This window comes from Mytilus edulis, chromosome 5 (assembly GCF_963676685.1).
Source record: "Mytilus edulis chromosome 5, xbMytEdul2.2, whole genome shotgun sequence".
NCBI lineage: Eukaryota > Metazoa > Mollusca > Bivalvia > Mytilida > Mytilidae > Mytilus > Mytilus edulis.
Genome location: NC_092348.1, coordinates 54,043,718 through 54,281,387, shown reverse-complemented (window position 1 = coordinate 54,281,387; position 237,670 = coordinate 54,043,718). Strand labels below are relative to the sequence as shown.

Sequence of the window (237,670 nt, the reverse complement as noted above, 5' to 3'; positions counted from 1 at the left end):
ACAATGAAACATACCGTAAGTCTTTTGTCTGATTATAGGTGCTAAAAGTTTATTTGTTCTCTTATGTAATATATGTAAGATCATAAAATATTCAATAGTCCACAAAAACAAAAACAGTCCAACACATACTTAGACTGGTTACTATTTTGAACTTTTAATCATAGAAACCAGTAAAAAAAACAGACAAAGCCTAAACTTTTCTGCATGAAGTGTAATAAAAAAAGAATAAATTAGATCACATTGATATATGAATTTATATTTATTTTTGATCTAAAAACAACTACTGCACTATATATAAAACAGAATGGCCAAATCTTGCTTATTTTTTCAGGGACTGTACTTACAACCCAGTATTTCTAGGGATTCTCAAGTATTTAACCTATTAATTTTCAATTACTTAATGTGACAGGTGAATTTAACATCTTACATCTCCTAAGAGATTTCCATCCTTGCTGCCAACCTCTCACCAAATCAATCTGACCTTTGTTTCTATATATATGATATATATAAAGATATGAAGGCTTTGAAAAATATTCAAAAAGGTGTTAATAAGGCTTTATTAAGAAAATTGATCTCACCTACATGTGTATCTGATCTGGTTTTGGCTGTTACATTTCTTAAAAACTAAAATTATATAATTTACGATGAATAACTCAGTTTGCATCTGATAATGCTATCACTTTGAATTTCTGTTACATATATGATATAAAAGGCCACTCTAGATTAAAAACAAAAAAATAATTTCCTGCAAAACAATTTGGTTTATTTAAACCATACCAGACCTGATTTATTCTAAATGTTATCTACTTTAAAAGTTGCATCTATTGCTACTGCCTTCAACAGATTGGCCTTGCATAATGCCATGATGCTAATTTGTTTATAATGGCTCCTGAAACCCTCAACACTTGTCAAAATATAGATGGTTATGAATCTTTCAATTATCACCCTTCACAAAGCATCTGTTTGATCTACAAAATGACAGAAATTTTCTAATTTCTTCAAACATATAGATTTTCATTGTACTTAAACTACAGAATAAATACATTCTATTATTTTCTCATTTTCACTTTAATAAATCAGAAATGAGGACTAATAAACAACTGAAGAAGGCCAATGGCCGAAACGTCTTGAACAATTGGTTTATTTATACAATTATAAGTCAGAAATGAGCAACAGTCGTATCTAACAAAATATCTGATGTAAGATATATTTTCTAAATATGAATAGTATTTTTTAGTATTTATTTTACTCAAATACCTGTTGGGGTCAAACTGTAGCTCATACTTGAAGTATTTGTGAGTATTTGTCAAGTTATAGTTTGTCTGTATATTGGTAGTTATTTTTATTACAAGTCTAAATTGTTAAACTTTTTCTATAATTATTGTAATGCTAGGAAGAATTACTTTTTCCATACATAAATGTAATCGGACAAATACCTAATGACTTTTGACCTTTGCCCTGTAGCAAAATTGGCAGACATAACTTACTGAGTCGTTTACGGTATTATTAAAAGTATTAGTACCTGGTCATTCATGGTCAGTGACATGTTTGAAGGTAATATTACAACACTATTACATGTACATGTAGTAGATTACCTGATAAACCACTCTTTTTTTTCATTCATAAATGGTCATTTTTACATTTTATGTAATTCTTACATTTTCTAATTTCTCATCGAAATCCATTTTTTTTCCCCACTTTTATGAAAAAAAGTAAAATTATCTGTAATAGACCACACTTTTAAGCTTGCTCATCTTGAAATTTTTTTTTATTTAAAATAAAGGAAATGTCAAAACTACAATTGTTTTGAGGGAGGTGTTACTGTCTATCAGTGATTTTTCATTTGAAAAAATTCATAAGCTGTATTCTTATTGAATTTTAAATGCTTTTCTTGAATTTAATAAAGATAATGCTGAATTGTTTGCTAAGGATAACACTTCTTAGAACATTTCTTTTTCTTTTTATTGAAAAATGACAATGTGTTTTTTTTTTAACTGTATGTCCATACTTCAATACTGAGTTATGGGGCTTAAAAAAATGGCACTGCATTGCTTATTTCTTTGCATGAGAATTTATTTATCTGCGTAAATATTTTGTCATGTGTTCTTATTTTTATACAAACATATGCGACTCATATGCTAGTAACTTAAAAGTAAAATTAATAAATAAATGTGCTTCTATTATTTTATTAAAACAAAATTTATTACAGCTATTAACCAATATTCAATTAAGATAGAAATAAAAACGATATCACAATTCCCTCTAATTTTCAATTCTTCTTATTTGAAACTGTATTACATATGATCTCATGATAAATAGGGGGTGGGGATCCCAAGTAAAAAAATGCCAAAACCTGAATTCCAGTGGATATGATATGTCTATTTCTGCATCATGATATAACTAGATCCCAAATTCCTGAATTTCTGACGATTAACAGACTTTTCATGAATCCCTAAATATTGTCCTTTCGCTCCTTATAAATGTCATTAATAAATTTTATAATTTTATTTTCCAAATCCTAATTTATTACTTTTATTTTTTTTTGAAAACCGCAATACATATATTCAACTATTTCTAGGATAAAAGTATATTTTGAGAGCTGTTTTTGTAACCTTTAAACGTAAGTTGCTATCAGTGAATTGATTATTAAATTATGTATGTAAATGTAATATTATTGATTTTTTACTTATAATTTATACATGTATTGTCAAATGTCATTGTATGTAAATTTGACAGTTTGTTTTGAAGTTGTTATCTGATATTAACAGATAATGTCAGTTTGTTGGGTTGTTTTTATTTTTAGTTTGTTATTATCTGTAATTAAATTGAATAATCAGAATTAATTGTGTTAAATTTTATTACATTAATCATGAAATTAACATATTGTGTATACCACCATTGAAAATTACATAAATTTTCTCAGTATAATGAGAATTATCTTTGACAGACAAGAAAGGTAATTGAAGCTATTGTTAAAAGTGAGAGGTGTCAAAAGTTTGTAGGGGAAAACTGGTTTAGAAAACATTATTTTGGTGAAATGGGATAATTTAATTAAATCACTTCCTTTCAATAGTTCAGATTCTTATGTTTGGTATCAAGCCATTTTTGGGTCACAGTTGTTCAGATTATTTCATATAGATATGTATATTTGTTGTAGTGTAATAGTATTTTTCTCAAATATTGCAGCCACACCTTCCCTTTTAGCAGTTGGATAGAACTGAGTATTTCAGAATCTCCAATCTCTGCATTGCATATGCCATATTCTCTATAATTTCATCAGGTTGAGTTTGTAGGTTTACAGTAATTAAACACAATTTTTTTTAGAAAGGAATCAAATAGACTGTATTCAAGTATTCTTGGCTGGATTTGGCAAAACTTTTAGGAAATTTGGATCTCAATGCTCTTCAACTTCGTACTTTATTTGGTCTTTTTAACTTTTTTGGATTCGAGCGTCACTGATGAGTCTTTTGAAGACGAAATGCGCGTCTGGCATATAAATAAAATTTAGTCCTGGTATCTATGATGAGTTTATTTCCCACCAACAAACAAAAATGGATATTAATGAAATTTTAACAAAATTATCTTTATACCAATGAAACTCAAGTCCTCCCTTTGCAGTGCACAAAATATTTCTGTTGGTTCATAATTTACGTTGTATGAAAGTACTGTTGCATGTAAGGTGGTAGCAGCTTCAATTTACTCCACATCTCGATGCAACATCTGATTGAGAATATGGTTAGATTTAGAAGAACTAATTTTCATAACAACCATAAAAAAATATTTGAGAATGAATGAGACAGACAAAATCAACCGGAACTAGTGCAATCCTACCTTTCAAAAGATTTGATCAAGTGGTACTTTAATTATCCATAAATTTGAAAAATTTAACTTAACGGTTACTAAACTGAATATTAATAAACAGTAAATGACAAAACCACCAAAATTGAACTTGAACCAAGGTTTATAGACCAAGAATTTGTGTGTTGCTTTTTCATGATTTGGTCAATTAGAATTTCAATTTTCATCTGATAAATAAACTTCTGATTGACAAAAAACATACATGTGCATCACAATATGTAATCTCCATCCCCCTTCATGGAGTGTGTCTTATTCTTAGTAAGTTTACATATTAAGAATTATATTATGATTGATCAAACACATGGTCATCATGACTAATATAAAAAAAAACAAAGTGTTAAAATGGAAATAGTTTTCTAACATTTAGATAAAGGTCATTAACCAGTTAGCATCTTTGTGAATTCATCAAAAAGTCTGACAAATCCAGAATTTCCCACTAGTATGTCACCACTTTTCCTCTAAGAAAATACAACACAATTCAAGCATCTGGCCTTTTGGTCATTGTTAATATCTATGACATTTGACAATGACTTATGCTATGTTTTGCATTTATCAATGTATTCAACTGACAAAATGGAGCATTTCAGAAAAATGTAAATTACATTGCACTGTTTCAGTAGTCATTATGATTGATATGTATTTAAAAATCAATCATAAACAAAAAATGATTTCCGGATTCGTGTTGATGGAGATTCACTTTTATAACAGTATTCTCATTGTCAGCTGTCCTTGCATGGTTGATCCATGGTATATAAATATGATTATACATTGAATAGTTTGAAAACAAAACTGTTAGCTAGTTGATATGCTTTTGAACCAGCTACTGTATTCAATAACTGGGATGCCATTTCATTGCCCTGAATGCATAAAATATTTGCGACTGGACATTTAACAATCTTCAACCATTGACCTAAACTCAACATGTATTTTTATTCACATAGTACCAAAGATTTAAATATGTACAGCAACATGTAGTTGTCCTTTGGTCTTTGATTTTTTTTTCTCATAAGCCATAAGTTTTTTGCATATTTGGTATATAATTCTAAGAGTTGTTTTTGGTGTTGTTAGTTCTTGATCTTGTTGACCAAATTTTGACCTATTTATTTTAACTGTAGTTTGTGTTTCATGAAAAGGGAACCAGTAGTATAATGAGATATACTATATATTTATTGGGTACAACTACAAAATATTCTTAGGGGCTTCCAGTACGTTTTTTCTTCATGTTCAAGGTTTAAATGATTAGGAAGCTAATACATGTATTATATGACTGATATTTGTTTGTTCCTCCTGTCCTCCTTCCTGTATTACTGGAAGAATAGCATTGTCCATACACAAAAACCCTATATATATGAATGATCCCAAAGTGTTGAAAGATTACATGTGTAGGTGATAGAAATGTATAACTTTTCTAATCAATTCCTTTAGAAGACCTCTTGTATTTTTTCTTCAGCAGATTGGTGTAGCTTTTGTGGAATGCAAGAGGTAAAAAAAATTATGTAGATTTCATTATACATTTAATTGTTTATTGAGTATTTTTCATATAAAAACTCATATCAAGCTTTGTGTGGTTTATTAGTCTTGTAAATGGATGCAGCATACCTCTAAAGGTCTGTGAATTATTACTTCCATGGTTGTAAAAATGTCAGGGTCCTGTAGTACAGGAGTTGTATGTCATTTTCATGTCCAGGCTTTTATAGCTAACAAAATGGTATGGGTTTTTCTCATTGTCGAAGACTGTACAGTAGCCCAACATTGTTTTTTTGCTTCATTTTAACACTAGTGGATAGCTGTCTCATTGGCAATCATACTTTGTCTCCTCCTTTCCAAATTGTGTATGTTTATTTATTGAATATGACTCATGTTAGATCTCTGGTAATTTCTGCTCAGTTTTTTCACAACTTAACATTTTTTTATTGGAGCTCGATATCATCAATAAAGATATTGTGACCACTTTCTTTGTTTTCTGGTTGCCTTGTGATGTTGGTCACCTGCTTCAATGATATTTACTCCATACATTGTTTTATCCGTAGCAATGACAAAATTTCAATTGATTTTACACTTTTTTTTAACATATGGACACACTCGGTGGAGAGCTGATTCATTGGCAATGATACCACATCTTCTTTTTTATATACACAACATCTGTTTTCATAATATTGTGCATTTATTTGTATGTATTTTCTAAACCAATTCCAAAGTTCAACTGTGGTAGTACTGGAGGCATGATATATTCAAATGCATGGAGTTATTTTTTCCACAGGCATGTATAATTTGTACATTTTTTTCTGATATAGCTAAATTGCACTCTGTTTTGTAAATCAGTTGTCAAAATGATGAATAATAAAAGCAAAAGATAAACTGCAACAAGTTTATTGTTGTGTTAACAATAAAATACACATTTAGTAATTTCCTAATATCTCTCTCACAACATCATACACAAATTAACATCACTTTACCAAAAGGAACTGATTCAGCCCTAATAAAAATGTCTAAAATCTACTGATGATCAAAATTCAGTTTAAGACTTTTAAACTTGACAAGATTGACATTATTTTATGATTCTGACAAAATAGCAATACATGTACTACATTTTTCAATGAAAAAAAAAATACATGACCACATTTTGTTTCAATTTCAACTTTGATAAACATAACTATTTGTATTATCCAAATTTATTCAGTGAACTTTTCGACAAAAGACTACACAAATTTTGATACCTCTGAAGAAAAAGGCAAGAAAGTTTCTTGAAATCAGGTTTTTAGGATAAATCTTCTTAGATGGTGGTGATCATTGACCACCTTTAAAATTTATTTAATTAATGTTGAAGTAATTCATTCAAGTTTTGGCCATGATTTGACAAAATATGGAACATGAAAATAAAATAAATTTGTGATTTTATTACCTATGACAAAGCAAGGAATTGTATTTACTCTAAATAGTAACTAAGCTTGTAAAGGTTATAAAAAAAACCAGTTAGCTAACTTTGGAGTACTGATATCCAATACAATCACTTTCTTTGAAGATTGGAGACAGGAGTGTGTGTGTATGTGTATACAAAAAAAACATGTATGTTTAAATTCTATGACAAATATTTTGGGATTTTTTATTACATTTTTATTACATTTTTTCTTATTTTTTTTATATGATTTTACCTTTTTCCATTTTTTATCACATTAGTTTCAGATTTTAATTTATTTTTTATTTTTGTTAATATCTTAAATTCTTTTATTCATTTTTTTGTGTTAAAAAATGGAACATGCAATTATAGAATATATCATATTTTTAAAATGTAAAAAAAAATCTGCATTACATTATTTGGACATTTCAAAATGACTGGTGGCTTGCTGAAGATTTTCAATGTTAAGATTATTCACTCATTGCTACATTTTCACATTTTAACAAAAATGCTCTCAGACATTTCCTGACCACATAACTATTTCTCACATTTCTGGATCTCACTAAAAGTATGCACCAAACAAATAAGACTGAGATCTTTTACTGTGTTGTTGAAGCTATAGCCTGATTAAAGATTGGATAAAAATAAGACAGATTGGATGTTTTAGCATAAATATAGCATAAAATATTTATGCTACCTTAGTCTGTGGGACTTGTTTTGCCCATTCAAGACATACATTTTCCTTATTTTTTAGAAATTTTGAAATGCATTTTGATAAAAAAAAAAAAGAAAAAAAAAGTGCATTCTACAACAGCAAAAAGAAGGGAAAAGTTTTGGACTGTAAAACCCTTAGTCAATTTCACAGACCACAAAACTTATTTGAGAATTGCCATTTGATTCCACCAGAAGATCTCAGAAAATTGTGTTCCAACTGTCAAACATACCAGTTACAATATATTAAATCAGGATATTTTCTGGAACATATACAACTTTAAAAAAAAAAAAAAAAAAGTATCTACTAAAGTTCTATAAATGGTCAAAAACAAATGCAATCAATGTTTTTCTTTTTATCCAATCTTTAAAGCAGTATCAACAAAGATGTATTTCTCAATTCTCTTGAGTCTCATATCTTCTGTTGTTAGTAAGAGACTTTGAAGATCAATATTTACAAGAATTACAGCCAATTTCATTGAGTGTGAGCCAAAGGTAGTATCTTTGGTTAGCTTGCTTGTTAGGTGAACCGTGAAGTCATCATTAGGTCAAGTAAACTACCCTCCTTTAAAAGAAGAATAGTCCAGCAGATAACCAATCTAAAATGTATCTGTTTGACTAGGCTACCTCAAAAAGAGGGAAGTATACCTGACCTAATGATGACTTCACGGTTCAGCTAACAAGCAAGCTAACCAAAGATATTACCTTTGACTACACACTCAATGAAATCGGCTCTAAGTTAATTATTTACATAAGACCCGCATATATATTCTTATACCCATTGTAGAGAATATTTTGACTGAATTTTATATCATATATCACAGATTTGATCAAATTTTAATCTGACGATGTAAAGCTGCATAGATGATTTATATTTACATGTGAGATGGTAAAATTATGATATATTATTCACAATGGATGTCATTTAAGTCATTAAATTACTGGCATCATATGGTTAAAAAACATGTGGAGAATTGTACATGATTTTTTAAATTAAAAGTATACAAAAAAAAGTGAATAGGTGATGGTTTAAAATTCAAAACGTGTCAGCTTCTATTTCTAAAACATTACCAGTTCATACGGTGGTTTGAAACTTAACATTTATCTAGTTTTCATCTAGCTCTTAAACATTTTCTTAACTCAATAATTCAGAAAAAGGTTAGCTGGTGGGTGATATACATTTTTATGAGTTTGAATTCTCAATCTAATTTACATAAAACAATTTAGTTGTTGTTGTCAGGTGATCACCACAAATATTACAGTGATTCCTGACAAAAAATCATTCTGAGATTAAAAACTTCCTGATAACATACATTTTCAAAGTCTACTCTACCTTAAAAGATATAAATATATTAGAATTTAATTGTAACAAAATCTATTTATTGCACACATTTAGCATCAAATTCCATTAGTTTAAAATTATTTGTAACACGTGTAGTTTAAAATAAATATATACAGCTTATACTTAATTGTCATTCATACTGAATATGATTTTCATAAGCAAATTTCCTATCATCTTTTTTTAGCATTGTTTAAATCAATACATAAAATTTATAAGTTCTTATTAATATGTTCTTTTACATGCATGTACATTGTCTTATAACATATTTTAAAAAAAATCACAAATGCAGATATTTCTTTTCATTATATACATCTGTACAATATACAACAAATATACCTTTCAGTAAAATTCTTATTACATGGATGTTACATCGTCACTGATCAGACATACAGAAAAAAATGATAAACAGATAACAAACGTTACATGTACAATGTAGGTAAGTGTTTCCACTTGAACATTTAATGATAAATTATTTAAGCAATGAAATTTAAAATAAATCATAAAGTTGCAAGATTTAATACAGATCAAAAAGCATTAAAAGTCATGACTATACTGCAGACTACATACAAGTTTAAAATTTATGCATTTAAACTGAGGTTATTTTATAACACTGTAAAAACTTGATACAAATAACAACATAATCTAACAGGATCAAAGTGTATGTCAACAATAATAAAATAACTTACACAAATTGGAATAAAATATCTACTTTCTTACACCTTAAAAACTAAAATTTAACATTTATAGCTAACATTTTGGAAGAGTTCAATCAGTGCTTCATCTGAGCGTTGCTACGTCCAGCTGGACAATGAATGCGTCCTGATTTGTTGTAGGGTTTACCACCTCCGATCTGGTGGTTTAAGGATTTATTGAGTCGTTGAAGATTATGACGTGAAAGTTTTTTGCTGTCAGATTGTTTCAGAGATCTTTGAGAACTTTTAACCATTTGGATCTGTGATACCAATCCAGCTCTAGCTGCCACTGCGTTCGGTTTCCTTGGATCTTGTCGTGCCATTGACGTCTTGACTTTTCTTGGAAGGATTTTTCTTGTTGCCGAGGGCGACTGATCATCGTTGGATGATTCAGATAAGTCACTTGCATCACCTGTGCTGCCTGAACATCGACTGTTGTAGACTGACATACTTGGATGTTCTATTAATAAATTTTCCATTGGCGTCATCTCTACATTTGATGAGTTACTTCCCCCTGCTAGAAAACATGGTGGAGGTGTGATTATCCAATTTTCATTATAACAACCTTTTTTAGAATGTAAACAGTATCGTGATACAGGTGAACCCTGAGAACACGGAGAACCATTGTTTGAGCTTCGTTGGTTGTCCGATTCACTATCACTACATACTGGTGTGTGTATTATAGAAGGCACAGGTGATTTCTCTGCAATCAACAATGATACTGTGCAGTTTTGATACCAAAATAATTTCACCATTATCTTTCACAAGAATTTACAACATATATATAGAATTCATCTATTTTGAGCAAAAATAATTTGATTCGACTACTTTTTAGAATGTTTCATGTATCAGTGATTCCTTTTTTTCATCAGATTTCTGGCAGAATTATAATCAATTTACTTTGACTACATTAATGATTGTAACTCGACCACTCAAGAAGTTATCAAATTGTAGTACATTAAAATTTTGGATATAAAGAATGTATTCATGTTTTTTTTAAATCTTTTTTTGTTTGTCTGTTTGGTGTTTTTTTTCTTTTTCTTTCTTTTTTTCCCCTAATTAACGTGTTGTTGAAATAAACTGCTTGCTAGTTGATTTTTTTTTTCTCATTTGACACATGCAACAGAATGTTACATCACTACATTTAGTTTTGCTATTGATATATTTTAATTAAGGGTTCTCACTAAGGTGAGTCCTGAACTTATGAAATCTCGTTCTGAACTCACCATTTTCAAAACTGGTGAGTCCAAAGATGTATCAATATTGAAAATGTGTATAGACAGAACACACATGTACATATATTATCCTAGTTCATTGCTCTTTTAGGTCATATAGAGACTAAAAGTAAAATGATAAATTAAATTGCAAAAAATATCTTCTTTTCCAACTGTTGGACTCATTGAGACCAAAAATGATGAGTCCCTTGTAACAATGAACGAGCCTTCAAAAGTTCTTAGTGAGAACCCTGATTTTTGTTATAATTATTTTTTCCAATTACCTGGTAAATCGACAAGAATCCACTCTTGATCTTTCTCTGGTGCTGGCTTTGTCTGGAGATCAACATCGTTCTGCTCTGAATCAGTTGATCCACCAAAGAAATAACTTGTTACACTGCTGAACATTGTTTCTGCTGACAAAAATGATAAAAAATGGCTTAAAGGTTGACACCAACTTCTATGTATGTCATTTGGTCTCTGGTAAAGTGTTTTTTAATTGACAATCATACCACATCTTCTTATTTCTATATTTTAAGTCTATTGCAGGTCATGATGAAACCACTTTCTATAGATTGGCTAAAAGTTATGCAATGTTTGAAAAGCATACATATATTTTACATACACTTAAATATTCAAAGTGTAAAGAAGGCCAGAATTTTCATAAAAGCTGATTGTAAGCAGAACAAATAATAAGGATGATAGCATAGGAAGATATTGATTAAATAAGAAGAATATATTAGATAGCTGATGTACCGTTCATGAATATTTATCATATCGAATACATAATTTACTAAAATTAGAACTCTATTTTAAACTATCATGAACTGACCTTGGCAATATACTAAAAGTGATTGATCAGCTGTTTTAATAATAACCTCAGTCCTGATTTATGTTTAGTAAATTTCAGTAGGAAAATCACAATACGGATTTTCAAAATTCTATTATTTCATTTTGAAAAAAAATCAATGAAGAAGCGTCACCGCCCTCTATCGTTCCCCAAGATCCATAAAAATAAACAAAGGGATTTGTTATGTTGTGAAATTTGCAAAAATTAAAATCAAATATCTTGTTTAAAAAATCTTCTTTTCAATAACATTAGAATGTATCATGCATTAATATTTAATCAAATAGGTCTGCAAGAATGTTTCTATTTCCCGATGTTGTCAGTTTTGCTCGAAGCCATTATGAAAACAAGGTCACAACTGTCAAACTCTTTCGACGCAAATTTCTCCAAATCTAACAATTATTTTCATAAATTATGACTTACCGATTCTTTCTTAAGCTAAGTTCTGTTACAATTAAGGTGAACTGTCGAAAATGTAATCCAAATAAACGTACAGGATCTGAATAATGTATCTGCGTCACCTTCTGCTCAGCTGTTCAACCCAAACACCAGTCACAACGCATTCGCTGGTTCACAAGGCAGCTGTGTTTACGTTTTTGAAATGGATTTTGATTGGTTTATTTTCCTTTGTTCTCACCATATATGGAATATCATGAATATTTATGATGGTTATTTAGGCCCTATATGGCAACCAAACTGCGTGCGCATCAAACTGACACGTGTTATTGTTGTGTTCAACGAATGCAATGTACATGGCTCAGGGCACACTATAAACTGATCAAGTGAACTTGAAATGTTAAAAAGTGATTGTAAATTTCGAAATAAATATATAGGAGTTTGAATGCAAATCTGATATGAAAATCAAGTATTGTCCTAACAAACTAATTGTATGGTTTAAAACAAAAGTTTTAAGAGTTTCTTCCATTGTTTTGACAGATGGCCCCAAACCTGCAATTTTAATAGTTATTTTTATCACAAGTGAAGAACAACAGTGTCATGTGATTGGAAAAAGACGAGTCTTGGGGCAGTGGCGATCTTGAAATTTTCATAAGTGGGGGGGCCCACTGCCTAAGAGGGGGCCCATTTCCGTCACGCTTCAGTGATTCTCTATATAATCAACCAAAATTTTTCTCAAAAAAGGGGGGAGGCTTAATCCGCCTCTGTTTTTTTTTGGGGGGGGGGGGGGGGGGAGGGGTGATTCCTCCCTTAGTTCAAATAATTTAGTATGACATCTTGAAAGGCTACTCTTATTTGTTTTGACACCTTACTGCGACGTTTTTAATTTGTTTTGCCTTTATATATATTACAATCGCCCGAGCAGAGGAGAAATTTCACTCGATTGCGTATTTCTTCTCACAGACTAAGAATTGAACAAGGTCGCTATCAGGGTACTCTCGACAAGACAGGATATGTCTCAGGTGCACCTCAAATGATGAAAAACATTTTTTATTCTCGTGCACATCATCTCAACCAAGGACGTATAACTAACATATCTAAATACGTCCTTGAGAAATTGTTTAAATTCCACTATTAACTCACTATGCCCTAACTTTATGCATTTGATTCCTAGCCAAAAACTGATATGGCTTCTTAATGCAGAAAATCTTGATATCTTAATATCTGTTTGTGAGTTAGTTGATGAAGACAAAATATAACTTTAAAGATAAATATTTAAATCAGGCTTTCTGCACTAGGCACGAGGTTGGCATGATGGGGTATAGGACACATCGTATAAGTTCTATTACCTTTCTGTTTGCGATATTTTTTATCAAACTGCTAATATTTTATCCTTTTCGTAATATGTGCACTTTGGAATGTCAATTAGCATTGTCCATTGGTGCCTCTTGCAGTTGTGTCACTTTAAAAAGTACTGACTCCTCTGCACCAGGCACGAGGATGACATACCAGTTATGTGCAACTTCTTACAATATTTTACCATACCATTAGTGTCCTGATACACAGTTTAATATGCACCCACCATGCCATATAGCACTGTCCCTTGGTGCCTCCTGCAGTTCGGCTAGATATATTCGACCTACTCACAGTGTTCTTTTTTGTTACTTTCTAGAGGTGTGCCTGAGACGAAGGTTTTATGTATACTCCTATACATGATATATATATATAATAATACATGAAGACTGTTGTCTCTTATTTGTGTTTGTAACTATGTGTACTGTATTGTTTATTATATTTGTAAAATAATAATATTGTAATGATATTAAATATATCATGCTCCTTGTGAGCCCATTTTATGGAAATAAAGCATCTTCTTCTTCTTTTTTTTCTATATACGCAAGTCGCCGAAGCAAAGTACGTCTGACTAGACCAATGATTTGATATCAGTTCTAGCTTTTTCTTTTATCAAACAAATGATCTTTTTACAATACTTTTGCAAAGACGATATGTTTCTCATTAATGTTATCAACATTTTTTGTCTCTCACAATCATATTAATTACCATAAGGTAAAAATAGATTATTAAAGACCTACCAAAGGGACAGTCAAACTCATCAATCTAAAACAAACTGACTAAAAATGAAAAAGACAAACAAACAACATCACACATGATACAACATAGAAAACTAAAGAATAAACAACACGAACCCCACCAAAAAACTAGGGGTGATCTCAGGTGCTCCGGAAGGAAGATGCGAAAACAAGTCGATTAAGCCAGGGCATACCGTGCGTGACCCTCCGCATGATGGGTGGTCAAGTGCGTCAAATTCTACTTAGTACTGTAGACACCAGGGGGATATAAAAGCATCGCCAAGATCGAACTTTTGTTTTTGTAGCATCCCTATTTAAACGGCCTTCAAATATCCACCGAGGTCGCTGATTTGGGATTAAATGTTTAGATAGAATATACATCATACGTTCATGGTCCCTCTATGATTTATGTTACCCAAAATATTAAGGTAAAGGAAAATTAAATGGGCTATGTCGCAGATTTTGCTAAAGTTTTGCATGAAACCTTTTTACAGGTCTGTACGTGTACTATGAGTATGTTTGCTTAATTTGTTTGCGTTCAATCAAACAATTAAAACCCACAAGCCAGACCAGCAGGAAGGACTGAATTCAGATATGAATTAAAAACCAATTCTTCAGAGAACTATTGAAGCCGTCTTTCCACCTCGATAATAATAATGAAATTTGACAAACGATGTTAGAAAATGTCACTCCGTGTTGATGTAATGTGGTATTTCTAACTGATATAAAAAAAAAAAAAGATTAATAGGTTTATGCAAAAGACTTAATTGTTATAGTCAGCAACCATTTGATTTTCTGGAAGGGGGGAGGGCTATGAATTTTTTTTCGAACTTTTTTTTTCGCCATCGGCGAGAAACAATCTTTTTTTTCGCAACAAGTCGAACACAATTTTTTTCTTTCAATTTTAGCATTACATATAGTGGCAGCTGAGGGTGAAACAAACAATTTTTTTTTTTCTCAAGGACAAAAACAAATTATTTTTTTCTCCAAAAACTGGAAACAAACTTTTTTTCCAAAAAAAATCCATAGCCCCCCCTCCCAGAAAATCAAATGGTTGCTCCCTTATAATGAACCAGAAAGGTCAAAATCTAGAACGTCAAATAGACCTTTGACCTTGACCGCAATTTTGAGGTCATAGGTCAGTGATCTCAAATCAAAAGACCCCAGGTCAATCACTTGTATGGTTGTGGAGAAATACTGATTTCAAATACGAAAGGGGAAACAATTTCTATAAGGGTTAACCAAAACTCTTCGACTTAAATAGGTTGAAGTTGCGCCTTTTTGTAAACAGTAATTTGGCAAACACATCATATCATTTACTGTCACAGTTTCTTTGGAATAAAGATAACAAGCAAAATTCAAAATTTATTACATGACCTTGACCTCAATTTTTTTCAAATGGACCAAGGACTTCAAACTAAAAGACTGTAAGCCTCTTCAACTTATGCGCATCTGGTGCAGGAAAATTGGTACCGTTAATGTTATTACTACCACTGGGTCGATGTCTCTGCTGGTGGACTGTTAGTCCCCGAGGGTATCACCAGCCCAGTAGCCAGTGCTTCTGTACTGGCATGAAAATACGGATTTGTTGTGTTATTAAAATTTGCTGTTACAAAATGTTAGAAATTATTATAAATTAAGGAATGTATCTCCCTCATGCAAAGCTCTGATTCCTTTTTCGGATTTTGCTATACTTTTTGGAACTTTTGGATTATAGCTCTTCATCTTTTATATAAGCTTTAAACTTCAAATATTTTGGCCACGAGCATCACTGACGAGACATGTATTGTCGAAATGCGCATCTGGTGCAGGAAAATTGGTACCGTTTAATTAATTAAATGTTATTATAACGTATGAATGCATCCAACAAATCGCCTATCTTAAATTTTCAAAGGGAAATAACTCCCATAAGATGTCTTTCGATAACTCAAGTCAAGTGTCAGAAAAATCTAGAGAGAATTATTTCCCGTCATATTTTCAACGGCTTATATCTCGAAAACAAGCACACGGACCCTCCATTTTTTCTGCATTTTTAGTTTCTTTATATTTATATACTTTCAATTTATAACAGTCTTTTAAAAAGCTTGTTATTTTTTTAAACAGAGAAGAGAACATCCTTAACTCAAATCATATACTGTGACATATTATGGCCGTGGATGATCATCTACAAATAAACCTCATTTGTTTCTCATAATATATATATGATGAAAAAAAACCATAGGGGACCGGTTCATGTTGACATTCTTCGATATGATTGAACAATTAGAAAAAAAAAATGCTCATTTGATACGAATATGCTAAATCTTAAAACTTAACAGATATCATTTGATAATTTATATTCTCAACTAATATCATTCAAATATCAACAAAAGAACGATGGAGAAATTACTTTTCTTTATCTTTTAATCTGTCTTGCATCACCATCCATGGGATATAGGTACCCATGGTACCCGTACACATTGAAATCAAAAAGGTCATATTCCCCGTAAAGAATATAAAAAAAGACTATTAGCAGTACAGTTTTACAAGTAATAACATATGCCATGGAAGGTCATTTCAAATGACCCTCATTTGGTTCCTATATCATATATGATGAGGTCTTTTCAGTGATGGCTGGAAACACAAGGGGAAAAGTTATTTGGGCAAAACAGAACCAAAAGAATTATAGACACATAAGATTCATTGAATATTATCATATCACTGCACTGTGGGAGTGCCGGATAAAATGTGACGAAAGACGAATTATACGGTCATAACACTCACTTCTTTTAATACATCAGTCAGACTACTTACTCGATGTAACATGTAAAATATAAAGCCGTCATTTAAGATAATTAATAAAAATATGAATAATTTATCATTACTTAATATAACTTTTACTGAAGGATATCTATATTCTACATTTTGCGTCAGAGTAACCGGACATTAATTCTATATTCAATGACCATTCATAAAAAATTTAATAATAACTTTAAAGATTATTAAAACCAAGATTATGAAAACTTAAACCATGAACAGCCATATGAAGCCTCAAGTAACTATCTATTTTGATACCTTTAAAATATTTTTATTAATAAAAAAAGAAAGACTTTTTTTACAAAGTGTGTGCGATGTGGGCATCTAATAGATAAAATCGCGTAAAGGAAAAATCATGATATCAATGATTGCCAAATATATCGTGCTCAAATGCAATAGCTCATATGCTAATGAATATCAGAGAGAAGAAAAAAAATCATATTTTCAGAATATAAAAGAATAAAGAAATTATTGTGAGACACGTATAGACTATAACGTTTTCTGCTTACACAGTCACAATGTGAAGCTCTACGACAAATGGGCGATGGTTATAAGACAAAATGGTGCATATTAGTTGTGTCCATCGACTGGTATTTTTCAATATCCATATGCGCTGAATTTCAGTGGTTATATCTATTTATTGTTATGACGGGCGGTTTCATTGGAGTTGACGACCGACAGCGTGCGTCTACCCCTAAAACGGGAGGAAAATAAATTATCATTTTTGGCCGAGATGAAAAGATAAAATGCTTATGGTTGTTTCTCACCAAGCATCAATTTCTATAGCCGCCCCTGCATTTGTATTGCCAATATGAATGTTTTCTCAGTTACCTCAAACGTTGAACATAGTTGTTGCAAAATTTTCGTAAGCCTTGGCACCTAGAAAAGGTAGGCCAACTATTATAACCAAACGTGTTACTGACAAAAATGTATCTCATTTTATTGACAGGGCAAAACCTCATCTACAGGGTTGTTTGGCTACCCTCTCAAAACCTCATCTACAGGGTTGTTTCACGGACTACCCTATCAAAACCTAATCTACAGGGTTGTTTGACCAGTAGGGTTTCGCAGGATTGAACACAATACTCACTATGTGTTTTAGAATACTGTTTTATATCCCATATTTGTTTTATATTATTACCAAATCACTCATAACTTCATGAATGGGCTCTCCGTGACAAGTTTACACCAATGCATCGGAACATTTAAAACAAAATCGACTATAAGCTTTCTGTAGATAGCAGTTTCCTGCTTTTATTTGAATATTAGGTTATTGTTCACACTTTTATTGAGATGATACAATATTGACTTAAGGGCATACGATACAGTTACAGGGAAGGTAATGACGTTGCTAACGTAAAATGTTATTTTCGCGACGTCAAGCTATGACATATCGGAAAAGATGCATTTTTTGACTGATTTTTCTCATTCAAACTGATTTAATTTGAAAACGAGTTCATGAAACCCTATTTTTTAAAACAGCAATTTGTTTCATTTTGCAAGTAGATTATGTGACCCAAATTTTATGAAGCTGTAAATAGCGCAATTTTTTTAATTTTGATAATCATGCACCAAAAAATGACGTTTTTTCCTCTATTCATGAACATTTGATAAATATAGAGATATTTTGGAATAAAAATTGCATAATTTTTAAAGATACTTATACAATACTGAAATTACAGATTATTTAACAAAAAACAATTTGTGTTTATCTTTTAAAACAAAAAAGTTATGTCTTTCTTTCGAAAAAGAAAATACGGACACAAATCTGAATTTTGAGCAAATATACAAAATTTCGACCTCATTTTACTCAAAAAGTAGCACATGAAGGCATATTTTTTATTACATATTTGATCTAATCAGGTAAAAAATAGCCTATATGCAAATTTTCATCAACTTGTAAATACAGGTTCAAAACTGTATCGTATGCCCTTAATTTTGAGTTAACATTCTGGCTTCATCGCTCACAGACCATCTTCGCTAGCCAAGGGTTACGATCCACTCCCGCTCTCTTCTCTTGGTTACGACCCACTCCCGCTCTCTTCTCTTGAAGAGAGCGGGAGTGGACCGTAACCCTTGGCTAGCGAAGATGCTCACAGACATGCATGTAACAATGTGATTGTCTCCTCACTACCGATTCTGTATTCTTTAATGTTCATGTCATTTTGCTCTACCCTTTAAATTTTTTGCCAATAACTCTATAATCTTTTTATCTAAGTATCATTATTTTTACTGTTAACTTTTTTTGGCATATTTTCCTCTATCATGTCTTTTTTTCCCCATTATCTTTTTCTTTAGATTTAGCCCACCATTCTCAATTCTATAAGTTCTTCATCTTCCAGGTAAGGAACCGAATTCAATATTTGAATGTATAAGTTCCATTATTTTCAACGTTGTTGGTAAACTTGATTTTATAATTAAATGTTCAGTGGGAAAAGAAGTATATAATGGTACTGTTTCCCAGCTACGCTCGACTCTCATGATAACCAAATTTTGTAGAATAAACGGTTCTTTTAAGCCGGAAAAACTGGTTGTTTGTTATTGGTGTGGTTCATAGGTGTTCCTCGTTTCTAGTCATTTTGGGGCCCTTTTTATAGCTTGTTGTTCAGTGTGATCCAAGTCTCCGTTTTGAAGGCGGTACTTTGACATTTATATCTAATTCAACGGTTAACTTTTTATATATTCGGATGTAACACACTTAGTAATACATGCCGATATATCTATATGAGCTGTACCATACTTATATTTGGTCCAAATAATTATGACGTCTTGAAAGGCTATTATATTTTTTTTTTACTTTTGGAGAAGTCATAATTATTAATTATTTCTTCTTCTTCTTCTTTATAATTCAGCACTCCATCAACATACTGATGATAACGTGCCGGGCACTGATTTTACTATGCCGCGTGTGCGTGGGATATACATTTTATTTACAGTGAAAAATACAAAAATAATAATAAAAATTTCAACATTTAAAACTTCTTTTTCTTCTGTTTTTGTACTATACATTTTGGTTAAAACTATATACATTGTGGAATTTATTTAAATGTTAAGATGTTTATTGAGAACAGATATTGGAATCTGTTCTCGGAAGCTTTCAAGAGTAGTACATTGAACTGCAGCTACTGGGAGAAGGTTCCATTGCAAGATGGTTCTAGGGTAGAATGAATACTTGTATGAGTCTTTAGTGGTTTGTATGGGTCTGAAAGAGTAAATATGTGAATGTTGTCGTGTTCTTGTATCAGATTGTGTAAGTAGGTCTGTCGGATATATGGCAACAAGATGATGTATAATTTTGTAGAGGAAAATGATGCGGGTTCTAATTCGCCTTTTCTCAAGTGTTGCCCAATTTAGAGTTTGTAGCATTTCAGTGACTGAGCTGGTGTTATGGTATCTGTTGCAGGTGTACCTTGCTGCTCTGCGCTGGACCATCTCAAGTTGGTGTGTTTGAGATTTGGTGTGCGGGTCCCAGACGCAGCTGCTGTATTCTAGCTTTGGTCTTACTAGTGCAATGTATGCTTTTTCTTTGACTGTTTTTGAGTTGACTTTTAGATTCCTTTTGATAAAGTTCAGCTTTTGTGTGGCTGCAGCTGTGATATTGTTTACATGTTTGTTCCATTTGAGATCAGTTTGTATAGTTATTCCCAGATATTTTGTGGATGTTTCTTTTTGAAGTACATGTTGGTGGAGAGTATAGTCAAAATTTAATGGGTTTTTCTTAGTTGTTATCTGAAGGACTGAGCACTTGTCTGGATGGAATGACATGAGCCAGTCCTTCTCCCATTTTGCAGCTGATGTGAGATCTTCTTGCAGTTTTTGTGTGTCTTCTTTGTTTCGTATTGTTTTATAAATTATGCTATCATCTGCAAATAATCTGAGGGTACTGTGTTTGATGTATTCGTTAAAGTCGTTTATGTATACAAGGAAAAGGATCGGACCCAAAACTGTTCCTTGGGGAACACCAGATGTTACATTTATTTTGTCTGACTGAACACCATCAATGATCACTGTTTGTGTCCGAGATGTGAGAAAATCTTCTATCCATTTTAAGGTGTTGTCATCAATGCCATAATGTTTTAGTTTGTAGAGGAGTCTTATTTGGACTAACCATAGATGCATATAGAAGGGTATTACATCTATGGACTAAGCCTTCTCTTTAATACCATGCTTCAGTACGGGTGTTCACATTTTAGAGTCATTTTAAATTGTTATTTTTACCTTTGGATAAGCACGAAGAGCCTTATAATTATACATGTACATTATAATTAACAACTTTTGTTTGAAATGCACATGAGTACTACTAAGAGTTAATGTCATAAACGCAAAATACAAAAAATAAATTTATAAAATTCGTAGCCTTTGCCAAATTGAGTTATCTTCCCTTGTCTGAATTGCACAATGATTACAATTTTATACAGAACTTGGCAGAATTTTCTAATAGTAGCTCTCTCTAGAATGATCTACGGAGTGTCAGCTTAAAGCGGCATATAAATAGAGAACTTTAACACTAATAAAAGTATTTGCATACTTTGTCTTCAATAAGAAAACATTGCTTTACGAAAAATAATGGGATTTTGATAAACCATTCCTGGAACAAAAGGTAATTATTTCAATTTTTAAATTATAATATTTGTTCAGTAATCATATTTTTATATTTGTAGAGATAAATCTTAATCATAGATTAAACTAGGGATGAAGATACCAAGGGAGGATCCGAATGAAAAAAAATCGAGGGACAGTCGAACTATTGGATCTTTTCGTCCCTAAACTCGTTCGCCCTATATGATATTTCTACCGTCGGATACCTTCGCCCTTGTTTTGAAAAAAGTGTTTACTTGTATGCATATAATTCAGTCAAACTAAAGACATTAATTGATAAATGACGGTTGCAGTGAAATAAAACTATGTTTTGCCCAAGGATTAATCAATAACTAAATTAAGTAAAATTAATGATTTTGACAGATCTCTTCTCTTCTTCTCTTGGTTGCACATTATGTATAATGTATGTCATGTCATTATGTACAGTGATTTAAGCAACAAAACATAAATAATGTCAAATAAACTCAGCGGTAAACTGATCATGACGGGGATTTGACAGATAACAACATGACCAAAAGAAAAATGGTAAGCTAACATGCATACAACAGTCCACAGAAAACTAAAAACTAAGCAACACAAACAGTTCACCCAAAAAAGTTTCCATGGGCATTGCCTTAGGGCAGAAACAAAAGCACTTGTCTCGGAAAAAAATTTCCTATATACCTCGCGGTTATATAAAGATTTTCAGAAAAAAATCCAACATTTATTTTTCATTACAAATTTTATTAATTACCTTAAGTAGTTGTTACTTTATCATATGGTACAAAAATCATTCCAAAAAATCAATCAGGTGACTTTTAAAATGTAGATCTCATTGAAAAAGCTCCAATTATCTCCCTTTGGTGAAAAAAATGCAATTTTTTGGCATTAAAATTGAAATATCTTTTTTAACTCATCGGTGACCTATATTTTTTATTGTTGTTTTCGAATAAGCTATACATAAACTAAATAATTGTAAAATTTAAGCGATTTCTGTAATTTAGTTTTTTTTTTATTTCGATATTACCGCTTGTTCTATTAGTTCAACAGAAAAAAAGGACATTAACAAAAATGAATGCTTCTTTCCAAGGCAGATTGTGAGCGTAAATGAACGGTGACCCCATTTTTTTATTTCATTTTTCTATTAAGTTTAAGATAAAGGTCATTTAAAGAAAAATATAGCGAAATCTTATATTGAATAAAAAATTTGATTTAGACCCACGAGCCCCCTTAATGTTATATAAAGGTATATATAGGGAAAAAAATTTCTGAGACGAGTGCCTGTTGGTGAAAAATATGATTTTTTAAGGGTGAGCAGATCTTCATGTTCCAAGGATAAGGGAAATAAAAGTTTTGAAGTCTTGTTTTGGGAATGTCATTGCATAAATAAATTGCTTCATTATTTTTTTTGTCAATGTATTATCATTTATAACATGAAATGTTTTTTCTTTTGATTGAATTCTACATCTGAAATAAGCTTGAATATGACATTAACAATGATTTCTTGAGTAATAAGGGCTGTAAAACATTAAATAAGCAGCCTGTACCGTCACAGAGGGGATGACACAATGTTAATATAGAGGGGAATATGATTTGTTCTTTGAACATGGTATAATTTCCTTATAATAAAATATATAATAGATTTAAGCTATCTATATTTATAATTTGATTGAGATATCCTATGGTAGGGTTCTTTAATTGATAGATTTTGGGAAAATCAGGCTATTTATCTAAATTAACATATAGAGCATAACATAATGACTTTCACTGAAATAAACTATACATTTTCTGTGCCAAATTAATATCTTTTTGTGCAATTGAGCTTGTTGACAGGAAAAAGAGGGTTCCTAAATTGTGTAATGATCTTTCAACCCAAACCTTTGAAACTTCACAGACAGATTGCACATAGTGACATACATTGAAGTTGTGCACCTGCTAAAATTGAAATATTTGAGAGATTAAAAAAAATGTTCCAATTTCAGTTGAGACCTAGAAGATAGATCTTTGAGTGGTCACCATTACACAACTCAGCTTGCATTATACTCAGAAATGGATGTCTGCCTTTATCATGCTGACAAATGTCATTTTGACATCATCACAAGAGACATAGAAAAAGCTAAGATTATACCAAGAAATTATGTTAAGAGGCTAGCAATGTGTGTGTGCTCTTGTAGGAAAAACAGTAAGTGAACTTTAAAAAATTAAGGTGTATAGTTGAGATAGTCCTGTCATAAAAGTCATTCTAAGTCTCTTATTCATTTTTATACGACCGCAAATTTTGAAAAAATTTTCGTCGTATATTGCTATCACGTTGGCGTCGGCGTCGTCGTCGTCGTCCGGCGTCCGAATACTTTTAGTTTTCGCACTCTAACTTTAGTAAAAGTGAATAGAAATCTATGAAATTTTAACACAAGGTTTATGACCATAAAAGGAAGGTTGGTATTGATTTTGGGAGTTTTGGTCCCAACATTTTAGGAATAAGGGGCCAAAAAGGGCCCAAATAAGCATTTTCTTGGTTTTCGCACCATAACTTTAGTTTAAGTTAATAGAAATCTATGAAATTTTGACACAAGGTTTATGACCACAAAAGAAAGATTGGGATTGATTTTGGGAGTTTTGGTTTCAATAGTTTAGGAATAAGGGGCCAATAAAGGGCCCAAATAAGCATTTTTCTTGGTTTTTGCACAATAACCTTAGGTTAAGTAAATGGAAATCTATGAAATTTAAACACAATGTTTATGACCACAAAAGGAAGGTTGGTATTTATTTTGGGAGTTTAGGACCCAACAGATTAGGAATTAGGGGCCAAAAAGGGACCCAAATAAGCATTTTTCTTGGTTTTCGCACTATAATGTTAGTATAAGTAAATACAAATCTATGAAATTTAAACACAAGGCTTATGACCATAAAAGGAAGGTTGGTATTGATTTTGGGAGTTTTGGTCCCAACAGTTTAGGAAAAAGGGGCCCAAAGGGTCCAAAATTAAACTTTGTTTGATTTCATCAAAATTGAATAATTGGGGTTCTTTGATATGCCGAATCTAACTGTATATGTAGATTCTCAACTTTTGGTCCCGTTTTCAAATTGTTCTACATTAAGGTCCAAAGGGTCCAAAATTAAACTTAGTTTGATTTTGACAAAAAATGAATCGGTTGGGTTCTTTGATATGTTGAATCTAAAAATGTACTTAGATTCTTGATTATTGAAGTTTTTTTGGTCCAGTTTTCAAATTGGTCTACATTAAGGTCCAAAGGGTCCAAAATTAAACTTTGTTTGATTTCATCAAAAATTGAATCCTTGGGGTTCTTTGATATGCCAAATCTAACTGTGTATGTAGATTCTTCATTTTTGGTCCTGTTTTCAAATTTCAAATTCTACATTAAAGTCCAAAGGGTCCAAAATTAAACTAAGTTTGATTTTAACAAAAATTGAATTCTTGGGCCTCTTTGATATGCTGAATCTAAACATGTACTTAGATTTTTGATTATGGGCCCAGTTTTCAAGTTGGTCCAAATCAGGATCTAAAATTATTATATTAAGTATTGTGCAATAGCAAGTCTTTTCAATTGCACAGTATTGTGCAATGGCAAGAAATATCTAATTGCACAATATTGTGAAATAGCAAATTTTTTTTTAATTAGAGTTATCTTTCTTTGTCCAGAATAGTAAGCAAGAAATATCCTATTTGTGCAATAGCAAGAATTTTTTTTAATTGGAGTTATCTTTCTTTGTCCAGAATCAACTTAAATCTTTGTTATATACAATATACAATGTATATACACTTTTTACTACCAACTGATAAATTTAAATAATCTTTACCATTCAGTGATAACAAGCAGTTTTTTTACATCTTAATATTTTATGATGTATTTAAATGAGTAGTTATTGTTGCAAACTCCATTAGAAATTTGAATTGATATCAGTTTTGAAAAAGGGAAACGGGGATGTGAAAAAAAAGGGGGGGGGGGGGGGGTTAAATTTTTCTCATTTCAGATTTCATAAATAAAAAGAAAATTTCTTCAAACATTTTTTTGAGAGGATTAATATTCAACAGCATAGTGATTTGCTCAAAGGCAAAGAAAACCTTTTAAGTTCATTAGACCACATTCATTCTGTGTCAGAAACCTATGCTGTGTCAACTATTTAATTTTAGATTTAAAAAGTTTGAAGAAGAAATCTTTAATTGATTTGTAAAATCTTGGCATTTGTTTTGTGTAAAAAAAACCCATGTAATGTCAAAAATTTGATCACAATCCAAATTCAGAGCTGTATCATGCTTGAATGTTTTGTCCATACTTGCCCCAACTGTTCAGGGTTCGACCTCTGCGGTCGTATAAAGCTGCGCCCTGCGGAGCACCTGGTTGATTTTTGCATTTTGTGAGGTCAGTGGAACTACTAGCTGTAAACAACAGTAAGGTAAATAGTAGCATGTAATAGGAAAGGAAAGAAAGAAACCAATATGACAACGTATAGGTTATGCAGCTATAAGATATTGATTTACCCTAATTTATGTTTGAAGAACTACAAAATCAATGTCAGCAATGAACTAATGTACACATGCATTTTGAACAGATATATATCATGTTAAGGAGGGGTATTTGCGAAAAATACCAGTCGAGAGAATGTTAAATTTCTCGAGCCGTAAGGCGAGGAAAATTCATTCTCAAGACTGGTATTTTTCGCAAATACCCCTCAAGAACATGCTATATCTGTTTAATTACACCGTATGTCTAAAACGCATTGATAATCGTGACGTTACAAGCGTCCAGTCGGATAGAGTATTTTTTGGCAAATACCATGGCAGAGAGGGTAAAAAAGGCATATCCGGCAACGTTAAAAATGAACGATATTCATTTGAAAGCAGTAAATTGGTGAAAAATACACCGGCTATGAACCAATCAAAACCCAGGATTCCTACATAAGGTGTAATTAATAATTATACCAATCTTGCAAATTCATTAAAATATTTAATAACATTATCATTCAGTATTGTTTTCTAGGGTTCCTTTTTGCATGATTTAACATCATAATAAATAGAATTTTGCATTTAGTTCAAAAGAGTTTTTGTAATTACTGTCTTCAGTAGTGTCATGTTGTTTCAGCAAAAAAAAAAATGTTTTTTGTGTTTTAATGGCATGTTAAAGTTACTAACATTGGATTTATATTCCATTTTTGTAGAATTTAAGATAACAGATGAAGTTAGACAATTAGATTTGCAAGAAATGGCAAATTACTTGGGAAACTGTATTAAGTCTGAGAAATGGCCAGTTTCTCTTGTTTCAATGCTCAAGCCATTGTTACTTGATGTGAGGCTACAGCAATATAGTCAAAGTATGCTTGTGTGGATTTTATATAACGCTATTAATTGTCAGACCTATAGCCTATTAGATTCTTTGATAAAAAAGAAAGAACCTGGTGAAGTTCCTAAAAAACCTGAACAGAAAATGACTGCTGTGCAATTTAATCATATGATTAATAAAAAATGGAGAAACAGTTTATACAAAATAGAAGTCATAGTTCCAATGTTTGCTGGAAACACTAAGTTACTGCAAAATGATGAACGATTTCAAAACTTACAGTTAAAACACAAAGATGTAGTGGTGAAAATAGACAACAAAGCTAACAGTGAGTTCATTGATAAAAATCTGAAAAAGACAAAAGTCAAACTTGGAGGAAAGGTCAAAGATGGACTTCATGAGATGGCAAGACATCTAATTAAAATTGGGGAAGATATTCAGAAGATTTTAGATAAAAAGCGATCAGTAAGTAGTCTAAGAAAGTATCTGGATTAAAAATCTTTTTTGAAAGCTATGACATTCTTGTAGATTTATATGGATTTTTTTTTATAGCATTTGTGTTGGTCAAAGTGTGAGTGCTTACCCTTCTTATCAGAGCCTCATTCGCAAACATCTTTGAATACACAGCGTACATAACCAGTCCACTGTAGCAGAAACAAATAAGCTGGGCTCTGTCTCTTTAATTCATCCAATATTTACATACCTAATCCAAAGCACATATGCCACATTGTTAAAACTTTTACATGTTCAACAATTAGAGTACTCTTTACAGGAATTAAGCTAAGATTATATAAACAAATATAATAACATGATTTTGAAATTTATTTTACTAGGACATTTTTCAAAAGAAGAAAATGGCTAGACTGCAAAGAAAAAATTATCAGGATTCTAATATAGATGAACCTGATGATTCATGTATGTATTTATTATGGTTTGTATGGAATACTGACATCAGTTGGATGTTATAGCTCTTAGATATATAACACCTGTTTTAAACAATTTTACTTAAGGAGGTTCGCGGGTATAAGATTTTAAGAAAAAATTAAACATTAATTTTTCATTACAGATTTTATTTATTACCTTAAGTAGTTGTTACTTTATCATGTGGTACAAAAATCATTCCAAAAAATCAATTCGTGTTGTCCCAAGCGGACTTTTTAAATGTAGATATTACTTAAAAAGCTCCAAATTATCTCCCTTTGGTGCAAATATGCCATTTTTTGGCAATAAAATTAAAATATCTTTTTTAACTCATCGGTGACATATATTTTTTATTGTTGTTTTCGAATAAGCTGTACATAAACTAAATAATTGTAAAATTTTAGCGATTTCTGTAATTTAGTTCTTTTTTTATTTCGATATTACTGCTATTTCTCCTATTAGTTCAACAGAAAAAAAGGACATTAACAAAAATGTATGCTTCTTTCGAAAGCAGATTGTGAGCGTAAATGAACGGTGACCCCATTTTTTTATTTCATTTTTCTATTAAGTATAAGATAAAGTTCATTTATAGAAAAATATAGAGAAATCCTATATTAAATAAAAAAAATCATTTAGACCCGCGAGCCCCCTTAAACTGATATTATTCTGAATGTACTAGATGTTGTGCATATTCTTTTTTATGGTGGAGGAATAATATACCTGTAAATTAAATCTCCACATGGGCAATTTGATTATTCTATGAATATAATGTACAGATTCATTAGACTGGTTGATCCTGAATTGAAATAATAACTGCTATTTAAAAATTCATTTTTATGCCCCAACCGTAGCGAAGGGGGCTTAAAGTTTTACCCTTGTCCGTCTGTCCGTCAGTACATCCCCAAGTTAGTTTCTGTCCTCTCACTAAAGTGTTTGCCTCAACCAAATGTTATAAAACTTATGCACAATGCTTATAAACATAAACAAGAGTGCACACACTGAAATGTCTCGCCTTCTTTACTAATCATTGACATTATGTTGATAGTCCTAAGTATAAAGCTTTATTACAACTGTCACATAAACTTAACATTAACCAAGATAGCTAAACAAAGACCAATGAACCATGAAAATGAGGTCAAGGTCAGATGAACCATGCCAGGCAGACATGTACAGCTAACAAAGCTTCCATACAACAAATATAGTTGACCTATTATAGTTTAAGAAAAATAGACCAAAACACAAAAACTTAACACTGTGCAATGAACCGTGCAATTGAGGTCATGGTCAAATAAACCTGCGGGACTGACATATAGATCATAATATATTTCCATACACCAAATATAGCTGACCTTTGGCATATAAAATTAGATAAAAAGACCAAAACTTAAAAACTTAACTTTGACCACTGAACCATGAAAATGAGGTCAAGGTCAGATGACATCTGCCCGCTAGACATGTACACCTTACAATCATTCCATACAACAAATATAGTAGACCTATTGCATAAAGTATGAGAAAAACAGACCAAAACACAAAAACTTAACTATAACCACTGAACCATGAAAATGAGGTCAAGGTCAGATGACACCTGCCAGTTGGACATGTACACCTTCCAGTCCTTCCATACACCAAATATACCAGTCCTATTGCTTATAGTATCTGAGATATGGACTTGACCACCAAAACTTAACCTTGTTCACTGATCCATGAAATGAGGTCGAGGTCAAGTGAAAACTGTCTGACGGGCATGAGGACCTTGCAAGGTACGCACATACCAAATATAGTTATCCTATTACTTATAATAAGAGAGAATTCAACATTACAAAAATTCTGAACTTTTTTTTCAAGTGGTCACTGAACCATGAAAATGAGGTCAAGGACATTGGACATGTGACTGACGGAAACTTCGTAACATGAGGCATCTATATACAAAGTATGAAGCATCTAGGTCTTTCACCTTCTAAAATATAAACCTTTTAAGAAGTTAGCTAACGCCGCCGCCGTAGCCGCCGTAGCCGCCGCCGCCGCCGGATCACTATCCCTATGTCGAGCTTTCTGCAACAAAAGTTGCAGGCTCGACAAAAACAGATCAAGTTTGAATTTTGGTGATGTCACTTTCACCGTTCTAGAGTTATGTCCCTTTATAAATGGAAAAATTGCTAACTTTTTTCGTTTCCATTCTCTAACTTAAGTTTGCCTCAACTAAATGTTATGAATCTGTTTTACAATGCTAAAGCACAGATTAAGTTTGAATTTGGTGGCGTCACTTTAACAGTTCTAGGGTCTGCCACTTTATAGATGGAAAAATTTCAGTTCTCTAACTTTAGTTTGACTTAACCAATTTTGAATTTTGTGGATTTTGATGGCGCAACTTTAACTTATCTAGAGTTATGTCCCTTTATAAATGGAAAAATTGCTGAATTTTTAGTTTCAGTTCTCTAACTTTAGTTTGTCTTAACCAAATGTTATGAAACTTATACACAATGCATATTACCATAAAACACAGATCAAATTTGAATTTTGGGGGTGTTTCTCTTACAGTTCTATAGCTATGCCCCTTTATAAATGGAAAAATTGCTGATTTTTTAGTTTCAATTCTCCTAATTTAGTTTGTCTACTAACCACATGTTATGAAACTTGTACACAATACTAATTACCAGATCAAGTACAAATTTGGGTAGTGTCACTTTTACCGTTCATCAGTTATGTCCCTTTATAACTATTTATGATATGCAAGCAGGGGCAACAGCTGTGTCCATTCCTCATTTATTTCTTGAAAGTTAATATGAAATTGTAAATATTTTTTTATCCTGAAACCTTAGTTCAAAGCCCAATGTTTGTAAGAACATGAGATTCTCTCTCAAACTAAAATGTCAGTCCGTTTTCAACAGATTTAGTATAGTATGTTATGGCAGTCTGAAAAAGAAGGATCTTGCCAAAAGATAAGTATCAATAAAATATAAGTCTTAAAGTGTTGATAAATTGACATGGATTCTATTCTAAAGTCAGGAACTTTAAACTTGTGGGAATACTTTTGGTCATGATGTTACTTTGTAAATCATTTGGATGCTCACCAGGTTTAAAATAAAGTGTTGTTTTAAATTTCAGTGCTATACAAAGAAGAAATGACAGATTTATACAAAAGAAGATGTGAAGCAAACAGAATTGGGTATGTTTTTATGTAAAGATTGCATGAAATGCAATCAAACCTTATGGGACTGACTTGATATCTAAATGTTCCAAGGCTTATCACTACCTTTTTTGATACATAAAATATAGTTCATTGATCAAAACATTCTTTATATCCTATCCATGACCATTTCAAGAAATTTATGGATGTAATATATGCTTCTAAGGTATTTAAGGCACAAACTATTATTACACTTGTCAAGAAAATTACATACCTTTTTCCAGGTGCAGGAATTTAATATATGTTCTAAAAATAGAATGATGTCATTAACATTATCTTTAAAAATTTGGAGTTATCTTCCTTTGTCTAATTGCTTTTAAATCAACTACAACCAATGCAATAATTAATTTTACTTCCCACTGATAAATTGAAACAATCTCTACCGTTCAGTGCTTACAAGCACTTTGATTAGACAATAAAGACAATATTTATTTATAATAAATGCATATGGTTAATCAAAGATTTGTATAGTGAGAATTTCACTTTTAGATTTTTAGGTTGCTGTTAAGTTTATTTTACTTTGAAATAAAATAACAATGAATCAATTCTGACAGCATGCTCTTCAATGGTGTGCCAAATTTGTCCAATAATTTGATCAGAAACAGCTTACCGGTAGGCGAAATAAAAATATGTGGTACCAGTTACCCCACTACCCTTCTTTTTAGTCTAAATAATAGACCCTGAATATTTGTTTGGTCATTTTTCATTAAGCATTGTTAAAGTCAGTTAGACTCAATGTAAAAAAAAAACCAACATAAAATAAAATAAAATCCCTACCTACCTACCCTAACTTTTTCTTTAGTTGTATCTGGAACCACTCATACTATTTTAGTTGGCCTTAACTAAAAATATTTGGTTGCAGGTTTGGGAAAAGTTGGAACATTTGAATTGAACTATGTTAACTTTGCTGTTTGTGAGAAATGCAAGTACAAGTAACTAACTTTGGTGATAATTTCAGGAACAAGACAAGGACACCAGGAGCATCATTAAAGGATGGTCACTGTATTAATTGTCTTGATAAATTTGTTACACTGAAACATCCAGATGTCTGCAAATATCATCCAGGATTCATAGGTAAATACATGTGTGTGAAGTTAGCAGCCGGTTCGTTATTCGATATTCGATATTCAATATCCAACCGGCTGCTAGCAGTCGGTTGGATATTCAAAATTAAGTTGAAAATAAAAAAAGAATAATACTTAATAACATTAAAAGCATGATTTTTATAGTTAAAAGAACTGATAAGATACGTAGGAGATAGTTTCATGACCTCTTCAAGCTGTCGCAAATTCTCGTTGTTCTCGAATATAAACCCTTTTCTAATTTGCATATTTGTCTTAATGTAATATAGATTAATGTCAATAAAAAAAAAATCAAAGAGGTACAGTACTTTAATACAGGATTTTTCTTAAAAACAAAAACCGATTACTCTAGAAAACAATTAGGATTATAAATAGAAATATTTATGGAAAGCCCATAAAAGAAATATATAGTGAAAAGCTACCTGAGACCGCTTAAATGAGGGTGAGACCCCCTAGTCTTTCAATGTTCACAAAATTTAAGTAAATCATAGACTCTGTATATATAAAGGTTGTATCAGAAGGATTGCCCAGAATAATGTCATATTCGATATCTATGGAGGGCTTGTATTGTCACTCTTCAGCTAAAAATTATCAAAATTTTAGGACAAAGGGAAGAGGGCTATGGTGAGAGCCCCCTAATTGCTCAATCTTTCTAATATTATGCAGACATTTAGTCAAAAGGTAGATACACACGTGAAAAAAAGGAATTTGGGTAGACTTCCTGTCTTTAATGTTTACGGGGCGCCCAAATTGGCTGTTGAATATTCAAAATAGATAGTGAAAAGCGACCTGAGAACGGTTAAATGAGGGTGAGACCCCCCTGGTCTTTCAATGTCCACAAAATTTAAGTAAATCATAGACTCTGTATATATAAAGGTTGTATCAGAAGGATTGTCCAGAATAATGTCATATTCGATATCTATGGAGGGCTTGTATTGTCACTTTTCAGCTAAAAATTATCAACATTTTAGGACAAAGGACACAGGGCAATGGTGAGAGCCCCCTGATTGTTCAATCTTTCTAATATTTTGCAGACATTTAGTCAATAGTTAGATACACACGTGACTAAAAGGAATTTGGATAGACTTCCTGTCTTTAATGTTTACGGAGCGCCCAAAGTGCCAGTTGGATATTCAAAATAGATAGTGAAAAGCTACCTGAGACCGCTTAATTGAGGGTGAGACCCCCCTGGTCTTTCAATGTCCACAAAATTTAAGTAAATCATAGACTCTGTAAATATAAAGGTTGTATCAGAAGGATTGCCCAGAATAATGTCATATTCGATATCTATGGAGGGCTTGTATTGTCACTTTTCAGCTAAAAATTATCAAAATTTTAGGACAAAGGGCACAGGGCAATGGTGAGAGCCCCCTAACTGCTCAATCTTTCTAATATTATGCAGACATTTAGTCAATTTGTAGATACACACGTGACTAAAAGGAATTTGGGTAGACTTCCTGTCTTTAATGTTTACGGAGCGCCCAAATTGGCAGTTGGATATTCAAAATAGATAGTGAAAAGCGACCTGAGAACGGTTAAATGAGGGTGAGACCCCCCTGGTCTTTCAATGTCCACAAAATTTAAGTAAATCATAGACTCTGTATATATAAAGGTTGTATCAGAAGGATTGTCCAGAATAATGTCATATTCGATATCTATGGAGGGCTTGTATTGTCACTCTTCAGCTAAAAATTATCAAAATTTTAGGACAAAGGGCACAGGGCTATGGTGAGAGCCCCCTAATTGCTCAATCTTTCTAATATTATGCAGACATTTAGTCAAAAGGTAGATACACACGTGAAAAAAAGGAATTTGGGTAGACTTCCTGTCTTTAATGTTTACGGGGCGCCCAAATTGGCTGTTGGATATTCAAAATAGATAGTGAGAAGCGACCTGAGAACGGTTAAATGAGGGTGAGACCCCCCTTAGTGCGGTGACTGAAGGCAGATTTTTTGGAATTTAATCTCCCCACCGAACACACACCTACATAATATATCATTGGAAAGAGGAAATCGTGTACTATAATAATATGTCTGTCGTCAGGACTTGATATGGTCACATTTTTTTTAAATTGAGGTCAAAGGTCATATGTAAAAATTTGTGAAAATTTGGGTGGGTTTCAATTTTGACATTTTTTTCTATTTCTAAACTCTACCTAAATACAAATGATACTGTTTTGGCTTTAGTAATGTTTGTTATTATACATAAACCTTAATCATTAAGATTTTTTTATCAAAAAAAATCCTAAAACGACGTTATATAAACAAAACTTCAAAAATCAAGTTTTCAACCTATAAAATGTTAAGAGCACCTTAACCTTATGAAAAATATCAATTTCAGGTAAAAATCAAGTGTCATGCAGGACAATACTTTAAAATTATTTTTTAAACTATCACATTGGGTGAGGTATCAAACCAAAGCCATAGAACACTACAGTCAAATATGACCTCAAATTGAATTTGCGGATACTTCAGGTTTTTTATAGACTATACTCGTTGCTTTTTGTTTTTGTTTCACAATTATTACTGCTACCATAGTATTATCTTTTGTTGTGTATTTAACTCTGGTTAATATCTATTACATTATAGGTTTTGTAACTTTATCCCCCCTTTTTTCCCTTGCAACGTACCACTAATTTCAAAAGTATTCCATATAAAAAAAGATGTGATATGATTGCAAATGAGACAACTCTCCAAATGAGACCAAGTGAGACACAAAACAATTATAGGTCCCGTACGGGTTTCAACAATGAGTAAAAGTCATACTGCAAAGTCTTCAATTCCCGAAACGAATAATGTAAAACAAACAAAAAATCTAACGGCCTGATTAATGTACAAAATAAATAATAAAGAAACTAATATAGTATATAGAAACAAACGACAAACACTGCATTATCGTCTCGTAACTTAAAACTGACACATACAGATAGTGGCGGGGTTTAACTTTTTAAGGGCACGCCAACAATCCCTTAACCTCGTGACTGGATTCGTGTGTACCAGTGCAACAAGCTTTATACCAAATCAACCCTTATCTCCATCATGTTCATTTTCATCAACTGTAACAATAACAATAACGGTACCATTTTTTCTGCACCGGATGCGCATTTCGACAACACATGTCTCTTCAGTGATGCTCGTGGCCAAAATATGTGAAATCCAAAGCTTATATTAAAGATGAAGAGCTATAATCCAAAAGTTCCAAAACGTATATAGCCAAATCCGTGAAATGAATCAGAGCTTTGCATGAGGGAGATACATTCCTTAATTTATAATAATTTCTAACATTTTGACATGTTTTAATATTTCTACACATTTCACTCATGGCTACAGGTCTGCACATGAAAGGTTCTGCTCAAAGCAAACACGTTATTTTGAGTTTTTCTTTACAAGTACAGACAAGTATTGTAGGAAATCCGAAGATATTTAATTGTTCCTAATAAATACCAGCTTCAAACCATCCCTATCAATTCATCCAAGATTTAACAGAGATCTATAAGGGGGTTTAGGAAGGTGTGATGACATCCATATGCTTGTCTGCAAAGATGCTGGGGAAACATCATACGAGAAGTACACACTATCTTGTACACACTACATTTGTAAAGCCAATCCTAAATGAAAAGGAGTAAAACAAAAATGATTGCCTCAACAATTGCTTAGCATTTCCACAATTTCTCTGGTGCCATTTCCTGAGAATAGTCTTGGCTGTATGCAGTTTCATTGAGTAACCATAGAATGCAATTGCAATAAATACGAAGGCATTGACTGAATTATGAAGGAAGAAACAATTCATCCAAAGTTGGGTAGTCTTCTTTGGAGTTTCGATGTCTTTTCTAAGTAAACTTGCAGCGGAATTAAATATCTGTCCGTTTTTTGTGTCTATTACAGTTGACATTGAGATTTTGAGGTCAGTTTTCAATTGACTAAAAACTTATATGGCATCTAAAATAGTTAATTTGCTACTAAATAGTATGTTATATTTGCCTTGAACTTGTTAAAGTTGTTCGACAACTGATTTTCTACAGAAATAAATGAGTTTAGACTGCATTTTACATGTAGACTATTTTAAATTAGAATCAGCCTGAAGAAATGATCTATATTTATCAAGTAACGGTGCCATGAGGAATGACCATTAAATCGTTGTCAATAGCCAAAATAGAATTAGTAAAAGCAGTATCGTGTTCTGAAATATCTGCTTCCACGGGTTTGGATTTTTTTTTTTTCGTTTTTAGCAAATATTTTGTAATGCAACCAAAATGACAGAGTGCTTGAAGTTTAAAAGATGGACGGGAAACTATTTCAACTTTAACTTTATCTGACACGGATAAAACATTTTTAATGCACTCATCTGATTCAAACTTGAGTATTTTTTTATCTTTCTAAAATGTTTTGTTGCAACAAAATATACAAGCGCTCCAGATGAACGACTGCATTCTAGAACGTGTACACTGAATACCCGAAACTGAGGGACAACAGTCAGATAATTGTATGTCGTCAAACTTCCTGCACGGAGTTCTTCAAATTAACAGCTATCGCATGAAACATCTTGATGTTCCCCTCATCCAATCTTTTATGCAATGCAGATAATTCCTTAAACTGGTAAATTGACTCAAAATTTCAATTGAGTTTTTTTTAGCATATTTTTTATTCACTGAGTAAACTTTAAAGACTTTTGTCTGTTCTTTGGACTTAATCGAGCAAGTTGCAAAGGACTTGACATATCACGGAATATTTACTGAAACTATCCGTCAATTATTTTGATTTTACAATAAGACTTTTCTGACAAAGTATATTTGATGTTTTATAACGAAAAAACATAGAATATAAACATATACAAACAAAGTATGTGGCATATATCAGTGCACTTTGATTGAAAATATGTGTATATAATAGCGAAAAAGGTAGTAATTTCATATATCATTTGAGAGCAAATTATTGACTAATACACAAAATGGAACGGAAGGCAAGTGATTGAGTTCCGTGTTGAAATTGAAGATTTTTACTCCATTCTTTTTCCATTGATTTCTTAAGGTTTTTTTCATATTTTGGTTCCGAATTTTTTGTATCACTTATTAGTTTTATTAAATACTATATGTTTAAAATATTATGGGATAATTTTAATTACTACTATGAAGAAGAAACTAAAGTTTGAGTCTGAATTTGCAATTAAAATTACCTCAATTTTAAATAGTCTAAACTTCACAAATTTTATAGATTAGAAGAAAATAAAATACTGAATAGCATATTTTGACATGTAAAAATAGCTTCAGGAAAAAATATTTCAATTAAATGTAAGCAAACATACCCATTTTTTTCATTTTGAAAAAGGGGGGTTGAAACTCTCCAATATACTACCAGTCATTAAAACGACTTTTTAGAAAAAAGTGACCGTACGAAATTCTGACGACAGGGCAAAAACTAAAGAAGACATATTTGTCTTTAAGTTAAGACCATTTTTAGCCGTGTGTTATTTGGGGAGATTAAACTCGCGATCTAGACGACTTTTTACACTTCTGTCACCGCACTACCTGGTCTTTTAATGTCCACAACATTTAAGTAGATCATAGAATCTGTATATATAAAGGTTGTATCAGAAGGATTGTCCAGAATAATGTCATATTCGATATCTATGGAGGGCTTGTATTGTCACTTTTCAGCTAAAAATTATCAACATTTTAGGACAAAGGACACAGGGCAATGGTGAGAGCCCCCTAATTTCTCACTCTTTCTAATATTTTGCAGACATTTAGTCAATAGTTAGATACACACGTGACTAAAAGGAATTTGGATAGACTTCCTGTCTTTAATGTTTACGGAGCGCCCAAAGTGCCAGTTGGATATTCAAAATAGATAGTGAAAAGCTACCTGAGACCGCTTAATTGAGGGTGAGACCCCCCTGGTCTTTCAATGTCCACAAAATTTAAGTAAATCATAGACTCTGTAAATATAAAGGTTGTATCAGAAGGATTGCCCAGAATAATGTCATATTCGATATCTATGGAGGGCTTGTATTGTCACTTTTCAGCTAAAAATTATCAAAATTTTAGGACAAAGGGCACAGGGCAATGGTGAGAGCCCCCTAACTGCTCAATCTTTCTAATATTATGCAGACATTTAGTCAATTTGTAGATACACACGTGACTAAAAGGAATTTTGGTAGACTTCCTGTCTTTAATGTTTACGGAGCGCCCAAATTGGCAGTTGGATATTCAAAATAGATAGTGAAAAGCGACCTGAGAACGGTTAAATGAGGGTGAGACCCCCCTGGTCTTTCAATGTCCACAAAATTTAAGTAAATCATAGACTCTGTATATATAAAGGTTGTATCAGAAGGATTGCCCAAAATAATGTCATATTCGATATCTATGGAGGGCTTGTATTGTCACTTTTCAGCTAAAAATTATCAAAATTTTAGGACAAAGGGCACAGGGCTATGGTGAGAGCCCCCTAATTGCTCAATCTTTCTAATATTATGCAGACATTTAGTCAAAAGGTAGATACACACGTGAAAAAAAGGAATTTGGGTAGACTTCCTGTCTTTAATGTTTACGGGGCGCCCAAATTGGCTGTTGGATATTCAAAATAGATAGTGAGAAGCGACCTGAGAACGGTTAAATGAGGGTGAGACCCCCCTGGTCTTTCAATGTCCACAACATTTAAGTAGATCATAGAATCTGTATATATAAAGGTTGTATCAGAAGGATTGTCCAGAATAATGTCATATTCGATATCTATGGAGGGCTTGTATTGTCACTTTTCAGCTAAAAATTATCAACATTTTAGGACAAAGGACACAGGGCAATGGTGAGAGCCCCCTAATTTCTCACTCTTTCTAATATTTTGCAGACATTTAGTCAATAGGTAGATACACACGTGACTAAAAGGAATTTGGATAGACTTCCTGTCTTTAATGTTTACGGAGCGCCCAAAGTGCCAGTTGGATATTCAAAATAGATAGTGAAAAGCTACCTGAGACCGCTTAATTGAGGGTGAGACCCCCTGGTCTTTCAATGTCCACAAAATTGAAGTAAATCATAGACTCTGTAAATATAAAGGTTGTATCAGAAGGATTGCCCAGAATAATGTCATATTCGATATCTATGGAGGGCTTGTATTGTCACTTTTCAGCTAAAAATTATCAAAATTTTAGGACAAAGGGCACAGGGCAATGGTGAGAGCCCCCTCATTGCGCAATCTTTCTAATATTATGCAGACATTTAATCAACAGATAGATACACACGTGACTAAAAGGAATTTGGGTAGACTTCCTGTCTTTATTGTTTACGGAGCGCCCAAAATGCCAGTTGGATATTCAAAATAGATAGAGAAAGCTACCTGAGACCGCTTAAATGAGGTTGAGACCCCCCTGGTCTTTCAATGTCCACAAAATTTAAGTAAATCATAGACTCTGATTATATAAAGGTTGTATCAGAAGGATTGCCCAGAATAATGTCATATTCGATATCTATGGAGGGCTTGTATTGTCACTTTTCAGCTAAAAATTATCAAAATTTTAGGACAAAGGGCACAGGGCAATGGTGAGAGCCCCCTGATTGTTCAATCTTTCTAATATTATGCAGAAATTTAGTCAATAGGTAGATACACGCGTGACTAAAAGGAATTTGGGTTAGACTTCCTGTCTCTATGTTAACGGAGCGCCCAAAGTGCCAGTTGGATATTCAAAATAGATAGTGAAAAGCTACCTGAGACCGCTTAAATGAGGGTGAGACCCCCGTGGTTTTTCAATGTCCACAAAATTTTAGTAAATCATAGACTCTGTATATATAAAGGTTTTATCGAAGGATTGCCCAGAATAATGTCATATTCGATATCTATGGAGGGCTTGTATTGTCACTTTTCAGCTAAAAATTATCAAAATTTTAGGACAAAGAGCACAGGGCTATGGTGAGAGCCCCCTAATTGCTCAATCTTTCTAATATTATGCAGACATTTAGTCAATAGGTAGATGCACACATTACTAAAAGGAACTTGGGTAGACTTCCTGTCTTTTATGTTTACGGAGCGCCCAAAGTGCCAACTGGATATTCAAAATATTTAGTGAAAAGCTACCTGAGACCGCTTAAATGAGGATGAGACCCCCCTGGTCTTTCAATTTCCATTAAATTCAACCAAATCATAGATTTTATATATATAAAGATTGTATCAAAAGTGGAATTTTCTTGAACGGACTGTTTGCTGCAGATCAGATCAGACCAGAACCCTAGGCCTAGTAGAATCGATGATCTAGTTTAAAATACAAACCGTCACTATAGGTTGAAGGGAAAATATACAGACCTTTATCACACACCTTCACACAGCTCACACAACCACCCGTTTTGATGTAAAATCCAGGTCCAAATGCATTGTTGATCGCTATTTCACACAGACAACTTAGGGCTCCAACACCTCATGCTGACATGAATTGTGTTCGCCAACATAGGAAAGGCTCGCATTGCCCTTTCCGCTAACATGGATAGGAATCCACTTTCTTTTTGAATGTTTTTCTTCAATTGGTTAGTGCTTTTTTTCACTAGAACCATTTTGTAGAAGCTTGGTGATCTTTTCAATCTGTCGCGGGGTAAACAACATCTTGTGTTCACCATGCAGGTTTGTGTGGGATAAACGAATGGTGACCGGGAAACCTTTTTTGTCTGCTCTCTGTAATATTTAGATTGAACTTTTATAAAGTTCAAACCGTATTTCAATAGACTATTTATTCATGCCTCGCGAAGATGGAAGCGGATGGTGAGATGTTCTCTGCGGAGATTGTGGAGGATCGCCGTCTGGATTGGTGTGGTATGTCTGCATGCGATTGATGGTTCTCAAGATCACGGGTAAGAACACCATATTTTTTGGGGGTTTGAATGATCTTTACCCCGGAATCGATTGAAGGGGGGGGGGAAGCTTCAGATAGTGGACTGTTGGGAGCCGTGTTTGTAGCTGCTATTGATGATGCCACTGTTCACCAGGATGCTGTTGATGCGTCTGATGCTAACAATGTCTTCACCCTCTTTGTAACATTTGTTGCCCGATCAAATGTGTAGAGCTGTCGCTTAAATCCCAATGTGGTGTTCGATTCCTTAAATTGTAGTTGGGGGAGGGGGTAGTGTACCCAAAGTCCTTTTAGTCACGTTTGTATCTACCTATTGACTAAATGTCTGTTAAATATTAGAAAGATTGAGAGATCAGGGGGCTCTCACCATCAACCTGTGCCCTTTGTCCTAAAATTTGGACATTTTTTGACTGAAAAGTGACAATCTTAGCCCTCCGTAGATATTGAAGATGACGTTTTTCTGGAAACTCCATCTAATACAATCTTTATATATACAGAGTCAATGATTTGGTTGAATTTTAGGGACATTGAAAGACCAGGGGGTCTCAACCTCATTCAAGCGGTCTCGGGTAGGTTTTCGCTATATATTTTGAATATCCAACTGGCACTTTGGGCGCTCCGTAAACATAGAAGACAGGAAGTGTACCCAAAGTACTTTTAGTCACGTTTGTATCTACCTATTGACTAAATGTCTCTTAAATATTAGAAAGATTGAGAGATCAGGGGGCTCTCACCATCACCCTGTGCCCTTTGTCCTAAAATAATTTTTTTTGGCTTTCCATATATATTTCTATTTATAGTTAAAAATATTTCTAGAGTTATTGGTTTTTCTTTTTGTCGTTAGAAACATTATACACAAAAGCTACATCTTTGAAGTCGTTTTTATGACAAAACTCTATATTACATACAGACAAATAAGTCGCACGGAAAAGGGTTTATATTCGAGGACAACGAGAAATTGCGACAGCTTGAAAAGGTCATTTATGATTCCTACGTATCTTCTCAGTCCTTTTGACTATGAAAATCGTGCTTTTTATAATTTCAAGTATTTAATTTCTTATGATTTTTCACTAAATTTTGAATATCAAACTGGCTGCTAGCAGCCGGTTGGATATTGAATATCGAATAACGAATAACGAACCGGCTGCTAACTTCACATACATGGTAAATACATATTACCATAAATAGTTTGTTTTCTCAATGGTTTGGATCCTGAAAAATATTATCACATTTATAATATGCTGCTATAAGAGGGTAGTACTTGGGGTACCTTCATGACGAATAATGGTAAAAATTCTTGCCAAATGACGTTAACAGTAATTTTTCGTACATATGACAATAAAATGTACACTTTCTTTTAGATGATAAAAAAATCCACTGATTTTGACAAATCACGAGAATTTTTTTCCAAACATAACGGTGACGGTAATTATTGAGACCTCTGACGAATCATGATAAGGATATTTTGACAAATCACAGTAAAATTTGAACCAATTTGATGCTAACAGTAGCTGAAAATGACCTTTTGAGGCATGACTGTAAAGGGCTTTCCTACCCTCCCTTAAGTACATTCTATACAGATGTAGGCCTGTTTCACAAATTTTGAATAGATTTTGATCCTTTGGATTAAATTCTCTCTACATTGATAATTTTTTTTCAATATTAATATGCAGTTCAACTTGGTCTAGACAAAATTGAGAATGGAAATGGGGAATATGTCAAATAGACAACAACCTGACCAAAGAGCAGATAACAGGTGAAGGACACCAATGAGTCTTAAACGCAAAGTAATTTTACATATTTGTAGTAAGGTTCTTGAAATAATTTCATACATATTTTATAAGAATAAAAAGAAGACAAGACTTCATACATTGAAATACTCTTTGTCTCTTTCATTAGGGGAGATTCAATTTCAGAGCTTATTGAAATTTAAATAATACCAGTATATATTTTTTGTTTTTCAAGATTTTCTCTGAAACAGATATTCAAACAGATTAAGATCGTAAAAAGGGAAATAACCAAAGTTTGTTTATAATGCATTTTTAACCGGATTTTTGTGACAAAAATGTCGGTTATTGATTTGGGGATGTACGGGGGGGGCGGCCGGGCTGTCGGGCGGGCGGCAATCAAATGTTGTCCGTGCATTTACTCATGAACTATTCAACCAAAGCTTTTAAAATTTTAATATGTTATTACTGACAACTAAATGAAGGTCAAGTTCAATAATGGCGATTTTGACTTTTACCGTTCAGGAGTTATGGTTCTTGAAAGATTGAAAAATGGAGTTTCCAGTCGTGTCCGTGCATTTATGCATGAACTGTTCTACCAAAGCTTCCCAAATTTTAATATGTTGTTACCAATGACAAAATGGAGGTCAAGTTTAATAATGACGATTTTCACTTTTACCGTTCAGGAGTTATGGTTCTTGAAAGATTGAAAAATGGTGTTTCCAGTCGTGTCCGTGCATTTTCTCATAAACCATTCAACCATAGCTTTTGGAATTTTTATATGTTGTTACTGATGACAAAATAGAGGTCAAGTTCATAATGACGATTTTGACTTTTACCGGTCAGGAGTTATGGTTCTTGAAAGATCGTAAAATGGCGTTTCCATTCACGTTGTTGCATTTACTAATGAACCATTCAATCTAAGCTTTTCAAATTTTAATATGTTGATACTGACTACAAAATGGAGGTCAAATTTGATATTGACAATTTTCACTTTCAGCATTCATCAGTTATGGTTCTTGTGATATTGCCAGGACACAAATAAATGTTAATAAATCCAGTTTGCTGTCGTTGTGACAGCCTCTTGTTATAGAAATTGTGAGGACTATTAAGTTCTAAACTACTCTTTTTATACGACCGCAAAATTTGAAAAAAAAATTTCGTCGTATATTGCTATCACGTTGGCGTCGTCGTCTGCGTCGCCATCTGCGTCGTCGTCTGCGTCGTCTGCGTCGTCGTCGTCGTCCGAATACTTTTAGTTTTCGCACTCTAACTTTAGTAAAAGTGAATGGAAATCTATGAAATTTTAACACAAGGTTTATGACCACAAAAGGAAGGTTGGTATTGATTTTGGGAGTTTTGGTCCCAACATTTTAGGAATTAGGGGCCAAAAAGGGCCCAAATAAGCATTTTCTTGGTTTTCGCACTATAACTTTAGTTTAAGTTAATAGAAATCTATGAAATTTTGACACAAGGTTTATGACCACAAAAGAACGGTTGGGATTGATTTTGGGAGTTTTGGTTTCAACAGTTTAGGAATGAGGGGCCAAAAAAGGGCCCAAATAAGCATTATTCTTGGTTTTTCGCACAATAACTTTAGTTTAAGTAAATAGAAATCAATGAAATTTAAACACAATGTTAATGACTACAAAAGGAAGGTTGGTATTGATTTTGGGAGTTTAGGTCCAAACAGTTTAGGAATTAGGGGCCAAAAAGGGACCCAAATAAGCATTTTTCTTGGTTTTCGCACCATAACGTTAGTATAAGTAAATAGAAATCTATGAAATTTAAACACAAGGTTTATGACCATAAAAGGAAGGTTGGTATTGATTTTGGGAGTTTTGGTCCCAACATAATAAGGGGCCCAAAGGGTCCAAAATTAAACTTTGTTTGATTTCATCAAAATTGAATAATTGGGGTTCTTTGATATGCCGAATCTAACTGTCATGACTGTGTATGTAGATTCTTAACTTTTAGTCCCGTTTTCAAATTGGTCTACATTAAGATCCAAAGGGTCCAAAATTAAACTTAGTTTGATTTTGACAAAAAATGAATCAGTTAGGTTCTTTGATATGCTGAATCTAAAAATGTACTTAGATTCTTGATTATTGGCCCAGTTTTCAAGTTGGTCCAAATCGGGGTCCAAAATTAAACTTTGTTTGATTTCATCAAAAATTGAATAAATGGGGTTCTTTGATATACCAAATCTAACTGTGTATGTAGATTCTTCATTTTTGGTCCTGTTTTCAAATTGGTCTACACTAAAGTCCAAAGGGTCCAAAATTAAACTTAGTCTGATTTTAACAAAAATTGAAATCTTGGGGTTCTTTGATATGCTGAATCCAAAAATGTACTTAGATTTTTTATTATGGGCCCAGTTTTCAAGTTGGTCCAAATCAGGATCTAAAATTATTATATTAAGTATTGTGCAATAGCAAGTCTTTTCAATTGCACAGTATTGCGCAATGGCAAGAAATATCTAATTGCACTATATTGTGAAATAGCAAATTTTTTTTTAATTAGAGTTATCTTTCTTTGTCCAGAATAGTAAGCAAGAAATATCTAATTGCAAAATATTGTGCAATAGCAAGATTTTTTTTTAATTGGAGTTATCTTTCTTTGTCCAGAATCAACTTAAATCTTTGTTATATACAATATACAATGTATATTCACTTTTTACTACCAACTGATAAATTAAAATAATCTTTACCATTCAGTGATAACAAGCAGTTTTTTTACATCTTAATATTTTATGATGTATTTAAATGAGTAGTTATTGTTGCAAACTCCATTAGAAATTTTAATTGAGATTAGTTTTGGAATAAGGGAAAGGGGGATGTGATTAAAAAAATTGGGTTCAATTTTTCTCATTTGAAATTTCATAAATAAAAAAGAAAATTTCTTCAAACATTTTTTTGAGAGGATTAATATTCAACAGCATAGTGAATTGCTCTAAGAGAAAACAAAATTTTTAAGTTCATTAGAACACATTCATTCTGTGTCAGAAACCTATGCTGTGTCAACTATTTAATCACAATCCAAATTTAGAGCTGAATCCAGCTTGAATGTTGTGTCCATACTTGCCCCAACCGTTCAGGGTTCAACCTCTGCTGTCGTATAAAGCTACGCCCTGCGGAGCATCTGGTTTGTTGTTGCTGTTGTTGTCCAGTTGCTGTCTTACTGACTTTACCTCATTTCTGTTTTTATTTCTATTTTTAAAAATTTCATTTTATGTTTAATTTTTATATAGATCTTGAAGGGAACTGGAATTGCTGTGGAATGAAATCTCAGTTTAACCAACCAACACTGAAAGAACACCAAATCACTGGGTAGGTGGCGACAGCAAAGATAAAGTTGATCAAATTAAGATTTCTGTTGTACTTTTTAAATACCGGTAGATGAAAATGATTAAGTTTGATGATGCTAATATCTAGTCTTCCTTTTTAAACATAACTTTTTAGCTCAGATATCTGGACAATGACAAGTAATAGCTCAGTGTTATTTGGTATCTGTTGGCAGTCATTCTATCAAGGATTACAAAAAGGTTTTAAAATTTCTACCTTTTTCTTTAAAAGTTGCATAGATAGACAACTACTGATTCAACAAAAATGCCTAGTGACACATTGTTTACAAAATACCAAGTAACTCTGAACTTATTGTTTATTTGAGTTATTGCCCTTAAATGATAATTGTATTTTTTCATATACCTGGATATAAAAAATGACACCCCAAACAGCTGAACCAATTTCAACCAAATAAAACATTATTGTTCCTAAGTCGGTGAATTACTAAACAAACCAAATGGATGTCATGACTTAAATTTTAATATGATGTGCTGCTTTTGGTTTTTAAGCAACAGCATGATTAAATTCTCGATATATCTATATTAAGCCCAGGCTCAAAGATGTACATTTTTATGGTTATTACAGTTTACTGGTCCCACATAGAACCCCTTTCCTCCTGAATTCTGTATGCATTATATTCAATTTTAAGAGACGTTTCCTTTTAGCATAAAAATTGGTGACAAAATTTTAAAAAAGAGAGTTGATGCATAATAAGAAATTAAAATGAATATTCTTTATTTTGTCTTTGATGAGGCCAGAAAATGGTTAAACATTATTTGGTATGGATGTAAAATGAGTGATAGAGCCTTCCATTCTTGTTTTAAAAAATAAAAACTTTTGGTCTTCATATATTTGAAACCATTTCAATGTTTCTGTAGTCTGTACCCCTCTTTCATATTCAAAGAACCTATAATAAAATAATAAACATTTTATTTTGTAGGTGTTCCACTGGAGTGCACAACTGGAGACACGGTAAATCCCTTAAGCAAACAAAGATGAAAAATCATGTAAGCATTATATTCATTTTTAACAGACAGATGTTTCCTTTTACTTTGAAAATTGGTGACAAAATTTAAAACAGAGATGATTCAGAACAAGATATATTTTTCATTTCATCTTTGATGAGGCCAGAAAATGTTTAAATATAGTTTGAAGGTCATTCGAGGGTATCATCAGCTCAGTAGTCAGTACTTTGGTACTGACATGATTTAACAAACTTTACTAAATTTGCCTGTTTATAAATTTTGAAATTATGAAGAAACTAAGGTTTCAACTCCCTCAGGCAAAGTTGGCTTTAGATGAATTTTAGGTATTTTTGACATATAGCTCTTCACGGAAAAGCGCTTCGGTATTTATACATCTTCGGATTTCAAATGTTTGGCTTTGAGCTTTCCTGATGAAGATAAATCCAGAAAAGCGCTTCGGACGCAAGAAATTATTAAACTTGTTGTTTTCAAATTTTTACATCACTGGTTTGATACCTCTGCTGGTGGACTATCTCTCCCCGAGGGTATCATCAGCTCAGTAGTCAGTACTTTGGTACTGACAAAGTACTGACATGATTTAACAAACTTTACTAAATTTGCCCGTTTGTAAGAAACTAAGGTTTCAACTCCCTAAGGCAAAGTTGGCTGTAGATGAATTTGACTATTTATTTTAAGTAATTTTGACATATAGCTCTTCAGCGTTTCGGTACTTATACATCTTCGGATTTCAAATGTTTGGCTTTAAGCGTTCCTGATGAAGGTAAATCCAGAAAAGCGTTTCGGACGCAAGAAATTATTTAATGTGTTGTTTTCAATTTTTTGACATAGATGTAAAAAGATTGATTCAGGCTTCATAGAGCTTTTTATTCTTGTTAAATTGTAAATTTTGTTGTTCATATTTTTAAAACCATTTCAAAGTTTTTGTACCCTTCTTCCATATTCAAAGAACCTATAATAAAATAATAAACATTTTATTTTGTAGGTGTTCGACTGGAGTGCACAACTGGACCCCTTAAGCAAAAAAAGATTAAAAAAATCCATGAAGATATATTAGAATTTCAAACAAACTGGCAGAAAGTTTGAAAATGAGCAATTTGACTAACATTGCATACAAGAATAAAAGTTTCTATTTTTTTTTTAAAGATATATTGCATGTTATTTATATTACATCAGTTTTGTTTTTATTTACATTCCAGACTTTAGAATTGTATATGTTATATGATATTTAGGGTTAATATATATCAATTAATATTACATCAGTTTTGAACATTTATGTGTAATATTTGTCAACAAAAAGCCACTGACACTTTGTTTTTCCATAATATAGGTTATAAACATTTTAGAGGTTACTTTGTTGTTTCTTTTGACTGATCACATCATAATATTATGAGATACAATTGTACACAATTAAAAGTGAAAATTGTTATGCGTGTTCTGTTCCATTTATTACATATGAATCTAATAAAAAAAGGTATGCTGATTTTAAATTATGAGAAAGGAGTAGGTTTGGCTTGGTAAAGGTCTATTTTGGCTCCAAATATTGTATTTATTTTTCAAGATTTTTTTATTAATTTGAGTTAATACAATTTTTTGGTGGGAAACTGAAACAGAACAATATTTTAAAAGATTTTATTACAAAGTTGTGCCAGTTACATCCCAAGGTAAAAAAATCTGGATTTTTCCTGAAAATTTCCAAATCTTCTGGATTATAAACATATGTGGGTCTTGGCAGCATAGAGTGCAATGTTAGACAAATTGAATATTCAAGTCAGGTATTTCATTTGTTATAACAAACTTTGTAGGTTTTTTTGGTCAAAATATGCACTTTTTGTTTCCTGTCAACCTAATGAAATTTGCATGTTTTCTTGAATTTGGAGTTAAATTAAGATTTATGATAATTATGACGTCATATAAAGAATTCTGATAGGTAAACTTTTATACAAAACAAAAAAACACTTCTGAACTAGAAATTGTAAAAGCTATGATATATTGTGATACATTAATTTGACAATAAAATCCTTATTTTTAAAATAAAGCTAGCTATAGGGGCCATATTGGGGCATAAGTAAGCATAGGTTTATAGGTTGTATGTACAGAATTATTTTTGTTTTCAATTATGTTATTTCTGTTGTTTTTGTTAATAAATAGATGAAAAAAGTTTATTTAGATTTTATTAATTCTTTATTTTTGATAATAGCAGAATCCATGTTTTGCAATGGGGACATTAAACATTTATACATCAACAGAATAATGTTCAGATTAAACCATTTGTTCATCTTATTGTCAGCTTAAATTGTATATTAAAGTTTTTGTATAAAAATGAAATAAAGTGATGTTTAACAATGAGACATCTCAAAATAATACCTTCAACAAGAATGTGTCCATAGTACACGGATGCCCCACTCACACTATCATTTTCTATATTCAGTGGACCGTGAAAATTGGGGTTAAACCTTTAATTTGGAATTACAATTAGAAAAATCATATCATAGGGAACATGTGTACTAAGTTTCAAGTTGATGTAACTTTAACTTCATCAAAAACTACCTTGACCAAAAACTTTAACCTGAACTTCGCACTATCATTTTCTATGTTCAGTGGACCACGAAATTGGGGTGAAAACTACAATTTGGCATTAAAATTAGAAAGATCATATCATAGGGAACATGTGCACTAAGTTTCAAGTTGATTGGACTTCAACTTCTTCAAAAACTACCTTGACCAAAAACTTTAACCTGAAGCGAACGGACGCACAGACGGACGAACGAACGAACGAACGGAGGCACAGACCAGAAAACATAATGGCCCTCTACTATCGTAGGTGGGGCATAAAAACTCATAATGTAAAGTCAGCTTTAGAATGTCCTGGGATGTTAAATGTAAAATTACAGTTGTATAAAGGTGGTTCAAAGCCAAATTTCAACTTTCATGGTGACGAGATTAACATATCAATTGGTAAACCTCTAAAACAACAACACAAAATACTAATTGCTAATGTACCCTACATTTTATGGGGGCGTTAATTAAACAACTCCTCTAAATAAGTCATAAACTGTTGTTGTAAACTGGATGCAGACGATACAGAAGTGCACTACATAGAAAACAAAAGACTAAACACCATGAACCTAAAAATCTGGGGTTATCACATGCAGGTTCACCGAAAGGGTAAAGACATCCTGCTCGACAAGTGAGAAAACAATGCTTGAAAGTTTGACAACGACTGAAAAAGTCATAAATTTGGACCTTGTATTTCAATCAACAATCTGTAAATGTAGACTCAGCACCAATCAATAGTGCATTAACCTGTGAATCATCTCCCATAATTTCGAACTCGATCAAATAAAGACTGTCTGCTGCACATCATAGTGGATATGCATGTGTATTCTTACTCAGAACGGGAACATTATGCGATATTTTAGTTGGGCAGATTCTATTAGGGTGGTATCCAGTATTTACATGGGTAAAGAGATTATATTTCTCAAATCTGCTTTATGGACCGTCTTAAACTGCAGTGAGATGCTATTTTGTCTGCATGAATGTTGTTTCTTTGTTCTTTTTATCATGCGAGCGTTATAAGTATAACTAACAGAATGTAAGAACTTAGACATCAGAATTTACTTGTCAATTCCTAACAAGCAATTCATATCTGTTTTCATAACAGATGACAAACTAATTTACCATGCAATAAAAAAACCAAGTTTATCACTGAATGCGACTCTGTAGTTGAGTATTCTGCACATCTACTGTTGAATACACATTTTCGTTGATTGTTGATAACAAAGATTTTCAATGTTCAGCCGATATATAAATTTTCTACTAGCTTAGATACACGGCCAAACCACGAATTAAAATATTTACGAAAATAAACATTTTCCCCCAACAATATAAAAAGTAAATGAATCCACCGTGTATATATATGGAAATCTTAAGCTTTAGATAGATTTATACATATCCATATGTACAGCAAGCATTTCAGGCTGAAATATCAAATATTGCAACATGCTGTAAATGTCTCTTGTACATCAATTTAGAATGAATAAAGGCAACAGTAGTATACCGTGTTCGAAAGTCATAAATCGATTGAGAGAAAACAAATCCGGGTGAAATTGGAGACTAAATATAATGTTGAACATAAAATCTATAATAAGGTGAGACACCATTGTCACAGTGGTTACATTTTAAGTATTTCAATGTACATTTGGAATGGGGTAACAATCGGTAGTTGATGCCCTTTATGATTGGAATCAACCATTTAGTTTTGCTACAAGAAACAAATTCTAAACATAGAATGCTACCACGAAAGTTATCTTTAAAATTCTTTGTAAGCATTAATGTGTCTTTTATAAACTGTCCGATGAGTTGACCATACGCAGATACGTCACCAACAGATTTATATGCCTGAACCCAGCATATAACATACTTTGAGGATTAAGTCATATTTATTATATAAGTTCTTTGGGGTTCTTATTGAAAGAGAGTCGAGTATTTTAAAGCGCCAGGCCCATTTCATTTTTTCTGTACAGTTTACTGAGCCTTACAGAAAAGGTGGAGTAGGAGGTCACCCGACGACTTTGTTCAAGGCAACAGTAGTATACCAATGTTCAAAAGTCATAAATCGAGAGAGAAAAAAATCCGGTTTACAGACTAAAACCGAGGGAAACAAATCAACTATAAGAGGAAAACAACGAAACAACAGAATACTGAAGTGCAACAAAAACAAACGACAATACAACATACATAGAGAATTTCCAGAATTTTTTTTACTTTACGAAATTTATTGATTAGGAAATCAAATATTTTATGTCAAATATGGGAATATGAAGGAACATGATTCAGATAGTTTTGTTTGAAACACAGAATATATGACAGCTGTTTTCCATTTGTTTGGTGTTTGAGCTTTTGAATTTGCCTTTTGATAAAGGAGTATCCGTTTTGAATTTTCCCTGGAGTTCGGTATTTTTGCTATTTCACTTTTGTCTGTTTCCCTTCAAACTGTCTTTGTATTAATAGTTATCAAAGGTACCAGGATTATAATTTTGTACGCCAGACGCGCGTTTCGTCTACATAAGACTCATCAGTGACGCTCATATCAAAATATTTATAAAGCCAAACAATAACAAAGTTGAAGAGCATTGAGGATCCAAAATACCAAAAAGTTGTGCCAAATACGGCTAAGGTAATCTTTGCCTGGAATAAGAAAATCCTTAGTTTTTTCAAAAATTTAAAGTTTGGGAAACAGGAAATTTATAAAAATGACCACATTATTGATATTCATGTCAACACCGAAGTGTTGACTACTGGGCTGGTGATACCCTCGGGGACGAAACGTCCACCAGCAGTGGCATCGACCCAGTGGTGTAAATAGTTATCAAAGGTACCAGGATTCTAATTTTGTACGCCAGACGCGCGTTTCGTCTACATAAGACTCATCAGTTTATTAAAACTTTTATACCGTGTATAACGCCTATTTTAAACTCGATACAGCCTGTCATAATTATGTTCTGGTGATGATCAGGTGTTCCCAAAAGAAACAAAATATCAAAAGCAGTTTTAAACCGCGGCAACCCATTTCATTTGACAGTTGATAACACGCCAATAATCTTCAAATTAGTGTTTTGCATGTCCAATGAATGAAATAACAAGCCAGTTTATATCTGAGTTACACTTTTTTTGAATCTGTCAGTCACTTTATTTTAATACTTATTTGTATATTTGGTTTTCCTTCTATATTTCAATATTTCATATGATATTTTGTCTTTATCATGGATAAATTAAACAAGGTTATAAACACATATCTTTTAGGCTTAACGAAAAATGATAAACTTGTTTTTTTATCTGAAATTCATATTTATTTATCCATTATTTACTCCCAGTTGATGTCTGTTTAACACTATTTGAAACTAAGAACCCAGCAACAGAGCAACAGAACCACTATTTCATAGATTTCCGACTCCATGGACTCCGGTCTGAGTAATTGTATGTGATCCAATCGACCCTCCATTAGTTTGCTGGATAGTTTTTGTTCCTAAGCTTCCTGTTCCGGTTTGTGCTGCGGAATTGGATCCTAATGATCCATTGCTAGTTTGGGAAACAGAGCTATAGATAAGGGCTCCAGTATTTGGTTGCTGCACTGTTTTAGATCCCAATCCTCCAGTATTTGTTTGTGTAACGGAATTGGACCCAAGGCTACCTGTTGCAGTCTGAGATACTGTTTTAGCGCCGAGACCTCCAATATTTGTTTGAGATACTGTATTTGAACCAAGTGATCCGCTTCCAATTTTACCCACCCTTGTTGATCCGAGACTGCCTGCCGCTGATTGTGATACAGTATTAGATCCGAGGCCTCCGGCATTTGTCTGCGTAATAACGTTTGAACCAGTGGATCCACTACCAGTCAGCCCAACACTTGTCGACCCAAGACCATCTGTTGCAGTTTGTGATACTGTATTCGATCCTAAAGACACAGTACCTTGCCCTTGTCCATTACCTGTTGCTACTCCAGTGTGTTGAACTGTCGTGCTACCCAGACCCCCTGCATGAGTTTGACTTACTATACCACCTGCTCCTGTCAACACAGAGGTATTGTTTATCATGCCTTGTGTTGGTCCTTGTTGATACATAGATTGGTGGTAGCCATTCCCTTTGGACTGGACAGATCCACTTAAGGACCCTACCCCAGTTGCTTGCGCATTGGCTGTATTAGTAGCCCCATTTTGTGAAATAATGTTTCCTTTGAAAATTGAATTAACTCCTTGTGCACTGTTTTGATTTTTGACTCCATATTTAAGATTATGATTTTTAATGCCAGCACTGCTATTCGTTATTTGTGTTTGTCCTTGGTTATTATGGAGATTTTTAGATGCAGTAGGAGTAACCTGTTGTGGTTGGACTCCACTTAAATATACAGTTCCTTTGTTTTCATAACCAGAATGTGTATTTTTAACATACCCATTTTGTGACGGAGTAGAAGATTTTGTTTCTCCAAACGCATCGGAAGTGCCTATACCAGGAAGCCCATTTCGCTGAGTTACATTATCTGAATTAGTTGTGACGGACTGTGGTATATTCTCATGAAAAATTGGTTCACTTGTTTTCATAGAAACGGTACCAGGTTTATATCCAAGACTATGGAAAAGTTTACTATTTAATGTATCAGGATTAAAACCATTAGCAATGTGTTGAGCTTGTGCTTTTGAAGTTTCTGTCATTTTTTGTTTAAGCATTTCCATTAGGTGGTCGTTTAATTTGTTTGGGTTGAATCCTTCTTGACTAGGTCCAGCTGATCCCTTGTCATTATTGCGACCACTGTATTGTTCCAATGAATGCAAAGGATTATAATTTGAGAATCCCCAATCAGTATGCTGAGCTGCAGGAAACATGCTGTGACCATTTGGGTCAAACTCTAATGGTGTTTTACTGTTCTCATTTTCTGTTGAAAATGAAGTAATTTCGTTTATCAGGTCGTTCGGGTGATAAGATCCAAACAAATTACCATTTGTTCTGAGCTCCATATATTTACTCATAATGGTATTTGGGTTAAAATCGCTACTCCTTCTTTTATGTTTTCTATTCAAACCTGTAGCAGCATTTACATATACTGGATTATAGCCGACGTTATGTAACATTTCGGAATTCAGATTTGTGGCATCGAAATGAAATGTTCCATGTCTTGATGATTGTTTTGATTTGTCCGCTAATTCATTAACTGATCCATGTTTAAGAAGTCCATTCGTGTTTCCATTCAAACTATTCGGAGAAAACATAGTTTTCATCATTTGTTTATTTAACTGGGCTGCATCAAATCTGTTTATTGCTTCATGTGAACTTTTAGAATTTCCATTAGATGCATTATCGGTCTTATCCTTAGGCATACTATTAATATTTGAAATGGCTTTGTTCTTAGTTCGTGTACCCTGTCGGGAAGGCTCGGTATGTTCAGTGTCAGAATTCGGTTTGATATCCTCTTTATGTGCTTGGTTTGTTTGATGGACGACATTTGTTTGCATGTAATCTTTTAACATATCGTAGTTACTATTCTGCGAATCGTGCATCAGCTGCTGATTGAGAGTATTTGGGTTGAAAATATACTTATTTGTATTTGCTGCAGATTTCTGCTCCACCGAAGATACTCCGTACATGTTATAATTTTTCATTGTTTTCTTTTTCATGTTATTTTCATTAATTGAATTCATTTTCGTGGCAGTAGATGCTTGATTATTAACTAAATGGTCACCAATGTTTACATGTTTATATTCTCTATACTGTTGTAAATATGAATTAGGATTATGAATAAAAAATCCCCAACCATCTCCAAACACACTTGGTCTTTGATTATTTTCGCCTCCAGTTAGACTGGTCATCATGTTATGCATTTCGTGGTCATACTTTCTTTTTGGTTTGTATGCATCTAAAGAATAGGAATAATTATATATAATGATATTTTTTTTACACAAACATAAATTAAGTAAAACAACGACAAATTAAGGCTATAAAACATCGCGTCATTTGAAGTATTATCGAAATGTTTGACTTCTAAACCATTCCATTTTAGTTTAGGTGCAACACCATCAAGTCACCCAATCACATTTAAAATATATGTAAGAGTAGCCCTACTCTGACATAGTGGTTTTGATGTTTCGTTTTTTTTAAACTAGCAAATGAACTTGCATGAATGAAAATATTTGACCATTTTGATACCACATTTTTCTGTGCTTGAACCTGCATTACAATTTTAGGGTAGATGTGCTAAATAGTATGCTGATTAAGATTTACAATAAACCATGGTGCTATTTTCCGTAGTAGCTTATTTCAAGGGCGTCATGTTTGAAAATGGGTTAAAAATTGGCATGTAGAGAGTAAATAAAAAAATTAAGGATGTATATCATGATATCTTTAGTCAAAAAGAAGGGGTGGTTTTTATTTGGTAGTTTAGTAACAGGAAAAAGTAAGTTGTTACAATGCTCGTTGATTCGAAACGTTTGTTCAGTTACAATTATATTTTTGGATTATTGAATTTGTTTGCTATCACTAGCGGACAAGGAATTAGACAGAACATTTAAAATTTCTAAAAACATTTACATGAGAATACAAATTTAAAAACAAAATAATAAAGCAAGTTTATATAAGCATTGCGATAGAAAATGGTCATCGCAATTTTTATTTATGTTGCTGAAACTCTAAAAATTATGTCTGAATGGGTATGGGTACTGTCTGCTGTTGCTTACTAGTGGTTCTTTAATCGTCCAACGCCCATTGTCAAAAATGACTCATTTCTGGCTTTTATGAAGTATAAGCAAACGTGAGCATGTAATATGAATAAGATCTGTTAACCGATACACATGACATGTGACACGAAATCCGTTTTGTGTCTTTGTGGTAATATAGATTACTAAGGTTTAACATATAGTTGTGCTTTTTTTGAAGTAACATTATACACCTGTCGAACTGTTGAACTTTGGTCTTGTTTCATTGTGGTTTTGTCTCAAGAAAAGACCGCGTGTCTTAAGTCACGAACCTTATTTATTTTCTTTTTCTCATTATGGTGGGTTTTTTCCTTTAAGGAATTCCTGTTGCTTGTAGATCTTTGTTGACATTTGATAAAATAATAAATTTTCATAACTTGCATTGTAAAGTGTTGCGTGATTAAGAGCTTCTTGTCCATTGGCGAACCTCGTATGTTGACCTTCATATGTACTTTTTCTCTTCGTTCGTTTGGTTTATTGTTTGGTTTTGTTTTGTTGTGTTGCTGTGATGCTTTTGTTATCTGAATGTCAAAAAGGCACACAAAACCATCGACACACGTTTTGTTATTACAATTTCTTTATCTGGCTTTAGTCCAACACCAAGAAATACAAATGAGTGCAATTCAAATTTTATATCTATTTTTAGTTTTCAAATTGTATAAAAAAAATATTTTTTTTTGCATATAAATGTTGTTTTGATAACGTTTTATTGTGGGCTCGAGGGTAAAAATCAATTTCTTTTTTAAAATATAGGATACCGATTTCGCTATTTTTTCTATAAATAAACTTTATCATATACTTAATAGAAAAATAATATAAAAATATAGGGTCACCGTTCATTTAAGCTCACAATCTGCCTTCGAAAGAAGCATGCAGTTTTGTTTTGGTAGTTTTGTTCTGTTGAACTAATAGAAGAAAAAGGTAATATCGAAATAAAAAAGAACTAAATTACAGAAATCGCTTAAATTCTACAATAGATAAGTTTAAGTACAGTTTATTTGAAAAAATAATAAAAAATTATAGGTCACCGATAAGTTAAAATAGATATTTCAATGTTAATGCAAAAAATGGGATTTTTTTTCACCAAAGGGAGATAATTTGGTGATTTTTCAATGATATAAACATTTTAAAAAGTCATCTGGGGCCACAACAAATTGGTTTTTTTGTGTTGATTTTTATATCCTTATCATAAAGTAACAACTACTAGTGTAATAAATAAAATTTGTAATGAAAAAAAAAAAGTTTCAGTTTTTGCTGAATTTTTTGTACCCTCGAGCCTCCTATATATAAGAAATATTATATTTGTGTATTTGACAAAAAAATAACTCACCAGAAAAAACAAACAGCAGCAAGAATACAGGCAAATATGTACAGATCATGATCTTTATTCTTCCAGCTCGACTTGAATGGTCTTTGTTCAAAAGTGCTCATCAATAGTCTAGCAGGTGGAAAGTTATACCGTGTGTCAAACCGATAGCATTTTGATAAAGTCTTCAGTCCTCAGATGATAAAAATGAAAACGTGCACAAATGATAAAGTTAAAACTAATGAAAACAACTTTGATAAACTTTAGCATGAAAAGATAATAAATACATGTAATAGATAAGTGATGTCATTGATCGCTGTGCTGGGTCTGCAGTATATTTCTGACCAGAAACCAACTAGGTATACATTTCGGGATTTCTATTATTCTTTTGGCCACAAACATACTTTCAATTAACTTCTATGGTTTGAAAAACATTACCGTGTACAGTATATAGGTGAAATATATAGGTTTCTGATAATTTAAAAAAAAATAAAAAATTAAATGTTACAGAACAATAATGATAAATATTTGTTCGGTATTTACTACATATAAACATTAATAATTCACTCAAAAAAGTAAAATAACTAAAATACCGAACTCCAACGAAAATTAAAAACGAAAAGTCCTGAATCAAATTGGAAGATAAAAAGCTGAAACACATCAAATGAATGTAAAACAATACATATATCTAAGACTAAAGTATCAATCAGTAAACATCAAAATGCCAATGTATTTAGTGTATAGACGACATTAACAGTCAGAGAAAAACATGACCTTGTTCAATGCCAAATAAAGGCAACAGTAGTATACTGCTGTTCGAAATTCATAAATCGATTGAGAAAAAACAAATCCGGGTTAAAAACTAAAACCTAGGGAAACATATCAAATATAAGAGGAGAACAACGACACAACAGAAACACTAAACACAAAATATATGTTGAGGTATCGACAGACTGTAGAATCATGAAATAAATGTGCATTTGTATATGTTACAGGCATTTTCTAAATTTAGGCATTTTGTATAATGCCTGAAAATTTTAGACATTCTCTAAAATACCTGCAAGATTCAGTCATTATACATAATGACTAATTTTTCTAGGCATTATTATTATTTTATAAAATGCCTGAAATTATTTTAAAGAATGAAATATAAAAAATAAAAACAATTGAAATCTTTGAACACTTAAACAGTTTTATTTATGATAATTATTACTGAATTGAATAACTGTCGACTTTCAAGAGTTTTAATAATCAAGAAGAATTTTTACCGAATTATTCCAAAATGCTTGACAAATGCAATTATTTATCATTTATCAATGTTTGGATGACAGAACTGTTACCCAATATTTGCCCTGAACTTTTGTAAATACATAATTGTTTTGCGTAAAATCTGAAGAAACCGGAATCATTACACATTTAGCTCTGTCATTACCTTTACTGACAAAACACTTAACGTTCGACAGCATTCTGTTTCGCAATAAGCAATTGTCAATTGATCCCTTATGGAGTTATTGCCCTTTATAGTAAATTTTGAATTTAAAAAAAAATGTAATCTTTAGCACAAATAAATTCAAACCTAGCCACAATTTGCAATAGGCTATCTTGATTGAAAAATATTTACGATGACACTACCAACCATATCTTTGTATCACATCAAAACACAGCCTTGTATGGCAAAACCCATATTGTAGAGGGGAATTTGTTTCGATGTGGGGGTATAAATATTAAAATGCTCATTATTTCTGAATTGGAATATTAAACATGTGAAATATTTCCATATGTTAGCAAAATGCAATACTTTCTTCACGTTTAGAATTCATACAATTTTTTTTTATGGATAGCTGTTCTGCAGGTGGAGTTCTCTGTCCCTATCAAAAATAATTTCATTTCAATTGCAAGCGGCAGTTGAAATGTCTGTCCGTTAGGCAGCAACCATTTGATTTTAGGGGGGGGGGGGGGCTATGGATTTTTTTTGGAAAAAAAAGTTTGTTTCCAGTTTTTGGAGAAAAAAATAACTTGTTTAAAAAAAAAAATTGTCCAGAAAAAAAATCCATAAAAAGTACACATCATATGACATACAAACCTTCCTAGCTGGTTTTTAGAAAATAAATTAATTCTACCGAACCGTTAGATATTTTCTTTGCAAGATTTTGTGTTTTTGTCCACTTTTGTCAATGATAACCTTCTTCTACAAACTGCCTGAAACTGAACAGGCAATTTGTTGAATTTTGTTTCAAAATTTCAGTCATTTTACAAAATGCGTAATTTTAGTCATTTTGTATAATGCCTGTCAAGGTTAGGCATTTTATAAATTGCCTGAAAATTAAGTCATTTTACAAAATGCCTAAATTTAGAAAATGCCTGTAACATATATATATATTCACAATAATATTAGTTTGGTTTTAATTTTCTGATAATAAAATCAATATTTATATCAATAAAATCAATATTTAAAGATTTAATTATAGAGTTGAATTGGTAACCTTTTATAAAAAAAAAGTTGATTTAAAGGACTAAACTATTTACACGAATTGACCTGAATTTCCGGGCAAAATTAATGTTTATATTGCTATACAGGTGTCAGTACTACTGCTGGTGGATAGTTAGTCATTATATGTAGTATTTAGGCATTGCCATTATTGATTAGTTTTGTGAATGACCTTTATTTGCAAAAGGTTTTCTTTTAATGTGTTTATTATAAATTCTACATAAATACAATTTCGTTATTATTCTTTGTTAGACTTTTCTGCAATTTAAATTGAATATATTGATTATGGATATGGAACTATTCTTTCATGATTTCGAAAGCACAATTTTTTTTTAACAACGCAGACGGACCTTTTCTGTCATAATATAAGGTGTAGAGAATGAAAATTCAGATAATTTACATAAATAAGAAAAAATTAAGCCAGTACATGTTTGTGATAGTACATAAACATTGCTTAATGAAAACAATATTAGAAATGTAAAAACCAGTAAGACCACAAAAGAATAATATACCAGACAAAAAACGATTTATTATTAAACAACAGCATTAAATATAGTAATTATATCTTCTATTACCGTCTATCCTGTTACTATACTATATAAAGTAACAGGATATACTATATGTGTCTGAAACTTCTTAAAATTGAAAAGTTTCATTATTTGAACTTATTAAAAGGTAACAGCAACACACACGCAATATTGTATACTGTATGTTGCAAAACTTTTCAGAATTTATGGGCCTCAATGCTCTTCAACTTCTACTTTATTTGGCCTTTAACTTTTTTGATTCCAGCGTCACTGACGATTCGTACCAAATTATTATCCTGGTTATTTTTTTATTTTATAAACGATAAACAATGGACACTATATTGATTGGTCATTTATAAATAATCATAAATATATCTAGTGAATAAAAACATTAAAATATAACTATACAAGTACAAACATAGACACTAACTTTAAGAGGAAACAACTGAAACATGGCAAATTAAAATAAAAACGGTGTAACCAATCTTAATTTTTAATAGCATTACTGAATAAGAATGTACCTGACTATTTCCTTTTGCTTGGAGGTTTAAGATCAATAACTTGACAATCAGAGCACATAAGTGTTGCTCAATGGTAATAGTATATACATTTCTGAAAGAGAGGCGAAGCATACCAAAGAGATATTCAGACTATTTGTACCTAACCTATAATGGTTTACTTTTATAAATTGTTACTTGGATGGAGATTTGCCTCATTGGCGCGCACTCATACCACATCTTCCTATATCTATTTTGTCGAACAATTACTAACAATACCATGACAAAATCTAAAAACTACTAAAAGACAAACATAATAAGTATATAAAAACACAGCATAGACAAACTTATACTTTCCTAGGACTTTAATTACTTTTGACACTTCTAAATTTGATACTCAGATGGAATCAACAACATACAGTTGACTTCATTTTCTATACAATTTCACTAAGTTCTAGTATGAAACATTTCACAACAACCAATTTACACAAAGTGTCTCCTCATTTAAAGAAAACCCAAATATATATCGTTCATGTTACCACATTGTTTTTGTTACCGTAAACAAACGTTCCTGGTACTCAGTCAAAATTCCTACATATAATGAAAAAGGTCAAACAGTACGTCAGGGAAGAACTTGATTTTGTGCTAATTAGAAAGAGAAATAAATAATTGAATATGAAGAATTGTATCTTTAAGTTACATTGCTGATTTACATTTACATTCTACAACAGAGTTATGAGCAAAACCAAAATTGGCAAAAGCGATCATATAAATTTTACGGTCACTATCAAGAATGGTTGACCGATATGAGGTACATGTGTCTGAACCATCTAGCTACTTGTCTTCGCGGTTTTAGATCATTATAACCATAAGTGTCATGTGGTCTGTAATTTCCTCGATTGTGACATGTTTACTGAGTTAGTACTTGCATTGGAGGTGCATGCATAGCACATATTGTAAAAGTGCTATCCAGGGATAGGCAAGGGAAAGTTCCTAACTAACATTTGGATTTTCTTACATGTCAAGCACTAAATCGTCAAAAAACAATTTATCGATATTGTCAATAAATTTAACAGAAACAATCTTGATCTGCCATTAAAAAATAGCTCTCAAAATAACTTGACCATTTCAGTAAGGTCCTGAGAAAAAAGGTTTACAATAAAAAAAAATCCACTGTAAAAATGAAGCCAACCTTTTACATTAAATACATGTGACCATATATTCACAGAAAGAAAACATATCATTTTATTTTTCTTAACCTTTTCTTAATAGCCTAAAATTAAGCAAATTAGGCAAAATACTGCACATGGCATGTTTCAAATATTCTTTCATAAGATGATTAAGATGGTTTTTTTTCGATACATTGTTAAAAAAAATTGGTGTGTATAATATACGGTTGTTACATGTGGAGCAGATCTGGAGCTCCCGATATCACCCGCGTTTTTTTGTGTAGGCCGTGCTGTTCAGTCTGGTTTTCTCGATATGTTGTATTTTGTAAACTGTTGTATGTACTTTTGGTCATTTTTAAGTTTTTTTGCCGTAGCATGGCAAGTTTCTCTTCAACTAATGAGTTTGAATGTTTAGTTGGTATCGTTTGCCTTTGATAATTAAAACTTTGAAGAATAGTTGGACTAAAAGAAGTTTCATATAAAAATAAAATACGTGGTTTGATTGTCAACGAGAAAACGCTCCACCAGGGAACAAGTGACACAGAAATTAGAAACTATAGGTCAAAGTACAGCCTACAGCAGTGAGCACAACCAGTCTTTTTCAAATACATTTTACGTTTAAATGTCTGAAATGTACTATTTAGGCCCATTTGAAGTTGATTCGTACAAACTTTTGGTCTTGAGTGTATAATATGGTGACGGTTTTCCCATTGAAATCGAATTAATATTTTAATGCTTTATCAACGTCGTACAATTTATGTTCAAATGAATCAATCATACTTTCTAAAAATTGATATTAACTTTGTAGCGAGTATACAAATCATCAGATTTATTCTTTAATTCGTCGAAACTACATATATATTTTAAAGTTACAAGTTTTAACGTGAAAATAAATAGGTCTGTATATACGTACTAGCCGCGAAACATATGTCTTATACTTATGTATACTCTATATTCAAACATATTATTGGTTGTATATTTGACGCATCTTACTAATGCACAAATGAGAAAAGACTGTTTATTGCATTTGTCTTTAAACATGCGGGAAATGTAAAACCCCACGCATACAAACTATCTTACCAACGTATGTGATATTTCTACACCAATTACATAAGTCATAAATAAAAAAGTTAGTTTTGCATGACACAGGTATTAAATATTTCTAAGGAGAAGAAGGAAATACTTGTTACATATTTACAATAATATTTTGATTTGTGTTTAACCCATATTTTGTTCTACTTATCATAAGATAAGTTCAAGTCTGACGGACGTAAATTTATGCAAAACAGACACAGAATTAAGGAAAGTTTGTTAAAAAAAAGATTACAATCGGCCACACTTTGATAAAACAAAACAAAAAGGATAAATTCTAGGTCTTAAGAGGACTACACAACCTGTTTACAATGGTCAATCTTTTATCTATCTTGAATGAGCAAGCCCCAAGTTTGATATATGTCTTTTTGTTGTTGTGATGTACAAGTACCCTTCTGCGTTCAGTTTGTGTTTTGTTAGATGGGGTTGGCGCCTTCAAACTAGTGTAACCCCGCCACATTCTGTATGTGCCTGTCCTATGTGATGAGTGATGAGCCTGTGATTCATGGATTGTCGTTTGTTTTGTTTTGAATTGTTTTACATTTGTAATTCCGGGGCCTGTTATATATATAGCTGACTATGCGGTTGTAGAAGACCGTATAGGGCCTATAGTTGTAAATTTCAGCGTCATTTGGAGATATGTCTTAGTGCCAATCATACCACATCTTCTTTTTTTATACATATTTACATGAGGGGTGTATTGTATCGTCTGTATAGAAGTGCCAACAGCAAAGCAATCGTAAAATAATAATGTTGCAGTCTCCTTTCTGTAAAGTTTTTTTTTAATCTCTGAAAAACTGTAAATCTCATTACTTTTGGGAAAACAAAATTAACCAGCCATATGTATATTCAACATAATTATATAAATCCCCACAAAAATACTTTAACGTATGAATATTTGTAGTTGTATGCATATTCTACAAAACATTAATCAAATTAAGAACTTATCCAATACAAAATACCAAGACATGTTCTGTTATTTTAGAGCTAATTTTCGAATGCATGTATAGTAAGACTTATGTAAGCTTGCTTGCCTTTTGTATATTGTACTTAAATTTAAGTATTATATATATATACAGGTTTAACTATGCCTATCTATTTTGTTTGCAGATGTCAATCTTAATTAAAATGCTTCAGCTAAAGTTTATAATACAAACAAAGCATGCAAGCAAACCAAAGTCTTACCCAGCAAGCATTTGTAATTTAGCTCTACTTAAAGTTTTGATAAAGGGTAAGGATAAATGAAAATGTGGATTGAAATTCAACGAGACAGCAATCCAACTGTATAAATAAGAGATGATTCGATTTGCTTAAAAACTTTTTAGCGTATTCTTTCTTATTTCAAAGCACTGTAAGAAGGTTCTCCGACATCGTTCTATTGAACTAAGAGCTCACCAAATGTACACTACGTTATTCCCGACTGTACTTTCAATTACCAAAAACAAATGTTTGAATATGCATTTATTTTTTTACTGCTTAAAAGAACTTTACAAAACATACAAAATTCGGTTAAAAATCAAAGTGAAATTTATAGAGGTCGTCTAAACATAAATAAGGAATGAATACACGGAAGCTTAGAAGTCCTAAGATGTAGAAGAAAACATAATAAACTGAACATTGTAAATTCAAAGCTGATTTAAAGCTTTATATCAGTCAAAAGATTAACAAGTAAAGGTTTTGTTAAATTTACCGAAGAACCTTCTCAAGCAAAAGCAGATTATGATCAAACGGAGAAAAAAATAATCAAAATACATTAATGTTAAAGTGTAGGCAGTAGCTGTCTGTTACTGTACTGCATTTACAAGAACAGTATTTGCAAGAACAGTACTTTAGTAGTAAGAAAAAAAGTTTTGCATTTCTTCCCCATCTACAAAGATTCATAAAGTTTCAACGGAACTAACTTGTCATATCACAGCATTTTTTTTTAAAAGAATAGCAGCATGCAAACGTAGACTACTCCCAATTAAAGGACAAACTGTATCAGCGGATATTGGTCAGAAACACAAAGACGGTGAAAACTAGGATACAAAATAGTGAAAATCAACTTCAAATATGAGCCGAAATCCTCATTCAATTCAATTCCTCTTTTTGTAAATAAAATATGTGCCAGAGAGAAACATGTCGACAAGTCAGTTAACGAACGTAGCATGCTACGCTCTGTTCAGCCATTCCGTAAACGTACATCTAAAACAATTTATTTAATCTTTATCGTAGAATTGAATGCTATTTTATTTTTATTTATACAAAATGAAAGGAAGTGACCATGATCATCACATTTTTATTAACAGGAAACACGAAAAAAAACATACATTGAGTTTATATTTGCGAATTAAAAAAAATAATATTCAAATTGTGGATCTGAAACTTTAACTTAAAACACAAAACTTCGATTAAAATTGACTACTGAAATGAAGACAGTATCATATGAAGATGTAGATTTCAAACTAGATAGCAATTATTTTTGATTTTTTTGTTGCAAATTTCAATCATAATTGTCTATCACAGAACAATATTTTTTACTTATATATTAATTATCAATGTTTCAAGATATTATATTGTCATTTTTGTTCAAGTAAACAAAGTACACAAACAATGTGAAAACATAGTGTTGTTTTCATACGAAATGAGAGAAATGACGGAACCAAATATTCGTCTTTGAGGCTATGAAGGTTAAGTATTCATAAAAATAAGAAGACGTGTTAGGATTGCCAATGAGACAATTCTCCATCGGTGACCAAATGACGTAGAAGATAACTTGAATGAATTAAAAATCTATTGTAAATTTCGAATATGATACAACACTTAGTTACAGCAAAGCAATTTTAACTGGAGTCTTTAAACAAAAAACAAGAATATATATAAACAAAGATTACGTGACCTTTTATGCATACACAAGTCAAGCAAAAAATCCCTGTTCTATAACATTTATCTGTCAAACGTCAATTCAAACGTAAGAGAGGGACAAATATATATTCAACCCATTTACGATGACTTTGTGGTCGTAAATATAGTCTAAATTTAGAATTAGTGCTTGTCGCTTAATTTTCCCAATGGTAATGAAAGTATCAGTACATTTTTTTTTATAGCGAAACTAAATTATAATATGTAACAGAAGATAAATCTGGAGATTAGAGATATATTTTAGTAATCGTAGAAGTAGTTTATTCCTCAAAATTTATAATTGTTCTTTAGTATTTACAACCCGGACAGATAATTTCTAAATCGCCGCAAATCATGGCTTATTATCTTTAAATCGCGAAACATGTATATTTAAGAAACTATATTTTAAGAACTAAGATTTAGTAGACAGCCATCCATCAACAGACCATAACACAATTTAATGTTAATTTTGCATGCAAGTCTTTCCGAAATGCGTAACTATTTTTTCTTAACTATTGTAATTATTATTCAATGCAATTCGACAAAGAAGTCCAATGTGCTGTATGATTTACACATGACGTTTTATTTACACTTTTATTTTGACAAGAACTCTTGAATAATAATGAAGAAAATATTAACAGTGGGCCAGTGACATGAATTGACATATCTATTTTCTATTTTTCTATTACCAAGGTCATTAGATTTATAAAAATAACCTTCATTACCATGATGTAAAAATAATGAATGAATGAGTAGCAGTTTTTGGTTCAGAATTCAATTACAGTTTCATGATATACCCGACAATAAAACTAACTACTAAACCATACGACATACAATACAGAACAATATATAGATAACTGCAGAGTATTCCGGGATAAAAAAAAAGAGGGGCGAAAGATACAAGGGGGACATTCAAACTCGCATATCGAAAAAACTGAAAACGCCATGGCCAAAAAAGAAAAAAAGACAAACAAAAAAATAATAACTTACAAACGACACAACATAGAAAACTAAAGACGAAACAACACGAACCCCACCAAAAAGTACAGGTGATCTCAAACTAGGATCTCAAAATAGAATCTTTGGACTAGTATAATATGTATGTGAAGTAAAATGATACTTTAAATCTGATACAGAACTCGTAAAATGGGCGATTTTATAAAACCGACAGAATTGAAATCTATAGACATGTCAAGACATATTTAAATTGGACTGATAATATTGATATTTGTCCAGTGATGTATATTTTTTTTTAGATTTTTTTTTAAATATCGCATCTAAACATGGAAATGAATATTTGAAAAAAAATCTATGTTCAAGAATAATTTATTCCTAAATACACATTTGTACGCCGAGGGGTTAACGACATATTAATAAAAAAAAACAAAGATTGTATATTTAGATATACAATTCCTTGATTAAACAATTTACACAAACCCATAAAATAATGTCTTATTAATGTTTATGCTACTTACTAAATCTTATATATCTTGGCAAGTCAAGGAATCCTGGCAATTCAAGTTAAGAGTATTTAAAAAAGGTTACAAAATGTTTTTGTATATTCAATTTACAACGCTACACTACGTGTCTCTGGTATTTGCTAAATAGTGAGTTGTAACATAAAGATTAAAACGGAAATAAATTATGAGTAAAATGATCTCGATTATCCCATAAAGTTATAAATATTAAACTTAAAAAAGAGAGAGAGAGAGAGAGAGAGAGAGAGAGAGAGAGAGAGAGAGAGAGAGAGAGAGAGAGAGAGAGAGAGAGAGAGAGAGAGAGAGAGAGAGAAAAGATACCAAAGTGCAATAAAGTAATTAAAAGTCTAATATAAAAAAAAGAACGAATATAACCGAAAAGAAATAGAAGAAAAGTTATGACCAAACGCTACAAAAGAGATAAAGATGAAACCCTACCAGAAATCTGGGAGGGGCGAGAAGAACTCACATACGCTAAAATGTTTTAAATCGCATTGAAACGAACACATTTTTTTGTGTATCAAACAATAGACGGATGTACAACGTGGGTCCATCAATCAAAAGTTTGTAGTTTTCATTGTCAGATTTTGTCACATCTACGTAGATATGTTACAATACGATTGTCATTTTATGTAATTGATATAAGACTTTTCATTGGACCAATGTTATTTCCCTGTACAGGACACATTTAATAAATACTAGCAGTCTGTGAATATTTCCATATGTTAAATTTGTTAATAATAATACAGTTCTGCATTTAAAATATTTAAAGGTTCAAATAATGTGTGCATTATTTTAGAAATTCGGATTAACCAACCAAAGGTATAGTTTTACATTATTTTTATTCATGCTTTATTTGATTAATACAAATAAACTGTGGGTCTAAAGATTTTATTTTGTCTAAGGGCACATATTTGGTAGCTATTTTCCAAACGAAAATTATTGACCATTTAAAGCTATTTTTCAAACGAAAATTATTGACCATGTAGCTATTTTTCAAACGGAAATTATTTTGATTGTGTAGCTATTTTTTAAATGGAATTATTGATAATTTCTTCTTTCTAAGTAAATGAGAACACAAATGAACTAGCAAATAAAATAGAAAAAAAGAATAAAATTAAAAATTGAAAATATAACGCAAGTTATATAAAGCAACAAAATACATCTTATATTTAACCTTTTTCAATTTCAGATGCGATTCTTTATACATGAAATCTGTGTGTGTATATGTATATGGCTGCCATATGCTTTTTCTAAAGTAGAACAAATTGACGTCCCTGTTAAATTAGCACGTTGTTATAACGGTTTCTACAATAAGACTACAGTAGCCAGGAGTGTGGGATACAGTATCCACTTTTCTTGTTATCAAGAATACAGACTTAAAACATCAACGGACAGAAAATACAAAGGAAAACTGCTTGGTCTTAAAAATAACGCTTATCTTAAGGGAAATATGGACGGAGTAGAATCTAACCTTAGAGCAAAGCGACAAGCTGAAGGTCAAGGAAAGCCCCCCAGAAGACAGAGAAAAGAAATAAGAATGATGACTGACGAAGAACGAGAAAAATACTTTAATGCAATTACAACATTGAAATCCACAAATGTAAGTAGTCTGCACATTCTTGACATTGTTAAAGTACTTTGATTTAAGAATTGCAGGATATGACATTTTTCCACACTATCACACAACTTAACTGTCTTAAAATGCCATGTTTTCTTTTTATTTGTATAATACTAGAAATTAATCATGTCAATAAACGCACTTCCATGCGAATTAATGGACTGTTCAAAACAAAGAAAATGCTGGAAAAAATAAAGAATTTTTCATGATTAAGAGTCAATTGTTTGCTTAAGAAAAAGAAAACCAGAGCTCAGCTAACAACACCAGCATCATTTTCTTCGCTAAGATGCGAACACAAAAGTTCAAAGAAAGCTGGACCCTATGTTTAAATAAAAATAAGTATATCATAATCCTTATAGTATAGGAAAATAGGGAAATATTGTATAATTGCCAAATACCTCTTGTTTTACAGTTTAATTCGAATCATTCGTGTTTCCCTCATTTTGTCTTTAAAAGTTGTTTGTTAGAAAATTAGGTTTTATTATTCATATACAGGCATGTATAGCTTGTTGTTCGGTGTGAGCCAAGGCTCCGTGTTGAAGGCCATACATTGACCTATAATGGTTTACTTTTATAAATTGTTATTTGGATGGAGAGTTGTCTCATTGGCACTCACACCACATCTTCCTATATCTATGAATATAATTAAATATATGATCAAACATGATATCATCTTTATAGGAACAAGTCGACAACGAATCAATCAGTCGTTTCGGTTTGTTGGCAGCTTTTCATTCTGGTGAACAGTTGGGGGCTCATGGTGGATGTGGATTTGGCCCGTGGCACAGAGCTTTCTTGATAATGTACGTATGATAATCTTCGCTGAATATTATGATGCACTTAGCTTAGTAAAATTTAATATGAAATTATGTTGATTGATTTACAATACAACTGTTTGAAGTGCATAAAAAAAAAAAAATTGTTCAATTAAAATGCATAGATGGACTCACATGATTTGATGCTTCAGATTACAGTATTCAAATGTAAAGTATTTTGATGTACAAGTATTTGTTCAAGACTTAAAAAAAATCCCGACTACTAAAGACAACCGAACAATCAATGTCAATAAGCTCATATAAAATAACTATATACAGCATGTTAGTCCAACTTTACCAATTGGGTTTTGTTTGCAAAATTAAAGGGCGTAACTACCCTAGTTTTAAAAAAGACAGTTCAAGTGTTTTTTTTAAGTAAAAATAAAATATTTCTCACTGATATTTTTTAGGTATGAACAGGCTATGATGCAAGTTGATCCTACCGTTACGCTTCCTTATTGGGATTCAACTCTCGACTTCTATATGGAAGACGCTACACAGTCTATCTTATGGACTGACAAATTTATGGGAAATGGAGATGGATTAGTTACAACAGGTCCATTCAAAAACTGGGAAACTGCTGTTGGACCTTTAACAAGAAATATTGGAGTTTCTGGAAAACTTTACAGCGAAGAAGACTTTATAAATGTTACGTCAAGGACAAGATATGGAGAAATTTGTGGAGATGAAGCATTACCCGAGCATGACATGGAGTTTTTACACGGACCTCCTCATGTTTGGATTGATGGTCAGATGGGAATTATTGAGACAGCTGCCCATGATCCTATCTTTTTTATGCATCATTCCTTTGTGGATCTTATATGGGAAAAGTTTAGAGACAACCAAAGACGGAATGGAATAGACCCTCAGGTAGATTATCCTGCCGAATTCTTTGGAGATATATTTCATGCACCAGAGGAGGCAATGGGGATCGGAAGTATGACAATGAAAGATGGTTTGGACGACAAATTTACTAGAGACATATATGAGTATGCTCCTCGACCAACTTGTAGTAGAAATAATCAGGATTGTGGCTCTAAATATATAAAGTGTGTTGATGTAGCTGGTGCATTTAGGTGTGTGTCAAAAACACTGGAAGAATATGAAGATGACATGGCAACTGGAGGAGGAAATACTGGTGGAGGAAATACTGGTGGTGGAAACACAGGAGGTGGAAACACTGGTGGTGGAAACACTGGTGGTGGAAACACCGGAGGAGGAAACACAGGAGGCGGCAGCTGTCCAACTCCAAAGCCACATGTACCAAAACCACCAAAAGTAAAGCCTACATTACACAAACCTGTACAAAACAACTTTTGTGTAAATGGTAAAAGTGACACAAGAGAATGGGTTTATTTACCAATTAGAGTAACATATCAACGGCCACCAGATTTCACCAATTATGGATCTTACCCAATTCGCAATGGAAAGCAGGCATCAAAATCAGATATCTATGCTCCATCTGGATATTCAGCTATGAACAAATACATAAGACCAGGTAGACCAGAAAACTATGGAAATTGTAAAAGTTCCACTAGCGGTGCAGGTGAAATGTACATACAATCTGATGGACTTAATTATGATGGGACATATAGGGAGTATGCAGTTATTGATCATCGTTTAGCTATATCCATGTCAGTTGCATATGTTGCGGTGAAGAAACCAGAAATCCACGATCCATCTGATGTCGTAATTTCTGCTTTTGATTCATGTGGGAGAGTATGTCACGCTACGTGTTTAATCCCGGGAACTGATTACTACAGACCGTGTTCTGGTGCATTAAGAATTTCCGATGTTCCACGTTTCCCAAAAATGTATGGTGGAAATTTTGGAAATTCTGTTATGAACGTTTGGAATTACACATCTTCTGCATCATGTCCACAATTCAACATTGATCAAATATACGTCTCTTTCTTCTGTGATTACAGTAACAGGTGGCCTTGGGAACATGCACGTAAACAGAACCTCCCTCCACCACCACCAAAACGTAGACCCTCAGTAGACAATCAACCAAAAGGACCACGTGTAGCAAATAAACAAACTGATGCTAGCTTGTCATTGCCCCAAACACCTCAAAAGCAAAGTAAGTATTATATTGACAAGTAATATCATGGAACAGCTTTGTGTACTCCTTCTGTAATGAAAAGGGATAACAAAAAACACAATTGCATGTTCTTGTACGATGGACACAGCTAAAACGTGCAATAAAACCACAATACACCTGCACAGATTTAAACTACATGTATATATTCTTTGTAAACAAAAGATGTTTTAAAATCTACAAATAAGATTTATCCACTACAACTTATGCTTAATAAACCAAGTTTAAATGTGACCGAAGTTCCTTTAACCAAAGAACATAAAAAAAAATCATTACAGCAATCATCGCACCATTGATAAATAGGATAAAATTATTTTGATAACTAAACTTTCCTTAATGATTGTGTTCGTTGGCTTCGTTTTATGGATAGTTGCTTCGATATGCGACAGTTTGCAGTGACATCTCAGATTTCAAATTTCAAACTATCTGTTTATAAGCATGGCTTCACTAAAAATTGACTCAAAATACTTTTATCTGTTGTTTTTTTTTTTAAATCTTTTAGTTCTGATGGAAGTTATTCCTAAAAAACGTATTAATACATTTATGTTACTGGTTCTTTCTAAAGTTATTTATACTCTAAAATTGCATTTAATGGGTATCTTATTTTTGTTTCAGAATGTGCAATTAGAGGATGCATGATTGAACGTGATGATTGCAGAGCACCTTGTGAAAATTTGGTCAATTATCCATGTGTAAACAAATGTAATACATTTGCAAGATGTTTTTACAAGAAATACTATATACAAACTTGTAGTTATGGACATTATGATATTACAGAAGGAAAATGCCAACGCGGCAAAGGCCACTGCACAGACGAAGAATATAACAGCGGAAGTAGAGGCAGGTTTTCTGGGTAGTTTGGAGAATTAACACACATAGGATATATATATGATCATATAAAGCAATTCTATTACTAATTTGGTATAAAATCCAAGAGAGTCTTTGAGAATAAATAATTTACTTTTTTTCTATCATCTTGTGTCCATTTCAAGAGCAAGAACGCAAAACTAGCCTATTTGATCAATATGAGAAAAAGTCACAAATGTGAACAATATTTTCAGTTACATTCTGCATTGTTCACATGTAAGTCTTACAAGCCCGAGATCTAGCAATGGAACTCATATCTGACAAAGAGGTGGACATTTTGTTTGAATAAAAATGGATTGAGAGATGATTTAAAATTTTAATCTGAATGTTTGTTTGCACAAATAAAAGATGTTTTTATGATCAAATATATTCTACCTTTTAACAAATCCTTATGTGACAAGGCTAACAAGTTGGAACGATTATTGTTTGCATGTGTATTTATTAACTCGTTTTTTATACTATTTGTGACATTGCAAAAAGGGTTATCCAGCTACCTAAAAACATGATTCAATGTAACAAAATATCAAGAGAAATCCTTAATAATTGTCTAATGAGGATAACCCTTTTTGAACATGTTTGTATTAAACGCATGGTTATGATGGTTGTATTAAGAATGAATGTTCGAAACAATGTTGTATGCATTTTACTCGATCCTTAAGACAACAAAAAAATCTATTTTGTGGCATTGCTACACATGTATCACTCGAATTGCGATTCTAAACTTGTGTCAAATGTCAAGCGAGGATCATTTTTAATTCGAATTGTTGTCTGACATCGAGGGAAGATTTGTCTCTATCAAAGAAGGTCCTGTGGTATATCTGTGAATTATCAAAGTTCTAAATGTATCAGATGTTATATGTAAACCACAAAAGACTATACAAGTGAAATGTCTCTTTGGACAATGTGCAATAATATAAATGTAAATACTTATTTATTTTAATGTGTTTTATATAATAAATGTTTTACAAGTTTTGTATTGTTAATTCTCAATAAAATGTATAAACTAGAATTTATAATTTTTAAAAGATACAGAGGTTTGGAAAAGAATATGTTCTTTGAATAGAAAAATTTGAAGTCTAGTTAAAACAAAGTAAATATAGACTTAACATAGTAATTGACGATGGTTTCCAGCAAAAAAGTTTTAACACGTCGCACACTTTAGTGAACACTGCGTATTTGTGACATTGAGACGTATTTTCGAAATGCAAAGGATTTTCAACCCCAGGAAAAATATTACCTAAGCAGTATTTGTCAAAACCTTTCGAAATTTCGGGTCTTCAATGCTTTTCAACTTTGTACCTTATTTTTTTTTATTCTTTTACCTTTTTTCGAGCGTCACTGTTGAGTCTTTTGTAGACGAAACGAACAGACGCGTACACAATTTTAATCCTGGTTTTTATGATGAGTTTATCTCTGGTTTTATAAGAGCCTTTGGATTCACAATCACGGTTTCCAGCCATTTCTTTTTATCATGTTAATAATATTTTTTTCCTGGCAACATTTTTATTTTCAATTATACTCGATGATTAAACCAGAAAAAACACCGCTTTTTGAATTTTGAATTTTAAATTTGTATATTTTGGATTTTATTTTCAACTTATTTTCAAAACATTTCTAGCTCCTTATACAGGCTAAACACGAAAAGATTGCTTCGTATATGTGATCAAATATTTTTATTTAAACATGTTCATTTAACTAGATGTACCTAATATTAATATATTTTGACTTCAGATGAATTTCCAAATTAAGCATTAACAAGAGCTGTCAAAATGACAGTAAACCGGATTCTTTAACATTTATTTGTGTTCTGGCATTTATCAATATTACAAGGACCAAAACTCCTAATAGGTAAAATTTATGATTATCAATATCAAACTTGACTTCCATGTTGTCAACAGTAACAACATATAAACTAGATAGAAAATGACCCTCTAGCAGGACAAACTGTGTGCCCTTAATGCATAAAGTAAGAAAAAATTACTAAGTCCACCTACCTAGGATTTTGAAAATATCTAAAATAAAATTTTAAAAGGTTTGGTTGAACGGTTCATGAGTAAATGCACGGACACAACATTTTTAAACTTTCAAGAACCGTAACTCCTGAACGGTAAAAGTCAAAATCGTCATTATTGAACTTGACCTCCATTTTGTTGTCAGTAACAACATATTAAAATTTTAAAAGGTTTGGTTGAACGCTTCATGAGTAAATGCACGGACAACATTTGGTTGCCGCCCGCCCGCCCGCCCGCCCGCCGTACATCCCCAAATCAATAACCGACATTTTTGACACAAAAATCCGGTTAAAAATGTAATTAATCATAACGTACAATTATCCTGACTTTAGACGTTATTTTTTTTAATTATTTTTCAACTCTTGTATCTTTTAGAAGCAATACATCACATGTAATATCAACAACAGTCAGATGTCTTAAGTGTTCCACTACTTTTTAAATCCGTTATATCCATACGAAGAAGAAAAAATGATTCTCAATATCTATTTCTTATCCGAAATGTGGTTTTTGAAAAATTTTTGTAGCATTTGTTTGATTGATAACTTAAAGAAAATAAATGTTAAAACAAATCTGAATTTCTAACCGGGAAAATAATACATGATAATGAAGTAATTCATAACACATAAAGTAGTATGGGGGTCTTGTACAATAGCAATAGGGCTAGAATTTTAATAAAGTCAGTAAAATTCGATAGAGGAATGCAATTTGATAATAATTATTTTCATTTAAAATAGCAATCTGATGTGAATCCATTTAATAATTTTATCTGTACAAAAGCAGATTTTGCTCTCTCGATTTTCATGTTTTTAGTAACTAAGCGACATAGGGTGGTTTGTTAGAATTGTCTTATTTTATGAAGGAACCGATCGGAATTTTTCTATTACCCCTTTACACCCGAATTTCAAGTTTTGTATTTTAATAATGATTGATGTCTAATTACACACTATAAACATATTTTTCTAATTACACACTATAAACATATTTTATCATTGTCTTTAAAAAATAACCAGTAGCTTTTATGGACCTCAACAGTTAAAATTTCATAACGTCTAAAAAAAAGTTGTTGACAATTTTATAAAAAAATGAGTTTTAATATGAAATAAAAAGCAGCATTTTTGACTAGTGACACAATTTTAATCTCGACCACAAAACCTGCATCTGATTTAACAAAACTGTATACAACTTTGATTAAAGTTGCTGTTTGGCAGAAATATCTTTAAAATGCATTTTTTTCATTGATACATATTGCGTAACGAGTAAAAACAAATCATTCTATCATCCAAAAAATGTTGAGCTAGTATGAGTTTTATTGATAGTAATAGCCTTGTTTTTGTTTCATGTGGGTTTTTAAATATTTTTTTAGCGCGGTCACCTCGGTACTCTTCCAATCTTAAGGTGTAACATTATAATATTACACAAGTAATGAGTACGCATTGGTGGTTGGTGTTACCTATATCTATGACACTTAAGTTCTAAATGTAGAAAAGGTTGTTCATCATTTTAAACTAACAAAGGCTGTAGTCTACTACAAAATGATTTACAGTTTAAATGGTAATTACGATCTGTCTTCAATGTGTTTCTTGCAATATAAGGTAGACATTAGACTGAACATGATTAATACGTATGCTTTTTTATTGTACTGTCTCCTCAAATATATAATAGTGTTATAAATGTCAGAGTTAAAATAGAATGTAAAATGCATATGGTGTATTCAATACCACAAAGCGGGAACCTCTGAATGATAACAAGGAAATAAGCTATTTACTGTCATATCTCTGTATTGACGTCACTAAATGCAATAGGTATTCACCAGGGATAACCGATGTCTCCCGGAGTATTACACAAAGTTCAATAAACTATTGTTTCTGTCACTGTACGAACATCACAACAAGCTACAACATTTAATGAACCTTTACCTTTGATAACACTATTTACCAAAAGTTTTTATTAATTGTTCACCTTGGATCAAATAAACAAAATATATGTTTAATTAGCGAGAATCACAATGTAAAAAGTGTAAATAAACAACAACAACTTAATTCTTTAATGATAAAATACGAAACTGACTGTATATAATTCATTATGAGGCATTTGCACAGTTTTTTTTGACAAAATTCTGTTGAATATCATAAACTAAAAATTGTATTTGACAGTGATAGTAGTTATTATGTCAATAAGTTAAATAAAATCAAACATTTACTTGACAAACCCCATTTGCCATTATTTTGAAAGGTGTAAATCTTTTAATTTTCACTGTCATAACATTTTGTTTTTTAATATTATTTTCAATTTTTGGTTGCAACGATTATCACTATTACTACAAATCTAAGGGAATAAATTAAGCTTAATTCGTCAGTAGCAAAAAAAACCTATCAGAATACTTTGAATTAGATACTCTTCTTACTCATTATCAATATTTTACTGATTTATAAAGATACTACTCAAATCATATTCAACATTTCATTTGGAACAAATGATTTATTTACTGACAATTTATTTCCAATATGTTGTATTTTAATGATTAAAAAAACGTATTTTCTGTGCAGTTTATATTAAATGTAATTTATATGACTTAAGAGAATCAGAGTAAATCATGAATAAAACATCTAAAGTTAGGATCGCACGACATGATTGATAGACATATTATGTGTTTTATTTTGCAATTCACCAATTAAGTCGTAATTTACGTATATTTACTACATGGAATTGACTGCACATGCTTAACTCAAATAGAAATATATTATCTAATTTACCAAGCATTTTGTTTTAATTTTCCGTCTGTAAATCGAATAAACAAAATGCATTTAAAAAAATGAAATGAAAATAAAATAATATATGTCTTTGAGTTTTACGATTTTGATAGTTATATTCCATTATTTATATACTTTATAAAACACGCATTCTAAGGTATGAAAATTTCGATAGAGATACACATTGTCTACAAAGTAGGTGGTGGTTGTGTTGGTGGTGGTGTTGGTAGGTAGTGGTGGTAATGGAGGAATCGGAGGTGTTTGATTGATTTAAACTACAAACTAATAAAGTTGTCTTATTCAATTAACCGCAATGCGGAAAGTATTCGTTATCAAATAAGTAGAGAAATATGATATTCTACCACTTTTCAATGTCACAATATTTTTCACTTTCGATGGTTTTCGCATTGTAAGCTGTCTCAAGCGGATCTTAATCAGCAGGTTGATATATGTTAATCAATATATCTACACAGTTTTAAATGGACCCTTTTTCTATATATAATCTGTTTGAAGATTTTTCGTAAACATTTTCTTTTAATGTTTTGACATATTTTCTCTTATTTAAGGCATACATTATCTTATTCATTCAAAATTACAATAAAATCCTGAAAAAAGATAACCATCCTATATAAACTTCAATGATTGTTATGTTGCATGGATGAGAGCAAGAAAGCATTGAATTAGTGAAAATAAGTCAAAATATAAAAGAAAAAGAATGCAAATGATACTTGAAAAAAAGTTTTAACATTAAAGAATATTTTATTAGAATTAAACAACAAAAAGGTAAACAAAAATATATAAAAGGGAGTTCTACCCTGAGCTGCTGGCCGAATAATCCCAAATATTCAGAAACTTTCATTATAGGTAAACAAGATACGTCTGATACTTAAGTTTAGTATTACTGATATAACTTTTATGTTTTTAATCTTTGGGAAATAACACTTTTCTTTTTTTATAACGACATGTAGTTTTTGACTGCTGTATAAAATGACGAAGTTTTTATGAACAAATATATAATTAAACTTCAAAAAAGGAACAAGTGGATTACAGATTGTTTTCTATTCTATTACAGGTGGTCCAAGACACCAACTTAACCACAACCGTGCAAGACACATACATAGGCCTGTTCAGAGATGGGGAAGACCAGGCTTCGGATAAGAAATAGACTGCTATATGATTCGTTGAAAAAGTCCCAATATATTCCGTCCATGCACTTCATTATTTTTTTTTTCATTTCATAAATGAAAATGATCACCTGGTAAACTTGAATTTGTTAAATATGCCTATATATAAAATTTATATTCCTATAACTTGTTCATATTCTTAAACTAGTGACTTGTGAATGGACATGGACTAGAGGAAAATGAGAAATAAGATGTGACGCAATGGCTGAAATATATTTATTAAGTATCTTTACTAAGTATGAAGATAAAATTGAGAATTTTACATACTTTGACTTTATGATGTTATCGCTCATACACCAATGAATATCAGATTCGGTCAGTTATATCAAATACAATATAAATAAAAGCAACAGTAGTATACCGCTGTTCAAAACTCATAAATCCATGGACAAACTAAAACCGAGGGAAACGCATTAAATATAAGAGGAGAACAACGACATAACACTAAAATGTAACACACATAGACAAAATCCCACGAGAATAACAAATATAACATATATATATAACATCAAAACCAAATACATGAATTTTGGATAGATAAGTACCGTGACACGTCTTATCGCAATGTGAATTTACACTCAAAAATAAGAGAAAACAAACGACACAACGTTATAATGTAATACATACAGAAACGAACTATAATATAACAAGAGCCATATTCCTGACTTGGTACAGGGCATTTTTAAAGGGAAAAAATGGTGGGTTGAACCTGGTTTTGCGGCATGCCAAACCTCGCACTTTTATGGCCATGTGAAATATAACATCAAAATGACAACACAGGACTACAATATAAATAAATTGGAGAACACAATTGACAAAGAATCACACGAACAACAGCCAACAAAAGGCAACATGTTCAAAATTTTAATACGCCAGAAGTGTACTTTGTCCACACAAGACCTACGTGTGACGCCCAGATACAAAAGTTTGTAAGCCGAAACGAGCACAAAGTTGAACAGCATCGAGGACCAAAAGATCAAAGAGGTTGTGCCAAAAACGGCAAGGGTTTTCTGTTAGTTACCTGAAAATCCTTATAATTTAGAATAATTTATACTTTTGCAAACAGTAAATTTTATAAAATGAATATTCAAAAGATGTACATGATAAAACTGAAGTATTAACTAATTACAGGAAACAACTGAAATACATTTACATAACCAGACATCTGAAACACAAAAGTAGACTTAAACCTCTACGCCAAGTGACGTCCTATTTGAAACTGAAAAAAGACGAAAAAATGACGTCATTTGAATTTGTAAAACCGATCATCAAAAAATGAAAAATGACGTCACATAAGAATGAATAAGATAGAATTAGGATTGATTTAAGATTATATATTTGAACTAAATACTGATATAGCATTTAATAACAAAGCACATTTTAATACTTATTAATATCAAACTAAGGTAGCAATTAACTATATTATAAAACTATGTCCGGTTTGTTTTGAATCTAACTTCAAACGTAAAATATCGTACTGATTACGTTGAACGAAATCAAATCTAATAAATGAAGGCGGTGATTAATTTTCTTTACCATAACACATAAGAATGTTTTAAATTATAATCCTGGTACCTTTGATAACTATTAAAACTGATTCTATTGCTGCTAATGAAAATCATCAAAAGTACAGTGACAACCGTATTAACATATAATTATTATAATGGGATTGTAACACTACATCCAAAACCAGATTTTGCTTAAGCTTGATAGAAAACACAAAAATAAATACAAAAGCAAATACTTTTAAAGGTTAGAAGGAAACATTATAAAATAAAATGTCACTTTATTTCATAGTATTTTTAGAATAAACTCGTTGCAATAAGCCAAAAACACATAACGAATGTCTTTATTTCTATTTTCCGCAATTTATATCCCTTTTCCAAAACCAATTTATTCTACAAATAGTTGTATTTTTTTTTCGTGAATGTTATGAAAATTTGTTACAACCACATTCGGCTAATTGAAACTTATCTTAAAGAACATCTTTAATAAGCAAATGATGTTACAAAAATAATTCACATTGTTTTTCAATTCAAAAATATCGATGGAAATATAAAGATAAGAAATATTTGGCTCATGTATTAAATGACTAGTTTAAAGCAACTTTTTGATAGAATTCTATGTATGTTTCTTATGAAGATAATTCCTTTAGATTTATCATAAAAATGTACATATTGGACGATTTCTCAAAACAAACAAATGAGTATACAGTATATGTTGGAAAAAAGGTTAGTGTACATGTTTAAAATGGTAAATCCAGAAAGCGCTTCGGACACTGTTGTAAAGTATTATTTTTATTTTGCAACGTTTATATGACTCGATACTGGCCAATTAAGTTTAGATATGTAGTTGATTAGAAATAATGTTTTACATTGCCTGTCGGTCTCAAATTTACCTGTCTATTAGTCGGGGTTTATGAATTAAGACGTAATAAAAAGGTTCTCCCAGGAAAAAAAGTCCGTTAGCAAATGTCAAAATCCAGAGCTAAAACACATCAAAGGAATTGATAATAACTGTCATATTACTTACTTGGTAATGACTAGTTTAATGCGTTCGTCTTATTGAAACTTATCTCAGAAAAAAATCTTATATAAGCGAATGATGTTATAAAAATAATTCGCTACATCATTTTCAATTCAAAAATATCAATGCCGACAAGCAGACATAAGCCATCACAGTGTCCGATATTATTACCTAAAAGCATCCACGGTCACACTATTCTTCCCTTGTCAGATTATTCAAATTATTTGAACATATATGATTAACATAGCTGTTGTAAGGAAACTGCTTAGATCATCAGAATTTTTTTTTTTAAATTAGAAAGCTAATCCAAATTCTGGTAATTTTTTCGTTAAATTCGAATGGTTGCTTTCAATGCAATTAGTTAAGCTAGTTCTATACAAACACAACATTATGAGTTTCGTGCACGGTAAAAACTTTACTTGAAAACAATGTTAATGTTATCAAGCATTCAAACATTTAGCCTCAGGGAATCCTCGTGTGTAATAAAACAACAACATTTGAATAGTAATCATTTAAAAAAACATATCGCACCTTGTTGACATTAGATAACAAGACATTTTACGTCACAGACATTAAATTACGATATTTCAGTGTGTATGAACAATGCACATTTGTTTGTGACTTCAAAAACAAATAAATTAAAAAGAAATGTGCTAAAAAAGCCTTTTATTATTGTAGTAGAACAAGAACGCTTGTACTCGAGGAATTGTACTAAAAAGTAAACTACCGAACTCCAAGGAAAATTCCAACCAGTCACTTATAAATTGGCTAAATCAAAAGATCAAACACGTCAAACGAATGGAAAACAACTGTCATATTTCTGATTGGGTACAGGGATTTCCTACTGTTGGAAATGATGGATTCAACTTGGCTGTATAATTAGCTTAACCCCTCACTTGTAAAATACCAAAAAAATGCAAAACTGTACGGAAAATTTAAACGGCAAGTCACTAGGTAAATAATCAAATCAAAAGCCCAAACACACCAAACAAATGGAAAACAACTGACTGTCATATTCCTGATTATGGAACAAGTATTTGCTTTTGTAGAAAATTGTGGATTAAAAGATATAAGAAGATATGGTATGAGTGCCAATGAGACAAGTCACAATTTGTAAAAGAAAACCATTATAGGTGAAAGTAAGGTCTTCAAATCGAAGTCTTGGCTCACACCGAACAGCAAGCTATAATGGGCCGCTAAAACGACTAGTGTAATACCATTCAAACGGGAAAACCAACAGTCTAATCTAAATAAAAAATGCGAAATGAGAAACACTTATCAACCACATCATCAAACGACAACTACTGAACAACATTTGCCCTGACTTAGGACAGGTGCAAACAAATGCAGCGGGTTTTAACGTTATAATAGGAACCAACATTCACCCTTATCAGAAACATTAGTGTAACATCAAAATCTAGAAAGACACACTATAAAATATTAATTGAAATGGCTTAACTCAATGAAAAGACATATTAACAACAGTGAACATACACTGAACGAAATAATTTGATCTATGATACAATGTAAATACAAAATCAATTTAATAAGGGTGAATAATTAAAGGCAACAGTATAATACCGGTGTAAGATGTTAACAATCTAAAAAAAAAAAAAACCTTGAACTAAAACCAAAAACATGAGAGTACTCGCAGTTACTGACAGCTAGTTAAAAGCCAAAAACAATTAATAATAAAAAATCATGGTTCAGAGAATAAAACCAACTAAAAAACATCCAAGGGATTTAGTATTTTAACGTCATGGACAGTCAAGGAAGACATGACTTGTGCAATGTCAAAAATTAATGTATCGACAGGCAGTAGGATAATTAGGAGTTAACTTCTTTATAGAAAAAAAATAACGTGGATGTGTCTCTAAAAATCCCGCTTGAAAAGAATATAAATTTAGTTATGTTTTAATTTGTGATGACAAAATCGATATTTGTGCCAATGTACAGCTAGCGAAATATCTCCTATGTATGCAAGTAGAATATAATTTCATTATTTTTACAACAATGTGTGAGCAAAACAAACAGACCTAAAATAGGTTAGCATATCAAAAATTGGGGTACAGCAGTCAACATTGTATTATTTAAAACTATAAAAACAAACAACTATGTCAGCAAAGAAACACAAAATTGCGTTTAGGCACTATACTATATAAGCAAAAATGAAAGACAAGAATGCAAAACAAACCCCACATTGCACAAAGATACAATTGCCACGCAAAAAATGGACTTAACAGTAAAGGTTAAATTATACAAAGACAAAATGTATGCTGACAAATCAAAACTGGTCCTGATTTTGGAATGGCTAACCATTTAAACAGAAGAAACTATTTGTAAACTAGAAAACAATTGCTTATGGATGTATCAATCACGATATCTTGCCAAATATCGTCAGCAATTTTCTGATGACACCATGCAGTCTCATTCCACGCAAAATCAACAAATTGATATAAACCCGAAATTTGAATAAGAAAGATTTCGTTTTCAATAAATAAAGCTTGCAAGATATTTATCAAGTTTCAAAAATTATCTTTCGTGGTAAATTAGTTTTGATACATATCTCTATCAATTATTCACATTTACAATATAAACTTTTTCGACTCAATAAAATTGTGATTTAAAAACAAACATAACTGTTTACGAAGTACACGAAGAATATGTGAAAATAGTGTTGATTTATTAGGTACGCGGAGATATTAAGGTGGTATGGGAGTCTAAAATAAAAATGATAGAATTTGTTCATACTTTGCCAAAACGTTGTATCTATTGATACATGTTGAAAAATATAATAAAAATGATAGGTCACCGCGCATTTTCTCAAGCTACAGGACGGGACAAATGACACATTTTGTATGGATTATACAGGAAAAAACACCATTTTGTGATTAGAAACTAAACAAAATGATAGAATTGTTAAATACTTCTGGAAAAGATAGCTTTCAGACACTGCTTTGAGAATATCAAAAGAAAAGATAGGGTCACCGTACATTTTTTCCGGCTAAAATACAAAATAGGAAAATTCCATACAGAATCCTTCAGAAAATGCACTTTTTTAAAGTTACCTCCCCTTAAAATGCCAATTTAAAAAAAAAAATTAAAACAACCAAAAATAATTAACATTTGCAAAAATATCAATATTTAGAAGTTATATTATTATAAATTGGTACTTTAAAATGAAAATGTACATTAAACATCTGCATTCCTGCATCAAATTTTGCTAACTTGATGGAAAATCTGGACCTTTGATTCTCTGTTTTTTACAATCCAAGATGGAGGAAGACACCCATACCACCTTAATTGTATAATCTTGAATAGTTTTTGTACAAATAGTACACATATGACAGAATCAAATGAAATGTTTTCAAGAATGGTATTTCAACTTATCATGTGAATATAATTTAAAACCTTAGGATGTATCTAGAGTCAACAATACAATAAGTGCAACTGCTCCAAGATGTTTCTCCGAACCCTTTGGGGTGCAGTTATGATTTTTTTAGTGATTAAAATCATAGCACAATGTTGACTGTTGTATAATTGACATTTTTACCTATTATGTCTGTTTATTTGTTCACGCATCGTTGTTAATATAATGGAATTTGATGCAACTGTCTAACAAGTGAGAGGTTTAGCTTTCTATAAAACCAGGTCAAATCCCCATTTTCTACATCTGAAAATGCCTGTACCAAGTCATGGGTATGACAGTTGTTATCCATTAGAATTAGGAGGTTTACAAATAGGCCTATTCAAATTATTTAAGTTTTGATTATACTTTTGTGGTGAGTAACTTCTCCATCACTTACACTCAAAACCAGTTGTATTGTTACATTAGTTAAACGGAATCTATCACAAGTTTGTAGGAAAAATTAGGTAGCAAAAAATCTAATCGTCCTTTTTTGTTGATGACAGTCGCCCATGTATCTCTTCAGAGCTGGAAAGTTAAAGGGCAATTGAGCTATCCTCATCATCCGTCGTCCTTAAACTTTTTACCAAAAAACATCTCCTCGGAAACTACTTGGTCATATTTAAATAAGAGTGACCACACTTTTCATTTGAGGTATCTATTTATAAAAAAAACCCTTTCAAATGATTTCGACAAACAACCATCATGGCTACAAATTGCAAAATTGGGTAAAAACTAGTTTTGTCACCTATCTTAAAACCGCCATTTCTATGAAGAAATCTGACAGAACATAAATGAAAACGTGCTGTGAACTAGATACTGTTCATTTACACCAAAACTCATAGAACTCTAGAAGGACGAATATTACATTTATTCTAAATTTTGCCTATTTGCTTGGTAAACTACAAAAGACAGCGAGAAACATTTTATATGAAAGAGGATAACATCTTGAAAACGATTATAGTTAAAAAGAATCTTTAAACAAATAACATGATTAATAAAATTGAGAATGGAAATTTGGAATGTGTCAAAGAAACAACAACCCGAACAAAGAGCAGATAACAGCCGATGGGTCTTTAATGCATCTAGAAATTCTCGCACCCGGAGCTGGTTCCTAAACAAAAATGTGTACAATTTCAGTGATAATGAACGTCATACTAAACTCCGAAATATATAAAAGAAACTAAATAAAGGCAACAGTAGTATACCGCTGTTCAAAACTCATAAATCCATGGACAAAAAACAAAATCGGGGAAACAAATTAAAACTGAGGGAAACGTATTAAATATAAGAGGAGAACAACGACACAACATTAAAATGTACCACACACAGAAACGGACTAAGCATTAGACAAAATCCTATGAGAATAACAAATATAACAACAAAACTAAATACATGAATTTGGGATAGATAAGTACCGTGACACGTCTTATAGTAATGTGAATTCACACTAAAAAATTAGAGAAAACAAACGACACAACGGAAACACAACGTTAAAATGTAACACACACAGAAACGAACTATAATATAACAATGGACATATTCCTGACTTGGTACAGGACATTTTAAAAGGCAAAAATGGTTGGTTGAACCTGGCATGCCAAACCTCGCACTTTAATGGCAATGTTAAGTATAACATTAAAATGACAACATAATATTACAGGACTACAATACAAATAAATAGGAGAACGTATTATGCAAAGAAACACATGAATAATAGATAACAAAAGGCATCAGGTTTAAAATTCAATACACAAAAAACGCGCCTCGTCCACACAAGACTTACCAGTGACGCCCAGATTAAATTAAAAATCTTACAAGACTCACAAAGGCCAGAGGCTCCTGACTTCGGACAATCGCAAAAATCCAGAGGGGTTGAACATGTTTTTTGAGATCTCAACCATCTCCCTTTACCTCTACCCAATGTAGAAAACAAAAACACAACAATACGCACAGTAAAACTCAGTTCGAAAGAAGTCCGAGTCCGATGTCAGAATAAGTAACAAAAGAAACTAGACAAAATGACAATAATACATAAACAAACAAAGAACTACTAGCAGTAACTGACATTCCAGCTCCTGACATCAATTAACCTGATTGACAAATAATGTTTTCATCATATGAATATCAAGCACAATCCCTCCCGTTAGGGGCTTAGCATTGTACCATAAAAACATGAGAATAATATAACCCGTGTCATAACAACAACTGGTTTAAGAATTAATGTGTTTATTTTCGATGCAAAGACCCTATAAATGAATCAATATTAAAGCAGAAATATGCAATCGTAACTTTATCCCTTCTTAATAAGTATGTTTAAAGGTTTTGTTAGCTTTTGCGGTGAATACCGACATTGTTGTGCTTTGTAAGGAACATTACCATAATTAATTTGATGTGAAATACCTGAACGTATAAGATGTCTGCATGTTGAATTATATTTGCGAATGATGTCCTTGTACCGATGATAAAATTTAGTAAATGTTTTGACTAGTTTGTGATAACAAAAACCCTGGTGTAATAATTTTTCAGTAATACTTAAATTTCTCTCGCTAAAATCTATTACATTGTTATATACACGATCGAAACGTACAAGTTGAGATACACAAACACCATAAGATGGTGACAAGGGAACGTCCCATTCTAAAAATGGGTAATTAACGATAGGAAACGAAAAATCATCTCTTTTATCATAAATTTTGGTATTAAGTTTCCCATTAATGATATAGATATCAAAATCTTGGAAAGGACAGTGTTCATTGTCAGTATTACCATTATTTAAAGTTAGTACAGCAGGATAAATTTCTTTAGTATGCATACTAAACGAAGTCGTTATTTTTGAGAGCCAATATATCATAAAAATATCTAAGTATTGTAAATTTTTGTATCAGATGTTGTTTCGAAAACTAAATCTCAAAATATAAGTGTATTGTTGAAAACTGTGTCTGACTTTTTATAGGAATTATTGCCCTTAAGTCACGATTTTCATAATTTATATGCCTGTTTTTATTTATTATCTCGAACACTGTTGCAAGACAAAATCTATAAATATGACAACTTTGCCAAAATCGTCAGTCGACATTACATATGAGTTATTGACCTTAAAAGACAATCTTAAATAATTTTGTTTTGGCAAAACCAAAAGCTAAAACACATCAAACAAATGGAAAACAACAGTCATAATCTTGATTTGGTACAGGCATTTTATTATGTAGAAAATTGTGAGTAAATGAGTTGGGAAATATATATCCCACAAACAGGTGAAATTAGTATATTGCTTCTAAGGTTTGGGTTACTGCTCCCATGTATAATGATTTTTACTTATCCCAGGAATAGATTACCTAGCCGTATTTGACACAACTTTTTGGAATTTCGGGTCCTTAATGCTCTTCAACTTTGAACTTGTTTGGCTTTTTAACTATTTTGATCTGAGTTTCACTGATGAGTCTTAAGTAGACGAAACGCGCGACGGTGTATTAAATTATAATTCTGGTTACTTTGATAACTATTTACACCACTGGGTCCTAGCCACTGCTGGTAGACGTTTCGTCCCCGAGGGTATCACCAGCCCAGTAGTTAGCACTTCCGTGTTGCCATGAATATCAATTATATGGTCATTTTTTTTATAAATTTCCTGTTTACAAAACTTTAAATTTAACAAAATAATTAAGAATTTTCTTATCCATGAATAGATTACCTAGCCATATTTGGCACAACTTTTTGGAATTTCGGGTCCTCAATGCTCTTTAACTTTGTACTTGTTTGGTTTTTTAACTATTTTGATCTGAGCGTCACTGATGAGTCTTAAGTGTACGAAACGCGCGTCTGACGTATTAAATTATAATCATGGTACCTTTGATAACTATTTACTTATGTTTATTTCTTGGCAAACACTATTGTAAATAGAGAATAATACAGAAAAAATCTAATACTATAACATCAACAAAAAAGAGATCTAGAATTTTTTACTAGTATTCAATTTTTTTACGTAGCCCTCGTTAAAGATGCACACAGATCTAGGTGAGAGACACTAAATCTTTACATTCCCTAGTCATCAAACGTCGCCAGTAGATAATCTGTACAATTGTCATTCAGTAGTGCAAGTTTCATATACCAACTACTCCATTTGATGACATTAAAATAACGCTGAGACAACATTTCTTTTGTAACGGTGAATTAAAACAGTTCCATACTCTTTTTACAGCATTTTCTTCTTTGATAGAATCATCCAAATAATATACAGTAATCGTTTAATTGCCTTTAATTTAATGGTCAGTTTAGATTAAATATCAGCTGTCAGAGAAAATAATACCAATTACAGATAAAAAGAACTTTATATAAATGTAATTAATTGTTTAGTCCGTAACAAACAACTTTATTGATAATATTAAGGAAAATCTACAGAATTAGATGATTGTATGCTATAACAACCTGAGATATGCAAGAAAAAAAATATTCAAAAGGCAAACTACATGAAAAATAGCTATTATATTAGTCATAATTTGGTCTGTTAAAAATTAGAAATAGATAAAGACTTAAATATATTTATTAAATGAACGACAAATCAATTTCCAAATCTCATGTCACGATGAAATCACATCTTTCTTTGGGAAAAATATTTTTCCTGTCTAGATATCATAAGTATTTTGTAACTACATGTAAAAAGGAAAATAACAAAAATATCGAACTCCAAGGAAAATTCAAATCGGAAAGCCCCCTTTTACTCACACTCTTAAGTAGATCTTTATTCGTTCAGTGTTGCACCCTTAAGGGACAAATATAAAATATAGTGATGTTTTAGCATAGAAATGTGTTAGCGAATGGAGTAAACTAATTCTGAAAAATATTGTACGGCATGTATACATTATTTAAAAAGCATCAGTTTGGTATATTTAATGCAAATATTACAGATTTGTACATAGCAACCAAATATAAGAAAACCAGACTCTGTGCGAATATTGAAGTTTTAAAATTTTTTGCGACGTCATGATATTTTTATTCAATCTCACATATATTTGGAACCAAAAGTTGCATATGAAAAGTGTAGATTTTTTCTACTTTGACCTTTACTCCTGATCAGTGTAACATAAATTTTTATTCATTATAATATATATTTGGTACTTTTTATAGTCAAAAAGGTACACATGCCATTCCTAAGAAAAACGCTATTTCAATATTTCCTCAACTCAGCTATAACTTAGTTCATATAGTACTAGGGACAAACTATATTTAAAGTAACTTTATTTATGCCTATTTCATAGTTTTTATTCTATTTGTTCAAAAGAAACCCTATTATTATATGCATTGTGTTTAAATGGAATAGCAGTATTTAGTTCTATTATAATCTTAAATCAATTCTAATTCTATCTTACTTTTGAGATATAGTTTTTCATATGTGACGTCATTTTTGGGCTGTTTCAGAAATTTCATTAATTCAAATGTAACGTAATTTTTGTGCCTTTTCACCATCGTATGTGACGTCATTTTTATGATTTATTTTATTGCGTTGAGGCCTCCTGGACTGAGTCGGGTGTGTCTATTCTGTGTTGGTCTTTGCATTATGTATTTGAGTTTTGTTTTCTGTAATTAGTTAATACTTCAGTTTCATTATGTATATCTTTTATATTCATTTGATAAAATTTACTGTTTGCAATAGCATTAATTGTTCTAAATAATAAGGATGTTCTTATCCCAAGCATAAAACATAGCCGTATTTGACACAACCTTTTTCAAATTTTGATATTCAGTGCTGTACAACTTTGTACTTTTTTTCACTTTCGATCTTTTATATCTGGGCGCCACTGGTGAGTCTTGTATGGACGAGGCACGTTTTTGGCGTATTGAATTTTAAACCTGATGCTTTTTTTTTTTATCTATTAATCATGTGTTTCTTTTTCTAATACGTTCTCCTATTTATTTGTATTGTAGTCCTGTAATATTATGTTGTCATTGCAATGTGATATTTAACATTGCCATTAAAGTGCGAGGTTTGGCATGCCACAAAACCAGGTTCAACCCACCATTTTTTCCTTTAAAAATGTCCTGTACCAAGTCAGGAATATGGCCATTATTATATTATAGTTCGTTTCTGTGTGTGTTTCAATTTAACGTTGCGTCGTTTGTTTTCTCTTTTTTTTTGAGTGTAAATTGACTTTGCGATAAGACGTGTCACGGTACTTGTCTATCCCAAATTGATGTATTTGGTTTTGATGTTATATTTGTTATTCTCGTGGGATTTTGTCTGATGCTTGGTCCGTTTCTTTGTGTGTTACACTGTAGTGTTGTGTCGTTGTTCTCCTCTTATATTTATTATTTTCATATAGATTAGACCGTTGAATTTCCCGTTTGAATGATTTTACACTAGCAATTTTTTGGGGCTCTTTATAGCTTGCTGTTCAGTGTGAGCCAATACTCCGCGTTGAAGACCGTACCTTGACCTATAATGGTTTACTTTTATAAATTGTGACTTGGATCGAGAAATGTCTCATTGACATTTATACCACATCTTCTTATATCTATATAATATCGATCAAGTAAAATTCGAACATTACAAGTAGAAGGAAGTTACCACTTTTTTTTAAAAACATTTTGGTATAAAAACGATAATCAATAGTTTTGATAAGGATTTGTTTGATCGAATACACTGAATGTTATATACTAGTACCCACTCTTGTATGGCTATCCATTTTCTATTATTTGATTTTATGGAACTGTATCTGTCGTCTATGTTTTTTTTTTGTTTTTTTGTTTCTTTCCTATACTTCTTTGCTGAATTATGTTTATACACTGAACCCAATCGGATGATTTCCTTTCATTGCCAACATGTGATTCGTTTCACCTCAATTCAAATCACTTTGTTTTAAATTCAAAATTGAAAACAACACGTTTAATAATTTCTTGCGTCCGAAGCGCTTTTCTGGATTTACCCTCATCAGGAACGCTCAAGTCAAACATCTGAAATCCGAAGATGTCTAAGTACCGAAACCGTTGAAGAGTTATGAAATCAAATTTTCTTGCTTTCAAGAGAATGTGCTTTTCCGACGTCACACAAAAAAAGACGACCATGTTCGGAATCGTTAAATAGAAAGTGCAAATTCGTTTACAGATCATTGAATAATTATGATACAGTGAGCCTAGTTTTCCTTTTAATTCCATTAAAGAAACACATCCCATCATCGTATCGCGGTCAATAAGACAGATAGATTCGACGTTTACGCATCCAGTAAACTTCCAGAGTGATATAAAATTGTTTCGAAAAGCACCTGTAAACTCAACAAATAGTGAATGAGAATCTGAGTGATGTTCATAGAATAAAGAATAATGTGCATAGAAATAAATTTAGGGAAGATAAACATTTGCTTAAAAACAACTTCAAATAGATGGGTTGCTATAATAAATAAAATTGAGAAAAATGGTCAAATATGATTTTTTATTATAGAGAAAATGGTAATCTAAAATAAAAAAAACCAGTACCGCCGACCTTTAATTATAAAAGGAAGAAGACACTCCTGTCTGCTTTCAATAATTCACAAAAATAACAGAGGAGTGAATAACTGATTTTTTGGTAAACTTATATTTCAAGTAGTGAGGACACTATCGAATAATTAAGTAATTGATATGGTCACATCTCTGCGTGCGTGATGCTTAATACATTGTTTTAATTGTCATAAAACAAACCTCATTATTCCTTTACGATTTCAATTACCTTAATTTCCCAGACGACTAGGTATACATCTAGTAAAACATCACATTTCTAAATCAACTAGAACTAGTTAATTCTAACAAAATAAGTAGATAGAAGTTACAATTAAAAATGGTCTGATTGCTATCGAACCTAATTTTCTCATACGTTTAACCGTTCGATATGTCATAAAAGAAGAAACCGAAACACTTTCTTTACGTTTATGACTAGCCTCCTATATACTGTTTACAAAACCTCTGTAAAGATAATGCTTTCGCACATGTACATATTAAGGTGAATTTTGGAGGTTAAAAAAGAAACGCTAAGATACGAATTATTGCCTTTAGAAGTTAGCAAAGACTCCATCCTTTTCATATTCAAAACGTGAATGTCACTATGTATTGTATTCTGCATTTCGAAGTTTGACTTATTTCAAAAGCTAATTAGAATTGTATCTTCGACTTGCAAATATTTAATATATTCCTGTGGTGCCATTCAAAACACGAGTCGAAAAATCGGAGGTGATTAATACTGAAATAATGTAATTGTGTTTGGGTCTTATTTCAATAACATTCTGAACATTAGAGTCTTCTAACAAAGGTTTATTTCAATTAACAAAATAACCAGTTTGCAAGGAATATACAATTGTTTAAGAATAATGGCTTATCAACGCAGGATCGCGTTCATCCTTTAAGCCTCGGTCAAACCTTACCGGATAGAACGAACGGACGCCTAACGGATGAAAATAAAAGTTGTCCGTTGACAAAATTGTTATCCTTTTCCTTTGGAGTCCGTTGATGTACTGACCGAATAAAACGGACGTGTAACGGATGCATAACGGACACACACCGGATATGTAACGTACGAGAAACGGACACGTACCGGACAGAACGGATGTCGAACGTACATCCAACGGACGAGTACCGCATAAAACGGACACATAACGGAAGCGTACCGGATAAAACGGATGAACAAGATATACGAAAAAATTAAAGGCGACAATAATTATACATGTAAATCGCATAAATATTCAAAATGTTTCCGTGTAACTGGTTTTTTTTTGTTCTTCAAAATTCTGCCAAAGGGCAGTGTCTGGCCTGAATAAGAACTGCTTGATTGTGTTGACGTGCCTATACTCTAAGAGCGATTATGAATTATAAGAATTCATGAACCTTAAGAAATCTGACATACCAATAATTGGTATTTCTGACGCGAAATTTTCAATTGGCATTAATCCGTTTCAGATCCATTCATCAACCGTTTTATCCGTTATACGTCCGGAAGAAGTCCGTTTCTCGTCCGTTCAACATCCGTTTTATCCGTCAAACGTCCGGTAAAAGTCCGTTGGTGAATTTATCTTCCAGACCTCCAACAGATGTATAACGGACACGTAACGGATACAAAAAGGAAACGAAACAGACGAGTAGCGTACAAAACGGACGCCCAACGGACATTTTATCCGTTGGACGTCTGTTCAAAATTTTGAACATGCTCAAAATTTTCCACCGGATTACACGTACGCTTAACGGACATGGAACGGATATGGACGGACGTCTAACGGATAAGAACGGACGTCTAATGGACATGAACGGATTGAAAAAAAAAGTTATCCGTTAGGCGTCTGTTCGAGCTATCCGATAAGGTGTGACCGAGGCTGAAACCTTTAAAAATGAAAGTTTGTGAGTTATCATTTCATTGATTTAAAGCAGCATTTATGAATACGTATTAACAATATTTGTATATAACGGAATTATTATAAATATTAGATGTTAACGAGTTCAAATCTTTAAAAGCAGAATGTAAAATTTAAATTTTTCAAAAGTTAATAAAAGAAAAATAAAAGAAAAGAAAGAGAAAGATTTTTTAACTAATTTGTTTTTCTACTTTAAAACTTTTTTTCCAATTGATGCATTTTGAAAGATAAGGTTTCAAATGCGGGAATCTATTTGTCCTCAAGGAATTCCATGTCATGCAAATGTCAATACAATGAATTACAGCGCCATTATATCTCATAGTACCAGGACAGATGATCCTCTAGGATTTATTGTACACAGATAATCGGTTATCACTGACGTGCGTCTAGACAGTTTTGTATATGGAAAGTCAAATATTTATAATGACTAATTCTATAATGCTAAGCATACCACTAATTAAAAATATTACATGGTGTATTTTTTATCCCATTGTGCTGATAACCTTTCAAAGGTCTAAGGCCATTTGGGAAAAAGAAAATCATAATACGATATATCAGTACACTAAACCTGCTGCAAATTATGTTTCTATGCAATGAGCATTGGATTTTAAGTACACAGGAGCAGTGAAACAGACCTTCCTTGAGTAATTTATGTTGTGGAAACTTTAGCTATTCTTTTTATTAAACAATTAAAATTATTCCTTTGATTTTCTGATTTCCAAACAGTTGATATCAAGGTGAAAATAAACAATGGAATTTGAACTCTTTATCGGAGAATGTGAATTGGTCATGATGGTATATATTTAGGGCTATAATATAAGACTTCGAAGGTTCATATCATTTACATTCAACGTTATTTTATCGGATAATTTGTTTTTAATATCAATGTTTAACCTCGAATATTGATAATAAAAAAAAAATCCGATGAAAACTTTGAATGTAAATGATATGAACCTCCGAAATCTTATATCATAGGACTAGGTATATATTTTAACTGTTTATCTCTTTTTCAATTGCCTTTGAAAGTTAAATGTAGATGCAAACTTTAGGATTTTTGTGTATTAAATTCACATTACGTTCAAATAAAAGTATGGAGCTTAAGTTAAATTGTAAACTTGAAAATTAAAGACAAATTTTCATAGACGATCATCCCTTCGTACATTTTACGGACGCCATCATGAGTTAGTTGACCGTTATGGAATAACCGTTTCACAAATGATATCGGATATGTTCCTTACGTCGTAACTACAATCCCCTTCTCTTTCATAATTGTGACCTATCGAATTAGACTATTTACCGGATTTGTTATCACATAAGCAACACGACGGGTGCCACATGTGGAGCAGGATCTGCTTACCCTTCCGGAGCACCTGAGATCACCCCTAGTTTTTGGTGAGGTTCGTGTTGCTTATTCTTTAGTGTTCTATGGTGTGTCATGTGTACTGTTGTTTGTCTGTTTGTCTTTTTCATTTTTAGCCATGACGTTGTCAGTTTATTTTCGATTTATGAGTTTGACTGTACCTCTGGTATCTTTCGTCCCTCTTTTATGGTTGATGTAAAAACAGTTGGATCTTTGATTTATGCATTCAACTGGAAAACAATCAAACAAAAGATAAAATATCGACCTTCTTTATGAATAATTTTCAATTAAGGCCCTGGCAACATTTTTTTTGGATAGAAACACAATCTTAAAAAGGTTCGTGATCTTCTCGAAAAGAGAATATCGGGTACGTCCTTTATCCATTGTTTTTTTTATTTGACCTTTATTTATCATGAATGTGTTCGTAGATAGTAGATGTTTTTGTGTTTGTTAGATTGTTCCTTTTAAAATTGTTACATGATGATGACTGATGTACCCATACTTTGACTACTATATTTATTGTGTCTGTTTATTTAACGCATCAAGGCAAATATGTCGGAAATTGATGAGACTGTCATTAAAGTGAGAGGGATAGCGCTATAGAACCAGGTTTAATCCACCATTTTCTACATTTGAAAATGCCTGTACCAAGTCAGGAATATGACAGTTCTTGTCCATTCGTTTTTGATGCGTTTTGTTGTTTGATTTTGCCATGTGATTATGGACTTTCCGAATTGATTTTCCTCTAAGTTCAGTATTTTTTGTGATTTTACTTTTTATTTATCATAAATGATGCTTTATCGTTAGTTGATACATCTGTCTTTTAAAATACAATTGTCATGTAAGAAGCGTAATGATGTCATGTGGATAAATTCATCGTTTCCAAGAGCAAAATTGACAGCGGGTCATCCCTACAATGGTTTCCAGTTATTCGTTCTTCACTGATGAGAACTTTATAGAAGAAACGTGCGTCTAGTATACATATTTTAATCCTGGTATCTATGATGAGTTTATTCACAATTGGAAAAAATTTGTTGCGTAATGGGGAGATAATTTTGACGTAGTAGAATCTTGACGGCAAATGAATGATCAATACCATATTTCTGTATCAAGCATATTATTTAATTTGTTTTAAAAAATGACGTAGATTAGATTTTGTCAAGATTGAAATCATTGGTGTAATATACATAATCAAAGTACATTATTACCACTGTAAATATTAAGAATAAAAAAATGCAGAGTATGCGTCATTCAGAATCAAGCTTTCGAACCGAAAAATCTAAGACATCTAGAGGTAAATATACTCGTCTCCAGCAATATACAAGGTATAGTATCAGACTATAAATGGCAACTAGTCTAACCAGTAATGAATAAATTTTACAGAAACTTCAAAAGATATACGATCAAAATATATTTCCTAAATTACAAAACAAAAATTGAGATATAACAAAACTATACGACTGACGATTTTCCTAGTGTTTGGAAAACTAATAGACCTGTATTCAATAATTAGTTATGGTTAAATGCTATGCATGTTTATTCTAATTTTTAAAATTGATACTGTAAATGTATGTATTTTGACCTAATTATTATGAAATCAATACAAATGGTAAGTTATTCGAACTTTATGAAGATTTATTATGGAGAATTGTACGATATTTGATTAAAATTAGCTGCAATAAAATTGTGAATGGAAGTGGGGAATGTGTTAAAGCGACCACAATCCGATCATAGAGTAGACAACAGCCGAAGGCCACCAAAAGGTCTTCAAAGTAGCGAAGAAATCCCGCACCCGGAAGCGTCCTTCAGCTGGCCCCTAAACAAATATGTATATTAGTTCAGTTATAATGAACGTCATACTAATCTCCGAATTATACACAAGAAACTAAAATAAAAAATCATACAAGACTAAAAAGGCCAGAGGCTCCTGACTTGGGACAGGCGCAATATTACAGCGGGGTTAAACATGTTTTTTTTTAAAGATTTAACCCCCCCCCCCTAAATGCTTTGTATGATGGCTCAAAAGATTAAGTCGTGTTTTGAAAAAGTGCTTATAACATATGAGCTGTACTAAGCTTAAAACAAATTGTAATTTTTGCGGTGAGAAGCATTCTAGTGCTATACAAGATTTTTGGTGAGTTAGACGAAATTGACAGTAAATAGTTATCAAAGGTACCAGTATTATAATTTAATACGCCAGACGCGCGTTTCGTCTACACAAGACTCATCAGTGACGCTCAGATAAAAAAAGTTATAAAGCCAAACTAGTAAAAAGTTGAAGAGCATTGAGGACCAAAAAGTCAAAAAGTTGTGCCAAATACTGCTATGGTAATCCAATCCTGGAATAAGAAAATCCTTATTTTTTTGTAAATTCAAAGTTTAGTAACAGGAAATTTAAAAAATGACCATATAATTGGTATTCATGTCATCACTGAAGTGCTGACTACTGACTGGGCTGGTGATACCATCGGGAACGAAACGTCCACCAGCAGTGTCATCGCACCAGAGATGTATTGAATTTTGATGTCCAAAAATAGACAGGTCAAACTTATTTTAGTTTTATTTACAAGACTACTGGTGGCCTTCGACTGTTGTCTGCTCTATGGTTGGGTTGTTGTCGCTTTGACACATTCCCCATTTCCTTTCTCAATTTTACTTTTGTTTTGGAATCAATTGTAAATCTAAATTAATAATAAAACTGAAAAATGTTTCTTTTTTATAAGATAAACAATAGTTTAACCTAGCGTAGCCGTGCATCAAATGTATTTCGGCATTTTTGTTCGAAAAAAAAATCTTATATCCAGAATAGAATATTAAATAATACTTAATCATATATTGAAAATTTTGTGAAAAATGTAAGAAGTGGCAAATCCTACCTTTTATACCTTTAGTAAGTAAGTAAGTAAGTAAGTAAGTAATGACTTTATATACAGAGGGTGACTCAATTAGCTTTCGCTAATCTACCTTGAGGCCCTCACAAAGAACAAACTGTACAAACATTACAAAGCTTACAGTTTCTAACATATTATGTAAATGCACTATTCATACTAACTATAAACTGTCTGTAGAACAAGAGAAAAATAAATTCATTGATATATATATACATAACATTCAAATCATTAGAATATTTGAGTAAGTTGTTATAAATCATTTATAGACAAGAAATCAACACATTTTTGTTTAAAAGTGTCCAGGTTTTCACAACATTTTATTTCATTTGGTAGTTTATTCCAAAGTATAGATGAGCTATATGCAAAAGATTTCTTCATTGAATTTGTGTTCGGTCGTACATACCATTTTATTGAATGATAAGATACTTTGTATAAATGTAATTTATGGCAGAGAATGGTGTGATTAACGAGATCAAATGCCTTTTTTAAATCTAGAAAGACTGTTCCTACAACATTACCATTATCAATACATTTGAGCCATGTGTCAATTAATTTGGTAAGGACTGTCTGACATGAGTGGTTAGATCGAAATCCAGATTGTGCCTCATGTAATACTTTATATTTTGACAGATATAGATAAAAATGTTTTGCGACATGTTTTTCAAATATTTTTGATAATGTAGGAAGTATTGATATAGGTCTGTAGTTTTCTGGCATATGTTTATCACCATTTTTAAATATTGGAGTTACTTTAGCTAATTTAAGATTTTCTGGGAAAACACCCTCTAGTATACTTAAGTTTATTAAATACGTTATACTTTGGGCTAAAGCTTTCGATGACAGTTTAATAAAAAACGGACCAACTTCATCAAGTCCAGTTGCTTTTGATGTTTCTAGTTTAGAAAGTAATTTCGTTGTTTCGTCTAGTTTAATAAACGGTATCGTAAATCTAACACCAGCGGGTATTTTATCTTGAACATAATCATTTAATTTATTTGTTTGATATTGCGTGCTATTTGTAACATATTTATCACCTATTGTTGTAAAGTGAGTGTTGAAATGATTTACTATATCTTGCACATTATCATACTCTTTATTGTCAAAATTCATAGTAGTTTGATTGATAAAAGATAATACGATCTCGTCCAGTTTAAATGACTGCTTCTAAAGTGTAATCACTGATGTATATTTAGATTTAATCTTAAATTCCTGACATTGAAATTATTTATGTTTTAAGCTTTCCTCATGACAATACATTGAACGATGTTTAATGATCAATGGAGGAAAATACCGTGCAACTGTGAGATTTACAGTGAAAACGAAAGCTTGACTATAACCCTTCTGCAGCTTCGAATGGTTGAAATAATAACGGTTAACTTGTATGTTGAAAGCTTTGAAGTGGTTATACATAGACAATTGATTGCGTTCTCCAATTTGATAGTTGTTCAAATTTCAACTCAACTTTCATGGACTGAATTTTTGTCTCTCCCTTAACACCATTTGCGAGTATGGTCTTGATAAAAGATGAAAGTCCGTCGGAAGGTGACGATAAATGGCTGGCACGTTTTAAGAGAGAGATCCATATCTCTTGCACGTAAAAGACACCCTTGTAGATTTCGAAATAGGACAGACTAAAGCCGATACAAGGCAGCACTCGCACCCGCAAAGTTGAAAGGTGTTTATATTAGTTGCAATAACTTGTTTACTAATCAATTATAATAAATATGTTTAAACTAACTAAACTTACCCCAACGTTAATATAAAGCTTAAATAATGGCAGTGTATTGGGAGAACGCGAATCATATCATTGGGCATTAGTATGCACAACATAGACAGTTGTCGTATTCAATAACAAATAAGAACATCGGCACTTTAATGAAATAAAAAGTCGTGCATTTATAATAATACTTTTTGCTGTATTGTTGGAACGTTTCAACTTTATTAGAAAAAATAGGTTTGTTTATCATTGGAAACTGAAAGTCCCCCAGGAATTCCTAGTACGGTTTATTTGATATGAAAGACAATTACACATGTAAGATCATACTATGTTTTCACCCACATAATATTCATGTTACACATTTCCAACATTGTGTAATTAAAACAGTTTTGATTTATATGGATAGATCTGTCGTAAGATGATATGTAGCGTAAAATTATGGCAGTGAACATCTTCAATTGTACTACAGTGTTTATGTCATGTGTGTTGTATTGGTATGTTTGTGTTTCATATAGTGTTGCACCATCAGAAATAGAAGCAACATAATCATCCAAATCAGGAAAAATTATATTCCAATGCAATATATAAACGCACCAGTAGTTCATAAGACACACATAGATTGAGAATAAACAAATCAAGGTTACCACGAAATAACAAATTACAGAAGTGCAACAAATAACAGACGATGATATTTTAAGAAAATGTTGTTGGTTGAACCTGATTAAGTGGCTAGACAAACCTCTGCGCTTTATGGCAATGTTAAATATGCCCCTCAAATGATCATATTACATGACGGGAACACAGTACAAGTAAATGCAAAAACAGCGGAAATACATGAATAAATAATATTAGAGTACATTTCGACATGTTAACCTCTGGAAAAAAAACGAATAACTAAATAAATATAGGACAGTACACACAAACAGCTCAATGGAATTACGAAGTTTGTGACTGTAACACGACTGGATCAACACCATAAAAAGTAAGGTCATTTGTAAATTGCTAAAAATTGGATATAAATCAAGATTAGGTTTTTAGTTATGATATTTGATGTATTTTTATAACAGTTACAAGAATATTATTATAGAATTGTGTCAGTAATAGTGCAACTAACTATGTAGGCCTTTCTTCCGAATCAAACTGTGTAAAACAAATAAATCATGTGCACATAGTTGCATGAAACTAAAATCATACAAATGAACTTGGTGATTAATTACCTTAACTTTTACATACGAATAGAAAATAAAAGATATAATCACAATCACAAAAATATTAAAGATAGAATCACTTATACAAAAAAATAAAAATATACTGTCCACCAAAAGTTAAGCACCACCTAAATATAACTGGCAATATTTTTTAACTATTGCCAAAAAATTATTGATATTTGGTGTTATAAATTGCCTTTAACATACACTAATGAAATTCATTACGTCCAAAAAGATTGAACTCTGATAAACTCGTCAGGTGAGGTATAATCAAAAGTCATCTGCACTTTTACAAATACACTGTTTCAATATCTTTAAATCATCTTCCTTATGTCACGCGTAAAGGTGAAATTTGACCTTCATCAAGTCATTGTGTAATATGGCAAGGCTTAAGTAATATGTGGCTAAAGCTGGCAAGCAATTTGCATGTCAAATACCGGTAGGAGTACTGGGATCATCGGTAACCTTTTCAATGTTAATCACACCGTCATTGACAGACTTTTACGACGTCATGTTGACACAGGAACTGTAAATGATAAAGCAAGGTCCAGAAGAACCCATTTAACTTCTTGTCGTGCTGACGGACTGCCATTCGTCGAGCTAAAGCCAGCCCGTTTACTCCTACCCCGCAGCTTAGACACCACTGGTCTCCAGCTACAGGTGGTAGTATTAGTGTTCGCCCATTGATCCGTCGACTTCATAGAGGCAACATAAGAGCACTAACAGACACCGTATAATAAGGTTTCAATGGTCTAATGACCATCGACGCTAGAACACGAGAAGCTGGCAAAAATGTATTGGTCAGATAAGAATCGGTTACTGGTACGTCCAGAAGACGACAGACTACGAGTAAATAAAACTGTCTTTGATCAAACCAACAATTGCCCAACGACTACATTCGGTGCTGGTGGTCTTTCAGTATGAGATTGCTTCTCATACCGTTGTAAGCTTGGTATGCATATTCTGCAGGGTAACATGAACATGCACCTTTGGCAACTTTTTTCCAATATAAGTAAACATTTAATTGTTGATGTCATATTTATATGGCATTATTATCTACATTTAAGTTTGTTTGGGCACAAAACTTTAAAAGAATGACAAATAAGTTTCAAGAATATAGGGTGCATATTACATTATCGTGTTATGTAAAAACTATTAAGCGTGAAATCAAAGATCAAGCGAAGCAAAAGAGTAATTCAAACAGAAAAATGTTACCTTTCAAGAAATATATACGTTATAAACAGTAAAGATTCAATTAAACTTTCTTTTGCATGATAACAATGCATCATTTATCTCGTTCTTAATGAACCACGATTCATAAAACTAAGCAATATTAGATTTTTTATTGACAGGATTAATTGAAGCATATACAAAGATTTATACCCTTCATCAAAAAGTCCGAGTCTTTAAAGAAAGAAGAAATGTGCTAGGGCACGTAGCTAACCCGCAGAGAAATCATATTCAATATTCATTCAGCTAAATTATAGTATTGAACTGTCTACGTGTTGCAAACGATTATAGGCGAAAAATGTTTTGCATCATGAAATTAGCCCTGGTTTTTATTATACAATCATGTCCGATTAACACAATGATTTAATAACTAATACAAGTACCAGTCTACGTCAACACAGTTCTTCATTAACTGTGTTATAGCTAAATGAAACCGTTGATAGAATATTAAATAAAAACAGAAATAACACAATTGTATAAACTCAGTTTTTTATTCTTCCTTTACGATATTTTTTCTACAATTTCCCACAAAGAGAAATATTATTCTTGTATTGACGTACGTTGTATTTAACTGTAATTGAAATCAATAATAGGTCAAGCAAGCACATAAAGCTAAGTAAATATATATGTCTATAGATGAAGCCAATTATAAAGTCTTCATGAGTTATGATAAATATCAATTACCAGTGTAACATAGCAAGATTTCACGTAGTATTATTTGTTTGTTTGCAAATCCTAGAATTAAGCCAGTTAAGCAAAGACAAATTCAAGACTTTGAACTGAATGATTGATTGATTGATTGATTGATTGATTGATTATTGATTGGTTTGTACATAATTCTCTAAGATTCACCAATGCAATCCTAATTACTTACCATATCATGTGAAAATTGATTTAGGTATTTTAAAAAGAGCAAAACATCTTTCACTTGTTTGTAACAAAACATTTCCCCTTCTGTAAGTTAGTAGGATAGTGTTAAGTAAAATCACAAAAATACTGAACTCCGAGGAAAATTCAATAGGAAATTCCCTAATCACATGGCAAAATCAAATGATAAAACACATCAAACGAATGGACAACAACTGTCATATTCCTGACTTTGTACAGGCATTTTCAAATGCAGAAAATGGTGTTTTTTTTTTGACTTTTTTGGAATCGAGCGTCACTGCTGAGTCTTTTGTAGACGAAACGCGCGTCTGGCGTATATACAAAATTTAGTCCTGGTATCTATGATGAGTTTATTTACAACAACTGGGTCGATGCCACTGCTGGTGGAGATTTATTTCTCCGAGGGTATCACAAGCCAAGTAGTCAATCATTGATATTGTTTAATTTATAATATGCCTGTACCAAGTCAGGAATATGACAGTTCTTGTCCATTCGTTTTTGATGCGGTTTGTTATTTGAATTTGCCATGTGATTATGGACTTTCCCAATTGATCTTCCTCTAAGTTCAGTATTTTTGTGATTTTACTTTTAACTGTTTACAAAATTTTGAATTTTTTGAAATAACAAGGCTCTTCTACCTCAGGCATAGATTACCTTAGGTGTATTTGGCAAAATCTTTTAGGAAATTTGGATCTCAATGCTCCTCAACTTTGTACTTTATTTGGCTTTTTTAATATTTTTGGATTCGAGCGTCACTAATGAGTCTTTTGCAGACGAAACGAGCGTCTGGCGTATATACAAAATTTAGTCCTGGTATCTATGATGAGTTTATTTACAAACACTGGGTCGATGCCACTGCTGGTGGAGAATTATTTCCCCGAGGGTATCACCAGCCCAGTAGTCAGCACTTTTTGTGCTGACATGAATTTTCATTGATATTATTATATTTAAAAATTAACTGTTAACAAAATTTTGATTTTTTTTAAATAACAAGGCTTTTATACCTAAGGCATAGATTATCTTAACTCTATTTGGCAACACTTTTAGGAATTTTGGGTCGATGCCACTGCTGGTGGAGATTTATTTCCCCGAGGGTATCACCAGCCCAGTAGTCAGCACTTTTTGTGCTGACATGAATTATCATTGATATTATTATATTTAAAAATTAACTGTTAATAAAATTTTTTGAAATAACAAGGCTTTTCTACCTAAGGCATAGATTATCTTAACTGTATTTGGCAACACTTTTAGGAATTTGGGATCTCAATGCTCTTCAACTTTGTACTTTATTTGGCTTTTTTAACTTTTTTGGATTCGAGCGTCGCTGATGAGTCTTTTGTAGACGAAACGCGCGTCTGGCGTATATACAAAATTTAGTCCTGGTATCTATGATGAGTTTATTTGAACCTGATTTTATAGCGCTAAACCTCACACTTGTACGACAATCTCATCAAATTCCGTTATATTTACAACGATTCGTGAACAAAACAGACATCATAAATAAAATAGTCAAAATATGGGTACATCATACACGACTGAAATCAATCCAGCAAGTCAAAAACTAACATATTACACAGACAACACCAACTCACTCAAGTCTAAGCTGTAACAATATAGACCTAGTTTCGTAGAGTATTAGGAATGGTACTGATAATTCAATAAAAAAACAGACAGTTGACACACAGAACGACACTAGAAAAGAGTATACGACAGCAGAGCTTAATTCCCTGCTCTTTCTGAAAACCAATGTCCATCCTATTACAATTTAAATGCAAACCTTCCTGAAATTAATGCAAATACAAGTTGACTATCTCATATGAATGGGGAGGGTATCTCACTCTTATACCGGAATCATCTTATTTTTTTGTCAGAATCTCGTATTTCGCTTATCAGTGTAATAATAGGCCCTTGTAATTTCACGTGTCACGTCCGACTTCATTTCCTGTTTTCACGCAAAATAATTTCACTTTTCACGTGTTATGCTTACAAAGAATCGACCTACCACACATCATGATTACACTAAAATAAGACCCACACTGTAGTCTTTGTATATGTCAATATCTGTGGTAAGTTCCTTTAAACTTTTGTTTATAAACAACGGAAATTCTCTTACTTCAAGCTCTGAACTTTAAGTATATTTTTGATGACTTGTATATACTCATTAGAATAAATCTGAGACAGTAAAATCGATTGATATAAACTGTGTGATTACCGTTATACTTCATATTTTCATGTAATAATATACATTATCTTAGATTCTAATGCTTGCATGAAAATTGAATTTACTTGTTTCCTTCGCTCGAATTTCCAAACTCATACAGGTCGTAAACCTTTACTGATATAACAATTTCTCGTTTTGTATTATAGACGGCTGATGAATATTTTGGTAGGTATTTATGTTTTGTCTGATCAAGTAAATTCAACAAAATTATTAAAAAAAGATAGAAAATAAACTTTCTTCTGGAACAATTTTATTATGATTAAGCATAAGATTCTTTAAACTAAGATGTTACAGACACATAAAGTTTTTTAATCATGAAAATCCCACAAGGATGAGATTGACTGGAAAGAATTCAGTGTAAATTTAAGTGTCAGTAATACGTCTCAATTGTCTGTTACAAGTGTGTAGAAAAAAAATCAATTAACATGTATTTAATGTCCACTTAACCATATATGATATATGACAAAAAGAAGATTTTCTCGCAATTCGCCTTTATAGAATAGTAATGTATTTTTTTTGTTCCCAAAATGAAAATTGCGTCGTGTCATTGGTAGAATGTATTGTTTAAGACATACTTCGCCTATCACAACGTTTTGGGTACGCTTTCGAAACCGTTACCCAAGAAATTTTATATCACAACATTTTGGTGTACACTTTTACCAAATTGCATTTTATTCTGAAACAGCTAATTGTCAAAGTGAGAACAATAACAATGCTAATCACTAGATACAGTGTCATTTCTTTGCATTTTATAGGATTACCATATATTTCAATCCATGAATAAGTTCTATGACACACCAACTCAAGTTAGTAAAATCTTTATACTTTTCTGACTAATTTCCTTATTGTTGACGAGATGAACTAAGGTTGTGAGTACTCCTCCTCCTCAGCTTTATTACATGAGGAGTCTAGAATCATAATGATACAATAAAACATATTATCAAATCAATACGTAAATTGGCTAGTCATTTTGATACCTCGACTCTACGAAATTAGCGATAAATAGAAGTATTGTTTAATTGTTTAACTGAGTATCGTGACATAAACTCGAATAGTTTTCATGTTCTGTAAGTAAAAGGTAGTTTGAGTAAAAATGTATACAATATCAATATAACAGAAAATACTTGGAAAATGTATTTTATTTTAAAATAAATTTATGGTTGCTGCAAATGCATTAATCCACTTTGATATTGAAGTAATTACAAGATGCATTATGTATAAGGCAGGCTCTGTGTCGAATAGGACATCCCAAGGCGTGTGATCAATCTAATTAAGCTCAATAGTCTAATACGTTGTATAGAGATAGTTCAATTTTATTGTTTCGTTTTCTGCGTTTTCTGTTGGTACACAATGATATCAAACATTACTCTAAAAGTGAAGAACTAATTAAGATGAAAAGATATTTTATGGAAATAGGAATGGAATATACATAGTTGTTACAACTTGGGTAAGTTCTTTTTTAAATAAAATACTTCTAACTATTAGTTTTTTAAAATTTGTACTTAATTGTCAGTAAGTTTATTTTTAATTAAAAAAAAATTAGCAAGTCCCATCTTATGTTACTGTATTTGTTTTTCGTCAGTTATGATTTTGTTCAAAGTCAACATGTATGTTTTTATCATGAATTTCAATAATATGAATTTTATACCGAATAACTAATTTGCTTTAAACTTTTTGTGTATCAAAAATGGTCTTCTCCTGAATCTCAGAAAAGTCTTATATTGAAACTAATGTTATATACTGTATTTGGTTAGTCTTTAATTCAACTATCTCATGATATACATACAACACCGATAAAATCCAAAAATAAGGTTTGCTAAGCTACAATTACACTGATAATAATAGACTTAATAAGAATCTTGAATTTCATATGTAGTTAAGCCGTATTAAGATTGGTGTTATTTAGCAGATAAACGTTACCAAAAAGTCTGGCCTGTGTTATTAAAGATAATTAGTGTCCTACTTTAACTTAAACGATCGTCGATTGTGGAATATGAAATTCAACAGTTACATTAACGATCTATAAAACAAAACAAAAACACAAGACACATGCTAGCAATAAATTTTCAGAATTTCATTTTAACACTTTTTTAAAAACCATCTCTATTCAAAGAACAGAATCCTGCATGTTGACTATCGAAAATTTGTTAAAAATCAGAATAAAAAAGTTAGGTAAAAATGAGCGCGTTTGAAAAGCTTGGTTAGGTATATAATAATCAATTCTAGGGAGTGAAAGTTTGTTTCGGTGATATTGTGTTACATTTTACACTAAACAACGTCAATACATGTGTTCATCTTGACTTAATGAATTTTTAAAATGATACGACTGAAAAGCATCGTTTTTGCAGTTAATTTATTAACATATTAATTATATTTGAATTTCCTACTATTTTCCGCTATACATTCACTTTATTGAAATTGCACAGAAGAGTAATTTTTCCGATTAATTGTTTTGAGTTTACTTATTCTCTAAGGATTTTTTAGTTAAAAAGTTACTTATCTCTATTGTGTTTTAAGTTTAGAGATGAAGCTTTTGTATGGATTATAATGAAGAGAAATGATGTCGATTTCAGTGTAATGTCTCCAAAGTTTTATTTCATTTTTAATTTGCCATCAAATGTCTTGATGCCACAAATGTATGAAATATCCGTCATAAAAAAATAATCCATTGTAATTCGCCTGAAATACCTACTTGTTTAAGACCAGTCTGATTCAATCATCTTTTATAGCGCTTATACTGCAATACAGGATCTCAATATTGACTTACGTCTTAACCTCCTGGATGCAACTGTTAATCTTTCCCATTCATTGAGAATCAGGATGGCCATAAGGCTAAGTCTATCTCTAAAGACCAAGATGATGCTGAACACCTGTCCTACTTCAATAAAAATGTGATGTAGTCACCGCATTTAAAGCCCAAAACAATATTAGAGTATGTGATAACATTTCTTAAACTAAACATTTGAAAATTAAGGTGTCCTGACAGTATTCAGGTCTGTTTTCCCTTTTTTAATTATGTGATTAATAAATTTTAAATTTTGAGCGTGTGTGATCTATGATAAATCAGAAATGCGTGTCATAAACGTGATATGTTTTGTTCATATTTGAGATTCAAGCTAAGTTTATTATTCAAACTAAACATTTGTACTTTACCTACATATAAAAAATGTGTGTATATACCTTTCTTGAGCTGAATATTCAAACATTCCGTATGATACACATTTCAAGAAAGCAAATTGGTATAGATGTATACAAAGTTGATCGCGACATGTTGTTTCGGCGTCAGTATTGCGATATCTAAGCCTAGTGGGCACTTATATCCCTTATTGTATACGTTTTTATATTCTCATTATTCAAACTATGTTTCAGTACTCGTTAAAATCTATTTTAGATATTCTACAAGAAGACAAAATGATGTTGATGACAAATCATCAGATGGGTGAATACCTTTGTGTAGGAGACCAGATTGCGTTATACTCTGTAGAAACAGAAGGATATGCTTACAGTGTCCAATCAAGGTAAACGATACGTTTTATGTAGTGTTTGCTTGTCAAATATGTCAAGTATGCACAATTCATCCGATCCCTTTAGAGATCCATACATTAAAGGTAAAAATTGCCCGAGGGAGTTATTACCTTCTTTTCTTTATAATTTCAAAACTTATTAACTGACAAATTTTTTTTATGAAGGTCTGTTATAAATCATGCCAATACCGAGGTAGTGACCACTGAGCTAATGATAACTTCGTTGTCTGATAGACCACCAGCCGCGGAATCGACTCGGTGCTATGAAAAGGAAAACCACACGTTATGAATTTCATTCGCCCGAAACGCTTTTTTTGATCATTTTATATCAATTAAATGCAGGAAGACCTTCGAACATCCGAAATCTTTTTGAACTTTAGTTCAACGAATTATTTCATAATTTATAGGACTGACTTTGTAAGTTTTTGCGTATCTATTTTATTTGTGAATGTTTTGTGTCTGTATTTGTGTGTATAAATTTCATGAATGACAATAAATATGGAAAATGAATACACAGTCATTACGTGTCATGTAAAAAAGGCACACTGTTCAAAATATCTTGTGAAGCAAATTTCATGCTGTAATTCTTTCATTCCAAAAAAAATTCGCAACACTCGACCTCGGATGAGTCGAACCTCGGATAAGTCGAATACAGTCCCTTCGACTCGAAATAACGTTGATTGTATTTGAAAGCTAATAATGTACAAAACCGAAAAAGAAATACTTATAAAAATACCAAATCAATATAAGGTCAACTTTGTCTGAAGGAGCTGGGACAGCAGATTTTTCATAAACTCAAAATTTATTTACTGACAATTTTTGAAAGGTGTGTTATGAATCATGTCAGTACCGAAGTACTAACTACTTATATAATGATACCTTTGGGACTGAAAGTCCACCACAACCAGTATCTACCCAGTACTGTAAAAAAATTAAATAACACACTATAAATGTCATGCTTCTGGATCACTTTAATTGATTTACTTTCATCGGTATCTCCATCGTGAACTCTAAAAGTCAAATATATGAAAGTCAAAAAATCAAAACAAACATCTGAGGTAACTTTTGCATGAGGGAGTTGAAACCCTAGTTTATCTATATATAGTTTCAAACTTACTTACTTTGCCTTGGTGACGTCATTTTCTTTGATTTCATGATTCAGAAAATGTTAAAAAATCATTTAAAAACATAAAAATGTCACATATATGCATACATGCCCTTTTTTTACCGCATCTTTAAAAAATTGACAAACTTGACACTATATTTTCTTTTTCTTTGGTATGATGTCAAAATATTTAATTCCTTCTTTGGTACGGCCATCAATTGACACTTTAAGCATTCAGTTTTATTGAAATTCATGCTCCATCATTGTTTAATCCACTTATTTCCCTTACTATTTGTGGTTTTCTTGGACATTAATGACATATAACATATTGTCGATATTGTATGCAAACAATTTTGGTAACAAATCAAATTGGTGTGTGTAAAAGTCTTTGGGTTAACAAATATCCATGTTCAAACTTGATCTAAATGTCAAGATTAATTTGGATGAAAGTTATTTCTTGTCTATCTCAGTTGTGTTCAATGTTTATACAGTGATTCTTTACTTTAGACGATGTAATGTTATCAAACAGACATAAATTGTTTGTCTTTATTAGAGATAATATAACTATTTGTAGATTCTGTAGCGGTACAATGATAACAATTAAATAACTCTACGGATCGTTACTGTAACATTTAGGAAACTTCAAAGAACATTTTCTGTAAAACTATAGCTGATAACTTGTAGGAAAAATGAAAGGTTTGAAGATATAAAAAGGTATTGGTCAAAAACTACGGAAAGAGAACTAAAGTTAACTACATAAGAAAATGCCTGTACCAAGTCAGGAATATGACAGTTGATATCCATGCGTTTGATGTGTTTGATCTTTTGATTATGCCATATGATTAGGGACTTTCTGTTTTGAATTGTCCTCGGAGTTCAGTATTTCTGTGATTTTACTTTTTATGATACATAAAGGCAACAGTAGTATACCGATGTTCAAACTCATAAATCCATGGACAAAAAACAAAATCGGGGTAACAAACTAAAACTGAGGGAAACGTAAGTTACACCAATTTGGTTTTTAGTAACTCTAGTATCATATATTAAGGCGAAAGTAGTTTACCGATTAGGACAAATAAACAAAATTTACAATAAAAATTTGATCCCATAAACTACAAAAGTAGATCGGTTGCGTTGCCAGTGTAATCGGCTTCACCTGGCATCCAAGTTCACACCTAGTCAAAATGTCATAATAAATAACTTCATATATGAAAACAGGTCGCAAGTGAGTTGCGACACCAATAAATCGTTTCGATAAATCAATTCCTGATATTGGCCGTAAAACTTATGCTGTTTTGATGTCAGTCGTTATTTCTATTAACTTTGAGAAATTTTTGTATGAGGATCCTACCACTGCTGATAATCTCCATACATCTGTTTAGATACATGCACGTAACGAACTGACATATTTTCATGATGGAACGACGATTTGCTATGTATGGTCTTGACAATAAGAAATACGAAATCATCACGTTGTTCATAGATTCAAGTATGAAGCCGTCCATATGTGTCGATTTCGAGGATTATATCAAGAAATAGAGAAGCTATTTTACTCTAGATTAATAGGATGTGCGCGATCGTTAAGTTCCCAATAAACAATAAAAAAATTGGTTGTTACGAGAAAAATATCACGTTTCATAATTTCTTGTGTCCGAAGCACTCTTCTGGATTTATCTTCATCAGGAACGCTCAAAGCCAAACATTTGAAATCCGAAGATGTATAAGTACCGAAACCGTTGAAGAGCAACATATCAGAAATACCTAAAAGTATTAGCCAAATCCATCTGAAGCCAACTTTGCCTGAGGGAGATGAAACCTTAGTTTCTTAATAATTTCAAAATTTATAAACGGAAAATTTTAGTCAAGTTTGTTAAATCTTGTCAGTACCTAATTATAAGTACTGACTACTGAGCTGATGATACCCTCGGAGACTGATAGTCCACCAGCAGAGGTATCGACCCAGTGGTGTAAAAAATTGAAAACAACACGTTTAATAATTTTAAGATTGTCGAAACAAACTTCTACATTTAGTTTCCTCGTATTGAAAATATGCAATTCTGCTGAATTCATTGATAAGACTATAATTTCAAATGTCCTTTATTTTATTTCTTTTCTGTTGTTTAAGAATTTTTATTTTGTTTTCTTTTTCAATTTTCTTAATATTACATGCACCTAACCATGCACTTTTCTAATGACAATTATTAATACGTGCTTTTCCTCTACTAGTAGTTTTCATGCCCTTATCGCCTATGTACAAAATAGGATCAAACATACGTGTAATTATCATAATATATTGCCACTTACTGGAAAAAAAACATTATTTCGTTACAGATAAAACGAATATTATTCACAAAATGTGCGCTTTGTGTACGATTTTTATTGTAGCATCAGAGAAAACATTAGTTAATTAGTTATAATCTCCCCCCTTTGTAGAATACACTTGAGTATTAGAAAGCAGAAAATACTCTTATCAGTTTGTTGTTGTCCAATACAAATTTGATACGCTAATGTTTACGTCACTTGGATATTTTGTATATTACTGAACTTCATATCTAAATGCAAAATTGTAACAGAAATTAAAATACGTTATATGTGACTAAGAAAACATAGGCTATAATACATCACAAAGTCATTTTTCTTCTTTGATCCAATGGAAGTAATTTACCATCAAATATTTCATCATAGCATGTTTCAAACTAATTTATAATTACTAAGTGGAAAACAAAAAGATTTGGGTAAACTTGAAACTTTCATTTGCAAATCCGTAAACATTTGAAATTAAAGTGTTATTGTTAGTCCTATAATAACGACAACTTTGATTTTGGCAATGAAAAAATATTATCGGACGACAATTTATCTTGGTTATGCATAATGATACATTGTGTTAATGATAAATGGTGTGCTCATCTTTTCTTGTCTCTCATTTTGTAGGGATTATATTGTCTTGTACATGTTAAGTGTTATTTTTTTTTTAAATTCTATTCATTCTAAAAGTAACTCTTCAATGGTCTGCAAGATGGAATTGAATAATTTAGACTAAGATATATATCAGGTAGCATGTAAATCCAAAACCGATATCATAAGGATGTTGCAAATGTCAAACTTCATCTGCTTTCTATGTTCAAAGACCATATTCTGTAAAATTTAGATCAACATAGAATATCTCACTATAAAAAAAACCCCATCATTTAAGAAAGTATGAAAAAAAAAACCACAGAACTAATGTACATTTAAAAAGGTTGAAGGCCTTAAAACCTGACAATATCGTGAATTTTTTTTTAGATCAACATAGAATATCTCACTATAAAAAAAACCCATCATTTAAGAAAGTATGAAAAAAAAACCCCACAGAACTAATGTACATTTAAAAAGGTTGAAGGCCTTAAAACCTGACAATATCGTGAATTTCTCATATATTAAGTACAAAATACAGCAATTTTGTCTTTCTAATAAAGGTTCTTTTTTCCAGTCTGTATCAACTACCTTGATTCGCTTACCCGGTATCGCATAGCTAAACCCGTAGCGCATACCCCTTATCGTATAGCAAAATCCGTATCGCATACCTGGCGTGACGTCATAAATCGAATGACGTCAACGTTTGACATGTGACGTCTAGTTGCTGTATTTTCTGGCATGATAGGAAAAAAGAGTCCTTTAATTTCAACTTAAATCGATATTTTAAAAAATTATTACCTAGTGACTTTACGAGTGATTTTTATAAAATAGATACAATACGATGTAGAATTTCTGAAGTTTTATTATTTATTCGGTCATAATTTCGTGAGGTTTGTTTTATTATCTGATGGGTTAAACATAAATTATTATTTTTACGATTTTGAATTTGTTAGAATACATAGCAAACTTTTCAAGAAATATTTCTCTTAGTGTTCCACTCGTCAGAACATTGAAATGACCGTCATCGCCTAATAAACAATAAAACTTTAAACATTTCTACATTTATGGTGTTTATTTATCATGTTGTTACCTGGTAATATTTATTTTTGAAAAATAATGATTTTAGTTGAAATGATAGGACAGTATCGTAAATGCATTTATATATATGGTATTAAAAATATATTGAGAATGTTATTAAGTTATAGGGGACATTACGATGTGGATATTAAGCAAATAAGGAAGTCTACAATGTAGGCCTATATATATATAAAAAAAAAGTCAGCTGGAAAAATACCGGAAATCGTAATGTTCTTTTCTTGCCTATACTTTCGGACGATAAAAAAAACCCCGAATATCCCATGAATCCGATGCTATTAAAATATATGATAAATAGAATACTACATGGCAAAATCTGTATTGCATGCTGTATCACCACTCGACCAATATCATCCCTCGAGATTCATGGGATATCCGGGTTTTTTTTATCTTCCGAAAGTATAGGCAAGAAAAACAGAACGAATGGAAAACACCTATTTATTATCTTTCTAACTTGGTTAAAGCATGTTATGAAGAAACAAATTGGTATAGTCTGGTTTAATAGCTAGTTGATCCAACTTTTATGACAGTTGTGTGTAGTCACGTTATCTTTACAAAATTGTGTGAGCATAGTATCTTTATGTTTTTGATCATTTTTGAGAATTGGTTTTAAGTTACAGATCTTTGATTGTTTCTGTTCTGTAAAATTCATGGACACCTTATATTATCGGAACAATTTAGAGCTTGACATACTGTATACACACAGGTCTTTGTTTAAAGAAACTATGGTTTACTCTATATGTCTTTTGGTTATTCTTGTCTTTGGTTTGTTTGAAGTCTCATACCAAGCCTAATCATTTAGTCATTGTTGTGTGTTATTTATAACACCAAGTGTCCCATAATCCTAACATCATTCAATTTATAACTGTTCTCGGTAAAAAATCAACTATGTTCGCACTCTCCACATGAACAATGAATCATCTCTTGGTTGATAAAATACTTTTAATTTTCCAGCGGCTAAACATTAATTGATGCTAATCTTGATATTGGGTTATGTTTTATTCTGTAGGTTATATACTTTTATATAAAATATTAACTCAACAACTGAAAGTTATAAAAGCGAGTTTTACATTATAAATTAGATATGTCCATTATTTTAGTATAATACTCCAATAATAATATTATTAATGTAACTTTGATATAAAGGTTATACCTCAAGGGTATCAATGGTCAATCTATATCAATAAAAAATATCGCCCGGTACTATAAATCAATCAATTATCAATACATTCCTATTGTTTTTATCCAACATTAAAGTAAATGAAAAATTCAAATGCTGCGTTAGAAAATAAAGAAAGGATATTTTTTTTACCAAAACAAGCAATGCCAGCATTTTTTTCATTCACTCACTACATGCCTAACAGCTTTTTTTCATATGTGCGTTAATTGATAGGGATTCATTTTGCATTTGCATCCAGTAACTTCTGAACTACCCATAGTCTATGTCACTCATTAGGAATCAATTAACATATATATCTTATGTTGATAGAGGTATTAACTTATGACTTTTGACTTTTTGGACGGTATTAGAGCGTCACGGTGAATCTTTTGTAGAATAAACGGCGTCTGGCGTACACATTGTAATCCTGGGTTCTACGACGAATTTATTAATGTTGACAATTTTGTGTTTGTTTTTGAGACAAATTATGCAACCAATAGTAAAGACTATTCTGGTGAGAACAAACTGTAATCTCTAATTGCCGATTTTTCATTTACTGTTATTAAAATCTGCAGATACTAAGACAGTGTATACTTTGCAAACCATCCATTTTTTTCTTAATTTATCCATTTGAATCTGATCTTATTATATATTTTAATTGTAACCGATGTTCTTGTGATTTTACAATTTCTCATGATAATATTCATTTACAAATATAGAAAACTACTTTTATTGAGCTATTTTTTTTCCCATTTGCTTGATATGTGCAGTGACGACTTTGATTACAATAAAAGTAATATTTGTATAACTACAACTACAGCAGGAATATGAATAACTGGGTTAATAGATTTGGTAGACACGTTGGAATACAAACATATTTGGAATTCAAACGATTAACTTACTTTTAATAACATCAACAATTCCAATTTTACTTTTTTTTAGTGTACCAGATGCGGATTTCATCTATAAAAATCTCTTGACTCAAAATATTTAAAAATCCAAAACCTGATAAAAACGTTGAATAGCTTATCAAACCACAAAAACATATAATTTACAGTAAAATTTCGTACAAGGAATCAGAGCTTTGCATGAAGTAGATATGCCATTCATTTGAAATCATTTTATAAAATTTTTAACAACAAATTTTAATTTTACAATATAAGTTTAAATGGTAAGTAAGTGAGTAAGTAAGTAATGTTTTTATTTAAAGAGGGTGACTCACTTAGCCTTCGCTAATCTACCTTGAGGCCCTCACGAAGAACAAACAGTACAAATATTACAAAGCTTACAGTTTTTAACAAATTATGTAAATACAATATTCATGCTAACTATAAATTGTCTGTAGAACAAGAAAAAAATATATTCATATATATATAAACATAAAATACAAATCATTAGAATATTTGAGTAAGTTGTTATAAATCATTTATAGTCAAGAAATCAACACATGTTTGTTTAAAAGTGTCCAGGTTTTCACAACATTTTATTTCATTTGGTAGTTTATTTCAAAATATCGATGAGCTATATGCAAAAGATTTCTTCATTGAATTTGTGTTCGGTCGCACAACAGCTAAATTATTATTTGCAGATGACCTTATATTTCTACTATGTAGGTTAACAATTGGACAACAGAGTTCCTTAAGTAATCAGGTGCTTTATCGTTTAGAATTTTTTGAACGAGAATAAGTTTATGATATGAAATTCTAGATTTGAAATTCAACCATTTTAGCTCTTTAAATAAGTTTAAACTAGGTATTAGTATTGGTACATCAGGTATAATCCTTGCAGCTCTTTTCTGCATTTTAGGATTTTTTTTAAATCCATCCTCATATCAATTTCCCCATATTGAGCAACAAAAATCAAATATGGGCAGAATATAAGCATTATAAAACAACTTTCTACTACTAATATCCAAAAATTTCTTAATTCTAGATAGCAGTGCGATACGAGAACTTATGTTTTTACATACATAGTCAATTTGAAATTTCCAGTCCAAATTTTTGTCAATATATACACCGAAAAGTTTCTGTTTTCTGGTCAATTTCTCTTTTGAATTATTACAAGTTGTGTCATGCCAAGGTATGTATAGATTTCTTTACGATATAAGTTTTGCTCATAGTTAAAGACAACGAAGCCATGCCGTAAATCACATCTTCGTCGTTTTTGCCGTGGTGGATAGTTGTTTCATTGCCAATTATACTACAACTCCTTGAATTTATATTCTTATACAATTCTGCTAAAAATTATGAACCTTCATCATTATTTACTTTAAAACAAATGCATTTTCTCTCTCAAGAATAGATTACCTTAGCTATATTTGGCATAAGTTTTAAGATTGTTTTGGTCCTCAATGCTCTTCGGCTTTGTAAGTTATTTTAACTTCGATTGCCACTGATAAGTCTTTTATAGACGAAACGCGCGTCTGGCGCAAATATCACATGTCCATCATGGTGTCTTTAATTCGTTTATTTAATTTATATATGCATTTATCATATACAAGTACCTTATGCTTTTTGGAAACTATATTAATGTTCTATATTCTATTAATTGGTGCTATATGAAACCGAATGACTGTCGTACTTTTGTCTTTTGCAATGACGATCACATCAGGTTAATGAAAGGAATTTACATATCGGGTATTAAAATAGCAAGAATCAACATTCTCTCTAACTGATGCGGTTTCTAAATCATAATTATATAAATACCAAGAAATATGCGTAACTTGAACATACTAACGAGTGTTGTGAAAATACTTGTTATATTTTATACAGATTCACAAAATATTTCACTAGCCAAATTAGCTTCATCAAGCGCGTTCAGTAATCCGTATGAATTCGGATGATGATATAGAACTTGTGCTTTCATACCAGCAAACTCCTCAAAATATCCATGGGAGATTACAGAACAAAAGAACTTATTGCATCTTTTGCGCATAAGTGTTTTAATAATATTTCTATGGTTAAGTAACGCAAATATGCAATAAAAAAATCTCTTTTCATTCCTTAAATTCCTTTTTTGAAGTACTTTAATAATCAGTATATAATGGAGGATTAAAATGGGTTAGGTCAATCTCTTTGATAAGGGAAATCCGTATCCAAAATCGGGAAAGTTGGCAGGCCTGCTTATGGTATAGTTCCCTAAACAGATCTGTTCGTGCTGGATAAGGTTCAATGACGTTCAAGAATTCTTCGTTCTATTTATTATAGAACTTTCTATAATTGATTCAAGAGTACGTAACTGATAAATCATAAGCCTCCAACCATCTGTTATCCAATCTGTACTCTTCAATTCAGATTAGCCTCTAATATAACCATCATACATCACTCATCGCGATCGAAACTTATCTAACATAAATAACAACACCACGTGAATAGAATCCCGGGGCTCTTTTCACAATTATGACAAACAAACGATCGTAGGTAGTTCTGATATGTTCATGACTTATTTTTGTCGTAAGATTTGTTTGTGAAATGGATGGCAGCGCTATTGTCCAATTAACCCAATCATCTCTATAGAAATATAGTGCTTCAATAATCGAGTCTTTAACCTGTGACATGTAACTAAAGCAGGCAATCCATACTCAAAACCTTATTAACATTATGAGCTTCCGTGTAATCATCTTATTAGACTATATTAACAAATTTGACAAATACATAATTCATCTTTTCGTACATTGAAAAGGGTCACAAGAGATCTTGTTATACAGTCACATTTAATGTTGTATTGTAAATAAACATCGATATAAAGATATTAACTATAAACTATATAATAGATACTACCCAGCGGGGGAGATCTATTTCAAGGTTTGTCCCACAATTAGATGTGTGTTTACAATACTTCATTTGATGATATTGTTTTACAAGATCTTCTATGATCCTTTGCATTCTGTATTGTGTGTCCTTAAGTGAACTATAGGAGTCAATTCACGGTCAAGACATGACAGTGGCAGACGAACATATAAATATACCATCGTTAAGATTAGTATTCTAAGAAAAGAGGCAAATAACAGTTTTTGATATTTTGCTAATAAATGCAAATGATTTAATTATTTCAACATATTTGCACCCTGTCTTAAGAAAGCTGTTCTATGTGAATGTAAGTGTACTAATCTTTTTAGTGTAATTTCCAACTGAAGTCGGCCATTTCAAGGCGGAAGAAAAAGCATCAAATGCGATGAAACAATAAAATATATCAAAAAACATTGGTACTTAGGTTTACAATCAATATTTTTGTAATCATTTTCCGACATTTATTTTTCATCTGATGATTGATTACAAACAAATGCCTTTCAACTTCAGCTAAAAATAACTACAAATCCAACATCTGAAACTGATTTGTTTTGTTATAAATAAATTGAAGGTTTCGTGTTTATATGTATATGGCTGAAACAATGTTTTTTTTTAATTTTTCATATGTAACGATCATTAATGAATGACTTTCTACAAGTTTCAAGAACAGGACGATCTAACAACAAAAGTGCATTTCGTCTTCTAGTTTTCATTATATTTGTCGCATTTCTGTCTTTAATTTCTCATTTCGTGTATAACCAGATAGTTCAGTTTAAATTTGGCAAATACATTTTTCTACTCTGAGGCTGCACTTAATTAAGATTTTAGTAATTATACATTTCTGTGTGATTTATTTTATAAATAAATATTGATTTATTTATAGCTCTGTCCATAGTGGACTATACATTTATCAGAACCAGGACAGGGAAAAACCAACAAAGATACCTAATCCACATGGTTTGTATGATATGCAGTGTCTTTTTTTTTATCCTGCTATCAGTCAGCTTTTATACTAATAACAGGTACATGAATAAGTGTTTGCTCTATTTAACCTGTTACCCCACTGCCATGTTGAGCAAATGATAATATGCATAATTTGTTTTGGCGATCTGCGTTAAAACTATGAAGCTTTTTTGAAACATTAGAGAAAATGGTTTTAGGATTAAACAATTAAAGCTTCAAGTGCCGTCAATAAATTGCAGGATAAGTACAATACATTGTCGGCAGTATAAAATGTGTTTGTACTTGCTACGAAACAGCAAAAATAAAGATCTAGTAAAACAGAAGTCTGTTACGAATTAAAAACAGCGATGTAAAACGAAATAAGTAGTAGATATTAACAATTGAAATAGTTCACAACGAAATTGGAAACACATCATATGATAGTTTACATCTCCTGTTTTGACGCAATTTAACAACTTAACCAATAAATCCGTTTGTATTGTTCAATTCATGATATACAAAGCGAACAAAGATCCAATAAGTATTTTAAAATATAATTCGAACGTAATAACGTAGTCTACTGACAGGTCTTAAACCTGATGATTTTCATATAAAAAAAAAATAACAAACCTGAAAATCTGAATATTTCGTTTCAGTATGTCTATTAAAAATTAAAGATGTTGCGTTATAAACCAAAAAGACAGCAAAAGAAAAAAAAATAATGTTTTTTCGTTTAAAAGAACATCAGCAATACATATCAAACTAAAGTAAAAGGTAAAATACAACTGGATGCAGAAATTTATTTAGAAACTCTTTTCAGATTTTTTTTTAAATTACAAAAAAAACATGACACGGGATATCAATTGCATAGTAATATTGTTTTGTTTTTATTATAGCGGTTGTTTTTGAGGTTTGCATTCAAAACCGCTATAAACTGAATAAAAAGTTAAGGAAGCTATCGGCACCAACCACATCACAAGGAAATCTTCTGGAGGTTAATGACAAAGGTGCCATTTTACACCAAGCTAAGGTAAAGTGCACTTATTTTTGTTGTCATATCATTTATTGTTTCAAGGACGTGTAAATGACATAAATAAACAAATATTTCTGATTTGGATCTTTTTAGAAGAGATTTACATTCCAGTTCTATTCAATCTATGAACATCTTCAAGATAGTTTGATATTATAATTTGATCATTAGTGCTGCAATGCATTTCATTCGTAGATTATTTATGTTTTCTTTGTTTTTGTTGAATTTGACTTTCTTTTTGTTTTACTTTTGTCGCATTTTTATCTGTCTTTCTTAAACCTACAATTGATTTGGGTGAAATATTTTCATTAACAAAACTAAGCTTTTTAGAACCACTATCTAGATTATTTTCAATCGGTTTTCAATGAGAATGTTAATAAATTTTGGAAATCAAAACATATTTTCTTAAAGGCCTTTTTAACATAAGATTTAAAGCATTTCAGTGTATGTTGTATGTTTTATATGATTCAATAATAGATCATAAATATAATAGGCAAATTTTTAAACGACATTTCTTCTGATTAGTTTTTTAAAATGTTCATTGTATTTTTTAGCTTGCAGCCCAGGCTGAAGATGCAGACAATGCAGCGGAGCAAAAACGTCAAATGGGGAAACGTGTCCGCTATGGGGAAATTGTTCAGGTAATTTCATATAGTTCAATCAAAACTTCGTATCAGCTATAAGTAAATAGGTGATAATGTGCCGATATATAATGATAACAGAAAATCTGTTTTAATAACAAAAAAGGTTATTGCAAATTATTCAATCAATTCTAGTTAAAGACCTACGCATACAATTTTCTTGCAACATTATTTTTTAATCTGTGACATGAAATACATTACTATTCATAAACTATTGCTTAAACTTCGGCAACATGAAATAATTATAGAGTTAAACTTTTGTAGTAAAGGTATAATGTGTTTATTTATTATACCACTGCTGTGAATTGTAAGTACTAGATATAGTCTAGTCATAGCTTCCTTGACTTGTGTACAGTTACTTGTATGCATAATTAAGATAATTCTATTCATATCTGAATTTGGTTGGGTTCGTGTTGCTCTATCTTTAGTTTCCTATGTCATGTTTTGTATACTGTTGTTTGTCTTTTGTTTTGCCATGGCGTTGCCAGTTATCTTCGACTTACGCATTTGAATGTCCTTTGATCTTCAGCTTCTCTCTTGAACCTATTTCCTTTTTGTATAGATTTCTAAAGAATCAGTTTACTTATATGAGTATTAAAATGACTATACAATATAAAATAATACAGTTTTAAATACCAGAATGAAAACAATCAACTCTTAAAATGAGGTTATGTTATTCACTGAAGTTTCAACTGGACTAATATGCGATGGTATCTACTGCCCAGTTGAACATTAAATTCTTTTTGTACATAAATAAGCTTGCAACTCCAAAATAGATAAACTTAATTGTGGGCTGTTCATTTAGATCCCTTTGTTTGGGATTCTCGCAAAGATACGTGCAATCGATTTCCGGACACTTGTGTGCCTGACGAAACCCTCAATAACTACATTTATTCTAAATCAACATTTTTCTGGCTGCTTTGAAGATACATAGGTAGCCGTGGGCTATTTTTTTCTCTTTGTTTTTGGTTGTTGACACATTCCCCGTTTCTTTTCTCTATTCTATTTATTTCAAAGTTTTGTAAAAAAAACTTATCATATTTCTAATATGAATGTTCTGTTATAAGGACAAAAATCTATTTTTGTTACATTCAACATTTTTTGAAAGCTTCTTATTGGAAATAATTAGTTTTACAAAATTTCAAGTTTTGAAAATTGAAAAGATACTAGTAATCACTAGTAATCAAAAATTCATTTTCCTAACGATAATGAACTGCATATGAATTGAAAAGAAAGTTAGGATTTTTTTCAAAGAAGACGTGGATAAATATAATTGGTAATCATAATTTTATTTATCAAAATGAGGTTATTATGTTGTCTTAAAAGCATGTACCGTAGAGCATTTTTTAACATAATAATTTCCTTTTTCGTTGTATTTTAATCATTACTTCATCGTCATTGTATACCTCAAACGATGCTATAAATCATAATCTGTTGGTCAAACAGTTCTATTAGCTTTATATAGTATAACAGTAATATGAGTAAATTGGTGGTTCTAAAGTCTAGACAAAACATTCCACAGAAATTGAGGTCAGATATGAATGGAATTATATGAATAAACTTAATAAAACTCATCAAAAATATATCTGTCATAGTTCATTCTCAAATTCAAACCGCCAAGAAATTTTATTCCAAAAAAAGGGTACAACGTTTGACATCACAATTACATCAATACTCCGTATTACAGCTAACAACCAATTCTCTTCAGAAAATGAGATTGTATTAGTCAATGTGTTCACAACTGTGTTTTCATTGTCACGTAAATGTCTCGTCTCAATCATATCCAGTTGCGTAGTACAAAACCAATACAACAGAAACATAGCTCTTTTCATCAAATGCGTTGTGTTTATACAGTAAATAATATACTTTAAGTTAAATACAACCTGTTGTGTCTGTTTATATCAATGTTAATATTAAATAGGTATGAAACTTAAGACTAGATAAAAGCAAGAAACAGAAGAGTTACTTTTGGCATGACCTTCTAAGTGGAGATACGTTATTGAATCATTACACTTGTTATGGGTCTTTTTAAAGTCATTTGCATATAATTACATTAGATGTATGTTTCATTATAATACGTGATTCTGATTGGCTAACTGCACATCACATGTTATTCCTTAAGCAATTGCATTACACAATAAAACTTATCATTCATGATAACACGAGGTCCCACAATAAAGTGCACAGGTGAATTAAATAAAAAAAAATGATGAAATTCATGTTTTCATGATCCTAGCTAAAAAAATGTAATTATAAGTATTGACTGCTTCTTTTTGTAACTTCATAGGGTTATAAAAGCGTTGACCGTGCGCACATTTTAAGAATGAAGCGCTTCCACGCTTCATGCAAAATGTACTTCGGTCAACGTTTTTACACCCCAATGAATTTACCAAACAAAGCATTCAATTCTTAAATAAAATTATCTACTCCCTTCATCACATATGTCAATTCCTTATTCAGACATATTACTGCTCCATGTTTAAAAAGCGGATGTGAATAACCTCAATAGACAATTCACTTAGTCATGAATTCCTACCTTGTACATAGAATAAAAAAAATAAAAGAAATTTTGTTTGTTGAACTGAAAGAAGAGACGGAAAATATTAAACACTGTAACTTGGAAATTGACAATAGATTCTTAAAAAGACAAATATGCGGAGAATAAATATACAAGTTCTGAGAAAACTATAAACATAGCTGAACTATGGAAAGTATAAAAGAGCATATTTTATAAATATGGTATCACAATCCTCTTTTTATTCATAAAATATAAATTACAATAAAAGAAATGTATAAACCTGCCCGTATTTTGAATTAAGTACGAGAAAGACTCTGATGACCAACTCTATAGAAATTGTTTTATGATTTGTAAATAAAACTTCGATCGGCCTTGTTATATATAGCCGCATGTAAATAAATCAATTTCATGCCCCATATTTATCAAACTGAATTAGTTTGATATGAAATATGATTTACAGAAATAGAAGACCTCATCAGGCGATACAAATTATTCCTGTTCATAAAGAGTAGTAATTGAACTTGGTTACATCTACAAGGGAAGGGTCATGACGTAGAGATTTTATTTACACCAATCAAGATCAGAGAAAATTGCTCATGGTAGTAATTTGGTTAATGTACAAATTTATTATAGCCAGTACTATTACAAAAACAGCTTATTGAGGCAGAAAATTAAGTTATAGTATACATAAAACTAATAACTTGACTGCATTAAATAAATGTACATTCAGAAGCATAGAATACTTCAGAAGCTACAATCGAAGCATTCGAATTAAAAAAAATGAAAAGTTTGACCATCTTTCATTTTAAATTATTTTAGAAAAGATATATATTGTTCTCCTCAGTGCAAGGCATATACAACAGTACATCATTTTATTTTCAAATAGATATAGGAAGATGTGTTATGAGACAACTCTCCATCCAAATAAAAATTTATAAAAGTAAACCATTATAGGCCAATGTACGGCCTTCAACACGGAGCCTTGGCTCACATAGAACAACAAGCTATAGAGGGCCCCAACATTACTAGTGTAAATCCATTCAAACGGGAAAACCAACGGTCTAATCTATATAAAAATACGAGAAACGAGAAACACGTATACATTACATAAACTAACGACAACTACTGCACATCAGATTCCTGACTTAGGACAGGTGCAAACATTTGCAGCGGGATTAAACATTTTAATGGTACCAAACCTTCTCCCTTTTCTGAAACAATAGTATAACAACACATAAATTTGATCTGCGATACCTGAATGCAAATACATAGTTAATAAAATTATTAGGGACAAACATTCAAGGCCAAAAGCAAACAAACAAGTCCAAACAAAGCCATGGCAAGACACCACCGAGATATATTTGATAACCCTTAGAAAATCATTAGTTTTGAAAAAAAAAAACGGTTTCATAATAAATACAGGTTAATGAAAAATAACTTTGTCGTTTTAGGTATACTACTTCTGTGTATATAAAATCTTCCAAAAAGGAATACCAAGAAAGTTCTGTAATACTAATAAACCTAATTTAACACTTGATACATATGGGTTGAATATCATCAAAAACATTATACAATTAGAGCTAGATAAAACTACAGATTTAAGTTGAATAATTTTTATGTTCATAGTACGAAGAAGTGAAAATTACTAAGATTTTCCAAAAAATCAAAGCTGGTATATAAACAAGATCCATATTAATATAAAATAACAAACACACATTACAAATAGTATCAACAGGTCAAATTAACAAGAAAGTACGATTTGAGAGTACATGCAGTTACTGACAGCTAGGTAAAAGCCAAAACAATTAATAATAAAAAATCATGCAACAGAGACTTAAATCAACTAAAACACATCCCAGGGATTTAGTATTTTAACGTCACGGACCGTCAGAGAAGACATGACTTGTGCAATGCCAAAAATAAATGTATCGACAGGTAGTCAAACTGTTCTTAAAACCAAATGGATGGTTTAAAAATTTCCCTTAACTACGAATCTTTGTTGAGCTACGGCCCTTCAAAATGTGCACTAATTAATTTTAATGTATAAAAACTGGATGTGACGTATACATTCAGTACCACAAATCAAGCAAGACAACACACACAGAAAAGGAACATAATTTAAACTGATGTTCTGTAGTCGTTTTGAGCGAAGTTATATAAAAAATAATTAGGAAGAGCTATCTTACAATTGAGATTTTACAATCTAGATAGAAAAAAAGAAATAATACACATGAGAAAAGTTATCTCAAGAAACAATACACCATAACTGAGAACAATATAAGTGTAACATCTTAGGCGTTACTTCCAACGGGCTATATATGTCAAGAGATAAACTCTATTAGTTTTAATGCTATAAACATAGTAAAACAGCGGTCATAGACAGTAATCTATTATTGTCTTTTTCTCTTTCTGTCTAAAACTGTCGTATGACACCAATCGGAGTGGATAACCATCCTTTTGCATGACAGAAATCAAATAGATAAAACATTTAGGATCTCAATAGCAAAAAGACCTACAAAGCAGAACAGCTCAAATATCCTACGTTCGTCTTGCCTGAGGTAGTTGCGACCTCATTTATAATTGTTTTATTGCTCTTTAAAACATAGTTTACAAACTTGATCGGAATAGCTAAGTTTTATATCTTATACGTTATGATGCAATGTAGCAATGTTTTTTTGTTTCTTATATCTCGTACGTACTACATTTTTAATGATGGTTCCGAAAACAGGACTCTAACATTTTAAGTTATAAATTGGCGATTGAATTGGAATACAATACTCTAGAAATCAGACTTTTTTAATCAGAGAGTGTGAAATACTTACACAGACATGCAAAATTGTAAAAGCTTTAACGTTAAATCGTTGATTTTCTATTACAGATTTTATTTTATGTATTTTTCAGCTGAAACATGTGTTAACCAGCAAGTATGTGCATATGTGTACTTCCCAAACGAGTCAAAGAGATAAAAATAATATGATGGTAAGTTTTGTATCTTGTTTAATGAAAGAAAAATGTTTCATTTCAGAATATGTATAGTAAAAAAGATGATATATCCACTTGATAAAAAATGTACAATCTCGTGTGCTTCATTATTCCGATTAAGTGATGCAAATCAAATAGATGTATCCAATTTTAGAGAAAATAAAGAAATGTCTTTAGTATGAGATATGACGAATTGTCATTGTCTCAACCCTTAGTGACCTCATACTCCAAAAGATATGACCAGAAATAAAAAAATAAAAAAATCCGTCTTTCGTCAACTTTACCCTAAGGATTTAAACTCTATAGCTTTAACACAATTACATGATTAATGAACAGGTTTGATAACAATAAATGACATTTGAAGCATACCATTACGGAAGCACAGGGTATAAGTTCTTTTCAATATGTTCGCTTTAAAATTAGATTTCATGGCTAATATGTCATTTCCATAATAATATTTTTCCTGAATACACGTATATATTTCTAATACAGAATAATTGAAATGAACCATTTTCCCCGGTGGAGTATCTGTTTTATATAAAAATCACGACTATCGCTTTCTACAATGTATTTTCATATCGTTGAATTGTAAATATTATAAATGACTACGTATAACTAGATTATTAAACGTATCATATATTGCTAAGTTCATAACACGTTGCATCACATTTGAATTTATTGACACAATGATGTGCACTTGCCTGTACAAAATCTGTTAACTGCAAAGTTTGATTGTATTTAATCACCCACTCTGAATATGGCTTATATCAAATGCAATATATGATGTATTTGTGTAAATAACAAATATTCATAAAACCAGGTGCACAACTTCAATTTTTCGTAAAATGTATCTGTGCCCACAAATTGCCAATAACGTGCTTTGAAACCGTACGTAAACAAGATATGACATGTATTTAGAAAGAAATGTCAGCTTAGGGAATCAGCAATTTTTATCAGTACAATTCTACTAAAGATATATGTTGTAAGGCAGTTATGTTTATATTTGCTTCAAATAATAATAAATGTTTCCAATTCAGCACTTCTATGTCATACATCGATATATCACTCACTGAAGATTTTTTTTTCTTTCATTGATTAAACATGTTTATAGTAGTATTTGCAGTGATTAAGAAAATAAAACGATTGGGTTGTTCTTTTGTAGATGTTATGAACATTTTTCATGTCTGATGAAAATATAAGATTATTTCTATAAATACACACAATAGTTGTTACAACTATTTATCGTTGTCGTTCCATATCGTTAAATATAGTTATTTTGTTTATGTCATGCGCATTAAGATTTAATCTGATGTCATAGCTTTAAAGAATATCTATCCCATAAAAGTGCTTTTAAGAAACTGGTTTAGCTGATTGATAGGTCTTATCTATAGTTTTACAGGTTTTAATTTAAGCATGTTTCATGCATTTTTCTTAAGCACGATTATCATTATCTACACAAACTGTTTTTACTAATTGATTTATTGTTAATTATTTGTCGAACATAACAGCATGTTTGTGACTTCGCAGGAAAACATATTAAATACCATTAGGAAAGATAAAACATCAATTCAATCACACCTCTAGAAAGCGATAACATGTTTTTTTTTTAAATAGATGACTATTTACTCAGAAATCATTATATTTTAAGCTTTTATTCTCTGTATAATATTCAATGACAAAAGAAAATGCTATTTTTGTAATTCAGAGATGGATGATATTTGTCAAACCTTCCTTTTGAATCCGTCTTCATGAATGTCTTTGCTAATTCCGTCAACTACAGAGGTTTCCAAAGGGAACCTTTCCAACAAAAAGACGTTAAAGTTTGATTTCAATCTTTTCTTCTTGGTGAAGGAAAGATATTTCATTATTCTGTCCATTTGAATAGATATTATTTCTAAGTTTGACATTACAGCTTCAATTTATTTTGTCATCTATTTCCTATACCATAATGTCAGTATATTCTACATACGGCATAAGTAGCTTTTATCCATTTCCTGTCACAGACCTGACAAGACATTCTCTAAATATAATTTATTTGATATAGTGTCCTTACCCAAAAACTACTGCTAGTAAATAGTCATGTGATGCACAAGAAAAGTATTTGACTTTTTAACTTCAGGCAATCCTAATGCAGGTTGGTCCTAATGTGGTAGTCGGACACAAAGGGTTCTAAAATGTTGTTTGTATTTTTTGTATTACCCTTTTATTCATATTTATTAAATCTTACGTTATCGAGAAAGTGTATACTATATATGGTATATCCTTACAACGACATTCGTTATAATCATTGTCAACCACATGAAATGTATAATGTGACGTTATTATTTTCATTTTTCACTATCTACTACATCTTTTCTGTTGAAGCCTAAGTTAAATAAAAATGTATGTTTGTTCAATTGTTTTAGTCAGTTTGTGATGTAAGTTTATGCAGTATTGCTGCTGGATCCCAATTATAGTCATATTAAACTTTTAAGTCTGTTAAAGGTTGCTCATCAAATGTTTTGAATAACGGAATTATTAGAAACAACTGTGATACGATTTGGAGGTTTAGCTCAATATTAAACCCGGTTTAATCCACTTTCTTCGGGAAATGCCTGTACCAAGTAAGGAATATGGCAGCAGCGTTCGACTTTGTCAGCTTTTATTAACTTTCCCTTTTTTTATTTGCCTCTAAATTTCGTATTTTTGTTATACCTTTTTCACCTATTGGTCAATGGTATGGTACATACCAGTATTAACTTACTTTAATATAAATCTTACAAGCATTGACCTAAAATTTGCTGTTATGTGTGTCCATGTTGATTTTAATGGTTTTCAATTCTTACATGATGTAGGGATTAAATGATTGCAAATGTGTTGGTTTTAAGGTTACATTCATGCACATTTCACTGTTCAACATTATACAGATAACTTTCGTTTGATTTCTAACGGAACTATTTATTCGTTATAGATAATGCTTCATAACTACAATGCTAAGAATGCACAGTTTCGCATCCTTCCACAATACAAAGTAAAATCTGAAGGAGAAGTGGTGAGTAGTGTTTTATATGGAACAGTTACAATAAAGAATAGAAAAAAGTACTCATATGTTAGAAAACAGTATCACTGCAGTATCTACAAAAAGGACGAGGGTTGAATATAGAATATCATGAAACATGAAAACTTAATTAAACGCCTATTTCTACATATACAATATGTATTCAATGGCGTTGTACATAAATGACATATAAAATACAAAAATACTATACAAAAATACAATATGTATGTACTATACCAAAAATTGAAAATATACACTGTGATACACAAGAAAAACGTCAGAAAAGTTCAAAATAATTTTCGAAATACAATGTTTTCAACCGACATTTAAAAGTATCCAAAGATTCAGAGTTTTTTACATTTGTACCTAGTTCATTCCACAATTTTGGCCCAATAGTACTAAAGCTTCTATCTGAAAAAGTTTTCTTTTTGTTACATGGGACTGCATAACAACCAATAGATGACTCTGACGACCTTAATGAACGTTTCGACACTTGAGGATTTAACAAATTGATCAAATATGACGGTGCATTACCTACATGACAGTTGTACATATATGTTAAGATTTTGAATGTAATTCTGGCTTTGATCGGAAGCCAGTGTAAGTCAAACAATGCCTGCTTGGCACTATCATACTTAGAACGGTTTAACACAAGTTTGGCACACATATTCTGTACACGTTGCAATTTATATAAATCAGTTTGTGAAATTCCAAAAAGTATAACATTGCAATAATCTAAATGTGATATAACCAAAGATAAGACCAAAGTTTCAGTTGCTTCTTTCGATAGATAGGATCTTATGCACTTTATTTTGTAGTAGTTCATCATTGCTGTTTTACATTTTTTAGTAATATGGTCTTTGAAGTTTAGATTCTCATCCAGAAAAGCTACCGTATACATGTTTTTGATTTTATAACATCTCCACAAATGATTATGTCTTTTGTCTGACATTTAGAGAGTTGGCGTCGACTGCCAAAGAGAATAAACTCTGTTTTCGCATTGTTCATTTTTAGTTTGTTACTGTTCATCCAGGTGTTTATATGAACAGCGCAGTCCTGTAAGTCACGAATTGCATTCATCTCATTCGTTAATGTTGGCACGAAGCGTTTATTAGCAGTATGGTCGTCGGCAAATCCGTACACAGTAATAGATGGTGGAATAATGTCGAATAGAGTTCCGGCGTAGACTAAATAAAGCCAGGGACCTAAGCAACTTCCCTGTGGTACGCTACATTCAAGTTGTCGCTCTGATGATGTTGTAGAGCTGACATTTACACGACAGCTTCGAGGTCTCAAATAGGAATCGATCCATTTAAGTGCGGTTCCATTTACACCGTACTGATATTCGAGTACTTTTATCAAAATACTATGATCTACAGTATCGAATGCTGCACTTAAATCAACGGCGATCATAGCGGTGACTTCTATCAGCGCATATTGAATTAAAAACGAATATACCAAATAATGACAGGTTACTAAATAAAAGGGATAAAGTCAAAATAATGTGTACATAATGATAATATAAACAAATGATAGCATCTCCTATATCTTGTTACTCCGTATTGCAGAATTGAATGCTTCTCTTATTCTAACTATCAAGGAAGAAATACTAGTAATTATTAAAAAAAATCTAAATCTTTATACAACAGCATATTTGCAGGGAGTCTCGTATCAAACCGATTTTAAATGACCTTAATAGCTGCCTCGCTTTTTAAATTACAGGTTCAGATATATGACCAGATAGTTTATGAAAGCATAAAATCGCCTGGTCACTTTTTTCATGCTAGTCAGCCTTTTAATGTAGATCATTTAACTTATGGGTAAGTATTTTTCATTCGAGTTATAAAGAAAATTTAAAAATATAATATATATATATTGTTTTTATTAAACCCTTTTTGGTATGTTTTCGTCAATTTAATAATACATCGTCAGTTAGAAAAAAAACCACTATTTACACCGTTTGTTTTCTTACATTGGTTAATTAAAGGCTTTTGTATCACAATTTTAATTATTCACGGATTCATACATGGCTTTTAATATTTTAAACTCGAGCGTATATTTATGGACATTCAGTACTAAAAGCTGTCAAAAATTTATAACAGTTCCCTGGCTTTTGGGGGCATTTATAATAACGGAAATATGAAGAACAGAGAAATATCTTTACGTTTAAATTTTATATACTATCAAATAGTCGATACAATTACCAGCGGAATGTTACTTCCGAGGGTATTTATCAGTTGTTGATCTTTAAAATTAATTTATGTTCAGCATTTTCCTAAATTGTTTTAAATTCTATAATTTCCGAAAGAAAAACATGCGGTAAGACCATAAAGCACATTGACCAAACACTTAGTTTAGGTCTATATTTGTATGTATAGCATTACAAACAACTTTGCAATTTAAGTGTTTCCTACGTTGTTCTCTTGATGGATTGTGGTTCAGATATTGAAAAGGCTTCAAATATTTGGTACGAAACAAACAGTTGTTTCCATTGGCGATATAAATGTTCGCATTTGTTTCAGTTTGTGTTGTGTCTATGAGTTGAATGTTTAAAATAAGGAGCTGACGTATAATTGAAAATGTGACAAATCTGAACAATAAACCATATGACAAGAATGTGACCATACAGACTGCAAAAACAAGCACTATTCATATCATATGATAAGCCATACAAGGCCGCCTTGTTTGTCAAAATGTGAAACACTACAAAGAGACACCAAGCTTATAACAACGTGCATTAACTTTGATCAAGACTTTCTTACAGTTTTTGTCCATTCGTTTTTTATGCGTTTTGTTATTTGATTTTGCCATGTGATTATGGACTTTCCAAATTGATCTTCCTATAAGTTCAGTATTTTTGTGCTTTTACTTTTTAAATTGTGTCAAACGTTTGTATGAAGGATAAAATATTTTGTTTAGTCATATAGATATAAGAAGATGTGGTTTGAGTGCCAATGAGGCAACTCTCCATCCAAATAACAATTTAAAAAAGTAAACCATTATAGGTCAATGTACGGCCTTCAACACGGAGCCTTGGCTTACACCGAAAAACAAGCTATGAAGGGCCCAAAACTGTATGGTAACCTATGTTAACGTGCATATATATCTATAAACATTAATACCAAAATCAGTTTTGCTGTGTTTCAACAAAAGTAACTATTATCTGAATTATCTTTAAGGAACAATCCAGTGGTTCGACAGTAAGAATAACACTTTTTTTTTTTATTATCTATGAATTTCTTAAAAGTGTATACTTGTCACCTACATTCTAAATTTCTCATCATCATTGAAGTACAAAATTGTGTTTCATCTATTTTTATGTTACAACCTCCTTAAAGTTTGTAACTTTTCTAGCTTGAGCATTGAATGTTTTTCTCCCTCTTGTCGGTTTTCTCCTGTAGAGACTTTCCGTTTTGAATTTTCCTCGAAGTTCGGTACGTTTGTTATCTAACTTTTTAGATGTTTGTTCATATTCTGTTATTTTTTGTCTTTTCCTGTCGTTTGAGTGTCTGGTTGATCCTTACATTTCTTCCGTTATCTTCCTTCCTATGTGTCCATAAGAATGAAATTCATCAATTGTATGTTACAGAGGCGAAATCAGTTAAAACTAAATTATCTATTGATATACATTAAACAAAATCAATGCAAACAAAGTGGTAAACTTTAAAAAAAATATTCAAACAATAAGATACATTATATAGATTCTCTTACTATTTTTTAATGAAAGATCAGCGATGATTAATGGTATGTAAATACACAATATTTATTTTTGATTATCGGTTTCTTCTATGTTCCCATTTTAATGACAATTATATATCTATGTAGATCGGAAATCAACCTTGGTGTAGAGAGATCGGGTTTTTCCCTTATCAGATTTCATCCTGGAATACCAGAGCATGACCCTTATGTCAGGGTAAGATGTACTTTATCGAGTAATTTTTCTATTTACTGTTATACTGAATCTATAAATATATGTAGAAACATCGTAACGAAATTATGAATTTAGGATACTCGAATATTGCCTCTATTGAAAATCGGTATATATTTTCCTAATTTCTTGATTCAAACTCCAAAAATAGGAGATTTAAAAACCGTTATCAGGTATCTTCCATCAAAGAATAAGGATATTTTCTCCAATCCATTCAAAATTATGCGAATTTTATTTGTAAAAATATAGGATTTTATCTTTTTATAGAAATTTTAAATTTGTACTATTACTTACATAATAGTTCTTAAAAAAAAACTGGTCATTATCGTGATATATTGACTGCCCACAGGACAGTGGTATTGACTTAGATAGTGATAATGAATGAGCCGAAGGCGAGGTCATTATCGCTGTCACATGATATTGACGATGAATGGTATTAGACACAGCTACCAGTGGATATAAGGGCTATTTAAAAAACAATTGTTTTAGTTTTATTTCAAATATGAGAGACTATCTTGTTTCGTAATAGATAATAAGTTCGCAGAAATATTTGCCAAAATGAAGTTAAATTATCATTGATTCCGATCATAAGACTTTTTAGAAAAGTGTCTTGTAGTCACCACAGAGAGAAAAAAAGAAACTTGAAAAATAAAAACGTTTTAAAGAACTTGATCGGTCATAAATTTATGAATTGATAAAAACAGTTATCTTGTAGAAAAATTAACAAAAACATATGTTACCGAAACAAAGCTCTTTCTTATGCCTGATTCACACTATGGTCACACTTACAGTTTGTAGAACGTCAGCTGTTAACTTTTCAGACAATGTGTATCTCTCAATGCTCTTCAACTTTGTACTTGATTGGCTTTATAAATATTTTGATATAAGCGTCTCTGATGAGTCTTATGTAAACGAAACGCGCGTCTGGCGTACTAAAAGAGGGACGAAAGATACCAAAGGGACAGTCAAACTCATAAATCTAAAACAAACTGACAACGCCATGGCTAAAAATGAAAAAGACAAACAGAAAAACAATAGTACACACGACACAACATAGAAAACTAAAGAATAAACAACACGAACCCCACCAAAAACTAGGGGTGATCTCAGGTGCTCCGGAAGGGTAAGCAGATCCTGCTCCACATGTGACACCCGTCGTGTTGCTTATGTGATTACAAATCCGGTAAATAGTCTAATTCGGTAGGTCATATTCATACTAAATTATAATCCTGCTACCTTTGATAACTATTGATTATTATCGCATTTTTTGTATTTGTTTATGAATAGGTTTTGTGCCATCATATCTACAATTTACGTTTATATGGTATAAGCATGAAAAGAATAAAAAAAAAATGTTTTCTACATGAACTTGTACAATAATCATTATAGTACAAAGTATTTAAAATTAAGGACGTTTATATTTCAGGGAGGCAGTTGTATACGGTTGTTCCATAAAGAATTGGAGGCTTACTTGGTGGCAGAGGGCTTATTTGATGAAGAAGTTACCGAAGATGGTATACTTAAATTCTTGTCAAAACCGATTTAAGCTGTTACGTATTCGGTTGTCGGGTAAAGTCTTATTGACAATCATATCACACCTCATTTTTCTCATCAAACTGTTTAATCTTCATTCCAATAACTGTCTATTGTAATTAAACTTTTTTTCCAGTTCATTTTAGGATACGAGTTATGGACCAGCATAAACCAAGAACATTATCTCCGCCGACTTCAGGAAACACATTTTGGCAAATTGAAGCTGAAAATGGAATATTAAATGGTTAGTATTCATAGCAGATACGACACTCTTTTTCCAGGACGGTAGGATGTTTCGCGTGTTTGAAAAATCAGACCAAATACAAACTGTACCAAATTTAGAACCGTACTTTTAGGACAATGAAAAAGAATACTAAAAGTACATATTATGCATTGATATATCTTAATTATCATATTATAGACAACCCAGACTAATTTGTTTCTAGTTATATATTTTTAAATGTACGACACTGGATATTTGATTTAAAGAAAAACTATACGAGTTGATAGATCACCCAATACACCTATTGTTTTTTAATTTCCTATTGACATTTGTCATGTTTGTTCTCCTCGTTGGATCGTGTTACATAATGAGATTGTTTAAGTATTGTTTTGCGTTGTATTTCCAGAAAACGTGTCAGTCTATGTTGTAAATCCTTATCGTTAATAGCAAATACAAATTTCATTATTTGATGAAGGATATTCTACTGTCAACGTTTCTTGGTATCCAATACTTGCTTTTCTGTGAAATGTCTCTTGATCATGGTTCGTGTTGCTCAGTCTTTTTCCCCTATTTAGTGCTTTGGGGACTTATTCGTCTTTTGTCTTGGTGTTTTTGTTCTTTCTTCCTCTGAAAAGTTTTCAATTTTTGTGGTATCTTCTGCTTCATTTTATTCCTTTACAATGTATTTCTGAAATTTAGGTAATTTCACATAATGTAACTGAGTGCAAATGATTTATTCCCTTTTTCACAACAAATGATAAAGACATCCATTCGTTTGATATTTTTGCGTTTTTGATTTTGACATTTGATAATGGACTTTGTGTTTTTCGTTTTGAATTTTCCTCGGAATCTGAGTTCTGAGTTTAAATTCGATGGACATATTTGTAGGTGATATATTGAGATGGGAACAGCAAGTGAGACTACGTCACATGACAACACGAAAGTACCTCTGTATAGATGCTACCAAAGAAATCACACTGACTGATGACAACGAGGATCCAAAAACAGTATTCAGACTTTACTCTGTTATTAGTGTAAGCTTTCATGTTTTTAAACGATTAAACGCGCTATTTATAGAATCCCACATTAAATATTAAATGGTGAAACTTGATTCTCCTATAGAATCCATCAACATTAGGGAAATTCATTACAAAATCTACACGGGTAGTAAGGTCGTCATATCGAGGGGCGTATAGTACAGTGATTGTGTCATAGTTTGGTTAAGTTAGACATGGTTGTGTTAAGAGTTTTTATTGACAATCAATGACAAAATATAAACATTCGGATTTTTCGCTATGAAAGTGGTTCTTCATCCTAACTCTAAATATTTACCTTTATTATGTATATTAATGATCTTGTGGTTATTTTCTATTTTCATTTTGTTATGGTGTGTCACATACTATAAATATGTTGTTTTATGGCAATAAAGATTTGAATTGAATTGAATTGAACTATAGGTTTGGGGTTATGAGCACATGTGAACATGTATATGCGTATTGTAATTTAGTGAGATATGCAAACGCCATATAATTGGGCAGAAGGTATGTTAAAACTGGGATATAATCAAAAAAGTTAGCAATGGGGAGAACTTAACTTGTCATAGAAGTCGTTCATTCTTATAATTAAACAAAAGATATAGCAGATCATATAGATCTATAATGTCAAGTTCACTGTAATTTAATGTCAAGTTCAACGTGTTTGACTGTTTCTTTCAAACTGCTGAAATTAAGTTAGTATTCGATTATCCACATTAGCGAACAAGAATATACAGGACTCTACATAAGACAAGTATATCTATTAATACATTATGTGTTTCATTGAAAGTATATGATAGCATATATATTTTTTCTCGAATATCTGTGACAATTGCATTCATATACCAATTTACAAAGTAAATATAATTAAACAAATGCACAAATATTACAACATTTTCGAACTCACTTAAAGCAACTATTGTTTTCCATTTTTGGGTGAAATATTCACATGTAAATAATAAATAACAACCAATTTGACTGATTTTATTTTCTACAGGAAAGAGATGAAATTCGTTATGAAAGCTATTGTAGAATAGAGCATGTTTTAACTGGATTTTGGTTGCATGCACTGAAAGGTATGTTGTCTATCTTATTATGAAAATAAATATCAAAGCATTATCTGAACTTGAGTGCAACAAGAATTAAGTACAACTTCGAAGTCTATTAATTCAATAAATTTTTCGTTGATTTTATAAAGCGGTAAATACAAGAACAAAATTCTGCTTCTGATCTCACTGCTTAATAAAAAGCTAATAATTAACATATCAATGACATAAATATGAATTTTACGTATCTGAAAAAAATTATAACAGGAATTGTTGCATGCCCAAAAAGAATATTGTCGTTAATATAGCTCATTCACAATAGGTGTTATCGATACTGATTTATTTTGTATTTGTTTTATTTTTACTTCTTAAATGAAGATGAAGACTATATTCGAAAGAAATTTCGAGATATGGAGAACAGTAATGATCAAAGTCTTCGTGGACTTCGCTGGGATTCTGCACCAGTTCGACAGGTAAAGACCGTAATGAATTTGTCCTACTTATTTCAGTTTTTATGATTATTTGTACAAAGGAGTCAAAGTTGATATTTCACAGTTTTAATACATTAAAAGGGGACACAAACCGTTGAAATCTTCAGAAATGGTTTTGTTTTTCGATATAGGCTAACGCCGATGAAATATTCCGCAGACTGTGTTTAAAAGATGATGAATAAAAATGAAAGAAAACAAATATTGCTTATATGGTGAAGAGCTGAAAAGGACCCAAAAGTAAAGCCAAACTCGGGAAAGGAATCAAAACTATACCTGAGGGAGCTGCATTCTTTATTTTGAATGATTTCGAAATTTATTAAATCGAATTTCAATCTTACAATATCCGTATTTTCTTGCCAATACCAAAATACTGGTTACTGGGCTAAAGATATACGCGGGGTTAATCGGAAATTTGTACATTTTTCCTTTGATCTTACTGCCTAATATTTTTAGGATCATGGACAGGACTTGATACGTATAGATTATCGGGTTTTCTACACATTGATATCGTAAAATATCAGCCTCGAGCCACAATGTGAACCTTTTTGGCGAGTGAGCGCAGCGAACGAGCTAAAAAGTTTCACATTGTGTCGAGCAATGTATCCTCCTGTCACTGATTCTTACATTATATTGTAAATAAAAGAACATTTTTTACAGGTAGCAGCAAGTGGAGAAAGTCAATATGACGATGCTTTCACGATACAATATGTAGAACAATATCAAATAACAGAATTCAACTTCGCATCAGGAATGGTACCCTTTCTACTTAATCTTGTTGAAGATGTAAGTAGCACTATAATGTTTTTTTTTTATCTCTTTCAAATCATGAATAGATTATACAGTTTTGTTTAAGGTTAATATTCCATTAACGTTTCTTTTGTTTTTATTTTTACAGAGAAAGGAAGGACATTACCTCAATGCTAAGAAGACCCATACCATATTAACTGCCATGGAAGAACTGAGGAAATTTATGATGATAAAAGATCTTCCAAGTAAAAATAGACAGAAGCTTATGAGAAACTTGAGAGTATGTATGAAAAACGGAAGAATCACTTCTTAAATTAAACGACATGACGATCGAACATGGATAAATAAATATTAAGAGAAACAAATAAATTTAACAGTCTCTAACATATATCTTGTGTCTTGCTTAATTACAATTTTACATTGACCTCTATTTTATCCTGCAATTGGGTGTCTAATCAGACATTAACATATATCTATGACCTGTATTTGTATACTATACAGATATCGCTTTAAAGCTCCGCCCACTGCCGGACTATTGCTGTTGAAGAGTGTTGTATGAACTTTTAAAACCTCCGAATGTGAATTGCGATCGCATTGCATTGATGTATTGCTCCATCTGTGAATGTTCTAGTCTCCGATCCACAACCCACTTTCTGCTCATAGTTAAACATGAACAACAGGATTAACTCCATTTTCTATGGCGTCAATCGGCAATCTTCAAGTCAAAACTTGAATGTGTAAATGTGTGACACCTAAAATCAACCATGCAACAATATCAATAATCAGTGAATGCACGGACAGTTCGAAATTCTGAAGCGTAGGACAAATCAAACACGTTTGTCTTAAATCGGACAATTTTTTGTTATTTCTTTTTACTGTTAAAATTAGTTGCTATGTTATAATAAATAATTATTAACTTTGAGCGATGTATTATTGTTGACCATGCGAAATTCTTTTTGGCGTACCGGTCATCAGCTGAAAGTGTAATTTTTTTGAAATATTACTACGCAAGGCCTCAAAGAATTTTAAATAGAAAATAAATTAAATAATTTTGAGTTTTTCTATCTTTCAAAACAAAAACAATGTACAAAATTAATTGCAGGATTCAGACACTAACAGTTATTGTCTACTTATCCTTCAATTACAACATTAAAGTCATACGAAACCTCAAATTAAAAAATAAATATGCATATGTTTTTTAAAACTAAATGGATAGTTTTCATTATACAACTTATGTACATATACTTTTTTCTGAGGAAAATTCTTTAATTTGTGCACATTTAGAAGAAGTTTACTTATTTTTAATTGCTTGCTTCCAGGAAACAATTCGCCGACATATTTTCCGTATGCATAGTGACCCGAGCGTAACCTTCCTCGTAAAAATCCGGTATCGCAATACGCATGGGTCTGTCATTGAAATAAACAAATATCTGATTATACATGTTAAACACGTGCTCAATACCCATGCTTTTTGTGATTTGTTTACTATAAGGTGACAATCGGTAAAACTCGGCTTCAAAACACGGCATTTAATGAGTAGCCATATTTTTTTAAATCATAACAAACAGAGAGAAAAAAAATTGACGATTATATGATATATTTGCGAAAATAATGATAAAATCGTGCACAGAGGACTAAGTTTATGATATATATGTTACAGTGAATTTGTATAATCAGGGATTATGTAGAATCCCTAAAATTTTCAGGGATTATGTATAATCACTGGTTAGTTTAGGGATTATATATAATCACTAAAATTTTCAGAGATTATGTATAATCACTAGAAAAAAATGTCAGGGATTATACAAAATAACTGAAATGATACTAAAATATATAACGGTGTCTTCCCATTTGTCCAACTTTTAAATTTTTTTATTTTTGTTAATTATTGGGTTGTTTGTTTAATAATAAAAAGGTGTCTTTCTAAAATTTGACAGTAAATTTGTTCCTGTATGTTTTTATATTATTTAAAATATATATATATTACATTAATGTAAACATTCATAAGATTATCAATTCTATCCCGAATTTGTCAATTAAAACAGCAAAAGATGTAGAAATATCTGAATGTTTTGGTATTTGAGCAAGTGTAAAATCATTTGTTCCCCGGACTAATGCTATACCGACCAGAAACTTAAAACTTTACGACACTAGAGAGACAAAAGTCAACAATTTTCTTCAGTTTTACCAGTTTAAGGAAAGTAAGACAATATTAAAACATGAGGAAAAATACAAAAACTATGACCTCTTGTGTTTTAGAAAACCGAATTTAAGTTAAGTTAAGTTATTTAATATTATATAAATCAACCGAAGTTAAGTTAAGTTAAGTTATTTAATATTATATAAATCAACCGAAGTTAAGTTAAGTTAAGTTATTAAATATTATATAAATCAACCGTCGTTACATGGGACTCGTACCGTTGCCCGGTCTGATTGCATTGATATCTGCATCGTTAGCGAGAGCCTTATTCCCACTGCTACCGGAGTTAACATTATCAATTGGCAAATCAAGCCATTTAAACTGTACTTCGAAAATGATTGAAATATATGAAATAAGTCATTAAAAATTTTGATAAAACTAAAGGGGGGTCTCAACACTTGCAGGTGCGTGTAGCTCACAGCTTAAGGATATGAGGAAAAGTAAATGTGTTTTATAAATCACAAGTCTACTACCAATAATTAAGCACACTTTTTAGAATTTCGTAAAATTTTCGTTTGTGTACCTTTTCGCATGGACTGGCTCATATCAGACTAATACCCTTAATATTGTATAACGTTAGGCATAATAATATATTAATATGAAAGCCACAAAAATATTAAAATGATAAACACAATATAATTAAATGATAACCAAAATATAATTAAATGATAAGCAAAATATATATTGAATAATTGATGTTTTGTTTTTAATACTGAGTTTATCAGCAATAATATCAAGCGAGCCCTTTTTGATATTTACTGTATCAGTATTATTAATATCAAGCGAGCCCACAAGGGCGGGTTGATGAAGTTAGTATTAAAATATTAACATGATTAAATGGCATAATGATTATTTTTTTTATCGTATTGTTTTAGCAATTGTTTTTAGGTTGAGATATGAATTAAACTGAAATTGTCATCAAAACTATTTTTACGCGTACAATCTTTTTGATAAATGTTAATTTTATGCACAATATTTTAAAAATAAACATTTTATTTACAAACTAGATTTGGATGGCATCGATTTTTACACATTTGTCCTGGGTTTTTTTACATGTATATCTATTAAATTCATATTTGTTTTTACCACAATATCAACATTTAGAAAACCTTGTCCTCCATATCCAATCATATTTTACGGCACGTCTCAGAGAAATAGAGTTTTCAGCACAAACATCTGAAGGTACCAATGAAGGGAAATAAGCAACCTCAAACTGATTTCTTGTATTAAAGATCCGAGCAGGAGTCCATTGCTATATGGCAAGAATCTCCCTTTCCTGGAACCACTTGTGGAATTGGTTTGAGATATATGTTGTTTTTCCTCTGCAATTTGCATTAACTTTTGAGCATACGTTTTCTTCAACCCAAACAACACCTGTGCCTGTGCCGAGCTTACTTGTTAGTAGCATAATGAGGTTCAACACTTGGATAAAATATAAGGGAAAAAACTCATCACTTAAGAATCAAATAGTAGATCAGGAATGAAAACTGCATGTTTACTTAAACTTTCAAGGAATAAGAAAAAATGATAATTTGTCTATGTTAATTTGTTTCATCATCTTTGGAGCTTTTAATTATTGATAATCACTGAAATCATATTAGGGAATTTGTAGAATACTAATTAAAATTATCAGTGATTATGTGAAATCACTGGTAATTTTCAGGGAATCTGTATAATCACTAATGATTTTAGTGATTCTACATAATCCCTGAAAAATCAGGGATTCTATATAATCACTGATTATACAAATTCACTGTAACATATACATGCATTGGTTCAAGAATTGGATAAACGTATTTTTCACCACTCACTCGTTTCATATGACTTTAATATATAAGAATTATCAGAAAATGGTTATCCTTGCGAAGACTGAGCTATTAGACTATGACATCCATACGCGTTATTCCTTGAACTCCCAATGTTTTTCGCACTTGTTATTTTAAAAATGCACCAATTTTTTGAAGTAACTATATCTTACTTTATTATATTTTTTCAAGATAATAGATTTGTTGGTGAAAATATTGCAATGTCCATTAGATGGAAGTCATGACGAACAAAATCTGATACATGTTTTCAAAGAGGCGTATGAAATACTGTATACCTACATGATTGGGAAGAGTAGAAAGAATGCATTGTATTTTGCAAAGTATATAGAATTCTTTCAAACGCAGTTTACGCAAAAGGTATAGCAATATTACATTTTCAATTAGTAAGATTCTCTTTGCTATACTGCCATTCCCCTAAATGATGAATTTCCAAAATTTTGTGAAACGGCGGGGGTATAATTCAGCTCATATGGAACTTTTATATGAATGAACAAAGTATTGAGTAAAGCGGGACACTGCCACGATGCGTCTGTTTTTCGATGAAAACGAATCGGTCTTTATTATTGTGTATGAAGGGAGTATTAGGATCATGAGACAAAAAACAAACATCACTGGACAAGTAAAATGGACTTTAATTTCTACGAAAAAATCATTACAGCAGCATGCAATAACAGCTTTGTGTATGGAAACATTGTTCAAGTCTAAAAACGCAAACTACAGCATTTCACCTATATATATTAAAGAATATAGTAAATACAGCAATACTAGGCTTTTAATTAAATTGATAATCATTTAAAAGTTATAAAAAAAGGTAGAAAGAGTCAAAATGAAGTATGTACACAGATAAAAGTGAAGAGCTACTTGTGTGATATTAGTATGATTAGTAAATAAAATTGTTTTGAAGAAAAAAAATATTACTAGGAATTTTATTTATTTTTTATTGAATTTTATTGCTTTTTTTCCGTACAGCTCATTAAATTCTCCATATCATATTTGACAAAAGAATGAGACCACAATGTTTTAATATCAAGGAAAGTAAGCATTATATATCTTATACATTTCAGGGTGGAATAGGATTGAATGTTGCACAAATGATAGTAGAACTAATTAGAGACAAAAGAAAAATTGTAGACAGAATAACAAGAGAACAGATTGACGAATTTGTTGGACTTTTACAAAAGTCACAGGTACTACTTATTTGATACTTTTTTGTATATTTTAGTGGGGTTTATGTTGCTCATTCAGTAGTTTTCTTTGTCAAATAATATTGACTATCATTTATCTTTTTGGTTTACTCTCTTTTGGTTATGTTGTTATTTGAAGATCTTTGACCTAAGTATATTATTGCCTACTTGTTATCTTCGTTCTTTTACAAGTGTTATAACCTAGTGTTAACAAATTTGGGTAACGTGTACGGTATATATAAAATAAAGCATTATTTATAATAGGAAAAACATATTATCAATAGCGTTTTCTCAACTACAAGTCATAGCTTCTAGATATCACGAAATTATGCCATACTGTGTGACTAAATACATTTACCAAGTCAGACAGTTGTTTTCCATTCGTTTGATGTGTCTGAGTTTTTGATTTTGTCATTTGATTTTCCGTTTTTAATTTTCCTAGGAGATCGGTATTTTAGTAATTTACTTTTTTCAGACACAACTTCTTTTTCTCGTTATATTTGCGGTGGATATAATTGAGTAATAATAGCTTTTTAATCCATTACAAAAAATGTTTTATAACATGTTTTTTTTATTTGTAGAACTACAGATTCCTAGATTTACTACATGTGTTGTGTGTTTGTGATTCCGTTGCGATTCCAAATAACCAGTCTTACATTGTCAAGAAATGGTTACAAACTGAACAAGTAAGAACTCTTGTGAAAGCAGTAATATAATTTAGTACCATAGATACCGTACTTGAATAATTGGAAACGTAAAAAATATATTCTAATACACATATTACGTACATATTTAGCCCTTGAAACTTACAAATAGCAAATATTTAACATGTCCATTTAAAAAGGCTTTATTTGAAAATGTAGAGTTATTTAAACATTCTTATTCTTTTGTAAACATAACGCATTTTTTATTTCGTTTAAAATGTTGAATATTATGTTTAGGGTAGAGGAACATTTTTAACTGCAAGGGGCCAAGACATCAACAGACAGCCAAATATTTTGTACATTACGACCGATAGTGGTGCAACATGGAGAGCACTTCACCAGTTTGTCGATGTAAGTTGGAACGATTCACTTTGATCAATGTACTTTTCATTATATGTAATCTTCAATAGATTGTTATAGACTCAAGACGAATGAGCGCTTGAATATTATATACCATAGACACCTGTCTATTGTTGAAGACAATATGCTGCCCTCTATATGCCATTGACGTATCCACAACGTATTATTTTATTGATATTTTAAATCAATGCGTCCATTACGCAGAATAATGCATCGGTTTTTCAACATATCTTCATTGATACCTTTTCAAAAATTAAACATATTTGCCTTCAAATGATAGATTAATCGACTTACAAGCAGAAAAGATGAAAAGAGGGCATCCCCTTTGCAATTGCTCCCTTGCATGGCAGAATGAATGCCACAGATTGGTGTTTAGTAGAGAATTTTATGTTTTTAACGAAACTTACGTACGTTAACGCAAGAAACTTAGGCTTACTATTATACGGACTTATAAGACAGAATATAAATTGTGGTTGTCTCCCTTCGCCGGTTTCTGTATTTCAGATTCAGTCGGATAGTTATACGTTTTAATTCTAAAATAACATGCATATAACAGACACGGATCATTCGATTTTCGAGAGGGAAGGGGGGGGGGGGGGGGGGGGGGGGGTGCTGGGAATTTGAAATGAAGATATTTCTGCCCATTAGATAATTTTAAAACAAAATTTTAATGTCAGAGTCTCCCCCCCCCCCCCCCAAAGAAAAATGTAAATGAGCGATGACTTCATTAAAAATTAAATACAGAATAACCGTAAATTGTCTCGAAATATCAATGTTATTTGTACAAGGCTTAGACACAGGTAGAAAACGAGGCTGTTTCTAACCATTAATATTTCGAGACAATATATGGTTATTCTATATTATACATAAACTTTTTTCATAACAATCATATCTTTCTGGGAGGGGCTTAGATCAAATTTGGAATAAATAGGCAGGACCCTCGAAAGGCAGAACCAAAAAATGGCCGCAAAACAAGATTATTGTTGTTGGCAAGCTTGGACAAAATAGGCTCAATCGAAATATCGCCTTAAAAGTTTATCCACGCACCCCTTCCCCTAAAAATAAATTGTTTGCATCCTTATCAAAAACAATGGATATTTATTTAGCTGAACGAAAGTAAAATGTGTACAAAAAATAGAGAAAAAAAACCCACATTTACAGAAAAATAATTTACCACAAACGTGGACCTCACTATACCAGAATACAAATAGGTATGCATGGTCGGCATTCTATCGAACTGACAGAAAGCAGTTCAACTATCTGACTATACCTCATTAGAGTAACAGGTCGAACAGTGTACACTAGAAAGGTTGATAAGTTGACCTTAGAAAGGTCTTCAAGTTTGACAAGTGTTAAGGTTAGAAGGATGACAGGTGGACATGTTTTAAAAAGTCGATAAATGGAGGAAAAATGTTATGGCGCAAAAGGGCGCATTTTTGGCGCAAACAGATCTCCCCTATAAATGCATAGATCGACAGGTTGACAAGTGTAAAGGTTAAAGGTTAACAGATTGACAAGTCGACATGACGATAAATGCATAGGTTGACGGGTTGACAAGTGTAAAGGTTAACTCTCGTGAACTGTTGAATTGTGTGTTGAACTTGCAAAGAGAAGGGCTGAATTCATAAATGATATTGACGAAGAACAAGATATTCCTATGGTTGCAGAATAAGTCCATGCAAGATTTGTTGTTATAAAATTGTCAATATTTAAAAACCTTTTTAGACAATTTTTCAAATTAACACATGGCAAGAGTTAAATCTCTTTGTTCTTACTGTGTTATAATCTGGATAATGCACAGCAAAGGTGTGCATTAACTACCTCAGATATACTGCACAGTTCAAATCTATTTTTATCTTAAGGGGCGGTTCCTGGATTTTAAAAGGGGCGTACGTTATTCTATCAAATTAAAAAAAATATCACCGAGTATAGCGAGACTAAAGACAAAATTGACGATTTTAAGCTAAAACACGATTCTTTGTCCAATCCAAGGGTTAAAGACCTGTTCGCCCCCACCCCCGATTCCTCTATCGGCCTTGAAATTACGACAAAGTTGAACTTCGTACAAACATCGTAGTTTCAAAATAGGAAAACGAAAGGTTTCTCATTCCTTTTTTTTTTTTTTATCTACGCTGGGACATAAACTATTTTATTATATTTTGTGTACAACGTAAATCTAAATCAGTGTTTTAAAGTTAGAAAGATAGTTAAAACAATTTTTGGTAATTTCTGCCAAAAAAGAAATTTTTCTTAGAATATCCGAATAAAAGAAATCTGATTTGGATTAGTTTCAGACTCAATGGAATTATAACGACTTTTTGGATAGCTATTCCTATAAAAGGACTATTTTTGGATCGAATTTAATGAGGACCATATTTAAGTTAGTTTCAAAACGGGGATTAGCTGGTTAGCTGGAGATCAATCAGACTTTATTTAGATGGACGTGTCTTAAAAAGTAATACAGTAGATAAAAAGGAAATTGGTTTGGGGGGGGGGGGGGTAAAATGTTTTAAAAGAGAAATGTATTTTCTGTTTATTTAACATTTAAAATTTAGGTAATATAACATCTTCCTCGGTTCTTTTTTTCTCTAAGCATAATTATCATTGAGGGAAAGAAATTCAAAAGCAATTAATCTAATTTAAACTCAATAACCCTTGCAGTTATTTTTCTTTTCATACATCAATTTGAAAGTACACAATTTGTCAAAGTCTTAATCGTCACCAATTAAATAAAAATTAGGAACAAATTTAACGGAAACGATAAAAATAAATACACCATTAAATCGCAATTTTAGAATGAGTCTAAATATAAAAAAATATTAATTTTAAACTTACCAAAGTCGTATTTCCCCTACAAGAAACTTTCCTAGGATCAGTGGATTGCGGAATAACGTCCACATTTCTAAAACGTTCACGTAAATTGATTGTGTCATGTGTTAAAACAGTTATTGGCCAATCAAATCGGTATATGTAATTTAATCTGCACAGCACGAGATGACCAAATAACCCGAACTCCTACGTCGTTCGGGTTATTGGGTCATCTCGTGCTGTGCAGATTAAATGGCATATACCGACTTGCCTGGTCAATAACTATAACTTATGGTCCTTGAGGTAAATTAAGAAAGAACGATTCCTTTTCATTTTTTTAAACCAACTTGTGAGCGAGTTTAAACAGACTAAACTGATATACATTACAGCACGGACGTTTGTCTCGTGATTATATGACTCGAAACATCGAGGAAACTAGTTATACTGAACAATAATAATATATTTTTTATACATTTTTTTTAAAATTATGAATCAGAAAAGAAATTTAACTTAAAAACCAACTAAAAAAGGCAAAGGTCAGGGTCATCAATTTTGGTTTGCCTCCAGACCATGCAAACTTACTTTGTACAACGGATAAAAAGTTACAAATAATTTACTCAGTGGCTGTACCAGGGGTGGGGGTCTGTGATTAAATTCTACCTTTTTTTTTACGAAAATTAAAAAACAATACGTGAAATGTTCGGCAAAGGAGACACAAATTGTTTGTTTTCTTTTTCTGGAACCCTCTTTTTGAAATTGCTGGATCCGCCCCAGTTACTTATCTACCACTTTAGAACCACGGTTTTACTATATATCCAAGTTTGTTGTAGTCTTGATTATCTACAATCCCCTTCCCTTTTCATGAATGTGACCTACAGAATTAAACGTTTTACCGGATTTGTAATAACATAAGCAACACGACGGGTGCCACATGTGGAGCAGGATCTGCGTGCTTTTCCGAAGCACCTGAGATCACCCCCAGTTTTTGGCGGGGTTCGTGTTGCGTAATCTTCTATGTTGTGTCTTTTGTACTATTATTTGTCTGTTTGTCTTTTTGTTTAAGACCATGGCGTCGTCAGTTTATTTTCAATCTATGAGGTTGACAGTCTCTCTGGTATTTTTCGTCCCTATTTTATCATGAAGCAGATATAGTCTGATAGCTACCCAAATTGAAACGACAGAAATTTTAAACGAATCAAATATGCTGCTTCATTCAGCTTTGTTTGTCGCTTATGCCTCTAATTTGGCTCAAATATTTAAGGAAAGCAACAGGGGAAAAATATTAAGATTTCTATTTCCGAAAACCCTACTCGGCATGGTTCACCTGTTATTGTAATGTATTGTTTTGATTGACAGCTAAGCCAACACCAAATTGCATGCCTGAGACAGTCAATTTCTTAAGTGTTTTACGCTGATTATCGTCAAAGGGTCCAATAATCTTAGCATCAAGTCTCGCTTGGTTGAGATATTATAAGACCGTATCTCGCCTTGGATGACATACATGTCGCTTAGTATTTGTTATGTCGAAACGCCGACCTTTTCTTTTCCCGCGACACATTTTTTTTTAGAGTAATTACCTTTCATCAGGGATGCTTCGATGTTAATAGTAACACAATGCTACTCTCAATCGCGCTGTCGGTCCGTAGGTCCGTCCGTTTGTAACACCCCTGTTGACAATAATGCATCTGCATCATTCAAGGGATTCTAAACATGGCAAATTTATTACACCGCGATATGTTTTTTTTCACTTGCCATAATGAATTTTCCAGGTAAAAGGTTTTTTTGACAGATTGTGGCACACACGACACATATATCATTCATTGAAAAGTGAAGAAAAGCTGAGTTATCAATAAGACAAAAAAATATAATTGGTATTCTTACAAATAATAACAAAAGCCCTTTCTCATGTTAATGGCAATCAAATAAAATAATACCCAAAACGATCACATAATCCATCTATTTTAACATGCCTAAATATTATAAAGACACTACAACCTAAATGTATATATTTACCTAAATTACTGAACTTGTACAATGTCCTTAATCTTTGATCAACTTTATCCTTTTAAGAATAAATATGTTCAAAAACTCATTTTCCCGTATACTCTCTGGTACGCCATATTCACAAATCAGTTGAAAAGAAACTCTTTTTTTTTTTTTTAGAAAATAGGAATCATTGTTAACTGTATATAATTCATAATATTCCTGTGTCCCCTGCGAGCAAAGTTTGCTTTTTCGTTACGTATGTTCAGATATTAGACAAGTGTAAACTATCGCTCGTGGAATACGCTATTTTAAATAGATTTGAAATAAATGGAAAAAGGGAGACAAACACAATTTTACAACGACCAAGTTAAGGTGTATTACGTACGTCAAAATACATTATTTTTGTTTAATTTACAAGTTAAATGGTCAACGGGAGATAACAATAAACATTTTTCGAAATGTTAAGGTATGTTACGTATTACGTACGTCAAAAACCTAAATTTCTCTATTAAGGGCATACGATACAGTAGCAGGGGCAGATAATACCGTTTCAAAAACTTTTCGTGTTGTTTTCGCAATGTGATTTTGCGATGTTTCTTATAAGAACGATTACATTTCGCGACGTCGCTTTAGATGTATTCACATGTGCGGAATAAATCCGGTTGCGCGAATTTGAAAAAAAAGTACCTGCTAAGAAATCGGCCATATCACGAGAATTGTTATATTAATTCATTATTAAGGAAGTCAACTGTATTAACTTGAAATGTGAAAAAAATCAAATACACATTCATAATTTTTTATATGTTTTATTTCATAGAGGAAATGATTAAAAGATATGTAATACGTCGATGAGACAGAAACCCAACTACACAAAAAGCCCAATAAGTAATTTAGGTATCAACATACTGTATTGATCACTTTATAGTATCTACACCATTTGGCAAACTCTAAATCGTATAGAGAATTTTACGGATAAATTTAACAGAGACAATCAACAAAATGACAAAATAACATAATAAATAAAGACAACGCCTCGTACTGATCCTGACTTTGAATAAGTACATTAAAAAGTTAAACGGAATTTTTCAGAATTTAACCCAGTGGAATATATATGTGTATGAAGAAGAGCTGTCAGTTAAAAAGACACAGTTAAAAGCCCCATATTATAGAACAAAACAAAAACGCACCCGTTGATGTGCTAAGCATATCCCCTATAATATTGAGAGTAAAAAAAAAATCGAAGTATTGGCACACACGAATTAGGTATCTGACAGATCAGTAAGTGTTCACACGTTGCAATTCATTGATGTTAAGCTGCTGACCAAATATTCAGTCTATCTGTAAGGTAGTTTCTCAGATAAGAAAAAAACATATTTGTTAGACCACCGGACGGACGGAAAAACAATGTGGTTGCACCCACTCCTAGATTTGAGGTAAAATACAAAAAAGTAAGGGAACGACCATTTTATTTATAAATTAATAAAGGGGGGTGGGGTTATGGTATTTTTCCTAAAAAATATTCTGATCCTCAATTTGATGAAAAAAATATTGTGGTCAAGCAGATAACAAAAAAAAGTATCCAGATTTCCCCCAACCTTATAGTGTTAAATTTTGAAGAAAAAAAATTTGATTGATAGCGTCGAAAAAAACTTTTGAACAAAATTTGACTTAATGGTTGCTCTCTAAGTCAATAATTATATGTATCGTAATAAAAAAATTACCCTGAAGACAAGCTTAGGTAACTTATCTATTGATACATACTCATGCAATTTCATGCTCTAATACTGACTGCTGTACTTCCAATGAAATGTTAAACTACACAGCAATGGACTATATTGAGACATTAACGACATGAATTTGCTCAAACAGCTCTAAATATTCACTTTTTTTTTTAACATATTCTGAATAGTTTTAAGCTGACCCGAGTTAATGTGGGTATGGTTTTGTGTTCATATAATGCCTATTGAGTAGGCCGTTCGTTTTTCTTTTTTGAATTGTTTCACATTTTGATATTTGGGCTTTGTAAAGCTGACTATACGGTGTGGCTTTTTTTCAAGGCCGCACGGTGACCTTTTAGGTGTTATACCACCAATTCATGGTACGTCACATCCGATTGCATACGATAAAGGGTCAAAAAAAATATTCCATTGACCTTAACAGTTGTAGGAAATTAATGGTACAGTAAAAAAATTCTGAGTAATAAACATATATCTTGGGTGTTTCAAAGGACCATTATTTTTTTTATTTGGTGTTTCTATAGAATATTTTGGAAACTTGATGTCACATAGTTACTAAAGCTTGAACCAAATGAAAAAAGGTGAAAATTTGATTGGTTAACTTACAGTGATTGTTTTTTTCTTATATGCAATAAAATGTAATGAGAAATTTAATCTATAGTTCTGGACAGTATAAAACTTTACTCACGCCAAGTATTTCTTAATTTGAAACAAAGATAAATTCTGCACAGTTTTTTGAAAAGTGCAAATTTAACAAAGACTAATAGGGGGAAATCAATGGTGGTATTACACCTTAATTGCGTTTATCTTCGTCATTTAAACTATGGTTAATATATATAGTTGTCTCATTGACAATCATTCCAATTGTCCTGATTTTTATATTATCCCACTTACTTTAAAATTGTTTCACATTTTTCCTTTTGAATAATTAAAACTATGCTCAGCTATGTTGTCTACATGAATTGTAGGACTTATGTCGGACAGAGATGAACATTAATTTTTTTTATCAGATTTAAATTTTTTGTTTCCGAACATTTCTATTCTAAAAGTAATTTAGCAGAATACTTTTTCTATCGAAGTTTCGTAACAATTCATAAAGGTTTGGCAAATATTTTATGCTATTTAACAAGTTGCAAGCTTTAAACTTAAATTAAAGATTTTGAGGATTATATCATTGTGGCGGGAATGATTTCACGACGTTGTTGCGATTAAAACGTATTTCAACGTAGTTAAGCGCCTTATTGGCAAACGTCGAGTTTGCCATTAAAAATCAAGGTTTATTACTTTTATTGGAAAAACAAGCACATGAACCCAAGTTTTTTCTTTTGCAATCAATCAAGTAATGTTTGAAGAACGCTCCGCTAAAATTTTAAGAAAAAAATCATCGATCGAATTTTTTCTGCACTTCTGAATAGACGCAAAAAATATTGTCAATTTTTTTTATTTCACTAATAGTAAATAAACTCATCATAGATACCAGGACTATATTTGGTATATACGCCAGACGCGCCTTTCGTCTACAAAAGACTCATCAGTGACGCTCAAATTTAAAAAAGTTAAAAATGCCAAACAAAGTACGAAGTTGAAGAGCATTGAGGACCAAAATTCCTAAAAGTTTTGTCAAATACAGCTAAGGTAATCTATGTCTGAGGTAGAAAAGCCTTAGTATTTCAAAATATATCAAAATTTTGTTAACAGTTAATTTATAAATATAACCATATCAATGATAATTCATGTCAGTAATATAAATTTAGAGAATAACAATTTGGTTTAACTTTAAATTGGTTACAGTATGTTGATGCCATGGATATAGGGAACATTTAATAAACAAAAAAACCGGTTAAGTTATGACTGTCCGTATAACCTTAAGTTTACAAAAATATTCTGAAATTTTACATTTCCCACAGAACGATTAAGTATACAAAATGGGAACGACAACAACAAAATGAAGCAAAGTAACAGTTAATACTTTTTGTGGGTTTTTTTTATTACTTTTTGACAATGCAATATCTTATATGTGTTGTAAATCAATTGCAATGTTTTTTACATAAGAACATATGTGATAGTGTTCACATTAATGATTATGGAATTTATTCTTTCAGCCTTCTGACGAGGAGTATGACAAAGATCAACATGATTTCTTTATCCATCAGCTTGACCTTTATAAAGCTCTCTGCTTTGTAAGTAAAATAATTATATTCTAATTTTCCATATGCTTATCTAATGCTATATTTCTACGTGTAGATTTAAACTGCATTTATCTTTTCAGTCTTTCAGTCTTATCAATCGTTGAGTTGTACTTTGTACGCAAATATCAAATCCATCATGCAGTTAGTTTTTGTTTGCCGGTGGTTTGCAGGTCAACAATCTTGAATATAATACGATTGAGTATTATGTATTCAGTACGATATAGTTTGCTATTTCATATTTGAATTGTTTTGTCTATCATAACTTGAATCTATTTTTATAAAGAATTAACATTATCATAACTTCCATGGCAAGTCAGCATACATATTTACAATACTTTAGAATTATTTTATTTAAGTACGAACTTTTTTTTAGACTTCCAACATGACATATTGAAAAGTTTATGCTGTTATGTGATGTGTCGAGGTGTTATGTAATTGGCAAGCTGATATAACTCCTAATTTTGATATAATCGTATTTCCAAAAGTAAAAGCTTTTTAACTTTCCGTTTATCTCTTTTTACTGTTGGTCCGTATATTTATCTCTTTCGTGTATTGTAAGTATAAGACATATATTTTTATGCCCCACCTACTATAGTAGAGGGGCATAATGTTTTCTGGTCTGTGGCTCCGTTCGTCCGTCCGTGCTTCCGTTCGTCCGTCCGTCCGTCTGTGCGTCCGTTCAGGTTAAAGTTTTTGGTGAAGGTAGTTTTTGATGAAGCTGAAGTCCAATCAACTTGAAACTTAGTAAACTTGATGCTTATGATATGATCTTTCTAATTTTAAGCCAAATTAGACTTTTGACCCCAATTTCAACGTCCACTGAACATAGAAAATGAAAGTGGGAGTTTCAGGTTAAAGTTTTTGGTCAAGGTAGTTTTTGATGGAGCTGAAGTCCAATCAACTTGAAACTTAGTACACTTGTTGCTTATGATATGATCTTTCTAATTTTAAAGCCTAATTAGACTTTTGACCCCAATTTCACGGTTCACTGAACATAGAAAATGAAAGTGGGAGTTTTAGGTTAAAGTTTTTGGTCAAGGTAGTTTTTGATGAAGCTGAAGTCAAATCAACTTGAAACTTAGTAAACTTGTTGCTTATGATATGATCTTTTTAATTTTAAAGCCTAATTAGACTTTTGACCCCAATTTCACGGTCCACTAAACATAGAAAATGAAAGTGGGAATTTCTGGTTAAAGTTTTTGGTCAAGGTAGTTTTTGATAAAATTGAAGTCCAATCAACTTGAAACTTAGTAAATATGTTCCCTATAGTATAATCTTTCTAATTTTAATGCCAAATTAGATTATTACCCAATTTCACGGTCCATAGAACATGGTAAAGGATAGTGCGAGTGGGGCATCCGTGTACTTTGGACACATTCTTGTTTTGCACTTCTTTTGTGAAGTTAGTATGGTATGTTCCAATTGTTATCACAAATTCCTAGATGATTTACCATGATTTGTGGATCCTGAATCATCCATGTAAAGTATGGTGCAAGAAAAAAGATGAAACGATACACAACTTTACACAATACACTACACAGAAAATTAAATTTGATTCAGTTCCAGTTCAGTTATTGTTTACTTTAAGCAACATGATGACTGTTAAGTCATCATGTTGCTTAAAGTAAACAATAAAAATAGCAAATTTCTAAACATTTTTCATGCTTGTGTCAATGATTTCCTTTGTTTCCTTATTTTTAGGGTAGAAACGATTATACAATTAATATGCTGACCAAAGAACTGAGATATCTGACATGGGAAGAAACATTTCTGTCACTGAGATCAACAATTTTACCTGATGCAATTAGAGCAAAATATTGTGATCTTACAACATGTAAGCAACACATAGCCACCTATCTAACATTTGGGAAAAAGTTATAAATGTTTTTAGTAATGTTATTAATGATTACTCAACAGTCATATTTATATGGATATCTAATCAGTCGTTATTGTTTCATTGATAATTTTGTCACAAAATAAAAAAAAAATCATTTCGTTATTCGAATTTCGAATTCATCTATGTGTTTCATTTTTGTAGGCATGTTTGTTGATACGGGCAACAACTATTCAGTATTAGATCATCCAAACATATGTTTCATATACGAATATGTTGGATCAAAAGACGAAGAGAAAAGCCAAGGAGATTTTGTAAATATTCCTTTTAAAGATTAAATATTGTTCGGGTTTGATAAGACCCATTGTTTTTCTAAACTGATTGCAAATCTTAGTAGAAACTCTATATACAACATTGAATATTTCCAAGTTTCATACAAGTATCAATTTATGAAAAGCAAAAGATATATTTTTTATCATAGGGTAAAATATTCCTTATCTGTTTTTCTGTATTAGCAAATTGGTTTTGGAAGTCTTAAAAATCTAAACAAATTATTTTTTAACTTTTAAACTAATAAATACAGTTAAAAAAAAACTGAGCATCAAACAAGCTGTGCATGAACTTTTTTTTTCTCTAATCTTGTTGTAGGTTGTCAAAGAGCTTGTTGCCATTTTCCCCGTTTTACGAGATTGGATTGCTGATTTCCTTGACCAGAATAAATGCATGTTTGCGTGCGATATAGGCCATAACATGCTAATTGAACAGGTACAGAACTTTAAATAATTATATCTATATAAGAAATAAAAAAATTAGCAATGTATAATTTTTTTATCATTGTCTCAATTCTCTAACAAGAATGAATTGAAAACAAAATAAAAATCATTAAGTTAGAATGTTGACTCCAAGATGATATTGTTTCTATGAAATAGCTGAAATGCAGGCTTGTCTTTCTGATATAATCTCCTAAAATTCATAATGATTTAAAGCAAACTTCCCCACACTAAGTCATGTAGAACACAAACTTAAAACAAACTTTTAAATTGTTATTTTCATTTATATAAAGAAAGTCTTAACTTGTGTCATGCAACACTTTTGAATTTAAGATTTGTTTTTACTTATGTCATTGATTTTTTATACTAACGTATAAGTCCTTTTTTTGGTGTTCACGCCACACTGCAATTTTTTGTGAAATATCTGTTTCAGAAGCCTTCAAGAAAATTGTTACCAAGAACATGTTCCGCATTTAAAACTAGTATGACTTAATTTGATTTTGTAGGTTGTACGTCTGTTATATCATTTGGTAAAGTTTGGATACTATTTAGACGCTGAAGATGTTAAGAACCTTTTGCCGCCATTGCTCAACCTGTTGGATGGAAGACATGATTTTCCATACCCGAGAGAAAAGGATAAAGAAAAGAAAGAAAAAGGTATGACCATACTCTCCTAAATACTCACTGTTGAGTCTTATGTAGACGAAACGCGCGTCTGGCGTATAAAATTATAATCCTGGTACTTTTGATAACCTTTTGCCGCTATTGCTCAACCTGTAGGATGGAAGACATGATTTTTCCATACCCGAGAGAAAAGGATAAAGAAAAGAAAGAAAAGGGTATGGCCATACTCTCCTAAATACTCACTGATGAGTCTTATGTAGACGAAACGCGCGTCTGGCGTATAAAATTATAATCCTGGTACTTTTTACACCACTGGGTCGATGCCATTGCTGGTGGACGTTTCGTCCCCGAGGGTATCACCAGCCTAGTAGTCAGCACTTCGGTGTTGACATGAATATCAATTATATGGTCATTTTTATAAATTTTCTGTTTACAAAACTTTGAATTTTTCGAAAAACTAAGGATTTTCTTACCCCAGGAGTAGATTACCTTAGCCGTATTTGACACAACTTTTTGGAATTTTGGGTCCTCAATGCTCTTCAACTTTGTATTTGTTTGGCTTTTTAAATATTTGGATCTGAGCGTCACTGATGAGTCTTATGTAGACGAAACGCGCGTCTGGGGTATAAAATTATAATCCTGGTACTTTTGATAACTATCTCCTACAAATATGATATATAACAAGATAATCAGTATGCCGGTTCTTTAAATATTGATAAATTTTTCAACCTAAAAAAACTAATTCGATTATTAAATCTGCTTCAAATTTGGCTTAAGTAAATTAAAGAAGCTGCAATATAATGTTGTCTCAAATATATCCAATTGTACCGAAGTTGTTCAAAAGTTTCAACATCATATTTTGAAAAATATGCCTCAAACATGACAAAGCACAATGTATCAAAATGAATTTTTGCACAGTAGTATTTGTGGAAAAACTGAGGTTGAGTCTTAAATTTACCTTGTAGCAGGAGAAACGTAAATAAGTGTAGATCATTTTAGGAAAAAAACCAAACATAACAATTCCTGATAACTGATATTTTTTCTGTGAGGTCAAATTCTCTGTATATTAAATTGAATACAAGGTTGGAGTATCATTTGTGATGTATGCTAGCCGTATCTTCTGTTAATATTGATCCTGATTATAATGTAAAAATCAATATAAAATATTTTGCGAGGTAAGCGATGGAGGATATTTCGAACCTTTACTGTTGTTTGCCTTTTCGTCTTTTTAGTTTCTTGCCATGGCGTTGTCAATTTATTTTAGACTTATGAGTTTGAATGTCTCTTCGGTATCTTTCGCTTTAAAAAAAACGCTCAGGATTAATTGCGGATTTTCATTTTAATGTCAAAATATTTTTTTCGGAAATGTGTTCAGCCTCTGTATCGTAACAGAATGCAATTATGATTTTTAATTTTTCTTTGTTTCCAAACAAAAATCTTGGGCTAAACTTTATTTTGCGTGTTGTCATTTAGATTACAGTTATGCAAAAGACGGCCAATCAGAAAACACAATTGACTGATATTTCAAAGCAAAAACCATAACCAACATGACAAAACCACTTGAGTTGTTGTATATCAAATAGATATATTCTTCAATTGACCACACGTTGTCTATTGATAGTACTGCTGTGTTTATCTTAACAGATTACACAAAAGAACAGAAAAAGTTGGTGACAAAATATCAATCATCTGAACGCTGGGACAAATCTCCAGAGACAGAGGCTATTGTCAATGCCAAATATCAGTACGTATTCAAAATATGATTCAGCTGCAATATTTTTCTAAATATCGATAGGTACTTAGAAATGCACGTCACTTTATAAAAGATTCCTTTTCATCTGCTCCTCTCTTAAATATTTGCAAACCACTTCAAAAATTACTTAAATTTTGATTTTAAAATTGAAAAATGATAAAAGACATAAAAACGTGAAAAATGTTTTCACGGTAGCTCGTTTTAATATTATATCATTTCTTTCATTTCTTTAAAGGGTATTAGAAGTCCTTGACCTTCTCCTTACTTATCAAAGAAATTCAAGACTGCAGGTGAGGCAATTGAATTCTTCCACTATTGATTGTGCACTAGTTTTACGTTAATTAAAGTAAAACTTACTATGATTTTTTTATTTGGATGAGCATATCAGATTTTCCTTAAATCTATAATGTGATTAGCCGAAATTTAAAAATGGAAGAAGTATATTAATATATTGGATGCTTTTTTTAGCAAAAGATGTTGAATTAGAATAGCCAAAATCATTCAAAGTCAACAATGTCTGAGATCGTTACAAATTATTGTAAAATTCAGTTAAAAATTTATAAAAAAATGATATTCATTAATATGTCCTGAATCAAACTCTATAACTATTGAACGTATATTACCCTTTTTTAGACGAATGTCTACATGGCATAAATTAGCCCCTTAGTAGTATATGAAAGCAGATCCACAGTTCTTTCTGTTTTCTATCCTCATTTAATTCATCAGGAATTATCAAACCAAAAGTTAGGCTAACTAGATTTAGATTAATTTATCGTAGTACTAATTTATCGTAGAACATGTTGAAAAATCCGTCCGTTCATTAAAAAATCTTAACTTAAGTAGTTTTATGCATACGAGCCCTCATTCTCTGTCCTGTCTTTGCTATACATTTTGCACTTTTGAGTTAAAACTCCTCTTCAACGTTTGTATAAGGTTTTGATATTTCCAACATATTGGCTGAGAGACTCTAAATTATTGAAATTCGAATCTGGTGCCGTAAAATTAGTACCGTTTGATGTTAATTCAAAAATTGATCTTTAAACAATTCGAGAGAGTTCATACCGGAACTTCTCAGGAAAAAATAAAATAAGCTAGCATTATCCTTCATGATTCACAATATATCTGGAATCCCTCGATAGAGCTCGAGGGTCGGTTCTTACAAAAAGCTATTGCAATAAGGGTTCTTCGTTGAAAAGTTGAATTCATCCCTTGCACGGTTGTGACATTAGTATGCGGACGTTTATGCTGTCTATTTTTTAAAACTAGCATCGAGATTACGTTGTTTGACAAGAAACAATAAAACGTCATGTATATAATTTTAGAGTTTTGTCTCCAAGTTCAAAGCAGCTGAAGAATCAGGTGGTCAAAGAAATGTACAAGAATCTATGTTGCGTGATTCTTTCAACCCTCATGATCAGTCGAAGTAAGTAAAGCACCAAAAGTAAAGTGTGTATATATATATATATATATACAACTCGTCTAAACATCAACCCAACAATGTTAGATCTGTAAATTTGCTTTCGCAAATTTTTGGTTCTTCCCTCGCCGGGATTCGAACCCATGCTACTGTGATATCGTGACACCAAATCGCCTGCACTGCAGCCGTCCCGCTAGACCACACGACCACCTGGGCTCTCAAAAAAAGAGCTTTCGCTGGCCGTGTGTTACCTTTCCACGTCAGTTTTAATCTAGCGGCGTACTGCAGTACATGATATATAAGCCATGAAGATGTTATTGTTACAGATCAGCTAAATTATCTATAGTAAAGGATCCTACAAATTAATGTAAGATACAGTCACAGAAAATAATTATATTTATAAGTACGTCTGAGTCAGTGACAACCCTACAACAGATGTTTCCATCGGATCGCCATCAATGATGGTGATACATGGCTGTGTACATAATGTATATACAACTCGTCTAAACATCAACCCAACAATGTTAGATCTGTAAATTTGCTTTCGCAAATTTTTGGTTCTTCCCTCGCCGGGATTCGAACCCATGCTACTGTGATATCGTGACACCAAATCGCCTGCACTGCAGCCGTCCCGCTAGACAACACGACCGCCTGGGCTCTCAAAAAAAGAGTTTTCGCTGGCCGTGTGTTACCTTTCCACGTCAGTTTTAATCTAGCGGCGTACTGCAGTACATGATATATAAGGCATGAAGATGTTATTGTTACAGATCAGCTAAATTATCTATATATATATATACATTTATAGGCAACAGTAGTTTACAATATAGTGGAATTTGATACGACTGTCATACAAGTGAGAGGTTTAGCGCTATAAAACCGGGTTCAATCCACCAATTTCTACAGAAGAAAATGCCTGTACCAAGTCAGGAAATAGGAAAAACAACGGTTTAATCATTATAAAAATACGAGAATAAAAAACATCTTTAAAACACACCAACAAACGATAACTACTTAACAATAGGCTCCTGACTTTTGTTTTAGATAAAATATATATGAATTACTGAATAATTTAGTAAGAAGCACTAGAAAACAACTAATTTATAAACAATAGACACAAAATAAGAGTACTCATAGTTAATGAAAGCTAGTTTAGGACAAGTTACAAATGTTAAATTAATTCTGTTTTCTATGACTAGTGTATCAGTCATTAAGCATCCCACGGATTCATTATGAAGATGTAATAAACCGTGTGAGAAAAGTATGTGCAATGCCAAAATATTAGTTAACAAACAAAATTAATTAGTTCCTAATTCCATCATTTTTATATAATTTATTACTTCGGTACTAGCATGAAATTAAGGTCTTTGATTACGACTGTCGTACAATTAAGAGGTTTAGTAAGCTATAAAACCAGGCTCCATCCACTATTTTGACATAAGGAAATGCCTGTACTAAGTCAGGAATAAGACAGTTGTTTTCCATTCGTTTGATGTGCTTGCGCTTTTGAATTTGCCATTTGATTAAAGACTCTCCGTTTTGAATTTTCCTTGGAATTTGGTATTTTATTTTTTTTAACTTTTTATTATACATGCACTTGAATTACAGGAAAGCATTATCTTTGCAAAGAAAAATAAACAAAGAACTGAGAGACATGTTTAACCAGTCAGCCTTATTTGATATGGATTTTCTTACTAAAGTATTGGTGGTAGGTAATGCATATTAAACATTTTTGTGTGCAGTTTTCATTAAGACATTTACTCACTCAATATCATTACATACAGTGTGTTGTTGTCATTATGAATTGTTGTTTGATTAGGAACAAACGCAGTTGTTAGAGATTACATGATACATGGTGTGTTAGCGGATTGACCTTCGCTCCTAAATGAAGTCTTAATTTTTATTTTATTCGCTCAGATGTCGGAAAAAAATCCACACATATAGTTTCTCATGTAGAATTTATCAGGCTTAATGTTCCTTTTTTAAATGCATTTTATAAATTCTCAGGTGAGTTCCTTATCTTCAGATTTTAGTTTACGAACATTTTTATCAATTTTCATAATCACTACAAGTTTTTGAATATAAATTCTCTCCTTAATTCACTTTACTTTTGTATGTTTTGGTCATTGAGTTTTATTATCCTCGGGGTGTTGCATTTCTGAACAATTTTATGGTAGTTGTAAAATCAAATGAGAAGAAATTAAAAAAACAACAACAACAACAATATATGATATGAAATTGTCTTCTACTATTGTAGATGCCATTATAAGCACCTATTGCATATTAAACGCAAAAACATATTTTAGGTTTTCCAAAAGTATTAAAAGATTTGTAAAACGAAACACATCGTATTTTTCCAATATCGTGATACATACAGCTACTATTTCCGCTTGTGTGAATGTTTTGACGTTATTGACATGAGTTTCTTTTCAGGATCTATCAATGTACAAGTACAACAAAATGATAACGAAGTCATTAAACATCTTGAACAAACTGTACTCATCAAAGACCAACATGTTCAAGCTTTCTACAAAAGCTCAGGTATTTTGTTACAAAAGCTAGTACGGAAAAAGTAAAATCACAAAAATACTGAATTTGGAGGAAAATCAATTCGGAAAGTCCATAATCACATGGCAAAATCAAATAACAAAACGCATCAAAAACGAATGGACAAAAACTGTCATATTCCTGACTTGGTACAGGCATTTTCAAATGTAGAAAATGGTGGATTAAATGACGGACTGTTTATAAAAATATTAAATGACGGACTGTTTATAAAAATATTAAATTTTGCCTTATTATCTTTAAATATTTTTTATTCTTTCAGTTCAATTCTTTCAAACAGTTGATTTCGTAGAACACTTTTTCTTAATTTGGTAACTATCTTTGTTGTCACACTAGCCTGTTTGCCTCGGAAACATTTTGATTCGATCACATAAGTGGGTCAACTTAAGACTTTAAAATTCTTATTTGCATCTTATAACACAAATTTGTTGGTCCGTACTCAAAATGATATGTTCTATTTTATTAATTGTTACATCGTGAGCTAGACACAGTATTTAAGCCTTTAAAGAAAGTACACTAATTCAAAGTTTGAAGGAAGACTCAAATGTTTAACAAGAGTTTTAAAAAAAGTTATTTGTCAAGCAGCTGATTTTTCACAAAGTCGTCCATATATCTGATAATCGATTTATCGGCTTGCATTTGTGTGTTTTTCATCATAGAACAAGCAGTTTTGTCTAATTTCCACACGGAAAAAGTATTAAAAAATTCAGAACTCTTATGCATATTCAAAAAGGGGAAGTACATAAAAACTCACAAAATCAAACGCTATCAATCAACGGAACAAAGAAAAACAACTGCCATTAAATTAGTTAGCTAGTATATTGTCCCGTTTAAAAAACTTTTGAACTTTTGATATACTAAGGCTTTTCTACCTTAGGAATAGATTACCTTAGCTGTATTTGGAAATAATTTTAGGAATTTTGGTCCTCAAGCTCTGCAACTTCGTACTTTATTTGGCCTTTTTAACTTTTTTGGATTCGAGCGTCACTGATGAGTCGTTTGTAGACGAAACGCGGGTCTGGCGTAAATACAAAACTAAATCCTGGTATCTATGATGAGTTTATTTACCAGATATGTATAATAATATCTTCATTTAACAGAAATATAGTTACTAAAACATTCGGTTTGATTCTTTTTGTTTCAGAAAAAAGTATTAAACTTTGTATGAAAAGCTAAACACACAAGTTCAAAAGATATGACATTGATTTATCTGTTTGGCTATGTAAACCTGAGTAATGTTGAATTTATATATTTGCCTAAAATTGCACCAATTTATAGTTTCCGGTATTGTATGCGCGTTGTATTTCTTTAATTGTCCATTTGTATTGCTTTGCACCCAACGTTATTTTTTCATTCATATATAGTATCTAAAAAAATATAACACTTTACAGATTTTACTAACGCAAGATTCGTCAAGAGTGCATAGAGAGGTGTTGAAAAACATGCCAATTTTGAGACGATTAGCCAGAACAAAACTAGACGACCAACAAGTGAAATTAATGTGTTCTATTCTGGACGATTTAGCAGAGTAAGATATTTCTTATCACATTACCTACTAAAATGTATAAATACATATGAAAAATATAATATTGCTCAAAACATATCAAGGGAATTTCTCGCTACATTGAAGACCTGTTGGTGACCTTCTGCTGTTGTTTTTTATTTGGTCGGGTTGTTGTCTCTTTGACACATTCCCCATTTCCATTCTCAATTTTATACCATATGGAGTTTACCAAAAAGTGTCAAAGGTAGAAGAAATATCAGACACACACAAAAAAAGGCTGATGTACTCGGAACCAAAAACTGCATAGCATGAAAGATGCAAATTATCTTTTATAGCTTACTTCACGGAACGGTCGTACAGTAATCTATAGTTAATTACATTTTATCAGAAAACTGATTGATTAAAAATATAAATCAGGTAGAAAAACGATCTGCTTAAAATGCAAATTCGTCTAATTAGATCGGTAGAAAACACTTTAATAATGAACAATAAAGAGAAATGGGATTTATCAACCTTTCATTTTGTCATTATTAGATTTTGCCACCTTCCAATGACTCCCGATGAACCACACCCAATGAACCAGAATATCATGATAAGTAATGGTAAGTTTATTATAAACATGCAAGTATCTGTACAATTTTATTTTTGATAATGAGATAAAAGTATTTATGATATATAATCTGGTTTTTCTTTGAAACGATATCTTGACATATGAATTGATTTAACACTAATAGTTGTCGCTAAATGCGTATATTAACTTCATAAATAGTTGTATTCATGTTTATATGTGGTGAAACAATAGTGTTTCGCTTGTATATATTCAAAGAGCAAATAATGTTTTTGTGCTTTGAAATCTGTTTTATATTTTTGGAATGAAAAACTTAAATGTTTTAGAGCGAAAACCATATGATAGTTAGAACATTTGCTAATAAATTGTTCACTACATTATTTACAGGAATTCTGACAATCTTATTTGATGTTCTCACCCAAGAAATCGATACAAAACTCTTAGTAAGTAAACCTTTCTTATACATGCAATTTATCATGGAAACATCTTATACAGTCACTTTTCTTCTAATGCAGACATTACCGCTGCAACTGTTTCAAAACCAGATTTAAAAATGTCAAACCTTCATTTGCTGTAAAAAGACATCATTTGTACGATATGGAACTGTTCTAATTGTAGCAGTGCCTTTGGTTCTGTAATACCGATATTTTCAACATTAACATTATACATTTTTGGACAGTTTTTTCAGTTTTGGCTGTCTTAAAAAGTCTCAAGAATTTTGCTTCTCAAACGTTTATTTTTCAAAGGGTCAGATGAAGGTTCACAAGAAATAAGCTGTCGTAATTGAAAACTTTAGAATTTGTTAACCAAGTCATTATTGCTGCTTGAACAATTCGAGTTATCGAGGACACATTTTAATTAGAGCATACCTGGTAAACAATTTTGTCATAGTCAATGTCACAGAAAATAAAAATTCCCTATCTATATTTGTTTGTTTTCTCTCCAGAAGAACTTTTTTTCATTTTTTAGTTGGTCCCCAGAATATATATTATATCACCTTTTTTTTTATTTTAGGAGCTATACAGAGGAATGAGAGATGTTTTCCAGAAGACTTTCCAGTTAGTAAAATTGCTGGCTCGTGAAAATGCACATGTACAACATCATTTGTTTGAGAGAATAGATGTTTTATTGGACGTGAGAGTTGTCGAATCAGACCTTGCTTTAGCCTTGAAAGAGGTAGTCTCTGTTTAATATTGAGAAAATCTAAACATTTATAAAATACCAAATTACCAAAGACCTTTACTTAAATTTTAAAAGAACAAAAAATAGTGTTTTTAAGTTTTATTGTAACTGTTCAGCAAAATTGCCAAAGCATATCTTATAGAACTTTTTTAAAACGTGCTATCACGTTCTAAACTTTTTATGATGTTTTTATACATCCAGCTATACGATCCATGTAAATGTAGTATCCCTTGAATAAACTTATTCTAAAAAGTTATCAATTTAACACGTTATTGGAACTTACATTGATTTGTTTTTTTCAATGAATTAACAAATAACTAAATATTATCATTTATTGTTACACAGAGAGAACTTACGATCCTACATTCTGTCGATATTTATAGGTTGGCTTTGCACAAGGCACTGCTTTTCTCAGAATATTTATGACGTCTTTACACTGAACACATTGAATGTGTTCTGATTAGTATTTTAGTCTGGGAAAACATGGTTTATATATTCGATGAAATTTGCTTTGAACCAGCTTCCAGTCAATGCGAGAACTTATTGAGAGAGAGATAGTTTATTGTTGATGTGCTATGCATGGTAATATCATCAACCGTTTGAATGGAAATCTTTATATATGAATTCCTAATTTCCATTCCAGTAAATAAACTATGTAGTATTAAAACAAGAGCAATAAAAAGAGATTCTCATAAATCATGTTTATGTATATCCGAACATTTTACTGCCATGCTGTGTATTTAAAGTTTTCTTGTTAGGTCTAATGAAACGATTAAGCTTTATCTGGAGAGCAATAGCTGGTTTGTTGACTCTGCGAGTTGTTGGTAATACTAGTAGCTTCAGACCCACTCTATAATATTGAATAATTTTCATCTTTCAAAATGATATCTTGAAAAGACATCTTTTAATCAACGAGAAGCAAATTACATAGAAACATATTAAATATGATGATTATTTATCTGATATAAATCTTAAAATAGGTAAAACGTACTTTTTTATAGGTGTTCATTGGAAATCAAAATACATGTTTGAAAATAAGCCCGAGACAAATCCAGAAAATTGTATCACGTGCAGCTGAAATGCAGGAACGTGCTCCAGAGTTTCTTGACCTCTTAGGCATGATTGTAAAGGTAGTTGGATCAGATCTTACTTTAAAACGAAACCAAGCTTTTGTTATGAAGTATATCATGCAAAATTACAAGAAGTTGGCGTATGTCCTTGATATGTCACGTGAAGACAGGTAAGAGTATAACATAAAGATGATAAAAGCTGATGCAATTATTAGACGTTTCACTTTTAATCAAAGTGTTCAATATAAATCAATTTCAAGTTTTTCATTTTTAAACTGATTTAGTAGATATGGCTTAAATTTATTATTTCAAGCTTTTCCTGAATGAGAAATAAATACACATAGAATTTAGTATTTAAATTGTAGAGCATGTTGCTTATGAAAATAAATGGGTAAAAATATATTATTTTAGTATCGAAAAATGTATTATTGAATTACATTAAACTTGACTGAAAGATGCTTGTATTTTCACTTACTTTAGAGAGAAAAAGAGAAATCCACTCTCGTTTTTGTTGTTTTCTTCATTTGTTCCACGTGTTTTAAAACCAATGGAAAACACAGGTTGATTTTCAATTATATCCGGTTTAATAATCTTATTTTGAACTAATCAAATTTTTGCCCAGAAAAAACCCAACATATCCAGGTTAAATCGCATGCCAAGTTGAACATATCTAGAATGGTTGAAATCGATAAAATAAAAAAGAAGACTGAACTGAGTTACAATATGGTAACATAAAACAAAATCTTTAAACATGCCGTTCTTATAGTTTTGGAAAGATAACTGAATGTTTGCCTCATTATTAAATTTAATTTGTTTTTATATTAGGGAAAATATACTGACAAATCCATCTAAAATGACCACTATGAGATACTATTTGAGTGTTCTAGATTTGCTTGCTCTGTGTGCAGAGGTAAGTTGCCTTTCTAAATATTGTTTTCCTTGTCAATTATTTAATATCGATATTATAGTCTCGAGCAATACTGAAATTTCGAGAATCCTTACATTGAAGATGATTGTTATGGTGAATCATAGATAGTTTCATGAACATGAATTATAAAAAAAGGAGATGAAAAAAAATGAAGGTCGAAATATGATTTCTATAATGGTCAATATCACTGGGTAATGAGAACTCTTACTAAAACTGGATGAAGACAAGGTGTGTGAACCCTCAAAGATGATTAAAATCTACTATTCATTCGACGAAAGAAAAACCTTTTATCCTCGATCACTTACCGCAATTCGGAAATTTGCCCAACTATAAAGTTACAAACTCTTTTAAAAAACCCAAACATTTACATCTTAAAATATCGATACCGATACACGAAAAAGTATTATCCTACGACAAATTTAACAAATCTATAAGCCACAAAAAAGCGGTTGAGACAAACGTCTAACGAAATGCAAACACATAATCAATAAAACAAAAATTTAGCTCTTTTTTATTAATTTTTTTTCTTGGAAATAATTGAAAATTCTACAATTTTGAATTTAACCGGTTATAAAAAAATATATAACAAAAATACCGTACTCCAAGGCAAATCAAAAAAGGGAAAGTCCCTACAAAAAGAAAATATCAAACGCTATCAATGAACGGAACAAGTGGAAAAGATATTCCTGACTTGGACCAAAAGGAGAAATTGCTGGGTTTAAACTTTGTTTTGTAACTAGCTAAACCTCCCACCTGTATAACAGTTGTTTATAGATCCGTTAAATTGACAACATTTGGGTGAGCAACCCAAATAGACATAATAGGTAAATAATCCAGCAGCCAAAACTGTGTAAACATACATCACAGATATATAACACAACTGACTGAAAAAGTCAAACACACATACAAATAAATCTAACATAGACGACAACAAAAAGGTGTAGGAGAAAGTAAATTTTAAATTTGTGAATGACGTCAACAAAAAAGATTTTGTCTTTGATAGTACTTACCGTACATAGTATATATACTTCCTCGATAATGCAAACATAAGTAAATATTAATACAAGGATAAACAAAACAGAAACAACACTGTAAAATCCTTCGTGTCTGAATCACTTTTCGGGACTCAACTGCATATATAGGAATGCCCGAAACTAAAAAGTCAAAAACCCGATGATGACATGTATAAATATCGAGTCACGTCAAAATTCATATGACCAAAAGAAACAAAATAGCACGAAGACAAATAACAAGGAAACTAAATTAGAATAAAAAGATACACAACTTGAACACAGAAAATCTCAAGATCATTTGTATTATTTGCAAAGTAGACACTGCATATTTATCTAGTATGTCTTTGTACTTTCCAATGAGATTTTTGAGAAAAAGGAAGAGACTTTCTATGACAATACTCTCTGGCTACTTAGGTTTTTTTTGCTCAAACACCTATAATAAAAGTTCATATAATGATAACAGTTACAAGATAAGCAATCAATAGTTGTATGACTGTTTCTTCATTAATTACATTATTTTAAAATGGTGTGATTAGAACCGGCTAATTTGTATTTACCTAAAATATAAATATAAGTATACAACTTCGGACACTACACTTGTTTTCTTGGAAATAGCATTGTTCAAAGTAAGAGAAAAGATGTGACCGCAAACTAAAATTCATTTATCATGATAAGATATTATGACATAATTAAGATTTGTGTTTTAAATTGCTATTTTGTTTTTTTAACTAATATAATTGCTTTATTTTACCCTTAATAGTACATCAATCTGCAGCTTCAATGGTAATAGTTTGAAGTGAGTCAGTACGTAAAGTGCCTAACGTTGTTAAGACTTTAAAAAGTACACTTTCTTCTGCATGAATGTAGTATTAAAGAAAACAAACCTATAATATATCAATTGTATATATTTAGGGCGAAAATATGTTCATAGAATCTCTATGCCAAACAATTCTGCCAATGGATGATTTGTTATGGGTGTTGAATAATTCAGTGATAGATAACACATACAAGAAACCATTCTTGCGATGTCTACATCATGTGTACATGAAAAGTATGGGACCAGAGGGAGTTGACGCAGGGGCAGGAGAAATGCCTCACAATGAGTAAGATCATTTATGTATAATTATTTTAGATTCCATTTTCATCATAACCTTTTCTATAGATAACATAGATTTTTCGCATGGGTTATCAATATATATATATATCATGTAAATTTCGTAGTCATATTTCAATTAAAAATGTGAATTGTAAATGATATGGTCAAGTTTTAACACATTTCACTGTTTACGCTTCTTTATATCTGAACGAAAACGAGTAAAATATATATTTGACCCCGGCCGGTTTTCGATTCATCATTTAAGGAAAATGTAAATTATTTACTCATTACATTTTTACTTTACTTTTTTTTCCAAAGATTTGAACAAGGTGGCTCCTAAAAAATGTAATATAAAAGCTTTCTTAATATTTTAAATTTTGAATTGTTGAAATATAGATTTACCCACATGGAATAAAGGATTTATTAAATTTGTATGAAAAATAAGCCTATATTCCTCTTTGTACATATAATAATACGTTGCTATAAGGACTTATAACACAACTTATTTTTACTGGGAATTACGTTTTTAAAAGGGTTTAACCGGTATCAACCTTTTGTTGGATCTTCCGTCTCTTGTTGATTTTGTTTCGACTCACGGTTTTGACATGATAATCAATTACACTGTGTAAATATACTATTTCCTCACGTTCTATGTAGATGTTGTTTTTGATAAATGTATATTTAAAAAAAGTTATATACTGTGACTATTCATCGAAGCAATCCCTTAGTGTATGTAAAATGTAATTAATATTTTGGCTTCTACAACTCTCTTGCTGCAAAGAACACATTCTTTAAAGGACCATGGCTTTATGCTTAATTGGTAAATAATATGTGATATGCTATCAGTGTTTACAATATAACAAATGCTTTTTGTAAATAGCAGTAGATTGTATGCATTATCTTTAATAGATTTAGATGAGCATTTTTTTTCTTTTTATATATATGTATAAATTTATCAGGAATTAGTTTTTTTACACACTAATTTCACATGCTGAAATACTCTGAGTGACCTTAAGTTGGCGTCGATATGTCGTGATTAAAGCTATAACCTATAATATATATGTCGTCGAATAGGAAAACCGTTCGATGTTCTGTCACAAAAAACAAATAAAAAAAGATCATATATAGCCTTAATTTTATTGAATTTGTAACGCTTCTAAATACCTACTATCAATATAAACTAAGTATTGCACCTTATAGTATGACTATGAAGATTTGAAAGATAAATGTATGCTACAGATTAATATTCTGCAATGTAATTCCCCGTTTCAGAATCTAATGCATTCTGGGTAATAATTTCAAAAACGTACACCAAAACGTTATGATTGGTTTAAAACGTTCTAAACAATGGAAATTTAACCAATGACGTAACGTAATTTTCATTTTGGTGTACGAACAATGAAATTACCCATAGTCCTTTATATTTTGAAAAGGCGAATTGATTGATAGTTAAACATAAGATATCAAACAATGCTGGGTCGGTTGATTATTTTTTAAATTATGAAATTCAATATTATTGATATTCATAAATTCGTCCGTTGAAGACAAACAGGTCAAAACAAAGCCTTCTAACAGTGTGCGAAGACTGAAACCAAAACAAACTTTAAAAATCCACTGAAGAAGACTAGAGGCTCCGTGTTGAAGGCCGTACATTGACCTATAATGGTTTACTCTTATATATTGTTATTTGGATTAAGAGTTGTCTCATTGGCACTCATACCACATCTTCATATATCTAATTAATGAATTCCATTTTTTGTATATTTATGTAGAAGGCATTAATATGTTGCTGAGTTCCATTAATAGACATACATCAGTTTGTATTAAGAAATATTTATTTGTCGTGATTGCTAATGTAGCGTCGTTTATTTCTGAGTTATTTCACTTTATTATTGGTTACTTCTATGTTTGCTAATTGAATGTTATCTAATTTTCAAATTTAAGAATTAAGACTAAATGACAACTATAAATAATATTTCATCCGAACATCAGACAGATCTAATTTAGCAATTGGTGCCTGAAGAAACAGTAAAAAATATAGTTTTCCATTGGTATTTTTAAAACTGTGATAAGAACTCACAAATTTCATAACCACATAATTGTCTGCTAAAAAAATCGTCTTTTTATTAGGATATTGTGTAATATACAATTGTATACTTAAATGATTAGGCAAAACGATTATTTTGGTTAACAAATAGTTTTCGCTATTATCTACATTTAAGGCAAGGCACTCGAACCAGCCTCCTATTTAGAACATTTGCTAGATCTTGGTTTTGTATTGAATAGTCTCGTATTAATTGAACGATTATTAGTGTAGTCAAATATCTTGTAAGTAGCCTTTTAAAATATTTCTGGATGGATATTAGAATTCAGTATCTGTTACAACCTACAATTTTTTCTGTTAAAGAAATATCGTTTATACGGTGAAAACTTTTAAAAATCTTGTGCTTTATAAATAATTTAGTAAACCGGAATATATTTTTTGAATAGGGAGCTGTGGGATTATCTATCAAACCTTTCAATAGAAATGAACAGATTGACAGACAGTATAAAGGAAGACCCTGACAAAATAGCAATTCAACTAAAAACAGCTCCAGAAAAAAGGTAAGTTAAATGAAACGCGATTTTTTTATTGAATACTTGACATTTGTTCTCAAAAAGATGAATTAATTATAATAATCTTTTTTTAATTTTTTTTCTCACTTCATCGGAAGAGTCTGTTAAATGATAAATGATAAAATTACATAACCAGTATCGTACACAAATCAAATGATACAATTTAATAAAAGATCAGTTTGAATAGATGTCATGTAGAAAACTGCCACACAACCATTCATCTATTTATTTTACAGATTCAGTACTTATAAAAAGACGAGTGTTTTTGTTCGTATGTGAGGTCAAGATGAAATATGTTTGTCATTTTAAGAGATATATTGCTAGAATAAGACCATGTAATGGAAAATATATGCTTCCATATAAATAATAGATGTGGGGTATATTTCATAGAAGCATAAATCAAACAACATAATAAAACCAGAAAAAAAAACATCAGTAAAGTATTCAGCACCACAATTGATAGTAATTATAATTATGATATAGTAATTACATATTCTCGCTAATAAAACAAATCAATTAATTGACACATAAACATAAGTCTTTCAATAGAAATGTTTGTTATAAACGTATAGAAGAATTAAAAATAGTTTTCTCATTTGATGTTTTCGTAAGACTTTTGAAGAAATCAGAAAATGAATTGACCGACGCCAAATATTATATTTTCCTTATAGTGGCTCTGCTAGTGCTCCTGATTTTGAATCTGCTGCATATGGATCAGTTCTGTACTTCCTGGATGCAGTGTTGCCATTCCTTGAGACATTTTTTCGTGATTTTTATTATCCAGATCAGTCTACATACAGTAATGAGATAGACGAGACAGACCATATAGCAAAGGCAATAGTGGTAAACGGTTTATTTATTTAGACATCAAAGAAAAATGGGAGATCTACAAGTCTACCCCCTTCAGTATTTCTGCTTTCCAAGGAAAAAGCATTGCGTTTACATTATATTGAATTGACGTTCAGATGCTAAAGGATCATAATGATCAATTTTCTACTAAGGTTCTAATCTTTAATTTTGTTTCTTTTGCATTTAAGAAACATTTTTTCGAAAATATCTCATAGAATAATCCACAAACACACAAGAATTAATGTAATTAAATATAAATTACCCTTTTTTTAATTTGATATTATAATGAAGATCCAATGATATAGATATGCGTTGGTGTTTGTATTTTCCAGATGTTTTCAGAAATAGTTGGTCCGCTTCTGTTCAAGCCACAACATATGAAAAATGTTGTCAATGCAATGACTATAATTGTACCTGCTTCAAATATGCCTAACTCGGTAAGAATTTTACATTTCAAAAAATATTTAGATACTTATTTTTCTATCTTTTTATTTTTTATTTACTTCAAGTTATTTAATAAACATCTCACACTATGATTTTCTGAACAGAAACATGTAGGAAAATAATGGTCGAGAAAATAATGGTCGAGTACCAGTTACCATACCTTCTAGTTTCTTAATTCTAAGTTCACTGGTATACATATATATGAGACACAATCACTCATTCAAATGTGGTTTATTGATTGACACGATATCATCAAAATAACTGAAATTTAGATTCAAGAACTTTGCAAGAGGTTTTTTTTCTTTTTGTCTTATGTGAGGTTTACATAACAGAAATCAATCCAATAACGAAGAGGAAGAGCATTATGATGACATTGTTTCTAACGGAAATAAAAAAAAACACATTGCAAAGAGTGATAATTGTCAACCGTAGCTGAATAATAGCACAAAGTAAATGTTTTTTTTTCTTCTTAAAAATCAATTATAACTGAGATAATACTTTCAGTTTTTTTAACTTCTTTCTTCAGAATATTGAACATGTGCTTGGACGTTTTTCATGTGGTATAACAATTGAGGACACTTCATCTGCAGTGAGAAGGGTATGCACTTTTCATATCCATAGCCAGAAATGCAAAATATATAAATGCTATAATATTTATTTATAAAAACTTAGGGAGCTACCATTTGATTTTTATGGGGGGGGGGGGGGGGGGGGGGGGCGCTAGGGATGAAAATTTTTGTCCTGCATTTTTTTTTAGTTGTAATCTCTGTCCTGCCTTTTTATTTTTCACTCTATTTGGTCCTGCCTTTTTTTTTATTAGTTTATCCTGACTTTTTTTACCTAAATTGTCATCCTGCCTTTTTTTTTTGCAAAGTGTCTCATCCTGCCTTTTTTTTTTACTCAAAACTCCTGTCCTGCCTATTTTTTCAAATTTCATCCTAGCCCCCCCCCCCCTAAAAATCAAATGGTAGCTCCCTTATATATATAGCTATTTTCTAACCCAGTGACGTTAGCTCACTTAACAGCATGGGCATGTACAATTCTATGCATATAAATGCATTGAAAAAGGATCAACTTAAGGAAGAAACTTTATTCTTTTATTGAGTTACAGTTATGGTGAAATATACTAAAAGCAAAAGCCTTACCCGCCAATATATTATCAACATATTTACCTAAAAGAAATGTTGTTGCATTTTAATATTTTCAGTATTGCTACTAATCCTTAATGAATAAAAGTGACAAGATACAAACAAGCAGGGAGTATGTAATTGTTTTCAAGGAATGTAATTGTTTTCGTTAACATAAATGAAAATTGAAGATATAATGGAATAATCGTAATACTGCTGCACATAATATAATAATATAAACGAACTGAGTTCTAAGAATACGAATATACAGTCTATCAACAAGTTGCTTATCAAAAATAAAACGGTAAATCTGATTAATCATTCTTATTCGGCATGCTATAGTACATGTTAGATAAAATGTATATTGAATCAGCAAAGATCTATATTTTAGGGAAACATTGAATACTATACAGATGAGGTAGAAATCAATTATAAATTTAAGCTTTTTGCCAAGAATGCTGCCACTGTATTTGCTGGTCACAATACTGTCTCAACACAGCTTAAGTTCAAGTCTAACAGAGGTAAGCATATTTGTCATGTCGGGTTTTCGAAGCTTGTTATGATGTGCGGATCTTGCTCATTGTTTAGGGCCATACGGTAATCTCTAGTTGCTAACATCTACGTCGCTTGGTTTAGTGGATAATTGTTTCATTTGCATAACACATCTCCTTATAATACATTATTTTGTTTTTCTGTAATTTACAATTTCGGATTTTATTAATACAGTTATCGATTGATTTTACTTTTTTTAAGTACATTTACTTTTTCCCTCTATATTATGATTCGAAATTGCAAATGAGCAAATCGGTTCTTTTAGATCTACAAATTAAATGTATAACTAATTCTATTAAAATGGAACAATGAAAATAAAGGTAGTATTTTGATCTAAGATGGTATCAATTGCCTTTAAGGGAGTCTCTATATTCTAACATTTTTTAGTTAAATGCTTTACATTTTTGCACAACTTTAAAGTTAAATAACCTGCTTATTTCCATTTCTTAATTTCAAGTTAAGATAATTTACATAAACTTAAACGTACTCGTGATAAAGCAAACGTTAGCAGTAATCGTTCATGATAAAATAATTGCTGCTTGTAGTTTTTAAGTACCGATATTAGGGAGTGTTTTCTGAATTGAGTTTTATGTAGGAACAGAGGGAGATTTGGAAAGACCTTTTGTTTTTCTTTTGAGTATTATTATTTTTATTTATTTTTTTATTTTTTTTTATTTTTTTTCTTCTGCCGTCTGAGATGCTTTTTTGTCTTACAACATATCGAATGGATTTTTGGCCAATGATGTTGTACAGTAATGGAGGTTTCAAAACTCAACCTGTATGACCGAACACTTATTCTTATAGGAGTTATCTCCCCGCATCCCCTTTTTCTTGTTATCGCTATGTCTCTAAAACCGTAAAAGATTTTAGCAAACAGTTTTCACCAAATTATGCCTCTACTCTAAAGAAAGATTTGGTTAATCCTGACTTGAGTGATCAGAAGACATCTTAGGGGAGTTATTTCCCTTTGAAAATTTAAGATAGGCGATTTGTTGGATAAATTCATACGTTATAAGTCGTAGAGGTCTACAGTCTTTTGATATGAAGTCCTTAGTTCATTTGATGAAAATTGAGGTCAAGATCAAAGGTCAGGTCATGTAATAAATTTTAAATTTTGCTTGTTATCGTTATTCCAAAGAAACTGTGACAGTAAATGATATGATGTGTTTGCCAAATAACTGTTTAACTGTTTAAAGGCGCAACTTCAACCTATTTAAGTTTTGGTTAACCCTTATAGGAGTTTTCTCCCCTTTTGTATCTGAAATATAGTATTTCTCCGCAACCATACAAGTGATGGACCTGGGGTTTTTTGATTTGAGATCACTGACCTATGACCTCAAAATTGAGGTCAAGGTCAAAGGTCAATTTGACGGTCTAGATTTTGACCTTTGCTAAAAATTCTTTCTGGTTCATTAAAAAACAATTAAGTCTTCTGCATAAACCTATTAATCTTATTTTTGTTATATCAGTTTGATTTACCACATTACATCAATACGAAGTGACATTTTTTAACATCGTTTTTTAAATTTCATTCTTATTATCGAGGTGGAAAGACCTTCAATTGTGGGATTTCAAAACTCACCCTGTGTAACCGAACACTTATTTTTATAGGAGTTATCTCCCAGTGCCCCCTTTTTCTTGTTATCGCTATATCTCTAAAACCGTAAAAGATTTTAACAAATTGTTTTCACCAATCGTTCGTCTACTCTTAAGAATGATTTGATTCATTTGACTGGATTGATCGGAAGACATCTTATGGGAGTTATTTCCCTTTGAAAATTTAAGATAGGCGATATGTTGGATAAATTCATACGGTATAAGTCGTAGAAGCCTACAGTCTTTTCATATGAAGTCCTTGGTCCATTTGCAGGAAATTGGGGTCAAAGTCAAAGGTCACGGTTATTTTATAAATTTTGAATTTTGCTTGTTATCGTTATTTTAAAGAAACTGTTACAGTTAATAATATGATGTGTTTTCCAAATTACTGTTTACAATAAGACTCAACTTCAACCTATTTCAGGCGAAGTGTTTGGTTAACCCTTATAGGAGTTATCTCCCGTTATGTATCTGAAATCAGTATTTCTCCACAACCATACAAGTGATTGACCTCGGGTCTTCTGATTTGAGTTCACTGACCTATGACCTTGACATTGATATCAAGGTCAAAGGTGAAGTTCATGTTATAAATTTTGAATTTTGCTTGTTATACGTTATTCAAAAGAAACTGTTATAGTTAATGATAAGATGTGTTTGCCAAATTACTGTTTACAATAAGGCGCAACTTAAACCTATTTCAGTCGAAGTGTTTTGGTTAAACCTTATAGGAGTTTTCTCCCCTTATCTATTTGAAATCAGTATTTCTCCACAACCATACAAGTGATTGATCTTGGGTCTTCGGATTTGAGTTCACTGACCTATGACCTTGAAATTGAGGTCAAGGTCGAAGGTCAAGGTCATATGCTAAATTTTGAATTTAGATCTTGTAATCTATATTCAAAAGAAACTGTAACAGTCAATGGTATGATGTGTTTGCCAAATTACTGTTTAGGATAGGGTTTAACTTCAACCCATTTAAGTCGCAGTGTTTTGGTCAACCCTTATAGGAGTTTTCTCCTTTTTTGTATTTGAAAATGGTATTTCTCCACAACCATACAAATGGTTAACCTTGGGTCTTTTGATTTGACATCAATGACCTATGACATTGAAATTGAGGTCAAAGGTCAAATGTAAATTTGACGTTCCAGATTTTGACCTTTGCTAAATATTCTTTCTTGTTCATTATAAAACAATTAACTAGTCTGCATATAACTATTAATGTTATTTTTTTATATTAGTTTGAAGTACCAAATCACATCAACAAGGAGTGACATTTTCTAACATCGTTTTTTAAAATTTCATTTTTATTATCGAGGTGGAAAGACCTTCAATTGTTCTCTGAAGATTGTTTGATATTTTTGTTATTTTTTCGATAGTTTATGATATGTTGAGTATACACCCATTGTAATTAACCCAACAGCACATGATAATAAGAAAACCCATATACAGTTTGACAAAGGTCTTAACTACATATGATGGGATATTTTGTGCATGCGACTAGGTATTCAATTGTCAATTAAGCAGAACACTAAATTCAAAAATGTAAATTGTTTATTGAAGAATTTACTGAGTTAGGAGGGAACGAAGAATTACCATTAGGTGAAGAATTCCAAACCTTAGTAAAAGTTTTCATTGATCATCGTGAAAAGAAAGCAGAAAAAAGATATGAGCTGTTGGCAGTCCTGATAGAACAACTACAGTACGTTTTTTTATTAAATAAATTAGATTTGTGCCTTAAATGGTTTAAGAACAGTATTTCTTATCAATGGGATATATCCGGTAATTACGAAGATACGAAGGTTCCATTTACTCTGGTTAAGTTGACCTTAGATGAATTTGACTATTTGTTATGGCCCTTATGGTCATATAGCTCTTCACGTATTTAGTCCTTCAACATCCTTGGCTGTCTAATATTTGAGCTTGTGTGTCTCTTTTGAAGGTTAATCAAATGAAGTGTTCTTTATTTTCATTTATAAGTTATGTGTCATTTTTGTTTTAATTCCTTTTCCTAAATCTAAATAGAATACGTGTTTAAACATGCACATTTTTCTCCAGCATTTCCATTGCTGACAAGAGAATGACCGAATCTGCGAGGAATGAGATGGACGATCTTAACATTAAATGCCTACAAATTTTGAGAGCAGCCGTTCATAATGAAGAACGGAAAATGGATGAGAATTGGGAAGTTAGAACAGCAGAACATAAAATAGAAAAGTTAGTAATTAACTATATATTATTATAGCAGAAATCGATTTTCTATAATTTGTATTTAATAATATTGTATTCATATGTGGATTTTGACACCTTAGCAGCACACTTGTACTTTTTTTATTTTGAAAATGTTATCACTTATTTTTATACATTTTTGAAATGTTGTAGGTTGTCCGTTCGCAAAATATTTTCAATTTTTTTTTCAGTGTTTTATTGAAAGTTCGAAAAACGCCTAAACAAGCATGTGAACAATTACTTCAGTAGTAAACATATATAAAATATCATTTTCACAAGCTCTCATACCAGTGGTTCATTCTCTACATTGCTTTCTTTCTTGATTCGAAAAGATAGGCGAAAGATACAAAAAAGATATTCAAACCCATATGTCGACAACAATCTGATAATACCAGGGCAAAAATCGAAAGACAATAGAACACAAAACACGACACAGAAAGGCTTATCATTAACGAACCCGAACTAAAAATGGAGGTGATATTTGGTGCTCCTGAAGGGCAAGCAGATCCTGCTCCACATGTGACACCCGTCGTGTTGCCAATGTAAGTACAAACCCGGTGGTTAGTCTTATTCGGTTGAACACAATCGAAAAAGAGAGAAAATAATCAATAATTTCAATGTTGGGAGTCAATTCTATAGAAGTCCAAATCTATCTGGAGGAAACTTTATCTTCCTACTATTTTTTGGAACCAAATTTTCTCCAAATAAAAGAGATATTGCCTTTGTTTGATTTTAGACAATTGAAATGGATAGCCAGCATACAGAACTTTTTCGATCGGAAAGGTTCAATGAGCAAGTGTTTGCCCCATTTGGCGACGAGAAATGAAGACGTGGCAAGAGAAGTCCTAGGATTTCTATGTGTGTTGTTGTTTAATGCAAATCAAACTGTTCAGGTATATTCTGTACTATTTTTTAACGAAATATATCGGAAAGACTACAAAACAATCATCTAAAGAGTAGGACGATACAAATAGTAGGGTGCCAAGTATCGAAAAAGACGTCTAGTTAACGATCTTAAGTTAACGGATAACACACGGCTAATGTTATATGCAAACTATTGGAAAATCATTATATTTTTTAATCATGTCGTCGTAACCTACCGTGGTCCCATTTTTCAAAATTTTGTGGTTTCTTAGGGTACCTAAAATACCTCCTCATACAGGCCATCTTCAACACGAAAAATAAAAGTATTGCTTTCTGTGTTATTTGTTCAAATGATACTTATCATTTAGCTTACAAATTAAAGTTATCATATAACAAAAGCTGAAAAGATTTAAATAATTTAAGTATAAGTATTTCATGATTTTAGTAAGACTATTTTTTTAGCTGAAATTTAACACATTTTGAACGAAAGAAAGTTTATTGCGTGTTACTTTCACGGGATTTTTACTCTGATTACATCAATAAGACATGGTTCATATGTGTTTCAAATATCTTTCGTGTAATGTTAATCGATGAGAAGAAAATAGCAATTTAAAACACAAATTTAGTGATAATTTTGCCTTGATTCAAACACGCCTTTTCTCGTGTCGTTAATCGTTTTGTAGCTTACACTATCAGGTCATTTACTAGGACAATTGTCACTAACTTCATTCCTCTTTTTTGCTTGTTGTATGGCCGATTTGTATGTTTTGAATACTCTAGTTAGTTTGAAGATCATTGTTTTGTTTTAGGAAATAATTTTCTTGTTGGTTTTTATAACTTTAATTGTTTTTTTGAATTGATAGTTTTGTTATAATTGTAATATACAAATCAAATCCTTCGGTCACGTTTCAGACCCGCAATATGTCACACATTCACAGTCCTGTTAAACTATGCACATCAAGCCCTAAATGAAGGAGGAATGAAATACAATGGAATAAGTGTGTTATATGTCTTGGTTCATCTACTGAATTGCTTATTAATATGCGAGGAATTAGCACAAACAAAAGCTTTATCGAGGGTCTCGGAGCACGGAAAGATCATGTATATTTTAGTATATTGCATGATGCTTCAGACATAGACCATCTTCGTACTGATGATTACAAAATATTGTACCACCATTCTTGCTATAAATCTTACACTAGCAGACACAACTGCAGTTATTTTAAAGCTGAATCAAGTTCTTGTTCGTCTGTAAAAGTGTTTCAGGTCATAAATAGAAGGTCGTCAAATTCCTGACTGGAAAAAGTTTCTTTGAGTTAATGAGAACCAGCAGGCCTTAATCAGATTTCTTGGCGAATCGATTGTTCAACATCATGGCAGCTCAACAGTAACTATGATACATGAGGAAGTCATCTAGCTAGCACTTCCAAGGACCCTAAATCTGCTCAAAAGGAGTATTAAGATTTTAAGAATTATTTTGTACGCCCGATAAAGTAGATAACCGCATGATTTTACATGCTATTCATGTAGACAAAGAGTTCAGTATGAAAGGCATCAAGGGTAGGATAATAATAAAGTCACAAGATACAGATGTTCTGATCTTGTGCGTTCATTACTTCCCCTCCATGCAGCATAAGCATGAGCTATGGTTTTAAACAGGCACTATATCTTGCACATAAGATTAGCTCCGCTATATACCTGTCCTTCCTATTTGTCAAACCTTTCTAATTGTGACATCGATGAATCTATAGATGCAGCTCGAGATCTTGTTAGTACTTGAATAATCTCAAGTCAAAACTAAAAATAGATTATTGTGACCTGAACAAATTGAACGTAAAATTGGCTAAAATTGTCTGTTCTATGGTCGGGTTGTTGTCTCTTTGGTACATTCCCCATTTCCATTCTCAATTTTACAATTTGAAATTTCTTCCTTGTCAAACTTCCTCCTTGCAAATCTACTTTTAAACAATATGTAATAAGAGCTTCACTCCAGACATAAATTTGATGCCTTCCCATATAGCAAACTCCTACATTCTCCTCTTCAGTTCGGATGGGAAAAGAATAACGGTCGAAGGTCAGATGTCATACGAATTTCTGAAAGATTTAGTTTGCATTTGCTTCGAACAAAATCCATCATGTACAGATTTATGCCCATGTCGGACAAATGACATTTGTCAAAATGTAAATACTCGTCTGGTTGCAGTTAGAAACATTGATGACGACGAAGGTGTAGATGTATGAGATTTCATTTTTCTGTTTCTACCTTATGAATCGTTGTTAGCTATCAAATGAAAATTAACCAGTCCTTAATCTTTTCTAAACAATAAATATAACATATACTCAATTTTGAAATCGTGGGAAATATATCTAGTGGCGAAAGATATGTGAAAAAAACAATAAAAAAAACCTGCCATATGGTCTCTGACCTTGACGTGGTTGGTGGGATTAAACCACATGAGACCATAGCACGTAGTAGTTAATACTAGCTTCGATTATTATTTCTAATGCATTTGTTCTTTTTTTCGTGTATTTGCAATGCTGTTGTCAGCTTGTCTTCATTTTATAAGTTGTTAATGTCCCTTTGGCTTCTCACGCCTTTTTTGTTTGCAATTGTTTGTAAAATACATCGGTGCTGTACATAACCCTCTCCCTTATTATATTTTTGGAATACTTGTAAACAGTAAAGCCATTTGTTGCTCATTTAGTCATCTGTATATGTTGGATGGGGTGTTTACCTGTTTCTAATAGACGTTTTGGTTGAACACCCTTTTTTTCTTTTTTTCGTTTGCATTAATTTTCACATCTTTAAAGCAAAGCTATACACAGAGCTTTATATTCAACCAAGTTTGACTTTCATGTTACAAAAATTTCTAAACTAATCATTTATATATACTCTTTTAAACCCGATAACAAAAATTTGATATTTACCTAGATAAAGGCAACAGTAGTATACCGCTGTTTAAAACTCATAAATCCATGGACAAAAAACAAAATCGGGGTAACAAACTAAAACTGAGGAAAACGCATTAAATATAAGAGAACAACGACACAACATTAAAATGTAACACACACAGAAACGGACTAAGCATTAGACAAAATCCTATGAGAATAACAAATATAACATCAAAACCAAATACATGAATTTGGGAGAGATAAGTACCGTGACACGTCTTATAGTAATGTGAATTCACACTCAAAAATAAGAGAAAACAAACGACACAACGGAAACACAACGTTAAAATGTTACACACACAGAAACGAAATATAATATAACAATGGCCATATTCCTGACTTGGTACAGGACAAAATGGTGGGTTGAACCTGGTTTTGTGGCACAATTGAGAACACAATTGACAAAGAAACACACGAATAATAGCTAACAAAAGGCAACAAGTTTAAAATTTAAATACGCCAGAAGTGCATTTTGTCCACACAAGACTTACTAGTGATGCCCAGATACAAAAGTTTGAAAGCCGAAACAAGTGCAAAGTTGAACAGCATCGAGGACCATAAGTTCAAAAAAGTTGTGCCAAAAACGGCCAGGGTTTTCTGTTAGGTACCAGAACATCCCTATAAATTGACGAACACCTTACTATCAAAAGACGTGAAAAAACACAGTTTGTTTTCGACAAATTATTAAAGTTAAGACTTAAAAATCATCTTTAAATCTACTTGATGATGAATTGAATACAAAAATTTCAAATTTAGAAATTGAAGTAGGTCAAGGTCACTGTTATTTAACAGCTATTTGAAAATTTCAAATTCGCACCCTATATGCAAAAAAGTCTATCTAAAGTCATTTTTGGCGATAAAAATATAAAATAAGTACTAAGTGGAGATACACAAGACATTTTTCTATAATTTAGTTGTTTTTATTTTGCTCCAAGCGCATATATGTAGGAGAAACAAGCTATCTAAATGTGACTGTGCATTATTCAGAAAATTTTACTTTGACCTTTGACCCTGATTTTTAAAAAAACGTGACCACGGCAGACAACGACGACAACGATATTTCGATGAGGTTTCTTCTCTTCTTTCCAATGATATAAAATATAGCCGTGTGTTATTCCATTAAGGCAAATTGATCAAATTTGTTGATTGGGCACCCTACTAAAAGGGGACTTTAAAAAATCATAAGTCGAGTGGATAGTTCAGGATCAAAAGAAAAGATAATAAATTGACGGATAACAATCCGTAAAACACTACACTAAAAAACTATTGATCAATCAGCACAAAAACCGGGGTCGACATCAGGTGCACCGGAGAGACCAGCAGCTATCGCTTCACTAGGGAAATTCGTCATGTTACTCCTGTTGAAATATATTGGCGAGTGACGGGTTAATATGTATTAGCGAATATTAAGTAAATGCCTCTTGTCCAAGCCTTACAAATTACCAAATAAAAACCATGCGAATTTTTATTTCATATTTACGTGTAGCTTTCATCTTGATCATATATAAATTCTCTTATATATGATCAAAAATGAAAGCTACATGTTTTAAAAAACAAAGAAAGTTCGCATCAGTTGACGATGTTTGAATTTTGAACAAAACAAGGTGATACAGCTTGTCAAAAAACAATTTCTTAAAAAAAACCAAAAAACAACAATTTAGATCTAAAAAACAGAGGAAAGATACCAAGGGGGATTTCAAAAATCCAGACAATACCATGACCAAAAATAAAAACGACGACGAAGAGCGAGACATCATATATACACACCTACCTATTTTTAAAGATTGTATATTGACTTCCACATGTCTTTAATAGCTATTTGTGTTGTGGGTTGGTGCGTCATTGACATCTACCCTACTGCATATTCTGAATAATAATAATGTTTCATACTATGGGAAACTAGATACACAAGACATTTTCAAATAATTCAAAACGCTATTGAAGACTTTTGTTGCTTTTGTTCTAAATTGACATGTTTTATGACATTTAGTTTCTAATGGTAGTACAGACCTTTTAGCTAACTTTCAACTTAAAAACTTTTATTTTTTAGAAATCAATGTTAGCTTATTTCCTTTCAACAAGGGAAGAAGTCTTTTTTATGGCCGTAAGAGATAGGATGGCTCTTTCAACTAATTCTATCAAAGAAAAGTAAGTATATGATTTCTAATGATTGACAATAAATGTATAATCAAGCTTTCATTGTTGATGTTTACAAAGAAAGATAAAAAATGTTAGAAGCCTTCAAATCAAGTTGTTAGATGTTTGCTTTTCAATAATAATCACTTTAGAATATTATTGTATACCCTAGCATTATCAAGACGCACGTAATGCATGTTCCCATTGTAATAAGTACACCGTATTTATTGTTTGTTGTTGTACAGGAAACTAGCTCCCACTACAACAAAATTAGACACAAAAGGGTTAAGGTATTCATGCACATAGATTTTAGTTTTTAAATTATTATACATATATTTTACTTCTAAATAAGAGACATTTAGTACAGGATACTCATCGTAACTCCTCACTTTTCTGTGTTTCAACTCACGTGCTTAACACGAGCCTTATCGGTTAACCTAATTGTTCCGTTTTGATTGCTATGTCGTCTATCTGCTGTTTCACATTTTTTGGATGGTTTTGTTCGTTTCTGTGTCTTTCAATGATTACCCATGAAAAAAAAACATTCGTGAGATGAATTATAAAAGAGAAGCAAAAGGGGTAATCAAACTCATAAGTCAGAAACAAACTGACAATGGCATGAAAGATACCAATTATAATTTGTCACGATAGACTATTAGACAAGGCCCAAATTAAAAAAAATCGTTAAACTAATTATTGAATGCTTATTACTAGAAGCATCCAACAATAACACTAACTCCTTTTGTGGCCGTCACGACAATCCAAATAGCAACTTTTTACCAAATATCAGTCGAGACGAAAAATGGTTGATTCGGGTACCCCTAGTTTAACAAATGTTTGCTTTGACAATGTCATTCGATCAAACAGCATGTTGCAGCGAAAAATTTGGTTTCAAGACGAATCGTTTTAACACAAGTAGCTGATCATGGGGAAGATTACATGGACATTCGAGGGTGCTTGTTTAGTGAGCCAAAATGGATAATCGAGTCTTAATGGGATTTGATTCTGAAAAACGTTCACTTCACTTGATTCGCGTAAACATAACAGTCTTGTTTTTTTCTTAAAATAATTTAATCATTAAACTGTCACAAATTATACATGAGTCCACCTTCAATCAAGAGAAAGTATAGAAAAACATTTTTTGAAAGCAGACTCCGACCGTTTTTTTTCTGGATTGTGACATTACAGTATTTTACTTATCCCCGGATTTTTACTTACCATGAAGAAAACGAAAGGGTGGGACTAGTGGAACATGAAGTGTTCAGTTAAACTATCAACTACGTCTTCTCATCCAAGGGTGGGTTTCTGCAATAATGGGAAGCGTAGATATAGATTCCTTGTTTAAGGTAATAAATAACCGTACTTTCCGAGGAACCACACTGATTCCAGCAACAAGTATATTTACAAAGTGTTGGATTTTTGTAATCGTCAATATATATTTAGATTCAATATTACAATAGACAGTCGGTATTCCAACATTTTAACACTATTTTTGTTGTTTGTACTCATATGAAGCAGATTTTACAGCACCTTATCAAAGACAAAAAGAAAAAGCATATAGACAAGTTCTATAATTTTCATTTAAGTTATAATTATGATGTCGTGTCAATTATTAACCCAAAGTTCAGTGAGTAGTGATTGCTGTCATCTCATATATCTTTTATAATAATTTGTGATAACTGATAATGCAAAACCATACGGTCTACTTCATATCTTGATCTTCTCTTTGATATTGACACAGAAAGACGACTTCAAACTAGAATATATGACAAAACTGATGATTTCAACTTTCCAATTGTTAACTTTTTTCAACCGTAACTTACCCTTTGCCCTCGCATGGCGTTACTCTCCTGTATGTTCACTGCCTCTCAACTCACTAGCAACATGTTTGTCAACTCTGATATTTTTAGATACCAGAATAGTCGTCTTATCTGTAAAGTTACCGACTTTGCCCTATTCCTAACGATTGACGTTTTAATTGATGCTAATTGGCATGACAGGTAATGCATACATAGCAAGAGACACTTACCTTAGCGACGAGTCCAGTCTTGCTCTGTTTAGATTTCCAGCGATTACATACGTTTTTACCTTGATTTGTATCTTTTTCATGGAACTATGCATGATATTTAAACCACGTATCTAATTTAGCTAGCTGTAAAATCAGGTTTAATCCATCATTTTCTACATAAGAAAATGCCTGTACCAAGTCAGGATTATGACAGTTGTTATCCATTCGTTTGATGTGTTTGAGCTTTTGATTTTGCCTTTTGCTTAGGGACTTTCCGTTTTCAATTTTCCTCGGAGTTCGGTATTTTTGTTATTTTATTTTTTACCCTCCAGGAGCACTAAAATGACGTTTGGAGACACACTTGTTCACCATGGTATTATATTGTCTAAATTACTGTGCAGATTAACAGAGAAAAAATCAGAAATCGATTGCACAGAAATATTCACTCTTGTAAATGCCCTTTTTTACACCTTTTATTAAATACAATATTCTATGTTAATGTTTAAATTTCTATATGACCCCGAAATACTGCACGTTATAACTAGACAGAGTCACGAATTTTATATTATGACTGTGTTAAAATGCTGTTATATTCGAAACGCTAACATAATAGCTAGGTTTCTGTGGAATGATTTTTTTGTTGTTTACTTATTACATCAAGGTACAGAAGTGTATCTAAATTAAAACACACTTCTTATTCTATATAAATTGTAATGTTTAATATTAAACTGGTCTGCATTTGTTTTGGCTGATGTAAGTTGCTTACTCTTAGTATAAATGTTTCATAATACACGACATTCAAAACTAATTAAAATTTAGCATAAAAAAGAAAATATGTTTAATAAAGTCAAATTAATTATTTTCGACATTATGCATGACATCTGGTGTGTGATATACTGCATAAATCTTTAAAACCCTTCCAACAATGTGAAAAGAATCCATTGACAAGTTTTACAAGAGCATAAAATCATTCAAAGAAGCCCTTTTTTCTCTGCCAAACATTGATCTTTAGTTATATATTTTAGCTTAAACATATTACCACACGTGTCATTGCACCCAAACAGATAATGTATAAGTATCAAATTTTAACCTATAATAAAGGTTCAGCAAAAGCTTTAGCCATACAAAAGTGTAGTGATTTTTTAATTATCTGCATACAATGTTTTTTTTTTTGGCTTCACGTTTCTTGCTTCTTTGTAATTAATTCCAAAATGTTTGCTATTAAGTAAGACAAGTTATAATGTGAAAGTTATGTATTTCACTTCCATGTATTGATTAATTGTGTTGTTTATATAGGATATCTGATGTATTGTTCAGAGAAAAAATAAGCCATTCGACCGCAATGAAAGTTTTCCATTATTTATATTCAATTAATATAATTATGAAGTAATCAAAATCCCAATGAACCTTTACAAAACGTCAACCTTCAAATACATTAATTTTATTAAACTGTCAACATATCAGTTTACAGAGAAATTGTACATCACGATAATTCTTTTATGAATATATATCGAAATTGGCTTTTGCTTTGTATCCAATATATATACATTTTAGCTGCCTAGAATAAAAAAAACACAGATTTATTTCTATTAAATTATATTTATGAACAAAAATTGATTAAACATATTCAATTACTTCGAGCAGACTATAACATTATTTAATCTCTGTAGTCACGATATTATATATTCTGCATAATACCTAAATAGTGATAAAATAGAGTCAAAAGATACCTAAGGATAAGAATCTGGATAATGGGTGCTTCTTGTTTGTTAAAAGTTTTGTGAGCAATTACAGATAGTATCTATAACTGTTGTTCACTGTTTAAATTGGTTTTTGTTGTCCGTAGCATTGCGATATTGACCTTCATTTCTGATAACTGAATTCACACTATAGTGATGTATCTGTTTGTTTTGTTCATGAACTGTGAGAGAAATGAATACTTCAGTACTATCCCCCATAATAAAATGACTACTACAAGTGACTATTACTTAGTTATGACTGGGTTTTATCTAATGCTTGTTTAATTTTCGACTGATTGCAGACTTTAATTGGGTTTTTTAAAGTTAATCGCGTATTAGTACTTTCCAAGACAACTTATAAATTGATATATAGTGTTGGTACCCTTTCGTTGTGGGAAGATGTATGACCTCCTCCGTATGCTTTTTGATTATCTTGTTGTCTTGTTGATGTATCATTGACGTTTACCCTATATCCTGAAAAGGATCTGCTTTATAGATTGAACACTTACATATATTTTTGCAGTGTACAGATAGCCAGGAGGTTCGTGAGTTAATCGTTGAGTTGTTTTGAATGAACAGATTGTTCCACCTGATTAAAATTAAATGAGATATAATTCCTAAAATTTAGGAAATTCTATTAAGATATGATATATAAAAGTTTAGGCATAATGTCTTTTAATGAATCAAGTTGGACAATGCATGCAACTTTCATACTTGATTAGAGAATGACTTATGAAATGAATGAAATTTCGTTTGTGAAAAGTTAAGATTATGATTAAGAACCAGTATAAAATTTCAATAACATAGGTATTAAAATAATATCAACAGACAGCATAGTATCTATGACATAAAATATACAAGGTTCTTATGAATAATCATTTGGAAAGGAATTAAGGAAGCATGGGTGATTTTTATTTTAAAGAGTCACCGTGGGGTTTACTCGACAGTTAGCACTTTCATTTACACAAAAGCAGAACACTCATTTTTTATGTTAATAACGGAAAATAAATCTAAGACAAAGTGCACGAACATGCAAAATCATGCCTCTAGATTTATTTGAGTTACTAACTGTTTAGTCTTCTACTGACAGAACTACTGCATGCCAAGTTGTCTTCGTGAAGCTTACTTAAAATATTAATTCTTGAAATGGTCATAGGATTATATTTGGTTTTACAATATTTGTAGTAATATTATAATATAATTTTGGAAACATTAATTATACTTGTAGAAAATCATTATTTTTTTTAAGAACAGCTATGTGATCATCGGGCTCGTTATATGTATTAGTCTCCTGTTTTAAGCCAACTTTATTCTTATAATTTAGTATATTTTCGATAAGCATCGTTAGGCTTTTTTTTTCTGATTTGTACATGTCTGTCTTGTGTGTTGTTTTGTCTGTTAATTTACATTTTCCAAACTAACAGTTTAAGTTAACATGTTTATGTGTGTGGGATTGGGTGTGTTCTTGTTAATATTATTATCTGACACATTGTTATTTCCTGACTTTATACCTAGAACTTATACTTTCTTTCCTACTATTTCAAATGTTATGACATCTTAAAACATGCGCATTTATCTTAGCGATTACTAAATGAATAAAGAACTTGCTTTACTTTTTGTACATTTAGTTTTAAAGAAAACAAATGATTAATACATTAAGAGTGGATAGAATGAATATCTAAAAATTGCACACATACTCGACGTTAACTAGTTTATGTAATTTTGAATAATAGGATTCAATGAATTATGACTTTACTTTTTCTAATTATTTATTTCACTTGTTTAAATTTGTAGTTAAATACAGACATATGTTAAGGTGGCAGTACATCGAAAAATACACTAATTGTGGAGTCGATGACGACCTATCACTAATATTTGTAAATAAACGAACTATTGTTTTCTGTATGTTTATTAATGTAAAGCAATGAATACATTAATCTTTTATTTTTGAAGACGTTCACTGAACTCTCAACAATCCCAGAGAAAAAAAGAAACATCAAAGACAACGGGGAAAATATCAGAAGATTCTTTCCCTGTATCCAGATTGGCTCTGAAGGTAGGTGGTAAATGTTTCATTTATTATTAGGATTATCTGAATTAATATTTCACTTTTCGAGTACTTATGATTGGTTCTAAGAAGAAGGCAACAGTAGTTCACCGATGTTCAAATCCTGTTAAAATATACAAATCAAGAGTAAAAATATAATTGAATGAACTCTAAACAGAGCAACCGGGTGCGTCAACATGATAAATGTCTCCTTATATGCATGCATTACACACCGTTCGAATCCAGATTTGATTGAAATTTACATTAAGGTTGAAAATTTAGAATACGAATGTTGATCGACCTTTTGGTAGTTTCTGTCTCTTTTTCGCAAATACAAATGCAAACAATTTGGGTGTTGGTGTGTTGATGACTACTTATCTGTAGATGTAAATGAACTAATTGTAAGTTTTCAATATGTTTATTAAAGATCGATATTGGAACTATCCCTTATTTGTTCTAGAAGTCCTTCATATATATTTGCGGATTATTTTAAATACATATAAAGATAAATTTTCGTTTACTATGCTTTTTGTTGTAGCAAATTCAAGCGTATGAAGATACTCTACGACAGCAAAGATTGGCTGGCTGGGTAGGTAATAAGTTAAAATAAGTCCCCGCACTTTATGTTGAGTAATATTTATCAATGCAGAGAATGAATAGTCTTCATGTGACACCATATGAAAAAAAGTTATGATGTCAGTAATACTAAATTAAAGTCTTTAGTGATGCACCAATTAAATACATTTGTAATGATTAGAATTTGCATTAAAGTTGCTGTCTTGCATTTGTCTTACCTTTTAATTCAAGTACTGTCTTATAATACCTTATAAACCTGTTCATGATTGCAACAAACACATTTTTCAGTCGGTCAAAAGAAAACCACCGAGTAAGAAACATAAAAAGAAAAAGAAACAAAAGAAACCGAAAGAAAGGAAACCGAAATCTGCAATTAAAGTAACAGATTCATCTGTAAATGGAATAAAAAAGGAAGTCACGTTTGTAAACCCAGCTCGGAAGGAAAAGCAAGCTTTAATTGCACAAAATGGACCAAACTCCGTAGCAATCAAAATACTAGAAGTAAGTTTTGTACAAACAAAATGATTAAACATGTTGTTTTTCTTCGATTATGTGAGTTATTGTTCTTGAAAGACGATTTTTTTATCAGTTGTTGTTTTGTGTGGAAACGTTAGTAGATCATTTTTAGAGAGAAATTATGAATTTCAAAAATGATCAGCAGGACGATTTCTATAACTAAGTCAAATGGACGAAAATTTTCAGATGACTCTTCATATGAGTTATTGCAGTTGATAGAACATTTTAACCTTTTTGATTTTTTTAGCGGAAACTACGGAAGATTCAGAGAAATTGTATACAACACAAAATGATCAACAGGACAAGATCTACAAATAAGTTAACATGGCGGAATATAATATAATAAACAGGACAAATCAACAAATAAGTAAACATTGTCGTTTGACTCCTTATAGGAACTAATGTCGTTGAAAGACTATTTTCACCGATTCCGTATGTTTGAAATAGTAATAGAAAGAGAGACTGTAAGTAACAAAATGATAAGCAGTACAAGATCTTCAAATAAGTCATACATATTTGAAATTGTCAGTCGACCCCTTATAAGAGTTATTGCCCTTGAAAAAATCGAGCCAGATAAGTTCAAACAAGTTTTTGCCACTCCTCTCCTAGCTAGTATTATTTTCAAAAAAATCAACGGTTGATCGATACAGTGTCTAAATATGTATCTATATAAATTAACCTTCTCCAATTACAGGATCCTGAACCTGACGAAATTGAAGAAAAACCCGTATCAATATCGGAAGGACCCGAGTACAGACATGATGGTTATATTGAGCTTGTGTTGAAAGTAATGGCCAGAATGTGTGATGGTCAAAACCATGATTTACAGGTAGCTGGTGCAGTAAAAATTTGTGCCGTGAATGTTACTACTGCCACTGGGTTGAAACCTCTGCTGAAGGTGTTAGTAACTAGGGCTTCGTTATTGACATTGAAATACGGATATTACTTGATTGAATATGGCTGATATAAAATTTAAGAATCATTTCAAATTAAAGGAATATATTTTCCTCATGCAAAGCTCTGATGCCGTATTTAGATTTGGAGATACTTATGCCCTTTTTGGTTTGATCAGCTCTTCGACTTTTGTATTAGGTTTTATATTTTTAAATATTTTGGCATCGAGCTCCACCGAAGAGATATAAATTGTCGAAATGCGCATCTAGTGCAATGTAAAACTGGTAACGTTTATCTTATTATAGAAGAAACTTTTCCTTCTTAAGATCTGAGGCTATATCTGAAATCTTTATGATACCGTTCTAATAGGGTGAAAATTGCTCATTTGACTTCATAAATAATTCCATACATGTTAATACCGTATATGAAAACGACAAAATATCTTATTTCTCTGGGTTTTTTTCCGCCCTAAATTCTTTATATTTTAACAATTCACTATTCTGTAAACAAAATCCAAATTCAATGAAAAACGCTTAACACGATATAAGATTATAGCCATTGGAAACTTGTTAAATTTATCAGTATATTAAATATTTTTGTAATCTAATACCATCGTTGGTGTTTATCAAATATCATTGATAAATTCTGTCATTGATATTCGAGTTTCCTCGCTAGTCTATAACATTTGGAATACTGGAATAAGGGAGAAAACACTAACATTGGATATTAAATTAAACTGATTATTCAAGTTATCATATCTAGGAAAATGCGTACAATGATTTTCGACAATCATTTCTTATTCATATCATCTTTCACTAAATTAAAAAGTTTACAGTGTCATCACAATGTACATTACAATGCATATAATCTCTATTACATGTAGCTTCTAAGTTATTTCACATTTCCTTTACAACGTTAAATCTAAAGAGTTACTTCTGTCATCAAAATTCCATTACAGGGCTTGTGTAGCTATGTTATGGAAAGAAATAAATATGTATACTAACCATTCGAATGAGATATCATGTAGAAGACTTAACATTTATCGTTTTCATTTCATTGACATTTTTCTCTCTTTCTTGAATTTTTGCAGGATTATCTCAGAGAACAGCCTGATAATGTGAAATCTTTTAATATAATCGCAGAAGTGACTAGATTTTTAAATGTTGTATATTCCAATATCAATTTTAAGAGCATTGATTTGGTTATTCAACTGTTCAATACGATGAATGAATTCACTGCCGTAAGTAGTTGAGTTTATTACTTAAATTTTCATGAAAAAAACGGATATACATGACATGAAAAAAAATGCTAAGGATAAAAGGCTGTAACAATAAAAGAGGGACGAAAGATACCAAAGGGACAGTCAAATAAAGTATATTTAAGCCTGTACATGTTGGCGTTTTGTTTGTACTTAGTACTTCTTTTTATGTTGATTATTTCTGACATATCGTTAATTTTTGCAATATAAGAGCAAATGACCAGGAAGATCATGACTTTATGAACCAACAGCCCTAACATACCGTGCTTAATGAATATGTGTAGTTATAATACCTGTATGTGGATAACCGTATGCAAAAATGTCGTTTCTTCCCAGTGATGATGTGTGGTCTTTTCTTCTACTGTCCATTATTTCATTAATGGTTATGTCCATTTCCGATTGTGATATTTTGACAGTAGATTCTCGTGGTGGGCAATGCATGCATAGCTGGAGATGTTTATCGTGCCAAAGCACATGGTATCGCATTTATGGAGTTTATACGATTCCCTAACGTATCGTGCTTTTACCTTGATTTGTATCTTTACAATGAATAAATGAGATTAAAAGATCTCTAAACTAATGATGCTTCTCAATGTATACCTATGCCTTATATTTCAATGTTTTCGTCAAGGGTTAACTGGCGAGAAAATAATACGGTCAGTTCCATCTGTGACACTCTATCGTCAGGAAATATTGGCAATAAGCAAGTTTGGTTGGCCAGACCTTTTTATCGGTTGTAAATGATGCATTTATTAAAGAAACATGTGTTGTGAGCATGGGGTTCATGTCGTACGATTCACCGACTGAATCTCATTATAAACAAAGTAATAGCAAATGCTTACTTTTTTGTTCCAGGGTAATCAAGAAAACAGAATTGTCATTTATGACAACAAGATTATAGATTATATCAATTTCATTCTTAGAGCTGGTGATTTTGAATCATGCACTACAGAAAAGGTATTTATCTTTTTTTATTTTATTAATATTTGGGAAGCGTAATAAAATATTAAACAAATTATACATACTAAGAAAATATATTTCGTTCAACACACCCATCTATCAAGTTGGTTTTATACTTCGGTTATGAGTGTTCCTGGTGAATAAAGAAAGAGCTTTGAACGTACCAAATTTACAAAAATGTTAGTTTTCATTTTGAAAGCGTGGTAAACAAAATGAAGTATATTTTGTCTTTAGTCTAGACATAATATTTTTAATCTTACAAATATATGATACTGGACTGTTATATGTGTTTCGTTTTTAAGTTATAAGAAAATAATTATGTCTATACATTTATTGAAACATTGTTTGTGTTTGTTTTTCTAAACTTAACTGATTCCAAATTTTTGGTCTTTAATGCTCTTCAACTTTGTACTGTATTCGGCCTTTTTGACATTTTTTTATTCGAGCGTCACTGATGAGTCTTTTGTAGACGAAACGAGCGTCTGGCGTAAATATAAGATTTCAATCCTAGTATTATGATCAGTTTATTTACAACTACTGGGTCGATACCACTATTGGTGGAGTTTTAATTCCCGATGTTATCACTAGTCTAGTAGTTAGCACTTCTATGTTGACCTGAGTTAACATTGATATGTTAATATTTATAAATTAACTGTTAACAAAACTTAATTTTTGTAATACTAAGACTTTTCGTCATCAGGAATAGATTACATTAGCTGTATTTGGTAAACCTTTTATGAAATTTTGGTCCTCAATACTCTTCAACTTCGTACTTTATTTGGCCTTTTTAACATTTTTTTTTATTTGAGCGTCACGGATGATTCTCTTGTAGACGAAACGCGCGTCTGACGTAAATGTAAAATTTCAACCCTGGTATCTATGATGAGTTTAATTATCAACATTGAAAATTGAAATTGTTCAAGAAAATCCGGAATTTAAAAATTCAATTTAAATAAAAATGAACAGAGAGATAAAACTTTGATTTAATTGCGATTCATGGATTTTGATCCGACATGTATGATGGATTTAGTATATCGTGCTAATGTTTAATAATAATATATATTTATTTCATTCATAAACTAATTTTGCTTTTCGAGTTTGAACCTTAACATGTCTAAGAATGTATATAAGCCTAGAAAATTAAAAAAAAAAAATTCCGCGTGTGGCATACCCATTAATAAGGCTTGTATATTTTGCTGTTTTTTACGCTTTATTCAATCTGTAATTCAACTACTAGTACCTTTAAATCGTTGTTGTATATAAAAAAAAATATGATATGCCATTGACAAAACTCTTCACAAGAGACCAAATGATACAGAAATTAACAACTATAGGTCCACATACGGCCTTTAACAATGAAGAAAGCCCATACCGTAAGTCAGTTATAAGAGGCAACCAGTATTTAATGTTATGAACATACCTTATTTGATATTCAAAGATACATTTGAATTTTTTGTAGATTCTCTTACTGAGAGAGAGTATAGCAAATCTGATTCTATCTTTAATTGAAGAAAATGGACCAGGGGCTTCAGAAGTTAGTCTGGTTAGTATCAAGCGGAAAGTGTCGGATACGACTTAGATTATTCTCAAAATGCATTGCAATTATATGGAAAGATAGAAAAAACAATTGTTTAAATATTTTTACTGTTTTTTAGAAGATGAAAATAAAATTCTTTGAACAGATATATATCCATAATTTTCATTATTATTTAATTTGTTATAATGCTTTATGCTAATCTATTCTGTTGGGGAATTGGAATTCTATATGAGGTTGCCAACATGTAGTTGGGTAACATTATGCATGTTTCCGTCCATAAATTATATGTTTTGTGCTGAAGTTTAGATATGTTGTAACTGAATGTGATATACACATATCATGTTATTCTTTTAGTAGATATGAGTCTCTTAAACGGACTTAAACAGTTTTTCGATTTCGACTTCTTGTGCCTTCATGACTAAGCAATAAGGATATTTTGAGCCTATTTCTTTCTTCAAAATAAAACCACACAATTTGAGCTTAAGTGTCACAACAAAATATTACAATAAAGGAACTATCGGTAACGAAATGCCTTTACATTTAATCTACAGGAGGTCAAAGATACGTTAGACAAAGTTGCTGTTCTTCAGTTAATGCAAGAATGCTACGAAGTTCACGAACCAGACAAAAAGAAAATTGCAGAATTGAAAAGCATAATGATGGATGAACCAATAGCTCCCAAATCAAAAATGAAATCATTTTCCAAAATCGGTGGTTCCTTTCTTCGGAAGGTGAAAGTAAGTTTATCAACGTCTATATGAAACTTAATGCCTTTTCTTGAGTATCATCTTTGTTTTATTATGATGTCTTAATGTATATTGATGATCATAGCCTATGTTACTTACATGGCCCCATAGGGACATTTTTTTTCAAATATTTCACTCAAGGCACATATTTTTAATCTGCACACAAATACAACGGACTCTTTTTTTTTTTTAGACAAAATAGATCCATGCATTTTTTGTTAGCCCAAAAGCCCCTTTATATTGGTTTTGGGGAATAAATCTAAGACTTTACTTTTTATTTAAAGTAGATTCCAATTTACTGCGGTTGTTCCTGGTCCGTCTATGAGTTACAACCACCGTGTTCAAATACATTGCTATGATATATCTAGAAATGATTCATCTTACCATAGTGTATTAGTAAATGTATCATTTCTTAATCTTATCTATTTAAGTCACACAGAAGAACAGGAACAATACTTATCTAAAATTTAAATTCGTTGCGTAAATTAATCTGAAGTGAAAATAATAAATAAACATCATGAACTATTTTACATGGTAAATGTTATCAAAGGTGCACGGATTACGATTTGATACGTCAGACGCGCGTCTCGTCCACAGAAGACTCAGTGACGCTCAGATCAAAATGCTTATAAAGCCAAACAAGTACTAAGTTGAAGAGCATTGACGATCCAAAATTCCAAAAAGCTGTGCCAAATACGGCTAAGGTAATCTATTCCTGGGATAAGAAAATCCTTAGTTTTTCGAAAAATTGAACATATAATTGATATTCATGTCAACACCGAAGTGCTGACTACTGGGGTGGTGATACACTCGGAGATGAAACGTCCACCGGCAGTGGCATCGACCCTAAAACTATTTATTATGCATTCATTTTTACTACAGGGTAAACAATTAGATGAGCTAGCAGATGCATATATGGATGTTGGTTTTCGGTTTTATCTTATATTCAACCGAATGATTGATGTGGATCCAAAATTATTGAACAATCCAAAACGTGAGTGATCTTAAAAGATCTGTATTAATTTAAAACCCTTAAAATAAGATGCATATCATACTTCTGCATTTTTGCGCCTGTCCCAAGTCAGGAGCCTCTGACCTTTGTTCGTCTTGTTTGATTTTTTTATTTTAGTTTCTTGTGTATAATTTGGAGTTTAGTATGACGTCAATTATCACTGAACTAGTATACATATTTGTTTAGGGTCCATCTGAAGGACGCCTCCGGTGCGGGAGTTTCTCGCTGCATTGAAGACCTATTTGGTGACCTTCTGCTGTTGTCTGTTTTATGGTCGGGTTGTTGTCTCTTTGACACATTCTCCATTTTCATTTTCAATTTTATTCTGATCTGAAGGACGAGTGTATATTTTCATATGAACATTCGTTCCTTGAAATTAATCGAACTACAAATCAGAGTTTCTTGTGAGCGTGGTATACTCATTTTCATATTCATAGCTTCTCAAAGTAATGTTGTTTTAAGTCTTTTGACAATATGGAAAGACACGCTATAAAACATCAATTGAATTGGCTTAACTCAATCAAAAGATATATGGAGATAAAGGATACTACAGATACAGTTAAGTCAGCTTCATATCTTGACTTACATCTAGAAATTGACAATGAGGGTCGGTTGAAGACAAAACTTTACGACAAAAGAGATGATTTCAGCTTTCCAATTGTGAACTTTCCATTTCTAAGTAGCAACATTCCAGCAGCACCTGCATACGGGGTATATATCTCTCAAATGATACGATATTCCCGTGCTTGCATTTCCTATCATGATTTTCTTGATAGAGGGTTACTGCTCACAAGGAAGCTATTAAATCAAGAGTTCCAAATGGTGAAGTTGAAATCATCCCTTCGTAAATTTTACGGACGCCATCACGAGTTGGTTGACCGTTATGGAATAACCATTTCACAAATGATATCGGATATGTTCCTCACGTCGCAACTACAATCCCCTTCCCTTTTATGAATTTGACCTACCGAATTAGACTATTTACCGGATTTGTAATCACATAAGCAACACGACGGGTGCCGCATGTGGAGCAGGATCTGCTTACCCTTCCGGAGCACCTGAGATCACCCCTAGTTTTTGGTGGGGTTCGTGTTGTTTATTCTTTAGTTTTCTATGTTGTGTTATGTGTACTATTGTTTTTCTGTTTGTCTTTTTCATTTTTAGCCATGGCGTTGTCAGTTTGTTTTAGATTTATGAGTTTGACTGTCCCTTTGGTATCTTTCGTCCCTCTTTTAAGACAAGTGAACAAATAAATTTGATCTATGACACAATCTAAATACAAAATAGGCTTGATTTTTGTTGGCATTTAAGAAATGGAGTTTTCACTACAAATATTCAAGTTTGCATAAAAGATGCAATAATTTATGTGTTGTTTTACGGAAAGCTTTTGCTACTACTTTTAAGATGTATTTCTATTCTTCTTATTAGAGTAAATGACAAAATAGGCAACATTGGCTTATATGGAAAAAAATCAGTTACGTTCTAATTTCATAGAAAGCTCAATCAACAGTTATGGTTTGTTTTTTTGGCCAGACGATATACAAAGAAATAATTAGATTTGGTTAATCGTAAATAGACAGAAAGTTTGCTAACTAATTACTATTTAATTTCAGTGAAAATGAATCCTATAGAGCAACGGGCTTTTATCTTTTACAAAAAGAATTGTATGTCGATAGAAATTGTAAAAGACGACGAACTTCAGAAAGTTAACTTTAGAGTTAAAAACAAGGTATGCATGTTAATCTTTCCTGTTCAATATAAAAAGAAGTGTACGAAAACGTTTTATTCTATATTTTTCTTCATTCGAGTAATAAGGACGATTTAGTATTTGACTAATACATTTCTCTAGTTTACTTTCGAATTTATGGGATTTGAACTTTGGCGGAATACTGGTGTCAAAAGGTAAAATCACCAAAAAAACTGAATTCGGAGGAAAATTTTAAACGGAAAGTCGTTGTCAAAAGGGAAACAAATAGCGCAAACACATCAATCGAATGGATAACAGCTGTAATATTCCTGACTTTGAACTGGCATTTCTTAAAATTTGTTGTATAAAGTGATATGTGATGGATACTTTGAGCAACTAGTAATATTACTCTCGATCTTGTTTTGAAAGTGACATTCTAAGTTTCGTGTGCTTGGACAGTTGATTTAAAAATTCTTTGATGTTTTTACAAGCAGAAAGAATCAGAACTTCAAGTACAGGGGCGTAGCTACCCGGAGGCATGACAGCACGTGCATCCACGTCGTTTTCACAAAAAAAAAAGCAGAAGAGAGAGAGATGAGTTGGTCAATCGGAATCGGAGACTGTTGGTGTCTTTCCCATCTATCCCGGATATTAGCTTGACAACCTAGTTACAAGTGTTGATGAAGCTGTTCATTCAGAAAAAGATCGTAGCTCCGAAGTTGCGTGCACCCTGCAACCACGCCAAAACAGTATTGGAAAGTCTCATTATTTTTTGCGTTCATAGACCATATGATAAGGCAACTGGAGTCGCTTCAAGTTATCAGAAAATCGCTTCTTTGTGCTGTATCTACTTCATCGTGTTGTAGGAAATATCCGGCACAAACGAACAAATCTCAATATATCTCAATGTCTGAAACATACGAAACTGACCTAGCATGTAATTTTGACGAATTCAATTGGGAGGTCGCTCGATGCCGAACACGTACGCAGGTTTATAACATCTCGCGAGTGCTACCATGCCATGATGGCCCTGAGATCTATCAATCACGGCACTACGTATGTAATTGAAAACAAATGTACGATCAACAATGAACAACGAAAGTTACATAGCATTACTGCATATTCAGTGTGAATGTTGACAAAGTAATAGAGAAGTTTGTTTCTGCCCAGACCCGAAGAGCAGATTTTGGACAATTTTGAGTAAATTCTGTATCACAAATATGTGTTGTGTATGTATTACTATATTCAGAAGATTTATTAATAGTTTTACATTCATAAATTTTTATCTACATACAGCTCCTCTTTTAACCGTCCTATGACCGAAAACCGAAAAAAAAATTCTGCATAATAGGGTCCCAAAAACTTTTCGCCTCGCTCCGCTCGACGGTAGTTGCTTCCACATCGTTTCTTTCTAGCTACGCCCCTGAAGTATAATATTTCTTGGTTTATGTTGCTACCTCAATTTACCTGATATAATCTACCTTTAATTTTGAAACACAAACAATCAATCAAAAACCTTTGAAAAATATCCAAAATTACAAGGTTATTTATTCATTTATTTATAGAGAGTACTGAGAGAAGAAGTCAAAGAAAATTTGAAGTGGAATGTGGATCGATCTTCACCAAGCAACAAAATTCGAGACCTGATGGGCTGGACAAAGGACATAATGAAGGATATAATATACCAAAGGACTATACTAAGTAACCCTATAGCTATTGGTTTAACTAAGGGTTGGTAAGTTATCTCTTATCTCTCATATATGTGAATTAATTTTGAATAGAACATATTAAACACACTTGAATGACATATTTCAAAACTATACGCTTGAAACAGTCAAACAGACAAAACTTATAAATACAACTTTTTTCATTTTTCTAGGCTTGTATGGAACCATTTAGTAACTGCCATCAGTTTTGTTATCAATATCTTAATGCTAGTCACATGGCAGGCTAAAGCATCACTGGGTGTCCCAGCACAAATAAAGGACAATACTACAGCGACACCCCCAGAGATAGACCCAGCGATTTATAAGTAAGTGTATAGCTTGAAATCATCATTGTATCATTGAAAGTTTAGGTTTATATAGTCATTTCATGGTAGTTGTAAAATATCGTTTCACATTTCACAATATAAAAATATATTACAATGGAAATCGTATGTTGAATCCATATGGTTTTAACATTATCATTCTTATGTCATTATGAATCTTATATGACATTCAGCTGGTTTTAATTAAAATTAGATATAAGAAAATAATTATGTCTTTAGACTGGCTAAAGACAAATGTATACTTAAGTCTGGTAACCAGTGGGTTTTGGACAGTTCTTCTTTACCCTGATATTCTTCTTCTACCTGCTGTTCATTTTCTTGTTACTCGTACCTGAAATTGTCTGCTGTAGTTCTTAGAACCCACAAGTCAGAAAAAATCTTGATGTGTTGTAGTATAAAAACAAATCATAGATACCAGACTTACAAATTGTGTAAGCCAGACGTCAAAGGACTATTCGGTGACGCTCGATCCAAAAAGGTTAAAAGGGCATACATAATAAAGTACGAAGTTATAGAGTATTGAGAATGTGTCACTTTCATGTCTATTCATACACAGGAAATTTTGTTTGTACATTGATAAGAGGAACTTCAAGAGCCAAAAATAAGGGTTTAGCTTTAGAAAAGAATCTCATTATCAAAGATATCAAGCTTCCCATTGATATCCCAGACGTGCATTTAAGTGGCGCTCAAATCAAAGGAGTTAAAATACATTTAAATACGAGGTTGGAGAACACTGGAATCCAAAAATTTCGCAAGGTAGGAAATAAGGCTGATAATTTAGTGATAAAAGAGAACAGTTACTTCCAAGGTTTCATTTCTTTCCCTGCCTTTTCGAGAATTATCTTAAAAATTGTTGAGATACCCAACCCAAAAACTCGTTATTTTCCAGCATATTTATAGCTCTAAAATGAGTGCTTATTTGAGGAGTTATGATCTTTAGATTTTAATCATATTTTATTATTTTTAAAGCCCTACGCCAGATATAGCAGTCTTGTCTCTAGAGCAGTATGATATAGCAATTTATGTTCTTGGAGGAACTCATAACTTCTTATGTGTACTGATCCTAATAAGTTATTTTGTTGGAAATCATCCACGTCTGCCGAAAATCAAGACAACTATTGAGTCAATTAAGTAAGTACAAAGTTTATATCGAATCATCTGTCAATTATGCTTTGCATTTTCATACAATAGGATTATTTTTTTCTTAAACTTCTAATGCTTTTTTTCATTTCCTAACGAAAACTGGCCAAACTTAATTGATGATAATTGATAAAAGCAGTGGTTGAAAGGCTGTCATGTTTCACCTACCGCTCAAAAGAAATAATGTAAATAAATAATCGAATCGTCCACTTGAATTCAACTCGGCAAGGTAAATGACATATTGGTTTCAAAATAAATATTTTACACACCAGCAATATAATGACGTGTATATAACAAACAATACTCTAAAAAGAAAAAAAAAGAAAGATTTCAAATAGAGATTGGGTAACAATGTACAAGCTAGGTATACTAACTTTACAGGCAGACCTTCAGTAGAAAAAAGAAAGATGATGATCACGAGGAGGACGCTAAGAAACCACATCAGTCCAAACTCGATGCCAAGTTATTGAGCTTTACAACATTCTATTATTTGGTATGTCTCAATAATACACAGTTGTACAAATTTTACTGTACCAGATAGATATTTCGACGATTAATGACATTTCAGCAAACACTAATGACATTATAGTAATTGTCATTGGCGGTGTGTTTTTCTTATATTTGAGAGGTGAAAAATACCAAAGAATCATGCAAACTCATAAGGTGAAAATAAACTTTTAACGTCATGGCAAGAAAGGAAAAGTTAGAAAAGAGTATAGAAACAAAAAAACAAACAAAAAACATAGAAAACTACAGATTGAGCAACACGAGCTCTGCCAAAACCCTAATATGATCTCAGGTGTCGGGAAGGGGTAAGTAGACCTACTCTACATATGGCACCCTTTATCAATGTTATGTGTTAACTGAGAACGAGATCAGGTCTATGTGGTACTTTTCTAAGATTTGTGACTAAATGTATCCTATTTAAATACGGCTGACAAGTAAAACTATTTGCGGGGGAGGTGAATTCTCATCTTTATTTTAAAAAATAAAAAAGAATATATCAAGTGTTCCTTGTACATCATTGGCTTTGTGTTTTGGTTTTAGCTTTGCTGATGAAGGTAAATCCAGAAATTCACGCACTAAATTTATAGAACGTTATTTTTTTTTTTCAATTTTAAATGATATTGAACTGGATAGTTAGTTAAAAAATGAATCTTTCATCCAACATTATCGCGAGTTTATGAATAGATTGGTACTTAAAGCTATTAACTTATTTATTCATATGTGTGTTGTGCTTTTTTGTTTCATCGTATTTCTTTATTTTGAGGTCAAATAAGCCGGTTATCCTGTTGAGCTAACATGACCAGGCTTGTAGGAAGTATCATTTTGGTTATAATTTTAATCGAGTTATATAGATTATGTAAAAGGATGTCAAACAAAAATATATCTGTTTATTTATATCATTTATATTAATATTATTGATTAATTCAGGCATTCCTAGCATTATCTATTGGTGGAACTTTAGCACATGGATATTTTTTTGCATTCCACATGCTGAACATAGTGAACAACAATCAGTTATTGAGTGGAGTAATAAAAGCTGTAACACAGAACGGTAATGTGTGTTTTAGTCGATAAACTTTTTTTTTAAATGCATAGAGTTTATTGTGGCAACCTTTCTGTTCACTAGAACACACCCGTGATATCGCGGGTCCGTGACTGAATTAAAGTATTTAACTATGCGCAAGCCTTATTTTAGTATTAGTATTGTGATCTGATAAAGTCATGCCGATTATAAGATACACAGTAATCTCTGCTTTCAAATCTTTCTGTTTGAACACACGTCGAACTGAAACCGATCAATTATTGATAATATTAATTATTTGGAAAAACAAAAGGTCCTGGAATGGAGTATTTTTTAATTAACAGCATTGTCCTATATTAGTTATAAATAAAGTTGAATTCTTTGATTCGCTGTTTTACTCCATGCCCGCTAACAAATTGAAAACTGTACCTATACGCCTTATTTTTACTCCAGATTTTTATTATTCGTATTGTACTGATTAAAATAGTACAATAGGTAACAATTTGACAATTTAGTAGTGTCAAAACTGTGATTATGACCCGTGTATATAGCATATAAATCCTGAACACACCGTTTGGTGGTGCGCCTGTCAGATGCGGAACGTACAGATAAGGTAATAGGTAACAGGTGAATATACTATTGGTATCGGTATCGGACTCGACCCGGAACTTCTTAATTATTGGCAATATTAATTACGTGGAAAACAAAAGGCCTGGAGTGGTGTAATTTTTAATCTACACCTTTGTACTATATTAGTTATATTTAAAGTTGAATTCTTTGATTTGTCGTTTTACGTTATGACGGCTGACTAATTGGACCTCGTAATTTTAGTATTATAGATATGTGGTTACAATAATCAAACTGTTTTTATTATGTTGAATATGTCACCCGAATAAACTGAATCTTTAAAAATAAAGAATCTTAAAAATAAATGATACAATTTTGCTATTATGAATGGCAGAATCATTCAATTTTCTTAAACTTACATGTCTTACATTTTACGTTCAATTTTACAGTTTGTTTTTGCAATACGATACACAAAACGATGGCTCATTTTTTAAAACTATTTCTTTTTTTTTGCAGGAAAATCATTAGTATGGGTGGCTATACTTGGCTTGGTTGTGTTTTATTTGTATGCCATCGTTAGTTTTGCCTTAATGAGAAGCATGTTCGATCCAGAATCCTATCTGTATTGTGCCTCGTTGTGGCAATGTACTATTACAGTTATTAGATATGGTTTGATAGGGGAATTATTTGAGGTGAGTAATATATAATGAAGTTCAATCGATTTACATGCTATTCATTAAAACTGAAACATGCAAAAAGAAATCTTATCTAGAACATTCTGAAAGTACCAACGCTCTCTGTTTTTATTGAATCAATTAAAAGAATAAGTTGGTTTCAGAGAAAGTTAATTACGATGTGTTGACATTAATTCTATACTTTGAAGATGTGTCTATTCGAGGAAGACATCCGTTAATGTCATTTATTTGCATGCAGAATGAAAATAATTAATTAAATATTACGTTACTTAGTGAAATTTTTTCACTGGATCAAACAAGTTTGTTTCTTTTCAGGAAATGAAAGCCCATAAATCGGAAGCAACGTTTGCTAAGTTTGGTTGGGTTGTTCTGTATCATGTTTCCTTCTTCGTATTCATCACTACTATTGGTTTGAACATAATATTTGGTATCATTGTGGACACATTCTCAGAACTCAGGGACCTTAAGGTAAAATAAGGCATTTCAACTTTATGTGTAAGCTTGTATGTACATTATAAACTCAAAAGCATGTAATGCAAAAAACACATAGCAATTGCAAACAAATATTTATAAATAAAAGCAACCAACAGAAATGTATCGCTGTCCAATGGTCATGAATCGATTAACCGAAAATAGATCCGGGTTACAAATCAATACCGAGGGAGACACATCAACTATAAGATAAAAACAACGGAACAACAAAAACACACTGAACTGCACATACAAATGTTGGTTGTTCTTCCAAATCAAAACTTTGTGTGAATAAAAATTCCTGTGCATACTGATGCTTTAATCTGAAAATCATATATATATTAGATGAAATAGCTGATTTTTTATCTTAACTTTTACATACATATAGAAAATGAAACATAAGACAACTGTAATATCAGACAAATAAAAGCAGTTCAATAGTCATAAATCAATGAAGCAAAAGCAAATCCGGGTCACAAACCAAAACAGAGGGAAACTTGTAGTTGTGTTTCCCTCTGTTTTGGTTTGTGACCCGGATTTGTTTTTCGCTTAATTACGTCTTATAGCAATGCAAATTCAAACTCAGCAAACCAGACATATTCAGGAACATATCAGGTTCGATACCTATCAGACTAGACGACGTTAATTGTAATCCACAATCTAAGACGTGGTAATAATGTCGTTAGTTAGTTTGGACACAGACACATCGTATGGACCAACCAATTTGTAACATTTTTGGTGTTCATGAAATTTCTGGAGTGTCATTTTTAATCTTTTCCTTTCATAACTCTGTTTGGCCAGTTTTTACTTAAGTAGCACATATATGAAGTCCGTATAGTATGAACATGCACGAGCATAAGTTAACAATTGAGATATATAAACACCATACGATGGGGCAAAGGGCATGTTACTACTGAGAAACAAAAAAATCATACTTTGGAAGTTGAAATCATCCCTTTTGTCATAGATTTTAGTGTGAAGTCGTCCATCAGTGTCAATAGTAAAGAAAAGCTCTTGGTATAGAGCAGTCTTTCTAGTATCAGTATTATCCTTAATTTCAACTTCATTGGGATATATGAGATGCAGTCATCAGTAAAATGACATCATCAATATATCTGATAGAAGAATCAAAGAATTTTGCAAGGCGCTTTTACTTTTTGTCTTTTAAAATGTTTTGAATGAATTCTGCTGCATACGATTATAAAAACTAATCGACCAGTAGGATGCACAATTAGATCCCATGGGAGTACCGACTATCTGTTGAAATATCAATCCTCCAAACTCAACAAATATACTATCGATCAAAGAGTCCAGCATTTGTTTATATCATCTTCATTGTATTTGCTAATAGAATCAGTGTGGTTCTTTGCAAAATAAGAACTATTATAACATAAAACAAAAACCGTATATCTACAATTCTCATTTTTATATAAAAAGCTCTGTTTAATGAGATGGTAAGTCGATTTTTCAATTGAGCAATAGCGTTTGTTATAACTGTTAAATAAATAGTGTATGAAAACTATCTTGAAACAATGATTCAACTACACATTTTACATCTCACATCTCTATCTCTAAAAATGTAACATGTAAATTATAGAAACTTATGATAAGACCCCAGTGCGCACCAACGACACGTTTTTATTCCGAAATGTTGTTTCCTATTCGTGAAGCAAAACACTAAACGTCTGTGAGCCTCAACACCTAATGAAGTAAAACAGAACAATCTAACTCTTCTTGTGAGAGGTTAGTTTTAGATTAGTCTAAAATCGTTTAAAATACGTGATTACTTTATGTTACATGATTTTTTTAATGGAAGTAACAGATTTTATTTGTGAAATGATTAACGACAGATCCTTGTTTCCTTTTTTGCACCATATCAGTGAACAACTTGATATTGCAACATATTGTGGCATGATTGCGATGAAATCCATAATAGATAATTGACATACTTATAATATCTTTTTTTTCAGTGGACTTCAGAGGCGGACATGCGTGATACTTGTTTCATATGCAGCAGAAACAGTTATGACTTTGAGCACCACGGAAAGGTTTCCATTTATTAAGCATTTACGACTTTTATCACCATCGAAAGACTTCATATTTTCTTAACTTTTCGCGTATTGGTCATGTATTTAGTTAAAATAATGGCTAGTTTAAAGAAGGGATTGGCTGTATTTTTGTCTACTTTTGATTTGTAGGTTCAGTTAGTTTAAACATATTTATTTATAGTGGATTGGGAAACTTGGGAAAATTTTGCAACTTATATTAATCCCTTTCCACTTTGCGGGTGCGAGTGCTGCCTTGTAGCGGCATTAGCCTGTTCAGTTAATTATGTCAAATAAACTTAGTTTACTTAGTCTATAATTATAGTTTTGTTTTTTGCAAAGGTATGAGCTCATTTCACCTTAATAAATGAAACGACAATAATATTGTGATCTTTTTGTTGTGTAAATTATCTGATAACCTTAGATTTATATAAATATACGTCTATTCTCATATTAAAATACCAAATTCTAATATTCCCGACCCTACGAGGAAAATTCAAAAGTTATCAAATGACAAAATCAAAAGCTCAAACACATCAAACGAATTTTAAAATAACAATGTCATTTTCCTGACTTAGTTCAGGCATTGTCTTATGTAGAAAATGTTCGATTAAACCTGGATTTATAGCTAGCTTACCTTCACACAGAAACGTAAAATTCCATTATATTGACAAAGATGTCTAAACATTGCAAACAGACAAATTAGTTTCTTAATAAATCGTGTCTTGTCCTTGAAAATAAAGAAAAGTTTACTGTGCATTTTTTTCAGGGCTTTGATCATCATGTAAGACATGAGCATAACATGTGGGCATATGTCTTTTTCTTCATTCATTTGAATGGCACAAAAGTAAATGACTACACAGCACTGGAAATGTATGTTTACAAATTGGTAAGTATCCTTGCCTATGTGCAGGGTTCTAGTAGGTACATATTACGTTTTTATATTAATTCTATTTAAGGTAGATAGAATTAATCCTCCATCTGGATTTGGAAATACCAGAAAACACGGTCAAGATCTTTAATAGAATGTGCAAATTTTTTAGAGTAGTAGGTAATTCATGTGAAAGAACTTCCACTTCGATATAGAAAATGACATGTTTTATCATTTATGGTTGTATTTTACAAAAAACAGAAAACTTTTGTTTGATCAATTTTTTTCCAACTTTGCCACATAAGGGGAGGCAATTCAAATGCTGCAAGGGCAGATAATTCAGATTAAGGTATTATTACAATAGAATGTGTTAGAATTTACCTATTTTATAATTTAGCAAGAAAACGGGTCCAGTGACCCCATTGTTTCTTTTTCTTAACTAAAAGCATACTATTAAAGCCATCGTCTTATATGTTATCTCAAAATTCTATGTTGTAAATTGCGCTTTATTGCAGAAAACTGGGTTTTCCATGCATAATCTATACAAAATTTGTCAATTTTGAACAACGTGTAAAGTTAAAATAAGCCCGGTGACCCATTCTTTTCATCATTTTGTTTTATAAACTACATTTTGGCAAATTATTAAAAAAATTCTATGGATTATAATTTAGACACCACATCTACCTTAATAAGGTATAGCAAAAAATGTGGAATATATCAAGTGGATAAAAGACGTGTCAAAATAGGGTTCTAATTCTAACAATCTTTGTAAACATATTGATAAAGATAATTTCCAACATCAAAATTTAATACAACATGTTTTTGTTTTCATTATAAAGTCATTAATTTGCTTCGTATTCTTTTAAAAAAAAAGTAATGTTTCATATGTTTTGTCTTATTGTCTTTACCTTCAGTTGCTGAAAGAAAACTACGACTTCTTCCCGTTAGATCGGGCTCTATCACTGTCAGGAATGGGCAAGGATTCCACAGAAACAAAGATCGATGATCTCCTTTATCATGTCACATCAATAGTAGAAAGACAAAGAAGAGAGGTAAATCCTATTTGTCGAGCCTTCGACTTTAGTCGAAAAAGCGAGACATAGCGATCCTTCATTCCGTCGGCGTCGTTGTTGTCGTCATCGGCGGTGGCGTCCACAACTATTTGCTCTGTGGTTAAAGTTTTTGAAATTTTAATAACTTTCTTAAACTATCCTGGATGTGTACCAAACTTGGACAGAAGCTTGTTTATGATCATAAGATATTATCCAGAAGTAAATTTTGTAAAAAAAAATAAAAAAAAAAATCTGTATTTAACTTTTAAATGGACTTAGATTTTCTGCAGGGAAACATTACATTCACTCTGTGGTTAAGTTTTGAAAAGTTTAATAGCTTTCTTAAATTTTCTGCCAGGAAACATCACTCTGTGGTTTTTTAAGATTTTTTTTTAAATAACTTGCTTACCGTGACTATTTTGTATTTGTACCAAACTTGGACAGAAGCTTCTCACAATCAAAAGATAGTATCAAGAGGAATATTTTTTCCCTCATTTTTGTTGATCCTGTGATTAACACCAAAAGTAGGCGAGACACTTACAAAATTTTATATCTAATTTTTTTATATGAATAAATATTAGAAGATGGGTTATGATTGTCAATGAGACAACTTTCCACCAGACACAAAATGACTTAGAAGTAAGCAATTACAAACAATGTATATATCTTCAGGTGCCAATATTTAGATAAAATTATAAGTTGATGTTCATATTATCTTCGCAGTTTATCTCCTTTTTAAACACTACGAGGTTTTATTTATTATAGGAACTTGAGAAGAAACGGAGTGAAGAAAGGGTAAGACAAAAAGTTTGGGAGCAGAAACATCGACTAGGGTCATTTAGAAGACGTGCAAAATTACCAGCCCCAGCCGAACAAGATCCTCTGACGGGAATGATTTATCCCCAGCTACCAGGTGATGAACCCACTACTCAATTAGCACCGCCACAACAATACCTTAAACCTACATATCCTCAATCAGGTGTATTAAGTGGAAGAACTAGTCCTAGAAGGTACAGTGACGTAGGACTTGCAACGAGTATGCTTGGAAGAGATAAATCAGAATTGTTATCGCCTTTGCCTGTTGTATCTAGATATGACAGGCGACCATCCATTGGGAGTCGAAGTGGAAGCCCAAGTAGGATGGAACATGATCGATTGAGGAGAAGAAGTCCATCTCGGTATGATGATGATGATCTATATCTTGGCAGTGTTAGTCCGATAAGGTATGAAGATAGACTGAGAAGCCCATCGTGGTCTCGGCAGGGTAGTGATGGAGAAATAAGACCAATAACACCTAGTCCTTTAACCAGACGAGATACTATCACAAGTGGTATGCTGAGTCCAAGATGGCAGGAAAGCAGAACAACAAGTCCAAGAGGTGGTATTCAGTTCTTCCCTGAATCAGAAGCATTCCCACCACCTCCGCCGTCTTTCATGGATCGTCGAGGAAGCACAGATAGAAGAGCTAGCGATTTTAGACCCGAATCGGTAGAAGGGTTGTTTGACCTTCCAGAGTTCGACCACCCAGGTGATAGAGACAGAGATGCAGACAGCACACATAGTAGTGAATATAGAGGGGAATCTCGATATTGATATGGTACCTCAAATGTTCATCTGACAGATGATATATAATTTTGAGTGACTTAAAGAATTGTGTATGGACAATTCAATTCAATAATAATGATATAAAAGTCACTACATACATACTTAGGTGTTGCCTGGTAGGTTGTTGTGACTTAAGTCACAACTGTCTGAATGTTTGCTTTCGCTGACTTGAAAATGTGATGTTTAATTCACTTATGTATCGCGTCTATAGACTATAGCATGTGTTAGCAGGCTAAAGGACCTACATTTGAAATGGTAGACACAAAAAGTCGTCAATATTACATACACGAAATTGATGAGGATATACATGTTGTCACAGTAAAAATAAACTAAAATAAATATTAGAGTTCTTGATTAATATCAAAATAAGGAGATTGGTCGTATTTGGGATTCAATAGTAAGAATACAATAATCTCGGTTACAAAATTCACATATTCTTTCATTTAATATATAATCAAAGCCAAAATGTTTACATACTAGTAGTCTATTTTGCACTTTGCATGCAGATAATGTAATGGTATACTATATTTCAACGTCACCATGTTGCACAATTTTACTTGCATTTCATCTTTAGAGTATCAAATTATATTAATCAATGTTCAAAACTTAAAGTCAATTAATTTAATGTTGTAACCAATTTTAATATTTTAACTTATTTTCGTTGATCATATAACAAACATTTCCATGGTTGATCACCATTGATTGAACATAATGTGTTTCATGAATATAATGCTAGGAGGAAGCCTAAAAATTGTTTTGGAATTTTATAATTCCTTTTCAATAGCATATGATATATGAAGATCATGTGTGTGTTTGTTAATAGATTTTGATAATATTTGTGTATATATTTATTACATTCGTAGGCAATGAGTATCCTTTATGACCTGTTCATTGAAAATAATGTGCTATCACAAATACCTGTTTGAATGTTTCAAGACATCTTAACCAATGCTTAAAAAAGTACACATGCGTTTATCCATTACGGTAGTTGACTTGAACATGAATCAAAACAATAGTTATCAAAAGTACCAGGATTACAATTTTATACGCCAGACGCGCGTTTCGTCTACATAAGACTCATCAGTGACGCTCAGATCGAAATAGTTAAAAAGCCAAAAACAAACCAGTAAAAAAATCACATGTTTTGTTTTCCTCATCATTAAAATGTGCAATATTCCTCGAAGAGACTATTAGATTGTGTGTTATTAAGTCCAATTAAAGTACGAAATCATTTATATTTTGGAGAAAATTAGTCGTAATTATATTTGCCTTTTTTTGCATAAAGCACGTGTATCATGTGTATTGTCAATACCACGATAATCTTTTATATGCTATTCTTTTATGTTTGATTGAATCGGAACTGAAATTGTAGCATTCATCAGTGGTACCAAGGCTTAAATGATTAATTCAACTATACTGGATTTGTTTTCTCTTTTCTTATGTATCAATAAACGTTTATGCTATCCATGTTAGTTACTTTAATTTTTTGACTGATATTTACATTCTAAAAAGAGTTTATGTGTGATTATTTTTTGGATCCATAACAGTTGGTTAACAATAATATTTAAACAACTCATGTCGGCGACCACAAGTCTGCTAACATGATTTCTTCTACTTACTCTTCCGAAGAACCTAAGTTATCCCCAGTTTTAGTTGGGTTCATGTTGCTCAGTCGTTAGTAGTGTTTGTAAATTGATGTTTGTCTTTTTTGTCTTTTTTCTTTCTTTCTTTCATTTTTTTGCCTGTAATTGCAAGCTTGTTTTCGAGTAATGACTTTGAATATCCCTTTATTGTCTTCCGCATCTTTTTCAGTCATTCTCCTTCTTAAAGTTGTTAAGTTCATTCAGCTTCTGATTTTATTACGCGATAAGTGAGGATCTATATGGTGTTTCCAGAATATATATAGAGAATGATGGACACAGACTACATTATAAATGGCTAAAAAATCCAGAATTTGAGTTTAAAAAATGGAAAACATGAAAAAAAGGATAAGATATGAATCTGACATATTTGTCTTGTATCTAATATCCTTTTATTGCAATTTCAACAGGATATGTAGATAAATATATTATATGATCCCTGTGCTTACAACACTAGTTATTGATAACTTTCATCAAGGAAACTCAGTCAAAGTCTCGGCAGACAGACAAAAAAATAAAAAGATGCAGTGCACACAAAAAAAACCCAAAAGACTCCAAATAGAAAAGTAAAACAGTCTTACGATGTTCTATATGGTATGGTGTAGGTATGTTGCTATTAAGGATTGAAAACCATGATTACCACCATTACAATTGTCACAACGTTTTACCATATTAAAAAAAAATGCATTGACGAATGGTTATTAACTGAACAAAATTATTGATGAGCAGTGGCTAAACAAACTATCATTGTATATCATAACATGCGTATATTGTATCCCAGTGATGTATACCAGGATAACAGGAGTTGTCAAGTGTACAGTACAACAGACCACGCCAGCCACCAACACCCGACTACGCCGTACATCTATAATGGTCGACCGATAATCTATCATTGTCGCCGATAAACTGTGATTATCTGTTAATGTGCTTTACGCGTTCCATAGTTATATATTGACGCTCTAGAAAACAAATTGAAAACAACTCTTCTTGAACTTAAAAGAAAAACAAAATAAAGAATTGATTAAAATCACAATTGTATTGAAGATCTCGAGATCTTATCATAACATTTAATTAAAATCAACAGTATTTGTTAGAATACATATTTATCAAACCATTCAATTAGCTGTCAAATTCAGAATCTTGATTTACCTAACAAAAATATTGTCATTATTTTACGAATTAACCAAGTCTGTGTGGTTCCTGGAAGATTTGTTTTTATCTCATGACTTTAGAAAAAACAGCTGTCATTGCGATATGATTATTGCAAAATCGTTATAACACTTTATAAATTGGGTGCGTCCGAACCGTTTACTGGTTTATCATCATCAGCAACTCTCTCAATCACTAAATTTGAACTCGAGGGATATATTTAAACACACAATGTACATAAAAACCACAGGAGCTATGTGATCGAAGGACCTTAAAAAGGAAACAGATGAATATAAACTAGAGGCTTCAAAGAGCCTGTGTCGCTCACCTTGATCTATGTGCGTATTAAACAAAGGATAGATGGAGTCATGACACGACTGTGTTTTGGTGATGGTGATGTGTTTGCAGATCTTACTTTACTGAGCATTCTGAGCTGCTTACAGTTATCTCTATCTATAACGAACTTGGCCTAGTAGTTACAGAGGAAAATATTTTGTAAATTTTTTTTAATGAGACTTGTTAAGAATTGACTATGAAGGGCAATGACTCCTTAAGGGGTCCATTGACCATTTTGGTCATGCTGACTTATTTGTAGGTCTTACTCTGCTGAACATCATTGCTGTTTACATTTTATCTCTATCTCTAATAATATTCAAGATAATAACAAAAAACGGCAAAAATTTCCTTAAAATTACCAATTCAGGAGCAGCAACCTAACAACCCATTGTCTGATTCATCTGACCTGATAATAGTTATCAAAGGTACCAGGATTATAATTTAATACGCCAGACGCGCCTTTCGTCTACATAAGACTTATCAGTGACGCTCAGACCAAAACAGTTATAAAGCCAAACAGGTACAAAGTTGAAGAGCATTTAGGATCCAAAATTCCAAAAAGTTGTGCCAAATACAGCTAAGATTATCTACTCCTGGGATAAGAAAATCCTTAGTTTTTCAAAAAATTCAAAGTTTTATGACGGTAAATTTATAAAATGACCATATAATTGATATTCATGTAAACACCGAAGAGCTGACTACTGGGCTGGTGATACCCTCGGGGACGAAACGTCCACCATCAGTGGACGGCTTAGATATTCATGTCAACACCGAAGTGCTAACTACTGGGCTGGTGGTACCCTCGTGGACGAAACGTCCACCGGCAGTAGCATCGACCCAGTGGTGTAAATAGTTATCAAAGTTACCAGGATTATAATTTAATACGTCAGACGCGCGTTCCGTCTTCATAAGACTCATCGCTCAGACCAAAACAGTTATAAAGCCAAACAAGTACAAAGTTGAAAAGCATTGAGGATCCAAACTTCCAAAAAGTTGTGCCAAATATGGCTAAGATTATCTACTCCTGGGATAAGAAAACCCTTAGTTTTTCAAAAAATTCAAGTTTTATGACAGTAAATTTATAAAATGACCATATAATTGATATTCATGTCAACCTCGTACCCTCAGGGACGAAACGTCCACCAGCAGTGGCATCGACCCAGTGGTGTAAATAGTTATCAAAGGTACCAGGATTATAATTTAATACGTCAGACGCGCGTTCCCGTTTACTCCATGTCAGATTTGCTCTAAATGCTTTGGTTTCAGAGATATATGCCAAAATCTACATTTTACCCTATGTTTAGCCATGGCGGCCATCTTGGTTGGTTGGTCGGGTCATCGGACACCATTTTAAAACTAAATACCCCAATGATGATTGTGGCCAGGTTTGGTTAAATTTTGCCCAGTAGTTTCAGAGGAGAAGATTATTGTTAAAGTAAACGACGACGGACGACGAGAGACGACGGGCGACGGACGCCAAGTGATGAGAAAAGCTCACTTGGCCCTAGATTATCAAATAATAGTGAGTTATTAAATAATCATTTAAAAACGGTCAAGTAATAACTTAATCAAAAACCCTATGAGGAGGTTCATCTATAAAACAAGAAGCAAATTTGAAGAGTGGCCCTATACAGTGAAAACCAGGAGTATCATGATTTTTTAGTTAACCTGGCAGGCTCAATATCGAACACTTTTTCGAAAATAAAATAGGAAACTACGGGAAAGCAGATGCATGAACGCACTCATCCCTCTTTAAGTTCTATTGACCATATATAGAATGATACAAGCAACAATAGGCATTATATATAACACTTAAAATAGACAAATTAACCTTTGACATCATGAAACCAGAGACATATAGACATATAGACAGCTGAAGGACGCCTCCGGGTGCGGGAATTTCTCGCTACATTGAAGACCTGTTGGTGACCCTCTGTTGTTGTTTTTTATTTGGTCGGGTTGTTGTCTCTTTGACACATTCCCCATTTCCATTCTCAATTTTACTGATAGACAATACTCAATAGACAATATTTTATTGGCACAAACGCATTTACAATAAATGATAATGATCGAATGGATAAACTATATAATACATGGAAGTAAAATACAAACAATTATATATAAATGTGAATAAAAAATTAAAGGCATAATGAAAATCTATTGCAATAGATTACTTCTCAGTGCATTTTAACAATTTTTTTACGAAAGAGGAAGGTACTTTTAGTGCCTTTTAATATGTATTATTAAGTGTAAGATTTATTTTTATCGCACAATTGTGGTTATATTTTTTCCTGTAATCTTTAACAATTTTAATACAAAAGTCTCTCTAATACAGGAGTAACATCTGCAGTGTAGCAGCATGTGCTATTCATTTACAGGTGACAAATTCTTTCGGATCTCTGAGCACTTTAAAATATTTCCCTCTTTCAATGGCAAGGTTATGAGCACTAACTCTTAATTTACACAATGATGATCGATCTGATCTATCTATTTCTTAAAGCATCAACATAACCTGCCCGTTCACTCATTTTGTAAACACTCTGGAAAAATGTTAATTTTGGAGATGCTGAAATATTTGCATGTTACTGAATTAGACTATTTACCGGATTTGTAATCACATAAGCAACACGACGGGTGCCACATGTGGAGCAGGATCTGCTTACCCTTCCGGAGCACCTGAGATCACCCCTAGTTTTTGGTGGGGTTCGTGTTGTTTATTCTTTAGTTTTCTATGTTGTGTCATGTGTACTATTGTTTTTCTGTTTGTCTTTTTCATTTTTAGCCATGGCGTTGTCAGTTTGTTTTAGATTTATGAGTTTGACTGTCCCTTTGGTATCTTTCGTCCCTCTTTTGTTCTTGAAAACCCTGATAAATTTGTCTTTTTTATAAAACCATAAAGGGGTTTAATAGTAAGATTAACATTTGACAAATATGATAAACATAAGTTTTGAATAATAATATTTAACCTTTTAACGAGAACCCATGGGTTAAAATTTGCTTGGGATTTCGCTACAGTAGAGGAGAATAAGTGCTACTAATTATACACATGTATGATGGGGAAAGGGGGGGCATATCTATAATACTAAAATTACGAGGTCCAATTTATCAGCCGTCATCACGTAAAAACGATGAATCAAAGAATTCATCTTTATATATAACTAATATAGTACAATGGTGTTGATTAAAAATTACACCACTCTAGGCCCGTTTGTTTTCCACGTAATTAATATTGCCAATAATTAAGAAGTTCCGGATTGAGTCCGACACCGATACCAATAGTATATTCACCTGTTACCTGTTACCTTATCTGTACGTTCCGCATCTGACAGGCGCACCACCAAACAGTGTATTTAGAATTTTGCTGTATACTGTTGAGTAAAAAATACTCCATTCCAGGCCCTTTTGTTTTCCAAATTATTAATATTACCAATAATTGATAGGTTCCAGGTCAACGGGTTCAAACAGAAAGATTTTGAAAGCAGAGAAAACTGTAGTCCAAATAATTATGACGTCTTGAAAGGCTGCAGTGGCGGATGCAGGAATTTTCGAAAGGGGGGGTGCTAGCCCAGGGCAAAGGGGGGGTGCAGGGGGGGTGCAAACATATGTCCCGATTCAAATGCATTGATCGGCCAAAATAAAGGGGGGGTGCGGACCCCCGGAACCCCCCCTCTGGATCCGCCACTGGGCTGACTAAGAAAACTGTGCACCTTATACATGTTATAATCGGCATGACTTTATCAGATGACAATACCAATACTAAAATAAGGCATACGCATAGTTATATATCAGTCACGGACCCGCGATATCACGGGTGTGTTCTAGTATATATATATATATATATATATATTTAATAAGCTAGAGTTAGAGGAGGGAATAAGGTCTCTGCGCAATGCTAGGCGGTGTTGTCGTAGAAGTTGGAAATAAAAAGTACAGGTTCCAGCCCCGGCGCCGGGGAGGAAGTTACGAATCAGATCTACTCTAACATCGTTAGGTTGATTTTCTAGGCACTTTATATATATATTATATATATATGTCTCTGATGACTGTTTCACGATAAATATCGACATATTAAGGTTAAGATAGTTTTACAGAAAAAAAAAATTGTATCTCAATCTTTTAATCTGACTTAATCATGACACAAAATTTTCAATAAGTGGTATTCATTTATCAGCTTTACTTATGAATAAAAAAAAAACCACACACATCATATGAATGTTGTCTCGAGGGGTGACAGGATTCACACTTTACCGCAAATATGCGATATTCTTTAATTTTCCTTTTAATTGGTTTTCAAATCTAATTTTAAAGCTTTTGTCTGTATTTTAATAAATAGTATTATACAACATAACTTAATAATGTATTTATATATTCACCTATTGCTGTATATGTTTTACGACATTTGCATAAGGGCGACAACTCATTTCAGACCAGTCTACGACTGCAGACGAAACGCGGCCAAATACAAAAAACAGTTTCTTGCAAAAGCCAGGAAATCTCTTATTTCAATCGAAATTAACAAAAACATGCATCAAACAACAAGATAACATTTAAGGTTTTTGCTGAAAATAACCCCTTTCAATTTTTTTCTCAATCTTCAACTAGAAGACTTGCCAGATTTTGATTTTATCAAAGAAAAAAAAACAGAAGTTCTTGATCTTCTACATGGACCAAGTATCTGAACTTGGGGATGCACTTCCTTGTACCAACAATAATGTTCCAATATTCCACGTTGAAGTGTGTCAGAAGCCAACAAGGTTTGCTTTTAACTGTTAAAAATATTTGTAGAACAGTTGCCGGTTGGGGACAAATTGTCCGCCAAACCAGTACCATGATATCCAAAGGATAGCAAGAATTAATTTTTCCTGAAAACTTGATTTTACATGGTGTTATAAGGGGGAAGAAGTCCCCTATAACAGTAGAAAAATCAATAAAAAAAAAAAAAAAAAATCAGGAAAAATTTTCATTGTACTAATAGTCGAGGGTGGTAAAGGGTTATTTTCGTGCAATGTGATCGCCGTTTTTTATTTCACGTTCAACGTGTTTTTGCTTTTTTATTTGACGTTCATTCGTGCAAGACAGGTACCTCGTTTAACGTGTTCTGCTTTATTGCAGCTTATTTAATTTTACGTACATGATAAATGTGTATACTAAATCGGGAATATCAAGTAAAACAAAGAGTTAAAAATACAAGAAGACAGTGACTCAGTCACAAAAGGTTCAAATAAAAGTATATATTTTTCGTGCAACTTTCATCACAGAAATTATTTCACGTTCAAAGTGAAATTATTTCTTATTTCACATTTTTTTTGTGCAAGCACCCCCTCCCCCTTTACCACCCTCTTAGTCTAATGATCTCAAAATCGATTTTTTTTTAATTTGTTGCTTTTTTTAATTCCCACATTTGCGCAGAATGTTAGGGATTTGAGTTGTGACGTCATTTAAGTTATGACGTCATATTCAATGTTAACAAAGAAACGCTGTCATCAGGTAACCTTTTTTTTTCATTTAGAACAAATGGAAATGATTTGGTATTGAGTTCCTTCCTATATATAACTAGACTGATAAATATATATTGTAAACAAAGTCTCATGCAAACAAGACTGGAAAAAGGAATTGGAATACTGCGCAGGTGCAGGGAATTAAAAAAGTCTGATTAAAAGTTGTGATTTTGAGGTCATTTGTAGAATGAAGATTTTGTTTCAATTAAAAAAAAAAAAAATCTACCGTTATGTGGGACTACGTCCCAATATAATTTTTTATTAACCAACTAAGTACATTATTGCCAAAAATGACTGTTTATTAAAAATTACATATTTTCTGTAATGGCCCTGTTTTTTTCTGTAATGGCCCTGATTTTCTGTAATGGCCCAGTTTTTCTGTAATGGTCCTGTATTAATGCCCAGTTTGTCTGTATTAAGGTTATTAATAAAGTTAATAAAATTAAGTTGCAAAATGTTAAATGTTTATATTTACTGAATAGTGGCTGTTGTTGAAGATGTTGTTGATTGTCACATGCTCTTTATATTATGGGCCTCTAGTTTGACTTGGAAGAAATGTTGACTTAAAGACACAAGATCATTTTCTTGGATTTGGTTACTGCCTTGTTGTTCACCCAAATCATCCTTTTAGTACTACCTACATTTGTACATGTATATGTACATGTACAACTTTTGTGTTGTTGGATTGCTGAATCACTGACATAAATGTCCCAACCTCTTTTTAGTGTCAAAGTAAATAGAGTCTTCATTGTAAAAGAGGCATACTTTTTAGTTTCATGTTTGGCTTTTTTTTAGCACTGCTAGGAATAATATAGTTTGTGAGAAAGTACAGGCCTTGTTAAAAAGGCATAAAACTGCTTATGGAGATTTGTATATAACAGATTTTGATGACAGTTTCCTGCGAGAACATGTTCAGTCAGTCTTTTTGTGTGATACAGATTTATCAAATACAGAGAAAAAGGTAATCTAAAAATAATATGGGTAAAACAGTGTTTAGATATAGGAAGATGTGGTATGAGTGCCAATGAGACAACTTTCCATCCAAGTAACAATATTTTAAAGTAAACCATTATAGGTCAAGGTACATGTATGGCCTTCAACACAGAGCCTTGGCTCACACCAATCAGTTATTAATAAAGCTATAAAGGGCCCCAAAAATTACTAGTGTAAAACCATTCAAAGGGAAAACCAATGGTCTAATCTATCAATTTACATTGTTTTGTGAATTTGCATGTGGTTTTTGAAGGAAGAAACCAGAGATTTACACCTTGTTTTACAATTTAAATCGCTTATATTAAATTCTCTAACAATCTGCTGTACATCATTGAATGAAAAAGGATAAATTTTCACAAATTATACTTGTACTACAGTAGATGGGGCCCCTCTTTTGAAAAAAGTTTTGTGAACATTTACTTTCATAATTTGAGTTGATTTGCCCATTGCTTTCAGACAATGAAAAGTGTCTTAAAAATTGACTAAAAACTCAACCTTTAGACCACTCCAAATCAAACACTTGTTCTTGGGATTTTGATGTACAAACACGACAAAAATTGTTGCAAGCGAGTTTAGGAATGTTTTCTTTTTATTTCAAAATGAATAATTTTGCAAGTGATAAGAAGGTGATGAGAGGAAGTTCTGTATTCAGGAGGGAGAAATAATTTTTAAATACAAATAAAATTGTATGTTTTACGTATGAATTGTGTAACTAGGGATGAATGTTTGAAAACAACAAATTAAATACAAATGTAGCTGATTGCATTGTAATGGAGTGATAATTCAGGAATGGCTGTAATTTTTTTGTTTGGTTTTAAACATTTTGGAGCAAGTGAATACAAAGAAATACAAATCATATAATTTATCAATTTTCAGTGGTCTAAGTATAATGTTGAATTTGTGATATATATTTGATTGATCTATAATTTACAGGGTATAGATTTAACAGGGAACAATATACAGATACATACGTACCAGTTGCAGGATGATGGACCTGGTACAGAGGAATTAGATGATGAAGATCTAGCTGCTGCTAACCATTGGTTGTTACCTTCTACAGACTTTCATGGAATGTGGGACAGTTTAGTATTTGATGATGATATTAAAGGAAATGTAATTACATTTTTATACGACCGCAAAATTTGAAAAAATTTTCGTCGTATATTGCTATCACGTTGGCGTCGTCGGCATCGTTGTCGTCGTCGTCGTCGTCCGAATACTTTTAGTTTTCGCACTCTAACTTTAGTAAAAGTGAATGGAAATCTATGAAATTTTAACACAAGGTTTATGACCACAAAAGGAAGGTTGGTATTAATTTTGGGAGTTTTGGTCCCAACATTTTAGGAATTAGGGGCCAAAAAGGGCCCAAATAAGCATTTTCTTGGTTTTCGCACTATAACTTTAGTTTAAGTTAATAGAAATCTATGAAATTTTGACACAAGGTTTATGACCACAAAAGAAGGGTTGGGAGTGATTTTGGGAGTTTTGGTTTCAACAGTTTAGGAATTAGGGGCCAAAAAAGGGCCCAAATAAGCATTATTCTTGGTTTTCGCACGATAACTTTAGTTTAAGTAAATAGAAATCAATGAAATTTAAACACAATGTTAATGACTACAAAAGGAAGGTTGGTATTGGTATTTCGGGAGTTTAGGTCCCAACAGTTTAGGAATTAGGGGCCAAAAAGGGACCCAAATAAGCATTTTTCTTGGTTTTCGCACCATAACGTTAGTATAAGTTAATAGAAATCTATGAAATTTAAACACAAGGTTTATGACCATAAAAGGAAGGTTGGTATTGATTTTGGGAGTTTTGGTCCCAACAGAATAAGGGGCCCAAAGGGTCCAAAATTAAACTTTGTTTGATTTCATCAAAATTGAATAATTGGGGTTCTTTGATATGCCGAATCTAACTGTCATGACTGTGTATGTAGATTCTTAACTTTTGGTCCCGTTTTCAAATTGGTCTACATTAAGGTCCAAAGGGTCCAAAATTAAACTTAGTTTGATTTTGACAAAAAATGAATCAGTTAGGTTCTTTGATATGCTGAATCTAAAAATGTACTTAGATTCTTGATTATTGGCCCAGTTTTCAAGTTGGTCCAAATCGGGGTCCAAAATTAAACTTTGTTTGATTTCATCAAAAATTGAATAAATGGGGTTCTTTGATATACCAAATCTAACTGTGTATGTAGATTCTTCATTTTTGGTCCTGTTTTCAAATTGGTCTACACTAAAGTCCAAAGGGTCCAAAATTAAACTTAGTCTGATTTTAACAAAAATTGAAATCTTGGGGTTCTTTGATATGCTGAATCCAAAAATGTACTTAGATTTTTTATTATGGGCCCAGTTTTCAAGTTGGTCCAAATCAGGATCTAAAATTATTATATTAAGTATTGTGCAATAGCAAGTCTTTTCAATTGCACGGTATTGCGCAATGGCAAGAAATATCTAATTGCACAATATTGTGAAATAGCAAATTTTTCTTTAATTAGAGTTATCTTTCTTTGTCCAGAATAGTAAGCAAGAAATATCTAATTGCAAAATATTGTGCAATAGCAAGATTTTTTTTTAATTGGAGTTATCTTTCTTTGTCCAGAATCAACTTAAATCTTTGTTATATACAATATACAATGTATATTCACTTTTTACTACCAACTGATAAATTAAAATAATCTTTACCATTCAGTGATAACAAGCAGTTTTTTTACATCTTAATATTTTATGATGTATTTAAATTCAATTGCACAGTATTGCACAATAGCAAGAAATATCTAATTGCACAATATTGTGCAATAGCAATTAATTTTCAATTGGAGTTATCTTTCTTTGTATAGAATAGTAGTTGATAATATATGTTGGAAATTTGCCAGACATGACTATGATGTCATTTTCTATTTTTATTTGCCAATATAAAATGTTGCTGATGAAGCTTTTTTTCCTTATCTTATCTAAAATGTTTTTAGATAATGTATGTTGGACATTTGCCAGACATGACTATGATGTCATTTTCTATTTTTATTTGCCAATAACTTTATGTAAATAACTTCATTGGAAATTTGCCAACATAAAATGTTGCTGATGAAGTTTTTTTTTATTGTTTTATCAAAAACAATGTATATTCACTTTTACTACCAACCAATCTTTACCATTCAGTGATAACAAGCACTTTATTTTACATTTTAATATTTTATGATGTATTTAAAAGAGTAGTTATTGTTGCAAACTCCATTAGAAATTTGAATTGATATCAGTTTTGGAAAAAGGGAAACGGGGATGTGAAAAAAAAGGGGGGGGGGGGTTAAATTTTTCTCATTTCAGATTTCATAAATAAAAAGAAAATTTCTTCAAACATTTTTTGAGAGGATTAATATTCAACAGCATAGTGAATTGCTCAAAGGCAAAAAAAAACTTTTAAGTTCATTAGACCACATTCATTCTGTGTCAGAAACCTATGCTGTGTCAACTATTTAATTTTAGATTTAAAAAGTTTGAAGAAGAAATCTTTAATTGATTTGTAAAATCTTGACATTTGTTTTGTGTAAAAAAAAACCATGTAATGTCAAAAATTTGATCACAATCCAAATTCAGAGCTGTAGCACGCTTGAATGTTTTGTCCATACTTGCCCCAACTGTTCAGGGTTCGACCTCTGCGGAGCACCTGGTTGGGTTGGTTTTGTGTAAACTTGATAAGTTAAAGACTTCTCTGTGAAGCATGGATACATTTGTAGGTAAAATTGATTCACTTCTATAATATTGAATACTGCTTTTTTTTTTTTTTTTTTTTTTTTAAGTTTCTGTCAAGTTAAGTACATGTATGTACCCACATACAATGGCCAATGTGCAAAGAAAGCAATGTCTGAAGCAAATATTGATATGCTTTGTTGGTCTGAAACAAAAGGTTTACAAATGGCGACTTGTGTACCCCTTGATTGATTGAAATGGAAATTATACAGATGGAAGGGTATTATGCCTATTATTTTTTTTAAGGGTCAATGAGTTATAAAGGTCAAGGTTGCAATTTAAGAAACAAATGTGAAGATATCTTGTTACAAACAACATTTTCTCTTTAACTTCAATCAAAATTCTAGCCAAACTAAAATTATAAAGTAATTGAAACTTATGGTGAGAATCATGTAGGAATGCTTCTTAAAATTATGATTTAAAATTGTATTGTACATATGAAAAAGGAAATCTAAGTGCAGAAAAGATATTTGAATTTATATTTCAGTTGTTGAACTATGCAGCAACTACCATTTTATTCTCTGACAGAAAAGTAGATACAAATGTGATATCCTGGAACAAAGTAATACTGCTTCATGGTAAGGTTATAAAGAAAACATGTTTTTTTTTCTTTTTTTCAGAACTTTTATTTGGGAGAAAAAAAACTTTATGTGATTACAATACTTTTGGAATTGGATCAAAGTATATTAGAAATTCTGATTTATACTTATTTGCTTTTGACCCATCCAATTTGTATATTTAGGGGAAATGAGGAAACATACTTATTATCTTGTTTTAATAATGTCATATTAGACAAGGTCTCACTGTGACTGAGGGAGATATGACAGCAATTAAATCTCTCTTCCTTTGCCTTTGGTTTTGTCATTGGAGTGTAGTGATATATGGACTTCTTTTTTCCATGTCTTGTGCAGCAAGATGTTTTACAACAATAGAAATTTTTTGAACACTTTCGAAGTAATATCATCAATTCATCATCCTTCAAAAATGTAAGGAACAATCTTTTTTTTAGCTTATCTAGATAGAATTATATTTTTCACTGATTTTAGAGGACTGGAATTGCAATGGGCAAATAAGACATCAATCATAGTAATTTAGTAATCTCCTTTGAGAATTTTTTTTTTTTTAATTTTGATTTAATGTCTGTAGCTACCCTTTCTGAGGAAATGAGAATAAATTAAGGACAAGAATCGGAATGATCAAGCTTCCAAACACATTCCCTAGATGATGTAAGCTGTAGTCAATTCTTTATGCAGAATGTAACAACATTGTCATAGATATAAGAACATGTGGTATGAGTGCCAATTAGTCAACTCTCCATCCAAGTCACAATTTATAAAAGTAAACCATTATAGGTCAAAGTACAGTCTACAACACATAGCCTTGGCTCACACCGCACAGCAAGCTATAAAGGGTCCAAAAAAGTACTAGTGTAAAACTATTCAAACATGAAAACCAACGGTCTGATTGATATAAAAAAAAAAAAAAAAAATATCTTAGATTTATTTTAATTCAACAGAATAAATGCTAAGATTCAGGAACTTTGTACAAAGTTTTGCAGTTATTTGAAACTAATGAAACGAATACTTTTATCTTAAAAGTAATCTGAAATTTCCTCAAACAACCAATGACTTATTAACAGATCAATGATTTCTACTTTCAGGGCCTCCGGGAACTGGCAAGACCTCATTGTGTAAGGCATTAGCCCAAAAATTAGTGATCAGACTATCTGATAGGTTTAAATATGGACAGCTTATAGAAATTAACAGTCACAGTCTGTTTTCTAAATGGTTCTCAGAGGTAACATTCTCAACTTAAACATAGATATGAATATTTACGATACTGTTGTCAGGTCATTAAAGATTGCATATTTTGGCGTTAATATTGATTCACTTATAGGGTCTTTGCATCGGAACTAAACACATTTATTCAAAAACCAGTTGTTGGCATGACACGGGTTATGTTCTTCTCATATATGTTATGATGGTATGATACTAAACCCCTAACGGAAAGGATTGTGCCTGATGTTCATATGATGAAATCATAATCTTTCAGTCAGTTTAATTGAAGTCTGGAGCTGGCATGTCAGTTAACTGCTAGTAGTCTGTTGTTATTTATGTATTATTGTCATTTTGTTTATTTTCTTTGGTTACATCTTCTGACATCAGACTTGGACTTCTCTTGAACTGAATTTTAATGTGCGTATTGTTATGCGTTAACTTTTCTACATTGGCTAGAGGTATAGGGGGAGGGTTGAGATCTCACAAACATGTTTAACCCCGCCGCATTTTTGCGCCTGTCCCAAGTCAGGAGCCTCTGGCCTTTGTTAGTCTTGTATTATTTTAATTTTAGTTTCTTGTGTACAATTTGGAAATTAGTATGGCGTTCATTATCACTGAACTAGTATATATTTGTTTAGGGGCCAGTTGAAGGACGCCTCCGGGTGCGGGAATTCTCGCTACATTGAAGACCTGTTGGTGACCTTCTGCTGTTGTTTTTTTCTATGGTCGGGTTGTTGTCTCTTTGGCACATTCCCCATTTCCATTCTCAATTTTATTTGGCTATGTTTTTGTCTGTTGTAGTAAAAGGTGAAAGGAGTAAGTTCGGTAAGGGCCATATTTGGCCCCAATTATAAAGTTCATAGTTACAAGACAATAAATGCTTTAAGTTGCCTTAAAGACATGTGAGAAAGTTAAACAGAACTGTTTTTGTCAAAGTTTAATTCTAACACGTTGATTTTTACATCCCAAAAAGGTCAAGATAAGGGATTTTTGTGAAATTTGACAAAATCAGCTGGATTTCAACCAAATAAAGGACCAGGAAACATAGAGTGCAGGCGTCGACAAGCTTAATATTCAAATAAGACATGTGAAATGTCTTCACAAACATTATTTTAAAAGATCTTTGTTGTCGACGTATGCGCTCTATGTTTCCTGTTCAATGATCTATGGAAATTTACCCATTTTCATTGATTTTTTCGTGAAAATCAATATGAGTACAACTTGTGACGTCATAATGAAACGCAGAAACGTGAAATTTTCAATAAAATGGCTTATATCTTATCTAGTCAATGTATTAGCTATAATTTATCGTGATATTGGTCAATAAATCCGAATTTGAAATTGACGCTAAAAAAGGGGGCCATTTTAGGACCTTATCGAACATACTCCTTTTAGATTATTAATTGATGTACAAAAATTGAAGTGGTTTAAAAAATGATTTTGGTCTCTCCAATGGCAAATACGTTGTTGGCAAGGCATGGCTAATACTTATCTATATCAACAATTAGAAGATGAAAACAAGCAATAAGTTAAGATTGAAATATTTTGTTAAATAGGGACCACCTGTTCAATTTCATAGATCCAAAACTCAAAAGGCCAGTTCATTTTATGGCTTTATTATAAAAATAAGGAGATGTGGTAATATTGCAAATGAGATAACTATCCACCAAAGTTCATATGGAGTGGATGTAAGCAATTATACCTACCATACAGCCTTCAACAATGAGAAAATCCCATACTATTTAATTAGCTATAAAAGGCCCTGACATGAAAAATATGAAACAATTCAATTGAGAAAACTATCGGCCAAGTTTATAACGAAACAATTTACGAAAAAATTTATGGTCTTTTTATAGATTTTAAACTTTTGCATTATCTGAGTTGATATTCTGTTTTGTTATTTTGTTTCAGAGTGGTAAATTGGTGATGAAGATGTTTATGAAAATTCAGGAGCTTATTGATGACCAGGAGTCTTTAGTTTGTGTTCTTATTGATGAGGTAATAGCACAGTAACATTATGAGCAATATAATTTACATGAATACAAATCTCACTCAAAATTTTAATTGTTTAGAATAAAATCTGAATACTTGTATCACAATGTCAAGGATATTGTATAAAGGCATACCTGTTTAATCACGCTCTGCTGAGTTAAAGTACATTTTATTACATACATCTCTAATTAGATCAGCTTTATAGAACCTAAAAAGGGACAATCTTGCTATTGCATTTGAAGGTTACATTTTAGTTTGATCAATTGTAGGACGTCAGTCTATATGAATATTCATGTTTTACAGGTGGAAAGCTTGACTTCAGCCAGAAAAAGTGCTTTATCTGGAAGTGAACCTTCAGATGCCATTAGAGTTGTAAATGCTTTACTAACTCAAATAGATCAAATAAAAAAGTATGTTATTTTAATACTGCATTTCAGTTTTATCCATTCTTTTGTTTTATATTTTTGTTACATGCATCATCAAGTGAGAAAGGAGGTCTAGTAGCCATGCTATTATGTCCTGTCATTCAATCATTTCGTCAAAGTTTTCTTGAGTTCTATAAAGGGAATGGTCTGCAACTTGATACTGTTAAGCATATTTACATCTGCTGTGCAGTCACTTCCTGTCTGTGCCAATAGTATGATATTTTACAAAACACATTGAACAAGGAACATTTTATTTAAACACTTCTTGGCACCTATGCAAATAAACTATTTTAAATTTGGTCTGCAGCTTTGTAATGTTTGTTTGTAGGGTTACCGGTGAAAGTAATTATTTCTAAAAGATTAAATATTTTAATGATGAATTATGTTGTAGACTACATATTGGAGAGTGATCGATTTTGAAGATGCAAATATATCAAGGTGAAGGACACAGGCTCTTTTGAGCTTAAAGTTTAGCTAATTGCACAGTTTTCTAATTCTAAATAGGAGTGCATATTGGGAGATAAATTTATGATAAACCTTTAACATATGGTTTGGTTTTTATACTACTGTGGGTTCATTTATTTTCAGGGGTATCAATTTGCATGGATTGAGGAAAACTTGCATTTTTGTGGATATTTGATTTTGTGGTTTAGCAATCTCTGTATACAAAGCCTATATAAAAATTTTAATTCAATGACCATTTGAATTTGTTGTTCATTAGTTCCCATTTAAGGTGGCTCTTGTGTACAAAAATTTCAGCAAAAAATTAAACCTTTATTTTTCCATTACAGATTTTATTCATTACACTATTAGTTATTACTTTATGATATGGTACAAAAATCAACCCAAAAAATTGATTTGGTTTGGCCCCAGATGACTTTTAAAATGTTTATATCATTGAAAAAGCTCCAAATTATCTCCCTTTGGTGCAAAAATGCCATTTTTATGCCCCACCTACGATATTATGCCCCACCTACGATAGTAGAGTCTGTGCCTCCGTTCGTTCGTCCGTTCGTTCGTCCGTTCGTTCGTCCGTTCGTTCGTCCGTCCGTCTGTCCCGCCTCAGGTAGTTTTTGATGAAGTTGAAGTCCAATCGACTTCAAACTTGGTACACATGTTCCCTGTGATATGATCTTTCTAATTTTAATGCCAAATTAGAGATTTTACTCCAATTTCACGGTCCAATGAACATAGAAAATGATAGTGCGAGTGGGGCATTCCTGTACTGAGGACACATTCTTGTTTGGTATTAAATTTGAAATATCTTTTTTAACTCATTGGTGACCTATATTTTTTATTATTGTTTTCAAATTAGCTGTACATAAACTAAATAATTGTAAAATTTAAGCGATTTCTGTAATTCGGTTATTTTTTTATTTCGATATTACCTTTATTTCTCCTATTAGTTCAACAGAAAAAAAGGACATTAACAAAAATGTATGCTTCTTCCGGAGGCAGATTGTGAGCTTAAATGAACAGTGACCCCATTTTTTAATTTCATTTTTCATTTAAGTATATGATAAAGTTGATTTATAAAAAGATATAGCGAAATCCTATATTAGAAAGAAAAAAAAGATTTATACCCAGGAGCCCCCTTAACCCACAAAATTTGGTATCCAACTAAAAATAATGATCCATAGTACCATATTACCATAGAGGGGTTTCTGTATTTAAGCATAATGCAATCCTCATACCATCAAAAAAAAATATCTCAAATCTAGGTGTAAATGTTTTCTCTCTTTCTTTCTCCACAGACACAACAATGTGATGATATTAACAACTTCTAATGTAACTGGAGCAATAGATCTTGCTTTTGTTGACCGTGCTGACATTAAACAGTATATTGGACCTCCTTCACCTGGAGCCATTTATAAAATATATCTGTCATGTATATGTGAATTAATGAAGGTAGGAAATATAATCATAATCTTCATTTGATGCAATTGATAGGCTAGTTTTCCTGCATTTTTAACCTTAAAAAATATATTAACATGTATTGATAATTTGTTGGACTAAAGGATGTTTCCAAATTTTAATGTGTTGCTTCTAGTAACTAAATGAAGGTACAGTTGATTTTGACAATTTCTGTTCAGGAGTTGTGCTCTTGATTGCTTTAATAATGATACTTTGAGTGTAATAAATGTCATTTTGATATTCCCTTGTACATAACATGTTTCAAAGGAGTAAGTTCGGTAAGTGCCATATTTGGCCCCAATTATAAAGTTCATGTTTACAAGACAATAATTGTTATAAGTTGCCTTAAAGACATGTGAAAAAGTAAAACAGAGCTGTTTTTATCAAAGTTTAATTCTAACACAACGATTTTTACATTCCAAAACGGTCAAGATAAGGGATTTTGGTGAAATTTGACAAAATCAGCGGGATTTCAACCAAATAAAGGACCAGGAAACATAGAGCGCAGGCGTCGACAAGCTTAATATTCAAATAAGACATGTTAAATGTCTTCACAAACATTATTTTAAAAGATCTTTGTTGTCGACATATGCGCTCTATGTTTCCTGTCAAACAGTCTTTGGAAATTTACCCATTTTCATTGATTTTTTCGTGAAAAATCAATATCAGTACAACTTGTGACGTCATAATGAAACGCAGAAACGTAAAATTTTAAACAAAATTGCTTATATCCTATCTAGTCAATGTATTAGCTATAATTTATCGTGATATTGGTCAATAAATCCGAATTTGAAATTTACGCTAAAAAAGTGGGCCATTTTAGGACCTTATCGTACATACTCCTTTGTTCCTATATCTTGTTAACTAGCATATTAAAATACTGGTTCAGCATGCCTGTTGAGTGTAAATTACGGTATACATATCACATAAACATATTCTTGTCCTCATCGTCATGTCACTGTCATCATCAAAAGTTATGGCGTCATACAGTGAAGTTATTTGTTTAAAATATAAATTATGTTTAACTTCTCACATATATTATCTCACAAATTTTAGATTAATTACATATGTTTTATTTCAGGCCAAAATAATAAGTCCTGCTCAACAAATGTTTGACTTGAGACAATTAGAAGTTATGAGATTCATGCAGAATGATGCAACTAGACTTAGTTTACAGCTAAGGGACATTTCTATGTAAGTAATTCCCTTTAAACACAGTCACCAAAACCATGTTAAACATTTTATTTCACAAATAAATGATAGAAGATTTTCTTAGAAAGCAAAGTTTAGTTATATTACTAGTTATTCTTTTTATTTTGAGATATTTATATTGAAACCATATCAGTGCTGAAATTCTTTATTATCATAATTTACTTTAGTTTTGCTTTTATTTCATGGGTCCATTTTCAGTTTATCCCTGTATGAAAGATTAAATTTATTGAAACTTTGGATCAGTTTCAAAATTGGAGGATTTGGAAAACGAAAAAAAGAAATACATGTAGTAAACTAAAAAAGGAAAGATAAATTGTTTGTTTAGTTATAATTTTCCTATTTTAACAACTACTTTTGTCCATTTGACTTATATAATTCATTTTTCAATTGTTTTTTTTTTGTTTTGTTTGAGGCTGTTGCACTACTTATACTTACTGAATCCGGTAATCAACACTTCAAAAAATAATAATAACATAGAGACCTAATGGGAAACGTTTTAAACTATTGACCAAAAAGTATGAAAGTAATAGTCAAGAGTTTGTATATATGATATACATCAACATGGTCAAGGAAAACATATTAATTTATAAAAAGAATTTTTTAAGAATTTTTTTCTGCAAATATATAGAAATCAAATGGACAATATGTTAGCAAAAAAGTTGAATATAATCGATGTTACTTAATGTTGAAGGGCAAATATGTTAGCAAGTTAAAGAGGTAACTACTATATTTTTGATTTGGCCTTTATAAAAGGTAAGTCAATCCATCTCAGAATTTTGTTAACCTAGTACAGAAAGGTATTTCATATTGCTGAGTGTAGTTTTTTTTATCCCCAAGTGGAAAAAGTTTGGTGAGGTATTATTTACACAAGATAATCAACCAATCAGATTGCAATATTCTTGCTTCATTAGAAATAAATCAAATCAGCATCTCTTGTTTTACCTCTCTTTTCAGAAAAAGTCACAGTTTAAGTGGAAGAACACTGAGAAAACTACCATTTATTGCCCATGCAATGTTTGTACAAGTAAGTAACACAGAAAAAGTGGTAATACAGTATAATCTAGAAAGGATTAAGTCCAATGGACCTGGCATAACTATTCTTAAATGCTTAAAGTGGTACACAGTCAAGTGTAGCATAATTTATTTTCTGTTTCAATGTGTCCTTACTTTATACTCTTTTTTAAATCATGGTATGTTAACAATTACAGAAAACATAGTCAGGGATCTCCATGGCCTGTTTAACGATGGCGCCCCGCCATTGTTCAAATGTCTTGCGCCATCGTCAAATGACTCCGTTTTTTTATCAATTATAATCAAATTCATGTAATTGCATAACCCTTAGGCTTTTTATGTTATAATCCAATACAGTTCTAACGCCTGAGGGATATCCGGATTAAGATCGCTAATCACTTGTACCTGAACTTGTACAGGTAGATCAACAAACCAGACAGGAGAATACTATCTGAGGATAGACGATCCATTTGTCGAATTAATCAACTAAGTTTCAGCAAATGACTATGATAATTTAGATTAAATAAATAAATTAATAATCCAGTTACAAAGAAAACAGTTTAACAAGTCGAACACGTACTTTATTTTGACTACGCAATCAGCATCCCCCTTTTATAAGAAGTGCAAAATAAGACGCAAAACAGTAAATATTATTTCATCGCAAATAACTCGAGTACTGCTGTAACGATGATTTAGAATTACTTTAAAAGTTTAAAAGTAAAAACTTAAATATTTCCTGTGAAGGAAATATGGTATCGTAATTCCGAATTCATTTCGTATATTACAATCAAATTGATACATCCGCGTTTCCGGTTTCTATTCAGACTCGAAAGATGCATGTTGCACAGCATCAATTTGCCAGATAAAGTCATTAAAAACCTTTTCATTTGTCAACGTTTGCTTTACAAATCTCTTTAACCTTTTACATAACCCGTACGAATCGTTTTGTTGTTGCTGCAAATCAGCCATACCGGTAATGGGTGCTGAATTTGACAGTGTCCATGAAAAATATAAGCTCCACATCATATGATTTTTAACCCCCATAACAATTACCAAAAATACAAGAAATCTACATTGGGACCTTCATGACAGCTTTTGGCCATTCTCGACTAAGGGGGGACCATGAAGACTTGGCATTTGAATGGTTAAAAACGCCAATAAATGAAAAAATTTATATTGATACTTCTTATTCTATAATGAAAATTCAAATAAATATAATTTTAATAAGCAATGAATTAGCATGTTCACTATTCCTTGTATGGAGGGATAAAAAAACTTCCGATCGCGCTACACTGTACAGCGTAGACATGGTTTGTAATGGTATAAGTTCCTCCATCGTTCAATTTTCATCCATGGAGATCCCTGATAGTTGGATGCACAATAAAAATATAAGATTTTAATTTTTGACTTGGTATTTCAAAGTTTCACAATATTTCTTGCATTCAGAATGCTAAACAATTAGTAAAACATTTTTGACTTTTGCTGTGAATTGAACATCTCAAAAATGTATTAAATATAATTATTCCTTAGTGATACTCTGATGATCCTATTTAAATTTTGTGTGATAAAAATAATTTTGATATTACACACAAGAACAAGAAACAAGAAATTTCCTTGGAATTTCTACATATTTTACATGTCTTGATAATCTTGAGTTTTTACATAATTAATAATTTCATATTTTATCTTTGTAGTGTTCTTCTGTATCATTAGAAGATTTTCTGAAAGCATTAGACAAGGCAGTTGAAAGACAGTTTCAAGAAAGAGCTGACTTAACAAGAGATTAGCAGAAAATATTTATTGTAGACACCTATTCATTTTATAGTTATCATACTAAAAACAAAATTTGCATATCATTGATATGAATTATACATGTATATGTATCTGCTTAATCACAAGAAATAACAACTGTTTTGTTTCAACTGCAAAAAGAGTTCAAATCAAATTTCACAGACTTTTTTTCTAGGTTCAGTACTTCACATCGGGAAAACTTTAAGTATTGTAAATGTTTCGTAATATTTTTACATAAAGAATTTTGGAAAGAATTATACTAATCAAAGTGAAATCATAACAAAATTGGTATTAAATTCTACAGTACAAGAATAAAGTAAATGTGGCTGAAAAAAAAAAAGTTGTTAAACTTTTCATACTGCTTCTCATTCAGTTCAACATCAACTTATGTTGTTAAAGTTTAAGTGTTATTAATTTCCGATAATTCAGTTGTTGAATTTTTTTATCTACTGGTAACTTTGTCAGAGATGAGAATATAATTATTATTATGAAAGAGAAGAGCTGAGAAAGAATGAAAATTGACATTAGGCCAACTTAAATTAATTAGTAGATTTTCATCCAAAGTTTTGAAAAAAATGTGGCGGGTGGGAGGATTTTATTTTTTTAATTTTATTGAATTTGAAACTTTCTTGTGGCGTGAACTTCATATATATGCAAGTGTTGTAATTACAAAATGTAGCTTAGCCTTATACCATGTAAATGTAAATATGTATAAAGAATCGTACATATTTTTCATAATTCTTGAATGAACATCTCTGATTTGCAACGACTGTTCTATATGCAATTGCTACTTTAGAAACCTATTTTCAGTAAACATTAAAACCATGGAGAAATTCTCTATTCAGTTTGACTACCAACTTCAAATTTATTTTGCTCTCTAAGGGATGGTTGTAGTCCCCCTAAACTTATGCAAATGCAATAGTATGTAACACAAGTATTATGAATGAAATGAAAACTCAAACAAGTGTTGGGAATAGTAAAGTTGGCGCTTTTAAGATTCTCAAGTTATGCAAGAATGACGCATATATAATTACATTGTAAAACATAAAGTTGTTTAAATACTCTTTTAATGATATTTTGTGTTTTTAAACAAAAACAATAGCCATCGGTAAATCTGAGGTTTTTTTTTAGTACACAATGTGTATGTTAG

The 237,670-nt window shown here is 31.7% G+C and overlaps 6 protein-coding genes across 9 annotated transcripts; 4 read left to right on the top strand and 2 right to left on the bottom strand.

Moving 5' to 3' along the window:
* Positions 1-6,212: 6,212 nt before the first annotated feature.
* On the bottom strand, positions 6,213-12,163 carry LOC139523912 (tumor protein p53-inducible nuclear protein 1-like). Of its 4 annotated transcripts, none has more exons than XM_071318309.1 (3): positions 11,984-12,163; positions 10,998-11,126; positions 6,213-10,016 (listed from the first exon to the last, which is right to left on the bottom strand). In XM_071318309.1, the coding sequence occupies exons 2-3, from the start codon at positions 11,119-11,121 to the stop codon at positions 9,577-9,579; spliced, it is 564 nt and encodes a 187-aa protein (XP_071174410.1). In that variant the 5' UTR covers positions 11,122-11,126; positions 11,984-12,163; the 3' UTR covers positions 6,213-9,576. The 4 variants fall into 4 exon arrangements, with proteins under 4 accessions (XP_071174410.1, XP_071174411.1, XP_071174407.1 ...); XM_071318310.1 differs by having other exon boundaries at positions 10,998-11,129; positions 11,984-12,152; XM_071318306.1 differs by having other exon boundaries at positions 6,213-10,202; positions 11,984-12,152.
* A 9,048-nt stretch (positions 12,164-21,211) lies between these two features.
* Positions 21,212-48,958, top strand: LOC139523911 (uncharacterized). The gene is made up of 9 exons (XM_071318305.1): positions 21,212-21,442; positions 23,403-23,602; positions 26,599-27,182; positions 27,551-27,632; positions 30,747-30,807; positions 31,787-31,902; positions 45,717-45,795; positions 46,751-46,817; positions 47,779-48,958. The coding sequence occupies exons 2-9, from the start codon at positions 23,470-23,472 to the stop codon at positions 47,848-47,850; spliced, it is 1,194 nt and encodes a 397-aa protein (XP_071174406.1). The 5' UTR covers positions 21,212-21,442; positions 23,403-23,469; the 3' UTR covers positions 47,851-48,958.
* Positions 48,959-52,622: 3,664 nt separating this feature from the next.
* Positions 52,623-57,790, bottom strand: LOC139523910 (uncharacterized). Its single transcript, XM_071318304.1, has 2 exons — positions 57,369-57,790; positions 52,623-55,203 (listed from the first exon to the last, which is right to left on the bottom strand). Exons 1-2 carry the CDS (start codon positions 57,415-57,417, stop codon positions 52,733-52,735), a joined length of 2,520 nt encoding a protein of 839 aa, XP_071174405.1. The 5' UTR covers positions 57,418-57,790; the 3' UTR covers positions 52,623-52,732.
* Positions 57,791-68,166: 10,376 nt separating this feature from the next.
* Positions 68,167-78,951, top strand: LOC139523909 (uncharacterized). The gene is made up of 6 exons (XM_071318303.1): positions 68,167-68,297; positions 68,668-69,078; positions 69,778-69,899; positions 70,322-71,994; positions 72,628-72,852; positions 78,714-78,951. The coding sequence occupies exons 2-6, from the start codon at positions 68,668-68,670 to the stop codon at positions 78,797-78,799; spliced, it is 2,517 nt and encodes an 838-aa protein (XP_071174404.1). The 5' UTR covers positions 68,167-68,297; the 3' UTR covers positions 78,800-78,951.
* A 27,983-nt stretch (positions 78,952-106,934) lies between these two features.
* Positions 106,935-213,382, top strand: LOC139523908 (inositol 1,4,5-trisphosphate-gated calcium channel ITPR3-like). Its single transcript, XM_071318302.1, has 68 exons — positions 106,935-107,090; positions 109,035-109,161; positions 120,093-120,166; positions 121,048-121,181; positions 121,736-121,822; positions 127,242-127,319; positions 130,273-130,353; positions 132,082-132,179; positions 134,185-134,272; positions 135,714-135,801; positions 135,957-136,064; positions 136,932-137,077; positions 138,075-138,153; positions 138,502-138,596; positions 139,272-139,397; positions 139,510-139,641; positions 143,559-143,744; positions 144,452-144,574; positions 145,153-145,257; positions 145,513-145,626; positions 154,268-154,345; positions 156,056-156,188; positions 156,393-156,502; positions 156,837-156,953; positions 157,465-157,615; positions 159,227-159,326; positions 159,571-159,625; positions 160,658-160,758; positions 162,358-162,457; positions 163,183-163,290; positions 164,706-164,842; positions 165,353-165,420; positions 165,774-165,829; positions 166,401-166,562; positions 167,570-167,808; positions 168,464-168,548; positions 170,492-170,682; positions 173,166-173,279; positions 173,963-174,134; positions 174,473-174,577; positions 175,111-175,182; positions 176,103-176,232; positions 179,420-179,558; positions 179,915-180,073; positions 180,822-180,978; positions 185,952-186,049; positions 190,308-190,325; positions 191,738-191,840; positions 192,370-192,420; positions 192,696-192,908; positions 193,618-193,752; positions 194,908-195,057; positions 195,931-196,032; positions 197,495-197,578; positions 198,124-198,309; positions 199,201-199,312; positions 200,944-201,059; positions 202,583-202,752; positions 202,897-203,049; positions 204,037-204,198; positions 204,589-204,700; positions 205,642-205,765; positions 206,819-206,994; positions 207,313-207,465; positions 209,439-209,516; positions 210,283-210,402; positions 211,299-211,436; positions 212,202-213,382. The coding sequence occupies exons 2-68, from the start codon at positions 109,055-109,057 to the stop codon at positions 213,027-213,029; spliced, it is 8,670 nt and encodes a 2,889-aa protein (XP_071174403.1). The 5' UTR covers positions 106,935-107,090; positions 109,035-109,054; the 3' UTR covers positions 213,030-213,382.
* Positions 213,383-220,575: 7,193 nt separating this feature from the next.
* LOC139523907 (pachytene checkpoint protein 2 homolog) lies at positions 220,576-236,592 on the top strand. Its single transcript, XM_071318301.1, has 11 exons — positions 220,576-220,920; positions 222,460-222,625; positions 223,591-223,770; positions 226,885-226,975; positions 228,058-228,194; positions 230,087-230,173; positions 230,471-230,577; positions 232,347-232,500; positions 233,588-233,700; positions 234,673-234,742; positions 236,424-236,592. The coding sequence occupies exons 1-11, from the start codon at positions 220,829-220,831 to the stop codon at positions 236,514-236,516; spliced, it is 1,290 nt and encodes a 429-aa protein (XP_071174402.1). The 5' UTR covers positions 220,576-220,828; the 3' UTR covers positions 236,517-236,592.
* Positions 236,593-237,670: the final 1,078 nt, after the last annotated feature.

Coding starts and splice junctions, on each gene's coding strand:
- LOC139523912 (XM_071318306.1), bottom strand. CDS start 11,121: ATGTTCAGCAGTGTAACAAGTTATTTCTTTGGTGGATCAACTGATTCA. Junction 10,203..10,997: donor GATTCTTGTCGATTTACCAG/GTAATTGGAAAA, acceptor TGTTGATTGCAG/AGAAATCACCTGTGCCTTCT.
- LOC139523911 (XM_071318305.1), top strand. CDS start 23,470: ATGGATGTCTGCCTTTATCATGCTGACAAATGTCATTTTGACATCATC. Junction 23,603..26,598: donor GTGCTCTTGTAGGAAAAACA/GTAAGTGAACTT, acceptor CCATTTTTGTAG/AATTTAAGATAACAGATGAA. Junction 27,183..27,550: donor TTTTAGATAAAAAGCGATCA/GTAAGTAGTCTA, acceptor TTATTTTACTAG/GACATTTTTCAAAAGAAGAA.
- LOC139523910 (XM_071318304.1), bottom strand. CDS start 57,417: ATGATCTGTACATATTTGCCTGTATTCTTGCTGCTGTTTGTTTTTTCT. Junction 55,204..57,368: donor GCTGCTGTTTGTTTTTTCTG/GTGAGTTATTTT, acceptor CCTATTCTTTAG/ATGCATACAAACCAAAAAGA.
- LOC139523909 (XM_071318303.1), top strand. CDS start 68,668: ATGCGATTCTTTATACATGAAATCTGTGTGTGTATATGTATATGGCTG. Junction 69,900..70,321: donor CACAGAGCTTTCTTGATAAT/GTACGTATGATA, acceptor GATATTTTTTAG/GTATGAACAGGCTATGATGC. Junction 72,853..78,713: donor ATATAACAGCGGAAGTAGAG/GCAGGTTTTCTG, acceptor ATTCTATTACAG/GTGGTCCAAGACACCAACTT.
- LOC139523908 (XM_071318302.1), top strand. CDS start 109,055: ATGATGTTGATGACAAATCATCAGATGGGTGAATACCTTTGTGTAGGA. Junction 120,167..121,047: donor AAAGATACCTAATCCACATG/GTTTGTATGATA, acceptor TTTTTATTATAG/CGGTTGTTTTTGAGGTTTGC. Junction 143,745..144,451: donor AAACGCAGTTTACGCAAAAG/GTATAGCAATAT, acceptor TATACATTTCAG/GGTGGAATAGGATTGAATGT.
- LOC139523907 (XM_071318301.1), top strand. CDS start 220,829: ATGGACCAAGTATCTGAACTTGGGGATGCACTTCCTTGTACCAACAAT. Junction 222,626..223,590: donor TATCAAATACAGAGAAAAAG/GTAATCTAAAAA, acceptor TATAATTTACAG/GGTATAGATTTAACAGGGAA. Junction 228,195..230,086: donor TTTCTAAATGGTTCTCAGAG/GTAACATTCTCA, acceptor ATTTTGTTTCAG/AGTGGTAAATTGGTGATGAA.